We start from the raw sequence: 213,534 nt of genomic DNA, 5'->3' as shown, positions 1-213,534 counted from the left end.
AACAAATTAACAAGGTTCTAATTAATCTGTTTTATACTCAGATACAACCCATTTTTGCTACCCTGCAGAAAAAGAAAAAAAAATCAGGGTTTGAATGTCAGCCAGAGCAGTATAATGTATATTCCCCTTGTACCAGTAGTTGTCTTTGGGTACTCTCACAGTTCAAACAAAGTTCAAAAACATCCACATTTAATCCCTCTTAGGTGTGTGGGCATGTGTGTGTGGGTGTATCAGGTTTTTATATCCTTATGGGAACCTATTTCTGTCTACAATGTGGGGTTATGGGGACCGTTGCTCCTTGTGGGGACATTTCCTTGGTCCCCATGGGGGAAATTGTTGGTTTTGGGTTAGTGGTTAGGCCTGTGATGGATACGATTAGAGTTAGGATTATGGGTAAGGGTTAGGCTGTAGAAATTAATGGAAGTCAATGTGAAGTCCCCACAAGTGATGAAAACATGAATGTGCGTGTGTGCGAGTGTGTGTGTTGCTGGTTGTGTTGCCCTGTGACAGACTCATGACCTGTCTCATCTTGTCAGGGTTGCAACGGTGGGGTGCCAATCTCCAGCAGTCACTGAGTGAAAGGGGATGTACCCTGGACAGGGCTCCAGACCATCTCAAGGCAACACAGTAACACACATCGCAATCACCCATGCAAATACACACTCAGACTTAAGGGTATTTTATGTGTTACCCCCTAATAATTACGTTTTTTTTTTCCTCTAAAAAGGATTCACCATACATAAACACCGCTAAAAAAATCTACAGATTTAGTTCAAACTGTCATATAAATCAAAATTCCTCACTGAGATGTGAAAGTCAGTGGTATATTGTGTGCATGAGTAAATGTTGCAATGTGCAAGGAAAGTGATTTATAGTCAGGTTGAAAACACCCAAAGGCCTCACTGGGTCTTCAGGTAAAGTAGTCGCAGTAATCAATGTTACAGCACAGGTGAAAATTTCCCAAGCTCAACCATAATGAGATCTGCAGGTGCCCGAACGTTAGGTAAACAAATTAACCAAACATTTCTGTGGTTTGGACTGCAGGAGAAAGTGAGAGTACCTGAAGAGAACCAACAAAAAAACAAAAAGTAAATTTCATAGAGAGAAAAAGAGGCTTGGATTTGAGCTTTTGGTATTTCTCAACTCTGCTAAATGTCTCTTATGTCAGCTGATGAAAAATTCACCTAATTTTCAAAGTACCATTTCAGCTGGGAGTATGATGTTAGAAATGCAACAATTTCTGATTTGAAAAAGTTTTAATTCGATTCAATTTTAGTCCATTATGTTTTGTTTTTTTTACTCAAGATTTTTATTTATTTTTTTTTTTTTGCAACACATTTTTTGTAAATACATCAGTGAAATGAGTATGAACTAAACTTGACTTCCATTTGCATCTCTGGCTTTATGTTCACATGTGAAACAAGTGTGGATTCTCCTCTATATTAAGAGCTCCCAAAAGGAAAGCAGTTTTTTAATTTGGAAATGCTTAAACTAAACAACATCAGCCTGAACGCCCCCAGAGACACTGCAGATGGATCCCATCTGGAGAGTCTCTGGTTTGTCCTCTGGGTGGCTAATATCCGATGTCCACAATATGGTCTGGACCAAGATATGGAGCCTGAAAAAAAAAACCTCTTTGACCTTTTGCAATAAAAACAAATGTGTTTCAAGGCCTGCCAGCAACTTTCCCACGCAAACACACAACTTTGTAGGAGGAAAATCAAAAGCAAATCCTTTAATCTGATCAAATGAAAAGTATTGTAAAAGACACATGAAATGTATCGTTTTCAGTAATTCCTGTTAGAAATAGAATTTATTCTGAGGGATATTTTAAAGCAAAGAATTCAGAGAAAATTATTACCTCTTCAAAATCTGATATGCTTAATTTCAGTTCTTTTTACAGGAAAGTCCTGCAGGCCTTCTTATGACAAATAAATTTGCCTGCTCAAATTAGCCTTTCATGAGGGTGATAAAGTTCTGATGCAGACAGCATGGGTCAAAAGGGTGTATTAAATATGTAAATTGCAAAGATTTCAGACTGTGCAAGTAATTTCCTCTAATGGACTATAAAGGTTCTTAAAAAAACCTCTGTATTACACTCAGGTGTGTAATAGAATTTCTAATCATTTTATATAGACTTTTAGGAAGTCAGGAAGCATTTGCTTCATTTAGATCGTTGCCCCCACTAATATAAATGACCCTCCAAGCTGTGTCCGTTAAAAGCTTAGTGTTGAGATATCATGGATTCAATTTTCTGTTGGTTTCAGAAATTTTGAAAAATCACATTACTCAAGCTGAAAATGAAGCAACAGTGCATACATCCTAATCTCTGCCTGTTTAAAAAAAGGAACTAGGGAAATGTATTGCTAAGTTATTAAGGATAAATTGTTCATATTTGGTTACATTTGGTTGGACTCTATGCTTTGACTAGGTGCAGCTATGGTGTTATCATTTACTTGATTGAAAACCATCAGTCCATCTATTGCATGGACACACACTTATTGCATTAGGGGAGCTGGTATAAGTGAAAAAATGATCCCCAAATATAATTTCATGATATTCTATGATGGTTATTCTTACCAAGTTTATTTTCTGTACTTTACTGCATCTACAAATCAATACTAGGGGCTAATTTCATGTGTGTATTTAGAACTGTTTATGTATTAGCTTAACAGGAAAACTGGATTGTCATTTTTGCACGTTAAATTTTGAGCTTGCGCATGTAGACGTGCACATGTGGCACTGGTGATGTAACTAGTGATGTAACACAAGAAAGTTGAACATTTCAAAACTTTTGTTGCTGTTGCAATCTCATCCCATATGTTGTTGTTCACCTTCCGCTGTCATTCAGCACTCCCTTTGTGCCGAGCTGATTAGACCTTTAACCAGTTGATAGTATTCTATTTTGGACCTCCTGAGCTAGCTGTAGCCCCCACGGTGCCCCCAACCATGGAAGTCTAGGTCCGCCACTGACAGAAAGCAAGAGGGAACGTGGCATGAGCAGTGGAAAGAAAAAGGACCACCGGAGAAACAACAGAATCATGGAAAGAGTAAAATAGAGAGGCTTCAATACCTAAGAGGTTAACCACTAGAATGGAAAACTGATGAGTCTAATCACTTAATTAAAAACAGCTGAGGGACAGCAAGGTGCTGAAGGGTTTGGAGGGGGGAAAGCCCATAAATAAAATAAGTAATACACAAAATGAGGAAATGATGGCTAATCAGAGCATGGGTTAAGAGACAGGTGCTAGAACCTGCCTTTTAGGCCAGGCCTCAGCAACAGGTGTAACCAGGAACACTGGAAAACATAGTTCCTGTACAAGGGCAGACAAATTACCAAAATGAAACAGGAACTTGGGTAATAAAAAACCCAAATTAAAACTGTTAATATTTCTAAAACTAAAAGTACAACACTAGCCAGAAATTTAACACAAAACCAGAACCAATGTCATAAGAATCATAAAAAATACATTATATTGTTTGCATTTATTATGGTTACTCTAACTGAAATGCCCCAGTTAATTAGCAATCCACAATTAAGAGTACCAGTACGATGCCTCACAGTGTTTATCTTCTCTGGGCTGGTTCTTGGCACTGGCATTTACTTAGTGCGCCAACTACTGAAGTTGGCTCTAACCGACCTGGAATCAGCTGATCCAACGATGGAAATGAAATGTTTAAGTTTGGTGCATGTGTAAAATGATTTCAGAAAGGGATATCTAACATGTTCCTTAAGTTGCAGTTGACTCAAATAATGTTAGCAGGCCTGTTATGTTATTGTAAAAAGCTTGAATTACATGAACTGCAGTTTCTGACAGAGCCTTTTTACAATTTATGTTTTCCATCTGAAACAGCTGTGAGCTAATCTTAGGATAAGCTAAATGAGTTTTCCTACCTACTGGCTGCTGGAAAGCATTTGGTCTGAGGATAGACCATAAAAAGGTCAAAATGAATTCATTGTTTACATAAACTTACAAATATCTGTTTCCTTCATAAAAAGACTGTAAATATTTATAGTTGCATCTTCCTGTTGCCCCAGAAACCAAAAGTTGTGTTAACTGTTAATTTGTGTTTGCTTGTTAAGTGTGTTCATTTCCATCACTCGCTCATTTAACATAGAAATAATTCTACCAATGGATAAAGTGAGACGAGTGTAGCCCTTTTCTGCCTTTTTACTTTCTCTCTTATATGTTTTTGTCTAAAATATATTTCATAAAATTATTTGACCGTTTATTTGTTACAGTTTTAGTGTTGGGATGACAAAGTTTTAAATAAATAGTTAAGAACATTTTTGACACCATCACATAAATATTATTCAGAAAAATGTTGCAGATTGAATTATTGGATCGAGTCTCTATTACTAGTTAAGAGCCAAGCTACACTAAATGTTGTTTCAAAGGAACATCTTTCTCTTTGTCAGGTTATTTTGTGCCTTTTAGACACAGCTCTGCACCTTTTGTATTTCTCAGTAACACATAAATATTATCTATATCTGTACTGGACAGACGCACTGAGGAACATTTTCATACATCTGTCCACAAAAGCTAAGATCAGGCCTAAAAATTCCAACCCAACCCTGAGAACAAATAATTAATAAATAATTAATTATAGCCCCAAGCCTATAGTAAACCTAACATTATTTTAATTAAACTTTTACTGCTTTCAATTTAAGATCATACGGCCGACCTGACCCAACCCAACCTGACTATGAAGCAAATCATTTTGACCCGGGCTTGGGTCGGGGTTGGGCCATAAATCTAAGCTCTACTCCAGCTCTCTCTTTCCAGCTTCTTGCTTGTGTAAAGTTCCAGTTTTATCATCCTTTTTTTTCCCCTACATTTCACATTTTAATCGGTGACCCCATTACTGCATGTTCATCTTGTCTGTTTCACCTCTCCGGGTTTGTTTGTGCCACTCAGGTTCTTTATTTGTTAAATCTATTCTTCCTGATTTCGTTTGCTGTCCATCAAACGCTCCTGCTCCGTGTCAGCGTTTTCAGCGGCTGGCGTTTATTAGTTTTGCTGCCCAAGAGCACTTTCAGCTTTCTACTACTTAGTTAGTAATGAGAACTGTAATTTTTTGCCACTCTTCCTGCATTTAGGTGCTCAAAACCACTGCATGACATTAATCTTTTTTTCCCCCTCCTACTGCATTTGACTGCTGCCTACCAGGAAGTCTGTACTTAAACATGTTCCTTTTCTACATTATGCTCTTGAATGAGAATTAGCCCTCTTTTTTTCAGACATGATTTTGAAGATCTTGATTATATTTCTTTCAGAGAGCTGCTGAGAGCCCAGATAATTATGTAATGATTTTTCTTTTTTTTTTTTTTTTTTGGAGGGGGGTGGAGGGTGCATGGAGAGGGATCACCACCGTCAGGAAGTAGCATTTGTCTGAAATAATTTATGTGAAGATTTATTTATTTATTTATTTTACACTAAACAAAAACGTTAAATAGCAACAATGTATTTTGTTATAGGATGATGTGCCAATGTTTTACTGGTCCAAGAGACAGTTAGGTTTCAGTGGAAATTATTTCCTTTCAGACATCTTATTGCTAAGAAACTGAGTTTTTATTTTAATGTGGCAATTAACCACATTTGTCACAAATGTGGCTTTTTTATATATATATAGATATCTTTTTTTTTTTTTTTTTTTTCAATTCCATGCAGTCTGCATGCACAGACATTCCTGTTCAATTTCCAAACCCTCACTGCCCTGACACTCACCACAAATTTCTGGTTCTGTCACTCAAATTTAACAAGCCATGGACAGGGAGGAGTGCAATGGGTGTGAACAGGGGAAACTGTGTTAGTGGTTGCCCTCGGAGGGAAAAAGTCAAGAGATTTGTATTCTGAGCAGCAACTGAAAGCTGAATTACAGTAACTACAGTCAGGGCAGCGTGTGACGTCGCCATACTGCTCTCTTTCTGTGTTTATGCAAACAAAACCATTTCATTTTATTTCATATATGCGTTGCATTGTTAATTGAAGGCAGCCTAGTGAGGAGTGGAGGAGCAGTCAGCCAGGTCTGTGTACTGGAACATAGGTTAAGAATGAGTTTTATTACTTTGGCTCTAAGGAGGAGGAGGAAAAAAAAAAAAAACGTCATAAATAGTCTGACCTCATCAAATCTTCAACTGGTTCGAGTTCTATATGAAGATGAAAAAAATGGAGCTGACATTTAGAGAGGGAGGTAATGGCTTTCTATTCTGTGCCTGGACTTAAAACTAATTTATTTCTCCATTAAACCAACTCACTATGTAATTCAATATTTTTCCTCTTCCTCTCGCTTCTGTTAAAAGGGTTTTATTTGACATATTTTCAGGGTCCATATAATTTTACTACTGGTCATCTTATTGTAAAAAGTGACAAGGCAAATGGATCTCATCTGCACTCGCTGTCCTTTTTATTAGGTACGCCTTGCTTGGATTAGATCCCTTTTGTCTTCAGAACTTCCTTGATTCGTCATTGCATATAGTCGACAAAAGTGTTTTCTGTGATGACAGCAAAACACAAGTACTCCAGACTTTGCAACACGGCACATTTTCCCGTTGGAAATAGTTTTTCAGGTGATGAGCACACAGTGGTCCAGATATACAAAGTTATCAGCAACAGGCTGTGGTGTTTGGACAATGCTCCGCTGGTACTAAGTGCAGCTTCTGGAAAGTATTTAATCGTAAACGCTGCCAAGCATGTTAACACTGACTTATCAATCTTGACGTGGATTTCACTTTTTACCCTATCACACTCTTACGGCATGATTCACGGAACATTTTTATATCAGGCCTTCAAGACGACCAGCGGCACACACGTGTCATCTCTTCGCAAAAGTTACGTCATCTCGTTGCTAAATGCCACCTCTGTTTTTCTGCGCTCCTTTAGTTTCTTCAGTGCTAATTCACTGACTTCTGCTCAGTGTAGATTTGGGTGCAAGTGAATCAAAGCTGCAACAATGTGCTGACTTTTTCCACTCAGTAGTTCTGGTGAATTCTGCTATTTCTAATCATTTTACTTCTGTACTCTCTATTTTTCTTAGTGTGTTTAATTAAAACTCACATTTTTACCTCCCTATTGGTCCTACTCTTGCTGCTTAAAACCATATTTACACCTCTTTTCATATTTTTTCAAAGAAAAATTATACATACATCTTAAACTTTTACAAAAAAGAATGTAAAAAAGTATGATGTTCATATGCATTTAATGGATTGAACAGTGTTCCACAAGATCCTCCAAGGTTGTGAAGCTACGATTACATAAATCTACTCTATTTCTCTATTTTTCTTCCACTCATGTTCTACTTTGCAAATAAATCCTCCCAAAAAACCCAATAAAATTTGTGGCTGTAAAGTGACAAAATGTGGAAGAGTTTTTTCAAAGCGCTGACATCTGCAGCAGCTTTTCACTCTCACACAGTTGTTCTAGGTTTTGAATGCTAGGATGCTTCTCTATCTGCTACATAAGGATTTTCCAATCCACCTTTCCTGCAAGAAGTTGCGTACACACACTGCTTCTTAGTGCACATAATTGGTTTATGGAATTCATGGTTGGATTATTATGGTTTAGCATGAGGCTTTACAATTCATAGCTGCAAGAATAACACACTTTCTTTTCTTTATGTCAGGATGGAATCAATTCGTGATGAATGGAGGGGAAAATTAGCTCGTGCACAAGCAAGAAAATTACTAAAACTCATGGGCCAAAACAAAAGAAAACTTGCTGTGGGCATTTCAGAGGAACACACCGCAAAATGCAGGCTGCAGCTGTTTCTTTGCGTTGTGCAGTGGGAACCATCTGTAGAAATGAAATGAGACTCTGTTCCTTGGCTACGTCCTTATGAGTCGTAATGTGTTGTAGTACAATAAGCTTCGCTAGTAAATTAGATTTACTAAGATGTAATTCTAAAGAATCTTCTTGATTTGTTAACTCGGGCTGACTCTTTCTATTAAATAGATAAATGCTGCAACGTCATCCTGACAGAGTCGGCAACTGAACAATGAAGCTAGGGAGTAATTCCTAAAAGCGCTGGGTCAGCGGTTCCCAAGAGGCAGAAAGTTGTCACCACTGAGGTTTTCCTTCCCACTAAAGTACACTGGAAAACAAAATTACAGTGACAAGAGGAAATCAACCATATATTGTTTACATTTTTAGTTTATTTTACCCAAATATGACTTGAAAAATCTAATTTTATCTTGTTAGTTTAGATTTTTTTTTCTCTCACAAGGGTAAAACATTTTATACATATATATATATATATACACACACATTTATTTTTTTATTATTTTTTTATCACAGATTAAATAGATCTCAGTCCAGAACCTCAAAACCTTACTTTTTCACTTCTGATAAAATAAAAAATTGAGAATATTTGCTCCTGAAGGGCCATTACTTGCTCCAAGAAATGCAATCAGGGCTGTAGCACCATCTCACTGATAAACCAGCTGCGGCCTCTTGCCAATGGCACTTCTCTCATAAAGCTATTAATTAGGAGTCCTTCATTTTGAAGAGAGAGTCTTTTTTAAAGACAGGATCCACACAGGTGATAGAGCCAGTAGCTAATAGAACTGATAGTGAGAGCAGATGGTGGAATTTGTTTATTTTGACTTGCATTATTAATAAGACAGACAAACTTTTCGTCAACAGATTCCTAACTTGTACTTCTCCGAGTTCTGGCAGAAAACCAAAGACGTCCCGTCGTTTCTGTGCAACATAAACCCAACATGTCAGGATCTTGGGTTGTTAGAACTTTTGGTTATAAAGTTCTGACTTATCTGTTCTTATTTAGATCGGCCTATTTGTGTTTTCCTTTGTTTCAGTACTTTCTTAGTTACTCTAGTTTAATTAGTGTTTCTTATGTCTAGTTATTCTTTAGTGTTAGATTAATTTCCTAGTTCCTTTGTTCCAGCATTCACTCTCCCAGTACTTGTACAACTCTTCTCCTCTCACTAAACTAACATTAGTAAGATGTTTTAAACTAAACCAGGACAGTATTAAAACGTTAATTGTTGAGCGCAGGCCAAAAGGATCTTTACTGTAAATTAGCAGTGCAGTTTACTTCTTTACTGTTTGAATTAGCAGACATTATTGGGGCATCACTATGTCATTTCTTGGGAAGAAAATATGGAAGCTGACAAAATTGTGTTATATGTAGAAATTGTATAATGTCAACTAAATGTTTTGTCTTCACGGGAACCCAAATTTATGCTGATTTATGATCTTTTTTTGACTGCAGAAAAACTACCAGGACTGATGCTAGTTGTACAGGATATTTGAAGAGTTAAACTGGATAGAAGAGTCTCAGATCTGAGCCCACTGCTTGTTTTTTACTGTCCTGTCCGTCAGTGGCTTTTACTCTTATTATCCACGTGTATAATATGGTGAAATTGAACTGATAGTTTGTTTTGATCTTTTTTACCTCGTTGATAATGTCACCATACAGTCTCTAGTTCTGTATAATTGAAAAAGTGAAAGAATTGTTCAGTTTTCAAGACGTGCTTTTTGAAACCTGATCCGTCATTTACTATAGTTAAAGCTAAAGTTTAACAGAAACCCTAAAGATGCCTCCACAGCTCCCAAAAGAAGGACTGTGGAACATGCTTGCACAAGTTCATGTTTGAACACATTCCTACTCTGGGCAGCAGTCCTCCCTTATGTGTATGTTAATGAATCGCTGTCTAAGCAAAAATATATTTTCAGACAATCCAGAGGGACCAGATTCTCTTAATTTTTCCTTAGAGTATTTGAGACATATTTTGTTCTTCTAAATCTGATAGTTCTTCCTAGATTCCTCAAATCGACGTATACAACAACAGATTTTATCCGTACTTGGAGCCCAGGGTAAAGAGTGTGTGTGCGCGTTAGGTGAAGCGAAGAAATGAGTGCACTTTGTGTTCCATGTGGCTGACCCTGCACAACGCTGACAAAGCACATTGTTAGCTTCTCATTTACAAAGGACAGGTTTAGTGGAATAGAGGTGTTATGGACATGAATACATTTCCAGGTTTATTTTAAATATTCAAATCGATGCAGGCGGAACGGCATTTTTAAAGGAAGCCTTTCACAACCCCCCCCGCCCCCCCCGGCATAAATGCAAGCACAAGATGCAGTTTTCACTTATGTCTGCTTAACATTTAAAACGAAACAGGATTTACTAAAGTATGTTACGGTTTACCAAAATCCCTGATGAAAAGAAATAATACAGCCGTCAGAAAAATGAATGCTCAACAGAATGACAATAACAACGGTACAATAACTTTAGACACAGTCACAAACTTTGTGCCAATGACTTCTTGTTAAATCATTAATTAATTAAAAAGGGGGGGATACATGATTGCTAGAAGCTTGATGTATGATATTACATTCGATTTGCTTTATTCAGAAGGTGGCTGTATGAGAAATACCAAAACAAAAAGAAAAATAGAATGTGATTTAGCTCACAATCATTTCTAAGCTGTCGTCATCTTTACTTTTTAAATGTCCAGATGTGTAGCAGCTGTTTTTCAAACTGTTGTGGGCTGAGCAGTGCTACAAATGGACTTCTGTTTATATTTGAATTTATTCATTTATATTCTCAATTAAGTGTCAGAATAATTGTCTTTTAAGAGATGTATACACAATTTAATCAATTGCCTCCAAAAGTTACCATATCAGGCCCACCTGTGCATAATTGAGACCTGGTGAAAATCCAGCTCTGAAGGTCTCAGAAATGTTTTGGAGAATATGTTGGTTTGAACAACTTCTGTTTTTGCACACTGCAATACCTTTACCATACAATTTGTTTAAGCCTTTCTTTAATTATAAAATTGGCATCTATTCTTACAGCATATTTAGAGGTGTAGTCGAAATAGTTTGTAGGAGGAGGTTTGAATATCCTTCTGTGGCAATCGTCATTTTGGTTCACCTGTCAAATTCCTCATTTTAAAACAACCTTTTGGCGAAGCAATGCATTGTGAACTTGTGAAGATGAATTTATCTTAATGGCTGGTTTGTTCTGCGCAGCACAGAGAGAGGATAACAAGACGACATAAATGCAGTAAAAGTTTGTTCTTGGTTTCAAAAACAACATACGAGTAAAGTTGGTTGAGCACCTTGGTGTTCGGTTTCAAACTGATGTAGTGTTGTTTTAAAGTGTCTTATGTCCTCTCAGGTTACAGAGTTGCCTCTTCATCACACCTTACAGCTTCAATTAATAAGCTTTGCGGGTTCTTCTTTGTCTTCACTCGCATGCAGGCCTCACGTTGTGAATCTGCCCTGCTTCATCCACCTTAATGGGTTCCTTCTGCTGTGAGCTCTGATTTACACGGCGCACGTTTAGAGCTGAGGCAGCACAATTCCCGCTCAGCTCGCCGTTTCTGCTCAATAAAACAAGAATAACAATGCAAACATTCGTTCAATATAGTATCTTATCCATTAAAGAAAAGGAAAGATTGAAGATGTGAGGGGAGAATTGTGAAGGAGGGATAAATGGGTGGGTTCATTATCTATTATGAACGAGTATCTCTGTGCTCCACTTTGTTCAAAATGATTTTTATAGCATCATAGAGAGCTGAGGTAGCAAAAGTTTGCTTTGTGCCTGGAATGATCAGGGCTTCTGTTTTGAGGCCGTGGCATCCTTTGTGTACACGTTGCGAGATGCTGCAGGAGCAAACAGCCCTTTATGAGTTCAAAACAAAAGCAGCAGCACGGAGATAAATAAGGATTCCTTAGAACTGGAAAAGGGTTTTGAACGGTGTTAAGTGTTTTGTTTTTTGTCAATTTTATATCTGCTCAACTAACTGACCCCAGTGACAGTCTTTGTAATTTATTACAGTTTATTATGCAACAGCGGCAGTATCTTAAATTCCTTTTTTTTTTCTTTTTTTTTTTGCAAAGCGAAGCTACCCAAAAACAAGCAGACTGCCAGGTTTATTTTACGGTGCGCCACAAGGAAAGATGTCCTCCGCATGCTGAGCATATTAGGAGTTAAGAGGGTGGCAGAGCAAAAGGCAGGTAACATGTCTGCAGCAATCTACAGTCTTTAAAATAAACTCTTTGTTTAACCAACATTTGGAGCATTGCATCTGCTTATTAGCAGTTTGTGACAAGATGAATAGTGTTCTTAAAGACACGTCGCATATCAATCGCTTGCACAAACTCACAGATATAAACAGGACCTTCAACAAACTTTTTCACTTTGCAATATGACTGTTGTGTGTTTCAGCCGTGTGTCTCAGCTCAGTAGACAAAAAAGCTACTCTTAGGTTTGATTACAAGAATAAGTATAACGTTGCAAAATATTTCCAGCACTTTATAATATACTTGACACAGTCCTCAAAAACAATGGCTAAGTTTTGTTAAAATATCCGTTAAGGTCCAGAAAAGCAGCTGCCACACTTAGAGAAAGAAACTGGTACGTTCAGAGAAAGTTACGTGTAAGCTTTAAAAAAGTGCCACTTAAGTGCAGAGAAGGTTTTCGGTCAAGAACCATTGGAAAATAAATCACCTCATAATACAGTCCAAATCCTGAAAGTGCCCAAAAGTCTAAGTTGTGGGAAAGTAACATGTAGGTTAGAGAAAACCCTAACTTCATTGTTTGAATCTACAGGCAAGCTGGTTTTAAGAAAGTTCAGCCAATAATGTAAATATGTTTTCAATGTTATAATTATTATTATAACAGTTTCACGTTGTTTAGCATATATTGCCTGTGGCGATTTCAGGACAGGATGGGAGATTTGTGTTAATCTACCTCATGTTTTGTCATGAGTAAGCAGAACTCTGCTGGTGTAAATTTTGCAGCCGTTCCATCTGAACCCCACAGAATGACCACCTGAGTTTTTAATAAATCATTGTGTGCAACCATGTGCACAACAAAATTCAGACAGCATGATTAATTACGTTCTCTTCTCAGGCTTTCATTTTTATTTCACACCGATAGCACTGCTGCGCTCTTGGTAACCAGAGCCAAACCAAAGGTACTGCAGGGGCTAGTAGTGACATCACATCGCGATGGGTCTACACACAGTTTCAAAAGTAAAGTCATCTCTGCTTTAGCATCATAAGATCGTGTTTGTCCACACACTGGTGATGTTGCTTATGCTGGACTGAGCTTCAGGGCTGGTTTATGTCCCTGTCATTCCCTAGTTATCTCACTCTGAGCTGCTTAATTAAAGCGACCAGCTGCCACTGGCCTCACGCACCATCAGTTTTATTTATACATGCACATTAACAGCTGATTCATCACAAGCAGCCTTTCATCAAGGTGGTGCTTTTACACCTTAAAAAAAAAAAATGCGCGCAAACAATTATCCATTGATTTAAATAGATTTAGAATGCAGCACAGATGGACGTGCAATATGTTTGTCATGCTCGGCGAACAATAACTGTGCTCTTGATCGATTGCACGCATTAAAATTAGCGACTGTTTTTCCTTCTTTCATGTCGGCGTGATAAAATGTGGATTTATTATTGTATGCCAACAGATAGACAACATTTTCAGTCAACAATGAGAATAATTGTGGTTATTAAATATTTTAAAGGCAGGTAGCGAATGTTATTCTCTAAGATTACAAAAGCAAGCTACTTGAAAGGTTTTAATTTCAGGGGAAAACAGCACACAGAAATGAATTCTTTAATGTCGCATGAAAAAGATCGATGGAAAACATTTACGTTTGACGAGAGAAGATAACTTTTTCTTGCCCAGTTAAAACGCTGTTTACGACTTAAAAGATTTTCTCTAAACACAAGGATCAATGGCAGGAATTTTGTTTTTAATTCAAAACAGCTCAAAGTCTTAATAGTTAATCCAATTCTTTGTGGCTGCCTGCAACAGGGAGGACAAGAGAAAATACACAAATAAACGTTGTTTTATGTAATTTTTTCAAATAAAAAGGGGACAAGATAATTCTGATGGCGTCTGAGTATCACAGATGGAAGCAGATTGGGTTTTTGACATGGCGTTTTTCAGTCAGCTCGGGTGCAGAATTTGTCTTCAGACGACATCAAGTTTGAATCAATCTGATCTCCCATATCTTTTATTTTCACTTCACTACACTATCACTATATGACGATATTTTTCATTGCTCTCTTCTCCCTAAACATTCAATTGGCTCAGTGTATTTACATCCCATCATCTAAAGACAAAAGAGTGTTTTTTTTTAGTTCTTTGCTTCTTTTAGTGATCTATCCCTGAGCACATATTATACTTTTGACCTTCTTTCTCCTAGATCATTTTTGTGACTTGTGTCTCCTACACAAGTGTTGCTTAAGTGCAATGATTTGTGTACATACATTTTATCTATCTATATTTTTTTTGTTCCTTCTCCCTTTCAATAAAAATACCACATCCAACCAAGTGGAGACCCAAAGAAGTCACTATGTTGTGCTCTGACTGCTTTAGACTGTTGACTCTAGGCACTTAAACTCGGACACCTTCAGAGCCTCCACTCCTTGCAGCTTCCCTCCATTTCACACATAATCTGACATATTTCTCTTCAGCACACACTCAACTCTCCAGACCTTGTTCCTCCTTACTCTCACTACAGATCATAGTGTTCCACTGGCACCCCTGTCTGATCTTATGTGTTAATCTGTCTCTTCAGAGGAGAGCAAGAACTCATCCCATATTGCTGGTTTTAATATTACTGACTCAATATCTTCTGTCTGTCTATGCCTCTCCATCACACGTTTGCCTGTGTGCAATCCTTTGAGTGTGTTTGTACATTTATTTAGCAATTTAAAAAAAAAACTTACAATAATGCTTAACTGGTTGCAGTTCGCAGCCACGTCATCCTAATTAGAGGTGGAGAGAGCTGCAGCTTAAAAATACCTTCTCCATAGGCAATTGAACATCTCCCCCATGAGGTGAATTCAGAACAAATTGCTTTTTGGGGTGAACAAGTTTTGTCCAACGCTGAGAGCTAAGTCAAATATTCCCATAGCAACTTGTGCAGTTGAGTCCAAACTCAAACTCATCTGAACAATTAAAATGAATGACATGCAGTGCATTGCAAGACTATTTACCCATTAAACCTTTTCACATTTCATTATGTTACAGCTACAAGCATCTTTGTATTTTGGGCAGATGTTATCCAATTGATAACACAAAGCAATGTAACGCTGCAAAGTAGAAACACAACACATTGTTTTTAAATATCTACTACAAATAAATCTATACACCTGGCATGTGCTTAAACTCGGCCTATTTTGTTTGAATATCTCTCCTCTAAATTCAGATGCCTTGAGAAGTCACCACATTTATTAAAGAAAGTCCTTCCACCTCAGACGGATGTTGACAGATTTGACCTTTGTGGTAAAGTATCAAGTAGACAAGTCATGCAAAATGCTCTGTCGGGTCCAAAAATAACAGGCAAATTTAACATTTTTGTAGAAAACGGTGCACACGCCGTCTCAGGCTGGAACACGTACAACAAACATTCAGCCACTATAAAAAGTCTAAGCCTAATTAAGAACATTTAGTGAAACCTTACTAGTATGAACTCATAGGGGCCGAGTACAAATGCGTACTTAACTTCACAGTCTTATTTGGAAAATTATTTTTAAACACCATTAATATTTTGTTGGTTTGCGATATAAAATACTAATAAAACTTTTTGAAGCTTGTGGTTGCAACAACACAAATGGGAAAAGTTCAGATGTTCCTTGTTCTCATTTGTTTGTACAACTTATCACAAATGTATGCTTTAAACTTTACACGATGAATTGAGACATAAAAGCAAAACGTTATTTATAAGTAGAGAAGGGACTAACCATGTACCCTGCATTTCGCCATGTTTCTATTACACCTAATCAATATAAATTATACAGTGCTGGATATTATGGGTCATGTAATGCTTTCTGTAATTACCTAATTAATTCCATGCAATGCTGTGAAGAATTTTGTACAAGCCAGAGTGGAATCTGTTTTTACAATCCAATATTCGCTACATGTCGTTAACAAGCTGCTCCAGAACGGTTCATTGTTTCCATCTTTGATGTAAATCTATGTGTAGGCATGCAAGCTGAATCTCACAACGACATAGTTTTGGCGCACTCGCACACTCATGGACTCCAGGGTCAATTTATAATCTTGAAGATGACTTTCCCATAGTCCACTGCTCTGGTTATTGCCCTTCCATGTAATTTGATTTCAGGGAAATTAAAAACTGATTGCACTGGGGTTTTGGTCCAGCCCACCAATGCAGGAACACACACAAAACCATTAAACTCACTTCTCACCACCACACACACACACACACACACACACACACACACACACGGTGCTAATAGTGAAATCATCTTAGTTTAGTAGATGATTTCTAAGAAGTTGCCACACAGCAATTACATGTGCATTCTATCACCTGCCAACAACATCTGTCAATGATATTAAAAGCCTCATAATCTGCTAGATATATTACTGCATGTCTGCAACTGTTTCTGTTTGTTAAGAACTTCAGCATGTAGGATTTCAGTCTATTTTATAACAGATGCTCGGTTGCTTTTGTGTGTGTTTTGTTAAATATTTAACTTAAGCATAACATGTAAATGTCAAAGTGTCAGAAAACAACTTGTCTTCTTTTTTTTGTTCTCCGTTTGGTGAGAGTAAATTATGTCTCCATACAGTCAGTGCTAGAAAAACAGAAACTATCTGTATATGCATAGTGGTGGTTTTAAGTTCTTATCAATATCAAACTATAGGTGCAAATTGTATGTTTATTTGTAAACAAATGATTCTGCAAAGTTTAGGAAAAGGTGTTTGATTCCAGCCATCACAATAGTTTGACAGACATTAGTTTATTTATGTAGGTTCAAGTTATGGGAGAAATCTCAGAGTGCTTTATAAAACATAGCATGAATGTCTGTTCAGTCAGTCAGTCAGTCAGTCATGTCTTTATCACTTTCAATCCACATAGAGTCCCAATATTCACACTATTAAAATATTTGAGGTTATTACCCAAAATACACAGGTTTCTGTGGTTTGACTCAGGCTCTCACCTGGAATGTGCCTGGGTAAAGCTTTATACTGAAAACCACTAAGAGCATGACTGTAAGACCATTTCTTCAAACGATCCAAATCATTTCTGTAAGATTTGTTTTAAGAATGGACACAAACCATTTTTCATTTTGCTCAGATAGATGCTAATTAAGATCATTTAGAGAGAATGAAACTTTAGTTTTGTCGTCGTTTCACTCTCAATTAGTGGTTGGAGTTTACCATAAGAATCTAATTTGCCATTCATGACCTCAATTTTCTCAAAATGAGTGGCACTACTGCATTTTGGAAGCCAAATTGTGCTGAAAGTAGGATTAAGAAAAACAAACCAGGAGGTTTCTTTGTAGCAAATGTATTACTTACAACCACTGCTTGTCTTGCTTCAATTCTTGAATTTTAAAGAGCAATGCATGCATTTAATGATACATCGATTTTGTTCCCCTCTTTTAAAAAAAACAAAAAACAAATAAATGCCCCAATAAACAATGTTTTCACTGGGCATGCACATCCTTTGTTGAACAGAGATTCAGTCTTTATTGATTTTACATTTTAAATTAGGAACAGCTCAAATAAGTAGTGCAACAAAAAGAAAAAATCAATGTTAAAGCTCAGTGGATTTTTTTTCACCAATTTGTTAACTATTTGAGATGAAAAAATGGGAGATTAAGCAATAAAGTTAAAAATCAATTAAACTTAACCTAGTCAGTGCTTTAGATCGACATTCCTCATCCAAAATCCAGATCATCTCTGCAGGATCGTGAAGAGTCCTTTTAGTGTAAACCGGGGTGAACTAAGTTTATACTTGATGAAATGTGTGAGCTCCACATCCGTAAAACACTATCCATTCTGCATACCCCATACCACTTTCCCATGATCATTTGAGATTTTGTATCAGGAATAGTTATGCTGGCCTACAACCAAGGCTACAACCTCAAGCTTATCCTGCACAAACTAAGTTCTAAGTAGCCTAATATCTTGTAAGATCTGCTGCTTGCTAGGCTCTGCTGCTGCTCTCACAGCTGAATAAATTAATTTACAATGAACTTCAGGGTTTTTGAACATGTCCAAAAACTCTAGAAGTCTCTAACACGGAACCTCTAACAACATAAGGTAGTCTGCAAGATCTCACAATCTTAAAACGTTATACCCTGAATGAAGATACTGGCAGACGACAATGTCAGAGAAATGAGAAACAGAGAGCAAATAAAATTTCGAAATGGTCACAAAGTTTTGAAGTTTGGGATTCCGGCAAATCACAGTGAGAGCAACTATCCAGAAATAATGTTCACTGTTGTTCCAAACATGGAGCAAACATAAACCTTCCCAGGCGCCCAAAAGCATTCAGTCGACTAAATAAGGAGGTCACAAAAGAATGTAGAACAACATCTGAAAAGCTGCAGGTATCAATTGACTTAAGTATGGCTGGTATTCACAATTTAAAAATAAGAAAGGAACTGAGAAAAATGGACTGGAGGAATTCACAGGCTATTACCGCTGCTGACCAAAAAGAGCAGAAATCCGTTTCACATTTGCCGTAATACAGCTTAATTACCCCCATCACTTTTAGGACAAAAATATGAACTGGCAATGAACGTGAGGAACTTTTTAAAGCAGTGTATGGTGGTAGTGTGATGTTCTGAGGCTTCTTTGCTGCATCAAGGGCAGGTGAAACTTGCAGTAATTGATGGAAACTGTACTTCTGCTCTATCAGGAAATTGTGAAGGTTAATGTCCAGCTAGCAGTTTTTGACCCTAAACCCAAGTAGATTAAATTATGCAGCAGGACAGTGATCCCAAACCCACCAGTATACTCACCTCTGTGTGGATAAGTAAAACAAAGAGAAGGTTTAGGACTGGCCTAGTCAAAGTCTGGATTTAGATCCGTCTCTTCGCAATCTTCCTGCGTTGCTAAATGAAAACAATTCTGCAAGTAGGACTGAGCCAAATTTCCTTAACAGTTGTGTCTGATTGCCAGTAACCAGAAATATTTAATTCAATGGCACAAGTTATTAGGTTTAGGTTTTGTCTCTTAATCATTATTTGAAAAACAATTTTGCATGTGTTCAAGTCTTCTTTGCATTATGAAAAAATTTGGTTGATGAAAATAAATATTGGCAAATGTGGCAAAGAAGCAAAGGTGCAGAGCACTATTAGCTTACAGCACAAAGGTAGAACATATTCAAAAAATTCACATATATATATTCCAGTCATTTTTGGTTTGTCTATCCACACAGCTTATGCAGCATACAGATAGATGTTTTATATATATAAATAAAACAGAATGATTAATATTAACTAAATGTTGCTGTGTTGATAAATATCATTTTGATAAACTTAGGTGAGAAAATCCTATGTAGAAATACACTGCAACATTTATGCTACAGATTTAACTCCACAACTTTACCATCCTGCACAAGTGGATGACTGACAGATTTTTTTTTTTATTGCATCCTCTCCTTGTCTAAACTTTTATTGCTTCTTCTTCTGTCTGACCTTTTTGACTGTTTCTGTTATGAAAACTTGGCTATGATGTCTGTCAGGAAGATGGCATCAGACACAATCAGTCTGATGTTCCAATAAGACGAGTGATGGTGATAAAATGTCAGCTGTTTCTGATCTCTCTGCTCAATGTTTGCCAGCCTTTATGATAGGGAGTCTTATCTTTATATTACCTCCCAAGGTTAAAGTTTATGACATAATGAACAAATTACATTATATATACACACATTTCTTTTATATAAATATATATAACCCTCGTGTGATATCGTCCACTTTCATGAAAAACTACCTATCAACTCAAGGAAGTCTACTGCAACCATTAAAATACTGTGCAAAAAAGTTCAACACGGCTCTACAATTTCTGTAGTAGTAGATCTTGGTCAACTTTTCAAATACTGCACTATGGTCCAACAGAACCAGCACTGTGGTTCTTCCACAGTCTGTATTTATGTGGATGTCACTGAACACTTTGATGAGTGTCGTCTCAGTACTGTGGTGAGCACGGAAATCGGACTGAAAGACGTCAAAGCGGGTGGTCGTTGTGAAGAAACTAATTAACTATTGAATCGCAGGTTTTTTTTTATCAGTTTTTTGATGAATGGAAGGTTTGAGATCATCTTGCAATTGTGCAATTGCAGTTTGTCCAAACTGGTCTTCATTAGAGGTGGTTTGATAACTTCTGTTTTTAAACCTAGGGGAAAATCTGATAAGAGGGATGAGTTTACTATTTCAATCAGATCAGCAATGCAATAATAGGCAGAACTTTAAGGTGTGGTTCATTTAGAGTTGGCTTCTGTATAAGGGCGATATATTCTGAATCACAGGAAGACATGAGGCAGCATAAATAAGTATAATGAAAAGATTCACTTGTCTCTATACTTTCCTTCTTTCCCAGATTTTACAGTCTTTTTGTACGAAGCAGCAGACGTGGAGGAAGAATCCATTGGATTTAGTCACAGTAACCGGTAGGATAAAGAAACATACTTGATTTGGATATTTCATTTAAGGATTGCAACAAAACTACATCTTTTGTCTGTTTTTGTTTTTTTTTCTTTAACAGTTTTTACTAAATGAATACCTTTGTATTTTGAGTGATTTTTCTGGTCTGTGAACAGATTTTCCCTCCTCATCAGTTCGCAAATCGTTCCTGGTTCCCCTGCAACTTTCTTCCTCGTCTCCACAGTTTCCTCGAAGATCCCTTCCAAGAATCTCCTGCCTAAGTCCACTTGCTATTCCTCCGGCTGGAAACTTAAATCATTCACCCATTTGAGGATGCCTGTGAATCCTCAAATGCTCTCCTCTCCACCGCTGAACCCTGGAAACAAACCGAGGCACTGCCGTCAGTCAAAACACTCACCAGCTCCCAGTCAAACTCATTTTCTGTTGATATCCCTAGACCACTGACATCACCTCAAACAGCAAGGACCCCTCGTCCCGCCTACCCCTCATAGTCAACTCGGAAATATTTATCTTCAATAAACCTTTCAAATGTTTTTGTTGTGACTGTAATTACTGCATCAGTAAACAACATGACAGGGACTATTCATTGGCTGCTCAGGTCTCTGCCACTATTTTTAGACCTAATGAATATTAAAAGAAAATTTTCTTCAATAATGAACCACTTTTCTGTATTATGGAACTTCTAGAATACAGCGGCAAACAAATTTGTCCCCAATGGTGCTTGCAAATTAAAACCTGCTTCGCAATTGTCAAGACAACAAAAGAGTTTCTAATTGCCTTTCGGGGCAAAACTAAAAAATATTTCCCACATAAATTCAGCAACAGTATGACTGCATATGGCAAGTTAAAGAAATGTATTTCCTGGACTTGTGGGAGATGTTAAGAGTATCTCCATCTTGCAGTCTGTATATATGAGTCATGTGGGCTGTGAGCTGCAAAGATTGAGAGACAACGTGGAATTGTGTTGAGAAACTCCTAAAGAAGTGAAGGAAAAGAAGCGTCTGTGACAGAGGAGAAAATAAATGACTGCAGAGAGATAAATTCAGGTGTCCACTGCAGGTTTACGGCTATCTTCTCAGCGAGGCTGCAGAGTGTGCTCACTTGATTTATTTAGCAGTGTGTTCAGGCTGTCTCTCCTACGGCAATGTGGATAGCTTCTTTTCACCACTGACATGTTTTTTCAGGTGCAAGGAGAGTTATGTTTTCTTTTTGAACATAATTTGTTAAACTATTTGTCTTCCAGTTCAACTGCACCTGGTTTTCTAAAGCTGTGATTCATGTCAAGTGCCGTTTTTACAACACAGATCAGGAGAAAGTTTGCAATTCTTTTTAATTATGGCCTAGTTGATGTTTATGGTGCAAAATTGACCATGCAGAAAAAACTGTAAATACAGTTTTTGTGTAAATGTAATATAAATTCATGCAAGAAATCTATGCTACTCATTTCATGCCCAAAAGGTTTATTGAGTGTTTTGTTATGCCAAAAAAATATTATCAGTCACATTTATAATGGCAACCTTTAAGGACTCTTTGTAATGTGAAAACAGCCTCAGAAATCCACTTTGAATGCTTCATTGAAACCTCAAGATAATGATAACAAATACTCTTGTTTATAAAATTACTTAATGAAAAAAGTGCAAACAATCAGTGTGGGCAGTAATACGTCATGATATGATGATGCATGGAAAGCAATGAACTGCTATTTCTAAGGAAACTGGTCGCAGTCGCTTTCTCTCCATAGCAATCTGAATCATATATGGAACATTTGGACTAATCTGTAAAAAAAAAAATAAACACACCTTTGCTGCTTTCACAGAAAATAACAGGAAAAGTGTCAGGCTTCAAGCTCTTGATTATTGATCATCAGTAAGTTTAAGCGCCTTTATGGAAGTAAGGAGTTTGGCAGTATGCTGGTGTTTAACTTAGCAGTGTGTGCTAAGTCAGTTCCAGTAAAGAAACCACTAACATTAGAAGAGGATTAAGAACCTGTTTAGAACATTTGTCATGAGACAACTTTGTCTCCCTCTAAAAATAATGTGTCAGCACTACTTTGCAAAAGTTCATGTAAATGGGCTGTTGAACTTCTGGGGGACGAGGGGAGCAACACAAACCTCAATTTTACAGGATTTCTTTCTAAGTAGAAAAAAAATGGGGTTTGATGCCAGACACTTTACATGTACCAATAAATTTCTATATAAGATGAAATAAGATTATATGCTATTAGAAATAGATTGTGTGACCACTATAAATTATTTGATTAATCACATAATTACCAACTTTTTTGTTCAAAGAACAGCCTTGGATACATTTTGTTTTGCTGTTACAAATATTAAACAACCATATTTGTCTTAGTTATGTTTAAGTCAATTAACATATGATCAATTCACAGCAGAAGCAAAGCAATGGTACAGTTCATATCCAAATACCTGGACTTCAGTTCAAACTCGTGCAGATTAATCAAATCTATTCCACTAAAAAGTCAATATGATTTTTAAATCCAACTTCACAGAACATTGGAGACGAGGTTTTTCAAATAACTCACTATATTTTCAAAAAGCTGTTCAACAGACTGCATCAACCTGACTTTGTGTTTTCAGGTGCGAGAAGATACTGTGAGAACCACATTCAGACACAGACAAGGTTTTCCACAGAGGAAATGTTCACACTGTGAGATGCAGGAGTTTAACCAGTGGATCAGCATGTCAACACGACACAACACCAGCTCTGAATCACTCATCTCCTATCTTAATAATATCTGTGACTGGGACAGAAATTGATTGTCTTTCTCATGCAGGGAGAGCTGCCCTTCAGAGGACTCACACAGTGGGAGAGTGTTATCACTCGCTGACATATTGGATGCTACAAGAGGCAGACTGATCAAACACGCCCTGAATCAACATTGGCAGCCTGGGACAAACACACTGATTAAAATGCCATGGCACTGACAAATGAAAGGCCACACATGCAAATGACCGGACAAATTCGCTGTATGGATCACAGAAGTTGCTCCTTTTTTGATGTTCATTTGTTGTGGTATTGATGCAACCTTTGTGGGAACTGCTGGGAAAGTCAGTTTGATGCTTTTCACTGTGTGGGGTGGGTTGATAGAAACAATTTCAGACCCACTAACATCTGTCAGATGGTTGGACAGAAACGGCTTAATGGACGTCCTGCTTCAAGAATAATAATTTACTTTCTCATTTTATAGAAAGGCTTTCAATTTAAAATGTAGAAATGTGATCATGGCACTAGTTCGAAGTAAATATATTTAACAATGTAAGCAGTGGTGTACACAGACAATTTGGGGGTCAAGTGCTCAAGTGGAGGAAAAAGGGACCTTGTGCAGCACATGGTACCACATGCTGCCTTGGCAGAGTGAGATTTATCACAGACACGGCTATAACACGGTTTGATCACAATCTATTTCAAATTCTCACGTACATATTTCAGATCAGTACCAACATGTTGTCTGATGCAAATGTTTAATAATTTCCACCTGGAGGAAAAAATGACCTCAAGACAGTTTTAAGTTTATTTCACAAAATTCTTAAATAAAACAGAGCCCCGTGTGTAATGAGATACTCTTAATTATCTCACTCTGTAGTTTTATAATAAAATATTCTCTGCACCATATAACCTTATGTTGTAGCAAAGCAGGCTACCCTGACATGTTTGCCAGGTAGATCACAGTGACTATTCTACAGCTGAAATCAAGTGTACCTAGATAAAGAGTTAGAAAATCTTTATAATGCAATGTACTCGTTGAGTTCAAAACAACAGCATGCATTCACAAAATTCACAAAAGATGCTTGACAAACTAATGGAATAAGTTCTATTACTAAATAAACTCCAAGTACTTTTAAATTAAGTAGTAAAGTCCTCCAATATCCCACAGTATAAATGTGTACAAACCTCAATGTAGCTTTAAAATGAACTACAATCAAAATACATAATTTTATCATTTTTACTTGCACAGAATTCAAAAATACATGCCACACTTTTACTGAGCAGAACTTTATCAAAGGTATTTTTAGTAGTGCATGAATTGTAATGCTACCCAGCTCATGTAGCCTTATTTATGCATTTAAATGAAACATTTAAAATACAGAGGTAACTTGTCTACTGCAATCTAGTAATCCTAGAATTCCAGAAATTCCATGAATGTTCCTAGAATGAGACAAGGAGCTACTTTTAGTCTAGGACTCTTTGAGAAAATATATTCTTTATGCTACACAGTCGGTCTATAAATATTAAATTATGATCGGCATAGGACGCAGAATATAATCACCTTAATTAGGAATTCAAATCATTTGTAGAAAAGCAACAAAAAAGTAACAATGAATAAGTTTCCATCATTATTTTGCTGTGTTCCTGTGTCACTCATCTGGTTTTCCAGTAGCACCTATGCTGCTGAAAACATAACAGTCTCATGCAGTTCATAAAACTGACAAAATGTGATATTGATCCAGGTCCAGGGACAGGACTTTCTCTTCTCACTTTGTCATTTTACTGCAAAGAAATGGCAGTCTGCCACTTTCATCCGGACCATGTGGAATGACATTTTAACAGAGTAGAAGGATTTGGAAAGATCTGCAGAAGCCTAAAAGCTCTAAAGGAATGATACACCAAAATGGGTCCAAAGTGGTACACTATTTATGTGTAATGGCATGAAATTATACTGGGAAAAGCTCACACAGCCAGGAATGAATGAAGTCGTGACTGGAAAAAAAAAAAAAAAAAAAAAAAAAAAAAAGATCTCATAGGCCTTTTGCAAAAGCTCTGTTACATTGAAATTTACGCAAGGCATCAGCAAAACACCCACAAATGTTTTTTCAGTAGATGGTGTATGATGTGAATCCCAAATGAAGACAAGAAGGGATTTTGGAAGAGATAAATTGAGAGTGCTACAAAAGAAATGTTATATATTAAAATCCAAACATCTGCAAAAAGGTGTCTACAAAAAGATCCATGCAATGTCAACTGCATGGAGCTTTAGAGTGGAAACTGGTGTGCAGGGGTTTTGGTGAATGGCATCCAAACGCTCAAAAAATATAAGGTATTCTAACTTTTATGGTAAAGTTGTAAATCTCTGTTTCATGGCAGATGTATATGTATATTACTGCCAAGAGCCCTATCTTTGGTGTATTACAATTATTTTTTTTATATATTCTGAAACCTTTAATTGTAATATGAAAAATGCTATCTGCGATACTTTTTTCACAGCACTGAATGAGGCGTTTTTATGGAATGCCAAGCTTTGTTGTATCTTTGTGCTGCCATGAGATGCTTACAAAATCAAACGTACGTAAAGTTATTTATCTTTCTGCTTTGGGACAAAAAAAAATAAAAATAATCAAGAAATACAAAAATAAAACCTGTCAGTACGACATATCCAATTAATATTAGATGTCTGCCTTATCCTAGGTCACAATGGCACCTATCTCCAGTAGGCTAGGCCACATATGGGGCAAATGGCCTTAGATACGCAGACATAAGGGCAACGAGTTAGCATTTGACTTAAAGATTTATTTTTATTTTTTTATGGGGATCGTAAGCTGGAGTACCTGGAAAATTCTAGTATGCACATAGAGACAGAGAATGTGTAAACGCCACAAAGCCATGGATGGGACTTGAACACGAAACCATTTTACTGTGAGAAAAAGATTGCTAATCTTTTAGCAATCTAAAAGATTAGCAATCTTTTAGATTGCTAATCTAAAAGATTGCAATCTAAAAGATTGCAATCTAAAAGATTGCAATCTTGCAAGACAGTGCAGTGACACTGCACTGCACTGTCTGCAGTGCAGTGTCACTGCACTGCAGACAGTGCAGTGACACTGCACTGTCTGCAGTGTCACACACTGCAGACATCTATTGATGTCTGCAGTGTGTGATGTCTGCACACTGCAGACATCAATAGAGCGTAAACTGAGATGTCATAATTCCATGTTTGACTTTGGAAAATGCAGTAAACTGAACATATTAAGGAACAAGTATTTTCACTTCCTCGTTCATGACACGCACATTTGCCTGTCACTGGCAGCTCAAATCTTCCTGCCTTGAGATGTACACAACCTGACAAACAGCAGCTATCCGCATACTTTGACTTGACACAGCAAAGAAGAAGAAGACAGCAAAACATTTCCAGTTCGGAGAAGAGCATGTCGTACCACATTTATCAGCATGCAGCACCTGCGAGCAGCCTCAGGGATCCAACAAAAACAACATTCAAACAAAGTTTATTCATGTTTTCACATATACAGAGCTGTGAAAAAAAACATGTTTTCCCCTTACAGATTTTTTAATTTTTTACTTTTTTGGTCAAATTTAGATATTTAAAACACGACATATGTTACTAGACAAAACATAATGTAAATAAATAAATATCCCTATGACACACAAACAACATAAATATGAATAAATATCTGTAATGGGGGGCTTATTTTGTTAATCACAAATCATGTATAATTTATCTATTTTATGATTCATTCATGTATTTATTTCATATCGGTGATTTATTTTTGTAAAGCTACTTTACATATTTCATGGACGTATTTTAACTGTTTGTATTTCAGGCTCTTTTTTGTTCATGCTCTTATATTCAACAGGGGGTGGAGACTGAACTCTGATTCCCACAAACTAGTCCTCCAATCTTAATAACCAGTCAAAGCAAAGTGTTCATCCTACTGAGCCCTGTTTGGTCCAACTAGTGTCATATTACGAATCAACTGGGTTCACCACATCAGCATGATGACTTGATGAACCCATATCCAGCAATATGGATGAGAATTGTAACAGTCTGCTAATGAAATTGAGCAACATGGTTTAACGTTTGATTCTATTTTGGCTGGTCTCATGCCAAGGTAGTAATGCCTGACAGAATTTCTTTCCCATGTGTCGGCACAACAGGTGCCTTGATATCCCTTGTAAGCCGGGGGGATTTAAACTATGTTCATGTGATCTTATTTTGAAACATGTGGCACGTCCAGGCCAGCCATTGGGTTGTTGTGTAGAGCTTTTGAGAGACGAGATCTGATAATCCAGACATATTTTTCTTATCCAAATTTAACTCTTTAATCTTAACTCTAATTGACCTAATTTAAAAAATTTATTTTTTTAAAATTACATTTTGAAATATGTAATTTAAAATACATATTTTAAATGTATTTAATTTTAAAGTAATTTTACTTGTATACAAATTAAAATTACTTTTAGACTTAAGTACTGTAGCCTGTAGCACCTCATCATTAATTCTGGTTATTTTGTGTAGTTTTCTGATATACACTATGTTGAAACATATATGGAATCACAGTTTTGACATACATGATGTCATTCTGTTTTTACCCTTTACTTGAAAAATAGTAAAAAAAAAAAAAAAAAAAGATGCCTTAAATAAACTGACATAACTGTGGATAGTTATTTGAATATCTGCTGAGTTTAAAGAATTATATAAGCACTGTGTGTCAAGAAAGATCCTGCAAAGGTCCAGTCTAGAGAGGACAGAATAATGTCCCTGATTAAACAGGAGAAATGATGAGACGGGAAGCAGAGTGTTCTGGTTTGATGCAGCCTCGCTTTCAAATTTGTATTCAAAAATACATTCCAATATACATTTCTATTTACATGATATACATAAATAATTTAAGTAGCTATAATAATTTTCTACTCTCTATAAATATCTTGTTGATAATCTAATGTTTCTATTTTATTTAGCTTTAATAAACATACTACCAGAAAACAGTGCTTTCACTGTTTTCTGGTAGTATGAAAAACTACTAAAACAGTCTAGATAAGTTAACTAAAATAACTTATCTAGTTTATTTTAGTTATTTAGTTACTTGAGTATCAACTGAAATAATATTCCCAATTGTTTCTGCTTGGTCTGCCAATCAATCATTTTTAGATTTTCCCAAAGCAATAACAAACAACATTAAAATTAAGCAAAATTAAGCTAATAGTGTTACCAGAACCACTTTTTTAACTTTTTAATAACACACATAAGTTGGCTGTGAAGCACCAAAATCATATACAGTCCTTCTATATGTGATTTTGTATGCATTTTATAAAATATTACCTGAATAAACAGGAGAAATGATGAGACGGGAAACAGCGTGTTCTGGCTTGATGCAGCCTGGCTTCATAGGCTGAGCGGAAGCTGCAACACTGATCACAACAAGGTTCCCTCCACCTGGCGGACCTACTGCTTTCACTCTACACTGCCCTCTTGTGGCGCACGCCACAACCCCATTCACCTCAGGTTCAACCAATTAGATATCGGTTGTGATCTTATTTTGAAACATATCCACACAAAAAAAAAGGATATTAATTCTAGAATGACTTTTGCTAGAATGCCAGAATTGATTTTTCCTACATAATAGAAATGCTTCTAATAAAGTGTAAATAAATTAGTCTCAATATAAAAGCATGCACAATGTGTGTGAGTCACATATACTTAACATCAAAAACAAAGGAATTAGGAATTGAAATGTTGAACATCGTAAAAATGTACTGTCTTTAAAAAAATTATAAAAGTAGTTTATTACAGAGAATGTTATTGACAGTATGAAACTCGGAAGATTTGAAAGTGCAGTTAAGATGTTTTGAAAATGTGTAAGTCTTTGTTCATTTGTCATACATATGTATTGTGAAAAAAGCAACTCCAAGGCTTACTGTTTCTGCAAACACAGCTTTCTTTCTACGAGCCACGTTTATCAGCATCATGTTCACCAGCTTGTGTCTGACTGCGGATGTTTGCCTTAGTTGGACAAAGCTTGCACAGCAGGGTTATCTTGCTAAAGGCACACGCCTGCAGCTGCTGGAAACGAGTAAAGGAGAGTTTGAATCAGTATTGTTTTTTAACTAAATTAAGTTTTGTGTTGAGAGTTTTGCCTCCCTTCCAGGATGATTTCTTCTCTCTGGTAGAGCAGATTTATTTCCAAGATTTATCTCCGAGAAAAAATAAGAGTCTTGCTGCAGTTCTCATAAAACATCATCTTAATCGACACAATGTTGGATAGATCAATGACACTAATCAACTCATTATGAACATATATTAATTTGGGAGGTTTAATGAACTTTTTACAATTTTTTTCACATTGGAATGGTTACGCAATATGTAACTTGGCAACACTTTATTTGAAGGGGGGTGAATAAGACTGTCATGACACTGTCATAAACATGACATAACACCTGTCATGAACATGAATAAGCCTTCATGAATATTTATGACTGTTGTCATAAAGCGTCATTCGGTAAATTATGACACTTTTAATACAAAGTTGACATTATTCAAAATGTCTTTGTTATGACAACTTGACATTAACCAAGAAATCATTACTGATATAAATTTGTTATAAAATAATTACTGATTGCACTTTAAAAATCAGGTAACTTTATGTTATTAAAGGTAAAGTTTAAACAGTAATGATTTCCTGGTTAATATCAAGTTGTCATAACAAAGACATTTTGAAAAATGTCAACTTTGTATTAAAAGTGTCATAATTTACCGAATGACGCTTTATGACAACAGTCATAAATATTCATGAAGGCTTATTCATGTTCATGACAGGTGTTATGTCAGTCTTATTCAACCCCCTTCAAATAAAGTGTTACCTGTAACTTAAAGTAGTTTTACAAAACTTTTGAATTCTGTATTCGATTATTCCAGTGTTATAAAGTCCTCAACCACTTATGGTGTCGTCGACCAGAAACAACCATGTAAATTTCATATAAAAGTAGTTTTGAAAGTAACATCTGCCTTATCTGTTGCATGCAGGGTGTAATATAAGTCATTGTACAATATCCAAACTATATATTCCTTATGCCAAAAGCATTTGTTTTGTTTTGCTTGATTTTTTTTCTTTCTTTTTTTTTTCTTTTTTTTTCCTGAACCTATGCAGAGGTCTGCAGGATTGCAAAGACAATGTTTAAAAGTTTGGATCCCTTACTGTTTCTGTCTAGTTTCCAGTCTTTGTTAAATACATTCTGCTTCTATCATTTCTCCTTAGGTAGCAGTACCTTGCAAAAGTATCAAAACATTTTGTCACCCTGCAGCCCAAAACTTTTGCTACATAGTGCAGACCAAGGATTAGACCAGACAGCTCAGAGTTAAAGCTGTGAAGACGTTTTGAGGAAGATAAGGTTATAAAAGAACCTAAACTTACACATTATAACAAGAATGTTTCTCATTATCACAAGAAAAACAGTCTGGTTTAATAAACAAGCTGGAAAGCTCGTTACTGGACCTATTATTGCTGTAGCTCAAGCCATATACTAAAAATGAATGGTTGGGTAAAAGCTGAAAGCTTAATAGTAGCCTTAAGCATAACTATCAAATAAAAAAAATTAAAAAAAACTATGCCAAATTGTGTCTGCACATCTGATTTTGTTATTCTTCAGGAAGGTGAGGGGGAGTCTCTTGTTCTTAAATGTTTAATTGTTCTCGCCAGTCATGCAAGTATTAGTGAGATAACAGAACATATGGTAGGTTATAAGAGGTTTTGTCTTCTGTCACAATTTTGGACACATTCTGTTTTGTAACAAGAAAATATATTACTTAAAGCAGCTTTAAGAAAAATAATAATATTAATTTTTCGAGTGCTGTACATGTGAGGAAATTACAGAAGGAGAGCAACATATGTAAAAAAGATGATGAATAAAATAAAATGGGATAATTGTCATGCTAATTGATTCATTCAGTTCATGAAGGTGACCTTGCACAGCACAGTTTAATTGTTGGTCAAAAACTTGCTTTTCATCTCTCATTTGATTAAATGCGTTTCTTTCCATGCACTGAGTCAATCCTGACTCGGTTGTTATGGAAACTCATTACTTTGCTGAACTATGGACAGTTCAAATGATTAATCTGGTTATTATGGGAGCCCTGCTGCTCGACAGGACACTTTTCAATTTAGAGTCCAAAATCACACACTGTGAGAGCAACGCCAGCTAATGGCCCAAACCGGCCACCACAACGACGTTACTTTTGCAAGATTAAACCAGTAGTGACAGAGCTGTGCAATCAGACATGTTGAATGTTGTTAACACTCTCAACCGCTTTGCCTTTGTTTAGCAACCAATATAACAGCTGCAGTACAGCTGTGTGAAGAGACAATGGAGTTCTGTGTTTTATTCTTTTGCCTTTGCTTTGACAAAAGATTTACAACACACATTCTTGCCTTCTCAAACCGATTATACGCACATTAATTTTAACATTGTAAGTTCTTTTTATTGCTTTTCATTTCCACTGAAAAACAAATCTCTCTTGTTTGCAGACTGAGAAGTTGTTTTCTGGTTTGGAGAACTGGAGCTCAGCTGCATTTGAGACCACACTTTGGAATATTAACCAACTAATAATCAGAATAAACACAAAAGCACACGGAAAACTCTGAACAAAAAAAACAAAAAACAGAATGTATTGAAAAAAATTTAATTTAACACAAAACCACACAAAACTCAAATCCAAAGAAAGAAGTATAATGTTAAATTTGTTAAAATGCAGGAGTGCCAAATAAAACAATGGCAAAAGTTAATCTATGCCCCTTCAGAAGATTAATGGATTTTTTTCCCCCTCCACTGTAGCTGTAAGAGAAACCTTCATGTTTCCAAATGGTGGAGTGCAGTGATGAGCAGGACTTGATGTAACACCTTAAAGTTATTTCACACCATCGCCTTAGTTCTGCACATAAATATTCTGTATGTGTTCACGTATAAAACAGCACTGTATTCAGTCAGTACTTCTGCATACCAAATCAACAGGGTGGTATTAGATATCTTCAGTTTGCCTATGTGTGCAGTTGCACCCCACTATCCATGGACTCGAAAGCTTTCTGTACTGTTCAAAGAGAAACTCTTTTTTCTTTTGATTAGGAGAGCTTCCGTAAGAAAGTGCATGTTTACTTACTTCAATCTCACCCACCTGTATTGCAGAATCATTTGCAAAGCACAAGTACTTACGCTACACCTTTGCATCTTTTCATCAGGTGGATACACACTTGGCCTTTGTTAATAGGAAGGTAGTTCATTTTCTGCTTAGAACAATCGCCAATTATGCTCCTCTGGGATTTTACGGTTTTCTGGCTCTTGACATAACATTTACATGAGCTAAAAGTTTTCTTCAAAGAATCTGCATTCCACGATGAGATAGATGTGATATGTGCAGATAAATTGAACTCCTGCTATTTCGCTGTGTAGCATCTACTGTTATACTGTAAAAGCAAATCAGTTTTTTTGCTGACTTAAGTTTTTATTTTAAAATAAACTACAGTGGCCTATGTTTTCTTGTACTAAACCACAATAGAACTGCTTTCCATAGTGCCTGTTTATTCACAGTCCTAAGTAAGATTTTCTACTCCACTTTTGGATCGATACTTGAGGACGTGCCCAGCAATAAAAGATGGAACTCATTTGTACTACATTTTAGTTAACCGTCTTGGGGCAACATTGCATGATACAGGAGAAAGCTACTTTTTAATAAAAGAAAAACATATTTCTGGCCTTCCTGCCAACTAAGAATAGTTGCTCTGATTCTGGGGAAATGAAATCAGTAGCTGCTTAAGGTATCATCTTTTCTAGATTCATCTTTTAAAATAAGTGAATAACAATACATGAACTTTATTTTATTCTTTGACGTATACCAACAGCACCTTCAGTAATGTTAATTATTCACTTTGACTTCACATAGAGAGCCAAATAAAACATAAAGGGTATTGAAGTGAAAGACCCAAGGCTTTGCCTTGATTTATTCATTCAATAGGCAGCAAGATGATCATTTTTCTCCATTTGGCTGCATTAGCCCTAGGAGGAAAAACAATTTAAGTGCCAGTAAACAAGATATAGAGAGTGGTGTGGGGAAAAAAAAAAAACCCAAACCTTTATAAGAGATGGACCTCATTCCACCTGATATGATTGCACTGCTTGGCCAGCCAGATGAAACACACATCTTTTTCTTCATTTCAGTACAACTTTTGTCCCCTTTGAGACATTATCCCCTACTCACATCTGCTAAACAATAACCTAATTTCTTCATCTAACCATTAGGAAACAAATGAGTAACTTCTTCTGGCTTGTACATGCTGGTGGAAAAGAGGAGCAGCGGATATGCAAGGCTGATAATAAAAGAAAGCATTAGCAGGAGGAGCTGCCTTCTGGAGTTACCAGTTTATTCAGGCTGCATGAGCTCATATCTCACTCTTAAATCCATAATTCAACATAGTGGTTAGGGAAAGATGAATGAAGGAAATTGTCTTTATTAAATTGCTCTTCCTACAAAGAGAGAAAATCCAAAGGTCACATAGTTAAGAGGTGGTAATAAAAATGATAAATTCTTAAGGCTATATTGGGGTTGCCCCTTTGAGTAGTTAAAAGGTCTGTCTCGCTTCTCTGGTATGACTTTAACTTTATGTGTGGCATGCAAATACACATTTTCTCACTTATTTTGGGGATAAATAAGAGACTAACAAGGTCGGCATAAGATGGCTAAGGCCAGGTCGCAAATATTGTGTGATGACATAATCAGTATCCACACTGCTGAATGATGTCATGACCTACATAATCTATATTTTTTTAACAAAATGTGGTGAGTGATTGAGCACTACTCCGTGTTGCAGCTGTGAACATGAATTAATTTATTTTAACCTCGCTGAACTGAATTTAAATCTAGATCTTGCTAAGAATAAACTGGAATAAAACAGTTTATTATGCATGTGAAAAGCTTTATTGTGGCCCCTTGTTAAAAGTATCACCGCTTCTTCTTCGTCCATTTTACTGAAAAAAAATATTTAATTTGTTACATGTAACCAAATTACGTGTGTCAAACTTACTTTATTTACACTTGAATAAACTTAATTTGATTACTTGTAACAAATTAACTCAATTTATTTAATTTTGATTGCCTGCGTTTTTCAGTGTTTGGGTTATTTTGTCTTTTATTGGGGAATTTATGTGACAGATGAAGGCAAATTTTGCAATGTTTCTGAGTGAGAATAAAAAAGAATGCATATTTTAATTTATGCCTATGCACCCTCTTAGTCAATACATAGAAGCAGCTTTCACTGGAATCACTGTCTTTTGGAGTATATGCCAGATTTACACAAATAAAGGTTAAAATGTTTTCTCTTTCTTGTTCGCAACAATGTTCAGTGACAGATAGTCATCATCATCTGTGAACATTTTAAATCTTTTAGTAAATTCTCAATTGGATTAAATCTAGACTTTGACAAGGTCACCTAAGCACATGAATACGCTTCGACTTAAACCACTCCATGTAGTTCCGACTGCATGTTTACCTGCTGAAAGGTGAACATCCGCCCTGTTATCAACTACAGACTATTTTCTACATCACTTCTACCGTATTCTCATCTATTCTGACCAGCTGAAGGAAAGAATCTCCACAGCACAATGTTGCAACCACCATGTGTTTTACATTTCGCACGTTTAATTTTGTTCTCATCTGGTCAGAGCACTTTGCTTCTTCCAAATGTCCCATTCATGGAGTGCAGCCGCCAACCTTTCATCACTTTCATGTTACTATGGAGATGGATACGAGTACTTTTCTTCCTGATTTTTGTCCTCCATATTTCACAAGCTTTTCAGATCCCATCATCCGAGTAACAATTTCACACTTTTCCTGAAAGTAATTACATATTCTCTACTTTGATTAGGTTGAATCACTCTGTTGAATTTTTTTTTTCCCAATTTTGATTTCCCCTTCTCCAGTTGACCATTGTTCTATGCATACTGATTGTTTTATATATAAGTGTGCATTATTTTAAGTTAGAAATAAAGATGTGCAGTATTATGTTAACGTTTTAGCAAAAAAAAAACTCTCAGTCAGGCCTTCAATTAAGCACATTTTATAGCTAAAGCAGATGTTTGGCAGGTAAATGGGCTCACAGGGGAGGTAGATGCTTGAGGCGGTGAGTCGGTGAAGCAAATTAAAAGTAATTGACATGAAGGGAAAAAAGAACCTCTTAGAAAACAAATTTGAGAGTCGTTATGTATGATCTGTAAATGAGCATACGTGGAGCCTAAAAGTTAACATTTATCTTAGAAAATGTACAGATAAATGTTTAATTCCTCTCAATATTGATTGGACTGTTCTGCTTATATCCTACAAATATATATATAAAAAATGCCACTAAATAAGCAGGTAAGTTAATGAGCTGATGCATTTGCAAGTTTTTGAGTGCTTTTGGTATTCAAAAAGATTTCTTGTCTTTATTTCCTTTCTAAAAGTTAAGAGACCTGGAAATGTCCTGAAGGACTTTCTATTGAATGTCACTGCTGAGCCTGTTCTTTATTTTCAAAGTTTGAAGCAGCCTTCAAAAACCGAGCTTTTCTCAGGAAGTGAAATTGGATCTAAAACAATGAAGCTGAGCGATGCCTTCACACCTGTAGGCAGCTATCAAACAACCCAGTAATTCAGGGTTTGCCAAGTTGAAATCTCTCTACAAAACGGTGCATTGAAAGGGCTTGGTGAGAAATTCACAGAGCACGCAGAGAAACTATTGAAAGACGCAGACAACAAACGAGTGGCGATGCAGTGAGAATTCACACGTTCCCGACGACAGTCGTCCCAACAAAAACTTCATTTGAAACTTCATCACAGCAGTCCGCGTCTGAAGTGTGCAGAGCAGCTGGATGAGAGGGATTAGTTCAGGGAACGAGTGGTGTGGACAGATGACAATAAAATTGAGCACTTTGGCTCCAGTCAGTAAATCTGTGGAGAGGGAAAAGAACGGAGCACTCTCTGAATAAAAGAACATCTTGGCGGCTGGTGCGCATGGGGGATTGGAAATGTTCGTCTGCGAGGTGCCAGGGCCCAGATGGACAGAAAACAATTTACACGACAGGATCTCGTTTTATGTCAGCAAAACAAGGAATCAGCAGAAAAACAGGGCAGTTTTTCATTTTCATTTTTTTCAGAACAATGGGCAAGACAATTGACGTACGAGCCAACGCTTGGCTCCTGAGCAGCGAAGAACATCGCTGGCAAAACCTTCAGCTGAACGCCCACAGAAAATTAGTAGCAGAAACTTAGAAACAGATTTATAGCTGGCTGGGATATTCCATCATTACAAATAAGCAAATTCATCATTGCAAAACAATATTTTAATTTTAGTTAATGACTAAACTAATAACATTATTTTTAAAACATTCAAGTTGAACTCATTACTTTGTGTGCCTATTAGATGACTGTATATTGTGTAAATTCACTGAATATAATCAGTATAATATTAATTGGATGGTTAGCATGAATAAACTCAAACAAGACACTGTGATCTACCTCAGTTTTGGGAAAAGATTGTGTACAAGAAGTGAAGATAAATGAAAGTAAACAAATCTGACAACAAGCTATACTGCAGAAAAGGTCATTCAAGTTGGATGAAGGCATACCCATTAAGCCCATTTGTTTTGAATCTTTTACTTTTTGTTTGTCTAATAATCTGAAAAGTGTGATGATCATATGCATTTAATGCAGAAGTAGACTTCTGAAAAAGTTAGCAGAAGTCTATTTTATGAACACCCAGAAGCTTTATATTTCTCCCAGCTTTTTGTTTATTGTTCATCTTTATGTTCCTCCATCAGTCTCTATGACTTTCACTCCTCCGAGCCTTGCTAATAAACTGTTTACCTTCCTGCTATTCTTTGCACAGACCTTCAAATTCTCAAACAAACCTATTTTATGAAGAGCATAAAAATGGCTTTTGTTTTTATAGTTTCACTTATTACAATTGTATGTGTGAATTTATTAATAGTTGTATAGTTTTTTTCCACCTTGTATTCTTGCTATTCCATTACTATTTCATTATTATTGTTATTGCTAATTTCTAGCAGGCATGTGCAGAGGAGCAGGGGGGGCTTGAGCACCTGCCCTTTTTGCTCCTTGCCCCCAAGTGCCCTTTTGGTCAATTTTTTTTTTTTTTTTTTTTTGGTATTATTATTTCCTAAGCCCTCTTCTGACACATAAAAACATGTACTAAAATTATTTGCTTTTTTGTTTCTTTTTTCTACAACATAATAAGCCTTCCGGTCACCTTGTTACCTTTGACCTTTTGCCCGTGACGCATGACGCAGTTGCCTCTCGCGCAGTGAGATAAGGCGGCTAACTGGAGCTCAACGTAGCGAACGTTCCAGATCATATGTCTATGTTCCAGATTACAGAACTGTTTTTGGTGAATTAAAAAAAAATGTTTTGGGTGAATAAAGAGGAGTAGACTTGCTACTTGTCAGATGACGGAAAATGTTGAAGTATCGTTTCTGCTTCAGCGGTTTAAGCAGAGAGGTAATGAAATACAACAGACACTGACAGGCCTCTGCGTCTGCCTTTCTCTGAAGAACTACTGAGCGGGAGGAGACAGCCAGGTGAGGAAAAACTGTTCTTATCTGTCGATTCAGTATTTTTATCATGCAGACATTAGGCTGTTATTGTTGTGCTATTAGCTAGCTGCTAGCTAACGACTCTGCTAGCAAAGCTAGATAACTAAAAAGCTTCTTCCCTGTGTATGAGGCACATCGCCCGTCCAAAACTTATCATCTCCATAATGGATATATGTCCGATCTTCTAATTTCCTTTGCTGCATAATGTACATTGCATTTATTCTGGCGTTAGGTAAATGTGTCTTGAAAGAGAATAGCACTTAAATAAAAGACCAACAAGGATATTAATTTAGAATTAAAAATAACACTTTGAGCACCTGCCCCTTTAGTGGTCTCTGCACGGCCCTGATTTCTAGTGTGCGTTCATTTGTCTGTCACTTTGCTGCTAATACACAGAAATCTCAGTCAAATAAAGTATTATTTTATTCTATTCTATGAAAGGATTGCGTGTCCAGTACAAGGACAATCTTTAATGAGGTTGACTGGTTTTTTCGAAAGCAAGACTCAGATTGTGATGAGCTTGTTCATAAATTTTTTCGTGTTGTTTTTTGTGGGAGGGGGGGAGGAGGGTTACGCTTGACATGATATAATCTTTCCAAAAACAAAACCCAAAAAAAATCAATTAAAAACAAAAACCTTTGAAACCATTTAGAGCTTTAACTTACATTTTGAAATCATTAAACAGTTTTATTTTGAAGCATTTCCTACTTGCTTGTATTGATGATTAAAGAGTGTTTTATCCTTGCGTGTGCATGTGGGAGCGGCTCTCACCGTCATCGATGTGACATGTCTCAGTTTCTACCGCTCTGTCTTCTCTCTCCTGTCCCACATTTCGCCCCCTGCCTCCCGAAACACCCATAAACCAATGTGATAATGTCACCGATATTGATGTGCCCTCACCGGGAAGGCTGTGAAGATTAACTAGACAGTGAGACGGGGGAGAGAAACACGTGAGGGAGGCGGCAGAGGAGCTGCTGCAAAGTGAATTACCAACAGCCGCTCAGACTGAGAGAGGACAGCGAACAGAGACGGCAGAGACAGAAAGGAGGGAACAGAGTTCATGTGGTTCAGAGGCAAAATCCATGCCAATGGGATACAATTCCCTTTGGTCTCTTGGGGGAATCCACTGACTTCCTTCCTGCAATTACAGGGCCTCGTTTCCTCTCTTAATCCATCTGAATGTTTGTTTGTGTCTGTTTGTGCTACCTATTAGTGCTCTCTCATAAAAAATTAAAAAAAAGAAAGCCACCCTCCTCTTTACTAAAGCCCTCATTACTGGCAGTAGCTTTTTGTGCTTTTCTTCTCTGCTGGCAGCTGGAGTCTTTTGTTTTTTTTTGTCAGTATGATTAACTTTGCAATGTGGAAAACACCAAATAAATACTCACTACACTTGTGAGATAAAAGAGGAAGACTATTCCAATTAAGAAGAAGTGGCTCACACTGACAATTATGATAATTTAATCCAGGTAATTACAACTGTGAATTGATGGACACCCTCAGCTAGATCACGAGATTTTTGTTAAAAATAAAAGTTGTATTGGGACAAATTTACAGTTTGCTGAGCTCCGAATTACTGGTACATTCTCTAACTTCAAGATTTTATGTAGGAGATCAACAAAAAGTGGGATATGATTGTGAAGGGGAAAGAATGGCTTTCAAAATTTCGACAGACAAAAATTAAATGTTTTTTTTTTATTTTATGTTTTCTCTGTCTCCCTGAGCCCGTGCAGAACCACCTCCTGCTGCCATTTGAAATCTCTAATGGTAGGTGTGTCTCTACCAGTTTATACAACGATTAATATTTTACCCATTTGTCTTTGGAAAATAGCTCATGTTCAGAATGCAAGGAGAGCAACCACATTTCAAATCTTGCTACAGATTTCTAATTTGATCTCAGTCTAGACTGTGACTCAGTCATTCTAACACATTAATAAACTCTAATCCAAAGTATTTTACTGTAGCTATTGTTCTCCTGAAAGGTGAACCTCGGCTTCAGTCTTCTGTAGTCTCAGTATTTAGCATAAGTTGGCTGATTTTCAACATTGGCTTTGTTATCACGTATGCTTTCTTTCTGCGCCAAAAAATTTAGTCTTGTTCTCATGTTATTGGAGCATATTTGTTCTGAGATTTCTGTGTCTCTATGGCCTGTGGCAAACTGTAAATAGGACTTCTTAAAGAGGCAGTGCCATGTACTCTACAGGCACATTGTGTCATTTCATAGCGCAATCAAATCATTTCAGTTTTTATAAAAATGCTGTGAACATCAAACATGCTGACCTTGCTCCGTCCGTTGACTCTGGATGATTGTCTGTGTGAATTTGTAGTTGTGCAATGCCCTTTCTATTTTAGGGTTGTGAATGTAACAGTGTGAGAGGATTAAAGCTTAGGACATTGATTTAAAAACCAACCTTTCTTTAAACTTCTATCTCTAGCCTGTCTGCCATGATGTTGTTTGTTCTCTAATGTCCTCTAACAAACATCTGTAAAGAAAAAAAAAGAAAACAGATTTGTTTTTACAGAGACTAAAATTACAAAAAGATAACGTGACGTTTATCAATTAGTGGATTTATTAGGGTATTACGTTGCCTTAGATTTTATTTCGTATTAGATTCAGGGTTGTTGAATATTTATACATGCTACATTTTCAGGTTTTTATGAGTAAAAAACATCGATGCCTATTTGTTTAGTATTTTCAGTCCACTTCACAATTTTGAACTACTCTTTTTGGTCTAATTTATAAACTCCCACTACAATATATTGAAGTTTGTTTTGACAAATTGTGTATGACTTCAAGAGGTATACTTTAAATACCAAAGATAACACTGAAAACTGCATTTCATAAAGCAGAACATTTTTGTACCAAGGTAAAAAAAAAAAAAGAAAGCTTTTATAAAAGCCATCTGAAGTGTGTTTGACAGGGCCATGTAAAACCTTTAGCCCAGAAATCGTTACAATTTTCATCACAGTGGGTTAATATGTCTGCTCTCAAAAAAAAAAAAACAGACTCAGAAGACATTGGTGTATAAAGTTGATCCATTACTGGAGGTGAGGAATACTTTCTCTGATGCGTAGCCTCATTTCTGTAACTGCGAAATTACCTCTGAATCACAGACCGGCCGCTGAATGGACATTATCGCACCCAGAGAGCCTCAGTTTACCATTCAGGTCACAAGAGCCACATGATACTGACGACACGGGAGAGCTGCAGGACTTTTCCTTCAGATTTCTATTTTCCTCCCTGTGGATCACAAGGTTCTAACAAGCTGCTGAGATTCATGTTTCTTTGTTGTGGTTCTCACTAGTGTTTGTATTAAGATGATTTTAGTGATTTTACTTAAGTAACATCAGGTTTTCTGTAAACTGTTTCTTCCTATTTATCAGATTGATACTTGATATTGAGAGCAGTGTGATGGGTCTTGAGTCAACCCTAATTTCTTTTTAGTCCACTTCAAATGGATTTTTAGATAACCCTTTAAAGTCTTGCTTAAAGTCTAAACAAGACTTTAAAGTGGTCTTGTTTTAGACGTTCTCTTGCCATTGTAAGTTTTTCTTTATATTTTCGCTGCAATTTAATATATCTGAGCTTTTCTTATAAACTTACAGTAATGCAATGGTTAAAATCAGAGGGTAAAAACATTCAGGAATAACTAATAAAATGCATTTTTAAAGAAAACATATAATCTGAAAAGCAGCTCTCTAACATTAAGAGTCTGATGCATTGGTTGCTTTATTATCTAATGAAACAGAGCTCTAGATGAACAGGGATGGTTTTATACTCTGCTTTGTCTGCTTGACAAAACGCTAGAAATACTGGATACAACGAAATCTAGAGGCCAGACTAGATTGCAATAAACCTGAAGGCTGTGCACACAAATTGATGGTGAAACTGATCAATGTTGGAACTATTCATCTGGCCTTGTACTGTAATACATCCCATGTACGGTAGTACATATACTTGAGGGGTAAGTATATGAGTCACTGAGTAAACTGCATCAAGAAAAAAAAAAAAAAAGATTTTGAAACGCATCTTACTTCAATCAAAATAAATCCAAGAACAGATACAAATAAAGTCTGTGACATCTCTCAGTGTGGAAAGGGTTAAAACACCATTTCTAAGGCTACTGGGCTTCCAGTAAACAAACATTGTTGCTGTTCACAGTTGGAGTAAATGCAGTGCCGTGGTGAACCTTCCCTTAAGTGGCCAGCCAAGCACAATTACTCCTAGAGCACATGGAGGATTCATCCAGTGTGTCGCAGAACGACCCAGAACAACATCAGTTTGTGGCGTTACGCCCAAGCACATTGGAGTTATGTGGAAGGGCAGTTATCAATAGTATACCATCAAGTCCTCATCTGAATGTCTCAGAAAAGCTAAATTAAGGTTGTGGAGTGGCCTACTAAAAGTCTATTTGCAATTTTGTGGCTCACAAAAACACATTCAACAGGAGAATGGGCCAAAATTGCTGCACAGCGACATAAAAGACTACAAAAAGTTGAAGGCAGACAGAACCGCCTATAAGGTTTACGTGGGTGTTATAGAATAGATCATATTTTGAAAGCTTTATTCCCTTACTAAATGAAAGTAAGGAAAGATCTTTGTTGAAAAATCTGCATTTTGGGTTTACTGATTCTTTGTTGAGTATTAAAATTTGCTTGATGATCCAAAGCATTTAGTTGAAAATGAAATGGAAAAAAAATTAAAAACCAGATGAAATCTGAAAGTTACTTCAACTTTTTCACTGATCTATATTAATGCAACCAAAGAGCTCAGACAGCAGTTTTTCCTCCTGTGATGCTGATTGTTTTCTACAAAAAAGTTTTTTTGTTTTTTTTATCATAACACTTTCGGTTTCTATCGTTCTTCACCTCACAGACACAGATCAGTGGAAGAGTGTGTGTGCTGTTTTTGTCATTTCATTTACAGCTTCAGCGGTGATAGATGGTGAGTCTTCTCTCTGTGCTCATGCAAATAACTGCTTTTCTCCTGCACTTTTGCTTCTGACAAACTAGATTTGTGACAGAAAGCGTGATGCAACTGTGGAAAATAGCACCTCTTCCATCAGCCTAAAGCTTGTTTAATCAAATATGTTTAACTTCAAATGTCACTGTTTAAAAATATGTTGTTGGTTTTTTTTTTTTTTGGTGAAAGTTCGATGTGCTCATGTGCAAACTTTAATATCAAATGCAAACATTTGCAGCTCAGGTGGATTTTGTGTTTGCATTCGGTGCTCAATTTCTTCCAGAAGGCCTTGATCAACAGATTTCAAAAACCCCTTAACAGATCAAATGACCTTTTTAAAATATTAAATGGGTTTAAAATTATAGGCTGATTTTCGCCTATTCTGTCTCTGACTCTAAATGTCACACAAAATTGCCGTCACTGATCGGCTACTAATTTAACCTTTCAACTTCTTTGGGCTTTTGAAGTCGTGTCGGCGAATGAGGTAATAAGAAGCAATAATCTGACACCAATTACCATGATTACACCCCCTCCTTGGTGTCAGAATACTGGCTGCACCAGGGTAGAAGGAGAAAATAAAGTGTTGATAAATGGAGAGAGAAGTGTGGAGGAACAGAGGAGTGACAAATGAAAACAGAATGCATGAACATGGATAGAGGAGAGAGGCAGCCCCTCAGGGACATCACGGGGAAATATGGCTGTTTTATACAGCGCTGTCAGGAGCGGATAGATTGGCAGTAACACACAGTCGGGCAGGCGAGGTGTGCTGAGTGATGGCCACAAATAAAACTTTGACTTTTCTTCATAAATTCACCGAAATTCAAAGTTCTGTTCAAAAGTCGGCTGAAAAAGTTTGACTGGACTTTGGCAAAAATTGCCTCATATGTCTTCCAAACAGAGATGTGTGGCATCAGGAGATACAGCGGTGTGGAGAAGTGTTTACCCCCTTTCTGAGTCCCTATTTACTTTTGCATTTTTGTCACACTTGAGAGTCTCAGAACATCAAACCACATGTACATGTTAGTCAAAGATGACACAGGTATACACAAAATAAAACTGTTTGTGATTAAGAGGGGTTAGGGAAAGAGGTGGGGTTTGGGTTTGAGTCACTGCAGAGTTACACACCCACACAAAATCAGTGGATAAGGATTCTTCTGAACCTGGTGCAAAGTATTATTGCACTGACATTTTTCTGGAGAAAATGTAGATAAAACCTTTAATGCAATGTAATATTCAGTAAACCATACCATGCTATTATTTCAAAGTTTCAACATATTATTAAGGTTCCCTGTTTCTCTAAGTGAATTGTGAATTGCCATCTACTGGAAAATTATGGCATTTAGGATTTTCTTGTTAGCTGAAGAAAGCTCAGAGGAGCTGACGGAGTTTGAGCAGATCCTCCAGGAATCACAGCTGAGTCCTTCTGAGTTACAAAATGTGAAATGTCCTCATTATTTCTGTATGAGTTTCTTCAGTTTGGTCAAAGTCGAAAAAGTTTTAATGAACAGTTTTCTTAAAGCAAAATGAAGTGATTCAGTCCTGAATGTCTATTAATTCAAACAAAAGCAAAAACGTATGTAAAATGTACTTTTTTGAGCTTTGCGTCATGTTATGATGTCGTTCCCTCATCAAAAACAAACCTGGAGTGTTGCTTTGATTCCTTTGTGCATGAATTGAATCTCATGAATCTCCCGTGGCAACCATTAGGTTCATAAGATGCTTGGGGGAACCTAGCGCCACCTGCAGTTTTCCGAGTCTCCGTGACAGAGTACAATAAGATGGTCTCTTCTTTAGACTAAACCTTTGTTGTGATTTGTTCTTAAAAATGAAAATTGATAAATATACTTCGGAAAAAAAAAAAAAAAACAATAACAGATTCAGACTTGGTCAACGTGAATTTATCAAGTGCAATATTTCAAAATTCTCGTGCGTATGATATGGTAATGATTTTTAAAACGTCATAGGGGATCAAATAAAGTATTGAGTTTCTCTTACAGCTTAAAGTTTACTGCTACATAAAAAAACATACTGTGGCTTTAATGAATCATCACCAATTTGCAGCCACTGTCAGAGGGGAGTGTTTGACTGAAGCAAGGACAGGAAGTTAAGCTCTCTCTCAGGTTTTCTGCCAAGGTCCTCACGTGACTCTGAGACTTAAAAACTGTGGCTGCTTTCTGCAGAAGAAACCTGCTCATGATGGCTTAACTATAGGAAGAATGGTGTTGCATTGAGAGTTTGAGCTGTGCACTGTGGAGAAACTTTACCAAGCAAAACTATTGACAGAACAACCCACACAGGCTTAAAGTGAGGAGGACTGAGAAAGTTTGAAGCCGAAAGGATTACTGAGATCATCCAAATCTGAGGTGGCTGCTTTGAATCTGATAGTTTTACTTCAGGAGTTATTTTCTAAGGGTGGATGAGTCCTTCATCACAAGAAATAGAAGCGTTTCACAGCTCATCTGAACTTCAAAAGCATTAAACACCCTTATGGTTCAATAAAACAGGATGCTTTTTATTAATATTTTATAGGTTTTGTTATGTTTGTCTTGGTTTTCTTGTGTTCTTTGCCTCAATAAAGCTCTCAGTGTGTATTGAGTTACAACTGCTCTATATCTTCACTTTATTTGGCTTTTGTCTTGTTATTTCCGTCACGTTTATGTTATTTCATCTTTTGTATTCTCACGGTCTTTCTTTAACAAACCCACATTTTATGCGGTGTACCTCTCAGAGTATGTAGTCTCTGAAAAGTTTACCAGGATGTTCTTTATGGTTTTGGTTTTTCTATTTTGCAGGGCAGAATCGTTCTATGCAGTCCTTATAAAAGTCAGTCAGCTCTTAAAGAAAACAACACATTATATCACAAAGAAAGAAAGAAACTATTCATTAAGTGACTGATATGCGAACTGACCTACACAGAAATAAAGCAATGTTTAGCCAATAAGAAAAAATATTAGTAAAATACCACAAATTAAATATAAAGGGGGAAAAAGAATGTCTACTAAATAGCTATTTGGTGAAAACAATGAAGAGATACATTACCCAGCCAGCATGCCTAGGTGGGACCCATGTGGGGGAAAGGAGGGCTGATATATGGGTCCCATATGGGTTTGTCCGCGGGTACGATGGCCCCACATGGGTTTGCCCATGTAGGGCCACAGCCCACATGGGCCCTAAATGGACAAACCCATGTGGGCCATCACCATATACGACCCATGTAGGGCCCATGTGGGCTCTGGCCCTACACGGGCAAACCCATGTGGGGCCATCGTGGAACCCGCGGACAAACCCATATGGGACCCATATAATCTGCCCTCCTTTTCCCCACATGGGGCCCACCTAGGCAAAAGAGAAACTGCTTACTTAAAAAAAGATGTTCAATTTTATCAAAACTCAAAAAATTCCATCAATCAACAATCTGCATTATTTTCTGTCATATGCACAGAACTGTGTTCAGGTGGCTGAGTGTGAGCATCCCCACCTCCTCTGATTGCAAGGTGTGACTGGCAGGTGAGCTTCCTCACAGCTGATGCTCATCAAGCCCAATCAGCAGAAGGAACTTACAAAAAGGAGCAGATTCCACGAGACAGGCGCCAGGTTGTTTGGAGACCAATCCCAGTTCCCGAATCCCTCTGGGAACCATTCCCTCTGCCTCCCTGTCCTCGGCGTTTTAGAGCACCTGCAAACTCACGTCAGTTTCCTGACTGCTCCTCTGGTCCTCTGGACTCCTCCTCATCCTACCACAGAACTCGACGGCGTGTCCTATCCAACGTTCCACCGTCCTCCTCGTCGTCTTCTGGAAGAAAAAAACAAAACCACCACAAAACACAAATGGCACCATCTGCTGATCTCACTCACCTTCTTCACTTAATTCTAACCAACTCATCTAACATGACGTCCAGGATTTGACCTCCAAACAAAGGATTAGTTTTCTCCCAATTGTATACAATAAACTGTTCAAACTCTCAAAAAATCAAAACAAAATTCAACTACACTGTGGACAGAAATGTCCGTGAAGGGTTATCATGTTTCACATGAAGGTGGGAACCAGCAATTCCTTCAAACCACCTTTTGATCCTATAAGAACTCAAAGTTAAGGAAAACGAGTTTTTACATGAGCAATGACAACTACATATGTATAAAAATGGAATAAAGATTGACTAATAGACTATAAATAACTTTTGTTATCTACAGTATTTAATTCCATCAAAATGTGCAAAATAAATCAATTCAACAAGACAGAACATATAGTTATTTGACTGCTTTTATGAGGTTTTGAAGGTACTTTGCTGCAGGTTTTGTGAGATTCCTACAACTGAATGTAAGAACAAAGTTGAAATCATGAAAAAAAGCCATTTTTAAAAATATATATATTTTTAAAAGGTTGTGACATTTCAGTGAAACAAACACAACATACAAGGAAGGTGACAGAGAAAATTCGGTAACACTTTATTTGAAGGGGGGTGAATAAGACTGACATAACACCTGTCATGAACATGAATAAGCCTTCATGAATATTTATGACTGTTGTCATAAAGTGTCATTCGGTGAATTATGACACTTTTAATACAAAGTTGACATTAGGGCTGAAACGATTCCTCGAATGATTCGAGTACCTCGATTACTAAAATTCCTCGAGGAAAATTTACCTGCCTCGAAGCTTCGTTAATTTATGTTTTATTAGTTGGCGCACCGTGTTCCGACCGGGACTTCATTTGCGTTGCGCGGAGCTCTCACTTCCGCCTCTGAGTTGTTGACAAAAGCTAAGTCTCAGCGGCATAAAGTCCAATCTTCAAGATTGGCCCGTGGGGATTTTATTGATTGATGATAATGCCCGACTTTTTATCGTTTTTGGGGAACCAATAAGCATCCTTAAAATGACTGGGGGAATGCCTGGAGTACGGCAGCATTTCTCCTCCGGGGCTGCTGGTTGAAAGCGAACGGCGGGAAGAGCGCTGAGGTGAGCGGATAGACTGAACAGGGCGGGCGACTGAGTAGCTGATGCTTACCGTGTAAATGTAGCTTTACCGATGAACCGCACAATAAATTTCATATCCCGGTCTGAAGAAACGGGTGGCGGAGCGCATCGTACATGGCTGGTAGATGAGTTTCTGAGTGTGACCAGTGAAGGTGTCGTAAATGTCCCGTATTGCTTCCCCCCGTGTTCGTCCCCCGGTCTAACGGTTCGTCAGTCCGCTAGTCCATTTCCTCCCCTCCACCCCATGTTCGTTCATTCGCCCTCTCCTCCCACTCCAGGCGGCATTTCCCGTATTTTCAAACCCAAAGCGTGACAGGTTAGGTGGCAAGGTGAGTTTAATTAATCTATTAAACTCACTGAAGATGAATACATAAACTAAAAGCTGGATTGTAGACATTTTTTATAAGCATATTTGTGAGCCTGCCTCTTTGTTATTAAATTCAATATAATTTCAGATTTTTCTATAACTTTTCTTCTGGTTAACTTAGAAAGTGAGCTATTATTGTTACAGGTTAGTTTTCTAAACTACAAAAAAGCAACTGTTAGGGATGCTCAAATATGAAAAATTGGACTGATATTGATATCTGATTGTAACACCGGTATTATGCCAGATTTACCAATATTTCATTTTATAATTTTTTTTTATCCGATTACTCGATTAATCGTAAGAATAATCGATAGATTACTCGATTACTAAAATATTCGTTTACAACAGCCCTAGTTGACATTATTCAAAATGTCTTTGTTATGACAACTTGACATTAACCAAGAAGTCATTACTGTTTAAACTTTACCTTTAATAATATAAAGTTACCTAATTTTTAAAGTGCAATCAGTAATACTTTTATAACAAATTTATATCAGTAATGATTTCTTGGTTAATGTCAAGTTGTCATAACAAAGACATTTTGAATAATGTCAACTTTGTATTAAAAGTGTCATAATTTACCAAATGACGCTTTATGACAACAGTCATAAATATTCATGAAGGCTTATTCATGTTCATGACAGTGTCATGTCAGTCTTATTCAACCCCCTTCAAATAAAGTGTTACCGAAAATTCAACACTGTTTTCTACCCAGTTCAACTTCAAGTTGCAGTATTGCTAAAAACAACAAACAATAACCTAAATGCACATGATAATTATTTCACCGTTGTCTGCAGAATCCTCTCCTGCACACAAAGCCATAATTATAGAGTCTTAGTTTTACTTATTAGCAGATAAGACTTTTACAATAATCCTCCAGAGAACCTATCTGAGCTTAGCACTAGCTAAACAGCCTCTCCTCTCCTCTGTCTGTCCACCATCCCTCCTCCACTTCTTCATGGACAAAAAAGCAGCAGAAACAAGAAGCTCAGCAATCTGTGACACGGGGCTCTGAAAAGGACGATGAGCTGGATTCGACACAGCCTCGACTGAGACAAAACAGGAGAAGCTCTGCTGCGAGAGTTATTAATGCGCTAGTTATTCATGCACACCCCACAAAGTGTGTGAGGGCCTATTTCCTCTGAGCTGTGTAAGCCATGAAACCGCATTGTGATCTCCAGCCGAGTATCGTGCTCTTTTAATTCCTATTTGTTTGACTTAGAGAGATTAGGCATTAATTACAGGCTAGAGGAATCAACCACACATATAAAGGCATACAGTGTGGAGTAAGGCTTTTTAAAATTGGAGTCTTCACAGCAGCAAGGCCGAAGGTGCACAGAGAGCTGAGACAGCATTGACTAACAGGGCTCTCTCACACACACACACGCACACATCCACACACATCCACGCACACACACGCACCTACACCGGGCTTAACTGCTGGCTAAAAGCTGCTGTTCTGGGCGAAATATGTCAGGCTTTAGCTGATTTTAACACCAAATTCCCTCATGAGAACAGAGAGGATTAGTACGAGGAAGACAAGCTGACCAGAGCCAAGACAAGATAAATTTCACAAACACAAAGCACCTGAGCAAGCACTGCAGGCTTCGCATTTACCCAGAGTCTGCTAAAGCCCTCAGCAGGGCTTTCTGGTGCTGTGGACTTAATGTTAGACCACATCCACCACATTTATCTGAAGACAACACAGCACCAGGCATGGGCGTCACAATGAATGAGACTATTATAAAGGAATACTTTTATTTAAGTAATTATCTTAAAGAGGTATTATTAGCTATAGTGAAACGCAAAGTGTTCCAAAAAAAAAAAAATGCAATGGACAATAAGTGGATCATTCACAGAACATGACGATATTTGCTAAATTATAGAGAGACAAGTAACTAAACTTTGAATTATTAAAACTTTTTATTGCAATGACGTTGAAGAAATAAAAGTGTGAAAGACAAATAACATAAAAAACATAGAAACACACAAGAGAGTATCCTCAACGCATGTGCACTTATGTGAAGGAACTGCTGCTTTTCAGATAATCATTTCTTTATTTTAGACAGAGAGAAAGAAAGAAATGGCTTAGACGTTTTTTTTTAGGATTTTCTAAACTGAAATAATGTTGATTTTGATTTGTATTTTTCTTCCCAGGGATCTCAGAGAAAACATTTGGCCTAGATAAATATAGCAGCTAGTGTTTGGGGAAAATCAGTTCTAATTTCATCCCAACAATAGGAAAAGGAAAAATACAATCCAATGATTTCTATTCCAAATCACGGAGACGTCCTTTCCCCCGACTTAATGAAAGAGAGAAATAAATTTGTCTCAATTCCAAATAATTTTCAAATAATTTCTGAGTATCATTGGCATGAATCGTCAAAGGTATTTTGGGGGTTGTGACCATTTGTTGCGTCAAAACATACATTTCATCTAGCAAATAATGCAAAAGACTAACAGAATTTTATTTTCTCACACTCAGCTAAAGAAATGTGGCTTTAGTTTGAGTGAGCGTCTGCCTCCCTCTGGTGGCCATCCTGAACCGTTCACTTCTAATAATCTCTCATTTCAGCTATAACTATGCACATACACGTCTCCATAAGTTATCATTGAAAAGTTAATTTAATAAATATAGTAAAACTCCTTTTGATGCATGCATACAAACAGAGAGATCACTTTCCACATAGTTCATAACGTGCAAATGATCACATTGACAGTTCAGCTCTGCAGAGTCACATTATGGTATAAAATGATATAAATTTACTGCATTGATGGAAGGCAGCTTTCTACCATGACATAATGCCCAAAGAACCGCCCACAAAAAAGTCTGTTTTCCGGAAATTTGAATAATAACATGGGACCATTAACAGGAATCTGGAATTCAGAAATGCCAACCTACTGAAAAGTATAATCATGTTCATCATAAGCACCCATTACTTTGTCAGAGCTGGTTTTGCATGAATTACTGCATCAGTGAAGCGGGACATGAAGGTAATCAAACTGCGGCTCTGCTAAGGTGTAATGGAAGGCCAGGTTGCTTTGCAGCAGCCTTTGGCTCATTTGCATTGCTGGGTCTTCCTCCTGAAAATGCTCCATGTATTTACAGGGATTTAGATCGTTTGGGTTCGAAGGCTAATGAAGGATGATGACACCGTAGACGCTCAACCTGGTGTTAACAGGTATTATCTGACAGGTTGCAAAATAAAATCTGCATACATTTTTCTCTGAGCTCGAAGCGCTCAAAAGTTTTCTGGTTTTGCACTGATTTTGGAAAACAGTGGACCAACACCATCATCAGTGACTGGAAACACACTGGATCTCAAACTCCTTAGATTCTACGCTTTTCTACTCTTCCTCCAAATGGTGGGACTTTGATCTCCAGATGAAATGCTACGTTTCGTTTCACCTGACCACCTGGTGGTCAGGTGAAATGTTACAGTTCTGTTTAGCCCAGCCAAGGCGTCCTGACATGGCAGTCGAGGTACAGTTCTTCTATCCCATGAGGTCTGGGAGTGGCAACGTTGCAAATTCCCCTTTTTGTTGCTTGAGCAATTCTCTCACCACACTTTTTACTTCCACTCTTTGGACACTGGACAAAGTGCAAAAACAATTACCTTTTGGAGTCTTTTCGCATGAACATGTGTGCAAAATGTGACCACTGAATACAATTTCTGATTTATAAAGGAGCTTCACGTCCTGTTATAACATTATTAAAGACATACCTGGACCGTTGCCTTGATTCTTTCATGCATGTTTGAAAAATCGTCTAATCTCCCGTGGCAACCATTCAGTTGTGAAAACACCTGGGTGAACATAGCACCGCCTTCTTGGAGCTGTAGTTTCACAGAGCACCCTTCCCCTGTGACTCCCTCTATTCAGCTCCTTCAGACTAGCCAGCAGCAATTAGCAAACACCCGGTGGAACTGCACACCTGCCGAGCTCGTTGTACGAGCTAACAGAGGAAAGATGTTATAAAGACTTCCTGGAGGAAGAGTGTCAGAAAGAGCAGAAGTTTTTAAAGCGACAGAGGCCCAATTTCAAGCCGTTAAATTACACAGTAAAACCTCTTGCGATTTCCCGTCAAAGTCAGCTAAATTGGCAACTAACTAAAGATTTTAAACTTATCACTCTGCGTGTGACAGAAATGACTGGAAAAAACAACCAACACATCCCAGTTTCATTATCATTTGTATTTATTGTTTAAATTCACCAAAGTTTTCAGCTTAACTATATCCAAGAGCATTCATGTCGCCACCGTGAGCGTAACACCAAAGTGACGACAGTGTGACATCATCGGGGCCATCATGACATCACATCATCATGAAGGGGTTCAAATTAATACCAAAGCCATCCTGAAGCCCATCGACGATGAAAGTATCTAACAGTCACTCGGGTCGAGCGAAACATTGCACATAAACTTCCAGCCGAGCTTCAAAACTTTTTCAAACTGCTGCTTTAAAAAGGAAACCAAGTAAAAAAAAAAAAAAGAAGCACTAACCATCCATCGCTTTAACACAAGTTTGTTAAATAAAAAACATGAAGGGAAGTTTTTTTCCTCTTTCTTTTTCTCTCTTGTCTTTAACTACATGAGTCTGTACAGTGGGTATGATTTTAAAAATACAATGGCAGTTCTAAATGTCCCGGGATGACACGGTAACAGTACTGTGCGTGCTTACAGTTCGACCATCTCATCAATTCGCTTTTTCTTACTATTTTTCACTCCCACAGTGGGAAAGTGGGGAAAAAGCAGCTTCCTTCACATAAAATCCTTTTCACAGCATCTTTATAAATAATGTGGAACTATTTTTTTTTATTTTAAAATAGAATTGTTTGAAAAAAGGCAATTTCCACAGCCAGAATCAAGAAAAAACAAAAGCAATTTCAAAATGACAATTATTATTTTCACCCATTTCAGTGGTTTCAGTGCAGATTTAGAAGCTAGCAACATTTTTAAATTTGACATTCAATACAAGTTATTGTTGAGCTGATCCTAAGATTAAGCTGTTATTAAGAAGAAAAGGAAGACTCCCTCTGTTCAGTTTTAACTTCAGGTGTGTAAATTTACAAAGACAAAGTGCTTTCTCTAGCCACTTCATAGGACCATAACATCAAAATGAAAATGACACCTTCGGACCACGATTTGTTTCTTTCTACTGCAGGTCAACTGAATGTCACTGTTGTATAATTGTGACTTCCTTTACAGTTTCAAGTCTGAGCAGCTCAGTAGATTACACATAGCATTAGCTTTGCTCTAATTGGTCTCTTTTTCTCTGCTAACATTGTCCTTTCAATAAAAGTGTCCTACCATCTATACTCATTTCAGATTTTGTGCCTCAGCATTTCAGTTATTTGGTATCATTTACTTTGACACGACACCGTCTTATGGTCACTAAGTGATGTTAATATATGGCTATAACCTCCTTTACTAACATCTAAATGATGAGAAGCCGTAAATACAGAGTGCTTACAGAATTTTAGTTCTTCACTAAAAATAATACATTTTAGATATTCTCGGTAATAAAATATTGCATTATCCCCACTATTTTATGGCTATTACTGCTGATGATGTGCCAGGAATACTGTTGGTAGTTGTGTTAGTTTCGTCATGAGATGCCAGGGGGCCCAGTACTACGAAGCAGGGTTAGATGCTTATTGAGAACATTCAGAGTTTAAATCAAGGGGTCTTTTTGTACTACAGGCTTTCTTCTTGTTTAACCATTTGTGCATCATTAGATATTTACATATACCCAAATTAATATATGCTTAACATCCCTTCCACTTGAGCCATTAACAACCTTCTGGCTTAATTCTGCCTGGAAGAACACTCAAACTGAACTGAGACCAAGAAACAGTTTCTGATACCTAATCATCACCTTTAGGTCTGACTAAAATCTGCAGTTGCCCACATGAACAAGCTAAATGCCTCCCGAAGAACAGATTTGTGGTCAAGGATGAAGCTATGTCAGTTTTACAGGTACTGTAAAACTAATTTAGATAGTTTGGTTTGCAGGCAGAAACAATTTGGTTTAGGTTGTGGTTTGTTGCAGAAGCTTGGTGTTATTCTGCACTGTCCTTTGCAAAAACAGGTTTTTATGTGTTTTGGATCATTGTCCTGTAAGAACACCCAATTGCATAGTATAGTAGCACAAAACACCTCGCTGTGGATTTGAGGCAAAGTTGAAGAATTAATAGGCTGTTGCCCCCTTTTCATTCTTTCATTCCCTTTTCCCAATGCAGCAATATCACTGCAGGGAGGCAGGCATGGTTGAAATGGCTCAAAGAGATTCTACAAACTTATGTAAATTGACAATTCCCTTTTCTAAAGACATTTCTGGGACTTTCACATTTTTCTGACTAATGGTCAATCCAAGGACTTCTGTCAAATCCAAGAAAAACTACTTGCTGACGATGATGAGCAACAACCAGACATGAGCAGGCCTCGGTCTTTTCAAATTAAAAGAGGTTCTAGAACCTTTTCCACTACTTACCGAATGATTTAGATGAATTTATGTATATATTTTTTAAATATTTGTTGAGATAAAATCTCGAAGAAATTAAAACCTTATTGTTTTCAAAACACCATTGAAATAGTATGTTGTACTACTTAAATAAGTAGTTAACCACCAACTAATTTCTAGCTGCCAAATCTCTAAAAGAAAACCTGCTTCGTAATACAGATGATGTTGAAATGTGTGAAACCTTCAGAGAGTCAGAGTGCCACAAAAACTCTCTGACCATTCTTCAACATAAACACCAAAAAACTAAGAAGGAGGAAAATGGCATCAGAATAATGTCCAGCAAAGTTTCCTTCCCACACCGCTTTGCATAAATCTCTTCATTAAATCATCTGTTATTTACAACAATGCATGTGATCCTTATCATGTCTGGCCCTTCAACCAAGTCCTTTGGGTCATATCCTCAAACACAATCCAAATATTAAACCCGTCCTCATTTGGACAAAAGTAAAAAAAAAAAAAAAAAAAAAGTCTGTTTTTTTTTTTTTTATACAGTAGAATACGGTTGACAACTTTCAAGTAAAACAGCTGAATACTGATGTGTTCACACAGCAGAGGAGACTTGGTTCAAACTACAGCTGAAAATCATCCTAACGAAGCGTCACTCAAGTCATCCGCAGCGCTCAACGTCGAGGACAAATCTCAGAATGGTTGTAATGACTTCAGTTCGACCAATGTGACAGGAAACGGGACAAAAACGTCATCAACAGATGTTTGGACAGAACATTGTGACTAATTCTTTTTTTTCATTACTGAATCTACTGAAGGAAAATGTTAAACAATTATTTTTTCAAAAGTATAGAAAAGCCATCATAACCACGTACAACTAAGCTGCTGATTTCTCTGCCTCAAAGAATGGAACGTGCTTCTTGCTTGAAATATTGTGAGTGAATAAGCAACACCCACGGTTTTGTTTTGAATAGTAATCCATTGATAATAATCAATGCAAAAAAAAAAAGACAAAAGCACACAAATATCCAAAAACTAAAATTGAGACAGCTGAGGACCAGAGATAGTTTTTTTGTTGTTGTTGTTCATATTTTTTCCCTTAATTTTTTTTTCCTTACTCAAGTTTAAAATACATATATTTACCAGCTGTATAAGATTTACAGAGGAATTTGGATTCATCAAAAAAAAAGCACAGTTTTACGTCAGTTCAGCTTTCCTGGCTTTGTGGTGGACCTCGAGTCCAGTCCAGTCCAGTCCAGTCCAGACCGGCCTGGTCCAGTGCCACGGAGTAGTAATGGCCATTGCTGGGGCAGTAACGTACTGATAACTGTGTGCCATCGTGTGCTGGGAAGATGGCAAATAATTGCTAGAGTTTGTCACACTGTGCTGTACTCGCTCTGTTCTTTCACACTGCAGGAAGCTCAGCGCAGCTCAGCTTCACCAACCAGTGTGTGGAGGGGGGCTTTCGCCTGTACAGCAGTGGGCACTGCAGAAGAGTTAAAGGGGCCTGAGCAGACTACAGAGGCCAGGGGTTGATCAAAATTTATGGCTGAGGATCTCGCTTGTAAAGATATTAAAGAGGAGAAAGTGAGAGACTTCCTGGAGCAGAGGAACTAACGTCACTCTCAGGTTCTTAGATGAGACGGAGGTCAGAGAAGACGAGGGTCGATGAAGCCGGAGAGTGCCTTCAGAGGGAAAGAGGTCATCTATGTCGTCGAAGAGATACCTGCAGGAAGCAAAAGGGTGAAATAAAGCTGTGAGAAAACAGAAAGGGGCGCAAACAAAACCCCAAGTTTCAACAATCGATGGTTCTGCGCAGAGACTTTTAACCACTTTACTTTGCTTGCACTTTGCTTCCTATGAACCAAACCCTCTCTGACTCTTCAAAAGTGGTCTTGATCAATCAGGCTAGTTTCTAAAAGTCTTTCCCCAGTATTTTTTATTTTTTTTATAAGACTGCTTTTTAAATCTTTTTCAGTACAGTACTTTCAGCTGAATCTATGCTAAGTAAAACTCCCTTTTGCTGAAATTACAGCTGCAAACATTTTAGTGAACAGACTGAGAAAACTGTGGCATTTTTTAATGCATTTCATAAAAAGGGTCTCTTAACTGAAATGAACTGAACTGAGCCACAGGAACATTTGTGCAGGTTTGAAACCGAGACTCTTCAGAGCCTTGTGTGATCTGTTAACATGTCTGTGTGTAGTCCAGAGTATTCTTCATCGTCTGTCAGTTTGCTGCCACCCAGAAATTTTAAGCTGACCTTTAAACCGACTTCCAGCCACGGGATGCTGCAGGTGCAGCTTTGGCTCTGAGCTCAATAACAGGAAAGATTAAACGGTGTCAGCCTCCAAGCTGCTCTGCGGTCTGACCTATGAACCCCGTGATGTTGTCACTGTCTGGGTCAATTGACCAATCTTCACCAACTGCGAAAGCAAAACTTACTGCACGTTGTAGAACTATTCCTTATACTTTCTGTGTACACCCTTCATCCTCCAAACCACATTCTGAGTCGAAATGTGCAGCTTTAGACGAGCGAAATCAATTTGTAATTTGAATGATTGGAAACATGTAGCATAAAGTGGCTCTAAAAACTATTTGGAGAGAGTAATTATTCAAAAAACTGAACCAAAATCTGTCCTTTAACGTTGAATTAAATGATTACAGGACATTTTCTAACTATCTGTAGGGGCTTTAAATAAAAAATTAATTGTATGAATGTAATGAAATCAACAATCGCTCATCTGCACAATGATGACAAAACAGCTTTTCCTTTATGAATAAAAATAGCAGTGGAGAGCTGACCCACCGATTCAGAGTGTTTCTGCTCGGCGTCACCGGTGGCCATCTTCAGCAGATGGTCTCCAGGTGGCGAGAGTTCTGCAGAGATCAGGGGGAAAAAAGCAAAGGAAGACATAAAAGATGTTACCACACAATGAAAAATCCTTTCACATTTCTGCACATAACTTTCTGTTAAGAAGAAATAAAGATGTCATGTAAAAGTATTTACCCCCTTACACAACTTCAGATTTTTTTTTGTCACATTTTAATGTTTCGAATCATCAGACATATTTTTACAATTAGATGAAGATAATCGTATTAAACACAAAAGCAGCTGTCAAGTGATTCTCGATTTTTTTATGTGGGAAAAGTATGTGGAAAGCACATGGAAAAGTAATTTACCACCAGTCCAATAAGTGCCACTCCTGGCAACGAGTCTTCTTCATCCTTTGGTCCTCTCTTACTTGCAAAAGAGATGAAGGCTTTGACATGTTTAAGGTCACGCCAAAGCCTCACAATCAGATTTAAGTACAAACTTTGACTAGGTCACTCCAAAACAGTGTTGTTTTGAGCCATTTCAGGGTGAACTTGTCTCACTGCTTATCCTGCTGCATAACTCAAGGTCACAAAGTACTGGTGAACATTTCCCTTCCACATTGTTGAGGAGAAAGAAGAAAACATGGTTTTGCTTCTATGACTGCTTCGTCAGAGTACTGAAGCAAAAAAATGCACCCCAGATTATCTCACTTATCACAGTGCATCATGTTTTTGGTATGATGTTTGTTTTCTTAAATTCTGCATTTGTTTTATGCAAGATGAAACTGTCAGACGTCTCTTTGTTTTCTCTTTGGTCAGCCGTGGCTTTGTCCTTTCATCCCTCTCACGGCTGCCAGTTTTGTGCTTGAGTCATGATCACTGACCTCACCTGAGGCATGTGAAGCCCACAGTGCTACAGATGCTGCTATGGGTGCCGTTGTGACCACCTGGATGAGTCATCTGCTCCTAGGAGGGATTACTGCTGCTCCATGTTTTCACCATTTGTACATAAAGGTCCTGGCTGATGTTCATTGGTATCCCAAAGCCTCAGATATTTTTAACCCTCTCCAGACTGAATGGTGTCAGTGACTTTGTTTTTCATCTATTCTTTAATTTTTTTTAAAAATGCATTGTTTCCTGAGGTCATTTAGCCAACTTCATGTTGTCACACAGGCTCTACGATAGATTTCTCCATTCTAAAGGTTTGTTATTAACATGGATGTTGCACAGTTCACTTTTTTGTAATATGTCTGAGTGGCTTGAACAGCTTTAATATTTTTAAAATGTCACTTAAAAACAGTTTCTTGTATTTACACAGCGTACATTTATTATTACATGTGTTATTCCATTTATTTTACCATCTGAAATATTTAAGTGTGACAACAAAGGCAAAAACACAACCAGTCTACAGCCTGGTAAATACTTTTTCACATCACTGTGTGGGTCTTACAGGTGTGTCGTTCCACTGCCGTGGTAAATCTTCAGGTTCGGGTGGATAGGACATCCAGGAGGGACTCCGATATGAGGACGGTGGAGACATGACGAAGTAGTCTGAGTAACCCGGACGATTGGCTGATATAGCATAGACTGCTGTGATTGGGTTTCCTGTTAGGATGACAGTAATAGTGAAAACAAACCACTCTCCTGTCCCCTGTGTTTCAACATGCTAATGCCGTGTCTTGCCTGAGTAGGTGCTGATGGACTGATCTACAGTGACAGCAGGGAACGGTGTCCTAGAGAGCGGCAGGTAGGGGGCGCCGTTGTGCTGCTGGGTCTGCAGATCTGATGCTTCGGACACGCGGGGCTTCAGACTCACATCAGGGGTGGAACTGTTACTGCAGAAGAGACACTGATTTCAACTCCAAACAGAACAAAAAACCCCCATAAAACAATCGGCAGCACCAAACTAGAGCTTCATCCAGCTTAAATACGCCGCACGCTTCTGCTGTGAAACATAATGTGCTTATGAACACGATACTAAATATATAAAATGGATATGAAGCTATATATACTAAACTATAAATTATTTTTCCATTTATTATGGTTCTGATCAACTAGTTGACTCAGTAAATTGACTTTATGGTCTTTGATCAAACCAGAAGTAGGCTGAAAAAATATCAAGGAAAATAAAATTACATGAAAAAAATTAAAGTTGGAGGTCGTATGTGTTTCATTGCTTAGACATATTCTCCATTTCATTTGGAGTACAAGTGTTGCTTTTTACGCCAAATAAGATGTAAATGCAAGCCAGTTCAATTCTCTCAGTTCTTTAGTCAACACAGATTTATAAGATACAGTTTTACATAAACTATGCTTGCTGCTTTTTGAAAAATAATTAAAACAAATAATTTGAGCATGGAAGCTGGGGTTTAAGTTGGATCAGAGCTGTAAAAGTGGCTCTCGGTTTTATGTTTAATCTGTGCTGACAGTTCCGTTGTCAGCAGGCAGGGAAGGTAGCTGAGCCTCCTGAGTCATGACGGACAAAAGCAACAGAAATGTTATCTGACATCCAGTGAGAGCACTTTGAACGGTGCACACCAAAGGCAGATAAACCTGTAATTATGTGAAATTAACATAAATAGTGACAAGGAAAGCTCTGAATAAAGCTGAACAACTGAATGATAAGAAACAAAACAACATTTCAGTTCAGGAGTCAGTGGTGTCCTTCCACTTGTTACCCATTTTATACCAAAGCATTGCCACTTTGCCAACTCATCTCTATTTCTCCCCATGTACTTAACTGTTACATTTTATTCTATTTTTCTTGACAGTTGAGTATCTTGATAAATTATGAAAAGAAATAATCATGAAAAATGCTCAAGTCTCATTTATAATCGAGTTTAATTATATATCACTCAGTCTTTAATTGTGGCCCAGATTCCCATTAAATTCACTTGACTCTTATAGTTCAGATTATAACCCCAGATTAATCAAACTACGCACATATTCCTGCAGTGGGATACTTTTTTTTTTTCTGCAGCAGACTGAGAGTGCATAATAGAAAATACTTGTAAATCACTGGTTGTCAATCACTGGTTGTCACAAACCACTTCTCCATTGTCAAGTCTCACTGTAACTGCCTGGTTTGGTTCTAGCCAAGTCTGGTGCATCTACTGCAGTTGTTTTTCAGGTAATCACTGCTATGCAATGAATGGTATCCTGTACTGATGAACAGGTGAGCAGATTAAATTATCTTTAGTTAATTCACAACATTAAAATAAAAGGCATCCAAAAGTCTACATTTACATCCATACATAATATACAAACTTTTCCTTTATTGCAAAAAAAGAGAAAACAGAGCATCCAGTCAGCATCTTAAACAACCACTGGAGACATTTGTCATGAGTCAATCCTGTTACCGTGCAAAAAATGTGAATAATCATCTAAGTATTTAACCGCGTTGGGATATGTTGATATTTGTTTTACCTGGCATGTGAAACGATTTTTGGAAACACCACTGTTTCAAGAATCTTCACTATCGATCCTGAACTTTGCACCTGCTCTGTGTGCAGAGCACGGCTGCTGCTGTCAGTGAGGTATTGTAAATCATCCAGCACATCACAGCGCAGTGGCCTGCACTGTAGAAACACTCTGGATGTTGAAGCACTGTGCAGGACCAGGGGACAGATGAGGTCACTGACAGATTCTCAGAGCCATAATGCACAGAGCACATTAATGCTACACACAGCATACTAAAGAGGAATTAACATGCTGCTCTCCTCCTCCCACAGGGGCACAGAGGAGCTGAAGTCTGCAGAGCTGAATGATTAACCACTAAAACCTGCATTTAAATAAACATTTAAAAAAACAACTGCTTGGATTTCAGCACAACATACAAAACTGCTCTTATTTCCTACATCAGTAATACAAATCTTTAGAACTCAATTTAAAATAATCATCTCATAATAGCATGTTTGTCTCCGTGTCGCTGCTCACAGCTGGGGGGCTTTGTGCTCTCTGCAGTGTTTTCTACACATAGCCCACTAGATGGCGATCACGTTACTTCTTGGGAACATGAACATCGGAGCAGTCAATCACTTCCTGCAGCGCTCAAGTGCCCAGCAACACAGAGCACACAGCAACAGCATTGAAATGAAGAGCATGCTCAGGTCACGTGATGCAGACTTAACATATGGGCCTGACAGAGGGAAGTTAGCGTGCAGAGTCACTTTAAATGATGCCGATTAGGATTGTTTTCGTCCTCGCGTGTTCTCTCCAGTCACTTTAAATCTGTTTGACTCATTCTTTTAGACGCAAACCTTCTGTTTAATCTGAGAGCCTTTAAATGTTATGTATTTCCTGTTCCAAATGTCTCAACGATGTAACATTGCTATAAACGACGTCTTTCGGTGAGAGGACAGAGTGTCATCTTCCTATTCGTACTGAAGTTGATACCACATAAGGGGACATATTTTTCTGTATTTGCGTTGGTGTGCGTTACCATCGTATTGAGGTTCCAGGTGGCGGTCCCGGTCTGGAGGGGATTAGAGGCGGAGGAGAACCGATGCCCATATCGGGAAGCTGAGTGAATCGGAAACCCTGCAATAAGAGAGTCAATACACAGCAAAGAAAAAAAACACACACACACACACACAACTTAGAACAAAAAGTAAGTAACAGGTTTATACATTTGAGTTGCAAATAGTGGTTTTATTATTGGTACCAGCTCAGGTTTTTGTTCCCATTAACTATTAAAGCTCCTCCTGCTTTAATAGTTGCTTTAGCTGCTGTGATGACGTCTAAAACTACCCATCCAAAAACATTTTGATGTAAATAATTAAGATCTGTCATACATTTTCTATAATTTAGAGTCTTTTGAACAAATAAAGGAAAGAGGCAAAGTGACAAGACTTCCTTCATCGGTAAGATGAGTATTGAAGCATCCCTGTTGCTCCACAATGCTGGTCAGGTGGTTGAAAAAAAATTGTGGTTGCGCCACAATTAATAAAGCAAAAATAAATAATACATTGGATTGCAGAAATTCAATAGCGACATTAAGTCAGGAGGCTTATAATGGCAAATGGCTGCTCTGGGTTTTATTTATGGGAATCTGAGTGGAGGGGTCAGAATACAAAGTGCATGCCATACTTCTCAGATATTTATTTGTAAAAGTTGTTAAAACCTTGAATCATTTTCATTTCACTGTACAATTATGAGTTACTTGTGTCGCTCTATATAATGACATCCCCAAAAAAACATGCACAAGTTTGCTGCCCAGCTTAATACAATGTGGAAAGGTTAAAGTTGTAAAATACTTTTGCTTAAATAAAACATATACACCAACTGACTGAATAAAGGTATTTTATCCACAGTACATTAAAAGGTGGTTTAAAGTAGGCTCAGCATCCAGCATTATTTTATGGCTGCAGCTTTTAATTTAGCACTTACTGGTTTAGGCAGGCTACACTGATGCATGTCCTCGTAACCTGCGCTTCTCTGCCTGCCTCCACAGGGGTGGTTCATCGTCCCCGGAGCGCTGGTCACACCATCACTGTAGTGACTGCTGTGGGAGGGGTTGTAGACACTGTGGGCATGATGGTGGTGGTGGCGGTGGCTGAAATTCAGAGATAAACGGCATCAAAAATGGAAGAGAGATACGGTTTTACACTTCTGTCTCTCGCCAGTATGCTCGGGAACACTGAGCAAGCATGTTCAGGCTCAAAATGTATTCCACTTTTCGAGAAACAGCTTGAGAGTGGGCTGTTTGCTCTTCAAAAGTTCAAACTGTGCACCAGGGGACCTCTCGCTTCTCCACACAATGCTGTGAATGATGCAGATGTTCTGGCAGATAAAGCATCAGTGAGAAAAATAAAATTACTTCGTTGGAGGGGAGGGAGGGTCATGATCCGGAGGCGCCAGGCTGAAAGCGTTGCCAAGCAACATGTGCATCTGCGTGCGGACCTCGTCAATGGACGGCTGTGAGCTGAGTGTGGAGGAGTCGGATCCGCGGTGAGCTTTCACCCCCAAACTGCTGTTCCCGGTTCCAGTGGATCCTCCTCCGTAGCCCAGAGAGCTCATCAGACGGTCCACGTTCGTCTCCTCAAACGGTTCTGGTTCCCCCTGGCAACGCAGCAAGCACACTCAGAGAACAGACCGGGAGTGCAAGCATTATCTTTCCGATTGTTAATTTTAACAACACTGACAGCAAACACCCGGGCTTGTAACCGTCATTACTTTTTCAGCTGCTTTTCACCATGGATTTCTTTCTCATCTCACAAAAAAAAAAGGAGTAGGAAGGAAGAACTTTACAAAAATAATTGAAGACCACAGAAAGCAGAAATGTGCAAATGTGGCTTTCCTGACCAATACTAATTTCTGATTTTTTCCTTCAAGTCTAACCTATTAATTGTAATTATGTCTCATTAAATTTTATTTTAAGGATCCAAGGAGAAAAATGTACTCTAAATTAAGAAAATGAAAATTCATTTTAATCTCAACTCAGTCAAAATGCCTTCTTGTTAAATAGAAGCTATAAAAGCAAAGATCATAACACCCATACCTACTTTTGACAAAGACTTTTCAAACTATCTTAAATTGGATAGCAACTTGAAACAAGTCCAGCTGTCAGCACTGCTGCATTGCAGCAACAATTTCCTGGGCTCAGATCTTGGCCAAAAAAATCTTTTGTCATATCTCTTAATTGTGTTTTTGAAGGATTGATGCGTCTGGTCGTTTTGTCTTGTGTGTCTCTGTGTTGCCCTGCGATAGACTGACTACCTATGAAGGGAGTAAATTGCTCTAAATGAATGTTGGAGATGGACACCGGCCCTCCCTTGACCTTGCAAGGATAAGCGGAGATAGACAGAGTGTGAATGGGAGGATGAGTGTAGCTTATGACAGCAACTGTGCAACTTGAAAGCAAATATGAGAAAGTACCCAGTTAAGAATACTTCAACTCTAAGCTGTGTATAGACACAAACACACAGTTGATGCACACACTTTTCTCCTTGTTCCGCTTCAAAGCGCCCGGTGCAGGGGTAAACGCTATCGAGCCTCCAATCTGAATCCATGAATGGGTTGTAATCACATTCAAAGCCATTGACATTCAGCCGGGTAGCACAGTCGCATGTGTCATTACAGTGCATCAGAGTCACAGTAGAAGGATATTTCACTAATCTCTCATTCTTTTTTTTTTCTTTCAACTTTTTGCCCCAATAAAACAAAGAAATCGCTCCATCTGTTCTTTTTTAATCACTTCCTTTTTTTTCATTTTCATGTCTTTATCTCTGTTTTATAAAGTTCATGGGAGGGTAATTTTATTAATCCTCTAGGTCTGAGCAGAGAGGAAGAGGAAAGGGAAGAAGGGATGGGAAGGATTAAAGTTATAAATACTCAGGGGAGATTATTTTTAATAGATTGACAAAGTGGCAGTGATTTACTTTGCCACAGCGATCAGTTGACTGACTGAGTCAGAGGACCTGAGCTGCTCACTGCAGCTTCAGAGAGAATCTGATTTTAAAGCTTAGTGTGATCTTGCTGCAGCCAAGTTTCAACTACAGGAAATCTTTCAGCCACAGGTCCTGCTTGAAGCACCCCGTGCAATAAATATATGTAAAAGGATTTTTTTTTTCTGACCTTTTCAGTAATCTAAAATGTTTGTTTTTAACAGCTCAGTTGTTCTTTTTTCCAGTTGGAATGGTCATTCAGTAACTAATTTCAATGGCTTCAAAAACAAGAACAGGCAGAGTAACTTTAAATCTCTTTTAATAATGTATGTGGGGAGAAAATCATACAAATAACATTGAAAATATACCGTGATATCTATTTGGTTTAACATCCCTTAGCAATTTGTATACCTGAAGGTCAATACACATTAGAGGCATACACCCTGTGTAAATAAATAAGACTAAATTGTTTTCTATTAACCCACAATTGTGGCATTTTTGTCGGCAGCCAATGCTTTTAGGTAAAGTGACGAGAGATCCTTTGCAAAACTGTTTCACTTTGCATAAAACTGGAGTTGATGTCTCTGCACAGTCTCTGCACATTTCAGAACGATGCATTCAATCTGTGCTAAAGGCAACAAAGGACTGATTCAGAGGATGGATCTGATCTAGATACGTACGTCGTAGCCGTTATTTCGGATCCCCCTCCTGGATCTCTCCCTCAGCACTAGCAGGTCCATCTCTGTCTCCACTGGGCTGGGGCTGCTCAGAGACTGACGGCTCCAGTAGGTGGGCTCTCGTGGGTGGGAGTACCTGTTGACCAGATGTCGACAGATATCGGGGTTTTGTTGTTTCTTTTAGTTTTCACTTGCCTTTCTGTATTTAACTCAACCATTAGCATAACCAATCATGTTTACTAATCTGGCAAGCTTCCTAAAGCTAGTGTGTTTGTTTGAAAATTATGACATTTTCGAAATAAAGGCATTCCTTTGTTTTTCCAAATTAGGTTTAAAATCAATTGTGCCTGTAAGGTAGACCGTAAAATTCATCAATGACAGATTTTTATTTGGAAAGTTGAACTATTTTAGCATCAAGTTGTTGTTGCTAAAATGTAATTTAAAATCAATGCTTTCACTTGTGGGTGAAAAAAATTATTATTTTTTTTTTTACTGTCCACTAAAACTAATTTCTCAGTCTTTGAAGAAAATACATACATGCATTTTCATGATTTATCATGATCTGAAGATTGGAATTGAGATGTCTGCATTAAAACAGATTCTGACTAAAATGTCACACTTTTCCTGAAGACGGGCTTAAATCCTGTCAAACTTTCTTGTGTTTAATCATACAAAAATCTTCTCACTGTGCACCAGGTTTTATAAGCAAATTGTACTCCTAATCTTAAAGGCAAATTTATACATACAGCATCTCCAGTCCAGTAAGTTGCATTTCACACAGAAATGAAATTTTCATGATTTGATTAAGGAACATAGATGACGGTGAGCTGAAGTAAAACAGGCTTTTTATATGTGAACTTTTACATGTTGCTAAGCAACAGTCACAAATCTACAGCGAGCTTTTTATTATATTTGCCGTGAATTTTCAGTTTCATCTACAAAGTATTAATAATCTTATGCACGGGTGTGTATTAATTACCACCAGTTTCACACAAGCAAGACCTACTGAGGATAACAATATGAGCCAACTGTTGAGCCTTTACTTTAGTACTTCAATGCATCTGTGATGAAACTATGAGAAAATGCAAGACAAATGGTAGAGTTGTAATCATTTTTATGAATCTATGAAGAACTGTGATGAAGAAAACCCTTTTGTTGATTTAAAACTAACTAGCCTAAAACAAATTTATTATATCAATATGTTGATACTAATTAGCCTACGAGCTAGTTCATGCTTCTTTGAAACTAACAGGGAAACTAGTCAGGAACAAGTGGGAAAAAAAGATGCCATTAAAGTTAAAATGAAATAAAACTTTCTCAGAATTTTAGAGTCATTTGTTGCCGTTTTTTCTGGTCGTTTCGTTGCTATCTAAGGCCAACTCCTCACCTCTTATGACATCCTGCAAAAGAGGCCCTCTTCTCCTCAGCAGTCAAGGGCGGTTTGATGGCGCCGTCATGTCGGTTGTGCCTGCTGTCACGGTGACTGTAACCATGGTTGAGACTCTCAGAGAGCGAGAACTCTCCATACCCCTTCCTTCGAGCCTTTTGACGCAGTTTGTTTCTGTAGTGCTCGATGTCCGATTTCTGCTTCAGCCCAACGTGGTTTGCCTATAAATAAACAAAAATTTGAGTACTGGTGTCAAGTCGTCATGTTAAAAAGAAATCCAAAATATCTGTTAAATGTTTTTTTTCTTTTTACACATTACAGCTAGTCAAGGAACCTTTCACACCTTAAACATATTTTTTCTTCAAAGCACACCTATAAATTGGGAAGGGACAGAAATCCCCTGCTATTGGTCCTGGTATATTGTGTTATGTGGGCTGAGGAATAATTTTTTGCCAGTCTCAGCTTGAGAAGTGCACAGACACAGAGGCAGAACAAGAGTGAGACGTGACAAACAGGGTGAGAGATTAGATGAGGGAAACTGTTTGCTCCAACAACAGCTAAATTCAGTAACAGCACAATGTGTCCCAGAGGGGATGTGATGTTACAAAAGGTGGGAGGACGGGATAATAGATGAGTAAAGTGAGAAATTGACAGATTAGGCACAGTTGCCATTAAATTTGAATGAATTTTATGTTGGGTTTGATGTAGGATCGTTCGTTATGCAAAAGCTGATATTTCAAATATAATATGTAAAAAAAAAAAAAAAAAAAAAAAAATTCCAATAGTGTCCTTAATCTTTAAATTTCCTGTTTGCGTCACAGCCTGAAGGTGAATCTAGCCAACCAAATGTGGTTCAGTTACTAATTGTACTTGTCCGCACTAACACTATGAGACAGACCTCCATGTGTGTGTTTTGCAGACTCACCTCCCCATTGACGACCACTGAATCCTGGCTGTGCGAGGAGGAGGAGGGGTAGGAGAAGGTGGGCTGGGCCGTCATGGGTTTAATGGTGATGAGACGCAGAGAGCCTGAATGGTCCTCATATGGGTCTGGGAAGAAGACACGTTAAACAATTATAATAAGACACAGACCGTAATGTTGTCCAGGTGGTATAGGAATTATATTAAAATGTCTCTAGTAGGGGAGAAGAATATTGAACAATACGGTTTTTATTTCTTGCGATATCTTTATAATTACACATCAAAAATTAATCAAAAATGTTTTGAGAAAAGAACATGTATGGAGATAAAATGACCATAAAGTAAGGCAAAACGCTACATTTTAACAACAAAAAATTGCAAAGTCATTTTTTGCAAAACTTTAATAGAACCACATGTTTTTTTTTGTTTTTGTTTTTTTTAGAGCAATGTCCATCAAATAGCTGATATCAAAGTTCAGATACCTGGCCGTAATGCACAGCGTCTTTGTATCACAAACAGATCATTGCAACTATCAGTAATGGTGGTAGAGGGATGATGATTTGGGCTCTTTGGGAACCTGAGTCACTGAGTCAGTCAAATATGATCCCATCTGATCAACAGCTGAAGCTGGGACCAAAATGGGCTATCAGAGCTGCAACAGAATGGCTACAAAAGAAAGAAATTAAGGTTTTGCATTTGCCTATAAAAGCGACAACTCAACCTGTGGTGGGAACTTATCAAAAAAGTGGGAACACGACAGCCTCTAAACGTCAATGAACTGATGCAACGTTGCAAAGAAGAGTGGACTAAACTTCTTCTAGAAATACAAGACTAATAAAATCTTACAGAAGTGATTACTGTGAGCTTTTGCTGCTGCAAGCTCTTTTAAAAGCCAGCTGATTTCTCTGAACAGCTTTGTCTCTTTGTTTTCATGCTCACTTTGCCCTGGGTGAACTGTCAAATGTTGCAAATTAGGAAAAAAAAAAGAAGAAGCATTTACTAATCTCTTTTATTTAGATCCACTTGTTGCTATGGAAACTACAAAGTTAGATGAGGAAATATAGAACAGAGTTTTAATATTAACGCTGGGAGAACAACAACAAACAATGTCATGTTTGCCTTGACGAAACAACATTACCGCACTGTGGAGGTCCTCCGACATATGAAGCTCGTATTTAAGGCTACGCGGCGTGTTGTTGAAGGAGGGAGCAGATGGGCAGAGTTGTGTTGCTCTGAGTCCACTCTGACTCACTCCCAGACTGACATCATGATAACTCAGCTCAAAAACTAACAGTGTCAAGCGGCCTTCATCTTGGCAGCAGCTCAGCTTGCATTATTTGCTACTGAAGCTGTGCCGCATGTCAAGCCTGACAGTCAAGGTCGGGCATCAGGTGGGCGTCACAAACCGCAGACACCATAGACCAGATTGGACATTTTAACTATGCAAAAAGATAATACAAACACTTGACACCAGCATCTGCCGTGACAACAGCTTTGCTACCATCACAGCAGATGTTGAGCACAAAGTTTATATTCAAACATTTTTTTTTTTTGAATGCTGATTGCTGTGTATTTGGTGTTGCTTTGAATTTGCGAAGGAGTTTAAACAAGGATATAAATGTTGCCAATAAAGTAGCAGCTTAGTGGAGGGAAAACAGGCACATTAAAAAGCAAGCACACACTTTTAAAGTATAAATGATTTGGTTCTTGACTAGTTTCTCAAATGTACAAAACTTACCCGCCATGGATTCTACCTTTCCATCTATGTTCTTTTGTCATCATTAGTGTTGCAGCCTAAGTGTATTCAGGATGCAATGCAGTAGATAAGACAGCCTTGCAGAGGATAGTGAGGGGAGTCAAAGGGTCTTTGAAATGTGTCCTGATCCTCTGCTAAGAATCTATTTCAGAGACGCTGAAGGATCAGGACTCTGAACATTGTCAGAGACTCTGTATGTCCTTTCCATGAACTGATATATAACTTTTTTCAATTCACAATTACACGAGTTTGAGTCCACTGCATTACAATTAGAATCAAATTCAACTGTACGCAGCCAAATTGGAATCAGTCTTCTTAACTGGATCGTAGTGGATTGGTATGATTAAATATTTCCTTTTAAAAGAATATGAATTTGAACTAGTTTTTTATAAAGTGCAATGGGATAACATTGTAAAGTTGTTACTCACAAACGTAGCTGTACTGAGATTAATCATTCCCTTTCTAAACTTTCCTGCAAATATACCAGCAGCTCTGTTATGTGTCAATATTGGTATCATTAGCATTCAGCAACAATGTTCAAACATCCTGCACATGACGCAGAGCGAAAATCAGAAAGTCCCAAGTCAGGGTGTACAAGTAAAGTAATAGTAGTAATACACTTTATTTAGAAAGGGAGAATGTTCAGCTCAAACATAAATGTCATCATTTGATGCAGTGTACCAGATTTATAGCATAAAACAGATTTGCATTTGCAGTCCCCTAAAGCTTTCAGCAAAAGTTTATTTTTTTCACCTTGCTCATTCATTCTAATAAAAAAAACCTAGTCTTGTCCCTTTCGAGGACCCTGCAAACACCAGCAAAAGGCTGAAACAAACAAATGTCGATTCTTGCTGAGGTATTCATTAATTAAGCTAAAATGAATGACAAATCACACAATTTACTGTGAAAACGCGTATGCTTGTCCAAAAAGAGATTGAAAGTCAGTGTCCTGGACTCGCTGGGTTACGAGAAAGCTGAGGAAAAGTTATGCAACCAATGCAAAACAAAAACGATCCGTCACCTTTGATCACAGGTGCTCCTGGTACAATCTAGACACAATCAAATATTTATCACCAAAATGAAGTCTGTCTTGTGAAGCACTATATAATTGCTGTGTAAGCATGCCTTTGTCAAGTGAAGGGGTCTTCAACTGCAGCCCTCCAGCTCCACCTGAATCAAATTAAAAGCCTCTGCAGAGCACGATGGCATGCTGAAGGGGTAATTTAACCAGCTGATTTAGATAGTTTAGGGCCAAGGACACATCTAAAATTGTCTTGCAGGACAACGGCTCTCGAGGACGAGAGTTGGAGACCGATGGTCGAGCTAAAGAATTCTATGATGGCATTCTAGGAACCCTAGTGGTTTATGTTTGATGCTCTCATTCTGATGATAACATGTTCTTTAATTGTTTTCACTCATGTCCTGTTGTAACCTCCACAATATTGTGGTGAGACAGCATGCATTACAATACCAGAAATTGCAGTGCAGGAGGTTAGCCGTCAGTAATTCTATTATTTACACCATTTCTTTGCTGTCGTCACACATCAAACTGCCTGGCAGACATGCTGTTGTTTTCACGACGCACAGATGTTACGGTCAATGAATACAACACCTAGTTGAGCATGTGTCACCAGCTAAAGCTGAGGGGGAAAATGAAAATCTGATTTGCTTTTCACCTGTAACTTCTGTCGCTAGTTGGCAATGGTGTTGAGGTTCAATGGATCTTGCATTTTATGAAAAGGTGCTGTATTTAGTCTGACATGCATACACACAACGAGCCGTGAAATCACAGAGGAAACAAGGGCATCCTAGTGAAGTTGATACATCTGCAGGTACATACAACTGGAAAGAGGTGACCAAAGTAACCACGGAAATAAGTCTTAGAGAACAGCTATGATCTTGGAATAATGTGTTGGCTTTTCCATGTTATCATGTTTTCTTTTCTTTGTAATTTGGTGTTAGCTTCAGTCCAACACCGCCAACGTTTCTAGAGGAGTTTCAGGTCATTTAGATTCATTTATGTAAATGAGAACAACATTTTCACATGTACGAGCATGGTCACTTCAAAGTCTATCTACAAATTGAAGACCTGCACCATTCTCACAGAAGACTTGAGCAACGGTCCAATGCACATCCCAGCTGGGCTCTAAAAAAATAGGCTATTTTTTTAAGATTGCAGAGGCTTCTTTCTGAAAAGGGGACACATTTATGATGGAAAACCGCAACATTTTGACAGTAATTCCATCAAATTCTGGTATTTAAGCTTCTGTGTTAGATCTTCTCTATTTCTGTTTATGTTTAATGAGATCAGGAAGGCATGTATGGTTCCCTAAGCGCTGACTGGAGAGATTTAATTGCATAACAGCAACAGTCTGAAACTAAATAAAAATCCTGCAGTGCTAATTTATTTTTGATGGTCTCTTTAGCAGTTCTTCAGTATGAGTTTCACCTCAGGATAAGAATCTCTCAGGTTTAACTATGACTCACACAAAAACCGTAAAGCTTTGATAATTGTGAATAAGTTTTGAAGCGACAGCACACTGTCACATATTTTCCCACCCACCTTCCTGATTTTTCTCATGTGGCCTAATTGAAATAGAACCTGAAATCATATATTCAGCTGGTAACTATGTTTGTCTCTGCACAGGAATGAGGTGAAGCAGAAATACTGAAATCGGAAACTTGCTCTTGCAGAATAAATCGACATAAGTACTGCCGGATGTGACAGGATGAGCATTTAGGCTTAAGCCAACATGACGCCTTTAACATGAACCTGTGAGTCGTCAGTGACTTTATGAAGCCACTTGACTCATGAGTTTTCATTTTAGCTTCATCACAATTGTTGTGAATTTTGCAATTCGCAATAATTATCCTTTAGGTTAAATAATCATTGAATAAAAATGCAGTGGGTGATTTTTGTGCCAATCAAAACATCCAAACTTTCATTACGATGGATTTAAATTAAACGTATATTTATCCATCTCCCTTTCCTTCACTACTGTGTCCTCCTCCTCACCATTGTTGCTCCTCTTGTGCAGCTCCTCCTTGCCGTTCTTGATGCTGCTGCCTGTTGCGGTCCTCCGGGCCGAGGAGCTTTTGCTGGTGTTCAGCTTCCCTGAGCTGTTACTCGACACCGAACCATCCTCCTCACTTGGCAACCGTCTGTAGTGGCCATGGCAACAGAGAGACAAGGGAGAGATAGTAGAAGAGGAAGGGGGGGAGGGGAAGAGTGAGGCTTGCGAGTGTGTACACAAAATGGGCATCATTTCACAGTTATTACTGGCAGCAGACTATCAACTTTAATTACAAGTGAGAAAACAATGTTAGTGGGTAATTAGCAACAAGAATAATTCAAAAGGGCTTTAGAAAGAAACATGTTCAAAAAGTCTACAAAGCAGCTACAAGGATGCAAGCGAGAAAGAGATAAAACTTCAATTTCTGGTAAGTTATTTAAATCTGAAAACCTTCCGAAAATTTTAACCAGTGTATTCTTTCGAAGAAGAATTTGAAATTTTGAGAGACAAGTAAAGAATAGTTGGAGAGAGGGATGACCTCATTTAAACCTCGAGAACATTTTGAATCACTAAAACATGCAGGTTTTTGGTGTTTTATTTAGTTTTTCTTACTAACAAAAGGAATTGTTGAATACTGTATGGGCGAAACAGTAATGGTTTTGACAGATTTTTACAAATACAGTTCTTAATACTATGGTGTGCATTTGCATTTAGTCTCATTTTACTCTGACGCCTCTAAATAAAGTCAATTAATTTCTTAACACATAGTTGACTGAATAAACTGAGTCTGCCTGTGTCTTACTAAATTACAGACGTTCTTTGAAGGCCTAAAGAGTTTGTTACAGAATATTTGAAAGCATCGTGATGACCAGTGTAACACAGCAGACGGGCCAGGGATAAAGTTTAAGGCATTGTTAGGTCAGAAAATAATCACCCAACATTACTTATCTAAAACCTTTGAGCTTTTTCAGAGAACAATCTCAGACCCATAGCTCATTTTGGACAATGTGTTAAAACGATAACTATCAGTTGTTTGTTCCACAAACCTGGACTTTATAAGGGAGTGCTTTGAATGGTTTAAATTATGTACAACATGGAAAAATCTGTGTGGTGGAAAAGTAACACTGTGCACACAACATCCCCATGGAGAAACATGCTGATGGCAGAATCATCCTGTGGAGATTTCTGTGTGTGTATGTTTTTATTACAGGGTAGGGAAGTTGGTCTGACTTGTTAGGAAAATGGATTGAGCCAATTTCAGGCTAATCTTGGAGTAAAACAAGGGCAGAACCTTTTATCTGGAGAGGAACCTTTAGCATACACCGAGGGACTCGAAGGCATGTTTATGTGTGACACTGGCCCAGTAAAATGCAGACCCAAAATTTTCATTGTAACATTACAAAATGTAGAAACATTTGAGGGGTATAAATGCTTTTGTGAGGTCCTATGCTTTCAAAGTATTTAAATCAGGACGTTGTGATGATTAATCTCAATTACAACACCTAGTTGAACATGTATGGGTAAAAATTGCGGGTTGAAGACAAATTTTCGTCATAGACATACGGCTTACTGAATCAAAGCCACAAATGATTAAAGCGGTTCTTAAAGCAAAAGGAGGTCCAAACAGGTTCTAGGTGAGGCACAGCTAAAAAAAATGTAACCAGTAAACATGAAGATTTGTTTTCACATTTTTTTTTCTGTTTGCTTCAAACGCACACGCAAACTCACACACACAGTGGACACACACATGCACACCCAGGGTTATGTAAGCTACAGGAACCTCACTACATGACAGGCTTGTCTACAGGTGGTGTGAGACCCACGTATCAGCGAGACCAAAAATGGCAGAACCACAGGCGAGGCAAATGTGTAGCTTACATGTATACAAGTTCACACAGCTATTACGCATGCGCGCACACACACACACACACAGTGCAGCCATAGCAGTAGCCAGCGATTGGCTGCACTACAATAAAAGTCATGTGGTATCCAGAAAAGAGCCGGAGGGATGGAAGGCAACATACAACGTGAGAGCCATGTGAATCTGTTTGTGAAGGCCAGAGAGGGGAGCAGAAGAATCGGTAATCACACTGCTGGAAAGTGATGTTCATCCCAATATCTGTCTTCTGTCTTTCCTGTGTGCCTCACACACCGATGCTCCCTGGAGGAGGAACTGAGCAGAATAAATGCACTCCCATTGAACCTGTCCTCTGCTGCACTGTGCTTAACATTCAGTCTGTGCCTGTTTCTCTCCTCAAACAATTAGCAGGTAAAACTACAGCTGCTGTTGCTTTAAGTTCAAAACAAGAAGCATTCTTCTAGCCATTCATTTCTGTCAATACAACAGAATTCACTGCATTGGGAACAGCTGCTTTAAACCACTTGCTTGAATAAATCTTTTTTATATATGTAAGCTAGTACTAAATACTAAAAGAATGTTTGAAATATTTTCCGAGTTTATTTTGACTTACATACATACTCTGGTTTTCCGATCAGCTAGGGATGTCAAAATAGTATATTCTCTTAGCCACTTTTCAAAATTGGAAAGATGAGAAAACAGCATTTAACCAAAGAAGATGTGTGTTCATCTTCATTTATGAGGAAACCACTAATCAGAGCAATAACTAATTCCTAAACCACTAATACTGTGGTGAACCAGGCTGGTTGAGGACTAGACATTACCTAAACACTAAACCCAGTGAGGATAAAGGTTAAAGGGGTAAAACATCTCCAAACCTCACCCCCAATTTACAATGCTTGCATCTCATTCTGCCACCGAAAGGACTCCCAGTATATTCTGCACTTGTTATAGTCAATGAGAGCGTTTACACTGCATGAGCAGGGCTTCACACCTCTGCATCAAAATTTGAACCAATCCTATGTTTGCCAGATACTGATGCAACAGGAATACGAATGAGCCAAACACATACCAAGACAGGCTATATTTTTTGAAATCCTAACTATATTAACAAAAATGTGGATGTATTCATGCATTTATGCTGTGAACATATATAATTTATGGCTATAAATACACACAAAATACAGACATGATTTTATTTTGAAACCTATCAAGTCATTTCCTGTCACTCAACTCAAAACAGGAGCATCGGTCAAGGTAGACAAAGAGACAAAGATTAATTTTGATAGATGAGAGCTATGGTATTTTAAAGATGAGACACGCCATCTTTTTTCTCAGACTTTATTGCGTGATCTTGCGTTTTCCACGCACGCATTTTCTCCCACTTCTTAGAACACCTCTGGGCTTCTCAAATGAGCGAAGTTAAACGTAGCGTATATCACGGAATGTCTCGGCTCCGCCGGTGAAGTTCGCCTCAAAGCGGAGCCTCATGCAGTGTAAATCTGGGGTCACTCTTAGACAATTGTGGCACAGAATCGCCATATGTTCCAGCATATTTCACTTTATGTTTGGGTTTTTGTGTGATAGTTCCTGGATTGTTCCTAAGCTCCTCCTCAACAATTTCCTTTCTTTGGAGGTGACAGCTTGGGTCAGGTGATAAACATTTCCTGCAGCTGGGCGTTCCAACAAGACAACAACAAATACACATCAAAACTAGTTTTGGAGTGAATAATCAATGCCACCATTAAGCTTCTACAGGAATGGCCTTCACCTCAACTTTGTTAAAAATCTAATGACTATGCTGCAAAGCTTATCCAGGGCCAGAAAACCAATGTGTTTAAGTGAACTTGAACAGTCTTGCCAAAAACAGAGGTCAGTCTCAATAATGCCAGAAGCTTGTTGAAGGCGATACAATGTGTGTTTTCTTTGCAACTTGGCAAGGTATATGCGTCAAAATATGAGTGTAGGTGTGTGATTGATTTAAAATAACATAAAAAAAAATATAATTTATGGTCATCTTATTTTTGTTTCTAAAATCTATTAAAGGTGCATGTTGTAATTGTGTTATACATTAAATGAAGACTGATTTAAGAGCATCATTTAATAAAGATGCCAAACTAAAGATAACATTCATGCCCCTGATTTATGCATGTAGACTTATTACAACACAGACATTTATTTCGATGTGCATCCTACAGTTCCAGTGACTTTACTATTAAATAAGTAGGTATGTAGAGAGTTAAGTGTGTTTTATATGCTATCAAGTTAGATATCCTTAGCAACTTGAGTGATTCTCGTTGTCCTCTTTTTTTCTTTCCATCAAACACACCGTTACCTTCAGCCTGAGGAGATAGTAAAATCTCACCATAAATGCATCTTTTGATGTTTCACTTCTTCTCACTCTACACCATTACAGCAGTGTGTATGTGATGAATGTTTAGTCTGGTAGTGAAACAACAATTTTACCTTTTTTAAAAACCCCAGTTCCCTATAAGGCATGCGTTACCGGTCGGTAAAGCTGATTATCACACTTCGCCGCCGCCTGTGGCACTGTAGCATTTCAACATTGTTATACAGGAAGGTCCCCTTCGGCTCGAATACAGCTGGGGTTATAAATATACATGTATTTATTATCCTTGAGCAGCAAAGCACAACTAATCCCGCCCCCATTCATTTTGGATGAGCGGTGAGTAAATGAGGTCGTGTCTTCAACTCTGTTTTAATTTATGCTAAATTATGTGAGCCGAGACTTGATGCATCTCATTTATGAGGGAAATATGTCATCACTAATGTGGGTGGATGCATGTGGGTGTAGCATGTACTAGTTTACAACAAACTGCTCACCACTGTGCTTGGATGGATTTGGTGTTCATGCTGAGAAACAAGGAGGACGCAGAACAAGAGAAGTCTATTTTTGTTGGGGTTTATTTTCCACCTAGACGAAGTGAAAAGCCCAGGATGTTGCTGTGCAGGTTAATAATTCAGATGTTTGACAAGCCGCGTTGAATATTTAAATGATTTCATGACAGGCTGTGGTACAAAAAATATTAAATAAATACAACTTAAATCATTACATATTTTTTTAAACGCCACAAATTACATTTCCATTTATAAACACATCAAATTTGTCAATAAAATACCAACACATCTAAATTGTTACAGATATTTAATTCTTGCAATTTTGATGCTTGATACGATTCAATATAACTGACAATGAAAAGAAATCTCTTTCTTTAAAACCACTAGCAAAAGATTATTGAGTTAAATGGGTGATTTTTGGTTCCAGATGTTATTTTGAAATAGAAAAGATGAAAACAAATGAGAAAATGTTATGTTTTAAAGTTGAACTGGTGAAGACTGACAAAAATAAATCCCACAGCTGCTGGAGCATTAAAATAAACAAACATAATTCATGTGTCTCCCTACGGACATCTCCCAGAGTTAATCATCACATTCTGAGGGAGCTGATTTGAGACAAAGACCTGCTTCTGTTGCAAAGCTCAAGTGTGACTGTGTCTCATTGTTTTTCAATGGACTCTCTCATGGGATGTCATTTGGGTTTAATTGGCTTAATTGTCCACACCTTTGAATAAAAGGCATACCCAGGGAGGATTGCAGTTTTATCTCTCTTGTGTAACTGCAGTTCGTCATGCTTGTGCATAGCCTCACCCAAATGAACATATTTATTTTCATAAGTCTTCTGTTGCACGATATATTTGCTCAAATAGCGTCTTTAGTTTCCATCACTGTCAAGTATTAGAACCTCGGTGTCGATTGCAGAGTTCTCCGTGAACAAGTAAAGGTGAGAAAAGCAGCTGACGGGTATCGTTGTTTCTAATGCTTCTGAGCTTTTATAGGTTCAGATCTTTTCCATGTTTGTGCCGACGCTGGGCTCTGGAGTCACACTGCTGTAGCTCAAGTGACTGACTCTATACAACAACAGCTGACAGCCGCACTGTGTGATAATGATAGGCATTTATTTGCACCTAAAGCTGGTAATTGAGATGAAGGAGAGATTTTAATGCCAGGTATGAACTGAATCAGCCAAGACAGATCGCAGTTCCAGCGTGCCAGTCTAACATTTTGTTACCAACTTCTGTGTGTAAGCAGAAATATCTTCTCTCTGTCTTTCCATCTACAAACAGTCCCTCATTAACACGGGAGTTATCTTTACATCCCTTCAGTCTGTCAGAGTCTGAGCTGCTTACTCCTGGCTTTTCTCTAGCTTAACACTGTGATACTCAAACAAACCCTGATGTCTGGACTTCAGTGATGTAAAGCTCAGACATCTGCTCCAGCAATGAGAGGTTCCCTTTTCTCCTGGCTTCCAGCAGGAGACGGTCTCTCCGATTACCTCATTATCTCAGCAATGTAACTGAGTTTAAACACAGGTTTTCGCGAAGGTGAGAATCGTGAACGCGATTACCAACAAGAAGCGTCTGCATTGTTGTGAATGAGGAACAATTAAGTCAGAAGTGTGATGTGGAAAATGTCCGCCTTGCTCTGTCACCGACACCGTAACCGTGTCAAACGTGGTTTGTTTCAAATGTGACAAACTCTCAGATTTATTTTTTTAAATCATTCAAATAACACACGACTGTCTCTTTCTAATTTATTTCTCATTTTGATAAATAACTGTGTCATTGCCAGGAAAGCAAACTGAATCTACAGAGTAAGAGACAAATTTATTATCTATAATGTAAAATCAACTTTTATGAGATTTATCATGTTATACGTTATTCCTTAAATCAAAAACATACCTGGAGTGTTGCTTTTATCCTTTCATGCATTTTTGAGAAATCGTTGAATCTCCCGTGGCAACCATTCGGATGTGCATCAATACTCGCTCATACAAAGTGCCGATTATATGCCCTTTTCATAAAGGTGTATAAGTTTCCAAGCGAGTTTCCGCCCTACAGAGCACACCGTTCCACGCCCCTCTCCCATTTAGCTCCACCAGACTAGCGGCAGCAGCAATTAGCAAACACCTGCTGGAAATGCTCATCTGGTGAGCTCATCATAGGAGCTACTTCTCAGTCTGACACTCCTAACAACAGTTGTAATCAGGATAGTGAATGGACATTGTTGTGATGAAGTGCTGAAGGCAGAGTACCAAGGCATCAAATTACAAAAATGTAAACATGCATGTTTTTTGTTTTACCTATATATTTCAACAAACAAAGAGCAACATTTTGAGTAAGCATGCAAGTCAATATCTTACCCTCCTTTGTGTAAATCAGCTGATGGAGGCCTTTTATTTGCAGTCCCATCCTGATGAACCTTCTTATCCAGTGACATCGACAGCGGAGCGTCTCGAACAGCAAGGCCCAACACCAGCGTCTCTTTGGTAACAGAGACGGCCTCATCACCAGTTCGACCCAGGTGCTTCTTGGCGTAGTCAAAGCCCTGTACAGGCTGGCAAAAAAAAGAAGAAAACAACGCAGAGGGAGTCACAGATCCACTTTCACTCAGAATTGTCTTTGCATTATGTATTGCATAAGCTCAGACATTGAAACCACCAGCTACAAAACAGAAAAGTACATGCAAAAACTACATCGAGTCCAACAGTCAGACTTGATAGCACATAGGTGTATCATACTTACCAGATGGCAAAACAAATTACACCGAGTCAATGTAATTATCGAGCTAAACATAAAGGATCAACAAACGATAACCGAATCTGCACACATTCCACCATGACACATTGTTGACACAACAGAAGAGCAAAGTGAAGCCAAAACTGGTTCAAACACAACAGCGCTGCGCTGCCGGCTCAAATTACTCAGTAAACAAGCTGAATTCAAACACAAAACCTCTAAGACAAAAATCACACACCATTAAGATTGCCAGTTCAGTTAAAGACATGAATTACAGGACAACTAATACTGTCTTCTAAATGGAAAACAAAATAAAATATAATACTCTGCTCACAATTTATATGAAAGTAATTTGATGGGCATTCCTCCTTAAGCTATTTTTATCAGTCTCCAAACAGCAGAGCTTACATAACAAAAAATTTAAGAAATAAATAATTTGGCAAAGCAGCACCTTTGAAGTCAAGGGTTTGTTAGGAGGAGATAGAACATTAAAGAGACAGCAGAATATGTTTGTGATAACTATGCATAGTTGGAATACATTTGGATAAATGGCTTTCGTTTTCAGGAACAGAGGAAATGGAAAAAGTGAAAGACTGGTTTTGGGTTTGACAGCAACAAAGATAAAACCCAATTTGTTTTCTGGGGAATTGATGGGGGGGGGGCAGTTTCTCCTCTTCTATTTTGAGCAGCTCCAACAAGAGGAGGCTTAATGCATGTGATGATGCATGCTAAATTCTGAGAGCATGTAAGGTTAGGAAGCATGGGCGTCTGGATGGGGGCGCTGCTAATAATTCATTGGTCACACACACACACACACGCACACACACACACACACACACACACACACACACACACACACACACACACACACACACACACACACACACACACACACACACACACCGCTATGCCTTCAGCTTGCTTCAAACACAACGCTGCAGTTGTGGATAGGACTCATGCATTTAGGTTGATAAAAATGAAACACAACTTCCAGATCTTCATCAGTTTAAGAGGAGATGGACTCATGCATGTATGGAGTTAAGCAGATACCACTATTTGGTTATAAGATTAACTTTAATATCCTGTTAGTCTATAAGATTAACTTTAACATCCTGTTAGTCTACATGACTTTAAATGGGCTAAAATCAGTTTTTATTGATTTTGTTTTGTTTTGCTTCATTTATGCTGGGCAACGTTTTTTTTTTTATGTATTAAAAAAAAATTCTTAAGAAGCAAGAAGAGAGCAGCAGTCCACAAAACCATAATAACAAAGTTCAACATTAACGGGAAAATGAGAGCATTAATAAAAAGCCCAGTGAGAATGTAAGTGATAGAAAGCCAACTCAATAACATGCTCTATGCAGCTGTACTAAGAGACGCCAGACGGGCATTTGGTAGATGTAAAGCTCAGACCAGAGACAGGGAAAGGGAAAGTAGATGACGTGTCACCAAGCCAATTCTTCCTCCTCACAGATTGGTCAGGAATGGTTAATGACCAGGTCTTGTTGACAAGCCAAGTAGGTAAAATCAGCTGTTTGATTTGTTGCAGATGCGTTGGAACAGGGAGGCATCCCAAAGTTGCAGGACAGTGGCACTCAAGGATTGCACTTACAAAGCCTGTATTAGAAGATTGAGAAATTGTGTAAAGGTACAAATGACAGCAACAGCGGCGCTCAACCCCAAAATATCAGAGGCAAGGGTCAAAACGACCCACAATGCATGTCTTGCAATGATGGCTTTGAAGCGTATAATAAAAGATTGTTTGAAGAACTGGATTCATTTCATATTCATGTCACAGGTGAGGTCGGGGGGGGGGGTTAGGCTGCAGGCTGTGGACATGGTCAAAGAGGTTAGAGTGAGATGCTGAAGGAGCTTCTGCCTCAGGGGAAGAAAGGACTAAAGATTTGTGATTCAGTCAGTCACTGACGAGTAATAGCAGCTGTCCATGGAGACTGTAAAGGTTCTCAGAAATGACAGGACCAAAGGATGTAACCTTGAAAAGTGTAGCTGGCATTTCAGGGATGGTATTTTACCTTTATAGCTCGCAATTTATCATCATCTCTAAGGTCTTTTCGAACAGTCATACCATTCTGTCCTAATTGTCTCTTCTTCTTTTGCTTTAATTTTCATTTATCCCCCGTCCCGCTTCTCCTTCCATTGCTCTCTCTCTCTTCCTTCGCTCCCTGAATGTCGGTCTTTCATCTCCTCAGAGCAGGCCTGTTTAATAAAGACTTTGGCTGCAAACAGACATTGCGGCACTGTGCGAGCCTCTGCTCAGTCTGTCAAATACGAAGGCCATTTTTTTTTTCCCCGCATCCATCTGGAGTACCAGCAGAAGATGAGAGAGAAAGAAGAACACACAGGAACCTCAACATTTTCCATTTACTTAAAGATGTGTGAAGTGACAGTGAGCACAACACCACTCCGCCAGCAAATTATCTGTCCTGTTAGAGCCAAACAGACGCTTCTGCTCATCTGATTTTAGTTTATAGCATCAGCAGTCGGCAACTTGATGATGTAGAGCAGATGGACAAGATGTGCTGTCTTCCTCACGAGGGCCAGATTGATTTAAATTCAAGTCTTGCGGGGCAAGGAGCAAGACTGAACCAGAGTCTCCTATAAAAAGAGATCAGGTAGATTTAAAAAGAGAAAAAGAGAGGACACATCTGCACCGACCCGCTGTGGTTAGATAAAACCCCCCCAGGGGCCCGCCGAAGAATGATGCAGCAAAATGCAAAACACCCGAGGTCCTTTAAACAGCAGCTGCTGCTTTGTACTTGCATTGAAAGCCTTACAGATGAAAAATGGATTTCTTGTACTTTTCGCTGATTCCACCTCCATTGTACTTTGAACACAAGCCGACTATCGGAGGCTTTCACACTCACGCAAGGCAGCGCTTAGGAAGGAAAAGCCATTTTGAACAATCTTCCAGCTGCAGGGCCAAGTGATGAAGTGACTCAGGCGTTGCAGAGAGACTTGTTAATGCCCAACTAAACATGCAAACATCATATAAACCACAGTATTGATCAGCAGCTTCAGCTTGTCAAGCACGGTGACTGATCGTAAGGCAGATGGGAGCACATTGCACACACATAATACACCTCACAGCAGATCAAACGAGTGGGAGTCTATTACTGGGCTCATATTTAGTCGGTGCTCAGGCAGCTTTGAAAAATCACTTCACTCCTTAATATCGACTCCTGTTAATATTCTCCTGGGGCAAATTAAAAAATGATTAGCGCACAATTTGTATCTGGACCAATCAAGATCGTAAATGAATCGACGCTGCCAGATGAGATCAGGTGGAAATTCAACTGCAAAGAATGAAGGTTGAGAAAAGAGTGTTTATTTCTATTTGTGGCAACTCTTCAGTTTTTGTTGTTGTTGTTTTTTAATCATTTCACCATCAGTATTTTTAAAAGCCTAATTCCAAAACATAAGAGCAAATCCATCAATTAAAATAAAAAGATTAGGATTAATCTACTTTGTAATGACCTGCATCTAAGTCTTATATATCGTCCAATCTGTGCGTAGCAAAAAGCTAAATTAATACTTAATAGTGAGCTAAATTTGCTTTATAGATTTTCATAGAAACATCAGAAAAATATGAATGAAAAGATGTAAGTATAAAGGAAAATGCAGTGCCTTGACAAGGTAATTTTTAGCTTCTAAATTGTCCATGTTTCATACACAAATAAGAGAGTAGTGGAGGGAAAATGGTGCATGCTTTTCAAAGTATTTTTAAAATAAACTTTTGTTGTTTTTCATGTATTTCCATATGTCTCCTTCATCCTGAAAATCCTAAATGAAGTCCAGTGGAACAGCTAATATTTAGTGTCACTTTGCTTCCACTTTGCAGTGCAAGTATGAACAATAGTTATGTGATCGACCACAAAGTGATCCCAAAAATCATTTTGGAATCAAAAGGATCAAAAGCTTATAGACGGATATAAGCTGCACATGGATGAGGAGCAACTCTCTTACATGGAGATTTAACCAAATATTAGTGAACATGTACAGCCAGTTTTTTTTGTTTGTTTAAAAGAAAAAACTTCTGTTATATTTGTGCCACCATTTTTTCTCTTTGAAAAATTCCTAATGAATAATTAAAAGACAAATAACATTTTCATTGCCACGATGATTGTGTAACTTATGCATGTAATCGTATACAAACCCTACATTTTAATCTGCTTTTAGCCTCGGCCATATTGCCACAAGCAAACAAAGTCCTGTAGCTCATTTGCTTTTAGATGCGACTTCCAGAAGAAGGGAAATAAAACTAGAGTGGGTAAAAATGCGACTGCAGCCTTCTGGCACCACTTTTACAGCCCCTTGTTTATTAATATTTGATGCAGTCAGTTGTGAAATCCAGAATAAGTAACATCAAATGTTTACAATAATATCGGTTACTTGAGCAAATAAACCTGGGAGCAATAGCATATTAATACATCACTTTAAGGAAAGGAAAAACACACACACACAGAAGCACACAATACACAAAATGTACTTCTATTTTCTGGGATGTTTACACCCCGCTGTGCTGCGGAGTTACAACAGCCCCATTACCCACCAACATGTCCCGCCTACCCATCCTCACATCCATCCTTTCCCCGGCTCACTTTGCCTCTCAGGGGGCTGGGGGAGGAGGAGGTCTGGACCAAAATAGGACGCAAATACAGAAGCTGACATCCTCCAGTGGAGCAACAAAATCCACGCTAATACGTGGATAAAAGATAAAAGAAGAAAACCCTTTAAATGGCATCCATAGAGAACTATGGATGCCATTTAAAGGGTTTTCTTCTTTTTTTTTTAAACTGCTGGTCTTAGCCATTCTGTTTGAGTTCATGCTAAGATTATTTAGCAGAAAGGCTCATATCAAAAGGTTTGATTGGATGTCAGCCATCCCTGCTGAGCTGCTGAGGGATTGGAGCAGCTCTGTTTGACAAGATAACTCGACTGGTTTGAAAGAGAAGCAGAGGTCCTGATCAACGACACAAGCTTAAGTTTTTTTGTACAAAAGTAATCAAAAGCACATACTGTTGTATGTTGAGCGCATTTCTTTTATGGCTTTCTTCCTGTGTTAGTAATTCAGTCACGTTGGGTGGATGCCAAAACAGTAAGAAATCTTAAAGGGAAATGTTGATTAAAAAAAAAAAAAAAAAAAACATTCCTCCCTCCTCCTATTGATCTTGCAGCAATGAGAACAGAAATGCGTTACATCACAGCAGCTACATGCAGGTTTTGCCCAGCAACATCAACTGGCAGCACAGAGAGGAGAAGCCAGCCAATTCATTCATTCATTGATTCATTCAGTCACTTAATCAGTCAAACAATCCACAGGGGCGGTTGTTTCATTGAATACCTGGTGGTGGTAACTGCCTTCCCTTCGATATGACGTCTAAACAAGGAGAGAGTCAAAGGAACAAGGTCAGGAAGGGCTTTGTGCAAAACAATGCAACTTTATGTGGGTGGCAGCAGTCATTCATGAGGTGAAGTGATTTAAAGAAAAGAAAACCCATATGTGCAAAGAAAGAGAAAAATAGCATAAGAAAATAAAATGAATAATTTTAACTATTAGATTTAAAAAACAAAATAAAAGTCAATATGTTATTTATTGCTTACACAGATTATTGAGAAAGCAAGATATCTAGTGGCCACAGTAGTAATCTTCTCGTTTCGTATCTTTCAAATTTTCATTTTATTTTAAATTGTTTTCATCTATGAAAGTTTTCATTTATCAGAATGAATGCAGATGTCAAATTCCTATTTACAGTGCTTATTTATGAAAAGTATTCACTCCCTTGGATGTTTCACTGTTTTTTGTTGCTTTTGTAAATCAATCAGAAGAAAAAAATGTTTTTTTATGCAAAAACTTCACAAAAAAAACTTTCTAATGTGAAAGTTAATATATGTAAATTTCTAAAAAAAAAAAACAGAACAAAAAAAAACATGTAACATGAAATAAGTGATAGTATAAATATTCCCCTGACCTAATTCAACAGACGTTCATCCATTTGATGAATGTAGTCTAACAATGAGTGAAATGGAGCTTATCTGAGTGTAGTCAGTGTGTCTTAAGTGATCATAGTTTATAGACACCTGGAAGGTTAATCACTGTTCCTGACTACCATTCTAAGCCAATCAGAGAAAAGGTTACTGAAAAGTACAAGTCAGTGGATGGAAACAAAAAAAATCTCTAAAGCACTGAGAGAACATTCTCAGGAGTCCAGGTAAAAACATCATCTAGAAATGGAGGATATATGACACGTATAGATTTGCCCCGATCAGACTGTCTTCACAAACTGATTGCCCGTACAAGAAGGAGACGAGTGAGAGAACCCACCAGAATACGTATCACCACACCGGTCGAGCTGCAAGCTTCAGCAGCTGAGATGGACGAGATCCTGCAGACAACCATTTGTGCCCAGATTCTTCACCAGTCAAAGTTTTTATGTGAGAGCGGCAATAAGAAAACCACCTTTGAAGAAAACCCATATCAAGGCTTGAGAAGATTTAGCCAAAAAGCACGTGGGAGACTCCATGTCCAAGTGGAAAACGGTTCTTTGGTCAATTTTGGCAATCCGACTAGTCGCTATGTTTGGTGGACGTCAAACATTGCGGTATTTACATTGTACTGCCTCATTATTGGTTTTATGACAAAGAACAGAACAGTTTCGGGGATAAATTTGAAAATTTGCTCCCTCACACTGTTAACATGGTTTTACCAGCTCCCAAAACCGAAACCAGATACTTGAAGGGTTGCATTTAGGCCTCTCTCCCAAAAGAGGGATATACAGGTGCTGGTCATAAAATTAGAATATTGTGATAAAGTTCATTATTTTCCATAATGTCATAATAAAAATTAAATTGTCATATATTTTAGATTCATTGCACACCAACTGAAATATTTCAGGTCTTTTATTGTTTTAATTTTGATGATTTTGGCAAACAGCTCATGAAAACCCAAAATCCCTGTCTCAAAAAATTAGAATATTATGAAAAGGTTCTCTGAACGAGCAATAAAAATAATCATCTGAATCAACAAAGTAACTCTAAACACCTGAAAAAGATTCCTGAGGCCTTTAAAAACTCCCAGCCTGGTTCGTTACTCAAAACCGCAATCATGGGTCAGATTGCTGACCTGACTGCTGTCCAGAAGGCCATCACTGACATCCTCAAGCAAGAGGGTGAGAAACGGAAAGAAATTTCTGAACGAATCGGCTGTTTGCAGAGTGTTATATCAAGGCACCTCAGTGGGAAGTCAGTAGGAAGGAAAAAGTGTGGCAGAAAACGCTACACAACGAGAAGAGGTGACCGGACCCTGAGGAAGATTGTGGAGAAGGGCCGATTCCAGACCTTGGGGGAAGCAGTGGACTGAGTCTGGAGTAGAAACATCCAGAGCCACTGTGCACAGGCGTGTGCAGGAAATGGGCTACAGGTGCCGCATTCCCCAGGTCAAAGGTCAAGCCACTTTTGAACCAGAAACAGCGGCAGAAGCGCCTGACCTGGGCTACAGAGAAGCAGCACTTTGGACCACTGTTGTTCAGTGGTCCAAAGTACTTTTTTCGGATGAAAGCAAACTTTGCATGTCATTCGGAAATCAAAGTGCCAGACTCTGGAGGAAGACTGGGGAGAAGGAAATGCCAAAATGCCAGAAGTCCAGTGTCAAGTACCCACAGTCAGTGATGGTCTGGGTGCCATGTCAGCTGCTGGTGTTGGTCCACTGGGTTTTATCAAGGGCAGGATCAATGCAGCAGCTATCAGAAGATTTTGGAGCACTTCATGCTTCCATCTGCTGAAAAGTTTTATGGAGATGAAAATTTAATTTGGTCTGGAATCGGCCCTTCTCCACAATCTTCCTCAGGGTCCGGTCACCTCTTCTCGTTGTGTAGCGTTTTCTGCCACACTTTTTCCTTCCTACTGACTTCCCATTGAGGTGCCTTGATATAACACTCTGCAAACAGCCGATTCGTTCAGAAATTTCTTTCCGTTTCTCACCCTCTTGCTTGAGGATGTCAGTGATGGCCTTCTGGACAGCAGTCAGGTCAGCAATCTGACCCATGATTGCGGTTTTGAGTAACGAACCAGGCTGGGAGTTTTTAAAGGCCTCAGGAATCTTTTTCAGGTGTTTAGAGTTACTTTGTTGATTCAGATGATTATTTTTATTGCTCGTTCAGAGAACCTTTTCATAATATTCTAATTTTTTGAGACAGGGATTTTGGGTTTTCATGAGCTGTTTGCCAAAATCATCAAAATTAAAACAATAAAAGACCTGAAATATTTCAGTTGGTGTGCAATGAATCTAAAATATATGACAATTTAATTTTTATCATGACATTATGGAAAATAATGAACTTTATCACAATATTCTAATTTTATGACCAGCACCTGTATATATTTAATCTTGTGAGGGAAATATCTTTTTGCACTGGCTTATTTTGTCCCATTAAAATAAACATCTTCATCAGTTTATGTGACTGAAACTTCAAAACAAATGTGGTGAAGTGAAGTTATTTGGTCAAACAGCTATGCTGGACCTCTAATGGTGATAAGAAATGCCAGCTCTGCTTTAGGATTATTACATCTAAGCTAATTCAAGAGGCTTTTCAGAACAAATAAGGCTGGCGAGCTCGTTGCTTGTTTACCACTTCACTGAACGCGACGGCACAAGCAGCTGCTGTTCTGGCGTTGTCACTGCATCCAGGGCGACCATCTGACCGAACCGAACCATCTGTTGGCAATCTATTACAAACATGCTCATTTAAAAGGATTGATTTTCAGTTAAAACTCCAGTGAGCTGATGTCCAGTGAGCGCCGTCTTTGTGGAAGAGCCAGCATTACCCTGAGGTTTCCTTCCAGTACAGTGAGCCCTGCCCATTTCTTCGCAGCCGATTGGCCTTTGCAGCATGCATGATTAGTAATGACCACGGGCTACTTGGTAGTGAGAAAACAAATGAGTGAGGCCGGCAGAAATGAAATTCATTTTTCTGTCCTGCAGCAACAGCTTGACACAGTCAGTTTTCTGTTGGCCTATGTCACTCGCAACAGAGTTATGTAATCTTGTCAGAGCCTTACAGAAGATGAAATCACTACGATTTGTTGAATTGGTGAGGTTTGTGTATCTCAGGGTGACAGGAAAGCAACTAATTTACAGCTATCACAGAGGGAAGGAGGAACAAAAAGAAGAAGAGCTGCAAAATACAAATAGGTCAGTACAAACAAACAGGAAAAGTGAAACAGGTTTCAGGATTTTACCTTGGAGCGTGTTTTGAAGGTCCTAAATGCACCAGATTTAAAAATGACTCTGTTTCTTTTACACAGGATGAAGGCCACCATTCCAATCACCACCATCAGTAAGAAGAGAGGAGTGAGAACGGCCATGATCCACAGGTTGCCGGGTGGTGTCTTCACCACAGCTGCACATGGAGGGAAAAAAAACAAAAAAGTTAAATTAACAGCAGTTTTAATCTGGTACGATATGTAAACAACAGAAATGAGTGAGCTTGATGAAAAGAATGTATTAAATGCTGCTGTTTTAGGTGTACCCAAGGCTCAATTTTAGGTTCACATCTTGTTCAGTGATTGTCTAACTAAACCCGATTAGTTAGACTGATGTTTTCATGCTTTGCTGACGATGACACCGTAGACAAACCGATGAAACTGTGACAAAAACGTGGATGTATTTTTTCGTCTGACAAGGCGAGGCAATGAGAGCTTGCAGTTTTGATGGCTGTATGTTCACTATAAAGACTAAAAAGAGTGACAAATATGATGTTTTAATACAAATTTCTTGAAATTAAGTGAAGGATATGTGAAAATGTGTGAAATTAAACCATTTTAACAATCTAGCAGCAATTTTCTTCAATCTAACGCATAAAAAAAAGGATGAGTATTTCTCACTTGAATTTCTTTTCAACTGCTTACTTTTGGAGCTGTTTGCAGATAGCATGTGTTTTCATTGAAGGCATGAATATAATTGTCCTCCTCTCTACCCATCGGGAGGCAGAGAGAAAGTGTTTATCAAGAACACTGTGATCTCTTTGCAGCATCAACACTTTAGGAAGAGCTGACAAATCCAATGTTTCCTTCACTTGGTTAAGTGTAATGAGGTTTCTGAGATAATACAAGTTACAAAATGAGAAAATGCAAGTCAAAGGGAGAGAATACTCTGTTCTCTTGAGCTAAAACGAACGAAAAAGCCACCAAAAACATGCATGAATATTTTTAACATTATATTTGAATAAAAATCCAAAGTTACCTATCCAAAAACAATTTGTGCAGCCTGACTATGTTGTTGATCAAGTTGTTAATGTCACAATGTCATATGTACAGAAAGATAATGGCAGATAGATCTGGTAGCATTTTGTCTTTTTACAAAATACTGTTGAAACTAGAGGCAGATGTGCAAAGGTGGGACTGGGATGTAATGGAGACAAACATGGAAAGGAAGGAAAGCACATGGAAACGTCAGAAAATGCAAACATTAGTTATGCTTTCTACTGTTTATAAATATTGTGTTTATATACTATTTTTTTTACAACATTTGTACTACCAACCCACCAGGGAATAGCCTGCTTGAATAAATTCTTCATATTATCACTCAAGCAGTGATTTCTATTAGTCTGTGTAGCCTTTAAGAAACAAACAAAATGTGTGTCGTTCATAAACCAACCACAGTTCTGTTCCGACTGAATAACCTTTGTGTGCATACAACGGCTATATTCCCACAGCAGGTCTTAATTGCTCAATTTAGATTTTTTGCTGAAATCAGCTTTTTTTTTTTTTGGCATGGCATTTCATACTACTAATGAACTGAAACTGCAACCAGACTTGTGTGTGAGCTATTTACGTCCCCGAAGCGACCCACGTGTGCAGAAGCAGCACGTAAACATCACACAGCAGCCATGGAGGTAATAATGGATGCTTGCTTTGACTTAAATACATATAAAAGACATGCAACGCAGCAATGACAGTTTAAATACAAGCTTACGTTCGGCCTGCACTTGCACAAAGTATCCCAGTGTCAGAGCCATGGTCTGGGAATCCAGGCTGCTGAGGGTCTTTGCAGCTGCAGATCCTGTGATGGGGGATCCATTCAGCTGTGCATAGTAGGTCATCTCTGCTGGGTTCTTTGGACCTGGAAGCCGTCGCATGCTCACCATCTGGGAGTGGGGAGACACAGTTGCATCATAGTTTTAGAGAAATTTCTAAAAAAAAAAAAAAAAAAAGCTTTGAGCCTTGTTAACCATCAAGAAAACATATAATCTGGAGGCAAGTTGCACACAAAATCCCTTATCTTCTCCAACCGATAGATTGCCGCGTCTGTAGCTCAATTTCTTTTTTTGCTTTGATCAAGTCGAGCGTTGGCTGGGAGATGAATGGATTTATTGAAGACTCTCAAGGATAAACGAGTCACATGAAATCTCAATTCCCTTTCATCATACATCAAACAGTTTTTTTTAAACATAACACAGCTTTAATCAAGTCTAGTAATTTGATTTTGTCATAAAAAAAAATTAAAAAAAACGATACGAGTTATTAAATAGCTGGAGGTTTATTCCTCTGACTGCACCCAGCAAGTTCTGACAGTTCTGAGAAGCTCTTCCTCCTCCACTCAGCAGCCATAAAACTGCTCAACTGTGAAGACCGTAAAAACCCGCGAGGGTTTGTAATGCATGCGGGTCACTATGAATAAAACGTCATCGTAATTTGAACAATACGGAGCACCAAGCGGGGGAGGTGACGCAAAAGAAAATATTGCTCACCAAATATTTCTGTGCTCATTATTATCTCATGTTTAAACTGAATCATTCTAACGTCTTCCTCCACCAATTAAATTTAATTTTAGAGCTGTAGAGTTAATTAATCAAAGAAATTACGTAAAAAGCATTTTTTTTCTTAATTTAAAAGTAGCTAGTGGTTAGATTTGACCATAAAAAATGTTTGGCTGTAGCCTCTGTTCTACAAACATACAACTCCCCTCTATTTTTTGACAGGATTCCTTCCTAGCCGTCCCACCTTCAGTCCCCCCGGAGTGCTGTCCAGGTTTCTAAATCTGGAGCTGTCTGTGGTAGTGCATGCATTCAAACCTTTTCATAAGAGACTGAGAAAAAGTTTAGCTCCAAAGCGAAAGTTTTAGGAAAAAAATATCACATTTACATAATGTCTGAAAAGCAACTTTGAAATGATGATTTACTTTATCAGAAGAAGAAAAAAAGAGCAAACCACCCTTTTTAAATCGAATTGAACTGCCTGAATGCATATAATTCACATACCACAAATTACATGAACTTACAGTACTATTTGCCAAGAAACCTGAGACAGATGTTTACCATTATACCTTATAGAAGGGTATAATTTAGGGAACATCTACAGGTGTCAGAAGTTGGACCATACAAGCTCCCACTATTAAATATAAGATTTCTCCCAAATTTGGATAGATATGAAAAACCCTGTGAAGAGGTGAGGATGTTATAAAGATCTGAACAAAAAGACCGAGCATGTTTACAATATCCTTACTCCAGCCTCTACTTGTTTGTGCTGCCATCTTGACATCGTATTTCTACAAAAAGAATGATCAATCTCTACTGACCTGCACGGTGTAGCCGCCCACAGACGTGGCCCGCCGGGACCTCATGGACCGAGAGCCCTGCCTGCCAGCAACGAGGAAAAGCTCAGCCAGCCGCTGCTCCATGAGACTGGCGAAGCTCTGGTAGTTGGCCTCCAGGGAGGAGCTGTCCACATCCTGGATCACTGAGCAAGGAGACAAGAAATGACAGACAGATTTAGGGGGTGGGGGGCAAGAGGCGTTCAGGCAGACAAAAAGGGAAAAAGAAAAAGTGGGTGAGTAAAGGATTGGGAGCAGAAAATGTAAAGAAGAAAAGCAAAGCAGGAGAAAAAAAATGAGCAAAAAAAAAAAAAAAGAGTTTGAAGAAAGACAAAAAGTCAGAGAAGTTAGAGATGTGTGATCGGTATGACAATAGAGATGACAGATGATCTTCCTCCTGAGAGCTGCTCTTACAACAGGCCATAAGTGAGATGGATCAGTGGACAGACATCACACACACACACACACACACACACACACACACACACACACACACACACACGCACACACACGCACACTGTCACGCAGCAGCATCATTCACAGCCGTCCCTGATGTGATATGAAGTGATCTCTCCCCCTGCCCCAGTCAGGAAACTGTGAATTATACATCAATGGGATTTTCCGCAGCTAAAGTGACTCAGAACTGAGAGAGTAAGAAGAAGAAGAAGAAGAATGGATGGATGGAGGTGGATTGCTAAACATGCAAAGAAACACACAGAGCAGTACGAAAAAGGCATTTTGGTGTTATCTAATCAGTGCAACAATTGGTTTACCTGTGATCACCCAGTAGCTCCTGGTTGCTGTGGATGTGTTGAGATTGTGGTACTCAAGAGCTGGAGAGACAGACAAAGAGACAGAGACGTCATATTTACTTTTGAACACCCAGGAAACTAACTTTACTTCAATCAGTAGTTTTCACATTTTGTTCTTATGGTTCTGGAAAAAGTTCACAATTTACAAGTTTCATATAATTTATTGGTAATGGACACTGTTTAAATTTAGTAGTATATATTTTTTGCAGAGTTTCACAAATTTGAAATAAATTTAACATATGTAGGTACATCATTTATTAAAAAACCTAAAGTATCGATGGGCATTTTTTATTTAGCACAATAAAATATGCACACTGAATTTATATGAATGCCTATGTTCAAACGACAACAGCCTTTGCCTTCATAGACATTGTATGTTTTCTAAATAACATTGGGGCTTCTTGAACTGACATTAAATTTACACCAGAAGTTGGTAATAACCAAAGTAACACAGACATAAAAAACCCCATCAAAACTAATTAGTACATAGTACAGATGCTAGAAGGTGAAATATTAAAGGGAATTAATAGTTAATACATCAAAAATTGTATGCAAAAAGACTTAGAAAGTCAAAAACTATCTGAAATCTGTCAGCGTTTAGAAAGGATTCCTATCATATCAAGACATTTTATATATATAAATTATTTTTCAGACAATTTTCTTTATCTTTTGTCCCAAAATCCTTATGTTTTCATAAGACCACAATAAAAACTCCAACAAGTGAACAAATATCACTGGACAAAGAATAGGGCATCATTGAAGTTATTTGTGAAAATGTGGACAATACTGGCAAAACAGTCAGTCAGTCAGTCCATCTGCCCTATCAAAACAGTGAATAGAAGAACTGGCATGTATGAACACTTGCAGTTCTTCAATATCCAAAGCTGTCACTAAAATAAATGGCCAGCTCAGACAAGAGCCGGTGCAATTTATCTCGCTTTATTGCCACCAAATAACGGTGCAGATAACCAACGTACAACTACTCAGACACTGGGGGAGCATCCTTCATTCTCAAATGAAAAAAGGGAGAAATGTCTGACTGTGAGAGCATTCATTAAGTTCAATAAAACATCTCAGGATTAAGAAAAGGAATTTGGTCGCTGTATCGTGAAGAGTATTCACAATACAGACCCCCCTGCCTTATTTGGAGTCCAGCACAAGATTATGTGTCTCAAGATATTAGAACCTGAGACAGTCAATTGAAAACATAAACACTTTTATACGCTGTTTGTTTTCCAGTGATGGTATCATTTACAGCTTAATACAAGAAAAGCAACTATACCAAAAAAAAAAAAAAAAAAAAAAAAAAAGCAATCAACTCCTGCAGAATACATTATTTCTCACTATTTCCCATGCAAATTGGATTTTAAAAGCTGCAATAAAAATATGCTATAATTAGCGTACGGGCAAAAGGCCTTTGAAGTCACGGAAAGAAAATGCAACTTTGGTAAATTTGTGTGAAGCAGCACTGTAATGAACACCGACACGCTCCACATTTTATTCTGCCAGCCTGTTTTAAGAAATACCTGCTCCTCCATTCCCAGTCAGCTGTCTCCGTATGTCTCTATACACACACACAAAAACCATAACACCCTCAGTCTCTCGATTTCAATCTCATCTGGCAACGTCTCTCGTCCTATTTCCACCTCACCCAATCTGTCGCCAGCTTACCATAAGACCAAGTCAGGACTACAGCGAGCAAACTGTATCTTTAACCAGCATTTGTTTCTGCTCTAAACTATCGTCCAGAGGCAAGAAAAATGAGAACACATTTACATTCACCGCTCTCTCCTCTTAACTTAAACGAGCTCATAAAAACACTTCATGCTCCAACAGCATTGGAGTGTGAAGGTTCAGGGCTCTCCATCCGAGTTCTTCGCAGAATCTGTGAAAATGCCCAGATGAATCCGCCATATAAATTTTATCAGCGTGGTTGTTGGAAATTTAATTGCAATATGCAAAAAAAAAAAAGAGGATGGAAAATGTAGAGTAATAGAAAATGATCTGCTCAGGTTTAATACAAAACACACACACACACACACACACACACACACACACACACACACACACACACACGGAAGATAAGGCATGAAGAGCATCAGATTTCTTTTTAAATGAAGACTTCAGATAAAGATGAGAAAATCACAGCTTCCAGTTACTTCCCTTCAAACACTGAACGTCTGTTTAAAACTGGGCTCTGTTAGGCAACGTGTTTGGTCTGAATTTAATCTTAAAAACATGGAACAATCAGACTTAGCGAGGCCAACACACCGACCCACACAAAGACGTGTGGAGGAACGGGAGGTGGGTTAAATTTTTTCACAAATAAGTATCTCAATAGCGTGGTGTGCAAATGCACTCGGTCACATTTGATTTGATTCTCTTAAATGAACTCCAGAAAAACCAATCAGAATTTAGCAAATTAGCTGCCGCTGTTTATCTGTGTGACGCATGATCTCAGTATGACTACAGCGGTTCTGTGAAGACCTCAGAGTTTTGTTGACGTAAATTAGGGAACAAAGAGCTTCATAAAGACCACGGAGAACAGCAACAGGAGAATGCTGGAATAACTTCAAGCTTTAAACAATGTCAAAAGCTTTGGATGCTCCCAAAATAGTAGAAGAAAAAAAAAATCCAACCTTATATAAATGTATTCTGGACTGGAACACCAGAAGAAACAAAACATTATAATGTAATTTGTCTTTCTATCAACCTGTCTTGTTTAGGAAAGCACTCTTATGAAAGAGAGAGAAACACAGATGTAGCCTTCCTACAAGCGGACATGCCAGTCCATCTGAAAGCTAATTAACTCTATGCAATGCAGCTCCCCTTGGAAAATTAACCAATGACGCATGCCTGACAGGACAGGACAGAACAGGGAAAACAAACTGCAGTGTTTTGTCTTCTTCATTATGCAGTGCAAAAGTTAAAATTTTATTAAAATGTACAGGCAAATGAGAAAGTGCACTTGAATGACTTCCAGAGTTCATTCTGGGACAACGAACCCGGTACAGAATGAAGGAGGTAGGTTTGTGGTGTGAAGAAATACTCTCAGCCTGCAAACAGACTCATCCTTCACATAAATGATTACCTATTTATGCTCTAAAGGTAACTACCATCCAAAACACACCTGGGATATTAGCTGCTATCACTGCTGTGATCATTCACTGCCATTTTTTTAGTCAGTCATCCAATAGGCTACCATGCATTGCTTGTTTTTTGTTTCACCCCTCGAAACATTCAGTGATTTTTAGGAGAGCAGGAAGGCTTTCTGTGGTGATGCTAAGTGGATTTGGATGTGACCAAGCAAAGTGTGATGTTTGAGCCCTTTGGGTGTTGAGAGCACACACCAACAGATACTAATCTAATCTCACTCTGCTAAAATTAGCTCATCTGGGGAACACGGGCAACAGATAGCCCAAGGCAGGCTTGGGATGATAGGAGCTCTGCAGCTGTTTGCCCTTTTAAAAAAAAAAATCTCACAGATGGCATCAGAGGGAGCGATGGAATATAAACAAAGATCATTTGATCCAACTCTGGAGTGTGGGGGCCATTCACTTTGGGTAGCTGGACTCAAATAAAACACACGCAACATTTATGAAAAGGGCAGGACTAAGTTATTCAATTTTTGCATTAAAAACAAAAGAAGCACTCATCGATATTGCAAAAAAAAATTTTTTTTAATTACAAAATGACTAAATTACTACATTTCCATCACTCCTCTCATCCTCCATTCGTTCTTTGATAACTAAAATTATGATCTTGTCCTGATAATAAGCATATCATAACCCTCAGTGCTTTCCGAACCTCAAAGAAGCACCAATCTTTTCCTTTGCCCCTTAGTGGAGTAGATCTATAATGAGTTGAAGATCGCACGCTCATTTGACACATCAAACAGCGTTTTAACTTTGATGCTGCGGTCTCTCTTGGTCCCATGTGTTTGGCCGCTTGTGGTGCCTGATGCTGCTGAACAGATCAGGCCCTGTTGAAAAAATGAGTTGCTACTCGTCAACTTACGCTTGAATACCACAAAGAGCTTCATAACTGACTGAAAACATGGATTAGCAAGGGATAGTGCTTAGGTTTTATTTAAAGCCACTGACTGCTAATACATCTCAGTCAGATTTGTTTTATACTAAGACAAACAAAGATGCTTGGAGTACATTTTAGATTTCAAGTAATCTTTGCGCTTGGGGAGCAGATTAAACGTGACAATTCATGATTTTTGCATTGCCTTTCAGTTGAGTACTTGGTCCTGAGCACTCAGTAGTCATGAGGGGACCAAACAAATATTATTTCAAAGTCTTTCTTAGCTAGAAGTTCTAGCAGCAGCAGTACAAGTGGACCAAAGGAAGGTAAAGGTTACATAATCTATTAATATATTAGGATGGAAACTGAATTCTTTCTTGTTTAGTTTATCTGGGAGATAAGCAAACAACTGTATTTTTTTTTATTACTTTTTATTGTTAACATCCATAACCAAGCGGATTTATTGGTTCAGCTTTCTGCTGAACATTCTTTTTGTTTCAATAACGACGTGATGGTCTCCTAGCGGTCCTCGTTCTCCTCCTAAGCCTTTCAAAACTGAAATAAAACTCCAGGGGCGAAAGCTCCTTTATATCTATAAAGCGGAGCTTGGAATCTTCCAAGCTCCGCTCACTGCAGTCTTTATTCTTACTGCTGCTGAAATTAAGGAAAAAAACACCATGAAGTATGAAAGTAGGCTCAGTGTTTAAACTTTTTCATACTCTCCAGCCTGAGGGTACAACTGAGTCAAGTCAAGGAAAGCTACATTGTAGATTTTCTTAGATGTGTACTGGTTATTGAGTTCAGCGTATTTATGATTTTCCCTTAACACATATCGTAAAAAAATAAATAAATACCTGAAATCTGGCAAGTACTTCAGCATTTACTCTCTTTTCAGTAATAAAAATATAAAGAGAGGACATACTAATATTTTTATTATGCAAATATGCAATGACAATCAAATAACCTTGAATGTTATTTCTTGAATGAATGAGTTTACCAGAATATGCTAAAATAACAAAAATGCCAAGTCAATATGATGTGAAGTCTAAATAATTTTTTGTAATGTTTTTGCAATGATTTTGCAGCTGTACATATTTCTTTTAACTTTTGCATGGAGAGACAAACGTGTGTGAATTAATACAAAGAGACTATCTGCTTTTCTAGCAGGATACATTATTACAGAATTGTAATGATGACAGGAAGAATGAAGTGGATTAGACAACATTGGCTATGTTTACATCCAGATATAACTGTAGTAAAATTTGATCATATGAAGATATAGTTACTGAACCAGTCTATCAACAGGAAGCAGGATCTAAAGATCTAAAGAAACTCAAGAACTGACAAAAACATAGTCTGTTCTTTCAGTCTGGAAAAGATATGAATGACTAGATTTAATTCAAATTCAATTTGATTCAGAAACATTTTAATTAAATAGATGAATGGACGCAATAGATGGATCCTTGGATAAATAATTTTAAGCAATAATGGCTTCAGCAGCCAACCAGATGCACACTCAATATTTCTAAATGAAACTTGGTGGTGAGCTTGACCTGCAGATGCTGTGGTTGTTCAGAGAAATTTAAAAACAGAAAAACAAGGACACTCTCTTTTAATCAAAGATTTATTATCTGATGGTTATAAAAATACTTTGACTTGAGTTTATGATTCAGAAATTTAGGAGCAATTATTTCCCTTGAGAAAAGATGCATCCTTAATTTAATTTATTACATTTAGTCCAAAAACTTTAGAATTGTTACGCTGAGAATTTTGTCTAGACTTAAGAAACTCTTCAAAGAAACTGTGGATATTTAAACAAGACATGAATGCATTGACCTGAACTGGCTTGTTTTCAGCTCAACTGACCCTCAATAACAGTGAGACAGGGGAAAACTTTAATGTCATAATACAGTAAAGTTTCTCTCTTTTTTACCCTTTTCGAGGTTTAAATCTCTTCCTGTAATGGGAGCATATAGAAATTAGTGTAGTCTGGGGTAAATCTCAGTTTAAGAATTATTTGCGTTTATTACTGCTATAAAATGTCAAATATAATTTAATATGTAAACTTGTTTTTTTGTTGTTGTTATTTTTAAAAATAATAAAACTCTGTTTTGGAGCAAATACTTTTTCCATATAGTCCCCTTTGCTCATCAACAGTTACTGACTGCTCACTGCAGAAAACAATCATACCCAAAGTAGGTGTCAGCAGGACAGAGCTGCACAAAAAACAAAAAATCAAGATTCGTCAACAAAATCCGGTACTTCTCTGGCTTTCAATGATTCATTTTCAGCTGTTTCATTCGCAATCAATGTGGTGAAGCAAATATATAGCTAAATTAACCCTTTCATGCATAGTGGTCACTACAGAGGACAGCTACCTAAAAGTCATTCTCTTGTGCTTCTTGTGGATTTTTATGTTATAAATGCACAGAGACCACTGAAGTGGACACTAATGCATCATAAAATACACTATCAACTACTGGCCATCAGCTGCAAATGCAAGAAATTATTTTTGTTAAATCCAATTTGGCCGACAGACAAAAAAGCACGCCAACCGACCCGGTCCCTCCTTCTACTGTAGACGACTCTTGCAGGTAAAAAAAATATTGTGACACCAGATAACCCCTAAAGAACAGTACTACTGATGTATTTTTTTCAAATGACAACTTTGTATTTGGAGAAAATTACAATTAATCACCTAAAAAAATGAAGAAAAAAAACAAACAAACATTTTTTAATAAATTTTTTTAATGCCTTTAGAAAATCAAAAAAAAAAAAAATTGGGAAAAAAAAATCCTGACGCAAAGGCTCATAATTCATGCATGAAAGGGTTAAAACCGCATTAAGAAAAAAAATGAAGCTGTACTTACGCTCAGCTATCACCAGCGGAGGATAGAACAGGAAGTATCCCACCAGCTCTGCAGTCAGCTGGTTGAGGAGCCCACTGGATATTGTCCCATTAAGAACTGCATCCTGGTTTTTCACCACATACACCAGCGTAACCGAGGGCGAGCCAGACTCCTGAGACACGCTCTGGATCTGCGGACAAACACACTGGCTTGAATTAAATATGCCGCTCTCTGCTGCACATAAGAACGCTCAGAAAGATTTCAGATTTTTTTTTTGTTTCCATCAAAGACAAAATACAAGGCCACATTTATAATTTAAACCTTCATACGAAAATATCTAGAGCTATCATGCCAAATGTGGAAGACGCGCATAAAGAATGCACAGCAGGCCTTCAATGAACAAGGTTTTATTCTCTCCATAATAAGACCTGTGTGGTTTCTCTGACATTCATGTAACAGAATCACAACGGCGAAGTGGACGACGATGCAAGATACAGAGAATTCCCATCACATTTCTCTGCGAGCGTTAATATTTCAGTGGATAAATAATGAATGGAGCCTATATCTCCGTTTGCTTGTTGAGACCTACTTTATGATTTTGATGGTGTTTGCATGTGCAGTGTATATTCTGCAAACAGATGAAGACTTTGGCAGAGAAATACGTATGATTTATGTATGAAAACTAGATTTATTACAGTTTGCTGTTTCCAAAAGTATAAACAACATTTCTCAGAAGCTACCCCCCCCAAACCCCCTTCAGTCAAGTGCAGAGTGTTACTATAACTGTCTTATTTTTGGTAACTTTTGCTTCAAGAAGCCATCTGGCCACAGTAGAAAAAGCTTGTGGCCAGCGCCGTTGAAGCAAAACCAAGAATAAGTATGCGAGCGACTGAGCTGGCTGGAAATCCACCTGGAGCTGTATTATAAATGTTAGTCTGATTAGCATGCTGCATGCAGACAGGACACATTTGGCTGTCTGCCTTATAAATAGTCTCGGTGCACTCGTCCCGTACCTCCACTGTGAGTCTGTTGTAGGTCTCCAACACTTTATCCTGAGCCTCTTCAAAGGCATTCTCAAGCCGCTGCTCCAGCATCTGGACGAAGCTGCACGAGTAGATGTTGTCTGCAGGTCCAACAAATCTTAACACTGCAAGCCAGGCAAGGAAGAGCAAAGCAGGGATTATTTATGCACCATCTGAGTAGTAAGAGAATAACAGGCTGCTTCAGATTAGGGGTAGATCTCACTCTGGTTGTATGAATGTATGAAGGAAGCTTGTCTTAATCTTGAGGCCACGTCTCTGTGGGACTGTGACTGACTTTTAAATAGAGCTGCACAGATTTGCAGTCGTCAACGCCACATCAAATGTGGGCGTAATCCGAATATCTAAGATGTATGTATGAAGAACTAGGTAGGTTTTTTTTTTTAATGTATTTTAAGGGATATTCATGAACAATTTAAATGCAAATAATGGATTTGTCCAGTTGGTCAGTTTTGGAAGTTGACAAAATATTTAAGCTCACATTTACATTCACAAGCTCTCATTTAAGTGCTGTTTAGGAAATAACATCACAATTCTTTCTTTTTCTATTATTGTGAAGTAGTTCTTGAGTTGAGTCTTGAGTCTTTATTTGTAACAGCGGTGACAAAGTCTTGTCCCGACCAGTGGCATATTTTATTGCAGGAAGTGTGATGCATACCGCATATTAGCATGCTGCTGCATATGAAGCAGGGAATTGAAGCACAAGCAAGAATCAATCTCTCAGTTGTTCAGCTCATTAACCGTAGATACGTTTGCCAATTTACCCGCCGCAGTACAATTTGCATGAGATTACCAACTGGGTCAGCAGGGTTTGTGCCTGCAGAGCGATTCAGACCGAGACCAGTGAAGGATGTTGGGACTTTGAAGGAAGACTGCACCCATCAGCAACACACCGTTTGAATTTAGGTCAGAACGCGGCTCCCCCCTTGGCACCGCAGCCCTGTTTCGAGTTAATTCTCAAAACAAAGGATAATAAAGATGGAATGGAGCAAGAAAATAGAGGGCAACGGGTAACGTTCATAATCTGCTGATGGACTCAATATTGTTTACCCGGAGCTGCACCTCCCCGCTTCTGATGGAGAGCCGCTCGTTTTCTCTGGTTTCGGTTTAGATGGAGGCGATAATCCTCTTCGTTTCCATTGCTACTCAGGTTTATCGGTCGCATAGACGTCCCTCCAGAGAACTGCTTTCATTAATACCAACAACAGAGCCAAACATACAGATTCCAGATACAGCATGATGGATTGGGTATCTTATCCACAGTGCTTTTATTTTTAGGCCTAATCTCAGGCAGTGTTTGTTTTTTTGTTTTTTCTGTTGCTGAAGATGCATATGCCTTCTGTCTAATGTTATTTTTTCTCCTCCATTTTAACTTTGGATTCATGCTTTGTTTCAAATTTAATTATTTACATCATCCTACTGTCTCTAGCTCACTGCTTGCATTTGGGTAGGCCACAATCAATTTTCCTGCACAGCTATTTGGCACTTTCTACTCTAAACAGTTTTAAAAAAAGACATCATACTTTAGTCCACATTTGATCACAACCATGAACATCGGCATATTTTATATCATAGACCAACACAAAGTTGTTCATAACAGTGAGGCAGAAGGTAACCAGTCCACGTCTGTGTAATTTAATCTCCGTAAAAATGCAGCTGAACACCTCAGAGGAAAATTTCTTTATGTCAGTGATCAGATTTTCTCAGTTTCTACAGTGAGGGAGGCACCCATATGCACCAATTAATGCTGATTCCCACAACACACAGTCCATGAATTACAAGCTACAAAGACAAAAATAAATGGAAATGCAACAAGTTTAGCTCAGATTAAAAGTAAAACTATTCTTTCTTATTAATTCGATCAAATCTGAACCAACATTGATTTAAAATTATGGACTCATGTTGAGAAATACCATACTATTCTCAAAATATATATTCTGATATACAGTCTCTTAACTGTGCTGATTGTCTGACCTTGCTCACACAAAACTGTGTGCGTGTGTGTGTGTGTGTGTGTGTGTGTGTGTGTGTGTGTGTGTGTGTGTGTGTGTGTGTGTGTGTGTGTGTGTGTGTGTGTGTGTGTGTGTGTGTGTGTGTGTGCTGAAATGTGTTTTGAGGCTTAAGAGCTGACTAAGTGATTGGACCAATTTGTTCTGCAATCATGGGGGTCTGTATGGGATTTAAGGTATCAAAGAGGAGTAAAGGAGAGTTAATCAGAATCTTTCTAATTTTGTCTCGGTTCTGTTCTTCCTGGAATCAATTTAATCCTCCACTCCTGCAGCTTTTTGTCTTTTTGCAATCAAGTTTCTGGAACGAGAAGCTGGTTTTGCTGGATTTTAGGGTCACGCACTTTGATGTTCATCTTAGTTATTCTCACCTGTCTTGAGCTGTAGGTGAATGTGGGGAGAGCTGATCCAGGTCGCCACGGGAACCAGAACCGCCTTGACCAGCGGGGTGTGCTGCCTAATGTCAGACAGCAGTTTGTCAAAGCCATAAACGTTCAGAGCTTCGACAACCATGGAGGAAACGTAGACGGTTTTCCCGCTGGTCACGTAGTAACCCAGAGTCAGGTTGTGGGGGCTGCAGTCGTCTCGCTCCACCTGTGACGGAGACATGTTTTCAGGTTTACACTTTGCAGCATAAACTAACACTGAGGGTTTTAGAAAAAGCTAACTTTTAATACGCTATGTCACCTACTCACTTGCTAACAAATTATTGCTTTTACAAATGCAACAGTGCCACATTTTTAGCTAAAAAATTCCTAGAAAATGAAAGGAGCTGAAGCATTTTTTAACGGCTTACCGTTTCACTAAGGTATATACATTTGGGCAACGTGACATTTCCACATCAATGATTATATTAGATGCAGTAAGTGTGCATTTTCCTTCTCTCTGTCTCAGCTGTCATTGAAGCGTCCATCTTGAACTCAGGTTTGTGCTTCTGCCATTATAAAACTTCATTCATCTGTGGTGCTATGTTATTGGCCTGAAAAGTGCAAACCCCTGACACCTGAAATAAAACATCCAATAAATGTTGCAACCCTAGCCTGGTGCAATATTAATATTGCACCAGGTGGTACTACACTGAGGATTTGCAATATATTGAGCAGCACTAGCATAATCTTAACCACTTCTCAAAATAGGACTGCCATTCATTGGAGGCAGTGCTGTGTTATTTTCCATAAATGAAGCAAATCAAATAAGAAAAAAAGAAGCAACCAGAAGTCTACTCTTTCCTACTATCACAAATGCAAACAAAAAGTTATTTTCTTTGGTATTATTATTTTTGGCACATTTTTTATTTGCGAGAATACACATGATAGCAAAACCTACTAATTTAGCACAAATCGACAATACATCTATGCAACCATCTACATTAAACACAGAGTCATTTTATTAAACTGGTGTTTATTTCTCACATGTTCTACATGCAATAAACACTCTGTAAATTATTACAAGGAAAGATTCATGAAGAATGTATCTGAAAAAAAATGTTTTTGAAGCAACTAAGTGTTATAAATGCATCTTGTCTTTAATTCAGTGAATAATTATTTAAATAATTATATAACTGCTTATTACTGTATTACTTCTCCTTTAATCAGAGGGAATTAAGACTGCTTTTTAAGTAATGGGCACTTTAAGCGGATCCTGCGTTAAATAGATGATGAATAAATGGAAAAGCAGAATATTCCCACTCGACAAGTGAGCCAAGCTGAAGAGAAAACAGTGAGATTATCAAACTGCTTTTAAAATGTAATTTTATTTTAAGGCCGTTTGCACATCTTTACCAGAAGTTTACATAAATGTGGGTTAGAGAAAAACATGCTTGTTTTGTCTTGGAGATATTGTAGTGCTATTCTATCCAAGGAATATGAGCAGTAAAACAAAAAACAAAGACAACCTTAGTGCTAACATCTGAAATAGGCTCACAGAGCTGTCCTGTCAAACAAGGACAGCTCTATCATATATTGGATTTAGATTTGAAGGCACAAGCGTCAGCGTATGAATATTTATAATTCTTGGTTCAGTTTAGCTCTGCATTAAGAACATATTTCAGCTGGATTCTTCAACAGTTAGACTTTTGGCCATATCCTGAAAAAAATAAAAAAGAAACACACACACACACAGACAACAACTGTGGTGAGTCAAAGGCTGTATTTCTGGAACTTAACACCACCCACCTTCATGTACCCTCAACCTTCAACCACACTGAGTAGCTGAGGTTGTTGTTGTTATGGATTTTTTCCTCTCTCTCTCTTGCTCTCGCTCTCTCTATACAACCATCTTTTCCTCTCCTCTTTCTCTCCCTGAGCGTAACCTGGCTTCTCCTGGCTGATCTTTTTATCTAAAACAGACATCCTCTCTGAATGAAACTGTATCCCAGCACATCTCCTTATGCAGAGTCCAAGTAAAAGCTTCAGCCTCCGTTTTCTTTCCAAGCAACTCTTTAAATATTTTTTCAATTATGCTCAGTTATATATCCATAAAGCCACCTTTGGGTTTTGCATTTAATCAGAAAACACAAAAAAGTGCAGTTGGATCTTGCATTTGAAGTCTAAACTAAAATGTAATGAGCATAAAATTAAATATTGACTGTTTCTTTCAGATGTTTTATTTTTGTCTGTGGGGGTGTTTGTGTTAATCTCCTTGTGTTTTTTCTACACCGGCAGCTCGAAGGGAACACAGCGAAGAAAAAACTGTGTTCTGATTCACCAAAAAACTGAATCAGTCAACCCTGACGTATGATCCTATTTAACATTTTTTTATTGTGTCTAATGCTGCTGAGCTCTTGAGGCTTTCAACCTTTTTAGATTTGATCAAAAATGTGTTGATTTTTTTTATTTCTATTTCTACCGTTTATGTTTTTTGAATTTTTGAAAAAAAAAATTTCAGTTCTTTTAATGTTACTATGCTTATTTATAAACTACATGAGTCCTTATGTAGTTTATAAATACTACATACTACTATTTACTCTCCACAATATTTTTTTCTTATTTGTCTATTTCATCCCTTTTTTTAATCTTGTTTACACTTTAGCATTTGTCAAGCTGTCCATGTCTATCAACCACAAAACTCAGGGAGCTAAATAATGTGTGCCTTTCATGCGAAATGATATTCTCAAACTTATACTTGGTTTCAGTAAAGGCAATGCATACGCATTGTGTATGCATTGCCCATGGTGTCAATGATACTTTAAATTAATGACATGATTGACATTAAAATCTGCTTTGCATGCTTTAATAGCATGAAATAGGAGAGAAATATTTAAAAGATCAGTAAAAATGTCTTCATGTTTCCCTTCTTTATATCCATTCTATGTTACGTAATAAACCACTTGCTAATTAAATAGAAACCGCCAGTGCGAAAACTACAAATACTAGACAGCAACACTAAAATGTTAATACATTTTGAATTTCTAAACTCCACGTTAAAGCTGATTGCTTAACCTTTGTTTTGCATTTCTGAAGAGGACTGCTGAATTTAACAAAGGGAGCCAGAACTGACCTCCTTTGGTCCCTGCCAACAGCTGACAGCTGTAAAACTGCCCAGTTTGGTAAGTAATTATGGCTAACAACATTGTTCAATGATGCAACACATTAAGCATCGCTGCATGCTAATTTCATGCTGTTTAACAAACCCGAATCACGTAGGGGGCAGATTTTGCTCATCAACATTGCTACAGCATCCAGGCGCTTTAAGATCTGAACTGTTTCTATTTCCTGTTCGGTGTTTTTCGCCCTCGACAGATTAATTTTGACTATCAAACCGCAGTCTAGGTTTTCAGATGGAGAAGATGAGAGCTGAGGAATGTGTCTGTGTGTAGCAGGGGGTAGATGAAAGTGCCGTGGAGCTTAGAGATACTGAGTCACTCCCCGCGAAGGCTCACAAACAACTGGATAAAAATAGCAAAAGCAGGCGGATGAAGACGGAAGACGGACAGAAAGTGAGATGAAGAGAGGCAGGTGGACAGACAGAGGCGGACAGACGCAACGAGCCGACTAGTACAACAGGCAAGACGGACATGTTGGCAGAAAATCGATCTACTTGGACCGAGGGTGTAATCTCATCAGGAAGATGAAGGGGGAGAGCAATACGAGAGATGTAAATATTGAAATATACATGAAAGGAAAAAGCTGATAGTGATGGTTTGAGAGGGAGGGAAGAGAAGATGGAGATGGAGCCATGTGGTTGACGCAGGATGAAAACAAGCATTATGTAAGAGTGGCAGTGGGATGTGGGAATGGTCTCCCTAAATGAACTCGATATCGCCTAATAAATCATATCCATTTGTCACCTCTCTCTATATTTATCCCCTGCACCATTCATGAGTCTTTCTCAGGTAAAAAAAAAAAGAAAATCAACACCTACAACTTAAATATAGAAGACGCGAGTACTCAGGACAGACACACCAGCGAAATGGCTTAAAATAAAACAGAGATTTTTTTTTTTTTTTTTGGGGGGGGGGGTTATCTCAGTAGAATTAAATGGAAGCTATTTGACCAAGCACAGCAGCAGAGAAATGTTACAGGAGGCAATAAAAAAAAAAAACCTCATAAACGTAAAATTTGAAGTTATGCATAAAAGGCAAAAATAAGCCCATCTTTACGCTCCTTGAGTCATCAAATGCTGTCCAATCCCAGCAGCTGTTCCTCTTTGGATCTTCAGTTTATGTAAAAATAAAAAGCTTTTACAGGAGTTCTGGATCCTAGTAAAATGCTGTAGTGGCCATTTCACTGGGGCACTTGGACTACGCATTGCACTCAGAGCTTCCCAAGCTGATAGCGGAGAGCTGAAAAATGTATAAAAAGATGAAAAAAATATTTCTTTTATGACATAACTAGTTCGTTCTCCAGTCAATGAGGGCTCTAGAGAAGGCTTATGGCTGAGGTAAGATCAACACAGATGTTATTTCTCATCAAGTTTTATGCCTTCCAGTCATTTATTCTTAGAAGAATAATTAGCTGGTGAGAGATTTACATCTGCAGTTTGTGGGCAGGCATTTTGACTAGCCAATCATATTCTGATTTGTGGTCAGTGGCTGGTCTTTTATGGTAACAATTATCGTAGGGGATGTCACTTGTGAAAGCTTCACATTGATACATGTATGGATTTGGTTACATATCGTATGTTTTTTTTTTTTTTTTTTACAGTTTGATGATGGAGGTATAACCCACCTTATTGAAAAATAACTATTTTTGACCAGTAAAGGAAACAATGAAATATAAAACAATCTTAAACTGATCACATTAAAAACTGTTTTACACTTTGGCTTTCCTGTACTATTTATCTGAAATAGATATTACTGAAAAGTTATTTTCCTGTTCCCTCCAGTGATACCTGTTATTTAGATAATAATGTTTCTGCAACACTGCATGTGCTCGCTAGTTAACAACCTGTATTTCAAAGCCATTTGCAAAGTTTGCTAGCTTCTGCTATGCTTTTATTTGACATTTCGCTGAGTCACCCTAAGCTTCATAACACAGAGAAATTTCCGTCCTCATGAATTATTCTCTTTTTAGTGTTTTGTTTAGCAGGAAAAAAAACTGCAGATTGTGTTTTCTGCTCAATATGCTGTGCAAATTTTGGTTTGCAATTTTACAAAAGAGAAAATAAGTGAGTATTTTGCAGTTTTTATTGTACACTTAACAGCACTTTTGATTGATACTGCAAAGTCTGTATGTAAGACCTTTGTTCTTACACCCACTGATCATGTGGGTTTGTCACAGGATCATGACCTTTTGATTATCAGTGAAAAGCCGCTCGGCGTACACGAAGCCGCTGGAAACACTGACCTGCGCAGAGGCTTTGGAGTCGTTCAGGGCTCTCTGCAGAGCATGGCTCAGTCCTTTAGAAAGGTTCTGCTTTAGGATCAGGTCCAGGCGATTCCTGCGCAGCTCCATAGACAACACTGTAAAGATTTAAAGAAAAAAGGATAAAGTAAAGAAGCTCAGTACATAATAAAGCTGGTTTGGATTTGTTTTTTAGCAACAGCATACCACCAACTGGATTATGACCACAACTATTTTTCAACAAGCCGATTTTCTACACACAGTCCAGCCGAGTAATGGCTCTCCAAATCATCCCTAACCACCACAATGGACCTCAAGGGGCTTAGTTCATGACTTCAGACTACAGTCTTCTTGCGTCTGAATGACATAACAAACATGTATGCAAATATGTTCCTCTGCCAATTGTTAGGTACTGAAAAGAAAATGGGTGAAAAAGCAGCTAAGGCCCAAAAATAAGCTTTGAAACATCTTCAGAAAGCTTTAACAGCTTATCACCAGAATCACTTTTAGACATTTTGCTTGTATTCAAAATGTGAAGAAAATCACTGATAATTCAAGATTGCACTGCAGTGTAATTTAAGAATATGTAAACTATTTCAAAAACGAGATAATATTCATTATAGATTCAAAGTCTCCTACCCGTTTTGACCCAGAACTTCTCCGTCACATTGCATGGCATTGGCATTTCCTCAGCGCTGGTGGTGGAAGGACTTTGTGTGGTTGTTGTCAGAAGTGGTGTAGTTTGAACTGGGATGAGCTTAGTGGTGGTGGGTGCTTCTGTTGTGGTGGTGGTGGCAGTAGTAGTTGTTGAAGTGGTGGTGGTGGTGGTGGTGGTAGTGGGAGCAGCAGTAGTAGTTGAGGCAGTGGTGGTTGTAGTGGGAGCTGGAGTGGTGGTGGTGGTTGAGGTGGTGGTTGTAGTAGTTGGGGGAACCGTGACTGTGGTGGTGGCGGTGGGGGCTGGCACGGTCGTAGAGGTCGTTGTTGGAGGTGTCGCGGTTGTTGCGACAAAGAGCCTCGTTTCCTCTGTGGGTGCAGCAGCTGTGACGTTCGATAGAGAAGCATCTGTGCTCCCAGGAGTCGCTGCCTCCTGTGTTGCCATCTCTGTGCTATTAACAGTAATGCTGGTCGTTGAGGGTGTTGTTGTGGTTACTGTTGTCAGCTGAAGGCTGCCGTCGGTCACAGTGTCCTGGCTGGTGTTATTTTGGGCCGTGGTGGATTCTGGTGGTGTTTCTGTTCTCTTCGTGGTAGAAAACGACACAGTTGAAGTGGTGGTTGTCGACAGGGTTGTCTTTATGGTCGTGGCTGCTGTGGTTGTGTTTTGTATGGGGATCCTGGGACGCACAGGCATGGTGGTATTCCACTGGTGGGTGGAGAAAGGGCTCGTTACATTGGGAGGAAGTGTGATATCATGGTCACCCACTGTGGACAGCAGAGATTCAGGTACAGTGGGAAGATCCCACGCTGGTAGGCCGCTCACTAATTCATCTGAAGGGAAAAAGAACATGGATAAGTCAAAAAAAAAATATTAAAGAATTTCTAAATACAGTGTTTTGCTTCAGATATGTTCAGAAAACCCTGCTGAGTATGAAAGGCTTATTGATTTAAAATGTCCTGGTATTTTACATACTTCATGGACTCTAACAAAGCTTCCAAGGAGAGAAGAGAAGTAAGTCCATAGCATTACAGATGCACAGATGTTCCACCATACTCTGAAGTGGTCACCAGGTGACCACTTATTCATCCATTGTTTCATTCCTGATTCACCTGTAGAGTTTGCTGAAGAAAAGCAGAAAAGCTAGAACAAAGACACCTGTGAAAAGGTTGTCACCAATACGTGACCTTAAATTATCTTTATCATGGACAAAGAATCCTAATCAAGATTTTCCTTCTTCTTTTTTAGACATTCCTGAAAAATGCCTTTTTTTTTTTGTCTTTCCCTCAATAGGACCTGAACCTTTGAGGAAAAGGAGAAAAACAGGTTACTTTTAATTTCACGGGCCTCTGTCTCTACTTTCCAGCTTACGTACTTTCCCTTTAAATGTGTACCTATCTAACAATTTCCAAGTCTGTACTTATTTCTTGTATTTCCTCATTGCTGAACAACTATGCAGTGACACAAACCTATCAAGCCTCAGTTGTCACTTGTATTTGATTTAAGTAACGTAAAAGATTTTTTTTTTTAAAGTTGGTAGTTTTTAATTCCCTACAGAATATTGAATATTAACATGTCAACCTGAAAGACACTTTTACACTTGGATTGTGACTGCAAATGCATGAGGCAGGCTACCTTTCATTTTCAAAAACACCTCCAGATTCAATCGTATCCCCCCCACAATGTCGTCCCAGCAGGGGGCCCAAGCAATCTGGTTTGTGAAATCATTTGAAATGCTTGGAGACACACTACTTTTCTCCTGCACATTCTTCAGAAAGCTAAATATTTGTGTAATAATTACCTTATTATTGAGGCGAAAACAGACACAGGAAACAGAGAGGGATGGAGGCTACGAAACGGGACAGATGATGATGATGATGATGATGATGATGATGATGGCGATAAGTCTAAGATGATAAAATGATATACATGATGGTGACACTGATGAAATGTTAGAGGTGACGATTTACTGACAATAAAGCTGAAAAAAACACTGAGTTAAATTCAGTTCAATTAATTCAATTAAAATCAATTGTTAATATTAATCTATTGAGATTAAATCACTGTTAAAAATTACAATTGGTCATGCAGAAATGATGGATGTCTGCGGGACTCGTTGCTGAAGCATTCAGCAGCGTGACCTCCATGTGTTTCCCAGAGAAGCTGCTGAGGCGACTGAAGCATAAACTGAATCATGTCCAACTGAACTGCTATTATTCTCAGACACGTCTTCTTCAGTTTGCTAAATCCTGATAATTACTATAGAAAAAGGCTTGGTCAATGATTCATTCTGTTACAAAACACTAAAAAGAACAGCAGCGTGTCATTGGGGTTTTATTTGACAAACCAACACTGACATGTTTTCCGATAAATATCTAAATCTGTAAATTTTAACACATTATTAGATGATGGATTAAGCGGTGTTACGTGAATTTTATACAGCTTATGATATTGTTTATCCCTGCTGTGCTCTGTCACTAATGTTCTCCAATAAAGCTGTGAGGCTTTCACTGACGAGCTAAATTCAAATTCAGTTTGCATACAAGGAACGCAGCCATTTTAAATTAAATGTCTGTAATAAATGCTAATTAAAGATTAAAGAGGCTGAATACTAATAATTTTTTTAAGACTTAGTTGTTAAAAAATACTTTAAAACATGTATCCTTTTCCACTTCACAATGGTCATAAAATCCCAATAAAGGATTGTGCCTCTGCTTTGCTAAATTATGAAAATTCAAATTAAAACTTTTTCCAGATAACTTAAAAAATATTACCCACCCAAACTATAGTTGGTTGAAGAGTTGTTGTTTCCAGTAACCACAGACAAATTGGTCGATGGTGGAGTCTGACTCGGTTTTTTACTGGATGGAGAGGAGGGAGGAGAGGATGCTTTTGTTGTGGAGGAAGATAAGGCCTTGGATGAAGAAGAGCTTTTAGACCAAGCCGCTTTAGACAGCAGCCCTAAAGGTTTTCTGACTGCTTGTGTCTGCAGCTCTGTCGTCTCAGTCAGCATGCTGAGAACCGATGAAAGGGCCGCCTGCTCCCTTTGGACCTCTCCGCTTGTCCTCAGCTTCTCCTGCACAAGCATGGGAGCCGGATCTTCGGGCACGCTTGGCAGCGCTTCCTCCTCTGCGTCGTCGACCGGCCTCCATCCCGCTTCAGCCCACGCTCGAGTTTCCGTCATAATCCCGGCCTCGGCGAAGACTTTTCCATGTGCTCCCGCGCGCACTCCTTCCTGCGTTTCTGTCCAAATTGCGGTTTTGGCCTCGGCAAACACTTTTCCCTCAGGCCAACGTCTGAGTTCAGCATCAGGACCTGCTCCAGGAGCAACATCTTTAACCCCATCCCTGTCTCTAAATCCAGGAGTCAGGATCGGGGGCACTGTGGGGTCCAGAGGTATGTCACTGTTCTTCATCGACACATAATGGCCTTCCTCAGCTGCGAGAGAGAGAGAGAGAGAGAGAAAGAGAGAGAAGGAAGGAAATTCATGTTAAATTGTGGCAGTTTGAGTCATCTGTCAGAAAGGAGACAAAGTGACTCACTTCAGCACACACATCTGGAAACCTTGAATCATTACTCCTCATAAGGTCATTCCTACTGTCCAACTGTCAGTGGATTTAAACTTGCTCTGCTTGCACACGGACTCTTGAGGAAAATACATACACACATACCCCTGCCTCAGACATGCAGATCCAAAAGGATTAAAACTGTGACTGCTGGAAAAATAGTAATACTGTCAAAAAATAGGTCACTTATGTTTTAGAGGATAAAGCATGAGGAATTAATTTTCATGTTCCAGGATCCATAAATTAGGACACAAATGCACCCTAATCAGCCGTGATTTCACAGAGATACTAATCATATCCCTTAGGTTAGCCACACAGGCTTGTGAGTTTATTGTTTCCAGAGCAAACACAAAAAGCATGGCCCTCGGCTCGGATCGACAACAAATGAGGACGGAACTTGTTCTTGAAGCAAAATGGAGGTTTTGGCTATTTGTGGGCCACAGACGTCATTTTTCATTTTGTAAATACTGAAAGACACATGAAAGTGGAGCAGGAAAGAGAATTCATCCTGTCAATGAATTTAACAACGTACACATGATGAATTTTGAAAATGTGACTTGACTGAATGAGGCAATAAAACCCATCTAACGCATTCAGCCTCAATCGTACCCTGAGTTGGTGGGACTGAAACATGACAGAATGCAAAGCTGACCTTACTCAAAGTTTATTAATTGTCTCATTTGGACTGAAAATCTTCTTAAAGCTTCAACAGGAAATTCCAATACAAATAATACAGTTTTTTTTTACATATTTGTTAAAACTGTCCACTGTGGCTTGACAATACGAGACAGATAATCTGGGAAAAAATTCAAACTTCTCTGCTTTCTTCCTGTGGTTTTACTGCCATCTGTAGAAATTCACCGCTCCAAATATCAAGATTGATACATGATTTTCAAAACATTGTATAAAAAAAAACATATAATCCATCTTTTCTGTGAAGGTATTACAGGATTGTTTGGGAACAATAGTGAACAAAGAGCAACATGAAGACCAAGAAACACAGCAGACAAGTCAGATAAAAAGCAGTAAGAAGTTTAAAACCGGGATAGGTATAAAACAGTATTTCAAGCTTTGGACATCCTAGAGAGAACAGTGCAATCAATTATCTCTCCGACACCAAGACCAGTACACAGACGGGTTGGGCCAGCAGAACATTAATCAGAGAAGTAGCCTAGTGGGAGAATATGACTAACTATTAGGTATGCATATCACACAGCTGACCTTTCCGTAAGATTGGCAAAACGAAATCCATAAAAAAATCCTATTTGCAGTTTGCCACAAGCCATGTGGAGGGCATGGCAAACCTGTGAAAGGAGGTGCTCTGCCCACATGAGACCAAGCTTGATGTCCAAAGACGGTAGATGTGAAAAGAGCAAAACAAACTACATGCCAAAATCCCTATAAAACCTTTTAAAGTTTGTTGCAATGTGACTCAATGTGGAAAAAGTCCAGGGAGTATGGAAACTTTTGCAAGGCACCATAGAATCTGTATTTAAAATTTCAACACCTCATTTCCTTTTGTAAATGTGTCAATGCGCGCCAGTGTGTCGCACACATTTCCCACACTCCCCGAGTCTCTGCAGAGGATCGGTTAATTAAAAGGAAGTGAATCTGAGCTTGAGAGACTTTGCAGAACGAGCTTTGTGCCTTGCTGCTGCACATCCTCTGGAAACTTGCTATAAAAACATTTTAAACATCACGGCAATAATTATCATCACTGAGCAATATGTCCCTCGCTACACCATGTCATATTATAAATGCTATTAGAAGAGGAGACTAATCCACCGACTGTTTGGAGTCGGGCTTCTTTGGGCTCAGAGCAGTGTTTTAGTCACTTTTAGGGAGTAGGACCAGACGAAGTTAGAAATGACAGGGGCAACAAGCTCAGGGCAATACGGGGTAAGTAACATGCCGGCTAAATTTAACCTAAAAGTCATCCTCCTGCTAATACAGATTCATCAGATATGCTTTTTCTTTAATAATTTAATATGAAAAAAGGCACAAAAAGTAAAAATTTGGGGGAAAGAAAACAAAACTGTTCTGCATTTCTTAATATTATGTATTTGTTCAGACTACAAATACCAGTAGTCTGAACTTAGCACAATATTTAGCCATGATATACTGCTCAAAAAAATAAAGGGAACATTTCACTTTAATTTTGTGTGTGGCTCCAAATCCAGGCCTCCATTGGTTAATAAATTTGATTTCCATTGATGATTTTTGTGTGATTTTGTTGTCAGCACATTCAACTTTGTACAGAACAAAGTATTCAATGAGAATATTTCATTCATTCAGATCTAGGTTGTGTTATTTGAGTGTTCCCTTTATTTTTTTGAGCAGTGTAGTTGACTGTATTTCTCTGTGCTGAAGGGGGAATGATCATGTGACTCAAGGTTGTCAGCCAGACAAGAAACATGGCTCTAACAGAATGCTAGTGTTGCTTTGTGTCTGCTCAAGGGAACGACTTTTCAGGTTCAAACAGATAATCAGTAATAATAATGTCTTCCATTGTCTCTATGACATTAGTGATATTCCGTCTTGGTCATGACAGCAACTCCTTCAATAGCCAACAGTCTGTTTCCAATGGGAATAGTCAATTAAAGATGAGGATAAAGCAGTGACGAATGGATAAATGGTGAAGGTAATTGAAGGAATCGATGGAATGAAGGACTGTACTGTAGGGAGGATTGTTGGGATTGTTTGCTCAACCAGAAGCCACCTGCTCTGGCTGAGAGCAGCATATGCGACTCCACTTTCAGACCTCCGAGGAAGCACTAGGAAGGAGGAAGCTCTACTGAGATGAAATATGGACAGGATGGATGGATTGTGGAGGAGAAAGGGTGGATTAAAGGTGGACAAATCTGGATCTGAAGTGCATTAGCTTTTTGGACAAAACATGAAGGCTATATTTTGCCTATTTCCATGCGAGAACATTCGGCTTACACCAGATTATGAGAATCACGGCACAGAAATGATGCACAAAGCACTGCAGGCCATTTACAACGCTTTTAAGCTGGAGTCATATTATGCCTTGACCAAGGCGTCTTGCCAGCTGGATGCGACGATGCCCCGCTGTATCTCTGCAGCTGCCAACACAAACCTGTAAAGCCTTTTACATCTCAGTGCAAGCCATCTGAATATTCATATATTTGTCTTTTTTCGGGTACAGTTATTATTGCGCTGGTGAATGTTTAATGTCGGAGTGCGTGAACTTGTGCAATTTCCTTGCGTCTTTTTCAGTTTGAGCCAAACAGAGCTGGTCCGAGTAAACCGCTACAACAGCGAGCAGAGGAGGTCAAGTGCCAAACACACAGGAAGTGTGAAGGTAGAGCTGAGCCAAAACGGTCGGGGCTGTGAAGCTCTGAGAGAAAAAGTGAGGAGGGGGAGTGTGTTTGGTTCAATCTGCCAGATAGCCATCTGGTGTGGGCAGGTTTTCATTTCAATAATTAGTATTCCACACAGCAGACAAAAATAATCTATATCTTAATCACAGAGCCGTGCCAGTTGAGATGCATCTACAACTACGCCAGCTTTTCTGGTATGATTTATGACAACAACCTTCAGTACAGAGGGTGTCACATAATTCATGCATAAAACCATGGGTTCAACACTTTAGTCAAAACAAAAATAGAGAAATGAAGCACAGGAAGCAATAGCACCTTTTTGCAGCGGTTGCAGCTATTTTCTTTTCTGTATCTTATTTCAAGGATGCATGAGTAGTAATTTGGTGGGGGGAAAAAAAGAAAAAAAAGGCATTTCAAAGTAAGAAGATTAAAAGTTTCTTTCAAACATGGCTTTTTGTAACAATGAATCTTGAGAATCGGGGATCTAAGCTACGAACTAAAATAGATTTTAAACTAAAATGTGTTTAACAGTTCAACTGTTTAACTCTTGCAGCTCAGAATCATTAATGTTTTTAGTTTGCTCTCTCAAAACATTTAACATTTTGAAGACTTGAGAGTCAGACTACATGCACATGGGTATGAAATGGTTTGTTTACTGGTATGATACTTGAAGAATGTTTAAAAGTCTGGCAATAAAAATTTACTTCCACATCATTGCAAACAATACTTGTTACCCTTAATCATATGACTTACCCAATCCTAAGCTAAATTCACACCCTTTATGTCAAGACACGCGTGCTACAAAAATCTGGTTGCATCATGAGCAACACACATCACTTACACATACAGAGTGCTAAAACATTGTTGTCTAGATAAAATGGCTTTAAAACAAATACAAAAATGACCACATTTCCAACCTCTATTAAAAGATTTGCAAAGATACTCAGGATTTTATGTGAATGAATCAGTTAAGTGTGTTTTACATTTTTCCACAGTATTTCAAGCTACACAGAGTTTAGCTAGAGTAGCAGTCCTGATGGCAGGTTGGAGCACTGAAACATGCCATGGTATGAGAATCAGTGGGTGAAATGTCCTTTGGCAGATTATTTTGTTAGGCCGTCCAACAGGATGGACAATAATAACATTTTCCTGGAACTATTCAAGGCCATCCATCCATCTGAGGAGGCAGAAAACAATTTAAAAGGATTAGTTAATAAATCAATATATTTGAAATTTTACAAGTGGACGATAATGAAGGGAATGAAAAGCATAATTTTACTACCAGAAAGAAGCACTAGAAAGTTTAAAGAGCCACTTTAAAAATGCTAGGTGTGATACAAAGCTTGCTTGCTTTCTAAACAAAGCAGCCTTGCAAAAAAAAAAAAACACACAAGAGGTTTATCAGTTTCTAAAAAGGCAGCCAGAAAAAGTTTGAGAAGTGTAACAGCCTCATTAATACTCACAAGAGTTGCCAAAGTGTAAGAAAACTGCCTGGCAACAACAAAACCTAGCCAAAGTGTTAAACGAGTGCTAAGAAAATCTCACACAAACAGAGCAGACAATCTAACACTACACTATGTTAGCTTACAGTTACATAAAATACAAATTTTACAATGAGACTGGTTTATTTTTGTACACCTAACAATCAGTCACTGTCAGCTTCAATTACAGCGAACGAAGAAGAAAGCAGCAATTGGACTTAAGACTTACAAAAGAAGTGATAGAGTTTTAAAATAAGGACGAAGAAGAAGACAATATAAGATGTTAAATGCACAAAGCAGAAAGGATGGACACACAGAAAGATTAAAGCAGCTCTTCTCACCAAAAGAGTTGGTTCTTAAAAGGCAGGTTTCCAGGTCTAGAATCAGCGCTTTTGGTGGAGCAAACAGAAAACCTCTGCCTGCTTTAATTCCATTAAAAGGCACAGATCATATGGTAATAACCTCTAATCATAAACAGTGCAAAAGAGTTAAAATACAACTCATATGCAGGTTGCATAATCAATCAATCAAATTTTATTTGTATAGCACATTTTAGCAGCAAGGCATTTCAAAGTGCTTCACATAATTAAAATAAAAACAGCATGTGACATTGAAAAAAACAGTGAGAAAGAGAAAGACATTTTGAAAAAGATTAAAAAAGATAAAAACATTAAAACCCGCACCCCTTTTAGGAGTTCAGTTAAATATCATTTAACTGTCGCTTAAACGATATTAGGTGCTATTAGGATTAGTCTTACTCATTACTTCTAAAAATGTTTTAGCTGCCATTGTTACATTCTTAAAGGGTTGAATAGATACAGAAAAATTTTGTATCAATTCAACCCTTTAAGAATTTAACGAGAGCTAAAACATTTTTATGCAATGCATGAGTTGGGACATCACACCAATTGTTTATAATTTAGTATGTCTTAAATCTTTGGTTGCTTTTTTGTGGCATGTAATAAAGGCCACACAAATGCCAAATTAGGCAAATCATACACAGAGAAATGTACATTAAATAACTTTTGATAATTGGGGAAATTAGTCGTTTTGATTCATCAAAAATGGATGTGGGAAATCTGAATGGGGAAAAGAAAAATCATAGACCTCAAAAAGCCCAAAAAAGACTGAAAATATAAACTCCCACGATCCAAAAGTGTGCTTTTGATGTGTCGGGCAGGAGTGATGTTTACGGTGTTCCAATATGTGGGTGTGTGTGTCTGCGTGCATGTGTGTGAGTGTGATATTTTAGCACAAAAGTCGCAAAATGCCAAGCTGAAATGTCATCTCTCACAGCTGTTTAAGTCCAACATTTTGGCTGTTCAACTAAAATCATACTCACTCCGGATAGAAGTGGCACAATGTCAAACTGTTTTTTTGCTGTTGCTGTAGTTGTCGGGCGGTTTGCGCCAAAAAGCAGGGACAAGTTGTCTTTAAACACAAATTCAAAGACAACTCGCTCCCTTTCAACCTCCCAACTTCCACAACCCAAGAGCTTTTTAAAAACATGTCTTTGCTAAATATCCTTTAAAAAGAAAGAAGGTGAGAGAAATAAAGGAGATGTTTTGCTGTAATCCTCATATATGAGAATTAAAGAAAACACCCAACACATAAAGCAGCTTAACTCCTGACAAATCCAAAGTCAATCATTAAAGAAAAGGCAGCAACACCAAGACGGGACCTATTTGAGGCAACACAAATCAGCTGCTCTGTTCAGCTTGACAACAAGGCTGCCTCCGATGCTGGGTTTCCACAGCAACCGCAGGGATGCCGTCACCGGGGTAACCATTACCGCAGATAGGGAAAGGAAACAGAGCGTTCTGAACTTAAATCATGTCTGCCCTGCCTGTCGGATATCACCTTGAGATGGTGCAGGGAGCTGTAGCGTTTGTTATGATGTTATCAGACCAAACATAATATTAATTTCAAGCGACAACTTTCGACTTTGTGAGCGAGCAGAGCACAAAATTAATCTGTGTCACTTAATAAAACATGGAGGAAAGCGGAGCAACGGTGAATTAGTGGACTGCTGATAAAGTGAATCATCGGGGAGCGTGTCCTATTGTTATTTATTTGACAAGCGACAGCCGAGCGCTGACTTCCACATGATCACAATCAGCCTCCAACACTTTACACACGTCTGGTTAAAAGCCGTCTATACACTCAGCTGCTGTCTCTATTTAAACAGCTTATGATAGGTTGGAAAAGTGGACGTGATTTTAAATGAGTGCTTGACATGTGCTGGGAGCAGCACTATTGAGATAAATGATAAATGGAGTCATAAATTGTGTATTGATCTTTCTAAAAAAAAAAAAAATCACAAAGGAATAACATGGATTCGTCGGTTCCATGAACACAACAAAGAGCGGCAACGTGTCTGCCTTTATTTGATCTCCAGTTAACATTTATTTAGTGGAGACGGGTCACGGAGAGATACACTCTGACTGAAACTGAGACTAATAAAATAAGCTGTATATTACAATTAGACTTCAAGCAGTGGGACCTTCTGTTTGATGTGGATGCCTGTGGGCTGAGAAGGCTCCAACCACCACTGAGTGTGCTACAGTCAGATACATAACTCTCCATGCAATATACATCAAACCACAAAAGAACTGATGCTACATAAAGCAAGATGAATGAGGTTAGTTTTGCCATTTTTCCACTGCTGACATTTTATTACACCCGGCCTGGCATAAAAAAATAAAGTCTAACAAATCGATGTTCACAAATTAATTATGCATCAGTCTTTTGTAGGGATGCACCAATAAGTCACCAAAGAGAAAAAGAAATGTGCTGCAGGTTCTTTGACAGAGATAGTAGTTTTGAATCCAGAATTATGCCCATTTATGCATCACAGCGCATGTACTTCATCTGAATTTTGTTCAGTTTGAAAAATATCCATCCAAGTGCAGGTTGTCAAATTCATTTTTAGTCAAAGAGACGACGGGGTTTTCGTATAACTAAAACAAAGATCTGCTATGCAATCAATTGGTTCTAAAGCTGAAATCATGATAATTTAAAAGCATATCCAAACAAAATAAGTAAAATCCTCCAAAACAAACTCATGTAGCTATCCATCTTTTAATCAGTCATTAAAGTGAACTAAAGATACTGAAACAAAGTTAACATTGGTCTCTGACAATAAAAGCAGAAGTGTAACAAACTTCTAATTGTTGGTGAAACGCAGACGTTATGATGAAATCTTACACCTGTGTTGACTATAAGCACGTATGTGTGTAACATGAGTTAATGTTGAATTTCAGAAACATTCCAACAGGAAGTCCTTTTATTTCAAGGAACCTTTACTGCCTTTTAAATCTAACACCTGTGTTCAGTTTCATATACAATTAAGCAGATTAGGTTTAGAGGAATTTGTTCTCCTTTAATGAAAGTATTTATAAGGTTATTAGCAATACGTGTGTTAAAATTTCAGGATTATCCTACTGAAACAAAAAGATTGATTTATTCCAGTGACAAAACTTGTATTTATTGACAGGCACTTTGTCTTTTCACATACCGGTTACACCAAGTTTTGCATATGAAACATTTAAATCCTGTAACTGATTGATCGTTGATGACAACTGATCAAATACACAATGCAAATATTTGAGAGTCAAAAGACCTGAATTAAGAGACCAATATCAATCAGTGTTTTTGTTATATATGTGTCTCCAACATTAGGCTGCAGCTAGTAGGTGAAATGTAAAAACGTGCACTATTAAAGCTGTACCTGTGTTGAGAAAGGTTTACTCTAATACAAATCATATCTCCTGTGAGTTTCTCCTACTTCAGGTCGAGCCAGGCTATTGGAGGTCAGTATAAATACAGGTATACAAAAGCTATAGCAGATTACTATTGCAAAACAGTCAAGAAATGTCAAAAATTTGGCAGCAAAGTCATATTAATATTTCCTGCGAGAATGCCAGGTGACTAACAGGACGAAAAGTAGTTCAGGGCAGTCAGCTGGGATATCCACAATTATTTGCTAGTTGTGGCTGCCTGGCAGACTGTCTCCATGTTGCTTTGCTTCTCATCAGGCATCTGGCATTGTCTTAAAACATTTAGGCAGCCTGGCTGCTACTCACTCCTACTGCCTGGCCTCCTGTGAGGTTTTAATATGTTGCTCTGCTCCTCGCAAAAACCTGTGAACTGTAAATGTGAACAGAAGATTGGAACGGTGTGTCTGTATCACAGGGTTTAGAGTTAAAGGACGAGAACGCTGCTGTTGTTCTGGCCACAGTTTATGAAGACGAATCTTCAGCTGCAATCTATTAGTCTATGTTAATGTAATGTAAATACACAAATTAACCAACATGTCTTTTCTTGTCTTTTGTGATCACTGCATGAAGAGTGAATAACTTAGTTCATGAGATTATGATTATTGGTTTGATTTGCTTTCTCTTCTATCTTAAAATCAGGATAGTAATAAAAGTCAAATAGTAACAAACAAAGCTAGACGAGAACTAATCTCTATCTTCCGACCATAGAAACCATTAGGCAGCGTCTACACAGCGATTGGTCTTTTAGACGTCCTGGAAAATGAATGTTTACTATCCTACCATAACAAACGTAAACATGTAGAGTTCGATGAACTCTGAGACTTTAGCTGATACTATGATCAGCTGCAACAAATACCGATGTTATTAGAAACAAACATCCCAGATGGTTTTGATAAAAATCAAACTATATCTGTGTGGAAATGCTCCTAATGCAGACCGTTAAGTAAGGTAGAGGTTCTATGAGGCTGTGGGCCTGATTTTTTACTAAAACCCCTCAGAAGTATATTGTTTCAGAAACTCTAAAGTACCAGAACATTCTGGATACAAATTTGCTTGGCTGTGAAGAGTTCTACATTCACAACACATATAACTAGTAGTTATGTTAGTCACAAACATAAACTAATCTTGTATAATTTACAATTAAAATCCTCTCATACTCAAATTGCACTCCTTATGTTCCACTTTTGCTATGGTCTCTTTAGAGAACTGTAAAACATTATGAACAACAGAGAAGAAAATTAATTATTTTATGTCAGTTTAAAACAGTTTGAGACAAAGTCAAGTTTCAAGTCCTGTTCAATGTTGAGCTGTAAGTTTGGTTCACAGTAAGCCAGTGTAAATCACTGAGACTGAAAGAGACACCAAGAACAGTCTGAAGTGGTTTTGTGGAAAATGTTCATATTTTATGACACAGCTGCTTTCTTCATAACACTCGACAAAGGGAAGCTTCCACCAGCTCCAAATTTCAACTAGGAAACAGAAGAAAATCATATTTAATACATCATTGTCTGTATTTTTTGGTTTCTGGAAACTTTGGACAGAAGGGTTTAGATAATTTTTTGCAACCGTTTCAGCCATCATGCAATTATGTAGGCTTACACGGGAAACATAAGAGGATAAAAGGCTAATAGCAGAGTTTGAAATATGACCAAAAAAAAAAAAAACTTAGAAATTAGTTATTCTATTGATAATTGTGATTATTAATAAAAAAAAATTGGGTAGGAAATTGGCCCATTCTGCAGCTTTTTAAATTTATCTCTTAAATGTAATTTTATGCATGATTTTAAATACATTAAAAATACAAATAAACCAATAATTAAATTCCTTTGAAAAAAAAAAAAAAACCTAGCATTGCCTGGAATGTAATGGCGTTCCTTTAGTCTGTGCCTGATCATTTGTAACGAAGGATGAATCTGCAACTAAAGAGATACACTTCTAACATTAACACATACAAAGCTCATCTCTTTCTGTTTACAGTATTTAATGTACAGTGTAGTCTGTTCATTCTTTGGTTTGACCAATTAGAAAATTAGCAAAAGGGGCTTGATAGAAAATTGGTTTTAAAGCATTTGAACCTATGCCACTTGAGGAGTTCTACGTAGAACCCTTTTTACAGACAAAAAAGGTGTTTTTATGTTAAATGCAAAATGTATCTTTAGTCCAGTTTTGGTTTAATTTCAGCTCTGAGTATTGAGTTTTGAGTCTGTATACTCCAGTCAGTGATTAATCATTTACTTAATTAGCTGACAATTATTTCTATAACAGATTCACCATAATTAAGCCGATTAATTGTTTCAGTCCTAAATATGAACAACATTCAGTTACAAATGTTGCACAAATTCAATTATCAGTTGGCAGCAACACAAAACGCCTTTTAAAGAACACTGCAAAACAAATGCTCCAGGTTACTGTACAGTGTTTTCTATCACACGACGTTCACTGAAAATGATTTTCCTGAAAATAAATCCCACTTTAAGATGGTAGACAGCCGAGACGGCTGCTCTTTTTACTGTTTCGCACAGTAGACAGTCCCTGATGACTAAAGCCTGCTGCACATTTAGGCCACAGTTATTGCAGCTATTTGTCCAACTCAGTGCAAGGATCGCTGTGACAAAAACGCAGCTGTAGCCCTTTTTCTTAACTCTTAGACGTAGAACTGGGGAAACACAGTGAACTGAGAATGGCAATGAAATGGCAACTCTGTGTTTCCAAGCTTTCAGTTTATATTTCAGTCACACACGCCCTTATTCACGTTACGAAATGTAAATTGTTAAATCTGCAGACGACTTAACAGTCACATTTACTGACAAAGCAAAACAATCTTCTCTCAGCAGCCCCTTTGTGAGGCTTCGGCAGTGCCAGATTAGAGCTTCGTCACTGCATGAATTCAGCGGTGTGTTTGAAACATTTCTCAAACACAGCGTCCATGTTGTTAATATTTATGAAGCTGATTTGTTGGCTGTACATCCATGATGCAAATCTTCTATTCCACAAGAGCCCAAAGGTAATCTATTGGATTGATACCTTGCTACTGTGAGTGTGGATTAATTAATTTTGTCAGGCCAGCCATACGAAAAATCGACTAGATGTAGAACTCAAACATTTTCTTTGCCACTTTTACTCAGCCCATAAACAACTTTACTAATTTAATATGCTGTACTTCTTGTCTTTCATGTAATTTTAACTGTTTTCCTGTTTGTCCAATAAAGCCCTTTAAATGATCTTGTGCATGATTGGTACCAATGCAAACAAGCCTTTAACTAAAAAAATATGTTGAGCTTATTTTATTGTATGTATGTTTGTTTGTTTTTTATTTTGATTTTATATTTATATATCTATGGGAAGTTTGATTTCTTTAAATCATTCATGCATGTCATACAGTATCTGTCTGGCTCAAGTTGCAGAACTTCCCAATTTTAGAAACAAAGAAGATAATTCATCTACCAAGTATTTTATTAATTATTCTGTACACATCAGCTCGTATTTCTGTCATGTCCCTGCCTCTTCTCCTCTGGTCCTTAAGTTGAAGGACAACAAACACCAAGAGACACAAGCTGGGGCCTGGGTTGACTCCGTCACAGCTTTCATTTTTATTATTCCATTATTATTTTACTACACCAGGCCCATTTATTATACATTTCATCTTCTCAAAACACTGCTAAAAGGCTCTCAAATTTACAATACAGAACTGGGACACTATTCTCTTTACTAATCATGGAAATATCACTAGTGTTAGTGTAGAAAATTGGAGCAAAAGGATGTTAATAGAGTCCCCATTACATAATGTTTTCTAATCCACAATCTCCTGAATTGGTTTCTACGTGGCATCAAAAGTTAATATGTCCTCTTAAGGTCACAGATCCTTAACAGACCAACAAAATGTTTGGTGTTGAGATCTGGACTGCGCTTCTTTTCAGTAAACCAGTGGTAATTTCTGATTTCTGTGGGTGATGGAAACATTTTTGGAAATGCAGAAAGTTTAAATTCCTATGTTAAAAGTGGCAAAAAAAAAAAAGTCAAATAAAGAAAATAAATAAATAACAAGCAAGAAAAACAAAACCAACATGCTCTGTGGTGAATGGAGATACTGTGAGGATATCTGCTGTAACCAATATTTGAACAATCAATTTCTCATGCTTAGGTGCAAGTAGGAAATTACTTGTTCATCTTTTATTTCATGGTGATAGCTGATAAACCAGGGTATTGTCATCACCTATTAAACTGAAGTGAAAAAACAAAACTATTAAGTCATATTCTGCCTTTAGTTGACCCAAAAAACAGCATAACCACAAACGTGATCACATCTGCAAGGTCCTGCGGAGCTTGCACACACTTTCACAGAAACCATGTTGAAGCCTTGATCTCAACCAAACCAGTTCACCCCCACTATTCCATTCTGACTATGAAAGTCTGCACTTTAAACAATTAGGGATTAATGCCTCGCTATAAACCGAGTGGCTCCCTGGCTATTTTTAACTAGATGCATCCAGGAAATAATCCACTACAGACACACAAATACGCAACTAAAATGCGTGTCTGCCACACAACGAACTCCGAAGCATGAAGCGACGTGCAGGGGACAAAAACTGTTACATCATCTGGCCTTGCGTCCGCTTACCTTGGCGCGCGCACACAGAGCAACACTTATTTTTGACGATAACGTGTAGCGACGCACAAAGCCGAGCCACAGACAATCACAAGCACAGAAACTCAAAACACACAAACAAGCAGGGCTGCGACAGAGTGACACACAGATGGATGCAGAACATTAAAAATTAGCTCACTCAGGACCAACGGGGGCAAAATACAGAGCACAAGGAACAAACCCAAATACACAAACATGCATGCCAGACTGAATCCCGTCTCTTAGTTCGTCTCCCACTGCCAACCTGCTGCTGCTGCCGCTGAGGCCTTGCTCGCGTGACAGCAAACTATATGATGAGAGATGATGACGGATCGCGGTGGAAATGTTCATGAGTGTTGCTGCGGGAGTGTGAGCATGACATAAGGATGATGGATGAATTGCTTCTTTTCTCGTTTGTTTCCCCGTGCGCTTCAAAAGGCTTCCAACTTAACCTCTCCCTGCAAGAAAAAGAAATGCGGTAATGCTCTCGGGATCTAAGGAGACCAGACTGCGGCAGCTCAGAAAGGAAGGAAGCGGGAAGAGGAAAAGGTATTGGTTAGAGTGTTGATGGATCTGAGCCCAGCACTAAGATTTATATTCTACTTAAAAACAAACAGGAAGCCAATAAAAATGCCAGGAAATATATGAGACGCACATTTGGATCAGGCCAACAATTTCACGGCGGAGCTGTGTAATCCGTGAAGCCAATTCGATGGTGAGTACCAATAAATCAGGAGGGGCATCTCACTAAAGGCAAGATTTATCACAATCAGGCTGGATTTAGGATTCAAAAGTGACTTTAAACAAATCTAAATTGAGAATGCTAATGGATAATTTAAGCAGTGTGAGAAACTTAATAGTGTTGACAGATTCTCCTTTTTGGTTAACTATAGCCGCATGTGCTTTGATGAGTGACTATGGATAATCTTGTAGTATAGATTTTTGTTGGATTATAATCTATTACCTCTACTTAAGTAAATACTCTAAACACCAATCTTAGCATTTATGTAGCTAACAGATGAAATCCTACGAGTTTGTACTTTTGGATAAGACAAAAACAGTCCTTCAGCCTTCAGGTCAAATGTAACATAAAAAGAAGATTATGATTCATAAAAGCATCTCCAAATAATATTTCAAAATAATCGGATAAATTCGGAACAGCAAAATTCCCTGTTCAGATTATTAAACACACAGAAATATCTTTTAGAAGCTTTTGGTCGTCTACGTCTGCAGAACAGCCCACATTGCAGCTTGTTTTATTCTTAGGTTTCCATTTTAAACTCTAGTGAAGGTGAAATGGAGAGCTATACTCTACTAGATTAATAGGTGTCTCTGCTTAGAGCTGATATATGTCACTATGGGGAAATACAATCCGGCTTTATTGCATCAGGACTTTAATATGAAAGCCATGAAAGTAGGAAAACAAAGTCTCGGTGTCAATTCACAGTTGCATAGTGCTTCAGGTCGGCTTTATCTTTTGTTTTAGAAAAAAATCTTAGAATAAAGAATAGGTTTCACTAAGCAGCAGGATTAGATATTTGGTAAACTAAATATGTAACAATAAGAACAGTTTTTTTTTTTAATGTACCTTTGTGTTTAAAGACTAACTAGGAACAAGACAAAATGCTGAACATTGGTGATTTTCAAATGAAAAATGATCAGAATAATTATTGGATCTTTGTTTATAGTGGAGGACGAGATAAATATTACTAAGAAACATTGTTTCCAACTAGTCACAAGCCGTCATTCATCACCATCGCAACTTTTGTTTTGAGTGGACGTCCTGGTTGTTTTATTTATGCCTGAATTCAGTGGTCCAGACCAAATGTAACATAACGTCATCATTTTTTGGCAACTACTCATTGCACTCTTGGTTGGCTTGTGTCAAAATTATGTATTTCCTGTAAACATTGACAGATGATATTTTAGTTCTGACACAAAGGAAGTAAAGATCATTTATAAACTCCTCACAGGGTTTAAAACACTGAGTACCTGAAGTGCACCCTCACGCAAATGAGTGCGCTGTTATGTAAACACATATCTACCAGCCAATAGCTCTAGAGCATTTAAGATTTATAAACCTGACGTATGACTTTGTGTGCAGTGTGTGAATCTTTATTGATTTTCCAGAAAATAAACAAGCCAAAACGGCTGCAGGATGCATCGTGTGACGCTGAACAAGCCAGCAAGTAAGCTAAGTGCATCCAATTGGCCCTGAGGCCCTGATGAGTGTTCGCCCTTAATGTGTCCCCTGTGGTAGAAAACGTGTTCGGTGTGAGCACATGGTGCCATTTCACTTCTGACCTCAAAAAAGAAAAAAAAAACAAAAAACGTCAGACATTAATCTGATTAAGTGAAGTCAGAACCCTGTTTAACCACCAGCTGGTGACGAGAGGATGACGACAATAAAATCTGCTGTTGTCAAAAAAAAAAAAAAAAAAAAAAAAGCAGGAGTGAGAAAATAAGTGCTTCATTAATTAGTCACCACCCATTACATAACTGTCTGGACCCACAAAGTTAAGTCCACATGCACACAGAGACACATCTTCTCCAAAAGCTTACCATCTGCAGGATGACATAACTGACTTCTAAAGGCCGTCAGAACTTCACTTCGGTCTTAATTATGAAAACAGACTAAAGATGCTGATCTGCTTCATCAGACTCACTTCTAATGCGTTTACAACTGACCACCTTCGGGTCTTCACTGTGAACTTCATGCCGAGCCAACAGGCCCACTGGCTTTTCAAATATTTCCCACTCACAAAATCTAATCTGGGTTGCTGAATGCTTACAGCTTCCTAACACCTAAACTAGGTCTCGAACAGCATGTCTGATTATGCACAGTGATGAATATTTTATGTAGATTTCATCTTTTTTTTTTTTCCTCGGGGCTGGTAAAAACATTGCAGAGTGAGCTCAGTGAGGTCAGAACCGTGCAGCCTGGCTTTGATTTATCTCCAGGGAATAATTACCTTTTGTCATCGAGAGCAATTCCTCCATTTACACACCATTGTGATTTGAGCTAACAAGACAGACATATTGAGATAAATAAGCTGCGGCACTGAAATAGATTCCCTTGATTGCTCCTGATTGTGGAACTTTGAATGTAATTACATGGGAAGTTCTTTAATTAGATGCAAAACGATGTGAGGCATTTGAATATACTAGGTGTCAATGAAACACAATGTCATTATGAAACTCTGATGTTTTTTATTATTCAAATATTCTGAAAAAAAAAATCAGGTTTTATTTTAACTTCAGCAATAAATCATCTAATACACAAAGATTAAGGCAAAATGGAAAACCTGTGAGTGAAAAACTAAGTGTGACCAATGAGATGTGCAAAAATAGTCAATTTCATTAGCAGGAGTGGATCAAAAAGCCTCCAAAATGATGTGAATCTGACAAAGTCGTACAGAAAATGACAAGCCACTGAATTAGTGGGTGGACTTAGTTTTTTAACCATTTTAGCATCTGCTAAAGAAGAAACCCTTTTTTTTTATGTCCCAACATTTAAAATTCTACAATTAGGAGTGTTTACTTTTGTTTACCTGGGCCGTGTTTAGAAATCATTTTAGTTTTGAACACAGACAAATTCTGCATCATGTTTTGAGCAACAAAATGCTGTGAATGGAGCCAACCGAAAGCCAAAAACAGAGACCTCGGACAGAAAAACACATAAAACTGGCCTCGAGGCCAAATGACACATCAGGAGCAGACGTGGAAGGGCACTTGGGCAGAAACACCCACCCATTCTCAGGGTGGTGAGTGATGACGGGACGGAAAGGGGTCAGCAGACGACCTCATACATAACACACAGAAGCAGAGGAAGATGAAATAGATGTTAAACCCAAACCCCGGCCAGTAAGAAGCAGAAGCTTATCAATTTTTCACTCTGGCTCTCACTTAGATGCCGAGAGAAAAATAAATCCCTGCAGGGTTTTCTTATCAAGGTTGAAACAATCTCCAAATTTAAAGAAAAAGTACATGTCAAGAATAGTTCAACAATACAAATATCTGAAGAAACAGATCTTTGGTACCCAGATTATGATTAACCTTGGAAGACTTTTTAAGTGTCTGATTCTAAAAACCTACAAATAATTTAAAGGCAAAATAAGTACAAAAAACCAGGAAAGCTTTTCAGGACAGAACCCCCTGCCAGACTTATGATATAAAAGCCTTGCAGAAACAGGCAGGACTCCTGGAAAAAGCAAAGCACTTCTATGAATTTCATTTTCCAGTTAGAAAATAATCTTCTTGTTCTGCGTTCCTGAGGCTGAGTAAGAGGAGAAACATGGAAAACAAATCACAGGATGAGAGTCGCTTCTTTTTCTAAAACTGAGAGCAGCAAACGGAAACCGAAGTGTGTGAAGAACAAAGTCTGACTTTGGTTTGCATAACTCGGTTACAAAAACACAGATAATTGTGACAGTACAGCTGATGATGATGATGGTGATGATGATGATGGCAGCCAAGCTGCTAAGTTGAGTCAGAACTTCAGCCTCCGTCACTTCCTGTTCTTTGCTGTGAAATGAATGTTGGACTCAGATTTGATCTTTTTTGCCTCTAAAAAAAAATATTTTTAAAAAAGGAAAATGAACTTGTTATTCTCTGCTGCTTATCGCTTGTTTCCAGATGGAAATGAGTTAACTTTGGGGGAATTTTATCTCATCTCACAGGATAGATGGTTTAACAACACTATACAGCAACCCGGCCACATAATGCAATAAAATAAAGAATGCATTTACTTTTAGGCTTTTCACACATCTCTTTACGTGAGGTAAAAATTTACATTGCATGCAGATTCACTGCTGTCTCAGGATAGATAGATTCAAAAAGTGTGCATTTTCCTCTTGCTTTAGACCGTCACTGCATCACATTACATCTGGACAGAACCAAGATCGGCATGCACACAGATGGCGAGAAGGCGAAAAGCTAAGAAAACTTGGTCGTCTTTGTGTTTCCAGCCAGAGTCAATTAAAGCAGACACACTGCAATTCCTGACAGTACATAGAAACAAAGGGTGCACACGTACAGACGAGCTTTCAGCTCTCGTTTGTACATCAAAGTGCTTCTCACTGGAGGCAGTCTGGAAATAATTAACCTTCCTGAAACACACCGGCACCGAGGAAACATGCAACCATTCACAGCCCCCACAAGATTACAAAAATACAAAGTGTGGCTAATTGGGATTATAGATGTGATGTATCCAAAACAGTTTCCGACAACCCGGGTGATTTGCAGCGGGGGGAGGAGAGGGGCCCCCATCCATGCATAATGTATTTAATGTTCAAACTGGAGAAATATTTACAATCTGCTAATGAAAACTCTCTCATACACACATATTCCAGAAATAGCCAATAAACTTTGGAGCGCAGCAGTGAAGGGGGCGCTCTGTGACTTTGATGAAAGTGTTTGGCTGCTTATGGGTAAAACGAGAAGCAGCGGATGCTTAGCCTCGTTTAGACTGGCTTTCTTTGTCAAAATCACAAATGACATGAGCCAAAAATCATAAATAGGAATACATAATCAGCCTTGTTTTGATTAGTGGGGATGCAACTCTGTGTTTCTGCCTGGCAACAGAGCGAGGAGAGGCAGCGCTGCCAGAGGAGATGTTAGCCATGACAGGAGGCGTCATTATACACACTGTCTGCAGTAAACTACGGCCCCTGAGGTAAAAACACAGTCAAAAAGAAGCAATGCTGCTCAAAATATTGTGATGATGTATACACATTTACTATCACATGTTCTAATTGAGCAAATCTTTAGATGCAAATGCAAAGCTTCTTCTTTTTTCTCTCTCTCTTCTTGTTGCTTTAAAGATCTCCAGCAGAGCATAATCAGAGCGACACAGAGGACTACAGAACAGAGAGCAGCCAAGCAGAGCGATGCAAAATGAGCTGCTGCTGCTTTAATGTGGAGAACATCTGCTGGGAGGATGCAGCACCCACACACACACACACACACACACCTCACACCCGCACTACACCAGCATCATGGACCACATGTAAGATCTTTGTCCTTCTATCTGCTCATGACTGAACCGTTCCCTCAGCTGCGATCGCCTGAACAGAGACAGAAATATAACCAAGAGAAGCTGCCTTGTGATGCGAGATGGTGACGGAAAGAAGGACAGCTGTCTAAACACGAGCAGCTGGCATGAATTAAAGCTACAATATGAAGATTTTCTCCTTGAGGCTTCAAGGTTGTGCTCCAACTGTTTCAACCTTATCTTCTTAAAATGTCTGTCAATATTCAACTCAGTCCAAGCAAACATTTCTGTAGCCTTATCATCTAATTCTCAATTTAAAACAGAAAAGGCAAAAGTTAATGGATGTATTTTTGTTGTTTTGTTTTCTGTGATCTTCCAAATGAATAGAAACATTTATTTAACTTTCCTTTCAAACAGGATTGATGTCACAAGGATTTTTCCCAAAATGCATCACGGATCACGAGCACAACTTTCTTTTGTTTTACTTGCATTTGTTCTTTGGAGTCTGCAGCAAAACAGCAGCATGTGAGAAAGGGTTACTAAATATCTGACCTACTGTGATTTTGCAAAGCTGCTGTATCTTGTATCGCATTGTTGCAAATGAATAAGGCACCATTGACAACTTTTGCCTCTCCGTTCAGTTCAAAAATACTTTCTTAATCCGTAAAATGAATTAAATATTACTGCAACTTATATTATCCAAGTTTCTTTCATATTGTTGTATGATGATGGCTATGGGCAGGAAGGATCTCCTGTAGCAGTCCGTTTCACAACATATCTGAAGAAGGCTCTGACTGAACACACTCAGGGACGTCTGTAATCATCTGTGTGAGCATCCGTATTTTTATAAGGTTAATATTCACCTGAAAAAAGTCAGACTGGATGAAAATGCTTCAGAAACTGACTCCAGAATCTGATAAAAGTCCCTCATCCAGCAGTGGGATAACGAAAGCCAAAAAACTGTATAAATTGGAATATTCTATTTTATTATTAAATGTTATTCACTTTTAGAAAAAAAAAAAGTCATGGTAAAATTCATTTGGCACATTTAACATGAATTTGGTGTGATTGATGGGAAATGCCTGCAGGCTCTCTCTGAAAAAAAGAAACCAGCCTGCAGGGATGTAGAGACACACCAGCTTAAAAAAAACAGTGAGAAGATTAAAAATAACTTAAAATATCACCATAGCAATATAGGAAATAAAAATAATAATATTTCCTCAGACAACAGACTCCGTCCTGTTTGTTTTTCCTATGGGGTGTGTTTGAAACCTAGTTGCCTCACATGTTTGGTGACAGTAAAATGTATTAAAATATGCCGCAAAGTTGAAAGCCAACTAATTACTTGAACAATAAACCCACACAAAACTCCAGCGATCTAAGAAAAAAGCTTGACAGATCCACCAGATCCATAAACAAAATATTCCAACACACTCAGCAGGTGCTAAAGAGTGTGGTTTAGTGGATTTGATTACATTTATTGCATTCTTAGGTTCAATGTAATTTATTCATTTAATTGAGTTACTATAATTCTATTTAACTCCTTTAACATAAAACAAACATTCAAAAAATACTTTCTTCAAAGCTATTTTTTTTTTTTACATTGTTGTAACATTTTTAAAGTGATGATTTCACAAATGTTTCACATGAGGTGTCCGTCTCCCTTAGCAACATATGAAATAGATGCATGCTCTTCACTTTGGCAGGCTGGATACTGGTCTACTGGAATCCCTGGAACTACTGGAATTTCATGGGCTACCCGCCCTTCACGCCAACTGGTGTACTGGGTGGGGAGCCCTCCTGACATGAGACTCACTCATAGCTGTTTAAGGATATTTGGAAAGGACAAAAAGCAGGATTGTCTGGTCCTAAAAGCATTTCTTTCGTCTTACAGATAGCTTCGGTGTTATTGCAGTAGAAATAACTTGAGCGTTTCTGATTAAAGCAAGAGGAATTCAGTCGTGTTTAAGTTTGTGTGTTAACGCTGTGATACCGTGGTAATCTTACTCAGTTTTTGTGACACTGATATTGATCTACACACCCTTTTGGAATCGATGAAATCTAAAGACAGACAGGAAAACTTAATTTCCTTACCCATCTGAGTTTTCAGAGTGTTCCCAGTCATTAGGGATCAAAACAATTTAAGATAGCATATACTTAAGGAAAATAAATCTGAAACATGATATCAAATTAATTTCTTGACGGACTGTCGTATTTTATTGGTGGATGTTGACATTTGTTTTTAACTCCATTAACAAAACTAATGGCCAAAGAGTCAACTGAAATGTACGTAGCAGACTGAGACTAAACTTCATCGTGAGTGACGCTCAGATGTAGCTTTAATGCTAAGATATTTTTGCACCTGTTGGTTTCAGGTGTTTGCTACCACAGTTAATACTGAATATCAATTTTTAAGCCTTACAGACTTTTATAAATACAAATATTTTTTTTTTTCTTTTTAAATGGCCGTTCGTTGCTTCAGTCCTGTTGTCCAACACAGAAGTAATGATGTTATCAGCTCTAGTTGCATCTGACAAGTCAAAATGCTGCAATCAAATTGAGTTTGCTTCACATTTCGCTGCAGGGTCCGTGTGACACCCCATGCAGTGTCAGTGTCAAGGATTGTTATTGTTAACATTTACTCACCCAAATGATCCTTTTTTTGTTTTACCTTTTCATCTATTATAATAACAATATAAATAACTACTTAATAAAGTCTCCTTAAAAAATGCCACATCTGTTAGGTTAAGACTAAAATCCACTATGATTTAAAGTCTGCACTGGATGAAGAACATGTGCATTTTTACAGAGAAAATGTTGAGCGATCCATTAAGCACTGATGGCATACAGAAAAACGGGGCATAAAAGGAGTATTTCTATATTTGTCAAACAGCATAATGCAATCTAAAGTCTCATAACTGCTCAAATTGTTGCACATAAATCAAGTACTGCCACTAAAATCCTGGACTTCCAAAAGCTTTTAGCCAACGTGCAGCAACACTATACTTTATTTTCCAGTGTTTGGTCACATTTTCTTCATAATCCATCTTATGCTTTGACACAAACTAGATTGAGCAGAAGTGAAATGGGGCTCTGCAAATCTTTTGGATTGAATCTCGGAAATGTTATTTACTTGAGTGCCGAAGAGGACACAGCGGACCGCGCGCTTCCATTCACTCAATTTGTCAGGGTTCCTATACTGGGGAACGGCTCTTAAAAGTGTGTGTGTGGGCATGTGCGTACGTACGTGTGCGTGTGTGTGTGTGTGTGTGTGTGTGTGTGTGTGTGTGTGTGTGTGTGTGTGTGTGTGTGTGTGTGTGTGTGTGTGTGTGTGATCCTGAATCATTATGAAGCGAAATGAATGGCATCAAACACAGCAGGTTGCAGCAGAGCAAGTCCTCTCATCCGTCAACCATCATCAGTGTTTCCAAAGGGAATCACAGTTGACAGTCTGTGGACATGTCCAACACGAGCCTGGCGCTTTAAGTGTAGTTTGAAGCTCGCAGAGTTCAAGATATTTATGAATAAAATCTTCTAAGTCTGGCACAAAGACACAGAAACTCCTAGAGTGCACATTGTTGCTAAAAAAAAAAAAAAAAAAAGGTGCCTTACAGTCGTATTTTCTTTATGTTTTTTTTGTCACTCTTCAATGTTTCAGATCATTACATTTTAAAAAGACAGCTTATCAAGGAAGACCTGGTTTTAAAATTCTTATTTTGTTTATTAATGTAAAAAAAAAAAAAAACCTAATAGTCTTAATAAACCTTTTTAAATTCTGACACTGTGAAAATGTCTCCCTTGGTACATCATAAAATAACTTTGACTGAGCAGCTTTTTTTGGACATGAGATCAATTTTACTCAGGTCCGATTACATATACATACGCTGAGAGACATAAAAAAATTTAAAAAAACAGACATGTCACACACTGATCTGAAGAAAATAAATCATGACCAGATAATAAATGAACTAATAAATTAATTGGCATGTACTGGTATGAATATTTCTATTTAGCGGAAAGAAAATCTAAATGAAGATGTTGGGAGTGGCCTACACAAAGCCTGAACATGGGATGCTGTGGTATGACCATAAACCAGTTATTCACAATTAAACTCCCTCTAATGTGGTTGAATTGAAACTCATCTGCAAAGAAGGGTTGGTAAAAAAAATGTCCCCTCCACATCTGGTGCCACCAGTTGTTACGTTTGGAAGACTATTACTTTTTCCAAAGGGGTCAGGCTGGTTTTAATAGCTTGACGCAGATCCTCCAAACTACCCAGTTGGTAAAATGCTGACTGTTCATGACTCCTTCCCCACAACTCTATATCGAAAAGAGTTAAAATATTCCCTTAATCTTTCTCCAACTCTGAGCAACGTCGTATTTAGCCAGTGTTGCAGTGGGAAACAGCCTTAGCCAAGTTCACCAACAAAAGATCCGAGTGATTATGTAAATGCAAAGCAGCAGAATGGATAAAAAAAAAAAAAAAAACAGTTGCATTTTAGTGTAATTACATTAAGCTAATGAGTTAAAATGAATTCCAACCTTAAAACTTTTTTTTTTTTAAGAGCGTGACCTGGAGCTGCACAAAAACATAATCTGCTCTTGTTCATGCTCTACTTCTCTAGCACTTTTCATAAAACTCAGCTAGTTTTGCATAATCTTGCATACAGAACAACCAACAAAGAAATCCACCTTTTATTGGCAGAGGGAGAACGCTTGTTTTTTTTCTCGGCAGCACGACAGACACCGAACTTTTAATCGGATTGTGAGGCTCTCAGAGCTCTGATCTTCGGCCAAATCATCCTCTATGAGAAACCTCAGGAGACTTAGAGGAGCCGAGCTGTGCTGTACATAATCAGCGATATTGATCATTTTAATTGATTACCGCAGGACAAATCATCATCGGCATCGGGATTTATTACTGACTCTGCAGCCAGACATTCGATTCTTCTCAGTGCTGTCCTGCTTCTTAAGATTGGCTGTGTTGGATAAAATCAAGTAAAACCTCAAAACATACAATTACATGCCGCCGGCCACAATCAGCATTATAGAAACAGCAACGTCCCGCCTGATTTCCATGATTTTTTTTTTTAATCCATCTTCTCTGAAAACAAACAAATTCTACAGTTTGTATTTTGCTTTTCGCAAGTTTAAAATTTCCAATAGGAAGATAAAACGATCTAAGTCCAAATGAATTTATGTCCTCTCTCAGCTCGTCTCTCTATAGAGACAGCTGAACAGATTGTCTTCACTGTACGGCAGCATTTCTCTGCTGCCTGACTTTTCTCTGCAGAGACGAGAAGCTTGAAGGCTCCTGCTGTCATCACTGTTGCCAACTCCTCAATAAAGAAAGCGGCTGCTGGTTGTTAAAAGTTGTTAAATGACATAATCTCCTATTTGCATAACAAATATCAATTTAATGGTAACTGTAGGAGAAAGAGAAAAAAAAACATAGAAACATTTGTAAAACAAACTTCCTAAATACAATGACTCCTGGGGTTTTTTTTTTAAGTCAGAAACTAAAGCCATCCAAAAGACACATTTTGGTGAAGTTACGCCTCTTAAGTGTGTGTATGATCTTAATCTAATAATGAAGAACCCAGTTCCCTTTCATCCAACATCAGTGTCTGACCTCAAAAATGTGCTTATGGGAGAATGGTCAAAAATGAAAAAGAAATATGATAGCCCCACACAAGACCTAATGGAAAATCATTCTAGAAGAGTTGAAGTTGCTATTGCTGCAAAATCAGTGGGACATCATAATAAAGCCCTTGGATCAACAACAGCCTCTCTCCTGAGTCCATATGCATGCAGAGAAAACTAAGTAGATGTTTTAAGTGTATTTTTCCACAGTAATATCTGTCTTTCTTGTACGCAGTGGAAAAGTGTGGTGGCCTTCTTTCAGCCAGATGACCAGCGGTGTGCAGCAACAAGTGGTGGAGGAGAAACTCCATTACTGTATGCGCCATCCAAATGGAAAAAACTCCAGTCACCAAAATGACAGATTGAGATACTTTGATACCAGTTTTGAACAAAATAGAAGCCCATGTAGGCACTGAGACACACCAGTGACACAACACTGGTGTGTCTGCACGTTTGGCAGCAGGATGCAGATTCATTCATAAATACACCACAGCTCAGCACACACTCTGCATCATCTTCTGTCGCTGATTATTAGGCACTGCTCTTCAACTTGGAGCTTAGATGTTTGGGGCTTTTTTTCCCAAAACGAGGACACTCGGGAAGAAAAGTATAAGCTGCAGATCTGTTCCCATGGTGACAATATATCTCCACTAATAAGGAACAGAAAAAAGTGTTGCAGCTCCGTGATTACACTCTGTGTCGGGGATATAATGACTTCAAACTGACAATGATGACCACAGAGAAATGTTAACATATTAGGCTCATTTTAAAACTTAAAAAAAATAAAATAAAAGAATGGCCTATTAGTTCGACTCTTTTATAACTGTTTGGACGTTTATGATAGAGAGGCGTAGAAGCACACTGTTGGAAAATGCTCTGTTTTTATTTTAGTTGCAGCTACCAACTGGGGAGATGTAGAACCAACAAAGAAAACTCCTACTCACATACTGCATGTGGCTGCAAACGCAAATAAATGACACACACAAGAACAGAAAACAAGTCCCCGCGAGCATCCAACCCGACTATAAATGGAAATGTAGAAAATAAAGACACATGACTGAAATTTCTAAAGGTATGAAAAAAATATAAAATAAAAATAACTGAATGACTGAGTAAGCAGGTGAAAGAGAGAGAGTTGACTCTTCTCAATGGATTTATGAAAACACTCGCTTGTAAATGGAACAGTGCTTTTTAAGAGAAAATGTTTTAGAGTCTGAGTGAGTGATTTGCTTCTCCTTCAGGGGCCAAGCAAAAAATAAAAAAATAAAAAATACTGCTGTTTTCCAAACACTGTGATAAACTTCTCCTCATACAGTCAATAATAATACACAATGATGCTAAACCGCCACATATTTTTATAGACTTAAATGTGCATTTTTGCATTTTTATTATTTGTCATATTTTAATTTATTGGCATTGGTAATTTTAAAATAGCACTTTCGTAAGATTTAAGAGATAAAGTAGCACCCAGCTGCCGTCCATCCAGCTACACTTGTGGTATTTCCAATCAATCAGAGGTCCGTTATTCTGCTGTTAGGCACGTCATTCGTACAGCCGCCCATCACCGCCAGAGTTTAGCTACCTGGCCACTAAAAAAAGCAACAAGTGCAGTAGATCCAGCACAAACTCTACAAGCCTCAGTTAGCATGACAAATATTAAAGTCAACGACAACCAATTAGAAAAAGGCAGAAATCGCATAGCATGTTTGGAATGGCTAAAATGTAGAAAGATGCTTCTCTCTGAAAAGCTTAAATAAATATTTGGGTTTTGCAAAGTCTCTTCTGAAAGAATCACAACCCCGGAACATAATCCACAGTTTCGAAAGGAACTAAGCAAACATGTCACAGCTGATTTTAAGCACGGTGGCGGAAGGATGATGGTCTGGGCTTATTTTTCTCTCCAGCTACATGATCAGGGTATCTTGGGCATTGAAGAGTCAGATGTGAGGCCATCTGATAGCCACAAAATGCCAGAGCCATTATTACTAAAAGTGGGTTTTGTTGTTATTAAAACCATGAAGTATAATTTGTGTTTTCCTCACAGATCTCTAATATTTGGTTTCGTTTTACGCAACAGTGACAAACTGATGGATCTTGTTTAAATCATTTTAAGAGGGTCTGCATCGTTTTTTTGTTTGTTTGTTTTGTTTTTTTGTTAGAAAACAGTTTTCCTCTTACAATCTGCAAGGTCTGAACCAGCTGTTGGGAAAAGCAGGATGTCGAAAACATATCTTCTCTGCGTGTCTTAGTTTAAATCCGCAATAGTTTATTAGATCTCTCGACTCTGAAATTTGTTTTTGTATTTTAATAAAAATTGCAAAAGGTTTTTTTTTTTTTCTCTCCAAATGCAAAGATGTGACTCTGTGGGTTAAGGTATGCGGTTCACAGCGCGCTCTGCTCCGGATGCCTGTTTTGGAGACCTCGGTGAGGCCCTCCATGGATTAACAAATACTAGACCTTATAAATAATATGGATTAAATTTGAGCAGGGTAAATACAACAACTTAGATTTTGTGCAACGCTTAAACAGTTTTAAAGGCATCCGTGTAAAGTCAACCAACACTGTACAGAGATGTTCTAGAGACATCCCACTTCATCTGATCTGTATAAATAAACAATCGGGGTTGAGTGGGAATCTGATGCAGATGTACGATAGTGGTTTATTTTATTTATTTATTTTTTATCTAAATGAAGAAATAACCTTTGATCAAGTAAAGGCAGAAAAGACTTACCTTCTGCGGCCAAAGTGCTCTGCATCACCAGAACCAGGAGCGCCCCGACGATGATCCCGCTCGGAGTCCTGGACCACCTCCAGCTCTTCGGCGTACAAACGGCCACCATCCCCGCGTCCCGAATCCATCCCGTCGGTTTCACCGCCGTTTCGTCCCCAAGGGCGCCTCTGCGAAGGAGCGCATGTTTGGAAGCCATTGATCAACCAATTAATCCCGAATGGAAATCATCTAACGGCGCTGCTGTGGTGAAAGGCATCCGATCAAGCTGCCACCGGTTCGGACAAGCAGGGCTCCGCTCTCCATGAGCCCTCCGGTAGGCTGTATGGGTCGACCAGGAGGACGGACTGGTTTTAGTTTTCTCTCCCTGTTCGCGTCTCAGACCGCGGAGGTCTGTGCATTGAAGCGCTGGTAAGGTCTGAAGTCCCTGCCGCGACCGCAAGGCGCTCTTCTTCCCACTGCAGCTGGAAGCGACAGTGCACAGCTACAAGGCCGGAAGCCAGCAATGAATTATTTCAAAATAAAACTATGCCATTAGCTGGGCATTTAAGGTTACGCTTTTCACCCAACCCAAGTAGAATATGGGGGGTTTATTGGATGGCTTTCAAATATAGGGTCGGATTTTCAAAGTTGAAATGCAAAAACATATTTTTTTAAGTATTAGTGGAATAACATTGCAACTACTTGAAGGTTATTTTTCTGTATTGAAATAGTATTCTTAAACCTATGCACCCCGGGACCTTTTATCCAGGATGTGTGGATGTGATGGACTGGTGAACTGTCCAGGGTCTACCCTGACTCTCAGAGAAGTTGTTTTTTTTCAGTCTGGCTTCTGTCTATTTTTTTAAAATCACTTTAAAAAAAAAATCTAATGTTAAGTACATTCAATCCCTGCTTGGTTTCTATTCCAGTTTTATTTTTCAACATTATATCTCTGTAATCTATGTATTAACCTCCATTTTAGATTTCATTAATAAGCTAACAGTGTTTCAGGACCTCTGTTTATTTGTCCTGTGGTTAGTTGCTTATTTAATGTTGCTGAATTTTAATATTTGCATATTGTTCATATCTTTCTCCATATTTAAAATAGCCTTTTCACACTTACTGCTATTCTAATAGTTTAATAATTATTTGGATTCGTCTGTTTGTGTAGTTACCCCTTTGTTTTAAAGTCTTACACTTTGTTTTATAATTGATTGTATGAAGGTGCTTGACAAATACATTCAGATTTAGCTGTACTCTATAAAAAGGTGTATAAATAAAGATACAGTGGAGACAAACCAGTTTTTACCACAGCTATTTGCTTAAAAAAAAAAGTAATTGCTATTTACGTTACTCCGAATTTTCTGTTTAGCATTAAACCGAATAAGTTTTAATTTAATTTGTAATTATGTAATAAGATTCTTTTGTGGAAAAAAGAGAAAGTTTTGATTTGCTGTTAATTTTGAAGGTCATTTCCGGCGGATGGTTAGCTTGTGACCAACTTAACGCAGCTTCAGGCAGATTGTAAATAGTCTGCCTGTTTGGTGTAATAAAATTAAATAAATTAACTCACGTGTGGTGTTAGTTTTGTTGATATGTTGAGGTTGCTCCATCATCTCGACGTCAGAACTAAGACTAGGGTGCGAGGAATCGTAGCGTTTTATAATCGAGAGTATCTTTTTCATTGGGAGTTGGCGCCCCCTGCTGGTGGCTGACGGAAAAACAAAAGTCAGCCGATCAACGGCTGCCATGAACTGAAAACAATGCATGACACGCTAACATATTTTCTCAAAAGTTGTTGGTGAACTGTCCAAAACATTTTTCCCCATATGATTGTCAGTTTTATCTGATAAAAAAAAGTCAACAAAATTAACAGATGTCAGTGATTCTTGAGAATAGGGACAAAATGGGTTTTAATTTTCCCATATTTTTTTTTTATTATTTCTCAACCTTATGTATGCAAATATGACAAATAATGTTTAGAAAATATGAAGATGCTAAGGTACAGGCTCCCAGTTGCGAATTTTTTTAAAAAAATTAAATTTTTAATCGACCTGACCCAGAACTTTGTCATCACCATCTGACAAAAATAAATCTAAAATGATTTTTAAAATACCCCATTAGTGATATTTTTACTCAATTTACAGACAAATGTTTCTCAAGAAATAAAATAAATATTATTTAAAACAAAAAACAAGAAAAAGTCCATCTGATGGAGTTGACAGTGCATGACGGAGTTGACACAGAACTGAAGGTGGTGACAAACTACTGAGTAAAATGAAAAACTTGGTACATGTGAAGTAATGCAATTCATGTAAAATACATTAAAATGAATTAGTTGCACAATTAAGTGAGATTTGACAACAATTTCACTGAAAGAGTCAGAAAAACTCTGACGGAGTTGACATCTGACGGAGTTGACGAAATGCCAAACTACCTCAATTTATATGATGTTATTCTGAAGGAGGCCATATTGTAGCTCGTCAGGCCCATGAAATCTTTACAGCTTACCAAAGTTAAGCTTTTATTTCGCAAAATTTCATCAAAGTTTTGTAAATTGTCAGTTATGGAGTTGACACATCATGGTTGTGACAAACAACTTAGGAATAAAACAGAAGAAAAAACTAAAGAATAACTTAAGCTAACCGGAGCTAACTAGCCCTCCTAGCAAAGGAAGAGAAAAGACAACGTCATGGGGTCCTCAGAAGTTCTGGTGCCCCCCAATAATGCCTGATTTTTTTACATTCTTTTCATTTCTGACGGTGTTGACAAAAACTAAGGACAAATTTCAACGGAGTTGGAAAATATCTAAAAATTATTTTTAATTCAATTTATCGATACTTTTATAATTATTTATATGACTACTTATACTTAATTGTCATAATATATAATTTTAGTATTTCTTTAATTGTTTTAAACTATAAGAATGTATTGAGTTCTGCTCCTGGACAAGGGCTTTTACAGGCATCATCCACCGACTACAATGTTTAAAATAAAAAAATATTCAGCAAAAAAAAGAAAAATATACATTGTTGTGCTCACATGACCCAGGTTAGTTTAGTTAGATATTTGAAAAAAATATATTTTGTGTATATTTTATTCAAATTTCATGCTTTATCCATAGGACCTGTTTTGTCCCTATTCTCAAGAATCACTGATGTACCAATACCTGTAAACAGGCAAATATCAGACTATTTCTTCCTGTCATTTTCATGACGTAATAAGAAAATAATAATGCGTGTAGCCCAAATGTGGGAGAGCCCACTAAAGAAAAGGGGCATATGAAAACTTCTAAAAGAAAAGTCCAGCTGAAATTTCAGACCCAGAACAAAGTTGCAGCCATTCCTAGAAATCAGTATCACACCATTTTGATTTCTAAATGTTGATATTTCAGGGGGGCTCAAACATTTTTTTCTGTTAAACATCTTTTGTTAATGATTATTTTCACAAAATTCAGAAATACAGCATGTTTATTTAGTAAATTTGGTGTGATTCCTTAATGTAGGCTGTCGATTATGTGACAAAAACCTTTTAGTCAAGATGAACCACCTGTCTGCTCTTAAGAGTAGGCTTAAAACTTTTCCTTTCACTAAAGCCCAAAATTAAATGGTTTAAGTTTGAAGCCATCTCTATTGCTGCATAGATGGAGACCCCCCACTTTCCTTATTTTGATGCTCTTGTGCTTCTCTCCATGTACTGGTTTTATTCCCATAGAGAAGATAGCATGTGTTCCACAGAGACCATTGAGGTCTCTTGTTAATACAGGTCTCTTAATAAGGAGCGACAGTTGCCAGTACCTTTGTGCACCATTTCTTGCCTGTTTTTATCTACGACATGTATACTGTTGGACAGATTACTGTGTACGCTCATATTTTCTTTCCCTTAAAGCATACTCTTGGCTCAGCGCTTCCGTTTCTTTCCTAACAAAGCTGTTGCAAATAATTTTGTCATGTTTGTCTTTTCTAAAAAAAAAAAAATAAATAAAATTTGCTCCCAGCTCAGTGCTAATGTGTTTGGCTTTTTCCTGGACAAAGCTGCCACTTCCACCTAAATTGTAGACTACTTTTTTCTGTAATGCACTCCTGGCTCAGTGCTTCTGTATTTCTTCCCCAGACATTTACTGACAGAGCTATTACCTTTGTGCACTTTCCATCTTTTCTTCTTGTTGAACTCCATTCTTTGACAGCTGATGTCCAGCAACTTTTAAGGACGTTACTGCTTCAACAGACATGAATCTAATAACCAAGTCCATTATCGGAACGCTGTAGAACTTCATCACGTGCCAAGGACGTATATCATGCATTGAATTAATGTGGGTTGAATCAGGGATGCATCTAACAGCTGCATTACAACGCTTTCTGGATCAAGTCATCAAATTGATCCAGAAAGTATTTGGTGCTTCATTCCTTCATAATGACCAAAAAGAACAACAGTGACTGAAGCAAAAGATCTTTTTTTTTAATTCAAAGTGAATCTCACCATATTATACAATAAATTCATAATTTGACACTCACCAATAAGAGTCACCAAATAAGGAACCCGCTTTTTGTGACAAAGTACATAAGGCTTGGTCACATTGAAACTCACTGAGAACTAGAGAGGGGGAGGAGGGGGGGGATGACCGCAAACTGGTAAGACACACATCAATACATCCAAACAATTATTTTCCCAGTCCTCATATATTGTTGTATATTGCACAGTGCAGTTGCTACAAGTCACACTAGAGTAGCATTTAGAATTAACAAAAACAAAAATCAAGGAATACAAATCATAAAGCCACAGAAATCTACACATACAGAACAGTAACAGCTTAAATTCTTAAATGTTGCAATTGTGTCTACATTTTTGTGCCTAAGTACGATAATTAATGATGTTACAAGTTTAATTTCAAACAGATTCAAACTCAAAAACCAAAGGAGATGTTCAGGTACATGTCAATTGATATGCCGTGGGGTTTTTTTGTGTGTTTTTTTTAATAATATGCTGGTGCCCAGTGAAAGCAGGCTTGTAAGCAAGTATTTCTGTATTATTACATGTCGTCAAGTGCATGTATTACAATGGCCAATTAAAAAAGAAATCTCCCCATAAGCTTTTAGGAGTATTAACATTGTTTGTAAGTCTGCCGTGTTGCTGAAGGCAGCAGGGTTCCATGTGCTTTGCTAAGCTTTGGATCAGGGACTCCGTGGCAACCCTCCCCCCCCCCCAAAACCCCGACCGGCGTCTTTGATGATGCAACTGTCGGCGTAAATCTACAGGGACGTGAGATTTATCTACCCAAAGCAATTAATCCAAAGTGGTGGTGGGTGGGATTACAGCATGGGGCATTACCTGTGCAGAGCTGACACACACACACACACACAGGGAGGAGGGTGGTTTGCAAAGAGAGGCTGCACACCACAATACATATAAAATCTAAAAAAAAAAAAAAAAACATTTGGTGTGCACAACACAAAAATTTAAACATTTAAACATACTCAAACAGCAGCATAGCTGACAAGCACACAAAATACACCCAATACCTAAATAACAGCAAAACCATTATACTGTAATGTAATAATTAGATCAGGGTGGGGAAACTTTGGACCTACATTTTGATTATGAGTGATGGATAAAGCATTTCAAAAACAAAAAACCAAACCCATTACCAAACATACACCATTTACCAATGGTTATAGCTGCATACAAGTGCTATCAACACCCCAAATGTAGACAAATGTTGAGCTTGCAAACCAAAGACTGATTTCTTGACATCCACAAATACATTCATGGTGTGAGATAAAGCTTTGCATTTGTGAATGTTACTCAAGCCCCCATGTCTTTTAGTGCTGCACGGCATTCTTGGTGAGTAAAACATTCCCTGATTTGGATTTTCTTAGGATTCTGTAAAAATTTTAAACAATGAAAAAAAAAAAAAAAAAAAAAACGAAAGAAATGCAGGATTGTTTTTATCTTCGTCTACAGAACAAACTTTGGGGATTTCATGATGCGAAAATCGGATTCGACTCCAGGAAGGAGCAAGCCTACAATATTCCCGCTTTGATGTCGTAGACGTCATCCGTCTGCCACTGGTTGAGGAAAAGGCACTAAGTTGATACAGTACGAAGAGTTGTAAATACAGTCCTATAACGGAAATAAAAGCCGCGTCGATGAAAGGAAAAACGATAATACATCACACTGGTTACAGAATCAAAGCGAACCCAGCCTACGTTTGAAATACTGATGCTAAATACACACAAAACACTCACACACCAAAAAGCAACAGAATAAAAAAAATACAACCAAAAGAAAAACTTAACTTCCAATACAGCAGTTTAAAAACACTTCAAAACAACAAAGCCAATATACAGAGGCACTAGCATGAAGGAGTAGCATTCATACACTCTATGATCAGAAGAAAAACCACTTTAGTTTTATCTAGTCGTCCGAACTACATTAACAAAGGAGAGACTGCAGACCAGAAAGAGATTAATCCTCTAAATTCACAGCTACCGAGTGGCGCATAATCAGTATATAGCAGCTTATTATCTATACATTCCAAATACAATTAGCAAACAGCTCAGAAAAATAAAACCTCAACCTCTTATTTTTAAAACAGAGATTTCACAATATATTCCAAAAAAAAAAAAAAAATTAAGCCCACGACTGCAACAGTATATGCTGGAGGTGACAGAAATATGATCGACCGTGCTTCCGAAATGATTAACGAAGAGAGTCTTTGGTGTTGATCGGAGTGAAACGCCGGCGGTGAAGAAAACGACTCACACGACACAAATGAAAATGCACACACAGAAAAAAATAATAATAATATAATCAAGGCTTCGCTTCCACCCTGAAGGAATGTATGAAAACTGACGACAGGTTTCAATACGTGGGGGAGGGGGCACAAAATCTCCAACAATAATTACTGATACGACTAATACTCAAAAGCCCAGCAGTGATACTGTTAAGTTGATAGGTTACTTCAAACACTGAGAATTATCTTAAAAGTTAAAAACATTAAACAAGTCTATGCCACTCCCAAAATCTAAAACGCATGAATACAAATCTAGCCTAAACGCAAGATAATAAAAACACAGCAACCCAGAAGATCTAGATTGTATTGCAGTTACAGTAAACAGTGACAATACTGTTATGAATTAAGTACTATAGTGAATAGAAATCGATTATCAAAATATCAAATCACTCTTCATATACATTAAAAGCTAATTCAGTCAGAGCCCTATAAGTGCAGCCTCTAGTTAGATTGAACCCACATGGAGTTAGAAAGCGTAAAGTAAAACAAGCCCGTGCTCGTGATCCTCGTCGGTTTTTAGAAGCCCGTCTCGTTCAGAGTCCCTAGGTTAAGTGCTGCAAGTCCGTTTAAATTCAAAACGTACTAAATGCTCCTGAAGTAACGTCAAAGACTCAAAGGTTTTAAGGCACTAGAAGGCAGCCATCATGAGCCTTCGATTCCAGGTTCGCGACCAGGTAACGAGCAGATCAGAGCGGCGTGTGCGGGTTGCAAGGCAACACAGATAAAGGGAGCGAGAGGCTGAACAACCCCAACAGCGTAGAACACAAAACAAAAAACAGAAACCCATGATTTTCCAGCTCCGAATCAGTTCAGATCGATGACAGGAGGTAATGTACAAACACGTTATTGAGGGAAGCTTCCTAATTGTCATAGAAATTCATTCGCTCTTACAAAGATTTGAAGCTTCCTCCACATCCTGACATGATTTTTCCAGGCAGTCTCTGCTTCGACAGTCAGACATGATCAACAGCCTGTCAAGTCAACCCATCAGATTACAGAAAACATTGGTAAAATAATTTTTCAAATCCATCCATGGTGATAAAACATTGCTCGTTTTCCTCCATTCTTCTCCGTCTCAACAGAAGTGTTCATGTTGTGTTCTGGTGGGAGGTCTCCCTGCCCAGGTTGCAGACCCAGTCCATTTCTCCTTGAGCCTCCTGTTCAGGAGGAGGCGCGGCTCCTCCGTCCCGCCCCTCAGATGTACGAAAACTGTGGGTGGTGGCTGAGCTTGGTGGGGCTCAGGTGGAAACTTGTGAAGGCGGCCGGGGAGGCCATGTATGGGGGAGGAGGGGGAAAAGGCGGCTTGAACTGGTGCGGGTGGTGGGTGTAGCCGGGCTGGTGGTGAGGGTTGATGGTTGGGGAGGGGAGGAGCCGGTGCGACGCGGCGGGGTGTCCGGGGTGGTGGGGGTGTGTGCCAATGCCCAGGGCGACCTGGTGGACCAGCGCCCCGCCTTGGGGATGGGAAAGCCCAAAGCCGTGCTGGAGGAGAGGGGGTGGGGGACGAGAGGGCAGGATGGGGTGATGGGTGGCGGTGAGAGGCCCGCTGGAGGGGTAGGAGAGCAGGGTGTGAGGGGCAGCCGAGGTGTGTGTGGGGCTGTTGTGGTGCAGATGTGTGAAGGTGTGTGTGTGGACAGTAGGAGGGATGTAGGCGTGCGGTCGCAGGGGCCCATAGTTGCCGTTCCATTCCTTGTTGCTGTGGTTTGAACCGTACGGCTGCACCTGTCAGAAAGACGCAAAACAAAAACGATGAACAGTGGAAAAGCATCAAAAAACAGCAACAGTACTGCTTCGAAAGCATCAAGATTGGCTACTATATATGATGTGCATGGACTTAGCCTCCATCTTCTTCAAATCAAACTTCAAATTTTTCACTCAGGTGATGTGGGGTGAACTTATACAAGTTAATATGTAAATTTTCCTCCCAACGTTTCCAACTCGGCTTTTTCAGACATCCTGAATTTACCTTGGGTGGTCTGAGTAACTTCTATTTTTTTCCTCACTTTGGACTTACTTTTACTGGTAAAACTGCCTCAGACAGAGGAAGGGAGGTAACCTGAACTAACCTGACCAAAGCCCAGATGGTGCTGCTGCCCTGTCAACGTCTGCTGCCGCGGCAGGATGGGGGCGGATGGCAGGAGAGGGACGGAAGAGGCAGTGCTCTGTTGCCCTACGAGACTGCAGCGCCCTTTGGATCGGGACCAGGATTCTGAGGCTGAAGGGAAACAAGGAGGTAAATCTTGATCCGGCAATAAAACATACAAAAGGAGGAAATAAACAACAATCTGAAAAAGAGACGGTAATAGGACTAGAAGTGCACCAGTCATATCGACTAAACAGTGGATTCTGCACATTTTTACTTAATCAACTAATCAAGGAGTTTTAGGCAGAAAACTGAATAATTTTGCTTGCTACTCAAGAATCAAACACTTGGAGACACAAATTAGGATGACCTTGTAATTCCTTGTTTCTGTTGACTTTTACTGGAGTGTGGAATAGAAAGACCTTGAAGAAAACTAGATATCAGTGTCGGCCAGATTGGTGCATCTCTACATCAGACTAAAAAGACTGATAGAAAAAAAATTCAGTTATCACCCAGAAATGAGTTTTTGAGTAGAACTACAATAATACACGGCAGTGTCCTTGGTGTACTGAAAAGTGTGAAAATTCAGCCTGATATTCGACTTCTGTTTAGATCAAAGAATGATTAAAACTTTGTGAATCCAAAAACAAACACTGCATCTCAAAAGTAAACAGGAAGAACTTAAAGAGCCTTGGAAACAAAAATATATTATTGACACTCAGAAAGGGGGATCACATGAAAAGCAACTTAGTCCACGGACTCTGATCTGTATCAGTTTAAAACCTTCAGTGATTACAACCAACAATCTGGCAATAACAGAAAGGTAGAAACTGATCTCACATCAGTGTCCTCTGAAACATTTGCTGCTGCAAAACGAGAACCAGCAGAGACAAGAAAAACTGATATAGCCCATCTCCGGATGAACTGCATCCACCTTTCCCTTCACAGAGACTGAACTGTTTCAGAAAATATTTGCCAGTCTTCTCAGAACAAACTCCTCATTTTCTCCTCCTATTTAACTAAGTAGACAATTTCAAGTCAGAATTGCGACATTAAGGATTTTAAATGATTCTTAAAGTCCTGTACTGAACACAGCTCAATATTTATTAGAGGGGAAATCATTAAGAAAGGCAATGCCAGCTGCTTGCCTTCCATGGATGCACCCATGAGGTGAAGGGGCTATAAGCTTAAAATCTCTGCTGGTGTCTCTCGATCACCTGTTATAGCCTCTATGACCCACTAGGGGGCGGTAAGACCCTACGTCTTCCATTTGACCTGCAAAGGAGATGCAGCCAAAGCACAGGTGACACCACATGGCAGATGGTGAGAAGGAGGAACGTTTGTGGTTAAAAAGAAACCATGTTTCTGGGTGGGTTAGATCACTAACATTTTCACAGCAAACTAATCAACAAATAAACATTATTCCACAGACCTGTTCTCTGGACACGCTCCTGCGTGCTGCGAGTGTTGTTGTTGGTCTGGACCCTCATCGGTGGAACTACCATGGTCCTGATGCCCCGTGGTCTCCGGTCCTGTTCGGATGGGGAGGTCAGGGGTGCCAACACGGCAGCTAAAGGAGAGCGGTTGTTGTTAAGGTAACGGTAGGCGTTGTTGCCACGCTGGGACGTCGATGTGTCCGAAGAGGGCGAGCCTTCCACCGTGTCACAACCACTTTCGTGGCCGTCATCCTCAGACATGCTGAACAGAGAGATTTGAGGAGCATGTTGACAACGCAAACCAAATCTAGAAAACTACAACTTTGGTTATCTCATAAAGAGCCAAGTAGAAATAGTACATCTGCATATCCACCGTTTTGAGAGGCATGGCAGCCTCGGTACGCGAAATGATTTTATGCCGAGACGTCTAAAACAGTTTTAAAAAATATTGACTAATGTTTACGCCCAGACAAGGGGAGGGTGTTAGCAATTCTTTTTTGGTCTGTGGGTCATCGGGGCTAATCCCATCAAAGCGCTACCTGTTGGGTCTCTTGCACGGTGAAGCTGAAGGGCTGGACTGCAGAGAGTTTGAGGCAAACGAGCTGGTGCTGAGGCTGCTGTCGGGGCTGCTGAGAGAACACACTCTCTCCATGGACACACTGGTGTTTCTGCAAGCCTCACATCCACACTCTCCTTTACACCTGTTGGTGGAATATTAGGGTTTTATTTCACATGAAAATATAGCTCAAATGTCACGTAAATTTAATAGAGCTTCTTTTGTGATATTTATACTCACTGATTCAGATGGCACTCCTGACGACCTTCGTTTCCCACCCGATCTTCTTCGTCACTCAGATCACTGCGGATGCTGATCACGCTGGGAGCTGGACTTGGCGTGTCGGCCATCAGGACGGCCACATCCCGTATCGGCTCCCTCGGAACACCGACCCGTCTGTTTCCACTTGCCATCGCCTCTTTAAAGCAGTTTTCCTTCAGCTCTGTGCCATCTTGTTCCACAGTTGGTTTTTTCATTTCTGGTCGCTGGGATTCCACCAGGGGCGCCTCCTTTTGTGGCTGCCCTCTTCCTGACACTGCTTGTCCGACAATGTCAGTCATTTTGGGAGACCGACATGATGAAATGTGGATGTTGCTGGGGTGGGACAGGTTCCTTTTATGCAAAATATTTAATACATCAAGTTAAAAACGTATGTTGGAGTGGCGTATAGTTGAATACATGACACAGAATTGGAACCTTACCTGTTGTGCCCTTGTCTGTTCCGTTTATTGGCTGGTTGGGGCCACACAACGTGAGCTATGCCAATGTTGATTGGCTGATGTGCAGAAAGGGCTGGCATCTGGTTGGTCAGGAGCGGCTGCTGCATCACTGTGTTGTAGTGGCTGTTGTGTGGGTGTGCTTTCCTGAAACGAGGGAAATAAAAACTTTGCCAACGGTGTCATTAGGAGGTGAGCTCACCACCCTCGGGGAGATCCGACACATTATTCTCAATGATCTGGTGCACCAATGAATGGGTAAAACAAAGTCTCAACTCAAATGAAACTGGCAAGATTTTGAAATAATTTGGTTAAAAATACGAATAAATTTCCTTCCAGTGGCATTTTTTACAAGCAGGGATTTTCCCAAACTTAAAAACTTTGATGACTCAGATTTTTGTGACTCACCCCCAGTCACTTATCCTCTGTGGTCCAGCCGTGGTGTCACTGGTGAGGGAGGGAGGAGGTGGTGGAGGCGGGTGAGAGGGTGGAGGCCCGACAGGAGTCATTTGCTGCCACGCTGTAGGGACAAGGAGCTGCTGGCCTCGGCTAGACCAGGCCTGCTGCAGAGAGGAGATGGGGGCAGAGGGGGAGTCTTCTACTGAGTCAAGCTTGCAGATTAATAAACTCTTCAAATATTTACATCACCTTAAAGTATGGCTGACATGTTTACAGTCCCTATTCACAAGGATGTTAGAAAGCCCTCATAATTTACTTTACTGCCACAGTCTGAAGTTGGAAGTTACCAGTAACAAACACCCACCCAGTTCAGTTACATGTTGCATGAGAGTAATATGGCAAACTGCAACACGAAAAACTACCGGTAGGAAAGATAACAGACATCAAATAAACTTTATTTTCGAATGAAATTTAGAACTCTAGGTCCGGAATGCCAACATGATCTCAAGGTTTGAGCTCAACAACTTCTGGTTGAGTCTTTATCTTACCTGAGCTATTACTCCGGGTCTCACTGGTAGAGGTTGTATGGGAGGGGCTTGAGTTACCATGGGGACAGTATAGGTTGCAGGCTGATTAAGGTTACCTTTGAAAAGAACATAAATATTTTAACATTTCCAGCCTTTTTTCTGATGAATCAAATTTCAAAAGCAGCAAGCAGTCACTGTAGAAAGAAACCTGCAGAGTGTACAAACCTTGCATTGTGGGAGGACAGAGGAGGAGGGCAGGAGGGAAGGACTCACTGCACCCAAACTGCCCGTTTCCTGTTAGCGCTATCCCAGGATGCAACACGGATGGAGCGGATTGGGTTATAGACTGGATTGGATACGTTTACATGGAAGAAGAGGAAGAACAGGAATCAACTTTTGAATAATGAAACCAACACTATAATAACTTCTGATATGGTTCACCAATTCTTATGCTCATAAACCATAGTGACACATGAAGCCTTTAATCTACAAGACATATCAAACCATTAAACACACATAATGTTACTATTTCTGGGTAGGACCTGTACCTGAATTGTGCTGTAGCCCAGTGGAAGGCCAGAAGTTCCAGTGGGAGCTAGAGGGGGTCTTGACAGATGAATCGTGTTCTGGTTCAAAGCATCAAAAACGGCGGTGCTGGGACGGTTGTGGCACATGTCCATGATGCGGAAAGACGACTGAACACTGTGAGAAAACAAGGAGGTTAAAGGAAACATACATTCACAGCAAAAGTCTTGCTCAAAGGGACTTTCACTAAAAAATGCCAGCAGGAGCTGTATGCTAGCTGCACCAAGGCTACGGCACTTATGGTTGAGAAGAACTTAAAAATATCTGAAGTTCTTTTTATCTGCAACAGTGAAGTGGTAAATCTCCTGGTCACCATAATCTAATGTTAACTGTACAAATAGTGCTTCTCATACAGAACAGCCCAATGTCTGTTCTGTCGGTCTGAGCTCTGTCGAGACGCTTCCTAGCTGCAAAGTTTCAAATCCCACTTTGCTCTGCTCTACTGCAGTACAACTTGATGCAGGAAAATGTTAATCAGCTGAAGGCTAAGACAGCTACTAAACAGTGAAGCAACAAAATGAACCCATACAACCCACCCTGCTGCTGTTGTTGATCAATACAAAAATTATTACCAGAAACACAGGAATTGTACAAGGTTGCTAAGCACATTTCTATAAACCAAATCCTTGTTTGCACAGTCATAAAAAAAAATGCTCCAGATTCATGTTTGTATTGAAACACAATTTATTTTAGGATCAAGTCTTACACTAACTAAGCCTTATCTTGTGTCCCGTTTTGCCAAGCAGGGATGTGATATTATTAAATCATACATTTTCATAAATTATGACTGAATTCTCCCATACTCGTCAGTTTCTATCTAAGGAGGTTCAAATATTGTAATAAATTATTTTTTTGCTCTCAACTAGAAAGAACCACGTGCCTTCAAAAAAATTATGCTCTGATATACAGTTTTACTATTGTGATAATCATGGTCTCTGCCAGCTTTGCTTATACAGAGATGAGCATTTTCAGTCAGTTTTCCCTAAACAAGCCTTAATAGGTTCCCTGTTATGAATTATAAAAAACAGAAGTCACCACAGCATACTGCTGCCACTGCCATGTTTAATCATTGGGATTGTGTATTTGGGTTTATCACAAAAATTCCAGTAACACGAATGTTTGTGGTTAAGACTTGAGAAATAAGGAGAGTCCAACAGTAAAATACTTTTGCAAGGAATTACAGGCTGTGCTAGCAGATAAATCTCCTTACTGGTTGCTGTGGGGGTAGTCCAGGAGATGAGTCATGGTGAGGAATGGGTGATTTAGGACGCTCGATGGAACCGTCCTGTCCTCGGCGTCGATCAGCAGCATGGTCTTAAGAAGAGACACAAACTCCCGCCTGTCTGCCTTCTCTGCCTGCATGTCGCTGGTATCAGGACTCAACACCAAGTTCACCTTGGGTGTGAAAGGAAAACATTTTGGTATCAAAAATTATTTGATTTTAATCTACATCTTAAAATTAGTTTCTTTCAGAGTAGATTCACCACTTTGTAGCTCGGTCTTGTTGGACTTACATGTGCTATGTCATCCAGACAACTGAAGATGTATTTCCTGGCCTCTTTGGACTTAAGTCCCGTCTCTTTCTCATGTTCCTCTGTTGTCTGTAGAAAAAGTGCCAGACATAAAGGTCAATGACCTCAGGGTTATGAAGTGTAGCATGTGAGAATTTTTATTTACATTAGTGTTTTTTTCCCCCCTGTAAGCTATTTTCACACAAGTGTGAATAAGCACAAGTGAAGATTATATAACAGTATTTTTGCGAAATGTTGAAAGACACATGATTAGCATCACTGGTGAGCAGTGACAGGTCAAATTCTTCAGAATGTCAGATAATGTTTCACACTCAGCATCTGCATGTAGATCTGCTTAATCAAAGGGTTTGTACTGGGTCTTTAGTTGACATAGACAGAGATAAGCTGAAATTCACTTCAACTTGATACAAAGGAAGTTCAGCACAGTCTCAACATAGTTTTGTGCTTTGGTGAGCTTTCCGCAGGCTGTTCTGGCTCTGTCCTGTTTTGACAAGCTCATGCAACCCGTTTCCTACTGGTAGACTGAAGAATTTCTAGTAAATATCCTCTTCAAATTTTACTCTTCTCTGATACCCACCCTGATGAGCTCCTATAGCACCAGAAAGTTTTAATAATGGTGTGTTTGTGCTTATTTGTGCAATGTGAACCACAAACCTTTAGTCTCCAGGAGGCGTAGGGAGAGTCCGATTCTTTGGTGAAGAAACGCGTGGTCTTTGTCCCCTTGTTGAGCAGCTGCTCTGCAGGCAGTCCCTGCGTCTGAGAGATGTATCGGATCTGAGCAGAGCGACACGGAGGAAATGGAGCGCAGAAAGGAAGGAGAGGAAGAGATGGTGAGAAAAGGAGAAAAGCAAAAAAAATAAATAAATAAAAAAACGTCAGAACACTTTCAGATAATCAACCTGAATTTGAGTCACTGAATCATATTAGTTCCACTCTGATAATGTAATACGTCAGTCATTTTTTTTAAAGTTATTTTTTTTGGCTTAGGCAGTCTTTATTTGCAAGTGGTTAGACAGGAAAGTAGGTAATGAGAGAGGGGGAAGACGTGGCAAAGGTCATCAGGCCAGGACTCGAACCTGTGACGTCCGTGTCGAGGGCTAAGACCTCCATACGTGGGTTGTATTTCACCCCTGCGCCATCACTGCACCCCATACAGTCATTTCTAAAAGACAAACCTCCACAACTCTCATAGATGTCCGAGATAAGAGTACAAAACCAGTAAAAATGCAACATTTTGCTTAACATATCTTTATTTTTCTGATTGGAAATTTTATGCCTCACTCCATATTTAGGTTGACTGTGATCATTCTCTCACAAAAAATTGAAATAGCTGGTAAGCCTTCATAGCTACTCTAACTAAATGGTTAGTTCAAGATCACATTAGTGCCTTTCTCACCATGTTGACAACTAAATAGAAAATAAAAGCAGTGCACTGATCAGCCAATAGCGATTTGCAGTTTCCTTTGAAGTCTAAGGATTTTAACAAAATAGCCTGAGCATACGGTGCACCTGCTCTACTACTGATGCGTGTGCTGCAGGATTTCTTTAAAAAGATGTAGCAGTTTTAAAGCCATCATAATAAATCAGTAACCAAACGAGGAGAATTTAAGCAGCACGATCAAAACTTGTGGGTTCCCTCTGCCATTTTGATCAATAGATCCAGTAAGAAAGTACAGACATCTTGCTTTCACTGTGAGGTTAAAAGGCTGGTACAGAACAAAAACCATGAGTAACTTGCAAAAGAGATTTTATTTTCCCCAGTATCTTCAAAAACAACCCAAAGACGGCACTGATAAAAACAGAACAAAACATAGCCTACCTACAACTTAAAGCTGACAGACTAAAATGAAATACATTTTTATTAGTTGGTTATCATTTGAGCGGCTTGTCTGTTTTTAGAAATATCTAATAAATAAATAAATAAAATCTCAAAGTTTTAATTCATGTTGTGCTTTGTGATCTACAGTTTGGAGTAATAAGGTCTGTTCTGTGTTGTATAACTAAAACATTTTATAACTAAAACATTTTATAGGTACCAAAGATTCTTGATAACATTTTAGAAATCTAACTGAATATTCAATAACATTTCTGGATTTCATAAGTTTTATTATTACAGAATAGCTGAAATGAGGTTTCATGGTGTGTGTGTGTGTGTGTGTGTGTGTGTGTGTGTGTGTGTGTGTGTGTGTGTGTGTGTGTGTGTGTGTGTGTGTGTGTGTGTGTGAGAGAGAGAACTTGCACATGTCTACAGCCTAGAACAAACACAAAGACTGACCAGGGAGCACTGGACTGAGAACCTGCTGATGATGCACTGAACGGGAACCAGAGTGTGTGCACGTGCTAGCATGTGGGTGCGCGTACACGAATGTGCACACGTCTACCATCGGGCTTATGTTTATAAATACATTTTGCTGTGTAGAGTGGAACCACAGTGAGCCTTGGCATAGAACGGCGTGCTTTTGGGGGCTCAGTGTGCTCGTGTGGGCGTGCAAGAGTGTGTCCTGACATGGCCCGTTTCAAGGCTCGGCGAGGCCACCATCTCTGACTGGTTACCAGTCAAACGGGTAGAGGAAATAACACGCACTGGAAACATCAATAAACGAAAGGTCCAGAACAAACATTGCATTTCACACATCAGCTGAGCTTCTGAACAAGGGCTTGTTTTCTAGATTTAAAGCAACCAAACAGGTGTCTAAGTTTGTTATTACACTCTTTGATTAGGCCTGTAATAATCCTAAATCTTCTGAGTTGTGTATGGCTAAACACATGATGATGAGACAGTTCCCTTCTGTGAATGTAACAGGGGCCTTTTCCCATGCTCCCGGTCCCTTGCCTGGGGATTCAGTTCGAGTCCCAGTTGTGCAGTTTAGACCACACATTATCCCCTTTATGGGAAGATAATCACACACTGCAAGGACAATTTCCTGATTTGCTCTGCCCTGTTGATCTGCAGAGGAATATAGTGTGTTAAACTTCAGTCACACAGAGCGAGAAATACCCTGAACAAATAAACACTATAAGGGTCTCCCTTATCTCCCCTCTGATTTTGTATGTGTGTGTTCTTGTGCGGAGGTGTTACCTGGTCGTATTCCAGCGCTCCGGGATAAAGAGGCCAGCCCAAAAAGAGTTCAGCGATAACGCAGCCAAGCGACCACATGTCAATGGCTTCACAAAATGGCAGGCCCAAAATAATCTCTGGAGCTCTGCAGGAACAGAGAAGCAGAAAACTCATCAGCAACAAATAGAGAGATATGCAAACCTACAGGTTTCCAACACTTATCACTTTTATCACTTATCAAAGCAGAAAAATGATTAGAACCTGTAAAGTCAGGAAAAACAACATGTCAAACATGGTTTCATCTCTAAACTTTACACTTCACCAGATTCAACTGGTTGATGTTTCCAATCCTTTTTTCACTATTATAGTTGAATCTGAATATGACGTAAAAAGGCATGGCAGTGGTGAAACTTGAAATGTGAAAGAGGGACGGTGTAAGGAAGCATAAAAGAAAATGACCCAGTAAAGGGGGAAAGAAGTGAAGAAAAAAATGAAATGAAGCAAGCAAGGTAGGAAGAAAGACAGTAAACATTTCAAACAAGGAAAGAAGAAAGGAAGCAAGGAGTGAAGGAAAGCTAGAACAACCTTCTGTACATCTCGACAGGGAATAAATCCATGCTATACAAAATATTTTTTCCACATCATTTTCCATTCCTATTTTTATACAGACATCAAATTCCACTTTTTTGGGACAAAAACTACACAAATCTCAATTTGCATTGTTTTTTTTTTATTTCCAGAGTACATAAATTATGCTCATCAGACAAAACAAATTTGAACGCAACTTCAAAACTTTAAACACTACCAAGGCTAGCACATTCATTTCATTCATCTTTCTCTAATGTACAAATGAAATATTAGTGCAAAGAGTACATTTCCATCAAAAAATTTGCTTTTACACATACACACGGAGAGGTATCTCTGCACATTCATGCAGCAGTTGCATTATTGAAAATACTACAGATTTTTATTTTAAACAGTGTGACATTCTACATGGTTTCCAAGAAATTGCAAACAATTACAGTTTTGACTACATCCAACTGTTAAATTTGTGAGACTCGTAGTCCTGCAGTGCAGGTGTCGTGTAAACTGGTGTGTGAAAACAAACTTTCAGACGGGGATACAGCAGCTGAGCAACAGTTCCACAAATAGCAACCTCTGCTGTTGTGACCACAGGGGAAACGCTCGTTTCCCAGCAACCACTGGACGCAAGGCAGTAATGCAGGGTTAAATACAGAGCCCGTCGGCCATTATTCTCCGTGGATACAGGTGGATGACTCTATATGTGCCTGCAGACACAGCTGCAGACTTCAAAACTGACCATTTCACACAGCCCTCCCTGGCCTGAAGGAAATTAGACTGGACTCATTTCCTACTGCCGTTGTAGGAGGAACAAGTTCAGTTATGAAACACCAAAGAGTTCAATGAAAGACTGCCCAAGACATTAATGGTGACCTATTATGTTTCCTTGAACATGTTAGGATAGGTCTATTAGTGACATAAATCATTGCATTTTTATTTTGCACAAAATCTTTCTTGAATAATGAGATTTCAGTTTGGTCAGCTCTGCACATTTTGAGATCCTTTCCGAATGTTGTACGGCGTCTTGTCACTTTAAATCCAAGCAAGCCGCAGCTGGCCACGCCCCCCCCAAGTCAACATTTACACTCACACGTGAAAATGGCTGCAAGCAGTTACACAATTATATAACCATGCATCTTTGAAAAGCAGAAGAGCCTCCTGCACAACCAACAAGAATGCAGGAAGTGGTTTCTGAATGACAAGTCAACAACCACACCACTTGTCTCTTCCAACAGCCATTGTACAACAGTAAAACCAGCTGACCAAATGTGTTGGAGCTAAGCTTGGGTTGGTAGGTAACAGGCTGAGATTTGTTGGGGTTGCTAGGTAACTGGCGGGGTTTGCTAGGTGAGGGGCAGTGCCTACTGATTTGTGACATTACATCTGAAGGTTTTTAAAATGGGTCATTTTCAAGACACCAAAAAACAATTTATTGCTAAAAAATTTGCTAGGTGTTTTTTTTTTTATGTTTTGTTTTGTTTTTTTCTTTTTAAGAGCTTGGCCTGTTTTTAGAAATGGTAAAGGTCCAAACGGAAGTACAAAAACATGGCAAATGTGAATTCTGCATAACAGGTTTCCTTGAAGACATCTGCAGTACAAGGTCTATGGTGTTCACTGCAGTTTTGAGTGGTGGACTGTGACCAAACAAAAACTTTTTGGGATTCAAAGCGCAAGCCATCCAACTAAAAAGCAACTGAAGAGGAATAAGTGGTTTTTAAAGTGCAGACTGCAAAAATAGAGAAGCAGGCAAACAGTTAAAACTAAAGTTTTTAAGAAGGCTATAAAAGACACAAGTGTTTGTGCCTATGGTGTTATTCTTTGCTTTACTTCTGTTATGGAACCACATTCATATATGCTACTACTGCTTTCCAGAGCTCTAACAGCTTGCAACATAACACACTAAATACTCACACACAAGTGTTGGGCTGTCAGGCCAGGTTCCAGAACTAACGAGTCTCACTACAGAGCTATAACAAGAACAAACAGTGCATACAATATGGCAACACCCTGCTGGTGTGAGCCGCTAACAGAATCAACACAGCAGACACCATGTCTATTAGCATTACTGATGTTCAACATAAGAAGCCTTACTAAAGGACATCTGAGCCCTTGTTCTTTAATGCCTGCAGACAAAGCTGATCCATGATTATCACATATCAAACAAGTCCCACAACATTACATTTGGGAGAGCGCTTCTCAAGTTGCACAAGACCGAGCTTGCGTGTGCAGCAACTGAATCGATGCAGGCAGAGAGCAAATGTGACCTGAAACGGAAAAGCCAGAATGGCTGCAAACGTGCCCTTTCAAGACGCCGTCAAGTGAACCAGAACCTTAAGCTACAATTTTCATTGAAACGAGACCAGAAAGCGGTGAAGGAAAGTTTCTGTGCAATAATTTGGGAACAGTTGGATTGGCAAAGAAACCAAATTAAACATTTTAAAGTGCACTTACCAACACCAAACCTTATGGTAACATTTCATCTATATTAAATTTACTCCTAAACAAGCAAAACTGAAAAATGTAAATGGCTGATAATTCAAAAATTCAAGCATGGATCTATACCACAAAGAATATACAAACCCATCAAACATTGCATCACAACAGCCTATTGGGATTGCTAGGTAATCAAAATATTGTAAAAGCTACTGAAATGTAACATTTTGTGCAATTCTTCTTAATCACAAATTTATCTACTGCATAAATTTAAACAAGTCTAACAGAAAATTTGTTACAAGTTCAATGCCAGAAAGTTCCCACCAGGTAAGGTTAGGACACACCCAAAACCACCTGACGTAATAAATGTTTTTACGATGAAGTAGAAACATGTTGAGGGAGCAGCATTTTTGCTGAGGAACTACAAATCAAAAGGTTTGGAAATAAATAATATGTGGATCCTACGTCGACGTTTCACACCCATCTGCAGCTCCTACAAACACAATGAATGGAAATTATGACCTAAATACTGAGAAAGTCTGGGCTCTTATTTTGGTGAAGTTTTAAAACTTTCAGCAAAAACTTGTTTTATTCTCAGCCATGAATGTTCAGGTGAGCTGCAGCAGGGATGGGAGACGTCAAGTGTCAATGTTATTGCTGCACTCTCCCAAAGGAGGACGATAACTTAGAGAGACCACATGGTCATTTTTGTGTCGATCTGAACATAAATGAGCATCTTTGAATGATGTTTGGAAGTGTTGATAATCACTAAATATGCCTTGTTTTTACAACATTAGTAAATGGCCTAGAAAAACCTCATTGCATCACTACAAAGCTTCCTCTTTTCAGAACATGTAAAACCTCTGCTTAGTAGCCAAATTAAAACTGTCAAAGACCTGAAAGAGAAGCTGGTTACTCATCCATTATTGACCACTTTTAATCTTTGATGGATGACAGTGGAGTGCTACTCCATTGCAGAGCCTTTTTTTTTTTCCTTTGCGATTTCTGAAGAAGCAGAGCTCAACCTCATCTGAGAGCTTAAAAAATAAACTTGCTCATGCAGATTTATATCGCAATTGGAAGATGCCTGACTAAGAGTTGTGCAGTAAAAGTTTGACAGTCAAATTAAATTATGACCAGCAAACATGCCCACGCCAAAGCTTCGGGCTCAGTAGTTTGAATGACTTTTTTAATCTCGATGCTCCAGTCAAAACAGTTTGACTGGGAGCGACAAGAAAAACTGGATTTGAATGAATGCCTGGGAATAAGCACAAAAGTCTCAAAAAATGAGGCTATTCAAAAGCAAAAATATAAAGAAAAACTTGACAGTTTTAGGATGATGGGGGGCGGGGACAAAGCAAGTAAAAGCAGAGAGCCTGTTACATAAACAGGCCTCTTCCAGCGAGTGCTTACGTTTCCATTATTGAGCACTGTAAACACACTTTAAACGCAGCCTGTTAGGGCTCCAGCGTCACATTATGTTTCTCCACTGACAATCATAACCAAACAGAATCCCACAACATAAATCAACAAACTTTGCAACATCATTTTCCACGGTTTCACTTTCAAGCTGAATAAAAAAAAAGAAGTTCTAGGTTTCCCTGTGTTTTTCTGTAACACTTGTTTTTTTTTTTTGCATGAAATATTGAGTAAACACTCCTCGGAATTTTTCATAAGGAAAAAAATCTGCTTGAGGATACTAGGAAAACAAACACACGACAAACACACGTAGGCTGGCACACAAACGGATGCCTACACGACAGCTGAGGAAATACTGCTGTGTTAATGTGATGAGACAAGGTACAAAAAGTAAAGCAACACCTCTGTAACTAAGAAATCACATCACGAAAAGCTTAAACACGACCTGTCTAAATCTGTCAGCTTGCAAAAGACGATAGCCTTCTTCTCTTCCACCTGATCTCTGAACATTAATTATTAATAAAGGCCTCTGCTCTGTTTTCATTGTGGGTAGTTTTACGTCACTGGCCTCCGTGCGACAGACGAGTCACCTCATCAAGCCCTGCTACCATGGCAGCGACAGTCGAGCATGACGAGCACTGAAAATCAACGCTATACCCGATGAGTAACACTAACAAAACAATTCAGCAAACGGATCAAGATCCTACCAGCTTATTGCATTTTTACCTTCAGAGACTAAGCAGGAAGCTCCTTCAATAAATTGAGCTTTTCAACTTCACAGGAAACTTAGAATTTTTTTCTTTGTATAAATGCTATAACCTAAATCTAGCTTAAAAGATTTTTTTAGAATGCTTTAAAAAAAAATGGGAGTAAATTCAGCAAACCTGATCGATTAAAAAATGTCTTCAACATGCACATAAAAAAATTGGTTTCAATTTTATTATTTAAATATGATTTTACTGTATGTAAAATATCAGAATGGAATGAGTGCACAGGACAAAAAGTTCCTGACAGGAGTCTTCTTCTGGGAGGTGGATCCAATTAGGTTCTTCATAAATTTCCATCATAACTTCACAAGAACAGCAAAGTAGAAGTTGGAGTTTTTCTTCTGGTAAACATCAACTGCTAAAAAAAACCTTAAGGATGAAGAAGGGACAGGCCCTGAAATTAAAGTACATTACCATTTTTACAAAGCATAAAGAAAATCACACTCAGTTTTATCAGTTTTTCACGACATAAAAAGTAGACCTTACAAAGGATTTAAGTCATTAAACATTTTGAACAAGTTTTATAGTTTGTTCAATTTTACTAACTTTTGTTAAGCACAACTGACATTTAAGACGCACAACTTGAAGTACACTCAGTCTCAGGCGGTCTAACCAAACTAAAAGCAGTATTTCAAATAAAAGCACTGCTTGCGTAAAATGTCATTTATTGGATGCAATTAAAGTAAAAGGACAAAAACAATCTTGAACAGCCTATACAACAAACAAAAAAAGAAGCAGTACATCAATGGTAGGGCAACACGATTTTAAAAAATGTAGGAATGGTGTTAATAGTAAATATTAGTTGCAATATCTGACTTTTTCTTCTTCCCTCTGTTTCTCATCTACCTTCAATCACTGTGTGACCTGGAGCATTTTGGGCAACATAATTTGTGTCTGATGTGAGCATCTGCTGCCACAAGACTCTGTCCAATTGGCTGGGTAATGAATTAGTATGCAAGTTCATAACACTTGAAATATAAGTCAACAATTATTGAATATTTTAACTGATATTTCTAGAGTGGTCAGGATATAAAAAAAAATATGGAAGAGCAGTGAGGAAAGAATGGAGAGGAAAGGATCGGTGAGCAGGTAGGTGAAAAGATCCAATAATAAATGACAGAATGGAAAGAAGGTATGATAGTATTGTATTTTCAAACTGTGGTCTGTCTCACCGCTTTAAGTGCTCAAACCTCAATATCCACACTTATCCCAACATTTAAAATATTTTAATTCTCTTCTTTCCTAACTTTGTAGGATCCCTATAATCCTCCATTAGCTATTATCCTATTGCTCAACCCTATAATAAAGCAATCGGGTAAATTTACTGTTGCTGTAAGCTCTAGTTTAATACGGAAGAGAACCACAGTATGGTTAACAATAACAGTAACCACTGAAGAGCTGCACAAATTAACCAGTGAAAACAGATCCATAATTGGAAAGCACAACGTTTGTGCTGATGACGTATCCATTGTTAGACACTATCAGAGGAAAACTATGTATTGTTCACTTAAAACATTTTCTAACCATAAATACATGTCCTAGATACTTCAAAAGAACCATAAGGGGAACAAAAAAAAAAAAACAAAAAAAAACTAGTGAAGGTCGCAAGCCCACACTTAAATTTCAGTTTACATTTCGAACTCACATTTGAGCTTTAATGAGTGTGTTCAAAACCTTTGCCTGAATAAATAGTTCTGGAAAAACCAGGGAAAACCCCAGATTAGTTGAAAAAGAAAGAAAATGAAGTAAGAAGTTTTCCAAGCCTCACTGCATTGAGACTTGCATTGTGTGAACCTTCATCATGCAACAAAGTTCAGATGCTCACCAGAACATTGTATCATGCAAACCCCTTTTCCTAGCCATCCAATGTTTAAATAACCTAAAGTAAAATGACAACTAAAACAGTTTGTCTTGCATGTGAGAAGAATATGGACTTCTACCTCCCAGAACTAAACAACAAAGCAAGCACTATCGGTTTCTGCATACATAAAGTCACCCTTTCATAAAAACACAGACGAGTACAAAGTGCAGCAGATAACAACAAGACGCTATCAACATTGTAAAAATTGAAACAAGATGAATGACGACCGGTTACCAAGTGTCAACACGTTACTTCTCCGGTGAAAATATTTTAGTACAAACGGCTCAAATTTGACCCTTCAGAGGCAAGAACTGCTTTCTACCAGGTCACTTTGAAATATCTTTGCTGGACCTCTTAGGTCTTATCAAAATAACATATTCCAAGCCTGTCTTTTCCTAGAATCTCCAAACTACAAATGATTTTAGACCTCAACAGTTGAAACGGTTTGAAAATAAAAAATATAGTTGGGTAAATACCCATTGATATGTCAGTGTTTACATGAAAGAAAGGATGTAGATACTTTAAAAACAATCAAATATCTAGCCGATTTGGATTGTTTTTTCTGTATGGGTCGCATACAGAAAAAAAAAAAAAGGATTTGTCACATTTGTTACATCTAATTTTGGACAGGCAAAATTTTTATACTTTTCACATCTTAGATGTGTATAGGAGTTCACTTAGTATCTTTATTAGAGTTCAGAAAGTTCACATTTCTAGTTTTATCAAATTTTAGTAGTAGATGTAAAATACATTAGTTCATTATGAAAGTGTTTGGTTTGCAATAGAGGTGCACCTATTTATCAGCCAGCCAATTTATCGGTGCCGATTTCCTTAATTTTGGGAACTCAACTGATAATTACATGTGAATCTGATCTTACCTTCCTAAACAAAGGTATAAAAATCAACCACTGATCTCTCCTGCTTTCTCGTGAGAGGTTTGATTGACTGACAAACCACTGGGTCATGTCTGCACATTTGCAGTTAAAAACAGTCGCCCCACTGTTGCAAACTCAGTGACTTTCTTGCTGTATTTACTGACATTTCAGACAAAAAAAGATGGTACCGGCCAAAACTGGAATCAGCAGATCAGGCTTTCTAAAAATCGGTCATCTGCAATTGGCCAGAAAATTGCAATCGATGCACCTCTAGTTCGTGAACCTTAATAGTTTAATGTAGCTTACACATGTCACAATGATTTTGGTAGTTTAAAGTGAAATTTTCTGATATTAAACAAGGCATTTATCATATCGGACATTATTTAATGGGAAAAATAATAGGATGCAGTATGCAACAGGCACGGCGAGCCCATTTATTTCATTCTCTGCACCAACTCAGACATATGAACACACCCAAAAACACAAACACCAAGGCAGGAATGCCAGAATGCTTTTTCCTGGATCTAAATGTGGGGTTTTCATAAACCACATTCTTCCCTAGCCTCTTGTGTCCTCAGTGACCTCCCCAAGTCTCAGTGCCAGCCTGTTTTTAACTGAACTATGATCTCAGTGTTGCCAACACAGCTTAAGTCAAAAAACACACACGCACAGACACGTATGAGCGCACACTCATACGCACTTAACCAGGTCAAATGCAGAGTAAATCCATGTTACATAAGAGCTATGTGCCACACTAAGCCTCAGAACTCAAAAAGAGGAAGGTCTAGAGAGACCTGCTCATGCTAACAAAATAAGGAAGTTTCCCCACACCACTGCTGATGGTATTTCAGTGCTGCAAGCCTTGACGCTTTAGATTTTAGCTCAACAGAAGTTGCATCAGAGCAGGAAGGTCTCAATTTCAAGTCCCTATCAGATCAAAACTAGCAGAAATTTAAGTTAGAACAACAGAGGAACTGCTTTCTTCCTTACAGAGTAATAAAAGCAGCGCTGTCAAAAGGGGAGCACAGGGTGTGTGCTGTGCGTTTGCTGTCGACATTCTCCGCATGTGTAATAGATTGTGCAATGTTTGCAGACTTTCCGAGGCCTCACTGGAACAGTTGGTGAAATGTCCAAGCAGGAATACAGATAAATTAAATTTCCAGCCTATTGCTATGTGGTTAATTAGGAAAATACTTTGACTTTCAAAAACACCAACAAAATTTTTACAACGCATTTCAAAATGGAAAGAATCCAATAGCAAAACTATGTTTCTTTCTTTCTTTTTTTTTTGTTGCTTTTTATAGTCTCATTTATTTTTAATTAAACCCGGGGCTCAATTTACTGTGCGTCAAAATATGAGCTTATAAGCTTCAGGCTTAAAATGTAATGACATTTTCTGCCCAACAATGTTTGATGAAGTTTAAAAGCCTAACCCATAAGCAGGATATCACGCCTTTTATGACAGTCCTTATAGATACTTTGGTTGCCCTTGATCATAAAGACGAGAAGCCGAAATTAGGGTGTGATGAACTGGAAGAATGCACTCGGAGATAAAGATAGAAAATATGCATTCATGCAGAAAAGAACGTAGAGAGATGGCAAACAAAGAACAAAAAGTGAAAGACTTGTCAGGAAACTGCCAGTCAGAGCATGCAGGTCAATACAGTCCAGTTTATATTAGAGGAGAGGCCTGAACACACCGACACTGAGGAAAGACTTTGCTAAGCCCTGTGGGAAACATGCACATAAACAAGTATTAGCCGTGGGAATGGCTCAGACTGGTACACTGGCAAGTTATCATGACAGATTTTAGGACGTTTCACATTACGGAAAAGCTGACCTTTCTTAAATGATCCTACTCTGTAAATCTCCTTTCTGGGCATACTTTATGTTGTCACTTCGGCTCCGAGTCATTTCCAGAAGCCAACTTGCCCTTTCTACTTTAATAAATGTGGGCTGTATCAGAAAACATCTGAACTGAGTGGCCTTGGATAACAGTCACTTGGATGAACAGAGACCAGTGAATCATACAGTAATAACCAGCACAGTCTTCACCCTTTACTGGGCGTATCCCAAGTGTTTCAGGGCATTAACAGTCGGCTGTTCTTACCTGTAGTATCTGGACTGAAGATAAGTGGAGCACACGGCCTTGGAGACATGGCTGGCTGAACCAAAATCAATGACTTTGACTCTGTATGGCTGCCTGGATGGATCCACCAGCATGATGTTTTCTGGTTTCAAGTCAGCATGGATCAAACCCAGATCCTTCAACTTCTTTAGGGCTGTTGCCACCTGGAGAGACAAACCAAGATATAAAGAAAATTGTTGAGCAATTGGAAGATTTTTTTTTTATCATGATAAATTATGTGCGTCATTCTTAGCTTACAGCAAGTACAATTGAAAAAAAAAATCTGGCTGATACAGATTCTGTTTTTTTTTTTTTTTTTTGAAGGCTGTGCTAATATATTATTTTCTTTCAAGGCCAAGAGCAAAGAAATGTGCTGCAGGCATTTCAATGGATGTAGTAGTTTTGAAACCAGAAAAAATAGGCCTCTGATTGGTGCATTACCAGATTTTATAAATGATGCATCAAATAGTCAACTAAAAACCTAAATTTGCCATTTTATTCTTGATCAGTTTTTTCCACTGTTGAAATGCAGCTCAAATTTACCAAAACTAAATGCTTTCTGCCTTCTATTAATTAAACTTCAAAACTAAAACTTTGTGTTTTTTGGTCTGTAAACGCATCAACATACCTGCTCAGCTTAAATAGCTTTACTGCATTTTTGAGAGAAAAAAAAGAAATCCAAATGAGCCAAAGCCTGCCTCTGCAGGACACACTCCAATAAAAAACATCAACCTGTATCAGCAGGTAAAAGCCTGACTGGTGCATCTTTGGCTACCATTTAGTTCTCCAATAGAGGCCCTTTTTACCTGCTGTAGAATAGGCCTTATGATTTTAAGAGGCAGTGGGCTGAACTTGTTCTGCTTCAGGAAGTCGTAGAGGTTTTGCTCCAACATTTCAAACACTAAGCAGGTGTGGCTGCGGTGCTGAAAACACTCCAGAGCGCGCACCACATTGTGCTCCTCTGCATTTTCACTGCTCAACCGAGCCAAGATCTCCACCTGCCAATTAGAGAACCAAATTTGATTAAAATGCTATAATTCACAAAGTGCACATGTCAAGCACAAACATTTTATGGTCAAAAATTACTAAGTGTTTAACATTCTCACCTCGATCTGTCCTTGGCGTGCATAGGATGGGTGGTTCTTCAGTATTTTGATGGCCACCACTTCATTTGTCCCCCTCTTCCAGCACTTCACCACCTGACCAAAGGTTCCCCGACCCAGAAACTCCAGAACCTCGTAGCTGTTCTTCAGCGAGTAAAGGACTTCATGCTGAACCAACTGATAGTCACCATCTCCTGATCCATTTCTGTTTACAGTGGCACCTGCCACAACCTCATTACTGCCATTGGTGCTGGTTTCAGTCCCACCGACCCCCACACCGAGGCCGGTCACCTCATCAACCCTGCTGTGTTGAGCGGTCAGAGTTCCCCCGCCCCCGACTCGAACAGTGTCTGCATTGTTCCCAGTGCTGGTCTGCAACATGGCCACAGGTAGAGGAAGTGACGGCAGAGCAGGTACGTCCTCCACTATCTGCATGGTTCTGATGCGGTTACTCTCCCGCTGTTGTTCCCCACCTTCACGCGTCTTCTCCTCACATACCTGGGGGACACCTGAGTCAAGAAGGCCGATATAACCTCCTCTAACTTGTGCTCTTTTGTTTTTGGCGTCCTCCCACTCTGCTCCTAAACAGGCTGTAGCAAGAAGCCCGCAGTCCAAACCTCCACCTTCCCTCTCAAAACTTTGGTCAACAGTCGGCTGATCCTGGCACTCAGCCGGTCCTGCTTGCTGTATCCCTGCAGTCTGCAAAGTCCACTGCTCCGTTTCCCCAACCGGTTGCCCCCTGTTCACCCTTCCTAAGTCAGCAACAGTTGAGGACGGGATAACGTTGTTGGGAAATGCAATACCGTAGTTGATTCCAATCACATATGTCTTGAGCGGGGGTCGATGCTCAAAGGCTCTGCTGGTGTTATTACTGCGGTGGACTTCACCTGTGCGTCTGCTGGTACCACTGCTGCTCTTTCCTAAGGCACTTGTTTGAGCTGAGTGCAGGTGTGATGGGTAGACCAAGGCTTGTGAGGCCATACCTTAAAAGAAAAATGCATTTATTAGCTTTTTTTTTTTTTTTAACACATTTTAAAACGTTTACGATACAAAAGCTCAAGTTTGCCTGAGATTAGTGTTCAGAAAAAGGAAGTGGTGAAACTCAAAACGTCACCTTTTCACCTACTATCTTCAGAGATACGTTGTGGGTTTAAAAAAAAAAAAAAAAAAGACATAATAAAAGCCACCAAAGCAAAAATAAATGGAGGCCTTCATGTCATGCTTACTGGAAAAGGGAACAAGTCTTCTGTAATTGGAGATGGGGGAAGCCCAGCACATGTATGGCTAGTCCCTGCACGCCACACAGCAGGGTCAGTTTCACACAAACCAACGGCACATAGCAAACAGCACCCCGGAGGGAAAAAATGATACATTATGAAGTGGGATGAGTGTTCTCCACCCCTGCGGCATCTTTACAAATGTACCGATTATATGAAAAGACTTTTGTGTTGCTCTTTAAAATGAAGGCGAGATACAAAAACTATGAAGAGAAAGTCGCTATCTGACCTTTTCAGGACAACAATTTTAACTTGACGTGTTGGAGACCAAAAAAAATTGTCAAATGCAGAAGTAATATCTGAACAATGCAACAGCTAAAGTGATGCAACCTGGTGACTTTCCACTGTTACAACAGAAAGACTAATTTCTCCCCCATTTCAAAATCTCAAGTGAATGTGCAATGAAGCATCTATCAAATTTTAACTCCCTCTCTATAACTTTTGGTGTGTTCATGCTAAGAAACTGGAGTTTTTAAGAAGATAAAGAAAACAGCACAACCTGGTTCTTCAAACAAAGATTTTTAGGGCCACAAAGCTTTATAAGTAAAGACGTAACGATCAATGTTTACCTCGCTACAGTACAGATTTGCCAGTTGTCCTTATAGCCTGAGCCTCTTAATCTAGGGGCTATAACAAAAAGGAAAAAATTTTCTCTGGGTTCTTGGATAAAGAATCTACTTTGATGTCAACAGAAAAATGAGGAATAACCACAATATACCCATTTAGTTTCAATGTACTTTGTCTATAAATTTATTTTCATGAAATTCCAAAAAAAATATGAGCAAATTATGTTGGATGATGCCATTATGGACAACACATTTCTCAGTGTCGTCGTGTGAAATGTCTAGCCTCCTGAGAACCGGCCCATAGACCTATGTCCATTATAATGGACATTTTGTTGAAGCTTATTTTTTGTTCATACTTTGAGTTACCCTTTCTAGCCCTACAGTACTCTTTAGAGGACATCCTGGGCTTTCCAGGGATGTGTCATGTGATAGGTTTGCATACCGGGAAGTCCCTTTTTTTCCTAAATCAAAATGGCCTACCTGCCAGAAACCACAGCTTATGAAAGAGGGTAGACGAGTGAAATATTTTTTTCTTTTATTTTTGTCATGATAATTATTTATAGAATAAGAATATAAATAATTAATAAGTAGTCCTGATGTCCACTACAATGGACATGCTGTAAAATTTTAATTAAAAAAAAAATATATATTAAAAAAATGCTAAGGTGTCCATTTTGGCCTAAATAGGTAAGAAATCACAAAAAAACAGAAATTTGAAGACACTTTTTTTTTCGGTTCTCAGGAGGCTAGGGATAAAAAACAAAAACAAAACCTATTAGAGAAAGAAAAAAACTTATTAACTATTATATACTAACTATTATACTAACTATTTGTCAGGAATTTCAGTGTATGGTCACAACAACATGACTTTTACTAAGTTAAAACAAAGCAATACAATGGAAAAAACTGTGCCTCTAAATCTAACAGCTAGTGCACAGCCAGTTCCTATGCACTGAGGAACTGGCTGGACAAATAAAATAAAATAAAATAAAACTAACCTTTATGCTATCAATTGCCGCACATATTAAAAGACATTGAAACTGCTGATTAAGTAATGCTGGTGATGCAAAAAAAAAAAACAAACAAAAACAAAACAAAAAACATTGATTTAAATGCTTTTCTTTTTAATACCCACGATCGGGAATTGACCGCTAAATTCAGATCAATTTATCTCCATTAAAGTCAACTCACAACAAGAACAAAATAGTGAAATTAGGTTTGCATTTTTTCAGTGGAAATTATTTCAGAGCGAAAACAACCCATGGTAATTTCTAATACTATAAAATGAATTTTGTCATATTACATTTTATTGATACATTACTATAGTATACTTCTCTATAAGTGTTCAATGAAAGTGTGTGGGACAAGGCTAAGAAACTGTACCAAATTCTGCATTTTTAGAAATTAGAAGACAGATTATTATTTACAAAATTAATCCTTTTCGGCACAAATACTCTCTATGTGTGTAGATTCAAAAGGAGAAGCTGTAAGAAATAATGGATATGTTTATGGTGCTATAGTTGTTTTAGGAATGTCAGCTGGGTTAGAACTAAGACCACAACCTCTGATTTGACTCCTTCAAAGAACAGAAAAGTCAGATTCTTCAGTATCTGACCTGCTGATCAGAGCAACTGGCTGACTCATCTCTGCAAAGAAACTGGTGCACCTGTGTAATTTTTAAAAAAGCCAAATACACAATATGAAAATTATGCAATGAGAGGAGCACTCCTCTCACTGCAGAAAGTTGCTGGACCATGTGAACAAGCTGAACACTGGCAGAGAATCAGTTCAACAGCCACACTTCCTGAAAGTTCCCAAGCAGAGACACAGATTGTGCCTGCCTGGACTTACGACTTAGAAGACTTCACGTTTCAGGCTCAATCAAATGTCACATGAACATTCCTGAAGTCGGTCAATTTAAAGGGAAAAAAATAAATAAATAAAAAAAATCAGCTCAACAATGAGACAGTGGACTACCAAACTAGCTTTGCTTGTGCACACAGGCTCAGGCAGGCAGGCAGTGGGGTGTGCCTCTTAGCCAGCTTTACAAGGAGCACACCTCTTTTTCTTGTGACAAGCAAAGCAAGTGAGTTTTAACTAACTCCATAAGCACACCGAAAGCTCTCTAATTACAATTCCAGCAGCCGACATCTTCTACAAATATAATTACCCCTCTTCATGGGTAAGCAAAGACCAAGTTATGCACTGTTGGAAACTACTACACCCAATCACCACCCACAACTGCAAGTCAAGCAAACACTGTTAATAAGTTAATGATGCAACTGACAAAGAATGTCAGCCACCACAGCAGATGAGAGACCATCATGGGGCTGGCGTGGTGTAAATATGTCATCCCTGCTGTGCTCGCTTTCAGTCTTTTGAGGGACAGTCTTGTCTGTTACACCTCCTGCCAAACTGTGTAGCCTGATATCCCAGGGGATTGGCCTGAAATAGAGATCCAGCTTCACAGAGGGCAAACAAACACAAACAGAGAAGTGTGCATATGTCCGTGGGTTCAGCTGGCGTTTTTTTGGTAAATGTGTACAACACCTCACAGTTACTACAGATCAATCTAAGTGACAGTTGACATATGGGAGGAGAAGGGGAGTGTGTGTTTGCGTGCGTGTGTGTGTGTGTGTGTGTGTGTGTCCGTCAGTACGTGCGAGTTTGGGGGATGGGCAACCCCCCACCAAGACACCTGTTGAAAGTGCTTTTGTCACACAACCATAAATAATAGCTGTCTGATGGTGTGTGGGGGAACCCATTTCGAGTTCATTTCAATAAACAAACGAAGCTCACTTTACTTTCTGTTTAGCGATTACTCAAAGTATTTTTAACATTTAAAAAATACACACAACCACAAGCAAACAATAGCTAAAATATAACTCAAGAAATTAGCACTTACTTGAATTAAAATAAACTGTTTTGAGTAAACTGGTTAACCTTCAACGGTAACGGTCTATGAAAAGATAACACTGAAGTTAGCAAACAAGCTAGCTACGAGCGAAGTCCTACGGACCTTAAAACAACGATTCCCATCAACAAATATAATACGGAAAGTGTATTCGGCTATATTTTTAAAGAGATAGAACCACATACCTTCAGTAAGACCAGAAAATCGCATCACTCAAAGTGTCAAAGAGCAGGCTAGCAACGAACACCCGCACCACAGCCAAACTCTGTAACGGTGCTGCTGCTGCTGCTGCTGCTGCTGCCATCTTGTTCAACGACGAGGAGGACACACCGAGCGACTTTTCGCACATTTGAAGCTCCAAGCCACGCAAAAACAACAGCATTTACAAAAACGAACTATGGTCCATGTTTTAGAGGGCCGTCTTGGGTCTCACTAAACATTAATATCGTGTCTAGTCGAGGCGAATATCGAAGTTTCTAAACTTTTGCATGTTAACACGCCTCGTCCCCCCGACCGAGTTAGCTGCTGGCGGCTAGCTTGTTGCTGCTGGTTCGGTAGCTTGTTGCTTCTCCGCATGTGTGGAATGTTGGGGAGGGGAGGAGGAGGAGTAAAAGTGCTGTGAGTCACACTGACGGCGAGTCAAAACATTTCTAAACTTCCATGAGCTAACTGCAGTCATAAGTTTACATACAGGCTGTCATATTAATTGTGGGTTTCTAATCATTTTGGAGGCATTCTTGCTTCGAGTGAAATTATACCACTACTAGCAATTTGTATGGCGTTTTAGAAACAAAAAACATAAATGCACCTGTTTTAATATTCCATTTGTATCTAATTCACATAGCGTGATAGATAAAGACAGAAGTATGTAGCCAGGCACTAAAATTACCTCAATGCTCAATAGTCAGTAGTTAGCTGAGTGCTTTTAAAATATAACATGATATTGATATTTGGATTTAAAGGCATAAAACGGTTTGTTTCAATTTTTGTTTCTGTGTTAGAGAAGTTTATTATTATTATTATTATTATTACTATTATTATTATTATTATTTGCTCTATTTATACTCACATTTTGTAGCTACAGAATATCAATGTTAGATATTTCAGATTAAGAAAAAAAACATTTATGAGAAAAATCCCATTCACATAATAATATCAGACATTTTCATGAGAAAAATCTGACATTTTCTAATATTGAAAAGTCTTAAAATTATAACTTGTTCTAATTTCTGCTTGGGCTCATTGTTATTTTGAAACACACTGATGTCAGACTGTAACCATCTAGCTGTTTTGTGTAAGAATTTATTATTCTCACCACTTTTAATAATGCACCAACAGCGATAAACAGTTCATTTGATGAGACTACAAACATCATGTTTGACAGTTGTTACAGTGTCACTGCTCATGAAAGAATTATCTTGACTTCTTCAAACATTTTTCACATTTGTGGGCCAAATAGCCCAATATTTGTGTCATTTCCATTTTCTAAACCTACTTATCCTTACAAAGGCATAGACAGATGGGTTTTCTTTTCCTCCTGGGAATTGCCTTGGTTTCTGGGCTGATGTTAAACAACTTTTAAAGATAGGTTCACACTTCAAGAGTTCATTCTATATCATCTTCGTGACTTAGAACTTGATTAGGGTTTAAGCAAAACAGAATCTAAAACAATTTCTAATCATATCTGGATTAATTTTCAGCGAATACAATAAGGGTGTTGTGGGAAAACAATTACCACAACAAATGAGTGCACAAATAATGAGTAGCAATGACTCATAACATGGGCCTATTGAAATTATGCACATCTATACATTGCACAATCTTCTCAATCACTTTTTCCCCAAATAAAAGTACAATCCTTCTGGTCATCCAATTTCTTTTGGAGGCATTACAGCAAAACCATTAATAGTATAGGCATTAATGAAAAAAATATGGCATAAAAAAGATCCAACTCCTCTGGTTTATTGGCAAAGCTGCTGTTTAAAAGATAATCAGAGACTATTTATAATGGAGCCAGTTCAGGATGGGATAGTACACATGCAGAATTATGAAACAAATTTGGCTCACGTCCATTCTTATGCATTTTATGGCATCATGCATGGGCTCTTCTTATATTATTGCTTATGTGCAAACTGATTTAAGGTAATATGCAATAAAAACTGACAATACGTTTTCACTGTAGTTAAAACTTAAAAGTAAAAGTAACAAAAGGAGCATTTTGGAAGTTTTTGTTTTTTAAACGATTTTAAATTGGAGCTCTGGCTCCATCTGCCGGCCCATAGGTGCGTTACATGCAAACAACTTGAACTTATTACGCAACTCCATCCTTTATTACAATTTTAATTTTGTTGGTGTTAGAAACAGCTATCTTCCAGTGTATTATATTAAAGATGATATCTCTGGCAGATGAAAGATTTATAAGGATATTAAAAAAGAGAGAGACTTATTAATGTGAGGGCAAACAACGCTTTATTGGAACGTCCAATTTCCACATTAAGACAAGTAAGTCAAAAATAATCAGTGTGTGATGTATGAGAACAGCAGCAAACAGAAAAATGTGGTAAATTGATACGAATACATTTTAGACTCAAACATAAACATAAATAACTGTCAGACTGTCAGGAAAATATGCTGAACATCTGAAAATATCAACAATAAGTTAACAATGAGTGAATACAATTAAATTGGAACTAAAACTGAGTAACACTGAAAACCACAATTGGCCCTTAATTCCATAGTTCCCTTCAATGAATTGGATTGAGTCTATATCCATCCTTTGCTTTGTTGTCATTTAAAAACATTAAAACTTGTTCTCTGAATAAATTGAGGAGTCAATAGACTCCTCAATTTATTCAGGAGTCTATTGAATAAATAGACTCCTATTTATTCAATAGGAGTCTATTGAATAAATAGACTCCTATTAATATCTCCTTTATATTATAGGAGATATTATTATCTCCTATAATATAAAGGAGATTATATTCAAAATATAATCTCCTTTATATTTTGAGGAGATTATAGTTTCTGTACATGGAGATCTTGATGGAAGCCTTCCAGCCTCCAGACACAAAAACTTTAGGCAAGACTATATGTGGAATTTGTATGTTCTTAAATATAATTTTTAAGATCATCTGGCTTACAGTTTATTTATTGGACCATTGAGTCTCTGCTATTCCTTTTACATTTATTTTATCTGTAAAGGTCGACTAACATGTCTTAGAGAGATCCAAAAAAGTACAAAGAAGTAAGTAACTCAGATATTGATAATTTAACATTTAAATACATATACAGTATACAATGTTCTCAAAAAACAAACCTGGAACTTTATGGAAGTGTGGAAAGAAGAAAGCTGTAGTTAAAAAAAGCCATAAAAACTTCCATTTCATATTTGCGTGTAAGCTAAATATTACACTCAAAATGCTGTAAAAGATGGCGGTGGAAGCATCATGCTCGGCTGATGTTGTTATTCCACAAAGACAGCTCATGGATGAAAATACATACAGGGCAATATTGGAAGAAAACTCGTTACACACTGCACTAATTGAAAATTGATGTTATCAATTTTCAACACCAGTTTGTCTGATTTTTAGCTATTTTGCAAAGAATTAGCAGAAAACTTTTATTCTCTACATGTGCTACCTGCAACAAACATACCCCAGTAGACGGAATATTTAGAAAGCATTCGAACAAATGGTCTTAATGCATTCCACACTTTTCAAGTATTTGCTTAAAATGGTAATACCACATATCCTTTAACTTGCACTTCCCAAATACGCACTAATTTGTGTTTGTCTATCAAAGAAAATTCCAATGTACCGTTTTCAAGTGTGTGGTTACAAAGAGACTAAACGTGTAACAATTCAAGAGAGGTGAATAATTTTGCACAGATGTATATGTCGTACTGTTCCCGGTGACGGCAACTGCAATACGGAGTTAAGTCATCCATTCCTGGCAGCTATGCTTAATAAATTAATGTAAACATAGGTACTGCAAATGTGACACTTATGAGGTCTGATATTTCAGTGAAGAAACAACACTGCGTTAGTACATGTAAGTGAAATGGTTGTTGTTTTAATCAAGTCAGTTGAAGGTGCTCGCTCAGCAGGGCTGGCTTGCCTCCCAGCTTAAAGATCAGCCTTCCTAAACATTTTTCTCTACATCCAAACCGTTGCTAATGAGGGAAAAAAGAAACCACAGACCACTCTTCACTCTGATATTCCTCCGTATCTGTGTGGGTTTATGTCTCTGTGCCGGAGCTCTCCCCCGGTGTCAGTATATTCTGCAGGATCTTCTGGTAGAACGGAGAGAAGACCAGCTTGTTGTAGTTGACCAGGCGACTGAAGCGGATCGAGAGCTCTTTTAGTTCTCTGCTGACCGGCGCCAGGCCTCCAGGGAGAGGAGGCGGCGTCTTGTGTTGACTGGACTCCAGGGCAGCCATTAGGTAGCTCTGAATCCGAGAGTCTGGGTGGGGGAGAAGGAGGGATCTTTGGTCACAGCAAAACAAGCAGCATAAATCAGCAAATAGAGACATGAAACCAGGAGCGCCTCCGTACCCATCAGCTTACGGACTGTGTTGTCTGGCTGGATGATGGCTGAGATCTGCCCCTTAAGAGCGCTCTTGCTCTCAGCTGAGAATGAGGAGAAGCCATGCTGGCTTAAACAGTGACTCAGCTCAACACACAGCTTCTCCCCTATGGTTGCTAGGGCCTCCTGCATACTAAATGACCTGAAAAAGCAACAAAATAGACTTTAAAATCTTGTCCAATCACAGCCGAAAAAGTTACGTGCTTCTCGGAAAGGTGATAACCACTGTAAAACATTCAGAAAGTAATTACTGCTGTTAAGAACCTGTTTGTTTCCTTTTTACATATAAAAGAAATACGAACAGAATCCCTTCATAATTTTATTCTGCTTTCTGGCACATATCTTTGCAGTGGTCAAAATGGTTTACATGCACACACAAAAAGCACCAAAAAAAGACCACAGCAATAAACATTTTAAAAAAATTTCACCTTTTGGGTAATTGATTTTCTACAGAGTCGATTATCTAAAAGATACACAGTTCAACCTCATTGCCTGCAGTTCCGCCGTCTGGAATAACTGAGATGGCGACTCCAAGCTCAGTAAAACAAAAAAACAACCAAAACACACCTTCTCTAAATTACAAACTCAGACTACAGAGAGTAAAGGTATGTAAATCCAGTTCCCATAGTTACAGAAGTTAAGACATATCAGAGCTTTCTCTGGATTAGCTTTGGTTTACCTTCAAAAGATAGGTGTGTCAAAATGAAAGAAAAAGATGGCAATTTAATTTCTTCAGTGTGGGATTTGTGCAAGAAAAATACAGTCCCTATGAAAGTAGGGATATACATTAATCCCCAAATCACATGTACCAAGACAAGCATTAACAACTTCAAAGGCGAAACTAAAATAGCATTTATTCTGGAAAAGTTGGCCTGACGAATGGGCAAAACTGAGTCTCTGGTTGTGCAAAGTTGATAGATACATAAAAAGTCACACTTTTAAGCTTTATTTTAAAAAGACGTCTCAATCTGCTTTCCTTCCACTTTACAACTATTCGTTTCTTTGTGCTGTTCTGTCTCACAAACTAAATAAAATACACCAAAGTGTGTGGCTGTATCATTACAAAATGTGGGGGAAAAAACGTGTGTGCATAAGCATATGGAGTTCAAAACAAGTCAAATGAAGACAAACGTGTCCCACAGAGGTCAAGCTAAATCCCGCAGAAATTCAAAGTTTGGAACTGGTTTGGTGAGTTTATAAACAGCTGATCTTATTGCAACATAAAAACTTAAAAGCTGCTGAGACGTTAAAGCCTATTGCTTACTTGAAAACATTGCACATCGGAGAATCTCCAGAGTAAGTACTTGTACTCACGGCATGTGCATTTCTGTGAGCATGGCACTGACAGTGTTTTTAAGAGTCTCCATCAGTCCTGGCAGGCCTGAGATGGCTTCTCCTGTGGTAGTGTAGACAATCAGAAGCACAGAGGAGAGCAGAACTAACCACTCGGCCTCCTGCTGCATCTCTAAGAACCGAACTTGGTCCATCAGCACCGTCTGGAGAGAGAAAAAAAAAGGGGTTCCCTTGGTGAGCAAAGAATAAAAACATAAAAATTCAGCCACACTTGTGAGCAAAGACTGGAAGCACAGAGCATTTACCTCTGGGAAAGGGTCTGAAGCGTGGTCCCACCTGAGCAGGCGAATGTATGCATGATTATGAACATTTAGTGGGTGAAGTGGGGGGTCACTGGAGGCAGAGGCACAGCTCTCCGTTTCTCTCAGGGATTTCACCGTCTCCTCAAGCCACTTCTTTGTGTAGTCTAATGCATCTAAACAGGAAAGGACATTTTTATTCTTCGCAGCAGCAAAGACTTGGTAACACAATTACAGATGTGCTACGACCTAAAGGAGTTTTGTAAAGGTACCATTCCTTACTTGGTTGTTTCTCCAGAAACTCCTGAAACTTGTTCCTCTCATACTCTACAGACAGCTGCATGAGATGTGGCTTGATGCTCTTCAGTGCAAAGTTAGCCATGTCCACCTTCATCAGGTCCAGCACAGAGAAAATAGCCCTGAGTGGAGGCAGAACATGTACACTGTTGTAAAAACAAAACAACTAACTCTGATTTCGCAGCGCAGGATTAAGGCCGTCAATAATCTCTAGCTACATGTGCATGTCTATGATTTGTGTTCATATCTACGCTGCCATTCAACCAAGGGAACATCCCTTCGCAACGAGCAGACTTGCACGCTGATTAAATTTCAGGGTCTAAAAATAAACCGAAGCTTGGCCAGTGCAGAGCCAATAATAGTGTGTGCATGGCTCACTTCAGCAGAGGAACAATCTCAGTGATCTGCCTCAGTTTCTTGACGTCCTCATCTCTGCAGGGGGCGCACAGAGAACCCATCATCTCAACGACAAACTGGGACAGCTGGCCGATATTGAGAGCTCCATTTTCAGCCTGCTGCTGGATTAGTGGCAGATCCAGAACCTCTTCGATGCGGGAGCACAGGCGCCCATGGCCCGGCAGCAAAAAGGACAGGAGCGTCTGGATGGAAGGTTGGAAAGAGAAAGGAACGTTAAATCTAAGGAGGAGATCAGTAACAGATATCATTTTGACATTGTCATGTATAAGCCGTATGTGCTAAAAAGGGAGAGCTGATGATGAATTTGTATGAAGGAGGTAGTTGTCACTCAAACAAAGCCAAGTTTTGTTGATCTCATCGTCCAATTCCTTTTTCTAAAGCGCAACTTGGGAAAGTGTACCAGAATTAGCTTTTTGAAGCCAGACTTGCAGCGATGAGTAACCTAGTATTTGTGAATAGCTGTATGTAGCCCTTGCTTCTTGCCATTTAATAGGAGCCTTGAAAACTATTTTTTCATACTTTCATAGTATTTGAAAGTTTTTACTTCAGCATTTGCTGCCTTTGTAGAACACATGTTCTGGCACTGAGTAAGCTGGATCAACAAACTAGAAAAAAATGTTCCGAAACTGGTCAGTTACTGACTACACTCTTTGAACAGACAGATAATAAGAAAAATATCACAAACAAACACAGATAATAAACAATCAAGTGTTAAAGAGCTTTATAATGCTTGATCTGATCAATTCTCACCTCTTTAATCTCTCCCAGGAGTTTGATGGCATGCTCGTATGACGGCGGATCCTCGTTCAGCTGAGCTTCCAAACGATCCCAAAATACTTTGTGCATAATCTCCTTCACTCTGTGCTCCAAACTGTGCCAGGACAAAGAGTAGTTTTCTTCATACTGCACCAGCAAATAAATCTAAACAAAAGGCAAACGTCCAGAAGACTGTCAAGCTTTTAACCCATACCTTCCTTCAGGAAGCTCTGTGGGCTTCACTTGAAAGTCCTTGTTGACCATGATTTCATGAGCTAATGCCATGTTTGTTACCCCCTTAGCTGTCTCCATCAGCTCCTCAACAGAAACCAACCTGGGTGGGCTGGCTGTAAGAAAAGGAAAACAGATTCATTACATTATAGAAATGTTAAGCGGAAGGCCAAAAAAAGCATATAGACTCCTCTGCAGAGACAGCACCATATCCAACTTCCACACAAATGTACAGAGTTAGTATCGGAAGGTTTCATGCATCCACTTTTTGCATAAACTGTTATAAGCATAAACTCCAAAGTGTAATCTTTTGATTTGAGTACCATCTAATTTTATAATAATAGTATTTTGCTAGCACTAAAAAGTGAAGGTCCACATTCATTCACTTTTTACACTTCAATGTAAAAGGTGAAGTTTTCTGTTGGGCTTAGATCACTTTGTTGCTAGATCAACCTCAGTGAAATCATCACTGGAGCAGGTACTGGTACTTTCAGCAATGTGGGCAGGTGCCAGATCATGATGGCACATAAAATCAGCATCTGCAAAACACGTTTCAGTAGAAGAAATCATAAAGTACCCTAGAGTTTCCGGATACATGGTTGCACTAGCCTTCACGTAACACAGTAGACCCACAGTGGCAGATCATCACCAGATCATCACTAACTGCTGAAACTTCATACAAGACCTGAAACAGCTTGGATCCTGTACTTCTTCACTCATCCTCCAGAATGTGTGACCTAGGTTTCCAAATCAAATGTGAAATATATTTTCGTTTGACTATTGATGACTGAGAAACAGTCAAGTACTTTTTTCATTCTCCCGGATAAGATGCTTCTGGCATTGTCTCTGGTTCAAGAGAGGTACAACGCAACAGCTTCACTGAATTGTCTTGTGAATCTCCCCCAAGCTCTTGAATAGGTATAGCTTCACAATCTTCTCAGTCTATTAGTGTCTATATTTTTCTACTACACATCCACTATTCATCTACTCAATTTCCCATTACGATGTTTGCATTGAGCAATCTGTGAAACAGCCAGCTTCTTTAGCAGTGGCCTGTTTTATATTACCCAAAGCAAAATGTAAACAAATACATATAAAAACAATCTAAAAAAAAAAAAAACATTTTTAAAAGACAGGTTAAAATCCTCCCTCCCGCCCCCCAAAAAATAAAAATCATCTGAATCTGTTGATCCACAATAGATGGCAGCAGGACTGTAATGAAGGAAAGATAATTTTTCTCTTCTTTACCAGCAAGGAATCCCTGAAAAACTAATAAAAGGCATCAACTGACATATTTTTTCTGAAATTTATAAGAGGAAGATTAAAAAAGCCAAGACAATAGACAATAAATAACTTTGAAAAAGTACTTGAACACAAATACAAGTAAACATGAAGGCATACAAACCTTGATATACATTTTTAATGATACAAATGTTAATTATGGTACTAATGGAAAATAGTAAGAGTATACAAGATAAAACTATTCCATTAAAATGAAGTAAAAACCAGCAGCACATTCAAAAGAAAATAAATTACCAGAAATAAAGGCTATCATGTGAATAGTGAGATAAATTAACGATTCTATTCAGTTATTGAATACGATTGTACATAATGCTTTCTTCACCTTGCAGCGTGTTCTCTCTGTGGGGGCTCCGCGTGCTGGGCCTGACCTGCTGCCCCGCAGTCTCCTCAGATACATCCTTTAACTCCTTGTCTCCTTCGCGCTGTAAGTGGTCTGACTCGTTTGGCATGCTGGATCTGCAGGATAACAGGCGACACAGACGCGTCAAGCTGCAGAGATTTTTTTGTGCTGAGGACAACACGATACAATCTGAGGAAGATGTGGAGGTTTGTTTTGATGACGTAATCCACATGGGATGAGGAAGAATGATCGGTTTGCTAAAGAGCTGGAAATGACACGAGTAACCAGCTCAAGGCTTTTTTTTTTTTTTTTTTAAGAATCTGTTTCTGCAGTCCTATCTATGACATTTACCTTCAAAGCTCAGCGTTAAGAGATGCCTTATCTGCAGAGCCCAACTTCTTAAGTTAGCAGCTAAACTCTAAGCCCACAACAACAACAAAGCCCTGTATGACACAGCTTCTCCTTCACAGCTCACACATAGCGTCACTATGGCTACCTCAGATTTATTTACACCTTCCTCACAGTCGTGGGAGGTCTCCAACAAAGGCAAGGTTGTGCTTCCCACACGGGAAACTCGGGTTTAGTCACGTCGCAGCTCGGCTTTTTTGTCCCCCATCAGCTAACAACAACCGCTAACAACCCGGACACTTCCTGTGATGGGCGGAGCTACTGTGACGTAACAGTCGAGCCCTCTGAAACTAAACTCAAAAAGGAGGAGAGCAGGAAAAAAAAAACATTGAAAATATCTGACTAAAACGTCAAACGTGTCATTTTTCATACAGACATTACTGAGAACTCTACTTCTTTAAAGTTAGTACAGTACTCAAAAACCTTTTATATTGAGTAAATAAAATACATTACATACATTGTACATTTTCTTTATAGAAATGGACAAAGAGCGCGTTCTGTAAAAATTGCCAGTTCCAGTTTTGGAAAAGCCTATCTTTCATCCGTGTCGCAAAACAACCTGAGAAATGTGACTTTTGAAATTTTGTGTTAATGTCGCTGATTAAAACAGGTCATGGAGTATATTTAAGTACATCTTGATTTCCTAAAATGTGTACAGATATCTCTTATTTACATAAAATTAAAATAGCCATGTATTTTCTGTTGGTGGCAGAAAGAGGAAGGCTTACTTAAAAATAAGATTATAGCACAAGAAAATGTAGGGTGTAGCTGAGGAGCAAACTTACATTTAGCCACTTGGTGGCAGCAGTTATCAAGCTCACACTGAACTTTGAACTAGGTCAGTGAACCTCTTCATTCTTGAGATTTGTTTGGAAATTTTTGGAAGCTTTCTTCTGATGTCTTGAGTTCTTAGTCATCTCTTATGGATTTCATGGGAACAATAAAAAGCAAATGCTGATGCTCGGAGGAGATAAAACATACATTTGTGTACAATTATTTGGAAAAGTCGCATTTACTCTATATTTCTTTTTGTATTTTTTTAATCATACTGTATCACATGTAAAATGCCTGTCAATATTTCACAAACAGAACAAATAAAACTTTAAAAGCAATTACTGTCATGTATTAAATTATGTTGTTTATGTCACTGCTATTTCTCTCGATGTGTCTTCGCAAGATAAAGGACGGAAATTTGAAAAACTAAAAAAAAATTTTTCAAGAACATATATTAAAGGTAAAGTATGACACACGTAGATTAAAAGTACATTTTGAAAATAAAAATATTTTAAACTGGAAATAAACACGCACAAGGTTTTAAATATGTAATTTTGTAATCTAATAAATTATAAATGTCAATTTTTCATTATCTTTATTTGTAAAAAAATTATTACAGAATGGTTGGTTACATTTAATGTTGAAACAGCTCCACGCGCAATATTGCAGCGGTACGCATGCGCATTAATCGAGGGAATGCCATTGATAGGTAACAAACTGGAAGAACACCGTGAGTGGCTAAAATCCCGTTTTAGCTATATTAGCCTCTGGTGTTTCTGTATATCAATGTGATAACGGAAACTGTTTAAGGTAAAAAAAAAAAAAAACATCGATATTTTTACCTAATGTACTCTGGTTCGTGACGTTATCAACAGTTTGGGTAACTCTGACTCACTGTTTCTATTAAGAGAAAATTAGCCGTAATTTCAGTACGTCAGCGTTATATAAATGACTCAAAGTAACTGTAGTTTGACCAGGAGGAAAATTTTAAGGATTTTAAGGTTGCTGGCTCTTGATGTAACATTGACTTTAGACACACTCTTGTAAAATAAACACGTTTCTGTCACATCTTATTATGGTTGATGCGAAGTGCGGCCTTAGTGAAATGTAAAGTTGAACTTACAAGTTGTACCTGGACTAGTTGGGTAAATCAAAATTTCCCAGTTCTGAGTATAACTAGGATGCAGCATAAGACTCAAATTATCTAGACCAGGGATCCTTCACATTAAGTTGTTTGCCAAACGCTGTAAAAATACAAGAATAAGAAGACCAGGGATCCTCAAATCCAGGCCTCGAGGATTGGTGTCATGTAGATTTTAGATGCGTCTCCTGAGATTTGTTTTGAGATCTCAGAGACACGTCTAAAAGTTGTAGGACACCAGCCCTTTAGGTCTGGAATTGTAGACCCCTGATCTAGACCTTTACACCAAATATTGTTTAAAAAATACAAATAGTATTGCATTGTTATCCATTTTATTATTATTTGAGGAAAGACAACTAGGTTGTACAGTGTTGCATTATTGGATTACTGTTATTGTTGTTTTTTGTGGTCTGATTTTATGGTATTATTGTATCAAAGAGTCTTTATCTTGCTGGAGCACAGAGGAGTTGGAAGCAAAAGTCACTTCAAGGTTTTGTTTTAAACATTATGTTTCTTTGTAGAAATGTTCCAGTTTAATGACTGGAACTTCCTTTGATATGTCTTTATGGCTTGGTAGAAATTGGTTAATACCTGCTCAAGTGAATCACAGAAAAGCAAATAAAGACATTGTTTCTTACTCGAGTGGTCACGCTAACAAACCCATTCATGTGCGCGCCGTGCACATCAGAAACATTTCACACCATCCCTTTCAAAGTCACTCCTTAGCCTAGGGTCACAGTGTCTTTTTATGATAGTATCCAGTTCTATCAGGGATCATTTAATTCCGCAGCACAATTGATACTGGCAAAGGTTAAATGTGAGGGGAAAAAAAGGTCTGTTCTATTAAGAAACCAGTGGTTAGTGGAGACCTCCCACTTAAATATTATTTTTTTTCCACTTGGTGTGTGTCTGTGTGTGTAAAGAGTGTTTGTTTGTGTCACTCATTGTTTTGTGAATTCGCAGGTGATGGAAGTAGTTGCAGAGGACCGGTGCACAGGTTGAATTAAATAACCTAGATAATTTAAAAAGCATTGACAGTGCAATTTGTCGATCCAGTGTTATTACTCTGACCCCTATTAGTGTCAATGGGTAGGTTCATTTTAACCTAGACGACAAATCAGGATGTTATCTCCTCACTGGAGTGGAAGTGGTGTAAAACAAAGAAAGAAGCCTTTAATGGTCATTTCAAAGACATTACGTTAGATTATAGTGACCAATGAGCATTATGAGGCAATAATGTGTCACGCTATTATTCCCACAAAAATCATTTAGCAGTAAAAATTACAGATCAGGGAGTAATTATAAACTACTGTGTTAAAAAGGAGAGTGCTAGTGCTTATTAAAATGCCTATTCTATTAACCTTTTTCAGCAAAATGTTTTTTAATCTCGGCTAACAGGCAGAAAGTGACCCGGAGGGATATTTGCCTGCCCTGAAGCAACTCTCAATGGATTCTAAAGCAGAGTCTGAGACAGCCCTCTCCTTTTCTGCTGTAAGTCACCTCTTTTCAAGATAAATATCATAATTGTTTTCTTTCCCAATTCAGAAAAAGATAAGAAAAAATACTAGTTTTTTAATCACTGCTACAATTATGATGTTTATTCTCTGGAATCTGTTTCTATTTACATTTCTTTGCACTATTTTCAAGTTTTTTTTTAATGGTTTTCTTTAAGCAGGGGATCTTCAAATCCAGACCTCCAGGACTGATTTTAGATGTGTCCCTGCTTCAACACACCTGAATAAAATAATGAGATCATTAGCAGAGATCTGGAGAACTTGACTGCATGCTGAGGAGGTAATGCAGCCATTTGATTCAGGTGTGCTGGATTAGAGACGCATCTAAAAGTTGTAGGACACTGGCCCTCAAGACGAGAGGACCCCTCCCATAAACCTTAACGTGTTATATTATTTGTCCTTTCTGCAGTAACCTTACCAAACAAGGCCACTACATTGTCTTTGTAGAATTGTTTTAATTATTATTATTTTTTGTATGAATGTGAATAATATTGTCACTTGACTTGTGTTTTTTTTTTAATCTTGGATGTATGTGTTTTTAATATGGAGCCCTGTTAAACCCTGCCACCTTTAGGACAGACAATAAAGTCAATCAATCTTGACTGACTGACATATTGATCGATCAGACAAAATAAAAAAAAAAAACGACTGCATCACATTGTGCCATTTCATATGTCATGAGCAGATGAAGTGGCCTGGACCTGAAGCGACTTGGGTTTTGAGGTTATCCAGTCTTCTTCCATATTCCAAGAACTTGATTTCCAAAGGAAAAGCATCACTGCAGTACTCTGAACCACTCAGCAACAGTCCTTAGCCCAGCACCAGGAGTATATTCAGGACATTGTTTCAAATATCCTGAATGTGTCTTTGTTGTTGCTTTTCAAGATTTCACTCCATCTCAAGTCCACACCCTGTGATTCCCTCTACCTTTGAAATAGTCACAACACTTTTCCTTCCATCTAACTTTCAGTGTGCTACAATACACTTTATCAGTTTTTTTTTTTTTTTTTGCAGCTCTGTAAGGATGAGCTTCAAAAAGCAGGAGAGCTGTTCACCATTGTAGTGAATATTTCTGACCATAAAACTGTATTTGTTTTTCTGATGCAGGTTGAAGACCCTGCATTGGAACAGAAGCTTTTTCTGTCCAGCTCTCACGGCCAGACAGAAAGCGGCGCACCCATTTTACTCCAGCTGTTGGAGTTTAAAACTGGCCTCCAGGACGTCGTCGAAGAGCTGCACATTCGAAGGGTAATGTAGTCACTGAACCTTTTACTGACCTACTAGGAGAAAAGTTTGAAATCTCATTGGTCAACTACTTTTCACTACATAACAATCTGCGACAAGCCTGATGGATAATGATAGATGTCTTATGTAATTGCAATAAAGCAAGGACACTCCTCTTTGCCCTGATTCTTTTAATTCTACAGTTAAAATTCCTATTGATGAATGATAGTGCGACGCCTGTGGTGTGCTGTTTGCCTATCATAGCTGTGAGATTTCATTAAGATATTGAGGAAAGTGGTTTCATATTATTGCTCAAGCAAGTGCTTCCGGCTATCAAGGACGAGCCCAGCTGGGTTACATACATTTGAAAACAGGATTGGGGTCACACAAGCCATTTAGCCCTTGTGACAACTGAGTATAGAGTAAACTTGCTTGTTTGAAACATAAATAAATCTTCCCGCTGCCCCTTTGGCAAGCACTTTCAACATGAGAGTACTTAAAGCTTAAAGGAGCAAAAATGTTGCCATTTGGATTTTATTGTTATTGTCCTGTTAACTCTGACAAAAACATTATCGCATCTCATCATCCTCAGGCGAAACAACACTTTGCAGTGGTGCTGTTCGGAGCGGAGGGGTTAGGAATCAAGAGGGTGACACAACACTGCTGGACATTCCTGAGCAGGTCAAATTCCAGGGAGTTTCTGAGTGCAGCACACTGCTCTCTCACTGCTTCAAATTTGAAAAAAAAAAAAATAAAAACATTGTGGATTTGATTTCAATGGTGGCCGTTTGTGACAACAATAAATTGTTTAGATTTTTTTTTTTTTTTTTTTTTTTTTTTTTCAGAAAATTTGGATTAAAATGAAAACCATGCTGTGATCCTGGGGAATTTAAGGATAAATTTTGTAATTACTTTCAACTGAACTTTAAATTTATCACATTTTTAAGCTCCCATGCAAATTTATACAATAGCTTTGACGGTTTTATTGCCTACTTAAAACCTACCATTCGTAACAGCAATTAAATAACAACAACAAAAAAAGATTCATAAAGCAGATCATGATGTAGATGGACATTGGTGTTGACTTTTGTACAGTTGGTGTCAACTGCTCTTAAGATTTTCTCTTTGAATAAAACCTAAGCAGAAGGAATAAATTTAATATACATGATGTCATTTGGGAAAATAAAAAATATTTAAAGATCACAATTTGAATCATGAGGTTTCCAAAGCTTAATAAAACCTTTCAGTTTGTTTTTACAGCCTTATTTTTTTAAACACCCTCTCGCTGTAATTATTCCCCAGCCCCCCAAAAAATATCAGCTTTATATTCTATGCTTTCTTATTGTTTTTTTTTTTTAATGCAGTGCCACGCTGGTAGCATACTTTAATAGGAACTTATAAAATAAATTCACAGAGCCAACCAGCTCCCACATGCTCATAAAAAGTACTGCATACACAGAGAGAGCTGTTGACTTTTACCTGCCTTCTCCTAAGGAAGAGGGAGGATAGGGATGGCGTTCCACAAATATAACCTCCCCTTTAATGCTCCGCTCTCACAGGGGGCTTCTACAAAAAGATACGGTGGGCTGAACCAGAGAAACTTAAAGCAGTTTGCAGTTGTGGCTCAACTCCAGAGTTATTAACCCAAAGAATGGGAGAGAACGCGTTTATTTATTTTACACTTTGCTTGGACTGCAGTCACCGAGTGTTAATCCCCATTTAAATTTACTAACCGGTGATCTGGTTTAGAAAGTGTTTCCATTTGAGATGCTCTTATCTACAGAGCCAGTGTGAAGTTTTTATACCGTTTTTAGGGGGCATGAGTATCATAATATCCTTCCTTTAATGGTAAGAGGGGAAACAGTTAGTGGGGTTTTTTTTTTAATGCATGGATGAATAAAAAAACACAGCAAATTCAAATTTACGCACCCAATTCTTGCTCATTTAAAGCCTAATATTAACACGTATGCCTTTGAGTGCTGCATGATGGTGCAGTTAGTTTCAAATCCTGGCCTGGGGTCTTTCTGCATGGAGTTTGCATGTTCTTCTCTTCTCTCCAGGTACTGCGGCTTCTTCCCGCAGTCCAAAAACATGACTGTTAGGTTAATTGGTTTCAATAAATTGTTCTTAGGTCTGCGTGTTTGTATGTGCTTGGTTCTTTGTCCTATGTGGCTCTGTGAACCGTTCAGAGTTCATAGTGTGAATGACTGCTGCAAGCTGCACAGTGGATATGTGGATGCCAGTGATGAGTGCATGTCATGTTCAGAGCCTCTGTATTGGATATTACTTATGCTGGAATATCAGCAGCACCAAAACAGTAAATATAAAAACACCCGTTTCCCACATTAGCGCTGCACAATGTGGGGAAAAGATGTGTTGCTATTGCTGAATAATATGATTACAATAGCATTTTTAGCTAGACTTTGACAGTACTTTAACGTGTATGTGTTGTCGAAATTCAGCCTTAATAAAGACAATGAACGTCAGTCTCATTGTCTTTATTAAATTTAATGAATTTTGTGGCCTGTGACTAGTTTAGATTTTCCAGTTTCGGCCCTCAGGATGAAAAGGTTTGGATACTGCTGACTTAAAGCTAACCTTTCAGCTTTTAAGTGACAAAACTTTAAGTCTGTCTGAGATTACATTTGGGCTTTGTTTAGGGATTTTGGCCACTATTTCTTGTCACATTCAAAGTGCAATCCATTAAATTGGACAAACTAACCAGAGGTCGGTAAGTAATGTGACATCAGAGATGTAATGAAGTTTCCTCATTTTCTTTCTTTTTTGTGGAGAAAATATCTTGAGCCTAGGACATTTGTTTTTCTAAACACGTTTTCTCTGTGTCAGTTTTAGTGAGATTATCACTTGTCATGTTTTAGGATGCAGAGACGCGCTTTGAGGATGAGATCAGTAAGCTTGCGCTGGAGAAACAGGAGCTGGAGTGGGAAAAGGTACAGCTTACAGTAACAAACCTCTTTGCACAGTCGGCTTTTAGAACAACTCAGTTGTACATCTTGAATGATATGTAATGATCCATGAATGATTTATGAATGAAACTCCAGTCCTTTTTTTTTTTTCGTTGTGCAACAGGAATCCCTTCAACATAAAATAGAAACCATGTCAAAGCAGCACACCGACTCACTCGACTCTGTGAAAAAAAGGGTGTGTTTTATTTTAAAATCCGAACAAAGCTTTTTAATCACAGTATTAATTCATAAATCCTAAATATAATTTATCTTCCTCCTTGTAGTTTCAAGTCAAATTACAACACACTGAGGAGGAGAAGGTATGACGAGCTTATTTCTTCTCTGAAACATTTTGGGAGAAAAGTGCATTTCATTCAGTTAATGCTAAAGTGGAGTAGTAAATTCACTTGTGTCAGGCACAAAGTCTTGGCCCTTGGAGGGGATTCTTCCATGCCGTGCTTTGGTATTTATTGCTGTTTTTGACACTCACAATAATAATATCACATTTCAGGGGAAATACCAGGTCAGTGCAGAGTTAAAGGACAAGGAGATTAACAATTTAAAGGAAGAGCTGAAGTCATTGCAGGTATTGAGAAGTTCAACATTCAGTCTCTTCTTTTTCTCCGTTTTCCTTCTAAAAGCAAAAGCCTTTATGTTTCCGTTTCCCCCTTTATTTATAAATTAATAAAACATATTCATATCAAGGCACTCAACAGGACAAGTACGGTAGATTAAAAAAAAAAAAAGTCATGCTTGATCAGAGTCAAGGACAAAGGTCTGACTTGAGGGCAGTTTGTCTGCAGGCTTGACAACACAGAGGTGATATACCGCTGTCCACATGGCCGGCTGCGCTTTAACAACCCAGCTTTGTTACATAGACAATAGAGTCTGCTTTTGATATTCCATCTGGGAGACAGTGCAGGTGGTGTTTGGTTTAAATGAAGTTCATTAGTGCGCCTTGGTGTGATACATTTCTTTAATTTAAGACATTTTCACATGAGTAACAATCGGGAATGAAGGTGCTTTAAACATGATGTAACTTTACCACGTGTGAGTGTTTCAGTTTAATCGAAATTAGCGTTGTTTTTATTTTATTCATAGTCAAATTTTAAACTAATTTCAAACTGACACTGGTGCAGATTTAAAAGGGTTTAAAAATGTAAACATTAAAAAAAAAATGGGGACAAGAGCACTGAGTCAGCAGTACTTTCACTGGGGTAAAAACATCAGTACAGATAAAATCTACAGTTAGGATGAATCTCTCCTGCAGCCCAGCATCAGTATAAAGATGCACTCTGAAGTCTTAATTCTATAGAAATTCACCAGGTGGTCATTTAAAGTTCCTGTGAATCGACGTGTAACTGCGATGCATTAATCCACCATGCCTCCCATAACGCTCAGCTCGTTTTGTACTTTCACATGAGCGTGCCGGGTTGAGGGAAAAAAAAAAAAAAAAGCAATGTTTAAACTCCGCTTCTGAGGTTTCCTGAAATTCTTCAAGTAGTTTTAATGCCTTAACTAAACTAAACACTGAGGAAGGATGAAACTGGATATTAACAATTTCTGAGGCCTAGTGATTTGATTCTTGTCTCATACATTCCTGTCTCACTTTAAACCTCCAAATTAAAATTATTGTATTTTTTTGGGGTGTTTGTTTTGTCTTTTGGAAATAAATAAGCCTAAGACTTAATTCAGCTTTATTCGACACTGGAGAATATTTGTCACAAAAGCAATTTAACTAGTTTCTTTTTCCCTTGTGTTACTCTGAAAAATTATTCTGTAAAATCGTGTCATCCTTACTTTTTGGTTTAAAAGAAAAAAGAAAGTGTCATTTAATGCACTCTCTCTTCTTTTTTTTTCACAGTTGCTGAAATACAACTTGGAGAAGAAATCGAGTGAGCTGGTAAGGAGGGATCCTCCATTTATACAATCTGTTGACAGGTAATTCTTAGGAGGGAGGAGAATTAAACGAGGAAAATGAGGGACTGTCGCTAAGGAGGCACTGGTTGAGAGGGAAGAGCTCATCACAAGTAACAGACTGGGAGTGTGTGACTCTTTGAACTGCCACCACAGCAGAGGAAATATCTCTATTAAAATATTTTATAACTGGTCTTCGCTCAGTTTAACCTTCTTGGCAGCAGATTCAGAGGGAGTTCAGGAGAGCTGGTTGATTGGAGAGAGGGATGAAAGTGAAGGGAGGTAAAATGAGGAAGGTGGGAAAAAAATCAGCTTGATATAGACAATCAAACTATAGCAGCAGTTTGAAGAGCAATAAAGTGCCGCGAAGCATGAGCAGAGTTGATTCTTTCATGCTTCTGAAACACTCGGCCACTAGCTCCATTAAACAGGGGTCATCTTAAATATTTGACTGCTTCTTCTTCTGTTGTAATCTGTGTGTCTCTGTCTGACAGAATTCAGGACAAGTTTTCCACGTTTCTTCATGCCTGCCTTTAACAATACTTTTTTCCACAGACACACGCTTTTTCTGTGAGCACTTTTGTTACGGCCTAGAAGAAGGTAATAACAGAAACTGACGAAAAACTGAAATGATTCTAAAATTAGTTAAGTTCATTTTAGTTTATTTATATAGCGCCTTTTCACAATAATGTCATTTTGAGGAAATTTGCAAAAATACAATTTCAATTCCGGTTGATCCTAGTTATCAAACAGGGCAGTAATCCCAGTTAATTATTCAAAGTAGTTTAAAAAAAATTTCTGTCTAAGGAAGCCCGACTGGTTGCACCCTTGACTTGCAGCATTCACTCTCCTGGACAACGTAGCGGCAGTAGACAAGGACTCGCGTCAAATTCACCGACTTTACAGCAAACGTGTAGAGACAGCGAGGAGAAAAAAACTCCCCTTTAACAGGAATAAAGTACAAGCAGCCATCTGTCACAACCGACTGAGGGTTTGAGGAGGCAGAGCAGATACTTAAGTGAAGGACTTCAGTTCCCTCTCCAGAGAGAGGAAACGCGCTGTGAGGCTAATGTATGGTTCTCCACCGCCACCACTGCTAGTCCACAAATCAGCTGTTGCGGAAAACTACACTCCCTTCCGCCCCTTGCTTCTGCACACGAGCTTTGACCTCCGAGTACATCTTGGGGATTTCGTTATTTGTGAAGAATTTTCTTGATGGCATTTAGTAAAGTGGAACCGCTGCCTTCATCAGCTTCAGGATCACAGGTTTAATGAAATCATGTCTTTGGCAATGAAGCATGCACTGCAGCACTGTTCAGGTCTTTAGCATGCTTTGATGTGGGTGCATAGTTGATTTGTTTGCTGAATTGTGTGAACTGATCTTCACCTTTTGACGTGGATGACTTGTTGCCTGCCAGATCCTCCACTCTCTTAAAGCAACAATGAAGACATACATTTAACTGGAATGTCAAATAAGCCTATCACTGTAATCCTGTAGTCATAGTGAATGTCTTTGGAAGCTGTTTAGATCACAGGTGTGATGCTGAAATTTCATTCAAATACCGTGTGTCAGGTTTCCATCTTTCCTTATGACCCGGATAGCAAAAACAAGAATAAAAGAATAGTAATGGGAAGAATAAACTCTCGAATAAAGATGAATAAAAATACATCTTTACCACTATTTTATTTGGTGCATAGTTTTATCAGAAAGCAGCTTCCAGTGTTTTCAGTGATTAACCTGCTGTTGCCGATTATGTCTCCGCATTGAAACGTTTTTTCCCCTCTCTGGTTCATTGTAACTGCGACTCCTCCACAGGAACAGAAGCTAGCCCTGCAGAGTCGCACAAAGGACAGCCACCTGAAGCAGCTGGCAGAGGTGGAGAAAAGATTCAGTGCTCTTTCCAAACAATGCGCTATGGTCAAGCAGGCTCATGACCAACTGGAGCAGAATGGTAATGTATGACTAGATTAAAAAAAAAAAAAAAAATAGATGCAAAAGAGCATCGATATTCTTATTGAAGTGACATCTGTAAATTATATTACTGAACTGTTTGGTCTTCAAACTACTCAAAATGCAATTCATTTCAAGTTGCTTATCATTCTGCGTATCAGTTTATAAATGTGTGTGCTTTACTTTGCTTTTTAAAACGGCAGTTCCAACATTTTCTAAATCCTTGGGCTTTTTCGTTTTTGAAAAGTTAGAGGGAAATCGTTCTAGACCAGGAGTGGGTAATCACAGTTCTCTAGGATCAATGTCCTGCATCTATTTTATGTGTCTCTGCATCAACATATATGAGTCAAATACTCTTGTAGTAGCACTCTGGAGAACTTGACTGCACATCAGAGGTAATTTAGGTAGTTTAATTGAAATGTGTTGGACCAGGGAGACATCTAAGAATTGCAGCACACAGGCCCTTGAGGACAGTAAATATGAATATATAAATATTTTTAAACATTTTCTAAAACATTTTTCATGATTAATACACAGGGGATGTGTATTATACATGTTATATAAATCAGGTTGTACAATGCAGGCTAAGTTAGCTCTAAACAATCAGATCAAGTTCAGCGCTTGAACTTGTCTCTGTGTTGCCGCTACGTTCTTCTGCTGTTTGATAAAGTGCTGAAAATGATCTTCAAACTGAAGATGGAGTTTTGTTTGGCTCGTGTGGTATTGCAACAGCACATTGGTTCGCGTACAAGTTTTCTGACTCTCAATCTTTTGCACTAAATCTACATCATTATTTTACAATTTAAGCTACAAGCAGAGGTCATTGTCAGGTTTGTCTAAATGCCCCTTTGGGGTTATTTTGATAACCTGTGAAAAATGAAAAATGCACTCTTTTTTGGCAGCAATGTTTAACACACGTAAGCCGAGAAAGAATTCCCTCTCTGCTGACACCAGATAAGACCGACGTATCATATCAGTTCCCTGCCCTTTAAAAATCCTGCTCATGCTTTCATGGTATATCTTTGTGTTTGGACAAGTTATGTCCTCTGATATTAGTTCTGGCTGTAATACACATAAGCCCACAAGGCAGCTTAGGATCTGGAAAACGATGAAGTACTTTTACAATCTCCTGGACTAAATGATAACCTTTATTGTCTTTTCTACTTGTCCTACTTCAGTGTTGTAAGACTTCATATTTATGTCATGTTTGATGGCAATCTAACATGTATTCTTCCTAAAGTTGATGAGGCCATGAAGATAAATAACAAGTTGACTTCTGCCAGAGAAAAACAAGAAGGAATCATTGATTCACTTAAGAAGGTATGAAGACGAGACAAATTACATTTGACTGTGACTCAGTGGGGGGGGAGTTGTCGTCAATCGGAGGGTTGTAGATTTCATTCCTGCTTCCTCCTGTCACCTGCCGATGTTCCCATGAAAACTTTCCAAGTTGCCTATCAATCTGCGTATTGATAGGCGCACATAAATGTGTGCGCGAATGGGTGAATGTGGCTCTAGTGTAAAATGGTTTGGGTGGTCAAAATGACTGGGAAAGTGCTACATAAATTCAATCCGTTTTAAATTTGAAGGTCATTTTATTTTTATAACCCAACTGCTGTTTTCCTAAAGATGCCAACCTGATTACTTTGAAATGTTGACTTTGCAACAAGTCTTAAGTCTGAATTTTTGCATTTTGTCTGATTCTTTCTCAGGAGTTGGAGGAAGTCAGTAACAAGCTCATAAAGGAAAAGATGAACTCAGTCAGACATGAGAAGACCCAGAGTCCTTTATGGAGGGAACAGCACATTCAGGAGCTGCAACAAAAAGTCCACGTGGTAACATGGGCATCAGTAAAACAGGGATCTTAAATAAGTCCCAAAGCAGTGTCTTTGGGCATTTGGAAAGTTGAACAAATTTATGTTTTTTTTTTTTTAGGAGTTTGAAATGAACAAGAAACTCAGGGAGGAGAATGTTGCTGAACGAGCAGAAAAGCAGGTAAGGAAGAAGAAACATGACAACCTTTTTCATTTTTTTTGTTTAGAAGAATTGTAAAATGTTCTGAAAATTTAATGGAAAAATGCACAGAATCACATTTCCTATAAAATAGTATAAAATTGAAATTTCATGTTTTATCACGTGCACTTTATTGTATTAATATAAATTCTTTGTACCATTCAGGGCAAAGCTTGAGTGGAATAGAGGAACTTGGTAATGTCACTGTGCCAGTGACTTTTGTGGATTTCATTAAGCTGTACAGTCGAGCAATGCTGAAAACGGCTTAAAAAATCTACTAAATTGGCTATGTAGGAGAAGAAAAATAAATGGTTTTCACTATACTAATAACTAGATTGCTACTTATGCTGACCTCTTAGGCTTCTCTTAACATATAAGGAATGTTAAAAGGAAAAAAAAATAGACTATGACCCCCTGAGACTGAATAGCTTAAAGGATGTTTGAACTTAGGATGAAACACAAAATGGAGCATTTCATAGTTCATCTTGAGTCACACAAAATCTTTGGTTTCCAAGAAAAGAATGACTGTTCCAAAGATGCTCTTATTCTTTTCTGTGAATCTATGTTTAGAAGTTGATGAGGGCCCTGCAGCACAACCAGCAGCTGTTGTTGAGTCAGACACAGACCGTAAGGAGACTCGAACAGGAGCTAGAGAGTCAAACACAAATGTTCAAGGTCAGACTTTTTCAGTTTTTCTGGTTTTTCTTTTAGAACTTTAACATTTAGTTAAATGTTAAACAGCGTGAGGGAAACTTGTGTTTCCCTCACGCTGTTTAACATTTAGAGCTCTGTAAGAGATTCCTGACAATTGCAGATTCACCTTGTTGGATGAACTTGTTGGACAGTTGGATGCTTCGTGCCAGTTCCTTGCAAATAGAAAAGTTTCTATTTCCATCACTGGTCTGCTGCATGAGCGCCAAATTACAATCAACTTTCAGAGAGTTAAAATTGTTTTGTACTCCGAGTCTAATTATTTTCAAGATTGTCTAAAATGCACATAGCAGAGTCAATCCAATCAATAAAAATGTAGTTTCTGAATAATGTAAAAAACAGAAGAGAATTAACTATTGAAATATGTCGCAATTTGCTGATGAAACAAAAGAGGATGTACACGGCTATTGAGTAAAAACAAAAATATAACTTTCCAGAATGAGTGACGACTCGTTAAATTTTTAGTACAATTCAGGATTTATCATCTTGTTACAAGCATTTGTTGAACATAAAAAATACATTTAAGAGTTATCAGCACAGATAAAAAACGTGCTCCTATTTGCTCGTCGTTTCTTTGCATTGCATAAGAAGCCTGGAGGTGTATGTTTTTATTTTTGACTGAATCAAATTCATCCCTTCCTGGAAACCCTGCACCTTCTTAAGTGCTGCACAAGGAAAACATTCTTCAGGATCTGTTTAAATTACTATGAAAACACTTGTACAAAGGCATGAATAAATGCCAGTCTCTGTTCCATCTCATAAATTTGCTGAATATGGTGCAGTATATCACAACATGTACATTTGTGAATCAAATCCCCCCCGCAGCTGAATGATAGTATGTTTTTCTCCATTTATGACTCTGCAGTTTATTGTTCTCTTTCCTTTGCTCTGTGCCACCCCACCTCCCTCCATTTTAATTCTCTCTCTCATTAATTTATTAAAAATCATTATTAAAATGACACAAGAAACCTGATTTGTATTAGCAAGCAGTGCCATCTCTTTCTTTCTCTCTCTCTCTCTTGGCCCTGTTTAAAACCTTCTGTTCGCGTTAAATAAACTCATAAAAATTTAGTATTGCATTGAAATCTTATGGGCAATTAATTTTACGGCAGGCCCTTAAGCAAGAACGCGAAGTGATGCGAGAGAATAGAAAGACAATGGAAGACAAAGTGGCTGAACTGATGGAGAGCTACGCTGCTGCCAAGACAAGCTGGGACAAAGAGGTAAAACAGAGACTACGCTTTAGTGAAGGCGATGTAAAGACTAAGTTTTTTTTTTTTCAGAGCAAAAACTTTTCAATCTTGTGTTTTCTTTGTTTTTGTGATCACACAGAGAGAAACATTACTGAATCAAATTAAGAATGAGCAGTCAGACATTCAAGCCTTGAAAGAAGCTCATGAAGGCCTTGAGCTGAAATGCGCAGACCTGATTTTGCAGGCCAGCTCACAAGTACGGCAAGCTGGGAAACCACAGGTAATCAATGCTCTTTACCTACTTCTGAGGCTGAAATAATTAATCAGATTAATCGTGATGAATTGATTTGATTATTGAAATAATCGTCAACTACTTTAGTAATTGATCATTTGTTAGCGGGAGTGTAGGCAGACATTTTCAGAGTAGTAATTAAGCCAGAACTTGGCAAAATAAAATAAAATAAAATAAATATATGTGTGTATATATATATATATATATATATATATATATATATATATATATATATATATATATAATGCATTAATGTAATGTTTTGATTGTTGATTCTATGTTACATGACTTTGTATTTTTTGTGTTTGTTATGATGTAAAGCACTTTGAAATGCCTTGCTGCTGAAATTTGCTATACAAATAAAATTTGATTGATTGATTAAAAAAAAAAACTTCTTTGTAAATGTGTCCCAACCAGAACTCCTCAGGTAGTTTTTGCTTCACCTGCATGGTTCAAATTCTGTTACACACAAAAAGTCTCAGATTTACCAGTTTTGTCATCTTTTGCTCTCCAATTATTAATTGGTTCATCCAAAAAATACTCGACAGATTAGCTGTGTTGACAAAAAGGGCTGAGCTTTTCACATGTTGATGTTAGAAACATGTTTAGCTGCAGATGCATCCAGTGCTACAAATCATCACGTTTTCACTTAAGTAATATGGTATTCCAATTCAGGCAAAAATAAGAAAACATCTTATTTAAAAAAAACAATTTGAATGATTTGCAAATTTTATGTCTTTCTAATTGTATAAATTTGACTGTATTTGATGTTAATCTAATGCACTGCAATATGTTTGACCTGCATGGCCAACTTGAGGTTCTCAATATTTCTATTAAAAGTTGACCGTTCTAGGATTAAACTGTCTAAAATAAACTATATGTGTGAAATCCTGTTCGTTTTGAAAGTTTTAACAGTTTATTTCATCAGTTCATTGAATTTAAGTGACTATTTTTCTTTCACAGATGAAAGACAACAGTCAGAGTCCTCTTGTTGCGACCCAGCTCAGTCCTTTCAGCTCAGTCTTGGAAAGATTCAGAGCTGAGGAAACTGCTAAGGGTCCAGACTCCAGCTCTCAGCTGCCTGACCTTGACAGTCTGCAGTGCGCTGCTTCCTCTCAGGCCAAAATCCAGGATTGTCTGAAGGACACAGGAACAGCTTCAAAGCTTGCTGCTACTGGAGCAAATGGAGGTCAGCCTTCTGAATATAAACAGGAGATAAGGATAGTTTTTGGTTCCATTTTGAGAACCTTAAATTTATTTATCTTCAGGCCAAAAATGCCATCGGTTCAAGATGAAACGATTTTTGAGTACACTGCTGTTAAAACAGCATATTTTGTCAACATCTGTACCTTTCCTCCCCAGGTCAAGACGAGATGATTCATCAGCAAGAAATGATTAAACAGTCATCATATTTCACAAGCAGCATCCCTGAAGACTCTGAAAACACCACAGAAACCGCTGGTACAAGGGACTTAATTGGACTTGATCAGAGTTTGCTGAGTAAATCTACCTGTGTCGGTACATCAAACCCTGAGTTCACTTTACTGAATGGATCTACAGAGTTATTTGAATATGGAACATATGAAAAGAACAAAAGAGAAAAGAATAAGATACATGAGAGAGGGGAGGATAGCAAAAAGGTAACCAACAATACAGAGCAGGAGGAAAAAGTACTTCAAGAAAATGTGAAAAGTGAAAGAAATGCTGCAGAAAAAAGAGCAACCCCAGTTGAAATGGCAGATAGTACAGACATGCACAGGGATGGTGAAGGGTCAGCAAAGGCGACAGAGAGGACCAGTAACCCAGAAACAAGAGCTAGAGGTGAGCGAGAAGTAACAGATGGAGTGAAAGAGAGAGGAGAGTCGGCAAAGCATGCATCAGAAAGTCCAGAAACACAGATACCAGCTCTCACGACTGCTGATATGACTGAAGCGAGCCTCGGCGGGCAGGTCAATGACTTCATGGATACTGAGCTGCCGTCAACCGTCTGTGAACCCCTTAACTACACAGAAAGTGTTTCTCTAAAAACCACAGAGAAGGACGGAAATGTAAACAGTGAATTTACTGTCAGCACAAATGAACACAAAGTGACTTCAGATGAACACAGCATCAGTGCTGAAGATGAGCTACATATCTTAACCACAACGGATCAGACTTCATGTCCTGAAGCTCAGTCGATCTCACTTTGTCAGATTCCAGGAGATGAGAACCCATCCAGGGAAACATCGGGTGCTTTTCCCGCTGAATGCGCCTCCCAGACGAATCCTGCTGGCGAGTTAAAGCAAGAACATAACATGCAGGTGTGCCAAACAAACCAAACTGAAACCGGAAGACGTATTTCTCCACACGTCAACGCCGATATGATTGAAACAGACGAAAATACCGATGCACCCGTTAGTAGCGAGTCTGAGTTAATGAGAGAACCACCACCGGAAATTTCAGCGAAGGAGAGTGTGCGGCTGACGTCTGCTGTGGCTAATGATGAAGACGATGCACAAAAGAGGAAGCAGATTCGGCCAAACGTAAACGCATGTGAAACTGTGCATACACCTTCGTCAACATCCTGTTTAAAGGATGTATCCATGGAGGCTATCCTTCTACCAGATGTTTCAAGGGAAAACATTCAGGAGGAAACAAAAACCAACACGCCAAAGGATTCTGGACTTAAAGGAATAATCCAAGACAAAGGCGATCTGAATCTCTCTGTTCGGTCAAGTCATGACAATAATGGATGTCCAGACCTTGACCGTTCGCAGCTTCACCAGAAGAGACCTGGTGCTTCCTCTGATTTGTCCCTGATGAGCAGAAAGCCCTGCAGGTCTCTGTTTGACTGGGGGGCAGCTCAGAGGAAACGACCAAAGTCAGACGGATCCGGCCTGCTACAATTAAACCAGGTATAACGCAGTTAAAAAAAAATAAGATATCTGTATTCTAAAGGCAAGTTTTTAGAACGCAAGTTCAAAACCTTTCTAGATATTACATTGTATAACAATTAGTCAAAATCTTTTTACAAGTGACAACCAAAAAATTTCAGAAAGCTTAGTTTAATAATTCTAACTTTAAAAATGAGAATAAGTCGCACAGTCATGCAGACAGAAACCCGAAGCAGCACATTTTAGAGGTTTTATTAGAAATTAGACAAGGGCATCACTTTCCACCAACAAGGTGCCATGAAGCGAAACAGAAACAAAGACAGAAACCACAGATTTCCTCAAATGTATTAAGTATAAATGCTGCGGAAAAATAAAACATATGTAACGCCTGGGGTTCCTGTGGCGTTCATGAAGCTCTGATTTTCCAGGTTCCCGATGTGTCCCGACCAGATAGCACAGAACATTCCCCCGGCACTATACCCATGTACAACGAAGGCAGGCACAACAAAGGTGATGGTTGAAATCCTTTTATCCTTGTATGACTCATGATACGCTGTCGTACATCTACTGCATATAGTTTACCCTGTGCTATAATGATTTTTTTTCTGACATTCTTGTCTTTTTTTTAAAGCCCCCTTGGTCATATTGAGAGCATCAGATCTATTCAGTGTTTCTGGAGCTACATCCTCTTTGACGGGTCAACAGAGGGAAGAAACCTGCAGAGAGGAACCAGCAGAAACGGTAAATTGTTATGAAAGAAGATTCAACTGAGACGCAACGGAGCAAATGAGATAAAGCAACTCAACATTTTAATTAAAAAAGGCCAAAATGCAAAATCAGCCTTTAAAAACCAGAATCCGCTAAAGTAAATGACACCCATATACTTCAAAACAAATCAATTGATTAACTGATCCCCAATAGTACAGGTATGTTGTGACAATGCCAAGGAAGAAGCTTAAGATTCTTTGAGTCTGTTGGCTTGTTAAGTGATAAAGTTTCTGGTGCAGATATTAGTGCTTGCTAACATCAGTAAACCAAAACAACACTGTAAAGAGTGGAGGATTGACAAAGTCATTCAGAAAAAGACCGCTGGGAGACATAACGGCAATAAATGATCCAAGAATCTGCTGACTCGTTGGATGGACTTAGTTTTCCACTCGGTGCTTCTTTATTGAAACTTTTCTATATTAAAACAACAAAACAAAATATTGTATATTCTGTGTATTATAAATCATCATTGCAATGTTTCATCTTAAGCTATAGAGGTACTTGTCCAAAGGAAAGGACATTAATTTGACGTTGAACAGGAAAGGAATGTGCAACGTTTTTACATAAAAGCCTCGGAGGAGAATATATGAACTAGAAATATGTAAAATGCCTTAAGGGTACTTCTCGTTCTTCCACTCTGAGCCTTCCGCTGACCCAAAAATGACTTTTTAACATTTCTTTTCACAATCTGTAAATAGAGGAGCAAATTTGTGTATGTGCCCAGGCCAGACGAAATGCTCAGACAGTGTTTCTTTTTGGGGGATCCTGCTGAGTCAGGTGTTGAGTGAAAGAACTTAAATGACCTTACAGACATTCTCAAACAGCCAGACAGACAGAACGAATGACCTGTGGAAGAAAACCTAGCTAATGATCCTCGGGTACCCCTTCGTTCTCACTTACTCCATCTTTATCTGTTGCACTTTCCCTCTTCCTCTCTCACTTCATCATTTGTCTCTCACTCACTTTCCACCCGCTCGTTGTTCTCCTCTTTTTCACCCTCGTTCTCCTTTGTCACCAACTCTGCTCTGTCATTCTCGATTTGATCAAATCCAGGCGCTGGCAGTCAATACAGCACTGAGGGGGGAAAAAAAAGTTTAATAAATAACAGTGACAAGCAAAGTCTTTTTTTTTTTTTTTACATGCAAACTCGAAACGCTGGGAGCATCAACCAGAGTTCAGTCTGAGCCTGGCTACTCTCTCACTTGGATCCTCTTACATGTCATTTGCTGCTGCTTGATACTTGATTCACATCTATGTTTGAGTTAGTGTTGCATTTCCTCTGAGAATGAATCAAACCTCTAACTACCGCATCTTCTTACAGGCATGATTTGAGGAAAAGATGCCAAAAGGTAAAAGCGTTTGATTTATGGTTTGTTTTGTTGTCGTCTTTTTCACAGGACAAAACACTTTCTTTGTCCGTCAGTTCTTTTCCACTGACCCTCTCCTCTAACGCAAGCAGCAGAGGTTCACTGCAGACCAACCTGGAGTAAGTATGTTTGTGAAAGATTCTCAGAGTTGTTTTTATCCAAATGTAAATTATTTAACTATTTAGATGTGTAACAGTTTATTTATAAAATAGTGTAAAAACCTTGCATCATTTTAGTTCCACTTCACAATTATTCACCACTTTGTGTTGCTGTGCAGCACAATAAAATACATGAAAGTTTATGATGGGAAAGGGGCAAATGTGAAAAATTCAAGAGGAAGGAATTCGATTTCAAAGCTCTGTAAATAAATATGGTTCTATGTATCCTGTACATACATTTTTTTCTCAAATTTTCTGTAATGTGTTTACTGTAAGTGACTCTGTAATTTCTCTTCATACCAGGTGTAGCAAAGCTCAGAGCTCAGCTCCAGTTACAGGGCCGGAGTCGGAGTGGGATCTGTCCTGTTCCCAGGAGAGGGAAACCCAGCAGTCTGCTTTCAGAGCTCAGATCTCTAAGATCGAACATTTTCTCAACAGCGAGAGGCTTCGACTGTCCAAAAGACGACGAACTGACAACTGAACAAAACTGATGTATCCTTCTGTGCTACACATCCAAACAAGTTTGACAAGTTGGTACATTTGTTGTGTCTTAGGTTTAAATATTAATAAGTGAAACTTTTTTTTTTGTTCTAAAATCAAACTTTAGTTTAAAGCATACATGAATAAACTCATTTTTGCCTTGTAACTTTACACATTAACTTTAGTATGTAAAATGTTGCTTTATCCACAGAACTCTGTGCTGTTCATTCATTGTTGTCAGATTTGGGCAACTGCTTCAGGAGGAAGGCAATATTGATACAACTAGAAGTTTAAGCTAATGTTCGGATAAGGTTTTGTGTGTTTTTATAGGTTGAATTTAATTTGAAGCAGAACTTTGTGAATCATTTTACTCTGCACAATTTAAGAACGTTCATAATGCTGTGTTTTTGTTAGCAGTGGGAACCACTAATGCCTTTTTAGAGGAAATATCCTGATATAAAAGGGTATAAAAAGACAGTGAGATGTCTTTTTATCTCAAGACATTTCTCTGAATAAACCTGAAATATTTCAAAGCAAACAGCCCAGTCATATCACTACGGAACAAAAGTGCTGTTAGGAAAAAAAAAAGGATTCTAGGAGCAATTAATACATTAATTAACATGGCAATTAACATTAACCTCATATCCTCAGAGGAGCTTTAAATTAAACCTTTGGTCTAAATCCGTGCAGTTGTTGTTGTTAAAAGTGAAATTAGATGTTGGAACACAACTGGTAACACCTATTAATGCTAATTAAGAGACACAACCATAGAGGTAACAATTAGCACCAAATACACAAACCCTAATTAACAGAAATCAATTAGGGAATATACAGACCAATTAGCTCACTGTAATTAGCATCTCATTAACTTTATGTTCGTGTTGTGAAATGTAAAGACCATGAAGCTCAGACACCTGGCTTCTCCTTGGTATGATTGCTCTTTATCTTTGTCGCATTCTAGACGTTTTTCTTGGATTTTGTTACAGTCGGTTGAAAAAATAAGTAATTTAAGTTTTTCTGTTATTAAATCATTTCTGTCCTGCAGATGATCTGATGTGACTTTTTGACATATCTTTTGGAAAGAACTGTATAGAGACAATTTTTAGAGAGAAATTACTGTTAGCCTATTGGCAATCTTGCTGACTAGTTTCTGTCTTGACTTTTAAAAATGTTTTGGATAAATGTCAGATTTAGTTTATCACATTATCTGCAAAGATTGACAGCTGTCTTCATTGTGCTGTGGAAGACTTTGTTTCCTTCTCTTGACTGATAAAAGCCTTAGTCGAAAGATTAAAATTCAGACATTTAATCAGTGAAAGAAAGAATAGCTGTTGGGTAAAATAGTCATTTTTGGCTGAAGTTCATATGTAAACGCAATAGATCAGGATGAAATTAACATATTTAAAACAAGCTTTCATAACAGAAATAAAACCGCTCTAGAAAATTATATTGTCATATAATCAGTGTCCGAAGCTGTTGCTGACTCCGTGAAGAAAAAACAAATTTTCTCTCTGAATACTTTAAAAAAAATAGTCGTCTCATATATGTAATTTTAAGAATGAACATTTTTATGGTGGCACACAGTCTGTGCATAATCCGTCTAACCACACTTACTCATAATGAATATGCTTGAATGTTAATGACCTCATAAAGAAACCTGGAGCGTTTTGACAACTGAGCCCATTGCTGCTGACCCTTATCCTTTCTGGGAGTAAGGGACGGAGGGGTGGGGGATGTGGGAGGTGTGGAATATAAAGGTCTTCATTTTAATACACTCACAGCCGCCTTTCCCCTCAGTTTCGGTTTCTTGGCTCATTTTATGGCATAGGCGTACACACCCTTTGGTTATGAAGGTGCTTTGAAATGGTCAATTACCCTCTGGATAGGGAGGATACCTGCTGTTAATTACTGCCCATGGTTTTATATGAAGAGTAAATAAAGAGACCGCTGACATTCACATTCCATCAATGCATCCCACAGTACATGCTGTGTTGTAGAGTTTCATTTAAAGTGAAAATAAACCCCCTAGAGGCGGGAAAAACCTTTTCCCATGTCCAGCACGACTTCCATTTTCTCGACTCCTTGAAAAGAGCCAAATAATTTTATTATTCAGACATACATATTGTGAAATTTAAGTTGCATTGGACCAATAATCTCAAACTCCAATCTTCAAGGGCCAGTGTCCTGCAACTTTTAGATTTTAGATGTGTCTCTTGTCCTATACTCTAGAAGAAAATAGCAAAACTCCCTCACTAGCATGCAGTCAAGCTCTCCAGAGCTCTGCTAATGAGCTAACATTGGAGCCATTGGTACGGAAGCAGAGAGGCATCTAAAATTTGCAGGAGACTGGCCCTTGAGGACTTCTGTTTGAGAACAGTGCATTAGACACATTACATTATAGAATGATATTTTAGAAGCATTTAAAAGAATTCAAATCATGTATTGTTTTATTTTTAGGTCTTGGACAGATTTCAAAACATATAATTCAGCTTGGTAAAGCTGATGTGTAAAAGTATTGAATTTTGAAATGAAAAACATCTAGAAACCTGAAGTGTGCTTCATGGGATACAGCTCTCTGTTTAGCTGTTAGCGTCCGTCCTGCCAGTAAACCTCTGTGTTCCCACATGCTCCAGTAACGTCTGTTTTACATAAGATACTGACTATCAACAACTACTTTACTGAACCCCACTTTAGAAAATCCGAACTCTGGTGTTTACATACAGCCCTGGACAGCAAACGTCTAGTTACTGGCTGGCAATTTTTGTTGACTTTCCCCCCCTTTCTGATGCATCCCTGGGCAACTGCCTATATAGCTCTTATCAAAATCTGCCAGTGTGTGCACATTTTCAAAAAATGTCTAAGAAAATGTTTTATTGTCTCAAAGCAAACGTATCTCAAACTTCCAGGTTCTTACATCCAGGAAGGTTTAAAAGAAATACCTTTTTTGAAACATTACCATAATTTAGAAATTCGCATATATATATATATATATATATATATATATATATATATATATATATATATATATATATATATATATATATATATATATATATATATATATATATATATATATACGCACTTTCTTTTTTTTGTAGAGTGTTACCTTTCATACAGCTAGAACACAAACGTACAGAAAGGGGGATGTGTTCTGTCTACAGTGTCGAGGCCAGTAAAGTACAGTAACAAAAAAAAAAAAAAACAAGTTTAAACCTAACCCTGATTTAGTGCTCTATTTTATTGAAAATCTGTACATGAGATGGGAGGAAAGAAATATCTTTGCCAATCCTCCGGCTAAATGGGTCTTACCACCTCAAAACACAGTTGAACATCCTGAGGTTATGGGGCCATGTTTTTGTCATATTATACCTCTTTGCCTCAACAGCCATCACAATAAATCGAGCTGGGAAGTCGTATTAATCGGTGCAGAAGATGTGTGCTGCGACTGAGGCTGAGTGCAATCCTGGCACTCTGAGTGTACTCTGCAGTCTTAAAGTGAAGCAGTGCAGCTGCTCCTTTGTCCTGTAAAAATACTTAAACAACCAGATGATTATATAGTGAATGGATAATGGTGGTCTTATGTGACACTGCACTGTAAAGTACTGTTTTCTGGTCATAGCCACTCATTTAAAATAGTGTTTTGACATTACTGAGAGATACATTTTATGTGTAACAAAGTCCTAAAGGAGGCAATGGGGCCACTTTAAGGCTTTAACCACTGTTGATGATTAATCTAACAAAATCCTTTATGTTTTGTTAACTTTTACCAGAATTGCCCATTATAGATTCGTTAAGACGGTTATTTAAATGGCTCTGTGAGAAAGTATGTCCACAGTTTAAAGAGCAACATTTAATATAAAGTTGCAAATAATTAAAAAGAGGTTCTCATCGTCAACACTCAACATCCATTGGTCCGTCCATCTGAGATATGGTTGTTAGGGTAACAGGTCCAGGAGGGAAACCCGGACATCCCTGACCCCTTCCAGCTCCGTCTGAGGGATCCCAAGGCTTTCCAAGGCCAGACAGAATATGTTGTCCAGCATGTTACCCAGAGTCTCCTCCTAGTGGGACATGCACGGAAACTCTCCAAAGGGAGGCGCCCAGGGGAGGTCATAATCAGACGCCTGAAGCACCTAAAATAACTCCTTTTGATGTGGAGGAGCAGTGGCTCCACTTTGAGCTCTCCCTAATGATGAAGCTCCGATCTCTATAAGGTCCTGCTAACCTCTGGAGGAAGCTCAGTTGTGTTTAGGATCTCACTCTTTCAGTCATGATCCACGTCTCATGTCTGCATGTAATGTAGACGGAGAGGCAAACTGAGAGTTTTGCTTTTTGGTTCAGCTCTTTCTTTACCCCAACACTAACAATTTGCTTTAGAAAGTAGCAAATAAACTGTCACAATACCATTGCTGAAGGTGAAAACTAGAATTATTAATTGGTGATTTTCATGTTTGTAATGCTCTTAAAACTTGGACTAAAACCTTCAATTTAAAAAACAATTAAAGCTTATATTTAGCGTAGTTTAGTTTTCCTAACTTGTATTTTATACAAATGCATCTCAGAAATTTTGTCATTAAAAAGGTAATTTGCTTTCTGTAATTCACTTTGGAAAGTCAAAATGACATATAGCCGTGTTACGCACAGAGATCTAGCTCATGTGGATGTTTTTCTGTGAATTTGATAACTTACAGCTAATGAAATCCCAAAATTCAGTTTTTTTGCAATATCATAACATTACATGAGACCAATAAAATGTTGAACATTCAGGCTAAATTGCTATATTATGGACTACAGATGGTTATTGACACCTTCACGAGGAGAATAAGACACAGAAGTTCATTGTTGCTCACTGGGCTGTTCACCGAGTGCTGTATACTGGTGGAAAATTGAGTGGAAGGACAAAAGTGTATTAATAGAGAATGCACAAGTAACAGCCTTGATAGAATTTTGCTCATTTACATCTTGCGAGGCATGGACTGCAGCCTCCAGAGTCTTAGATGTACAGGAGACATGAGCTACAACTGATAGCCTTCACGTTGCCAACATCAATATCACTGTTCCTGATTGGCTAGCACTTGCCTGAATTAAACCTTGCTGAGAAACTATGGAATATTGTCGAAAGGAAGATGTGAAACATCATAGCCATAGAGCAGATGTGCTGAAGGCCACTTCTACATCAACCTGGGTTTCCCTGATTCATCAGCAAAGCCACAGGCTTATATTGCTACCTTTCCATGCTGCTTCGATGCAGTAACTCATGCATACTGTTTCAGTAAGGTGTTATTTCTGCATTACATGGAATGTCCAATTTTCTTCTTTTGATTTTTATTAGCTGTAAGTTAATTTTATTAGCTTGTATAACAATCCAAGTTAACAAAAATAGCCATTTGAAATATATCTCTTTGTGCAATAAGTCTAATAAATTAACTCTGATGATATTCAAACTTACTGAGAAGCATCTGGGTGTGAAAGCTGCGATAGTTTAATCTTCTCATAAGACATCATATCAAGCGTCTGGGTGGAAGGTAATTACCGTAATTTCCGGAATATAAGCCGCTACTTTTTCAAGATGCCGTGTTCACTGTGATGCAGCTAAATAGATGGCTTTTTACCAACAGGATTTGAAAGGCTGGACTCTTGGCAAAGGTGAATCAGTTCACGTTTCCATTCAGAAATTAAACCTCAGTTGTAAGGGAAAACAACACTAGTTTTAACTAAAGCCTCAGTTTTGTCTGTCTTGCAATATTTTTTCTTAACTTTGATATATAGTTTGTCTTTAGTGCTTTGTGTCTGCACATTTTTGTTGCAGTGAAACCTCACGACGCTGATAAATAACAGGCCTCACCTTTTCTTTGCAGGGTTTAACATGACTGACTGCTCTCCCCGTCTCTCTGAGAGTGTGTCCTCAGCTGTGAATCAACTGCGCACACAGCCCTCTCGGCTTTCAGTCCGCAAGGACGGCAGAGATAATCTCTGAAACGCTGCCCTGCTGTTAGGGGTTAGCAGAGTTGAAAGGTCGCCCTGCGCATCATTTATAGTCTCTTAAATAAGCCTGGACCTCATGTTGCAGCCAACTCTCCCTTTCGAAACAAATTATGAGTTATCTTTCACATGCATGAGTCTATATGAGGCCAGCAAGGGAAGGAGAAGGGAAGAGCAGTACCGCACAAGTCTTGCGTCTTTCATTTTATCTCCATATTTCCTTTTGAAGTGACCTTTAGCCTCTAGTAGAGGTTTTGATCAGTAGTGTGCACATAATAGACATCTTAGCAAGGAACCGGATTTAAATTTGATCTTCAGTAAGTTTTGAAATTTCTGGAACTTTAAAATGACCAGGTTTGGAATATAAGTGTGGTAAAATAGAGCACACTATGGATAAATATCTGTACTTCAAGATCATATTTTCTGTCCCATTTTGTAGATGATAAATATCAGAATTCCTTTAAAATATGTTGTTCTAGTAAGATGTCCATCCAGCCTCCAGGCTGTCATCCTTCCTCTATACCTGCAGGAGGTGGTGGTGATTTTCCACCATTTTTATACAAAGATGCATACAGGCCTACTTAATAATTTAGAGCATCATTGAAAACCCATTCATTTCAGGAACTTTATCACTCCCAAAATAAGATTATATAGATTAATTACACATATTGATGTTTGAAAACCTTTATTTCTGTTATTTATGATCATTTTCTGCCTAGAGGTAATGAAAACATGTTTAAAATTAGAATATTACATCACACCAATAATAAAAAATAAATATCTACAAACGAACCTTATGGCCACACATTCTAATATATTGAATATGACTGTATTTATCTGTCCACAGGTGTAGATCAAGTTGTCCATCTATCTTAATTAAGCAATCTGTCCTTCCATCATTAGACCCATTAGTTTGTCCATCACTCTCTTCATCCACTGAACAGACCATCTAGGCTGTTGTCCATCCATCAACCAATCTGTCTCTTTAATTGTCCATCCATCCATTTATGAATGGATTACTATTCACTGCCCTAGCCCTTTCATTATCAATAAAAACGATACAGTAAAAGTTAAAGATCAAAAGATATAAAAGTGTTTTGACATCTTTCTCATTATGAGCATAAGACAAGCATTTTTGTTCCAAGTTTAAACTGGATGATTTTAGATGCTAATTTTAATGTTTATATGTGGTGAAACTAAAACTTGGAGGCATACTTAATCACAAACGAAGTACTCAATAAAATAAAATAAAAAAAGAGTTAAGGCCTGAAGGAGTTTTCTCACCACTAGGAGATGCTCACAAAACATGAGGACTAAGTTCGGCATACAGAAATAAAGTAAGAGGTAAAGATACCTCTAAACTAAATTTAGAGATATGCTGTTCAGGTCTGTGTTACTCTGAGGCCTGCACATCTAACTGAATTATCCTCTTTAAAGGACCACCCTGGTGGAAAACATACGTTTCTGGTTTCCTGGTAAGGCCTTAACTTCTTATGGGTACATGGTCCTCCCACGGACCGGCACTGTCACTGATGCCTATATATCTGTAGGAATGTGAGAGTAAGTGTTCGGACTCAACTTCAGAACACCAAGCCACTCTGTTATTGATGGAGCGTAGACCCTAATCGTGGTTCTGGGGCACACATAAACGTGCATAAATGTACACGCTGCGTTCGACGTCTGTTGGCCTGTGAGTTAAGTTTTCTCAACAGGATTCCCGTGCATGAGTCGATGGGAGATCACATAAACCTGTCACAGCTGCAACCTATGTCTGTT

General features: G+C 38.4%; 4 protein-coding genes across 6 annotated transcripts; 1 reads left to right on the top strand and 3 right to left on the bottom strand.

Annotated features, from left to right (window-relative positions):
- Nucleotides 1–55,976: 55,976 nt before the first annotated feature.
- kiaa1549la (KIAA1549-like a) lies at nucleotides 55,977–141,117 on the bottom strand. The gene is made up of 24 exons (XM_088006736.1): nucleotides 140,922–141,117; nucleotides 112,540–113,199; nucleotides 109,749–110,594; nucleotides 109,113–109,228; nucleotides 103,698–103,920; nucleotides 101,294–101,427; nucleotides 100,302–100,470; nucleotides 93,364–93,423; nucleotides 92,576–92,736; nucleotides 90,974–91,145; nucleotides 89,239–89,399; nucleotides 85,346–85,381; nucleotides 79,608–79,801; nucleotides 72,531–72,676; nucleotides 67,763–67,887; nucleotides 66,838–67,058; nucleotides 65,454–65,586; nucleotides 63,207–63,448; nucleotides 62,777–62,942; nucleotides 61,830–61,927; nucleotides 59,072–59,223; nucleotides 58,825–58,993; nucleotides 56,195–56,297; nucleotides 55,977–56,087 (listed from the first exon to the last, which is right to left on the bottom strand). The coding sequence occupies exons 1-24, from the start codon at nucleotides 141,115–141,117 to the stop codon at nucleotides 55,977–55,979; spliced, it is 4,794 nt and encodes a 1,597-aa protein (XP_087862862.1).
- Nucleotides 141,118–145,337: 4,220 nt separating this feature from the next.
- On the bottom strand, nucleotides 145,338–175,074 carry LOC106931170 (homeodomain-interacting protein kinase 3-like). 2 transcript variants are annotated; one of them, XM_015009148.2, is made up of 18 exons: nucleotides 174,693–175,074; nucleotides 169,754–170,733; nucleotides 169,454–169,645; nucleotides 168,630–168,811; nucleotides 158,604–158,727; nucleotides 156,179–156,298; nucleotides 155,507–155,593; nucleotides 155,203–155,387; nucleotides 153,956–154,109; nucleotides 153,633–153,753; nucleotides 153,429–153,523; nucleotides 152,890–153,044; nucleotides 152,467–152,628; nucleotides 152,006–152,377; nucleotides 151,749–151,910; nucleotides 151,206–151,471; nucleotides 149,757–149,905; nucleotides 145,338–149,412 (listed from the first exon to the last, which is right to left on the bottom strand). In XM_015009148.2, the coding sequence occupies exons 1-18, from the start codon at nucleotides 174,715–174,717 to the stop codon at nucleotides 148,888–148,890; spliced, it is 4,056 nt and encodes a 1,351-aa protein (XP_014864634.2). In that variant the 5' UTR covers nucleotides 174,718–175,074; the 3' UTR covers nucleotides 145,338–148,887. The 2 variants fall into 2 exon arrangements, with proteins under 2 accessions (XP_014864634.2, XP_014864636.2); XM_015009150.2 differs by having other exon boundaries at nucleotides 152,890–153,041.
- Nucleotides 175,075–176,950: 1,876 nt separating this feature from the next.
- On the bottom strand, nucleotides 176,951–184,702 carry tcp11l1 (t-complex 11, testis-specific-like 1). Of its 2 annotated transcripts, none has more exons than XM_088006395.1 (10): nucleotides 184,378–184,702; nucleotides 184,009–184,142; nucleotides 182,368–182,500; nucleotides 182,148–182,268; nucleotides 181,359–181,579; nucleotides 180,966–181,102; nucleotides 180,690–180,859; nucleotides 180,406–180,587; nucleotides 179,061–179,233; nucleotides 176,951–178,968 (listed from the first exon to the last, which is right to left on the bottom strand). In XM_088006395.1, the coding sequence occupies exons 2-10, from the start codon at nucleotides 184,133–184,135 to the stop codon at nucleotides 178,745–178,747; spliced, it is 1,488 nt and encodes a 495-aa protein (XP_087862521.1). In that variant the 5' UTR covers nucleotides 184,136–184,142; nucleotides 184,378–184,702; the 3' UTR covers nucleotides 176,951–178,744. The 2 variants fall into 2 exon arrangements, with proteins under 2 accessions (XP_087862521.1, XP_087862522.1); XM_088006396.1 differs by having other exon boundaries at nucleotides 184,523–184,702.
- A 1,045-nt stretch (nucleotides 184,703–185,747) lies between these two features.
- ccdc73 (coiled-coil domain containing 73) lies at nucleotides 185,748–206,822 on the top strand. The gene is made up of 21 exons (XM_015009190.2): nucleotides 185,748–186,018; nucleotides 187,748–187,840; nucleotides 188,971–189,111; nucleotides 191,967–192,038; nucleotides 192,178–192,249; nucleotides 192,338–192,373; nucleotides 192,565–192,639; nucleotides 193,918–193,956; nucleotides 195,787–195,922; nucleotides 197,162–197,241; nucleotides 197,634–197,756; nucleotides 197,857–197,916; nucleotides 198,505–198,609; nucleotides 199,758–199,868; nucleotides 199,978–200,118; nucleotides 201,094–201,319; nucleotides 201,493–203,024; nucleotides 203,432–203,513; nucleotides 203,635–203,744; nucleotides 205,169–205,257; nucleotides 205,600–206,822. The coding sequence occupies exons 2-21, from the start codon at nucleotides 187,796–187,798 to the stop codon at nucleotides 205,775–205,777; spliced, it is 3,453 nt and encodes a 1,150-aa protein (XP_014864676.2). The 5' UTR covers nucleotides 185,748–186,018; nucleotides 187,748–187,795; the 3' UTR covers nucleotides 205,778–206,822.
- Nucleotides 206,823–213,534: the final 6,712 nt, after the last annotated feature.

Source organism: Poecilia mexicana, unplaced genomic scaffold (assembly GCF_051168715.1).
Source record: "Poecilia mexicana isolate PSO_F unplaced genomic scaffold, ASM5116871v1 scaffold_6, whole genome shotgun sequence".
Classification (NCBI taxonomy): Eukaryota; Metazoa; Chordata; class Actinopteri; order Cyprinodontiformes; family Poeciliidae; genus Poecilia; species Poecilia mexicana.
Note: the sequence above shows the minus strand (reverse complement) of the source record. Positions and strands in the feature narration are given on the sequence as shown.

What these genes read in the sequence shown, in the direction of transcription:
- kiaa1549la (XM_088006736.1), bottom strand. Translation starts at nt 141,117, where the DNA reads ATGGCTTCCAAACATGCGCTCCTTCGCAGAGGCGCCCTTGGGGACGAA. An exon ending in GCTGATTTACACAAAGGAGG is followed by an intron (nt 72,677 to 79,607) that starts GTAAGATATTGA and finishes TGGCCACTACAG; the next exon opens with ACGGTTGCCAAGTGAGGAGG. An exon ending in CCTCCCTCCCCTCCAACGAA is followed by an intron (nt 62,943 to 63,206) that starts GTAATTTTATTT and finishes TCTGAATTTCAG; the next exon opens with CCACCGCCACCACCACCATC.
- LOC106931170 (XM_015009148.2), bottom strand. Translation starts at nt 174,717, where the DNA reads ATGCGATTTTCTGGTCTTACTGAAG. An exon ending in GACTACCCCCACAGCAACCA is followed by an intron (nt 154,110 to 155,202) that starts GTAAGGAGATTT and finishes GTTTTCTCACAG; the next exon opens with TGTTCAGTCGTCTTTCCGCA. An exon ending in GACCCGGAGTAATAGCTCAG is followed by an intron (nt 153,045 to 153,428) that starts GTAAGATAAAGA and finishes TCCTCTCTGCAG; the next exon opens with CAGGCCTGGTCTAGCCGAGG.
- tcp11l1 (XM_088006395.1), bottom strand. Translation starts at nt 184,135, where the DNA reads ATGCCAAACGAGTCAGACCACTTACAGCGCGAAGGAGACAAGGAGTTA. An exon ending in ACAGAGCTTCCTGAAGGAAG is followed by an intron (nt 182,269 to 182,367) that starts GTATGGGTTAAA and finishes GTCCTGGCACAG; the next exon opens with TTTGGAGCACAGAGTGAAGG. An exon ending in CTCACAGAAATGCACATGCC is followed by an intron (nt 179,234 to 180,405) that starts GTGAGTACAAGT and finishes TTGCTTTTTCAG; the next exon opens with GTCATTTAGTATGCAGGAGG.
- ccdc73 (XM_015009190.2), top strand. Translation starts at nt 187,796, where the DNA reads ATGGATTCTAAAGCAGAGTCTGAGACAGCCCTCTCCTTTTCTGCT. An exon ending in TCGACTCTGTGAAAAAAAGG is followed by an intron (nt 192,250 to 192,337) that starts GTGTGTTTTATT and finishes TCCTCCTTGTAG; the next exon opens with TTTCAAGTCAAATTACAACA. An exon ending in AGACAAGCTGGGACAAAGAG is followed by an intron (nt 199,869 to 199,977) that starts GTAAAACAGAGA and finishes GTGATCACACAG; the next exon opens with AGAGAAACATTACTGAATCA.